This window comes from Neopsephotus bourkii, unplaced genomic scaffold (genome assembly GCF_033783945.1).
Source record: "Neopsephotus bourkii isolate Nb327-2 ecotype Australia unplaced genomic scaffold, CSIRO-AGI_Nbou_v1 NB_908, whole genome shotgun sequence".
Lineage (NCBI taxonomy): Eukaryota > Metazoa > Chordata > Aves > Psittaciformes > Psittacidae > Neopsephotus > Neopsephotus bourkii.
Genome location: NW_026901402.1, coordinates 1,902,923 through 2,191,280, shown reverse-complemented (window position 1 = coordinate 2,191,280; position 288,358 = coordinate 1,902,923). Strand labels below are relative to the sequence as shown.

Sequence of the window (288,358 nt, the reverse complement as noted above, 5' to 3'; positions counted from 1 at the left end):
CAAGTGAAGTAACTCCGCTTCTGACTGAGTTGGACTTTATATCCTTAAAAAGTAAGAGAGGGATTTGGTATATATGAATATTTGTGTTGAAACAGACAGGTAATTGTTAGTGCTGTGGGAAACAGCATGATAAAATGAATGAGATTCTTCCCAGTTTGAAATTACATTTGCTGAAGTAAGCAGTGTTGGAGGTAATATTAATCTGTTCACCAAAACTACAGAAATTCTGAGACTTCTTCACGCTTACTTATACTGATATTTAGTTTAAAACCTATTCACTTCTTTTGGTCAATTCCTTCGGACTACATTGTGACACCTTTAATGATAGAATTAAACCTTTACTCAATTTACCAGATAAAACCCCAATATTGTTCTTTTTTTGCCCACAACATGAACAGCAGGAAGAGTGAGGGCACTCAAACAGTAGGTTCTTATCCTTTTAATGCATAATGTATTCTTATTTTACTGCCCCATTAGAGTTTCGGGAATTTAACTTACTGGATAGATTTTTCATGAAAATTAAAAAGTAAACTTGAAACTGTATTCTTCATTAAACAGAAGTTTCCCATGAGAACTTTACATAATCCTCATCTGTCAATCAAGTAAACAATGTTAGGTTACCAGTTGAAAGTATTATTAATACAGATTTTTCAAGTTTTTTTATGTATTTTATATTTGTCATATTTTTCAAAGGTATCTGCCCTGTGGGTCAACATGACAGTGATCTCCTCTTGGTTAGAGTATGTATAGATGGAAAGATGGGACTCTTTTTTTTTTTACTTCTAACAATTACATAACAATTACACATGGGCCAAAAAGCTGAGCAACTTGGATTTGAGGCAACAAAATGAGTTCGCTTTCCCTATATCATATATATGTTACTCCATATATATATATATGTTACCCTATGCAAGTTTTTCCATCAGAAACATTATCCAACCTTAGAAAAGAAAGCCATGAGCCTACTGATGAATTCCACCAATAAAAGTGGGATTGAAAGTTATATAGATTTGCAGTTTTGAATAGTTAACATTAATAGAGCTCTTCAGAATGTTAACAGCACTTTAGTTTTGAAGATTGAAATGTTCACAATAATGTGAAGTGCTCTCATAATTTTAAATCAATCTATACTGCAGATCCCCAAATTCTTATTACTGCTAAATATCAGCTGCTCATTTATTGTAATCAGTATGTTGGTTTTGAAGTGTTTCACTGCCTTTTTTACCAAGGCTCAAAACCTCAGTCTAAATATACAGTGAAATCGGTTGGGCCTTATGAATGATGTCCTTAAAAATGCAAAAAGACCAACAAACCAACCTTGATAAACACTTTATCAGCTCACATAAAAAATCAGATTGTTTTATGCAATTTTTTAATGTTTTTGTTTTTAATATGGAAATTAAACAAACCAGAACGCAGTTGACTGTTGGTAACATTCTCCTTTCACTTATTAATACAAATATCTTTGGGAGCAATCTACTGTCAAGCAGCTAATTAGCTACTTCTTTCTCAGTGGAAGCAATATGTGAAATGACATTGAGCTGTACACACAAGCATGTTAAGAATCACAGTTTGCCATGTAAAAAACTGCTAGAAGCATGCTCCTTTTCTCTGTACCTAATTACCAGATCAAAGAATCATTGAAGTTAGAAGGGACCTTTAGAGATTAACTAGTCGGATCTCCTTATTTAAGCAGGACCAGCTACAGCAGATTGCCCAGGACCATGCTCAGGACCGTACCCAGTCCGGTTTTGAGTATGTCCAAGAATGAAGACTCTACAACCTCTCTGGTAAACCTGTTTCAACGCTTGACCACATTCACAGTAAAAAATTTTTGTTTGTTTGGGTTTTTTAATCTTTTTTAGTTGGTACTTCTTGACTCTTTTCCTGTCAGTGGGCACTACTAAGAAGGGTCTGTCTGTATTTTAATTCCCTTTCAGCAGGCATTTATACATATTGGCAAGACCCTCCCCAAGCCTTCCGTTCTTCACACTGAACAGTCCCAGCTCTCCGAAGAACTGCTCATATGAAAGAAGTTCTAACCCCTTCATTGTTTTCATTGTTCTTCACTCAGCTCAAATTAGTAATTCTGTGCCTTTCTTGTCCTGGAATACTCAGAATTGAACACAGCACTCACCAGTCTGCTGTGCCTCACCAGTGCTGATCACCTCTCTTGACCTACTGGCCATGCTCTTCCTAATGCAGCCTAGGATGCTTTTGGCCTTGTTAGCTTCAAGAGAGCATTGATGGCTTTTGTCCAACTTGGTGTCCCCTGACAGAACCATTTCTGACAAGCTGTTTTCTGGGTACTCATTCCCCAACATTTGTGAGTGCTTGGGGTTGTTCCTCCCCAGGTGTAAGATTTTGCACCTCCCTTGAACTTTATGAAGTTCCTGTCTACTCAATTCTCCAGACTGTTGTTATCTTCCAAATGGAAGCACTTCTGTCTCGCACACCAGCCACTCCTCCCAGTTATGTATCATGTGTGAACTACTGAGGATTTACTTCGCTCCATCCTCCAGGTCATTAACAAAGAAGCTAAATAGAATTGTCCTCAGCATCACTGCTTGGATACATTACCAGTGACTTGCCTCCAACTGGACTTTGTGCCACTGTGTCAGTCCATTGTGGCCAACTGCTCAGCCAGTTTTCAGTCCACCTACTCTCTGCTCCTCTGACCCATACATCACTGTTTTGTCTATGAGGAACTTATAGGAGTCAAAAAAATTACCAAAGTCTAGGTAGAACTTATAGGAGTCAAAAAAATTACCAAAGTCTAGGTAGACTATATCCACTTCACTTCCCTCATCTAATAGGATCAGTGTGGTAACCTGTGGAACAAAGTCTAATAGGAGATCAGGAACTAGCAGTGTAACCGGGGGGTGGGGGTGAGGGGTGGGGGGTGGGGGGTCAATAGTGGGTCCATCTCTGTTTAACATCTTAACACTCCGGATGATGGGGCAGAGTTTGTAGATGACACAAAACTGAGAGAAATGGCTGATATGCCAGAATGGTCAAGCTGCCATCCAGAGGGACCTCAAAAGACTGAAGAAATTGTCTGACAGGCACTTCATAAAGTTCAACAAGGGGAAGTGTAAACTCCTGCATTTGGGGAGAAAAAAACCCAATCATCCATATATTCTAGTGGATGACTAGCTGGAAAGTAGCTTGTCAGAAAACGATCTGTAGGTCCTTATGGACACCAAGCTGAACATGAGCCACCTTGATGAAAAGACAGCTAATGGTACGTTAGGATTCATTAAACAAAATATTGCCAGCACGCTGGGAAATGTCATCCTTCCCCTCTACTCAGCACTGGTGAGGCATCATCTGGAGTCCTGTATGCAGTTCTAGGCTCCTTAGTGCAAGAGAGACATGGGGATACTGGAACGAATCTAGTGAAGGGCTATGAAGAGTGCATCTGTCCTATGAGGTAAGGCTGAAAGGGCTGGGACTGGTTAGCCTTGAGAAGAGAAGGTTTGGGGACAACCTTATAAACGTGCTTAAATGCCTGCAGGAATGTTGCATAGAGGATAGAGCCGGTGACCTGTGGCAGGACAAGACGTAATGGGAACAATATGATATACAAGAGGCGTCATATGAACATAAGGAAACATTTGTTACTGAGAGGTGACTGAGCATTGGGCTTTGTCCAAAGATGTTGTGGAGTCCCCATCCTTGGAGGTATTCTAAAGCTGCCTGGATATGGTCCTGGTCAACTGGCTTTAGATGGCCCTGCCTGAGGAGGGATTGGGCAAAATGACCTCCAGAGGTCCTTTCAGAACTCAACAGTTCCGTGATTCTTCCATTTGTATGTATCAGATTGCACAGGGCACCTTTCATAGGTACCTCCTTAATCACCTGCATCAGGAAGCTGTCAGTGTTTTCCAGAAATCTCCTAGATTACCTGTGCCTTGCTGTGTTGTCCTTCCAGGTTAAAGTGTGGCTAAAGTTCTCCATGAGGACCAGGGTCTGTGAATTTGAGGGTTCTTCCAGTTGTTTGAAATAGGCCTCATATACTTCTTGCTCCTGAGAAGGAAGTCCACAGCACACACTCTCTAATACAGCAGCCATATTGCTCTGCTCACTGATCTTGACCTGTGACTTCTCCACTGACTCCCGACCCATCCCAAAGCAGAGCCCCACATAATCCTTCTGCTCTCTCACAAAAAGTGTAACATGCTCCACCCTGTCTTTTTCCCAGCTGATCCTTCAACTGTGTGAGCTGTTCCACCATGTTTCTGTGATCCCAGTGAGGTCATAGGCTCATAACTGCACACAGACTTCTTATTCTTTCTCCTTTTCTCCTAGGAATGTATACCTGGGTAACAGTTCACATAATGATAACACTGAAACTTGGGCTTTGTCTTAATCCTTCAGTATGTATGCCCCAGACACCACTTTTTTAGAAGATTTCATCTTCAAACACTGCCTCTCACACATGGTATTTGGGTAGGGGCTTCTAGTGAGGAGGTAAAGAGGTAATGATGTAAAGAATAGCTGCAATATCATTCTTGAATTTAAGAAGAGGGTGATGTCTTTTAACAGTTTGTCATTATAAATTCTAACTAATAGTAGTGGCTGACACTTTGCAGTATCTTAAAGTGTTGTTAACCAGTTTAAAATGCCATTATGACACAGATACCGTAAAACAAATCTCAATATTACTGTAAAAAAATGCAAGGGAGACCAAGGTAATCACTTGCAAAATTTTTAGTTATTTGTCAATGGAAATTTCCTTCCATAGCTTTAAGCTGTAAGACGAAGCAATGTGTGTCACATACCAGAAACTATTATGACAGTCTTTAGACACCCCAAAACCCAAATCTTAGTGTAGCATGCAAGGATAGGCCCATGGAGATGACAAACTCTTCTACTGACTGAGGTCTGAAGAAAGGTATTAAACTTATATGCCAGACATTCAGCTGTGGCCTGGACAGCTGTACCTGCACCCATTCTCTTGAGTTATCAGAAAGTAAATGAAGCTCTGAAAAGCACATTTGACTTGGTCCGTGATAATGATCACTTACAGCACTGACTGTAAACATTGTGTGTTTCATCCTTTGAAATTTAAAATTGACCTTATATTTGGAGCTGCCAGTGCAATTCCACATTCATGCCAGTGCAGTCTCTTCATATAATCTGCCTTTGTTGTGATCAACAGCAGTGAATTAATCTCTTTAAACTAATCTGAAGGCAGGTTTTTGTCTCTGGATTTAGAGTGGTAAATAAAGGTAACCATGATTGAATGGGTAAAGGAATAAACAGTAAATAAGGATAAGAAACACCTACAAAGAAGGTGGTTTGTGTGTTTTTTTTTTCTATTTTCTGATATGTTAAAAGATGAAACTCTGAATGAGTAACACAATTCTTTTTTGGTTTTATTGCACAAAGAGAGACCCTGAGGATTTGAATTTGCATGTGCTGTAGCAAGAGAAAGCTGAGTCCTTCTGACAACATTCACTCTTGGGAAGGTACTTTTGATGGTGTGCCTGCCTAAAGGGATGATAAGTGCAGCTGTATTAATGCTGTCTCTCACTGTCCTTCACTCTCAGGCCTTTGGTGATCTCACATGGACTCATTTAAGGCTTCCTTTGAGGGATGAGGTGTCATATGAGCAGTATGATCGTATGGTACTGAACCACAACTGGAAAACTGACTGGATGTACATGATATTCGTGAAGATGTCTGTCTGTTTACAAGATTATTGTTTTTTTTTGTTGTTTTGTTTTTTTTTGTTTGTTTGTTTGTTTTTTTTTCTGGGGAATTATCCTCCTGTGTTTTCTTTGTGCAATCAATAACAAAGGTCAGCATAATCCCACATGTCATAACCAAGGTATTTGAAACAGGAAACAAGAAATGTGCCATCAGTGAGATTCAGCCAATTCAGGATTGCATGACACGCACGCTCAATATGTAAGATTTGAGCACTCTAAATTGTCTATGCTTCCCTTTAGGCACTTTGATAGAGTAGTTATCCATCCACTTGAGTTTGGATTGCAGGTTTTCATGGAGCTTTTGACAGATCTAGGCACTCCTTCCCAGAACAGGTATTGCTCACCATCAGTGGGTAGCTACACTCATACTCCCCACCTAAACCTTAAGATACAATACAGCTTTCACACATGTTCAAAAGCTGAAAACCAAGATGTATAATTTATGCCAGCTCTAAAAGGATTAACAGTTTTGGAATGTAGTAGGCAGAGCTTAATTAAAATTTAGATGCTGAGTTTAGATTCTAACTCGGACAAACTGAGACAGATTTGACCCTCTCTTTATATGCACTATAAGGACATACTTAGTAATTTATATATGGTAGGAATGGAAAATGAAAAGCTTACTTCTGTGTCTGTATTATTTATTCAGTACCTTCATTTATTTTACAGAATCTGACTGTATCTTTATGCCCAAGACTGTGTAGTTTTTTTACGTGTGTTAACTCTTCAATAAATCTCAATTTTATAATTTTTACAGCATTATAAACAGAACAGAGAAAGTTTTAATGGAGAATAGGTTCACAAGCATTACCAATGCATGTTCTTCCATCTTCTGCCAGCTTGTAAGGATCAGTACGGAGACACTTATAGCTGCCTTTAGTGTTAATGCATTTAGCAGAAGGAGAGCATGGTGGATTAATTTTATTTTCACATTCATTGATGTCTGCAAAATGAATACAGGGGTATCAATAGTCATTACAAATTACAGAGAGGGATTACCACCTTATCATACACACCTTGTACAGAAACGAAATGCATTGTAGGATTTCAATGCCACAGAGATACTGACAAAAAGAATCTCATTGTTACTGTGATAAGTGAGGGGTCGTTTAAGGGATGTAGGGCTTGTTTGGGGGTTTATTTGTGAGGGGTTTTCTTTTTTGTTTGTTTATTTGGTTGGCTGGTTGGGGTTTTTTGGTTTTATTTTTTTTTAGCTGAAAAATATTAAAAAGGAAGATGTTTTTGTAATCCACCAAAAGCTACAAAGATCAATTAGTGGAGTTTTCAAAAATGTAAATGGTAAACTTGAGAACACTTCTTTCATGTGTTTATATCCTAAGACTTCGAGTTCCTCTATAAGATTTCCCCATACTGTGTTCTACAGAGATATTGAAACTAATAACACTGGCACAGCTTTATATTCTTCTGGGCATGATTCTGAGGACCAAGGATTCAGATTAGCTTTGGTTGCAAAATTTATAACAGTAATCTGTGATATCACTGCAAAGACAGTTGTTTCTAGATGCTATATAAGAAGTCCTGTGAAATGACAATATCCTGACAGAATGTTGAGCAGATGAACAATTATCCATTGGAAAATATACATAAACATATTGTTCTTGAGGCCATTCAAAACCTTTCACTCTCACATCCTGGTTATGTGATGAAATGGGAGACAGTGTGGAGTGCAGGAGTGAAAGTACTCAGTGAAGGAAACAACTAAGTCTTTTCCATATTTCTGCATCTTTCTTCTCTCTGTGTAATACTTATTTGCAGGACTGGATTCAGTTGCCTAAAGATAAGCGCCCAGTGCTCTTTTAGATATTTTCCCATTGGCTATATACAATATTTTCCAGCTTGTTTAATGTCTCTGACCCATGTTCCTGGAAGCACTGCAAGCCCATTTGTGGGCAACAAGCTGAGCTTTCACTGTCCTCTGGTTTTGGTTATAGTCCTTTATTTTCCTTCCCTACTACAATGTCTGATCTACTACTTCAGGCAAAGTAGCTCTTTATGATCAGTACCAGAAACAGACCCTGTAGGAACGGTTTTCTGACTTAGTTTAGTGTTGTCACACAGACCAGTTAGGGAATTCTGTCACTGGAAATAGGATTAGTCTGATCCTCTCTTAAATTTTAATACAAAGCAGCATCTGTGTCCAAAGCTAGCCATCAGCTAGACAGTCAAAAGATTAAACATTTAAAGAATAATCTTAAACTTCATAATGCTTAAGAAAAACTAACTCTAATAACACATCTCTGAAGCAGGAAAAGAAGTTGTTGTTCTGAATGAAGATTCCTGAACAGGTATTACTCCCTTCAAGGCTACATTTTGGGTTAATTCTCACTGGCTTCATCATCATCTTGGAAGGACAACCTGCACAGGCTCTGCTTGCACTGTAATTCAGATATGCTATTTGAGCTTTTGTAGATCCATAGTTGTGCAGTTAACTGTTTTTTTTTCTATCATTAAATAGTGCATGACAGATCTTATCAGCCTACCCTACCACTCAAAGAGAGCAGTGCTTGGTTAAAGCAAAATAAACAGAGCTATCTATCAGGAGTAAGATAACAATATAAACAAGGTAGCATAGTCTAGCTCTGAATGAATTCTTGAATCAATAGAAATTATTTCTGTCAAAACCAAAGTTAGTAATCAGAAATTAACAGCTCCCAGATTCCTGTTTTTGCCAGCAGGCCACTCTGTCTTTTCCAGAACAGCATATAATTTTGACACCATCTGCAAAAATGCCAAGCTCTATTCTCCTTATATTGCTTGATTTATTCCTAATTTGTTGAACATTTAAAAGAATGGGAACACATTGCACAGACATGCATGGAACAAAGTGCTTTCTGCTGTAAAACTCAAGTAGCATCTGCATAAGTGGGTTTTGATGGCTTTCTTTTAATAAAGGCATTGTTTATTCAATATATGCAGCAGCTTGTTTTCCTATAGCAGATATACAGTCTTTTGTTTACATTACTGAACATACTAAAAGAAACTAGGACAAGGAATGATTCGTTCATATAACTTGTTTATTCAGTTTTCTGCCAGGGCATTAATCTATTGAAAAGGTTTCATTATAATTCATTTAACAGCTTTATTTCTTTATATGGTATTTATGTGGATGGAATTCAGTAGATAAATAGGATTTGGATAAAGGAAAGAGCTGCAAATTTCATTTGATTTTTTCCATACCAGGTATACAATTAGAATGAATAGTTTTCTATTCTGCTGTCACAGAAATACTGATAAGCAGACTATTGCGGATCAGGTGCAGCATTTGCATTCAAATTAATTTACCACCATCCATAATATATTCCTAAATATGGCCTTTTCAGGTTTCATGTTTGCTCATATTCTTATAAAGCTGAGTAGTCTGAGTGAGTGTATATATACACACACACACACACACACACACCCCGTTAAAAGCACACACATTTCAAAATGTGAGCAGAAAGAATTCATCCTTCACATCTGTGAAGAGTAAAGGCCTTGTAACAAAATATTTGCAATATTCTTTTTCTTCCTATGGTTTTCAATTCAACAGTAAAAATAAGGCAAAAGTAAAAGAGAAAAGAATAATTAAAATAACAGAAAAACATTCCCTCAAAAATGTGCATGAAAGTTGAAAGACAATATATTTTTACTGATTTTCACCTGCTCTGTCTGGGATGATCACTGTTTGTCTTGTTTTTATATTGCATGTAGGTGGAAGCAATATCTAATCCTGATTTACTACCTTTTTTTCCAACTGGTTGCTAATAGCTAAATTTTTCTTGATCAGGTAATTTTTAGTGACATTTTCTTATCATCATCTTGATTGCTGAATCAGGATGGGTAGAGACTGAGAATTCTGGAGCAAGGACAGCTTCAGATTATCATGTTATTGTACCTATAAAACCTGAAAGTTGGCTACAAGAAGGAGGGAGTTAACTACAAGGAGGGAATTCACTTCTGATGAGCTGTGCTGGACTTTAGCTTTTAGAAAATTCAAAACCACCACCACCAAAAAATATAAATAGATACCTATACAAACAGGAGCCTCAAAGTTCCATCCTTTACTTGTGCAGGTTAATTGCTCTTCTCCTTGTAATTGAAATCCATATTGACATGAATAAATCACTGTAGATATTCCAGTTTCTGAACAGTATACAAAGTCACCATTTTCTACAGTCTTTGGTGTTCCACATGTTTCCTCTACAAATAAAAAGACTGTATTACAAACTTCAAAATAATTATCACTTTACCCTGACAATGACGGTTGACATTATCCTTTATTACTGCTACAAATTTATTTCAAATTAAATTACTCATATGTTTTAAGGTGATCAAGAATTTAACTGCTCATTTCTGGACAATAATTTATATGATGATTACAATTTATAAGGAATACCTCAGGTTTGGCTTATAAGCTTTGTAAAATTATCTTCTAACAGCATGTTGTACACATTTTTTCTTTCATGTGAGAACTCAGTTATCATAATGTCTGAGTATCTCACAATCCATTCATGCTATCAGAATGAAGTTGAAAACCACTATATCTATTACAGAAGCAGCTGAGAAAGGAGGAAAGACCTAGATGTCATTTTTAAGTGGTAGAAATACTAAAGATCTGCACCAGACCAGTGATTCAAGACCTCCCAAAACCAAGGTCAGTTGTCTAATTACTCTCCTCTCCCATCAGAAAAGATAGGTAATTACTATTTTACCTTCCTGATAAAATTCTTTCCAAGCTTCTAAATTCATCCCAGGTATATTGGCACAGTTCTTAAAATCCTGTGGAAACTTTCCAAGTTGAAAGGCATCTCCTGGCACTTCAGAAATTCCTGTATTATCACAAATCACGCGGGACAATGAGTGTTTCTTGAGTTCATGTTTTTGAGCTTCTGTGAAAACATTATCATTTTCCCACCAAAATCTGGAAGAAACATTTTGAAAATATCAAATTCAAAGAGTTGATTATTCTTACTTTACAATACCCTAAGTAAAAAGCCAAAAAGAAGAATTACAGCAAATGTAGGTGGATGAAATAATAAAAGCAAACACCACCATCTGCAGACTTAAATACCCAGCTTGAATGACATGAAAAGGCTAGTATAAGTCTGACCTACTGGCTGGCCAATTCAGATGATGTGTTAAAGAAGTCAGCTGGTTAAAACTATTAATCAGTCACATTTGTAAAATTGTTTTTCATTGATGATACAGGGCTACAAAAGTTACGATCCTGAAGGAAAAATTTGGAAATGGGTGCTTTATCTTATGCACTCCAGCATTCACTGTGCAATGATAAGTTGTTTCAAGCAGAAATTACAGGAGAATTACAGGAGTAGCTATACTAGATTTCCCTATACCACAGTTTTTGAATTCTGCTTGCCATTACTGAATGGCTCCTATGAAAACAGGGATTGCTGAATACTCTTCAGTTTAATATGGAGTTCTTAATTGATAAAAAAGCTTTAGATATGCAGATTAATTATAGCAGAAAATTGTAAGACAGTAATTGTGCTTTTGATCATACAAAAAAGTAAGCTAAGAGGACTGGCTGGAACAGAAAGGAGCTACTTTTTCCATGTTGTCAGATTAGGAGTGCAGTGCCAGAGCAGAAGAATGAGTTGGTGCTACCAAGGTGTATCTCTTATATTACATATAATATTTGTGTGTGCACGCACAAATGCATATATGTTTAAAAATAAAAGGAAAAGGAAAGAAAACACTGGGAGGAAAAAAAAAAGAGAAGATAAACATTATCATGACATGAATGGCAAAATAGTATTTCTGGAGAATCTGATAGCATATATGCATTAGTACATTAAACTGTTAAGCACTGCTAAAATACTTAGATAGTTCTCTGTGATACTCAGGCCAATTAGGATTTTCCCAAATTCTAGGCAGGATTTGTAATAACATGTCCTAGGACTATTAGCAGTAGAGTATGGATGTGTTCACATTGTACAAATTGACTGAACGTTTAACACAGGACTCGGCAGTCCATAGTACTGGGGGAATATGGCTGGAGTTTCTAGAAAAGCCTGTGGATTTTGTATTTACTTTTTTCTGATCAGAAGCAAACAGCAGTTTTGACTGTGGACTCTTTGTAAACCTGGCATGTGTGAAGTGTGTTAGGTTTTTTATGAGCCATCTGATATGGTTCTATGCAAATGGCAAGTCTGATAGTTGTGCTTGTGTTCTGGGCAACATGAGGGCTTCTGGTGAGCCCCAGAGGAGCTTTTCAGGTCAAAATGGACCCTACTGCCAAGAGGAGTGTACCAGTTAAGTAAGGCAAGTGGATGGAGAATTTTGAAAAAATGTAGGCAAATGGTTATCTACAGCAGGACAATCTGGGGAGAAACCTGTCCTATTTTGCCTACACTGGAGGGAGAGGAAATCTAAAGAACCAGTGATGGAGTGAATGTTCCACACCTTGGAAGGACTTTGACAAGAAATGCAGGAGAGGTGGAAGGGCTGAAGAGAGGTAAAAAAGAAAGATGTCTTCCTGCTATCCCTCACTTGCACATTGTGTCCAGACTTCTCAGAGCATTCTGAAACCTCACTGACTGTTCCCAGACCCTTTCCCATAACCAAAGCCATTAAAAACTTGGCTCCACTCAGCTCTCCTATGCCTGTCGTTTCCATGTACATTAAAACCTATTCTACTTTCATCACAAAATTCAGTTTTATATACACTGCTGAGAAGCCTTGAGCAGAAAATTATTTTTAACCTACCCATCAGATAGGTTTTTACTCTAGCAAAGGTTGTTCTGATTGATCTGTATCAGGTGAATTTTACAGTGTGAAAGTAAAAAAATGAAAGAGGATCAAGCTTCCCTATTCTGGAGTGACAAAGTCTGTTCCATAATTTTTGCACAACTATTGCAAATCCTGAGGTCACAAAATGATTCAGAGCAGAAAGAGATAGAAAATCAAGACTGATGGAACAGAAACAATTTGTTCCAGGTGACTTGGTTGAGGTTAAGACAGTGCCTGAGCTTAGTACATTGGAAAAAGAAATCCCTTCATGTTCTGTCAGATTACTGACAAAAGATTTTAAATCTATCAGAATAGAGCTCAGTCAGTAAAAAATCCACTTAGTCCCGATTTCTAGACTTAAACAAGTACATTAGAAGGTATGTTTTGAAATCTATACTTACTGACATGTCAATGTATCTAGAAAGCATGTAGAGTTACTGGTGCAGATGTAGATGATACTGTATCAGACAAGGCACTGCAATGAATGCCAGCCTTTTCCATTCTTGAACCTACTGTGTGACAACTATAACATGTTGTTCCACACTTCTATCTTCTCTTGGTTCCTTTAGTATTAATAACAGAATACCACTTTACATTTAAGTTAGCTGACACAAAGTTTATGGCAGAAACTTGAGGAATTATTTTATTACTAGACTTCTCTTTTTCTCAATTTGGAGATAATGTATTAAATTATACTTGTTTAATTAATGCTAATTGTGTTATAAAACAATGAATAATAAGTAGTGTCCTAAGGCATAGAATAATGGAAGTAAGGCTTGGAAGGACCTTGAATAGTAAAGGCACAGAATTATGGAAGTAAGGCTTGGAAGGACCTTGGTGGATTATCCTTCCCCAAATAGGGTCGAATAAGCCAAGTATACAGTTCAGAGGACTTTCAACTGCATTTTTAACACAGCTGAGTGGAATGTTTGTTGTCTATCCAGTTTATGCTAATAAGATACTACCTTTATGATTAACATCGCTTTTTCCTGTGAGCTAATTAATTAACATTTTTTAAAGTTCAGATTTAAATTCTGCCTCGGATGCTTATTTACATAATGGTTTCTTTCCACAATAGTGACTTATGAGAGGAGCTGAAAGGTGAGCGTGAGGACCAGGTGTACTTAAAACACCACTGCTAGCATGGTGTGAGCAGTTTAAAATTAGTCTTCTCCTGAGATTCAAAATTAATGAACAAGTACATGTTGGAAATGAAAAAAAGCTGGTTTTATAATAGCTTCAGGAGCAGAAGCAAGATATAAACTGCATCTTGTATCCCTTTGTGACTGAAGCTGCATGTCTCCTTCCTTCCTGATGTGGGGTGTTGTACAGGCACAGGATCCTGGTGGTGGTAATGCAGGGTTAGGTGAAAGAACATCCTATGCTGTGTCCAGTGAGGCAATTCTGGGAGAACTCTGCAGTCCTAGTTCACATAAGAACAGGTACATGGTGTTTTTATTATTCCCTCTAGGATGCCTGAATTACAGCTCTTTGCCTATCCTGTCTGACTTTGTTTTGGTTGCCATGGAAAATGTCTAGGTTCTTCTAGCTCCTGAGTCCAGTGTAGGCCTCAGGGACTGGATAGTTAATGGCTGCACAGTAGTATATCCATCCACACAGAAGTTAGCTGCCCCTGCCACAATTAATTGCTGGTGGCAGCTTGCATTTCCACTTGGAATGCAAATTTGGACACCTTAGTACTACAGAAAAAATTTCCACGTCATCTGCTATTGAGACTATACACAAACTGAAGAAGAATAAGCAAAAGTTCACCCAACAAAACCAAAGGAGCTAAGATAAAAATGTGGAAGCAGCAGGAAATAATTTTTTTCAAACATGTATTGTCTTACGTTCTGGGAAATGTCCTCAAATATCTGTAAAATCTCCATTGCTTCTGCGTTTTTTACACAAATTCTTCAGCATCATGAATGAACTCACCGGTCACCATCCCTTAGTGCTTTCATTTGCTTTCCAATTATACATGCAAACAGGGGACCAGTTCTAGCACCTGGAAGAAAGTCTTCTACAAGACCACCAAGCCAAACATCAATATTACTCGGATTGTGGTACAATTCCATGATTTTTTCAGTGACTTTTCGATTGCTTATTACTGTATTCAGGTCAGTGTGAGTTTCCAGTTTTGGTAAGCCACAGAATTCTCGCCAGTCATTATACCCTGTAAGCATTTTGTGGAAGAGAAGGTAAGAGTTGACTGTTAAGCATGATATATGAAATTAATAAATTTAGAAGTACTGAATTCTGACAAACCTAACCATAGCCATAGGCATTTATATCTAGAAATAGGACTACTATTATTGATTAAATTGATCAGGGAAATGACGGCAGGATCTGAAACTAGAGGGTGAATTGCTGCACCATTTTCGTGAAGGTAAACAAAAGCTTAAAACAATTATCCTATACTTAAGTAATGAAACATGATAATAGATAACAGGAGCATGCACTATGTCTTGAGATTTCCAGAGTAGGAATATAGGAGTTAGATGAGAGTGGGCAGGAAATAACCTGAACGAAGTTAGTAACTAAAGCACTCTACTAAGCAGTATCACATTCCAGGGCACATGTCCATCTGTCTGGAAAATAGATTTCTTTTACTTGCTTTTACATCACTGCAATTAAACTCCCCGACATTCCAACAACACTTTAACTTCTGGTCTGGGACATCAAGCCTCCATTTCTACCCTTGGATAGCCAAGAACTTTAAACTCCAAGGCAGAGTCAGACTTCATTTCTACTGTCCAGGGCCAACAACTTAGGTATTCTTGGCTGTGGAGTCATACAGGAGAAATGAAGAGGGTTGTCACCCAGAAACATAATGTCATTTGACAATCAACCAGTCCTATCTTCATGACTAACATGTCGGGCTCAAAGAATAGAAGAGCAGGCCATGTTTGTTTCTTAATCATGCAGAACAGTGATCTGCTCAGGCAGCACGGCAGGGCACCTTTGAAAATAAAAAGGCCCTGATTACCATGATGAGGGTTGCTGCTTCTGTTCTCAGAAGTACACAGAGCTGGGAACCTACTGTATATTTTCAACAGCCATTGCAATCAAATTAAACTAAACTCCAGCAGTCTTCCTCTAAGCTAGTACACCCATGGCTTGACGAGCTAATGATACTTGACTGTTAACTCAGTCTTGTCCTGGGCTGACTGGGGTAAATAAATTAGTGAAAAAGCCAGCACAAACATGTAATATTACTTAAAATGAGGTGTACACCTAACTCAGCCATCTACACCACGTGTACACCACATGTACACCACATACACTACATGGAGACATCTCAACACCTCCTATGCTTGGTAGAGCCAATGAGGTTGTGTCTAAGTTGTCCTGTCCCACAGGCTGGGGGAAGCCTACTGATAGTAAGTAGCTTCTACAGGCAGAAACCCCACTCCTCTGGAGCTGTTTCCAGCAAAAATAATCCTCAGGTACCTACAGTGAGCACATCAGGGTCCACTCACTAGTACTGTCCTTCTAGATTCCAGATTTAACAGATTAATTTAATTTCAAATGCTGTGGAAAATTCTGTTTCCATAAAAGTTAAGAACATTATAAACTTATATTTAAAGAGACACTAAAGTTACTTTTCTTATTACCAAAGCTATGATTTAAAAGTTTAGGATTAAATCCCAAATATAAACAGTTACAATTCAGTTACCAGTTGGGAGAAAATTCAAGAAAAATCAATAGACCTGGGAGTCCATGATCACGGCCACGCTGTAAATTTAATGATGATAAATCGAGTGAACCATTATTGGACAACACAAACAGTTTTTCTGTTAACTCCTCATTCAGCAGTTGATCTTGCACCTGCAGTTTTGCTGAATGTGCTAGAAGACCCCTTAGTAAAGGATCCAAGCCTCCTTTAAACACAAAAGTAATATAACATTACATCATATATATAAACCATTATAACTGTCTTAACACACGTGAATGCATGTATGTTTCCATGGTTTTTAAACATTGGTCACAGAGCTTTTATATTCAAACACATGAAAAATCTCTTTCAGGTTGAAATGGTGGTATGAAAAGGCTCCATTTTCTCCTTCACGTGTAAGAAAATTTGCAATCCGATAATACAATAATAAAAAAATATATATAAAAAATTAAATACCTTCATCATCAATCACCAGTATATTGTCATTCTGCCAGACTGGTTTAATCTGGAGAGCAATTGTTGTCTGATTCAGAGAACTATTTAACTCAGAATAATCATTCCAGTTCATGTTAGTACTCTGGAACCTATTCAGCAATTTAAATAAATGATGCAATTAAATAAATGTCCTTATTCTTAATTCAAGATAAGTAACTTTAAAAAAAATTACAATATTCTGGAAAGAAAGCCACAGACATTTTAAATAAAACCATACCTTCCTTAATAAGCCTCCAAGGACTAAAGAAAACTTCATGCAAATGAAGATTTGGGAATTCTGGATCATCTAAATACTGTGAATTCAATCGCCTTACTATTGGTTGGATCATTGCATGACCAAAACGAAAGGCAGCTGTTGAAAATACATTGGAAACTGTAGGATTCAATGTGGGATCATAACCTGCATAAGGGCCAATATACAGATTAAAAGCATCTGGACCAATGATTTTGGGAATGTAATCTCTTAAAGTAATAATCTGAAAGAAAAGAAAAAAGAAACATTTATCATACAGTGGTTTCATAGATGAACAGTAATGATTAATGCATTTTTCTTCACTCATCTATGCACAAGCATTTGGCATGACTAAGAGCAGGGCAAACAATGTCAGTCCTATTTTTGTAGTAAGGAGACAAATGACAGAAGAGAATCAATGGCACAGCTCAGTATAGTACAGCAATCAGGCCTCTGTTAGCTCTTAGCATAAATGGTAGACGAAGTGTTGCTACTTAGAATACATGGGGGTAATCCAGCTCACAGGAAGTGTGCTGAGATTTAAAGCCTTGATTGAGATAATATAAATTGTAATGCCCTTTAAAATGGCAAAGAAAACATGAATTACTATAAAGTCTTTCAAAAATACTTGTAGATATGAAGAAACTAATTCTAATCAATAATGTCAATATTTCTAATGTCTCCTGGCAGTAATTGTTTCAGTGGTATAATTCCATAAAAATGATGATGAATGGATGCTGTCTTTCAAACAGAAGCCTACATGCTTAATGTTTAAATTACTTTAGTAGGATATATGACTAGATAGTAACAGAGTGATTAAGATTTAAATGATATTCAGTTAGTCATATCAGAGAAAATAAAATTCTTATTTCCTGGCAATTCATCCGATTACTTGCTAAGTACCCAGGCAGGGACAGAATCTGAGTGATTACTGTCACAAAAGGTTCTGTACAGATTTTCATAAAATAGTTAGGGTTGGAAAGTACCTTAAGATCATTAAGCTCCAATCCCCCTGCCATGGGCAGGGACACCTCGCTCTAAACCATATCACCCAAGGCCATATATAATGTCATATAAATCACATGTGCACTGTTTATAGGAAAGTAATTGAATCCTGACCTGCAAACTCAGTAATCATAGAATCAACTATTCTTAGTTAGGGTTGGAAAGGACCTTAAGATCATCTAGTTCCAGCCCCCCCTGACATGGGCAGGGACACCTCACACTAAACCATGTCACCCAAGGCTCTGTCCAACCTGTCCTTGAACACCGCCAAGAATGGAGCATTGACAACTTCCCTGGGCAACCAATTCCAGTGCCTCACCACCCTTACAGTAAAGAACTTCCTCCTTATATTCAATCTAAACTTCCCCTGTTTAAGTTTTAACCCATTACCCCTTGTCCTATCACTACAGTCCCTAGTGAAGAGCCCTTCCCCAGCATCCCTATAGGCCCCCTTCAGATACTGGAAGGCTGCTATGAGGTCTCCACGCAGCCTTCTCTTCTCCAGGCCTAACAGCCCCAACTTTATCAGCCTATCTTCATATGGGAGGTAATACTCCAAGTTAAACAGGCTGTTAGCCTGAAGTGCAACTTCCCTCTGATTCAGAAGGCAGAATTACAGGAGGGATTCCCAAGTGTCCTTATAAACTCAGCAAGCACCCTGGCTGGGTTCGTTTCCAGGCTGTACCTCCTCCAGCAGAAGTCAGCCATACATTAGATATTTGGAAATAGGTTGCATAATTTCAGATTATTTTTGAGAATTTCTTGTTCATGTGAAAAGTTATTTCAAATTTCGTGCAAAAAATACAGAAATTCATATCCCTTTTTATAAGGTTCAGCAGTCTTAGCTTGTCAAAACCCCTCTAGTGTTTTAAAAATTAAGTGTGAATGGGGCACAGTCAATGGAAAAAGGAAAACTAAAGGCTGGAAGAGACAATGTAAAAACATACAAAATATCATAAAAATAAGTGACCAAAAGTGAAACTCATTTTTGCCATTGACCAGAGGAAGGAATAGTATCTCAGTTACATGCAAAAGAATAATATCTCACTGAGGTAGTGAAGAACCAATTGAATGAAGCTCCTCCACTTGGGAAAGAGCACAGAAATAATAGAGAACAACAAAACATAACGATGATATTTAATCCGTTAAATACACACAGTTGGTTTGAAGTTCTCACTGTAACTATTTAAGTCCTAAACTTTTATGTAAAAGTTGATTATATGAGAGCTCAAGTTTTAATAAAAAATGAACACATTATAGTTCTATTAGTAGTCTGTACCACTCTACAATGTGCTACATCTACAATGTGATACTCTATAAACATGAGTTATCATATTGTGCAACATATACTCTTTTATACCATCTATATTTTATCTATTTATCCTTTATTATTTCATAGAGTTTGAACTCTGAGGAATTATCTGGTATTCTAATTTCACAAGTTTCATCTAAGTAAGCCATGCTGATCCCTATAATTGTAGTTAATATGTCAGCTTCAGAAGACACTTATTTTCAACCCACACCTAGGACAATGGCAGAGAAATTGAATGAAAGACACTCAGAGAACACAGGCAAATGTAGAAGGAAATGAAAAAAACACCTATCCACACACAAAAACTAAAGGCAGTTGTCAGCTGTAATTGGGATCAACAGGTAGCAACTCCATTAATTAAGAGATGGTTCTCTGACGCTGTGATGAATCAAAGAGAATTTGATTTAAATTGATCTGCAAAACTTCTGTTTCACTTCGATTAGTGCCATATCATTCAGCTTTCATAATCCAAATGACCCATCAGGGGAAACAGTCTCTGTAAGGAAGAGCATGTGTGCATGTAATTTCATTCTGCAAATCATCATGTACAAAGCACTAATGTTAAGACTGTAGCAACTGGGCTATTAAGCATTTTTTTTCCTGTTTCATATACACTTTCTTTTTCTTTCTTTTTCTTTTCTTTTTTTTTTTTTTAAGGAAAGCAAATTTAAGCTATTTTCTTTCAAATAGCTTAAAAGGAGGAATCCTAATTTTACTTAACCTGTCAAAACAGGAATAAGCAAATCAAGCAGATGGTGCCATTTCAATTAGTAAACAACAATGAAAAAATGTCTTTTTGCACAAAACACTAGGTAAATCAGGGTATGTTTTTACACTGTATACTGCACTGTTAATATTTTAGAGTTAAGCATGTATCATTCCCATAAAATACAAGGGGAGAGTTAACCACTGTTGTGGGTTATAAAAACTACTACTTATCAGTGAAACATGTCCACAATGCAATGAAAAAAATCTGTTTTCTGCAGGATATCATCAGGCATTTGTCATGTTTGGTAACTTTGTTAAGTTTCTATTATTAAATGCTTGGCACTAGAGATATTTGTGGTGCCAAAAATGCTTCCAGGAAGAACAGTATGTCTAGAGAGATTTTTTAAATTCTTATTCTGGAACGAAGGGAAGGCTTCTTGTTCAACTCTCTGTAATTACACAGCCACAAGCAAAAATTATGTTTGAAAGTATTCATTCCAAACAGAGAGAATTTCAAAAATATGCAGCAACTGAGACAAAATTTTATAGGGGAAATCTCAAGGTAACTTCAACTAGAGCTGTCATTAGTGTGCTGGTTAGCATACCATATTAACAGAGATACTGCAATTATCTCCTTTGAATGCTAATAAGCCAGCTAGACATAACTCAAACATGTATCTAATGAGCCATAGGCAAATCTCATTAGCCTGTGATACTGGCAGAAATAATGAGTAGCCCTGATTCATGTAGTGGATTGCCTTGCACAATATGTTTTCTTTCAAGCCATAAAGTTAGTGGACATAAATCAGAGGTGTATGAATGCTCAGAGACCCACTTTTGGATTTGTACTTTCTTCCAACAAGTATTAACAACCCTTCTGACTTGTCAGTGCTATTATTTTAATGTAAGCAGCAGTTTTACAGGAAAAGAGCAGACATGGTTAATGTAAACAAAATAAATGTATGTATGTATGTTTATATATATATATAAAAGTCAAACTTTTCAAAAAGACTGACTAAATACAGTTAAATAAAGTATGCTGCTTTTCTGAAGCTATCTGTCTGTAAGTGAAAATAACAACATGCCAGAGAACATAGGTGGTTTCTTAAAGGAAATATTCTGCATATTCTGCTGACCAAAAATTGTGGCAGAAGAAAGCAAAAGTGTTTTATCGGAGCAGCGAAATTTTCTTTCCTCCTTCCCCAATTTACCTTAAAAAACTCTCCTTTTGTAACAAAAAAAAAATAATTTTGAAGTATCAGAATGCATAGATAAGTCCCCTAGGCTTCAGTTTATTCTGAGCATTGCTCATCTGTTGTTATGGATTATAAGAGACAGACTGAATTGCTGTGTCTTAGGTTATCTAATTAAAGGCAAATCTCCATAAACTCAAAGGCCCTGGTGAGGCTTGGAGGAGCAGCATCAGGCAGAGCAACATGAGTAACCAAACCATCAAAAAGGGGCTCATGGGATTGTTCATTCCCCAAGGCCACCAGTGAGACCAGTCAAAACCCAGGTGTGAAACCCGCCAAGATTAACCAATGAAAGAAACTATCCTCTGAACCTCAAGAAAGCTGAAGAGGCTATTGCCTGCAGGGGTAGGAGTCCTTGTGGACCACAACGAATACCTTCTCAGATGTGAGATGAGCTGTGCCATTAATTTTATGTGAGAACCAGCAAAGGCTCTGCCTTTGCTGTGTGATGGTTGGTGTGGCCTGCTGTGTACACGTGTCCTCCCACACTGAATACAAGTACTGAGAAGAAAAAAAGAAGTTCCGTGATTCTAAGTTAAAGCCTGAACAGCTAATTCAGGAGGGAAAATTAAGTAAAATAATAAAATAACATAAAATGAAAATAAAGTAAATAAAATAAAATAAAAAATAAAATAAAATAGTAATATGCTGTGTAGAAATAGAATTTTCTAATTTTGGGTCTAATATAAATATTCCTATGGTCTCTTTTCTTCAGTATTTTCCCATATTTATAACTCTTGTCAAGAGTAGCCCTTGAAGTTTATTCATTAATGCTTTATTGAGAACTTCACAGGCATTTTTATGTAGGGAAGTTATTAATTTATATAATATGTATGAGAAAGTAAGCATTTTGAACTCGATGTAAATACAGAGACATTACTTTTAATTCTTTTCTTTACTAAAAAAACCCCAAACAACCTATAAAGAAATGCATCTGAAAAGACCTCTTCAAAAGGCAAATAGACATCTGAGAAGCTGGAAAAAAGATGCAGCAGAATAGAAACTGCCATGAAAATCAGAACACTGAGAGGTCTGGCAACACTAAGGACGAGGACATTGAATTCAGGAAAGTGAGGAACAGAGCAAACTTCAAAATTTGAAGTGGAGAAATAGGTGGCAAAGAAAAGGTTTCATGATCTCAGAAGTCCCCCCAGATACATGTTTGAAGTTTTCTCATCAATTCTGTTTTGATATCAGTTCTGGTATTTAATTCAATTTGTAGGTAAGCAAATAGATAAACAAATAAGCAGCTAACCTGATGCAGAGCACCAATAATTTTTCGTGCTTCTTGGTACACTGTCTCAGCACTCCAGTGGCCATTGATGTTCTTGAGGACTCGGGCCATTCGGTTGTGCTCCCTCAGCCATAGTGTATGCATAGCTGTCAGAGATGTAACCTCACTGGAGCGGCTGTCCCCAGCCATAAAGCATTCAATCCTCTCACCTTCACTTGCACTCAGATCTTGTGCACAAGGTGATGGGATCTGGTCTGTAAAAGGCAGGTATTCCCTATGGTTGTCGTAATATTTATCATTTACTTTAAGAAGGCCTTCTTTGCTTGTTAAATTCCTCAGTTTGTTTTCAGCAGCAGGGGTACTGCCATAAACAGTAGAAGCATCAAGGAAAGAAGTTAAGCCATTGATCTGTTGTCTTGGATTTAGTGCTGACAGATTTCCAAGGAGAATACTGTGATCACCAGTGCCACATGCAGCAGATGAGCGGTAGAAGGGCAGGCAATCCATCCCTGTGGATAATGTATCATTGGTGGTCACCTGCATTGAAAAAAACCACATTTTCTGACCTGAAAATAACAGCCATGAAATGTTAAATTAAAGCTTGTGTAAATGTTTTCATCCTTTGTTTTCAGTTGTTCAGATCTCAACTACTGGAATGACATATTCTAAACTTGTAGAGATTGTTTTCTTTCAGATTTAAGCAGAGATGATTCAACCTTTTAAAGCAAAGACAAATGAAAACCAAAACATTTACTCTGTCAATGAGCCATAACTGCCTGTCAGTTCCAAGAGTTTAAAAAAGATTAACTACAATTAAATAGGTGACAACAACCATGAGTATGAGTTTCAAGGGATATAAATCTAGGGTTTTCTTACCAATTCATCAGATAACACTTAATAAAGCTGCTGAAATATCCCAGAAAAAAAAAAAACCACTTCAAAAATTTAAGTAAGAGAAAATAAATATTTTGTACAGACATCTGAGATAACCTCTTTTTATTCTCTCTGCTTACTTTTAATTTTTTTAATCTCTTTGAGAACAGACAGCAAATACTGCATATGTTAGAAAAAAATTGTACAATTTCTTCTTCTTTCTACTAAATAACATAAAGATCAGTCTGTGAAGATAGAAGTCATTAAATTGGGGTTAAAAGTAACAAGGAATCTTTGGAATGGCATTCAAGAGCTTCATACAATAACATCTTTAACTCACTTACTATATCAAGTAAAATTTTCTTACTACTGAAAACTCATGTCAGTAGGGATTGATACCAATGAAGCGTTTAAGAAAGGGTTTAATTTGTTTTTTAAATTTTGTTTGGGGAAGAAATTCTTCTAATATTTATTCACTGCCTAGGTTTGGGCAAATCAAAATTGGTTATTTTTGAAGGAAATATGTAACTTTTCTTCTTCCTTTCACTGATTGCTGAAATCACTAATTTCTCTGCCTTGTGTTTTCTATTTAACATTTGTCTCTATTATTAAATCTCTTGTTATTAGTGTGGCTTCTTTTTCCCTTCAGATGGTAAAGTAAGCAGGAAGCTCATCTCATACAACAAATACCTGTACTAGACAGCCACTGCGCTGTACGTATTTGACTGTCTCCTACTCCTAGTTACCAGTGAAGTCTGGAAGAATTCAGGTATCATTGGGAAAAAAATGTATGAGACACCTTTAAGTTGTTAAACAGCAAGGCTCACAACAAAATGTATCAGCAGTGAATGAAGTTCATGCTGAATAATTTTTAGTTAATTGTCTCTGCAGTTTGAGTTCAAACCCCAGTGGAGAAAAACAGCAGTAATGAACATTAAGAGACTGGCAGACCTGCAGTTTTTTTCCTTTTCATGGGATAAGTAGTGTGTAGCCAGAAGCTGAATGGGCAGATGAGAGGTTCCTTAGATTATTATTATTCAAATGACATCAAAAATAATGTGAGAAAAGTAAATCCCTTTCTGCTGAAATGGGTACAGAACCAATCCCCTCCCCCCCCAATGAATAATATTCATAAAAAAAAAATCATATGAATCCTTTCTTTGACTTGCATAATCCTAGAGGAAAAAATGTCACAGTAAAACTCTCTCTGGACACAATAGTTTTCCTAGTATAGCTGCACACTGATTTAACTTGCTATTATATGTGCACAGTCAAACCTGCATATGGTGGAAGTCTTTTATGTGTAGAGCAATGATAGGTACTAATCATTTCAGTGTACCACAATGAACTGTTATTTCAGCTGAAGAAAAATCTTTCTTATTGTGAACTTGTTCTACAGGAAATGACCTTGTCAAACTACTTTTGCTGTAGAGTTTAAAGAAAACATAGATTATGGTCTATGAAAGTTTGCCAATAAGGAAAACACAAATTTTTATTTGTGGACATGAAGCTAGAAAGAGAGTCAATGACCCCATCTGACAGTGAACTGCTACTTCTGAAACATAAGAAAGAGGCAGGGGCACACCTTATTGGTTAGGTGGCACACACAGACTGTAGCTGAGACAGTAACCTGTCTTGTTACATGTCACCTTTCACGAATCACCTCACTTTTTTTGTAGCTCTTTTCCACCTTTTTTTACCTGAACTGTCTGCAAGATTTTCAGGATTGTATCTTACTAAGTGTATGCGCTGTGTCTAACTTACAGTCAGCAACGTAATTAGTAGTGAATGAAGTCAGTAGCTCTCCTATGAAAGTTTTTATAATGCTTTATTATGTCTCAGCTCTGACCCAATGTAATAATGTAATCATCTGGGGAATGACAGGTTACCTCCACAACCCTGTTTCATGTGTCAGGCTGCTGTAAAAGAAGTATAAACTAAAGCTAGTGGTTTGGGTTTTTTTAGTGTTTTGTTGTTGTTGTTGTTGTTTTGTTTGTTTGTTTGTTTGTTTTACATTATGGGACTCTGAGAAGATAAAGAATGCTAAGGCTCTACCAGAAACTATGGGTTTGATGTGAGAACCTCTGTGTGAAATTCTATAGCTTTTTTCTTGAAAATGTCCAGAGTAGAAAATAATAATTGTTCCCTCTAACCTATGAATCATTTACCTACACTTGTTATTAATATTAATGCACAACCACAATTTCCATTCCTTCATTGAATTGCACTGACTCAGAACATTTTCCACACAGCTTCCCTAACCTGCATACTCAGGAGCTTCCTCTCCCTGGTGAAAATGGCTGAGAGGGCATGCAGCTGTAAGCACAGCTGTCCTTCTCCATGGGTGGATTGTCCCTTGGGTGCCACTGCTCTAGGAATACAGCAAGAGTGCAAACTGGAGCCTCTGTGTTTACATTGTGGATAATATGCTATTGATTTCACTCTCTTTGGAAGCCAGCCACAATTTCTTCATGTACAAAATGAATGCATAAAGCTGTGGCAGTTTTCCAAACGTTTAATAGGTGGAGATTGGTTTTAATTAAGATTTTAGGAAGAAGATGAGTTCCAGGGGGTAACACCATTTTGTTTCACTGTTAAATAAATAGTTTCTCTGGTCATACTAGCAACTAACCTCTCTTTTTTTCTTTTTTCTTTCTTTCTTTATACAATGTCTATTCTTTGCCTTTGACAAAAAAAGAAAAAAAGTCAGAAAATACTAAACATATAATAAAAGCAAAAGAACAACCATGTTCACATCTGTCCCTCTAAGGTATGAATAACAAAATAATAACAAAATGGAGCTGAAAAATGCATGGGACTGTGATCATGTAATGAACCCACAAGTTGGGTAACTTGTCTAATAATCTCAAGGTTGTGTCTTTTATATATCTGCACACTATGGCCATTCTGAGTATCAAACTCTTAACTCCCAGCAGTAACCATGGGTATGCTTTGACCTCCTTTGTCTCCTAGGCTACATTTCAGTGCTAAATTTCATATATGTACACATAACTTGCCTTTAAAAACATCCTTGAAATGCACTCCGTGATGAATCTCTTCACAGCTCCCTTGCTTAGAGCACTGAAGGATGCACTTGTGGATCTAAGCCATGGTAATCTGTGCAGCTTCTTTCTCCCTGCACCGTAATGACTCCACCTTAATGCTAGCCTTGGAGTGCTTTATTAAAGAACCCTTAAATTGTCTCTTTTTAAGCAGGTAGGATTTCTAGGCTTGAACTGGTCAGAATTCAGTGATTAGACTTCTGTGGTCCCTGTGATTCACATTTGATTGAGGTTATGGTCAACAGTACAAGTCTTCAATTAAAAAATTCATTTAGCAATAAAAAATGTGGAGGCTTTGCATATAAATATCAATATTAAATATGTCATTTCAAAGAATACGTCATTAACATGTAAACATAAGCTTTTGAAGACTTTTGTAGTTTTATATCTACAGCAAACTGACTTTTTAAAAAAAGGAGTCAATACACAGCTATACTGTGCCATATGGATATGATATCTCCTTCTTCATATCTTAGGAAGCACTGCTGGTCAGGGTCTGAACTTCTGCCCTAACCTCTCTTGGTGCAACTTTGGGAATGGGAATGTTTCTAAAGCTACTACTTAATAGCATAAACAGAATAATTCTTTCCTTACCCCAGATGGAAATTTAAGACATAGTAAACTAGAGATTTTTGTCAAAACTATAGAAAACTCATCATAATTAGGGCTATTGTGGGAAATCAGGTTAGCTGGTCACTCAGAGTCCTGAGAATAATTCTTTAAGAAGCTTGTGCTCTTTCTGAATGCTCTGAAGTTCTGTTTGCAAACTTTCAAAAGTTCATATTTCCTTGGTGAGAGAGACTAGCTTTACCTGCCTGAGGTAAAATTGCAGTCAGTCATTAATTTCACTTACCCTTCCCTGTGGTTTAAATTCTTTTACCAAATAAATATGAGCCATCTTTCAACATAAGACCTGATTTGGTTCACACTACAGTTAGCCAAGTATTTTTCTTTACGTTTAATGGAAGTGGAATGAAGCACCTAAGAGAAAATGGGACTGTGGCATAGTTAACAATTATGGTTGTTGAGGTGAAAAAAGTTTTCTATTCTGATGGAATGTATCCTTTACATTGGCTTTAGTGCATAGAGAAACCAGTCAGTAATGAAGGTTGAACCCTAAGGAAAGTAATTCAGGTTGCTCTGAATAGAGATAGAAGCATCAGTCCAAGGGCTGTAATGGGCATGGGGTCTCCTGTAGCATGAGACAAAGAGGCTGCACTCTGGGGAAAAAAAATACAACTGATTGCTACTGATTTTTTTGAGTGAAATACTGTACGCTTTTAAGTCAATCAGACAAGAATACAGGAACCTATATTTATACCAATTTATGTTTCTTCTAACCCTCTTACAAGCTTTGAATTCATGTTTTCCACCCACTCAAAGCAAAGAGGTGATGTAGGTAAGTTTCAGCAACTCCCTGAAGATTATTTTATACATATGTTGAAAAGATAACTTTCTTCAAAAGTTTGCATCAGCTGCTGGAAATATCTTTCCTTTCACCAAGCAAAGTTAAGATCCTTTCACTTTATCTGGCTGGTAATTTAAAAACAGAATTATTTATGACTACTTCCCTATTATCCCCAATAGAATTCAGAACCTTAAAGCATGAGAACATTAATGTGTGGGGAACTAGTAAGGCTTCTCTGCAACATAAACTGAGAGGTAGAAAAATTTGGTATTTTACTAAGCACCTTAGCTATAGCTTGTTATCTTTATGAGCCAATTTAAATATCTACCTGTTTCATGTAATAGCTGTATTGGGTTCCCATTTTTCTGCTGCTGTGTGCTCTGGTATTTCTGGATGATCTATCAATTTCCTTTATAACTAATTCAGTGTATGTGTATCACTAATGTGTTTTACTTCACTCACCTGTTTAAAGCCTTAAATTTATCTTGAAGAAATTAATTTAGAATCTTACCTTTATTGGAAAACATGGGTTTTGTTTTTCACATGTCGTCTGGCATTCCATTCCATTTAGGAAGGTGGTTCTACTTGTGCTTTGGGGTGTGAATGCAATGTCATGGTCTATGTACTGTCCCCATACCATAATAATATCAGAATACACGTTGTCTTCAGTAACAGCCTCATTAGCCGCATGAATGATTGTTTTTGTCACTTCACGAACCTGGGAAGAGAACTAATTTACCTTGGGTGCCAAGCAGCATTTAGTTCTTACAAAATGCTAGAATACAAAAGAGAGGGTAAAGTGATAAAAGCTTTTTTTTTTTTTTTGCCTTAGAATATTTTATATTGTAGAGTACTTTTAATGCTTTGCCCAAAGACAAAACTGAAAAAAAACCCAACAATGAGAATAACCCCAACCTCTGACAGACTTTTATTTCTGCTCAGGAGCTGAGATACCAGTGCCACAAGGAGATTCAAAGATGTTTCAGCTGAGTTTTTCTATATATATTTCAAATGAGCAGTGTATCTTTGATCTGTTCCTTTCCACACGTTTCTTTTAGACTTCCCAAATTTTCTTTCTTTTTGTTCTGTTTTCTGCTCCTTTAACAAATGGATTCTCTTTGCTGGGCAACCTCAAATCACTGGGCTGCTCTGTACTTAAATGGAGCAGCTTATGCAGTACAGGAGACAAGCGGGTTGCAAATATGTGGTAGCTGAGAGCTCTGCTTCATTTTCCCTGGCAGACAGAAGCCAAAACATATTTCTGAGACAATTCTGTGAAAGCTGAATAGAGATACAGATGCTTTGAGGGGGAACATTTGAAGGTACCTATGCTACATGTCCAGCCTATACTAATAACCAAGCAAAACCATTAAAGCAAAATCAGAAGTCAGTTTGCAAAGCTTAGTGAAATATTATTCACAGATCCCTCCTTCATGATGCAAAATATTCCCTTGCATACAGCAGCTGCCTTAGAAGTCAAGCAACTGAGAGGAAAGCGCATAAAATAGAGCCAAAGAGTGTGCAATGAATACAAGGGCTATATAATGAATGTATAAGGCAGGTGCTGTTAAACAGAATTGCTAGGGACAAGAGGTAATATGGGACTTGTTAGGAACATCAGGCTTTATACTGAAATAGTCAAGAGCAGTGATATATACACCTCATCAGGAATAAAAGTCTTTATATCAGTATTTTAATATCTTTGGTGACCACAGACTTTTTTCTTGCAGTTAGTAAGATTTTCTTATCGCCATTAACTTGCACAGCTGCGCTGTGTTCTAATATTGCCTTATAGTAATCCTCACACTTATCTCTCACCTTCTTATCATTTTCATGTTGCTTTTTAAAGGATATAGATGGCTAGCTAAAAGTACAATAAAAGACAATTATATAAATGAGGAAAACCATCCATCGCACTAGTTTTATCCTATCTTACTTCAAAATAAAGCAGAGAACTTTGTTGATGGTCAGATATGATTAGATTTGGTATGGTCATGCAGTTTTCTTTTAGTGTGTTTTACTTCATAAGTATGTACCCTAACAAATCTAGAAAAAGATAGCTTGCATAATCTACTGGAAATTTATATGTGTAAATGTCAGGCTTTCATCTTCAAGTGCTAAATTTTGCAGCTTAGAGACACTGTTATTTAATTAATATCATGAGTTGCAGGTGACATTAACACAAAATTCTCTTGCTTATCCCTTATCAAATATTTGGTGGTTAAAATAACAAAACTCTGAGTCTATTAAAAGTCAGGTTTTAAAGCCATGACGACAAACTAGAAATAGAAAGTCCAGCCCAAATCACTGTATACTGCAGTGGGGAATTTTTCACCCAGTCCTCTACGTAAACATTTTTTGTTCAAAGTTTCCTTTGTTGCAGCTCTCTTACTTTTTAAGTATATGAGCTGCTAAAATCCATAAACATTGCAATTATTTCTTAGCCTGGTAATGTGGGTGAAAACAATGTAAAAAAATATGTTATGATTTGACAGTAATACTTGTTAAGTTAGGGTACACTAACTTAGGAGAAATGGTATACATGTGTACATACATATGCATGCTAGCATGCCTATCTGCTTTATTTATTTAACACCCAACCCTGTTTTGCCCATCCTCCTTCCTTGAATAAAAGCACCATTATTAAAACAAAGAATCATAAGATCACTGCAAAGTCTAGGCTGGAAGGAAACTCTGGTGACCTCATGGTGCAGCTTTCTATTGAAAGCAGAGATTATATTTTCAGAGCCCCAGCAAGTCAGGTCTTGGGTATTTTCCGTAAGGCCTATCCCAGCAGTTGTCTAGGCAGCCTATTCTAACATTTAATTACTCTCACAACAATTTTTTTTCTTGTATCAGACAAAATTTCTCCTGGAGCAACTTGCGAGTGCTGCCTCTTGCCATGTTGGTGTGCATCCCTCTGAAGACCTCCTTCTTCTCTGTAACACCCTTTTCAGCATGGGAGGGCTGTGATTAAGTCCCCCCTGCACCATCTTTTCTCTAGGCTGAACAATCACCTCCCCAGGTCTGCTGGCTGCCCCACATCTGGGGCAAAGCAGAAGGGTCATGGCCCATCTACTCTCCACCACATTCTTTTTTGGCAGAGCTGCCCTTCAAGGCAGTCTTTGCCCCCTTGCACTCCCCCACAGTGGCAGGTATGCTTAAAGTCCAGAGTGTTTCAAATAATCTCATGGTGTATTTTCTAACCAAGGGTAGCTGGACTCCGTTGTATCGGATGCTGGTATCCCATCCTCGAGGTTGGCTGACCCCATCTTCATAGGCTGGTGGAAGCCACCTAGCCAAGGCTGTGTTGGATGCTCCCCATCTAGGATGCTCCCTGAGAAAAGAAAATAAACCAAACCTGCATATAACTTATATAAATCTAATTAATATATAATAATCACCAGCCACAGAGTAATACTCCATTGCAACAAGATGTTCATGTAGTAATCTTTGAAAAGGTAACAAATACTGTCTTCATGTATGGCAACATTAGTTTGACTCTAAGGGGAAACAAATTAAATTACTAATGAAATATTACTATCTTATGTTTATAATATAAGTTGGTTACCTTCCGAAGTCTTTGAAATACTTGCCTCAGTGATTTCCTAATAGTGTTCTCATGCCCTATAAAGTCAGATATACTCAAATTTTTGCAAGGTATCCAGTTGACTAAAATTGTAAAGTTATCCACAAAACACCAGAAATATTCCCAGGCAGTCAGCAGAAATAGAGTGTTAAAACACATTTATGTCTATTGGGATGCTAAAGAGGGAACAATTATTTTATTAATACTTCACTGATCTCTGGCACACTGAAGTGGCTCAATTTGCCAAGCTATATGGTACAGTAATACTCTTAATTATCCACAATAATTCACACTTGAAGGTTGAAGTATGCTTTAATAAAGCATTCAAATTAGTTACAGTTGATTTGCCTTTATTGAAATTGCATAAAATACTGCACATAGTGTAGTGCTATTTCAGTCAATTAAAAATAATGAAATGTTAATTTAACTGCTTAACCAGTGATTTTTCTCCTGATTGCTTTTATATTTTAGCAGATCATTGGAATGCTACTTTAGTAAAACCCTTCTCACATGCTTTTTTATTATTGCATTAAACATGTTAATGTCTTGGAATCTTGCTTGAGTTAAAAAGGTTTTTATCTAGGGCAGCTGAAATAATGAGGTTTAGGTACCATACAGCTTTATAGAGTAGTCAAATTTGATTATTACGCATTCTGTATTTGGGAAATAAGACTTTTCATTCACTTTGTGGAATACTGGAATTACAAAGTTTGGGTTTTGTTTTGGCTTCCTTTAGAAGGAAGCTGGAGATTTAAGATGCAATTCACTATCCAGACTTACGTATTTTAAATGTTATTTTAATGTCCCGCCTAGTTTCAGGTAGAAAGATGAATGCCATATGGCAATTTATTAAAGGGATATTGTCATGTTTTACATTCTGTGAGCTTCCATGGACATAACTTCTGGCAAACATAGAAGATTTCTCAAAAATAAGCCAGCTACTAAACTGAACAGCTTGTATTGAAGCAGCTGTCCTAAAGGGAACATCTTAATTCCATGTTATAGTTAATGGATTTAGCTAGGACTGCTCGTTCCTTCCACTAGATGAGCCATATTCGTACCCCTAACTCTGATGGTACTAGAGCTTCAGACTAAGCATCAGGTCCTCACCTGATGATATGGTTAATGAAACAGCAGTGAAATAGAAATGCTGCAGATAAAATGCCACAGATAAAATGCATTGCAGCTTCACAAATATTAGGCATACAAAACGTAATCTAGTCATCTAAGCACCTGTCCACCAAGGCAGAGAGACAGACAACTCTTGGAAGCCATCCTGTAATCCCATTCTATTTCTCACTATTAGGAACAGCCAAAGCTGCAGCCTTGCAGTAGACATATAACTACCCCTCAGAAAGCTAAGATTAGGTGAGGTTAATTGCACTGTGAGATTCCATTCCTTTAGCACCTGTAGCTCCTTCACCTTTGAAACCCTTTCACTGCACTACACACTAAAAAAAACCCTACACAGATCAATGCTAGTTATCTGGGGTAAAAAATGATGAAAAATAGCTATCTGGCCACATCTATCTCCTTTATACTTATTTTAAAATAATGCTATGAATTTGTTTTGCTTATTATACACACCTATGTCTTCAGGCAGAAAGAAAAGTAAAATCTGTTGATATCTGTTACTAGTAAAAGTGGATAATGACACTGCTGCAAACCTCTGATGTCATGTTGACATCCTCTGTGAAGTCTGTGTTTATGTTCTGTAACACATTTGTTCTAGGAAGTTCACACTAAACCAAACTAATCTCAGAGCTGTGGAATAAATAATTTGTAATCTATCTGATCTCTCCCAAATATGTGAACTAACCAAGTAAAACATCTGTGAAGAATTTCTATGCTAACTTATCAGTAAGTTCAAATACACTTTTTTTTAATGGGTAAATGATTAACTCCACTGTGAATTTTGGTTTTAAACTTCACCTATGAAATGCACATTCCTACTGGGTGACAAAAATTACAAATACAGCATATGTTATGATGTTTTCTGTCTGAAAGTTGAAGCTGTAAAGCAAGGAAAAGTACAGACTGGTACTTCATTTAATGTTTGAAGTATTTGAAGCTGGCTTACATTGTAGAATATGTTGTTTACATCATAGCATAATGGACTTTTTAAGCTGACTTGTTTCAGTACAGCCTGAGGTGTTTCAAGGGGCTCATGGACTTTTACACTTACTGGGTTGGTTTTTTTTCTTTTTTCCTTTAAACACCCTTAAACAGGTGTTTAAAGAGTCTGAAATGCCACCACATATGACGGCTGGCTTTAAACACCAATTTGGTGCAAGCATAAAAGTATAAAAAGTAGAACACAGTGACTACAGACTAACCAGACTCAATGCATCATATTTGTCCTACCCAGCTGAAATCCCTATTCACATCCTAGTGTTGGCAGAGTCATTGAAAAGAGCTTTACCTTATCCACAGTAGAATGAATTTCTCTCCATCTCTGGAGAAACAGAGTACAGTTGCCCTGCTGACAAATTAAGAGCTTCAGACATGTGCCTATGTTCAGCTGCATGAATCTTGGCTGATGTATTTAAACCCTGATGGAGTTATCAATGAAAATATTATACTAGCTGTTAGCTCAGATTCTAAGCAACTCTGCAAGTGCCTGGGGGAAATTATGGATATCCACATAGTTAGATTTATAACATCGATGCATATCAGGTTGTGTCCTTTCAACAAAGAGCTGAGCCTATCATCAGGAATATTCTTTGCAAATGACTTGTGATGTAGCAAAACAGATTCATCTTATAAAGTCAGAATAGTGGAGTAATAAAACTACATAATTTTACTTACATAATTCATTCACTATATTGCAGAGTGCATTAAACTGCGCAACACTAACAACTTTCCATTTACAGCTCTCTAGTCCTTCACTTGTAAACACTACAGTCTGCCTTTCAGTTTGCGACCATATGTGTATATATCCAAAGGTTGATGAAAATAAATACTGTTTACTTATGTATTCCTTGCTCTCCTTCTCAGTTTTAGATCCCCATTGCATTAGAGGATTCTAAAAATAGTTACATCTGTTATGTTGGGTTTTGCAGGAAACAATTGCCACATATATTAGGTAACAAGTAGATAATAGTAGTAAATGATAGTAATTCAGATAATAAATACGCATATATTTATATAAATAGACATATAAACCCAAATATATTCTCCAGAATTTTTATGTGCATGTTTGCTAAATATTAAGGTTGTGGGAAAATATGAAAATGAGATTTTCTTTTTGTTCCTTGTGATGTAATTATATTTTCTTGCTCAATATAATTTTATCAAATGCAATAAAAAGTGAATGCTGGGTTAGTATTCAGCCTGTTTAATTTGTATAGAAAAAGACAGTATAGAATCAGTCCTCCCTAAATTTAAAGTTCCTTACATAGTATCAGAAGTCCTTATAGGGAAAGCCTGTCTGCAACTGTTAGTGTACCAAAGTTTAGATGAAGAGGTTCTTCCTCTGGGAGATTTCAGAAGTACCTCATTTACAGATGTATGGATACCAAATGTTGCTGATTGAGGTTATCCTCCCTGCCCAGTTTTTCCAGGAAAAAGTAAACATAGCTTCTTGAGTTTAAATAATAAGAAAGAAGTTTGTAGGGCACAATTCTTATATTACATACCTGTTATTGCAGGCACCAGTGATGAGTCGGTATTTATTAGCTACACAATTGTTTGGACATTTTGGTGGCAACATATAAGGCAGACATCCAGAAATATTAGCAATTGTAGTAAGCAGATCAGCTGATAAAATATCTGAAAGCAAGAAACCAAATAAGCAATTTGCTCTACTGCTATATAGCTGCTATAGGAGAAAAGGCATCATTGTCAGATACTACTACAGGATCCCCTCTCTTCTTCCTAGAAAAGAGGACTTTGCGAGAAGTGTTGCAGGAAGCAGTCCTGGGGACTTAGAGGAAACAGAAGGTGAAAGGAGAGAGCTGTTTTTATTATCTGATGCATACAGAATAAGAAGATGAACCTTGATGAACTCAGAGATTTTTTGCTATTCAAAAGGACTGTAAACATCACATGCTGAAAGAAAATGGTAGAGTGGGCATCTAAGTCTTGCCCTTGTCTTCCCACTGGCCACCAAGTCCTACCACAATTCTGAAATGAACTGCGTTATTTTGAAACTGCATCAGAAGGGAAATAATTGTATCTCTCTGTGTGAATGTCTGTGCATATATAAATACATGCACACACACATATAGGTATACTTTTAGTTCTGCAGATGTCCCATTAGTTTAGTAAGCTAGATGTTTCTGCAAGATAAAAATCTAATACACTAACTGGACATTTACATTTGTGTACAACACTCTAATATTCCATATCTTGAAAAATAATGTTATAACACTAAGAGAATACACATTATAATTCTACAGTTCATGCTGCTGTAAATTACAGAAATAAATTACAGAAAACCAGTTCAGTGTTTCTGAATTTTTGAGCCTTGCAGACACTAAACAGACATCTTGAAATTAATCTGTAGTTAACAGCAACAAGAACTTTACCTTACTTAGACAACTATACATCATTGAATTTTTTGGACTACCTCTCTTTCTCCATCTAACAGAAAACCCCAACATTTAAAATAGAAACAAAGTGGAAATAAATGTTTAACAGCAATGCATTATAAAATCAGTTTTAGAAATAAGAAAGTATTTTCTTGAAAGAGGGATATTAATAAGGCCATCAATGTCCAGAGGAAGTCTACTTGAAAATGTCATAGATGGATAGAAATCATATTATTTTATTTGTAGTCCCTAGGCCCCAGATGCACTAAACCCAAAATGCTGGGGAAGATAGATATTTCACTGAAAACAAGAAGCTTGCAACACTGCAGACATGAAAGCTGGTTTATAGGCGATACAAATATACAATTATAAGTTCACAGGATTCCAATAGCATAGTGCTGCTCTCCTCAACTGTAGGAACACAGCCCACTCTCCAGCAAAGAAAAATGTGAACTACTGATTATGTGAGGTGCCTTTAAGAACAAAGAGAGGGCATCCTTGCCCCAGAGTGCAGACAAGATATGTATTCCTGCCAATGGTAAAATAAAAGTGAATCTAACCAAACTTTAATCTAAAAGACAACATTCAGAAAATCAACAGTTTTTTTTGCCAATGTCAGTGTACTATATTTACCAGTTGGATGCAATGAGCGTTTGTGCTTCTGGCAAACCTTTTGTTTCAGCACTTTTATTGACATTTCCATTCTTTCAGCTGCTTGGGAAATATCTTGACTCTCTTGTTCAGGAAATTTTGAGAAAGCCAGCAGCAAGGCAGGAGCTGATATTCCCCTTCCTTGGATATTTCTATAATTGAGATAAAAAAAACAGAATTTTTTTTTTTAAATATATAACATTTTAGAACTTTTTTGTAGCTGTATTTTTCTATGTTGGATATTGTCGGACATTTAAACCACGACAGATATGTTCCGAGTTTAAGATATATTTTGATTGAAGAGTATGCTGGGAAAGCACAGAAGACTACTTTGTGACCTTGTTCTGCAAGGAAAATTCTGGAAAAGAAAGGGAATATATGGGTCATATACACAGGATTAAGATTGTGAGAAGCCTTAGGATGAGGCAGAAACTCTTGGGATGGACAGAGATGGCAGCACAAAGTAGCTGGGAAGACCTTATTCAGGATAATACAAGACTCCCACCATAGACACGTTGAAGTGAATATGTTTTGTTTTCATGCAACATTTAATACCAAATACAATCTCAGTAATTGCAGGTAGATTCACAAATGCTTCAGCACTTAAGAGTCAAGCAATTGCAGTTCATGATAGAGACATGTCTCCTGTCAGAGACTGTCCAGGCACCTGCCTTGCACTGACTAGTTATATATGGTATATATATTAGTTTCAGCAATTGGTTTAATAGGGCTTCATTAGACAGTTATGTGGCTATATATGTTAGTTTACAGCCTGGCCTTACCTCTAATGTTAAGGAGCCCAGTTTTGATGAGATAACTTCTGTAACGTAAACAAGAAATATATGAAAAATCCTTTTTACTGTGAGGGTAGTCAGATACTGCAACAGGCTGCCCAGAAGGGTTGTGAAGTCTCCATCTTTGGAGATCCTCAAAGCCCAAATGGACAGTGCGCTGAGCAATCTGCTCTAGCTGACCCTGTTCTGAGAATAGTACTGGCCTAGATGTTTCCAGCTCTCTCTCAACTGCTCTGTGACTCACTACAAGATTTATTTTTTACTCAGGATGGGTTGTCTTACCACTGCCTTTTCATTGGCAGAGGAGCCTTGAGAAAAGAGCATCGGGAGAACTTCCTTTTTAACTGGAAGTCCCAAGTCCTACACTGACTCTTGCAGCTTAGAAAAAAATACTCCAGTCTATTCCATTTCCAGACATGGCCACAGGTTGCAGACATCCCTGAGGCTGAATGGTTAAACTTTTTTAGATTCCTGGCTAGTCATCTTGCAGCATTTTCATTCCTATAAGGAGATCACTCTCGTAGCATAACTCAGTCAAAAGGGAGCTTTGCTTAAGTTGTTCACTACGCACAGTTCAAGATAAATGTTTTATTTCCTTTCCTTTATCCTTTCATTACATCTGGTTTAGATGGAAAGAGAAATGTGAAACTCATTTTTACAGTCCCATTTAAGGCAATAGGGGTTTGACACATGCCATAGGAACTGATCCCATTTTACACTGCACTAGAAAAAAGATTATTAATGTTCAAAACCACATAATGTTCATAAAATTATAATTTCATGAGCCACGTTAATGGAATGTGCTGTGCTGCTTAGATCAGAAAAACATTCCTGCTTATTTTCATATTTCTTATTTTTCTCACATTTTAAGAGAGCAATTTATGTCCAATTTTAATGGACATTATTATTAAGGGACATATTTATTAATTTATATTATATATAAATTATGTCCAATTTATGTTCAATTAATGGAGCAATTTGCTCCATCCTTGGCAGTGTTCAAGTTCAGGCTGTACAGAGCCTTGGGTGACATGGTTTAGTGTGAGATGTCCCTGCCCATGGCAGGGGGCTTGGAACTAAATGATCTTAACGTCCTTTCCAACCCTAAATATTCTATGATTCTATGTGGTGATAACACACAAGGTTATATTGATTCAGGTGATCATAAACATAATCTATATGTTTTCTTAAAGAATCAGACTGATCTCAAACTTCTCTGGTAGGAAAGGTTTTTGCTGAATAAATCCTTCACTATTTTTTTTCTTTACCTTTTCAGTGCATAATGTGCAGCATAATCCACTAGACTAGAGCCCTTTTGGATAGCCTCAGTAATGCAGTTATCTTCAGTTTCTTCTCAGTAAGGGAAAAAAATAAAAGAAAGAGGAATATGTTATTCATTAATTTACATTTAAAACATACACAGGTTTGTAACATTAAGATATATGTAATTTTTCCCTTTTAAAATGATCTCCATATTTTAGTGTTCATGAAACTAATGTTGTGGCTTCTGACCTTTCTGAAGATTAGGTACGGGTAGTAAAACAATTCCTCCCTAATTTATCTGGCTTGAAAAGTTAGACTTTCCTTCTATTTTTTCCAATATAAATCCAGCTGTGCACATGTTAAGTAGTACCAAACTTAACAAATCTAGCTGAAACACGTGTTTTGTATATGCAATTATGATTGTTAGGTTTCAGATGTATTTTTCATTAAACTGTCCTTGGATTGATAGCACAAATCCGAGCCTCCCTCACAGGTAATATGAGCTGGCCTGAGCCACATGAAGAATTCAAGGCAATCTTCAGGTATAAGCAACAAAATTTAAAACCTTCTGGGACCTCACAAATGCATGAAAGCCTTATTCTTATTTCTCCACATATGTTTGACTGAAATATATATGTGAACCTAATGATAGTTCAGCTGTGCTATTTTGCATGGTCCTATCATGGAACACAGTTCATTCCTCTAGCTTTATATTAAAAGAATCAGTCATATTTAAAGCCCAGCAGTTTATTTCTGTACTTTGTGGGATCACCCATTTTTTTCTTAGACAATGACTCATAAATAATAATAGATCACTAACAACCATTTATGTGCAATTGCTCATCATTTACATACAGTGAAATTTTAGGTGACATATTTTATTGTAGTTCATGTTGTGCTATTTCTGTGATTTATTTTTTGAATAGGTCTCTCAGCTCCAGGGACAATAATGTGTGATGAGGAGTAATCTTTTGTAGGCAAAATTCTAGTCCAGTCTACTAAAAATCTTTTCAGCATCTAAGTATAGCACTAGTTATTTCTCTTTTTTCTCTTTTTCACTTATGTGTGGTAACGATGATTTGTTTAATGTTATACTTCAGATTTCTGTTACATCTGAAAACTTTTTCTGGGACTACGTTAAAAACCAAGACTGATCCTTGTAGGCCATACAACAGCTAATTATTTAGAAATTAATATTGTATTATTTTTAATAATTTTAGGAGGTTTACATCCAAGAAATATGTTATGCTTACAGTATTGTTCATCATGTGATAGTGATTCAGACTCTGATCTAATAGAGAAGATCTACCTGCTGTATTTGAATTCCATTGCCTCTTTTCTACTGAGAAGTATGATTTTGGTACCAATGCAATGTCTCAAAAATGTGGTTCTTACAGTAATAAACATAAACATTATCTTACATTGTTCCCATCAGATCAAAAGACACTATGAAAAAACCCCACCTATGCAGTGCATCTCTTCTGTTTATTTAGTCCATTCTATTTAGTCCACATATATTCATTTTGTTTTAACTAACATACTATATAATTTCATTTTAGATCATGTCTTTCCAAACAATTAATGTGGAAGCTCTAACTAAAGAATCCACTATTGAATAATACGATTTCCTGTTTCACAGTGATGGCCCAAAAAAGATTTCCCATTGGAAGAAAGGCCTTGGGGACTGTTTTTTGTTGTTGTTGTTGTTTTTGTTTGCTTGTTTTTTTTTTACAATAAAATTTTATTTTATTTGAATTGTACTCCAACTGAAAACTTTCCTAAGGAACCATATCACCATCCCTTTTGAATCATATCCGGCTATATAATTTAAGATAATTTAAAGGCTGAAATCCTGATTCTATATCATCTCTCCCTTACTTTTATGTAAAATGGGTCTCTGAAAAATTCTCTTGAAATTCTATCTAATAACTCATGTATCTTTAGTTTATTAGATCTAACTATTTTACATAGAACAGATAGAAATAAAATAGCTTTCATGTTTAAAATGTTGAGTACATTGTTTGAACATAGGCATTACTGCAATCTGAGATACTCTAAAATCGACCTGATATCTGCAGGGTGCCAGCAAAAGACCCGTAGGAAACTTGTCCTCTTGTGGGCCAGCACAAGGGTGGGACATCCTATAGCAAAAGAGTTTAGCTCAGGATGACTGAACATAGTGATTGACAGTGTGGGAAAGAAATCTAGCAGTCATGCTTGTAAACATGTCACCTGACATGAATGTTGCTAAGAAAGTAAAATCACTCCCAAAGAATACATAATCAAGATACATTATACATACAAATTATTCCTTTGTGAATGAAGCGGCATTTTAAAGAAAACACCCATGGAATAATTCTCACAGAAGTCAGATAGTGAATTTTGCACATAAAAAGAGATAAAGCTAAACTGCCATTGCTAAACTGTCTGCAGTGCTTGTGTATTTTCAGCTTAACACTAGTACGACGACAACAACAAAAGAAAATAGCATGAATTTTTTTCTGTTACGTACCAAAGAGGATATCTTTGCCTAGCTGAAGGAAAGAAAAGAAAACAGCTGTGAAGGCTATAGCTGCTGAAAATCCCAAAATAATGAACACTTTCATCTACAAGAAAGAAGAGATAATTGTTGACAAAGTACATACCTTCATCTTCTAATTATAAGACATACTATAAATAATTTCCTGCATATAGTAAATTTTACTTTAAAATTTCTTTTGTAGCCCCATGTTCGACTATATTTTTGAAGTTCAAAATATTAATTTTTAGAAACAGCTGTAATTGTTTCTTTTTTTTCCTTCCTTATTACTTTTTCTCACTTTAAGAAACTTCTAGCACAAGGAAATACATCACTTTATTTTATAACACAATATGTTCTGACAATATTAACAACACTTTGCCTATATATTACAAAATCAGCAACATTTTACCATTCATTTTAAACTTGTCTGTGCACTAACGTGATTTGACTGTAAATTAGTCATTGCACATGAGATCGTGAAACTGGCAAAATTAAAAATATCTATCAGACTCCTCTACACTCCTATCGATGTGCAACTGTAGCATCATGAATCAAGCACAATGAATATGCTCACATGGCTAATGTGAGCTACATTCTCTATTTCAGTACATGGATTTTCTGGTAGTTATTACAGCAATGCAAATATATAAACTATCCAATAGGTAACATTTTTCACATGCAATATGTTGATTGGAGATTAAAAGACGTAAAATATCTTTGGCTCTATAATCTATCAGCATGAAATAATAATTATACAAATAAAGAATAATATCATTCATAAATAATAATAATAACTCAACTCTAAAATGCATATTGCCCATAGAAACTCAATAGGAAAACAGCCATTCTTTTTACATTTCATGAGTTTATATGATGAATTTCTTTTGGAAAATGACAAGCAAATGTTTTATAGTCTGACCTTTTGTCTGCTGAGGAGATTTTCTTCCACAGTTCTGTACCTTACTGGTGGCAGTAACTGTTCTGAAATATGAATGTGAAGTACTTTCCAAGGGCTCAGCTTATGCTATCAGCTTTATGCACTGGTACTCACTCAAGCCTTAACAGTGCAAATGATTTCAAAATCTTTTTGGTCACACTGTGTACCCACAAAGCAGAAACCAACATTAATGCTTGACTTCATTATTATTGTCCTGCTAGACACCAGGAGCTATCTGTGTAGTCAGTTCTGATATCACAGTTATCTTCATGGAAATGTGAAAGACAAATATTCAGACAAAAAAAAAAAAAAAAAAAAGAAATACTGCCATGTTATGGAGTAAAGTAAATTGAATCATAGAATGGCTCAGGCTGAAAGGAAGATTAAAGATCATTCAACACCTTCCACTAGACCGAACGGTTGTTCAAAGCGTCATCCAAACTGTGCCAGTGTCTCACAACCCTCACAGGAAAGAACTTCCTAATATCTAATCTAGATCTCTGTTCTTTCAGTTTAAAGTCATTCCTCCTTGTTCTGTCACTACATGCCCTTGCAAAGAGTCCCTCTCCAGATTTCCTGTAGGCCCTTCCTTTAGGTACTGGTAGGCTGCTCTAAGGTTTCCCCAGAGCTTTCTCTTCTTCAGATTGAACAACCCTAGCTCTCTCAGCCTGTCTTCATAGGAGAGGTGCTCCAGCCCTTTGAGCCTGTTCGTGGCCCTTTTCTGGACATACTCAAACAGGTCCATGTCTTTCTTGTGTTGGAAACACCAAATCTGAATGCAATACTCATACAATTTTTCTGTACCTTCCAACATACACTGGGGTGGTTGAAGTTCCCCATGAGGGCCAGGGTTTGTGAACAAGGCCATTTCTATCTGTCTATACAGGGCCTCATCCACTCAGTCTTTCAGGTCAGGTAGCCTGTACCTGACCCCCGCTATAATGTCACCTGTCTGTGCCCTTCCTTTAATACTGACCCATAAGCTCTCAGTCAGCAACTCATTCATCCCAAGAGAGAGATTCATGCACGCAGCTGCCCATTGACATAGAAGGTGACAACCCCGTACTTACCTTCCCCACCTGAACAGCCTGTAACCTTCTATTCTAACACTCCAGTTATAGGAACCCTCCCACCATGTCTCTGCAATGCCGGTAAGATCATAGCTCTGCAGGGTGCACATATCTCTAACTGCTCTTGTTTCTTCTAGGTGCTATGTGTGTTTGCATAGAGGCATTTAAGTTCGGACCGCTATGAAGCTGACTTACTGGCTGGAGTGGCTGGAATTCCTTTGTGCTGCTCTTCAGAGGCTCTCCCTCTGACCTGTGATACCCCTCCAGGCTCTGGGCATCCCTTGCTAGCACTGGCATCAAACTAGTAGGAGTGGGATGGATTGAGGTTCCCTTCCTGCAGTCACACAAAATTCTGGGTACACTTTTCATTAGTTCTCTTTGTCAATGTATTTGTTACTTTGTATTCTATTTCATGCATTCTAGCATTGACGCTTTACAAAAATGACATTTTAAACTCAGATTATAACCTTCTGATTGCCCACCAACTTTCTTGCAACACTTCTTGTTTTGTTCTCTTATATTATTTCACACTTCTGTGTTACCCACTTTTAGTTACACTTTCCAACCCTTCTTCTACCAACCTTCCTTCTAAAGTCAGTGTTTTGACCTAGTGAATCTATTTCACTGGGTGTTTTTTCATTTCCTATATGGGCAGACACATCAGAGTAAGTGCTGGAATCACTGCTGAGGATTCCCTAATTTAATCTTGCTGGTTTCGACAGGGAGATCACAAGGTGGAGCCAAAGATCAGTGTTTTGATCTCTGCCATAGGTAATGAGTAAAGTAGGGGTTGGGTAGCACGGTGCACACGGAAGCTTGTTTCTGTGGTAAAATGGTGGTGAAAGGAACCTACGGGCATGTGAAAGATACGGAGGAAAAAAATCAAGGTTGTTATTACAGCAAACTTAAGTTCAGGAATATCATCCATAACCTATTCATTGAAAAGGTGAGTGGACATGGATGAAAAGTAAGCACAGAGTAAAGGTAAACAGACCTCTACTGGAAAAGTAAGCTTATGCTCCTTGGTTGAGAGCTTAAAGCTTGCAGACAAGAAGTCAAACATGCAATGCCTCTTTAAGGCCATTCCAAATTATAAATCTTTTAAGATTGTTTCCTTACATAAGAAGGTTGATTTGTTCTGTGGCACAACAAAGCATGGGAAAAGCAGATCCATTCCAAACACCTAACAGAATAAGGAGCTTCACCTATATGCTTTCATCTATTTCACATGTATCACAGGTTTCATATCTGAGAGTTCAGGGGATTTCTTAAAGCAAAAAAACCACGTGTGATTTCCTTTGCAGTTTCACAATCAAAAGTCAAAGCTTCCCATTTAGTTCAAGAAGATGCTATCTACATCAAAGTTTGTTTAAATAAGGATCTCAAACTTTGCTCATTGGTTGCAGTTGAAGTATTTGTCAACAGTGGGCTTTAAGTGGTTGCATGCAAACAATTGATCTGTGATGAAAAATTTGAATGGCAACATCTCTTTTGTGTTTTCCCAATTTTAGAATATAGATGTTTAGTTCCCCACTGTGCCTCAAATACAGTTTTAGTTAGAACATGTGGGAAGTCTTAATTACACTGGACTGACACAGACATATGCAATTGTACTCCCATTCTTACTGAAGTTCATCCAGAATCCTGTTATTGAAATCTGCTGAAAGAGGGTTATGAGGGCAAAATTTAGTGACTCAAGAACAACCTTAATTTTCTGAATCCAAGATTCACATATTGCCTAAATGTCAGTGCAGATTATTTGGATGAATATCTTGCTGAATGTATCCTCATGAACAAATTTGCTGTTAGCTGTCTGTCTTAATCTATTCCTTCTGCACAAAGGGCGCCAGACCTTTGTGTCCAGCAGTGAAACTGAATGGATTAATGATTGTCTAAACATGGAGTACAAGACAAGTATGAAACAGTCGCTATGTTAAACAGCAATTAAGAAAAGCAGCACTGAATCTTAGCAGTTAACCATATTAATATAGTTTTTAAGTGACTCATTCAGTTTGTTATATTCCCAAGATTTGAATCTGAGCATGAAATGGAGTATTGTATCTGCATTCTTAAAAGTCAAAGACCTATAAAGTAAATCTTTGAGTTATTGATAAAAAGGTAATTTCTGTTCAAGGAAATACCCCAAAGCAAGAGAATATCTGGTAATTCACACATAGGAAATTCTGCAGACCTACTTTGGTATTCAGAAAAATTATCACATACTTAAAATATTATGCAATTGCAACTGGTATTTCGTACAGGGAACAGCCATATTTCTATAAACACAGGGCAACTCTTACATTTGTACTGTAATAGCCTGCAGCTCTACCAGGCTCTCTGAGTCATCATCAGTTCTTACAAACATTGGATTAGAGTGAGAGACCTCCAAGATAAATCTGTGCAGCTGCAGGAGCTATTTTTGATAGCAAATTACACTGTTTTGTAGTATTTAGTGCCAATTGTGGGCACTAGCATGGCATGAAGGACACTGTGTTAATATGGATGTCTAATCTATAATAGAAAAAATATTTTCTGATCTATTCTGGTTATTAAAATTCCAAGAACACTCTTTTGCAAGCAGAGAGGCAAAAAGTGCATATAACTGCACAATACTCCAACAGAAGTAATTATGCTGAAGTTCCAAGTTAACATAATACAAACAACAGCAATTAGTCTCATCCTAGTTACTTCATCAAAGTGTCACCAAGTAAAAAAAAAATGCAAGGAAAGGGTGAAGAAAAAGTATTTAAGTAAGAGAGAACAATTTAACTGGGTTTCATCAATACCATGACTTGTAGTCACGTTAAGTACTTAGGTTTTCTTTCTGGAATTATTTCCGTTTTATTGGAAACATTTTATTATTGTTATTATTCTTTTTAATTAGAAAAGACCTTGCAGAGGCCTCTGAAGCCAGAAATAGGATGAAGAGATCGATGATCATACTGTCTACTGTAACTGATGATGATGAACATGCTGATGATGATGAACATACAGCTGATGATCACACACTGTCTACTGTAGTACAGAACTAAGGGTCAAGTAGGTGGCAGGTTAAAAAGAAGCAAAAAATAAGCCATTATTTAGACAACACATAAACCATGGAGCAGCTCCTGTCAAGAAGTTGTGGTAAAAAAATTTCATAGATATTTCATAGAAAAATAAAAATTATTTATATAAAAATTTTATAGAAGTGTGCTGACAACTTCATGGAATAAAAAAAAACAACAACAAAACATATGAGACAGAAGATTTGCACCAGGAACCCTGCATCCCAAATTGGCAATGGCTGGAATTTTTTCTGTCCTTGTTTTACAGGCTTCCTTCAGTACTAACTGTTGCTGCTTGCCAAATGCAAAATACAAAGTTAACCAACTCTTAGGACTGATTTTTATGGTTTATGTGTAGAATTGAAGCTTGGCTGACCTGGTATATGTAGCTGTCTTAAATTAGTAAGTGAAAAAATACATCTACATACGGTGGCTAAATAGTTCTATAGTAATGGAATGTTCAGATATCATTCTAGTCTTTTTACAATAGATTGGGGGGGTTATCTGTCTGTCTATCTCCTTTTTTTTTACTCAGGTTCTGTGTTTGAAATGTTGTCACATAATTAACAACTGGTTAAAAAGATGAGGAAATAAACTGAAGAAGGTCAGCAAATAGCTAAATGGCAAAGAAGGAAGAGCTTTGAACCTTTACTCTTTCAAAAAGTAGGCTTGAAGAAGGAACAAGCAGACTGCTATCTGGAAGTGTGATGGTCTGTGGCTGAATAAATTATTTATCCATCTGAATAACTTGATGTCTAGTTTTCCACATACCATGCTTGTCCTCTAAAATAATGTCTCTGCCTTTGCAGATTAGCTATGGTCTCATCCTGAAGAGGAAAAGTTTTCCCAGGCTAATGGAATGTTTCTTATATACTTGTCTTTCCTTAGGCTAATAATTGGCCTTGAGTAAGATCATAGGATTTGGTCATTATATAGTAATTATAGTCTATGATGCTGAAATCATGTTCTCAGGTGAATTATTCTTCTCAGAAACAGGTGGAATATAATATGTAGATAACCATAACTACTGAAATTCAGTGAACATTAACTGAATAAAACTATAGACCATGGATTATCTTCTTAAAAGGTTGTTTTAAACCCAAATTGACATTATATCTCATGCAAGCAAACAATACCTAACACTCAAGTTACAGAATGTATTCCTAAGAATTTTTAATATTGTGGTGTGGTTTATTATATTCTGAAATAATGCAGAACAAGACTGTGTAAAGGTAAATTTAGCTGCAGAGGAGAGTCCACTCAATTTCTTGTGTCTGTATATTACTGTTTGAAAACTCTGCCTAAACTAAAGAGCAAATTATGATTTATGTGAAAGAATGTGGAAGAGATTAACAATTTTTAATGTCTATAGAAGGTTTGAATTTCAGTGGCTAAAATCACAAAAAAAAAATTCTTTTTACAACAAGACAGAAAACTAATCCTTCTTCTTGATGAAGCACTGATTTCAGACCAAACTCAATCTCTTTCAGAGAGATGACAAGCTTAATGGTGAGATTTCTGCCTTCTTACAACATGTGGCCTTCTTGAAGAGGCCACAGAAGTATCATATAATGAGGTTCATATCCTGGAATTAAGGTTAGTAGGCAGATACATGATATGTCATATAGCTGTAAAGCTGAACAAATACTAATGAGATAACAAGTATGATGTTTTGTAACTTAGCAGTAAACAGAAGTTGATTAGGAAAATAAAAACAATGACCACATAATAAAATTATGACAGACCAATTCTAGTATTCTGCCTGCTGTGAGTGAGACACTCAGCATGGTTAGTAACAAATCCACAAGAAGATTTAAGATTCCAGAGGAAAAACTGGGAGGTGCCAGTACCAAGCGTGATTTGGCAGATGTTCTTGTCCTCTTATAGTGCTTTGAAATGAATGAAATATTCTGTGAATATTTCCATGGTGAGAACCATGACATATGGATCTCTCACCTCAGAAGCTCCTTGGATAGCAGTAGGAACTGGATCAATGTCTTTCAACACCTGCCCCCCAGCACCAAGTTACTGTGAAAATCCAAGAAGTGGAAGCATGTTTTAATTTTATGCTCATGATTCAAAAGAAAATAAAAAGGGCGCTTAGTCAAAGGAAAATAAGATGAGTAGAGAGATAAGAGAAGCAGAGAATCATGACTGGAGAGGGACTACCTTGCAATGAGCAGTGCCAATGCTGTACCATCAAGTATGTTTTATGATAGTTGTGTGTTCTCAACTGTTTTTACTATCTGGTTCAGGTCTCTCAGTATGATAGCATCGGTACATCCCTGAGCTTTATTCTGAGCTTTATTCTGCTCTACACTGTCCAAAAAGCCTGGCTTTTTTTTCCTAGGCTGGATACATTTCCAGTTGGGCACTACAAGCTGTCAAGCTGAGAAGGAAGCCCCTCTGTGGGCACAAATGTTCTAGTAACTTTGAAAACAGCTCTTGAATTCATCCTCACACTTAAATGTTTTCGGCAAGTCTGATTTCGTGAATTACCTGATAGGCTGCACTTTTGCAAACATGGCATTGACTTCCAAATTTATTTTTATTATTTATTTTTAATTAGAATTTTAATTAATTCAGAGATAAAGGAAGTGGTAGCTATTAACACAGTAAGAAATTCAGAGGTGGAATTGTCAGCTTGGAGAAAGAGGCAATAAAAGGAAACAAACAGGCAGTGAAAAATTAGACTTCTATTCAGTAAATCAAGTAATAAAAGAATCTCTCAAGATGGCCACCAGCTCATTAGATGGATTGCTCACTAGACACATCCTACATTATAAACACATTTTGTTAATTGAAAAACACATTTTAAATCTAATGAGATACTCTTGAACTGTTTTCATCCAAGTTCATATTCACTCAGGCAAATGAGTATGCTTCTGAATTAATCTCCAAATTTCCATTAGTCTGTCACAAATCAGGAAAGTAAATGATCTGAAGAAGTTAAATGAAACATTCTTCATGAGTGCTGATATTAAGAGGTCACACAGTACTACTCTCTGGGACATTTACTTTTCAAGTGAGCCTTATGACTGAGTAATAAAAACATCCTGGATATTTGACGTCAGGTCAAGATTTCACAAATCTTGAGCTGTTATTTTTAATGCCTTAATGAGTTTGAGGCATTCTGTAGCTATAAAAAGTATGTTTTAGAAAGCTCTCAGACTAAGGAAACAAGAGATGTTATAGCTTTCTTACTTTTATGTTGAAACAACAAGGTGAAAAAAGCATGAGAATTATCACATGCAGCATTCAATAATAACTAATAACAAGAACATAAGCCATCATATTTAAATGAATGTAATAAGAATCAATACTTTGTAAACAATTAAGCAGAGGTTACCAAGTAGCTGAAGGAAGAGGGAAGACTGTGTGAGTATTTGCTTGTATGTATGTATGTATATACACACACACACAAAAGACCTCATTTTTCACTGACATCTTCATATCTGAATTGAATTAAAATTAGTAATAGATACTGTGTTAGACTGAAAGGTCTAAGAAAAATATTTTAATATGGCCAAATATAAGACAATGTCTTTGGAAATATATTGTTGCAGAAAATGCACACGATTAAAAGAATCTTGAAAATCTGTGACTCAGGAGAAGAAAAAGAAGATACAAAGGAATCATCACTGATTCTCAACAGACATTTCAGGTTAATGCTCTGGCAAAACAAAATAATGGCTGCCCCCGAGATGTAAATGAGAATTTGAAAAAAGCAACTACAAAAAACAACCAACCAACAACAACCCCCCCCCCAAAAAAAACAAACAAGAAAACCCCCAAACCAACCAACCAAACAAAAAAACAGCACAAAAACCCAAACATGGATCTGGTGTCAACGTATGCCATTGATAAGACTACTACAGATTCATCATGTCCTCTTCCGCAGTCTGGAGGTGGTGAGTAAGCTTTAAAAATACGAGGTTCAACGCAATGAAGGTGCTTGGTCTGGTGAGAAACTGCTGAAGATTAACATCTGATGTGGTTGAGCATTTACACTTGGAAAAAAACCTATAGGGAGCAAGTTTTCAGTTTTGCAGAAAAAGGTCTAGGAAGATGTGGTACCTCTGAGCTGTACTGGAGTTAAACAACCTTGACCATGAAATAAAAAATAACTTGCAAGTAGCAAAAATACCCACTTCAAAATTGAAAGTGGTTACAAGGATGTACAGTGAGGAAGAAAAAGAAGCAGGAAAGCTTTCTGCATAGGGCCCTGGGCCCTTGTGTATGCCCTGGTTCAGGGCTCTCGCATGCAATTCCCTTGGTACCAGTGACCAGTAATGTAGGACCAGCACTGTAGGACCAGCACTGTGTGAAGAGTACATATTCAACAGGTGACAGAAAGAATAACATATTTGTGCCTACCCTAATCTTTTCACCACTCCTTCTGCAGACTGGTAGCTTACACCTACCTCTGCCCAGCCCGTGCTCCTGCCTGGCTTCCCAGCCCTGCTCTGCTGTGGGCAGTGAGGAGCTTCTCCTGGGCAGCCCCCTGTTCATGACCACCTGTTGACTTTTTAACCACCAGCTTACTGCAGGATGTATGGTAGCACGTAGGCTGTTAATTATGGGTAGTCTGGGATGGGGTCTTGCCTGGCAGGTCAGCTTATGTGTATACTCTGTAAACTACCAGGACATTTTTGCATATTGCTATGGGTACCACAGTTAGTAAATATCTGATTTTGGTAACAAGGTACCCCTTACTTCTTCAGTTATGCAGTTGTTCCCTGATGCACAAGGTAGCCCTTTTTCTGGCTGACAAAAACAGACCTCTGAAGTAGTCAAAATCAATGATATTTGACAGCAGAATTGCTTGCCTTCTGAGAGGATCACAGTTCCTATCAATTACATTTGTGTTAATGAGAAATAAATGTTTACAAGAAATGTCCTTTGGTATGAAACAACATTTGCGGATGTATTTTGGTATCACACTGGCAAGGTGTACTCCCTAAAAGAGCTCTAACCTTATTTCATTGCACTGCTGAATGCACTCAAAATACATACCTATGTTACTGTAATATAAGTGCTATAGGTCCATACCATGTTGTGTACTGTGTAATATTGCAGCATTTTGACACTCAGCTCTTCTTTCTAGTTTTCAGCAATGGTGTCAAGGATCAAATAACTTCTCATTCAAAAGGCACACACAGAAGACATGGGTGTCCTTCTCTAGTACAAGGTACTGTTGCCTTATATATACAAGCACTGGAATCTCTGGAATGGAAAGTTGCTTCTGTAAATTAAATGCATATGAAACGCTAGAGCTTTCATCTGTCCTATTGTAAATCTCCTATTCAAATTGAGTGTAGCTAAACTGCATGTAACAGTGCCTGGCCCATGCAAATTCTTTAGCCATGTCTAGGGGCTATTCAGCAGACCATTGCCTGGCCTGGGGCAAAATCTTATCAGAGACAATTTTCACAATTTTACCTTAGGGATAATCATAACTTTGATCCTGAGCATTTCTTGATACACTTTAATTTACCAGTATTGACATAATTAAAGGCTCTTTGCTAGAGAAACAGCTGGGTTAAAAAGGGTGCTCTCTAATCAGTTTTTCAAGGTAGTTGAATGTGGCCAGCATAGAAGAGAGAAGCATCTCAGACGCTTCACTGTGTGATACCATAGACCCAGTAGCATGCTCAGGCTTTCCCAATGGCCACTCTGAAGGACAAAATGAACTTTCCAGAGCTCTGACATGAGGACACAATCAATTTGGTGTGAGTATTCACCCATAAATAAGGACTCACTATCTGACAGGACCAGTAGCAGCTCTGGGATGTGACAAATATAATGTAGTACTTTTGAAGGACCATGAATAAGAAATTACTTCCCTACCTGCAGAAATTATTAAACAGAGTCTGTAGTTGTGTGCATAAATCATATAAATGTGTTTATAATCTTCATATATCTTTTAGAACCAAATAATATCATGACACCAGGTAGCTTTTCTTAATATACATAAATCTTGGAATGATGCCCATATTCTCTCCCCTGAGGCACAGAGAAGTTTAGCTCCTCAACTTCTTTTTGGTTGCTACCTTACTGTGATAGCACTTAGATACCTGAATTTGCGATAATAAAAAGTCAGCAAATTGTGTGCCTGCGCAACAGCATAACTAACCGGCTGTGTAGCATAGGACCCTAACAGCCTGTGAACTGGGGGAGGCAATGCTCACTCTCACCAGTTGTTTCTTTTCAAGTTTGTGTGTAACTGATGAACACAGTGGACTACTGTCAACTGTTCAGGCAGAGAGGAAAGTCATCCACACACCAGGAAAAGCAGCAGGGAGAAAAGGAAGATGCTGATGAGTGCAGATCTTGTATTTCTCAGAAATTTGGCTAAGCGAAGGAGTATGACCTGACTGCTCTGAATTAACCCCTTAAGATCTCATCTGAGATAAAGAAAACTATCTTCATTTGCTGAGGCAGCGAATATATCCGCCATATCAAAAAGGTGACTTTTATGAATGGTTGCATAAAAGACGTTAAATACTCCATTGTCATATCAACATTAGCTCAGTATGAATAAAGATGGTAAATACGCCACTACCATGTCAATGTTAGCTTAATGGAAGCAAAGTTCTGGTGGCATAGGAAGCACATCTTTGCTAATGTGATAGACTCTCACTGTCAGGGAGAGAGATTAGCACAGGCTGAAGGCAGATCCAAGTATATTACAAGAAGGTAGAAGATGGCAGAAAGAGCAGGTATATCCTTTAAATGGGGAACATGCAAAAAGTAGCAACGATAATGGGGAGAAAAAGACATAACTTTCCTGGAATTCTGCCTGTGCCAGTCACAGTAATTATATGGCAGGATGAAGCTGCCAGCAGCAATATTTGTTTTCTGTGCAATAGTCAGGCTGTAGTATAGATAATTAGAAGGCAGATGGCTAGAGCCCCACCGGGACCGTAGTATGTGACGACTTTTGCACTCCACTGCTTGTGCCACAACATTCTTTTTAAAATAGTGCATGCACCAGGTCTGGGTAATGGTTTAACAGATGCTTCATCTTGGTTTCAGGACAGCAGATGCAGGAAAGTTTCTCCGAGAGCCACGAAGGAGATGTTCATGAAGCTGTGGATGTTCCAGTATGTGTAACCTTATATAGGTGCACAATATGCTCCTTTAACTCTCAGAATGCCAGGGGCATATAGTCAGTATGGGAGTTCAAGCAGGAGGAAGGTGCAAAAGACTGTGGGCTCATCTTTTTCCTTAAGAGCCCAGTACTTTATGGGTCACATTATACAGTGAGCTGGCTGGTTTGCTCAATTTTTAGACTGCTGAATTTGGATCTGAGATCTGGAGGCCAGATGCTGGTTTAGATGCTGGAAGGTTGAACAGGCATGGGCAAAATGTACCTCCATTAAAAGTATTATTAGTAACATTCTATGTCTAATATTACTTTTTCTGTATTTCAGAGTATATTGTATTGACCAGCTACAATAGCTCTTAAGAATAAAATGTGTGTTTGCAGAAAAAAAGTAGATAAGAATGAACTGGCAAAGGACAATTAGTCAAGAGGCCTTGGATATGCTTAGATACTTGTGCAAAAATACAGTTGTGGCTGCTTATTTAAATCCATTTCATGTGTCTAGTGTTAACCTGACCTGTGTATATAAGCCGTTATATTCAGGTAGCTCTGCACCATTTACAGACTGCTTTGACTCTCTGCTTTTCCTCACTAGTTTCTGTTGGAACTCCCAATTATTTTCTCCTCTTTCCAGCTGTATTTTAGCTTGATCTCATTTATAGCCTGAAGCTTTGCTTTTTTGCCAGGTTCCCCATATTGGCCAAAGCTTTGAGTTATAATGGCCTCGTCCTTTCCTTAAAGTGAGTACACCTAATCACTAGACTGAGTTGCATAAGGGCACAAATTACAAAATGACAGATCTGAAAGTACATAAGATTTAAATATTCTGGGCAAGACATTCAAATACAAAACTCTATCAACTCATCTGCATCACCAGGAAATGTCTTACCTTACAAGCCTCCTTTGACATAGCAATATTCAGTGTTTTTTCCATCCTGCTTCCTGACCATCACCTCATTCCCCCTACCCTCCCCCGCCATGCACATATCAGTATGCTCAGTGTTAATATTTGAAAGGGGACACTGCTCTTGTTTCTCTATCAAAGCAACGGGCATTTGCCACTTTTCCAGGCCAAGACACCCCTCCCTCCATCCCTTCCCTCACTTACCTTTACCTCTCTGTCTTCATATCAGTTCCTCTTGCTGATCCCACCTTTCTATTTCTGTTTTTCCATACCTGACCCTTCACATGCTCTGTCTTTCTTCATCCCTCCCTCTCTGTTTTGCCTCACATTTGTCCTTACCCTACCTCTGTCCTGGGTTTCTAATTATCACTGAACTATTCTCCTGATTTCTGTCACAGAAACAGGGAGGGTTTGCATGCTTTAAAAAACATGAACGGGTAATACTTCATGCTAGTTAGATAAACATCTTTAAAGAAAAATCCTTTGATTTTGTAGTACACCCTTCCAAACTGTCAGATTGGTGTGGGTCTGCAGGAAGGACCTGGGTCTGCTGCTGGGTTGAGAACTACCTACCGAGTACAAGAAAAGACTGTTCTGCAATTCTGAGCTTGCTGCTACTTCTAAAATGAACGGATGGGCTTTTACACTGGCTCTGTGCTAGGTAGGCAATAAGTATTTAATACAATGGGAGACTCACAGATGGTGGAGATACTGAACAAGCAGTCTTAAGCTCTTCTTCTGACACTATTAAGTAGAGTTTCCACTTCAGATGCACAAAAAGTTGCACCTGAATCATTACACAAGGTTTTGTGTGAACAACAAAGTCCAGCTCTCAGAAGAAAGAGAAGGAAGACAACCTCTTTTCTTTGTGTACTTAAAAATTAACCTACCCATTTCTCTGACAGGCTCAATAGTACAAGTCTTGAGTTCAGAAGCTGCAGTGAAGAGTGAGTATGACATAATTTAGCAGAGGTGAACTCTCAAGAACAGCTCCCTTTCTTTGAAAAAGTCAGGAAGTTTACAACTAACAGCAATCAGCATTAAAAATCCTAAGAACAAAAGAAATGTGGTTACTTTAAAATGAGCCACTTGTAAACATTTTTTTCCATGCAGTTGAAAGTAACCACAAATTTTTCCTAATCAGCAGGATTTTTTTTTCTGTTTTAAGCTACATACTGCTGAAAATAATTCAGCCCTGTTATTCCAAGCATGAAGTAGAACAAACCATCTGAAATAGTTAATATAACTCAGCGCAAAGCAATTACATCTATTACCATGAGAAGCACAATTTACTACCACAGGGAAGTGAAAAAGTCCAACATGTCAGAATAAAATGTAATTTAAGCTGCCCATGAATGAGACATTCCTCCCATTTCTGCAGTTTTCTCTTTGGAAGGGGACCAAAGATCAGGATTACACCTTCCCAGATGATTGCCCTGCCTGTCAGGTTACCAAAGCTTGCACTTTAACCTGTGCTTACTCTCCTTCTCCAGCAAATCTGCCTCTTCCCCTCAACAGTGGCACAACCTCCACAGGAGGCCAAAAAGTACTACCATTCACAGTAGCCTCTTGTGATGAAGAACACAGTTACAACATTGTGACCAGGGGCTCTGGCACAGGCTGACGCAGATAAGTTGCTTAAATAGCATGCAGCCCCCTGGCTATCTGCTCTGCTCCTCCTGTCCTTCCTTCACTGCTGCTTCTTAAAGGCTGCCTTACTGAAATAGACTTCTTCAGGGGCTGCTGGAGTTAAAATGCCAGACTGTGGCATACAATGCAGGCACATATTCTCCTCTGCTGCCTTTTCTCAGGGAGTAACCCTGAGCAGAGAAGGGGGAGAGGCAGGAAATGATACCATTTAAAAACCCAGCTGCTCTAGGAGCGTGCTTGTTAAAAGAACATTTTTTCCCTCTGGCCCCAGTGCTGTAATCAACAGGCAGTTAAATACGAGCTGCAGGTGGGAAGGGTCACTCTGCCCCTTCCTGCCTTTAGGAACATATTTTAATAGAAATGGCAGCTGCCACATCCTTTTGTAAAGAGACTGTTCTGACTGCACTCTAAAAAGGCACTATAGTATCAAGCCTTTCCCTGGACCAAGCAGCCTTCCTTCTAATTGTTTGTCAGCATACATGGAAATTTGGGATATTAAGGATGTTTAAAGAGTTACAGCCTTAAATTTGTTGACAGACAGAAGACTTTCAATGGTTACTTTTTCAAACTACTTTCAGTTTAGTTGTCTAAGTCTCACTTTGGATACACATTTGTGGTACTAGGGTACCTCTTGATTCAAAGGCTAAGTGATTACTTAGTCTTTGACTAAGGAGTGACAGAAACATGTTAATTGTTTACAGGTTAGCTTTGATTAAGCTGCATTGGCATTATCTAAGAAAGCAAGCTCAGCTCCATTGCCATCACATACTGTTCTTCTCTTAGGTTTAACGTAAGGATTTATTTTTCAAAATATATTCTCTTCTTGAAATACTTCGGAAACATTTCTTTTTACAGTTAATGGTACCTACAGGTGGATGAGTCCACTATTAACAACATGAGCATCACCTACATGGTGGTAAATGTGTTTTCATCTTAGAGACTAGATATACTAGAAGACTTAAAATTGTTTATAAACCTCTACTGAAGTCCCTTTTTCCATTCACCTACCAAGCAGATTTGACAGTAATCCTAGTATGTCACATATTTCTTTGTTAGCAAAACAAGAAACATGTATAAAAGAAATCTCAAATTAAAAACCTGAATTTTGTCCAGCTTTGAAGGCTGCAGACATTTTGCTCTTTAGCACCTTTCAGGTCAGGATTTCAGCACGGATCTCACTGAAACAAATTTATATCATGGTCATTATGTCTCCCAGTAAATCTATACTGACTGCATTTAAACCATGGGAAGTGGGAGTGCTTTTAATTCCTTATTCCATATTACTGGCAAAGGACAGACCTTGATTCTCTCTTCACTTGTCATGCATTCCTCTCTCCATACCTTGATTTCCATGGCCAAAATTGGTCTTCATGGCTGAAGGAAGCTGCTGTGACCAGGTCCCTTTTCTGATCTTAAGGACTGTGGGCTGCACCATGGATCGCATCTAGGCTTTGTCATAACAACTAGATCAAGTCAATGATGATTTATTAAGTAAAAGGTGAAATGTGGCTAAGTCCTTTACTGTTCCAATTACACAACTTTCATTTTAAAAATTAAGAAACCCACAAAAATCACTTATGATAAAATATAAAACTCAAATAGCTGCTAACAAATCCTTTATTTTATAAATGAGAAAAAAACCACTGATGAGCAATAAATTATTTATTCAAAAACATCTATACAAAATAACACTCTTTGAGATAAACACTTTTACATTTTTAAAGTGCATCTCTTCATTGCTACAATATTTGATTTACTAATTTACACTGTACATTCATAATTTATAAAAAAATAATTGGTGAATATTTTTCTGGTTGGATGTTAATAACAGTGACAGGGAGCACATATTCCATTATAGAAATAACTTCTGAAGTGTGTACATATACAAACTGTTCATATTCAGATGTAAAGACAACACTGTGACAATTAGCAAGGGTATCACTAGAAAGTGGAATTATAGTATACCATACAATAATAGGTTCTCTTGTTATAAAAGGTTATTTAAAAATGCAAAATATATACATTCTGCCTTTATATTACTTCCCAATTTAATCTTTCCTACTTATTAAATCTCCTTCTGACTTCCTGAACAGATAAAATTACAGTAATTTTACACTATGTAAATCTACAATCATGCACATGTTGCAAGGCTGCATTTCCAATAAAAGAAAAGAACAAAAGCAAAGCTACACACACAAAAACATACTGCATTTCAGATGCCTTTTTAATTTGCCAACTGAAATACATAAAATGTGTAACGAAATATGTAACGAATAACATTCTGATGTGAACCATTATGAATATGGAAAATATTCTTAACTTTCCTTTGTCTGTTAATTATGGGATTACCTCTAATTTGTTGCCTACATGAAGATGATCCCGTTTATAGCATTGTTTTCTTGCACAAAATTTTGGCCCTCAATATGGAAATCTGTGATATGCAGAATTTCAAATAATATCTACAAACATTTAACTCCCACAAGGCCAAGATGAACAACATTCAATCATTCTCTATGTGTCTGTATAGAAATCTGATATCAGTTTAGGTCTGGCTCTATTATGAACTAATGCATTTTTAGGACAGAGCTAGTGGATTGTCATAAGATTTTATTGGCTGCAACAGAATATACTAATTCAAGTGTTTTTCTTCTTAAAAATGAAGTTCTGAGTTCATGTTTTGTAAAGCCTTAAAATTGAAAATCTGGTGCTAATCACTTTCTGTAACTCATCTCGATCTTTTTTTTTTTTTGTCTTTTTCTGTGCCAGAGACTTCAGTATGCTTGATCTTTCAAAATTTATGTCAATTACTGAAGAAAAGATGATGGCAGTTAGGGGGGAAAACCCGAGCCTTAATGTCACCACTGATGATAAATTATCCCAGAAACCCTGAGATCTTAGGGAATACCATTGATGTCCACTGACTACAAAGGACATGTCTGGAAGTGGTTTAAAACATTTCCTATGAAGTGTCCACTGGATATTCACATTTTTTTTTCTTTTTTGGGTGAGGAAATGTATACATTTTTTCCAATAAAAAACAGTATGCAGCAGTCAGCACTATGCTGTATTGCTGGCTGCAGTTCTGAATGTGAACCAGCTCTAGACGTCATTGTTGGCTACGCTCATACACGGGATAAAGGACTAATTTCATTAAAGTTCTCCGCATTTTATGTCCATAAAGTATTTTTGCAGGTTTTCACCAAGAAGTGGCAATTGCATTTTACTTTGCAAACAAGATGGCATGATGGAGGGAAGTAGAAGCAATGGCTGCATATTTCAAAGTGATCATTTTGGAATGGAAATTACCACAGATGGCTCTGTTACTATTGGTGTTTGCAACTCACAGTGGACAAATTTACTGTGGTATTTGAGACAGAAATTTCTGGACATGTTGATATAAAAGTATGTGTGGGGACGATATTAATATAAATTTCAAGGACACACATTAGCTACTTTTCTCAAATAAGAAGCCAGTTAGATTCCCCTTCTTTTTACTTACCACATTCACAAAGAATGATGTCTTGGGGTTTTACAGCTAAGTGAAAACTGAGCACATTCTGAGAATTTTCAATCCCCTTAATTTGAAAACATAAATGATTTATGGAATGTTATCTTTACCAACCTAAGCTATTAGTCATGTTTCTGTCAAAGTAGAACTAGTATTAGACTAATACAGTATGAAATATGCCAAAATACTTAAACTAAAATCTAAAATCCTGACCTTGTTACATAATATTAATTTTCTTGGACTTTTCCAGGGGATATAAAGGAAATACAGAACTGAGCATCTAACAGCATAAATTTTTTTATATATATAAAATCATCGCTTATATTACAAATACTCAAACTTTAAAATGTAATGGGATAAAGATAATGCAATAAGCATAAATAATGAATAATTTACGTACACCATATAGTGTCACGTTAAAGTAAATTTTTGAAATAACTCATAGTTCGTGCTACCAATACAGTCAGCTATCAGCAAGTTCCAAAAGGGGCTAAACTCTTATCTCCCTTTGACTTTGAGACATTCAATAACTACAAAGTATGGTTTGGAAATAACAAATTTTAAATAAATTTATTAACAGAACACAACATTTGGTTTCTGGAGAGAGTGGATAGAGATATTAAACCAGATATGAAAAAATTCCAGCAACCAAAGGATCCTGATATAGGTGAAGAGATACTGTAAATGGCAGAAATATGACTAGTGAACAGGAATCTGCTAAGGGATGAGCGAACCCAAAGGAGTGAGATGAGAAAACTTTCAGTGACCAGCAGTGATCTGACCCCTTAGAGAACTGAATTCCATCTTCTGTGAGAATGTTAATAATGTATCCTCAAAGGGATGGATGACATTTTAATCTGGGGAACAGGGTACTGAAGTATATATTTGCATGCTTTAAGAAGAGATGCAGAAAGTACCTGCATTTGTAAAATCACTGTCTAGCTCAAAGAGGAAAAGAAACCCATAAGAAACAAGAATTCATTTTCTCTGATAGGACCACTGTTATTTAATAATTGAGCAGTATTTCTGCTCATGCTGTGTAAGGAATTGTTGCATAATTCTCTTTTCCTTCTCTTTACATGTCATGAATGCTGCCTACTCTAGTCTGGTTAAGAGCTTCTTAGGACACACACAGCATATTCCCAAGCACCTGGTTCCATGCTGTTCTAACTGAGCTCATTAATTTGCTGCCTTTTTATCTTTTCATTATTCTTTTCACATTCCAAGTGTTTTCATTTGAGTGTTTTTACAATTTTAAAATAATTGTAATGTTCTTTCCCATCGTTGAAATCTTATTTAAAATTACTTCAAGTATCAGTGGTCTGACTGTTTATGGAATAGATTATACAGTCCTTCTTATTACAAACACTGCACAAAGCTATGACATAAAGAAAAGCGATTCAACAACAGTAAGTTACCTATGCATAAGAGGAGAAGTACTTACATATGCCTGTGCAAAGCTTTGTGGTCTACAGACAAGAGCCTTGTGAATACAGTTATCTCATTTACAAGATGGTTTTACTTAAGTTTTGTCTTTCTGACTGTAACGACATGTTGTATCATGAATATTGTTTTCGCATACCCCCCCCAATATTAAATGCTTGAAACTAAATGGCAAGTCCTTTGAGTACACTTGTCTCACTATATACTTCAAATTAGCTCATTTTTGCCTGTACACAGTGAACAAAAGACAACTGCACAAATTTTAGGCAGTGAATTAACCAAGATGTTTTGCTCTGTAAGTCTTCTTACAGAGCAAAGTGTAAATATGCACCACTTTTGAAGTGGAGAAAACAGTGGTGGACCCTGTGATCATGGTAATGAACAAGCTGAGGAAGTACAGTTAAAACCATGGAATAATACGGAACCAATACAATTAGGGAACATTAAAAAGAAAGAGAAGAATCAGATACCCCTCATTTCAGTACTTCCCGACAGCGAATTAGTTCCTGCCCTACTCTGCAGTATGGGGAATTTTAATGAGAAGAGGGTCTTTCTCCATGCTTGGCTGGTCGCCTTGGCAACTCTGCTGTTATTAAAATGGAAGAAACTGGAAGCATCTTTATAATCTAAGGCCTGCTTTCTGAAATGAAGCATGGTAGCAGGAAAACTGACAGGCTGAGAATTCCCGAAGTGCTAGATCCCAGAGCTTCAAGTCTCTGCTGTCTGGATTTAGGCAGATTGCCTGCTGGATGGGAGGAATTGCCAGATGCACAACAGTTATGCTGGGATCCATGAAAATCTACTTGGTTGCTTCATCCCAGTAAGCACATTTCCAAATTTGATTTATAATTCATGTTAGGTTATCAGAAAATCTTTTGTTTGTGAATGCAGATCATCTCAACCAAGAAGAAAAAAAGCCAACAACAAAAGTTAAGTATAGACAACCAAAAAAAGGGCAAGAAAAAATCAAATTAATACTTGCTTCCCTGTCAAAATTCATCCTCTTTTTTTTCTCTCAACAGTTGAGAATCGTACCTTTGTTTCAGATGTAAATACGATTTCTGGTCTCCCTTTCTTTCTGATCTTGCACTGCCTCTCAGGCAATATTGTAACATGTTACTGACTAATTCAAAATTTTACTGAAAACCTTCAGAATTAGATACTATAGAAAAATATATCTGAGGAAGTGTCTCCTGCAGAAGGTCTTTGTTTTACTTTAACACTGCTTCTATTTTCAACAATATTTCTGCCCTTTGGCAATCTTGTTTGTGCTACACAAAGCCACTGAATAACTCACTGTGCCTTTTCCACTTTAAATGATCTGTTAATCAAATAATTTTCTATTCAGTTCAAGCTCAGCCTTTCCCTACTTACATTTGTTCAGGGACAATTGAATTTGCCCTTTAAAGCTATTACAGTGACATCAAGTTTCCTGTTCCTCACTAAATTTAACCAGAATGGTATTTACTGAAGTGCTTCATTTTATGACAGAGAATAAGGGAGTGTGCTGAACATCTTTTGCTGCTTGGTAGTGAAACAACTCTGTACCTATAGAGGACTGAGTGCTTGCTAGCACGTTGCTGATAAACTGCTTGTAATCCCATTTGAGTAACAAAGGCTTAAGGAGTATAGAAAAGACTTGGGAACGCTGTGCTAAAGGAAAGGCCTTTCTCCCCTTACAGACAGTTTTTTCAGAATATTTTCCCTATTTTCATTTTTAATTCAAGGAAGGAAAGCATTTTTCTTCTGTGTTGAAACATAAAATTTTTCCTCACATTCAAATAAAAATCTGAGACAAAATACATATAAGAAATGGTGAATCTTTGCCTTTTCTAAGGAGGCACAAGGAATGTGCAAGGTATATGGCCTCCAGGGGTAAGAGTAGTGATGGCTCTGTATAAGGCCACAAAGGAGTCAGGCATGTATTTGAAGAGAGAAACATAAAGCAATGATGCAAATGAACAGGCAGATGCCTTTAATGACCTCTCACATTTGAAAATGCTACAGTATTAAAAGTTAAAGTCTGACTTTTCTACCCTAAATATGTTGCCATGAGTACAAAATAAATGCCTATTCTGATATGATTAGAAATTATTAGAATTTAAAAAAAGGTGACTTTTAATAGACCTCTAAGTGGATCAAGTGTGCTTATTTTCTTACTCTTCTTCTACCTGTAACTACTTCTGCTCACTCTTGTCACACTAAGAATATTTTGCAGAAATGTTTCTATATTCTTAATTTTATTTCAGAAGCACACTTCTAGTGGGGCTAATCTATTTGACCTAAAAAGTCAAAGGACAGATTCACAGATAAACAAACATAGGTAACCAAGCTATTACGTCTTAATGACTTCCACTCATCAGCTGAGGTACAGCAATCTTCTGTACACATACTCCCAGCTGGCTGCAAATATTACATGAAACATGCTCAGTAAACAACTGCAAAGGTCTAGGAACTGAAAGGGAGTGCCTGTAGGGAGTAGATGGTTGCATATTTAGCAATTTTAATTATTAGATCCATTTGGGGAATCTAAATAATCTCTTCCATGCAATACTAGAACAGCTAGGTCTTTTTCCCATTGCAAGATCTCTTCGTAGCAAGGGTGTGTGTGGGTGTGGGGGGGTGTGCGTGTGTGTGTGTTATGGATGTCTGTTTCCCACGCTGTCTCTGAATGAACCCCTAAAGATGTTTTAACAGCCTGAAGTCTGGTCTCTGGTGTTGTCACTAATTATAGTTCACAAAGCAACTATAATTTTATCCATATGATACCCTGGTTCTTAGCTATACATACTTTTTGTGGGTGTTATAAATACATCAGCTGCCTGTTCTTTGTTAGCTATAGGTTGCTTTCTGTTGGGAAATTCTACAGGCAGCCTGCAAACACATTGCAGATAGCACACAGTGAATGGTGCTGGGTTATACTGATAGGTTCTAGTGTTCAGCTTTTAGAAATCTTGTATACAGTGCTTTAAAATGATGGAGACAAGTGGTCTATCTACACAAGAGCATTTGAATTGAATCAGTCTGAGAAACCCCTTCCTACGTATTTGATACTAGTCCCTGGGTTTTCTAGGTTATGCAAATCTTAGCCGGAAACAAAATGGTAGTTCTTAAATCCATATGGTTTGTATAACATCTCAGTATATCAAAACCACATGGCTGATAATGAGATACTCTCTTTTCCCTATGCTACAAAAATGTTCCTAGTTTTTGCAAAATATAACAAAATGCCAATTCCCTCTGTTTTAATTTTATTTGGGGTTCAAACTAATTAAAGTACATCTGCAAATTGTTTTGGCAATTTCCAAACTCTGATGTTGAACAATAGTAAACACTGACCAGCCTTACGTAAATACTTGTGGGGTTATTTCACACAAATTCAACTTCTAGCATTTGATTTTGGAGGGAATATTTTCATGCCACAGACAAAAATTGTCCAATTTATCTTCTAGAAAATGCTGAGTGTGCCCTGAATGTCAAATAAAATAAAATAAAATAAAAAATAAAGGAGGATGGAGCATACCACTAAAAATTCCAAATCTTAACCTTTTTTTTTTTTTTCCAGAGAACCAAAAATAATATTAATTACAGAAATTGTTAGAGAACAACTAGAGTTGTTTTTCTTAAGGCAGCTGAATTTTTTCAGACCTAGGGCTGAGAACGTAACTATAAAAGAACTAAGGTTGATTGATTTTTTTGAAAAAGCTATGACAAATGAACACAACATTCAATCTTTCAGAAAAATGACCCTGAAAAAAATGTGAAGTGGTATGAGAAATCAAATGGTAGTGCAAATTGGAGATAAAGATGCACCAACAAACTGAAGCAATTGATTAGCAAGCATTAGGTAAAAATGGGAACCACTACTAGACACAGTTTAACATACACACATTTTTAGCCAAAATATTTTTGCAAGCGCTGTTGGAAAGCACAGTACAAGTGTGGATGGCTGAGAAAATGCTGTGCTTTTTAAAAAGAATATTGGAATTATTATTTTTTTTTTAAATAACACCTATACCTTGCCTGCTTGCCTGTATTGTTATGAAAAAAATATCAGCCATGTCAAACTAGGAGAACATTTCCTTTGAAGGCAAGGGAACTAAGCAATTCTGACTTGGTGATGGTTGGCAAAGCTATTTTGATAGAGAAATCAAAAAGCCCCAGGAAACCTACGTGCCTCTTAGCTAGATTAAGTCAAATCATAAGAGAGCATGCCATATAAATGGATTTACTACTGATGAAAAGGAATCTATTGTTGAGGGATGTGTACTAATTAGCAAGAGAAAAGATGAACTGCACTGCTGTGCCTACTAGAACACACCAGACAAGAATGAAGTATGCTTCAAGTTTTTCCAAGAGAAAAATAAGTAAAAGATCTTAACAATTAAAGCAGAGAAACTTGTTTACATCCTTTTCATATGAGCATTCAAAACCTATGTTTTTGGGGGCAATTTCCTGATTGTAATTGCAGATCTTTCTCCACAGGATATGAAAACAGTGTGTTAGAAACTTACTAAGAGATTAAAAGAAAATGAAAAAAATATTGAGGGAATAAAAACTGTTAATGTGGCAACAAGCTATTAGAAGTACTTGGCTTTACAGAATTTGGATGATAAAGACAGTAACAAAACAAACACCTAAGAGTATTTTGAGATCTTAGTAAAACTTGAAACTTTAAGTGTAAAACAAAGCAACAAGCAAACTCAGGGAACTTAAAAGCAGAACTGGAAGAAGTTAACTTTGTGTAAGTTAAAATGACCATGAACTCAAACTTTGCCACTGTCATAACAGCCTTCCCAGCTATCATATGGAGTAAGTTAATTGAAACTCCTCAGTGCCTTGACCCAAAGGAAGGGTAAGGGCAAATTAAAATACAAGTTTGGTTATGAATCTCATTCATTTTCCTTTAATCCTGCTATGAATATCCTCATGATGGGGAGAATTAAATCTGTAATAATACTAAAAATGCTGAAAGAAACATAATTAACTGCCACAAAGAACTGAAGTCCAGAAATATCTTTGACATTCAACCTTGCAGCTGTTTTGATGTTAAGAAGCATCCTACTTCTCTCACTGCATAATTTCCCCATTTGAGTGCTATGAATGCACTAGTATATTTTGAACAGTAAGATACAATATGTGCTAGTGAACACTGGGGTTTTTGTGGAAGCCACTGTGATTTCTAGCAGGCAGATGGGGAAAACTGCTACCTTTACTTGAAAAACTCTTCATAGTATTGACTATAGCTAGAGTACGTGACAAATGCAAATCATGGCACTTCTTTGAGTGTTACTGTGAAATATTAAGGAACTTTTTTTTTTTTTCCAATTTTATCCAACAATAAAATAATCTGACCAAGCACAGTGGTTCAGTAAAGGGTTTCTACTTTGAAACACAGGGAAAATTTTATCCCTAAAAACAATTAAATATTCATATTAACTCAGCTGGGGAATATTTGTCCAGCTTCTGTGCAAAAAGAAAACAGTGAGCTGCATATGAACTCTGCTTATGGATTTTGAAGGGCAGTAATTTAGCTCTGTTTTGAACACTAACTGAACAAAGTGCTTAAAGACTTTAGAATGTCTCTAATATTTATTTTTTTTAATGAGCAGCTTGATGTTCCAAGAGTCAGTGTATCCCCTGGAACACAGAACACATCTATGAACTAATACAATTTCTACTGTCTCATTTTAGAAATACCTTCTACTAAGTGCTAAGTAGTAAGTGTTAGCTGGGAAAACAGTCTAAGGCTTTTTTGTCCCCCGCCCCTCTGCCTGTTTAAAGGGGATGACAAACTTCTGATTTACACTCTGTTCACTTCAAGATTGTTTTATGTTATTCTCATAATCTTCTGACATTGCTCATGATTGCTACTTTTTATTTTATTGGTATATAAATCTGACAGTAATGCTATCTATAGGAAATTGAGCTGTCAAAAAACTATACGAGAGTATAGGAAATACTGGGCTAGTAAATGAAGAAAGATGACTGCCTTTTCAGAATGCGATTTGATTCACTGGTTTTAGACATCTATTGCAGGAGGGAGTAAAGCACTCCTGGGAACTGCCAGTCTCTTTCCACCAATTACTGGAGTCAAAACCAGCTGATTAACATAGACTGGATACCTAATTTCTACATTAATTCATTAATCAGTATCAAGTATGATATTTCCATCTTAATTAAGAATTTAGACACACGTAAAAACCTGGCAGCTGCTTCACCTAGAAATGTAACAGAAATGTTGTAAGAATAATTTGTAACCAGAAGGGAAAAATAAAGTTCTTATATTCAGCTTCCTTTCCCTGCTTGGTTGTCTGGCAATGCTAGAGATCTATGCAGCTGAGACCCTTCTGCCACTCACAGCTCCTGATGTAGTGTAACCTTGTACAATAGATCATGGTTTTTGCACTGACAAAAGAGTCTGTGATAACATCTAGATGAGAGGTCTGAATACCTGCATAACTGCAACTCTTACAAGGCACAATGGCAGCCTTTCCAAATAAAAGATTGAAGGTTTCAGTCCAAACAGTTTTGAGTTTGATTGCTTACTGAAAAGTCAGTAACTTTTTCGGAGGGAATGAATCCTTTTATTGATAAGGTAGGAACCTGTCCACTAAGGGAATATTAGAAAATAAAAGTTTTTATACACTTGTGGATTATTTAAGATTGTGTATTTCTTTGGCATTTTTTAAGGTGAAGTCCCAATAAAGTCACTGGGATTTAAAACAGCAGTGAATTTTGACTCAAATCCATGGAATTTAATAACTTCAGATTTAACAAAAAAGGTTTTACTTGTCAAGTTTTTCTGATTGAACTAGATTAAATAGATCTTCAACTTCATCTTGCATGATACACAAATCCCTTTTGTACTTCCTCATAAATTTGCTACAAGGTCTTTTACTTCACATAAGATAATCTCTTTTCTACATGCTTCAACATAAAAGTACCTAAATATTTTTGAAGCATAGGTTAAGGAATAAAATATATGATTATATGGTGCATTTTACATTATTTTCTTTGAAATATTTTCCATTCAGCAGCCATAACCTCAATGAACAGTAAAGTAAGAAAACTACACTGAAAGAATTTCTCTATGAATTTCCAGGGGTGATAGGTACTTCCATCTTGCATGCCAAAGTAAAGGAGGTTTTTAAGATTGCACAGTCCATCTATCTGTCTGCCCCTTTCCTGTTTCCATTTTTGCAGTGTTTGGGTCAGTTTCCTACACACTGGAAAGAGGAACAGTAATCACCACTAACTTATCTTTGTCAGCAGTATGATTCAAGCTCAGTGCCCAAATCCATGCTCTACCACTCCTTATTTTATATATGTCATTGATGAGACATGCTCTGATTTAAATCAAGAGTACTACCCATATTCTCAAATATCAATAGGATTATTTTTAGCCTTTTAACCATGTTTTGAGTTTAAAATAAAGACATAAAGATAATCCAGACATACATAAATTATGCTGGTTTTACTCTGTTTCTAGTTGTAAGTGGCTATTTTAATTTTGTGATGGTGCACAATTTTCTAACTCTATGTTTGTCTGCTTTTTTCCCCAGTCTGCTATTTATGGCTCTGCTGTAGCAAATGCCTCTCTCCCCTTACCCCTTATTCAATTCTGGTACCCTAGAAAAAAATAAAGAAAAGCTACGCACAAATGAATAGTTAGTAAGACTAAAGCTTAATATATCACAAGTATGAACAAAGCATATTAAAATTTCTCATTTGTTTTGATAATTAAATATTTGACATTCAAGCTGCCCAGCCACATAAAGCAAGTGCCCTCTGCCTCAGTGTGTGATTCCAAAGGAGTGACTGCAAAATTTACCTAAGCAGCAGCAGATCTATTTACTGTTTTTGCACATCCTACTATTTTGAGGTTTTCAGTGAGCTGAAAAGTGGTGCAATACTCAAGAAAATTGACAGAGGAAAATATATGCATGCTCTATGATACACACTCTGAAGGTAATGATAAAATAATATGCTTGACTGACAATAAGAAAATGCAATGAATAGATGTAACCAAACAAATTGTAAGCACAACATTTTTATATATGAGGTATATGTTACTCCGTCAAGACAATTACAAAGAAATGCAAGTTACTATGGCAGTCTCAGGGAACTTATATAACAGCTGAGTAACTAGCAGTTTGTTAGCTTTTCCCAGGCTCCAGCAACTTCCTCAGAAGTCTGAGGAAGGCCTTTAGTCCCAGCCTTGAGATTGTTGTAGAATGTGAAAGGAAGCAAGAAGCAAGTGAGCTAACGAGGATCAGTAGGTCCCTCATTAAAAATATGTTTGGAGAATTATTTCTAAAATACAACCCTTAAATCCAGAGAGTGAATTTATAAGAAATTTTTTTCTAATATTCCTCGAGATTGATTTGGACATATCAGAACAAAACCACTGTCCTGCAATAGTGGTAGAGAACATAGCTCATTAAAAGACCAAAATAATTTAGAAATTCCATGAAACTAATAACAAATTTACTTAAAATCAGTGCAAGCCACCTCACATAAAAAGCTGAAGGTGGTCAAAGAAAACATGTAATATCCAGCTGCTCTTGCAAAAAACAAAAACAAAAACAAAACCCCCCAAAAAACAAAACCCCCCAAACCCCAAATTAATAATGCTCATTTTGAGTTGCAGATTTTTTTGGTAGAAATAAAAGAGTATTTAATAAAATGTTTTTAAAATTTGCAGTATTTGGGGAGATACAGTATGTTTTTAATCACATGATACTTAAAACATTAAGCCTGGAGACCTGACTGTAGTATCAACTCAGTATTAGCTGGTATAATTTCCTGCTGTTTGATGTTGGTGGTGAACCTCATTATGAGAAAATAGCAGAAAAGCAAAATTGAAGGAAATCCATAATTATTCATCCTACAGACACTCTGTCAGTTATAATCATTCATGCTACTGAGAATTGATTGCAAGAAAACTATTAAAATTTTAATGCTATAATTTGTGAATGTTAAAATCTCAGTAAATACAAAGGGCTGAAAAAATGGAAAGCTGACTATTAAATGAAACATTTTGAATAAAAGAATGTTTGAAAAAGAAAATTTTTGATTTATTTTTTTGAAAATATGTAATATAAAATTGAATCACCTTCCTTAAAAAATACCATTATGGTTATAAATATTTATTTACAAGTAATAAAAATATTTCTCACCTTTGCAAAACATTCTTTTAACAGGAGTTAGCATCCCTGCTATGCCTCCTTGCAAACAACATTAGAACCATAAACAATGCTGGAATTGCAAACAGAGTCCCTACTGCTCAAATGAATTCGTCTATGAATAACACTAGGCAGCAGCTAACCCTTATGGTAGGACCAAATCATCTACTTTAGGCACTTTATTTGTACCTAAGCTTTAGGTGGACAGATAAGCATCCATTTAAGTGCCTGAGGTCCCATTGCAGTCTGACAACACAGCTACCTGCCTTAACACCTGAGAAGGCAAACTTTTCTGACTAAATTTAAGCACTAAAGTTATGTAAAAACACTCCTCACCTGAGAGCTTTTAAAGGCACCTACCTCTTTTCCTTAGGATACAGTAACTTTAGGCTTTTACTTTAGCAGGACACTTTACTAGACTCCTAAAATTTAGGGAAAACATTTATGAATTTGCTTCATATCCATTGCATCTATTTAGGATACTCTCCTTGCTTGAGTTTTTGATTGTTTTATTTTATTGAAGAAAAAAAACTAATTGCCTGATGCTACCTCAAAACTATACTTGGGAACAACTAAGACTTCTATCATAGAAACCTGCAGTATTTGGTATTACTTACAAGGGAAGTACTCTAAGATTAAAACACCTTTTTATATAAATTTTCAATAGCAGGAAGTATTATTTGTGCATATAAGATTATTTCAGTAGGAAGGTTAGGAATATGTTAAGAGTACAACCATATTATTTCCCTAGCAACAACAAAACCCATTTCATTTGTGTATAAGTCAGAGTAAGAGCTGTAGGAAAAAAAAAAGGTAGACGGCCCAGAAAGATCTTTATGTTTTGTTATGTTCACCCTATACGGGAAGCATCCTTCTGCAAACAACAGTTATTAGAGAATCTGTTCTCTACCATACAGAGCATCACAGCAAAGGATAGCATCAAGGCAGCCTACGAATGAACAAATGAATGTCTCAATGGAAGCTCTATTAATAGATAAGAAGACCCTAAGGCAAATTATCTAAAACTGAGAGGAGGCTTTTTAGCAGAGTCTAAAGCTCTTCAGTTCATCTACCATGATATTTAAATTCATACTTAACATTAGCTTGTGCTTCACTAGGCATACTTAATATGCTTAGAGCCATGTGGGTGCTTAAGTCTTTTCCTCGATCTGAAATAGAGAACTTATTGTTTTATTAGAGCTAAACTCCCAGGCCTTGAAAGAACTAGACTGTGGAACAGTAATTTTTCAAACATATAGAAGCAAGATTAAAAACTCAATTCCTATGGTAGTTGTCTTCAATAATTAGTTCCTTTCTACAGTGAAGGCTAGTAGAAATTATCTGTGTGCTCAGCACTTTTGAAAACAGACTTAGAGGCCAAATTTTGGACACACACTTTTCAAATGGTATTCCACATTTCTACCTATAAGGGGGGCATGTATGACCATGGCTGCAGAAATCAAAATGACACCACAAAAAATATTGAATGAATATTCACTTGGAATTTTAGGTTAATGCTGAAGATGACAAACTGATTCAGTTTGACTTAATATTTGTTATCTCATAGATTCAAAATGTTTAACAGATTGTGGAAGCTCTTAATGTTACAGATAACACAACTACAGACTTCTTATAAAATCACACAGTTGCAACATTTTGAATGAAATAACTACTTTCTTTAAGAAAATAATTTATTTTCCATAGTCACAACACAGAATCTAATATCAGTTATTGTACATATATTTTCTTGCAATACTCTGACTGTCTATAAACACTGGATCCACAGATGCCACTTTTGCTGCTATAAAGGAGTGAATACAGTGTAAAACTGCTGTCAGGTCCTGAAATTCAAGCTCCTGAAAGAGGAAGTAAAAGGGAAAAAAAGGAAGGGAAAATGTGAATTCATATTCGGCTTTATAAACATTTCACATAAATACAAAACAGACTAATCAGCAAACAACAACTGGACTTTAAATAAAAATTTGAATCTTTATAGAGAACTCTAAGCTTTAAGAATAAAATGTGCATATCTGTACCTTGTTCACTGGCAGTGCCACATGTCAATTTAGTTTTCACTCTGTGCCTGCTATATTATTTATATTTTACTCAGCTTGGACAATGAAAGCATTCAACTTGCAAGAACATTCAAATATTGCAACATATTTTAAAGTATTTAATAAGTTAAGGATGTTTGGGGATGACGCAGTATCAAATCACAGCCAGGGACAGAAGAAGGACACAGGCTTTGGCAACCCCTGACAGAGAGTAAGATAAGCAGGGCAGAAGCTAAGGTGAAGTCACACCACAGCCTCCATATAAAAATATGTATGGGTATGAAATTCATATGCCTTAATTCACAAACAAAGGCAGAGTTTCTCGTAACCAGTTCTCAGATTCCCTTGATTTTTTATAACATATTTCATGTTCTGTGCACAAGATAAATTTCTTTTTCCCAATCTCTCCAGACAGAAATGGAGTAATATTCTGACACAACGACAACAAATATGATAAAAGAAACAAGCTCAATTTATATTATACTACTATTTGTAAAGTCTGCTGCTATCAAATCTATTGTGGGGGCACTTGGGACAATTTTTGGTTTTGGGAGAAGACATTTGCTTTCAACAACATTGAAATAGTAGTTTATCGAGACACACTCCGTATGCTTGCCTTTAAACAAAAAGCAAAGTACTGGACTTTTGCTTTTCATATCACAGTATTTTACAGTATCTTCTCAACAAAACTGCTTCAAAAAGAATATTTGGAATTCAAGCTTACTATATTCTGGAAAAACTCACCATTGCACTATTTTGCTGTCAAAGGCCATGTATTTACTAGGCAGGGGTGCGTTTACTACTAACAAATGTCTTAAATTGTTCAGTGACATTTGTGGGGCATGATTTTTTGAGGCTATATTGGACATAAGTGGGAATTTAATTTTTATTTGGGGGGGGGGGGAGCGGGGGGAATAGCTGCAGGAGCTTCTGTGAGGACACAGCTGGTTCCAGCAGGATCCAATCCACTCACCACAGGGCATGGATAAGCCAACCCTGCAGCCCAGGTATGACACCCCTGCGAAAACACATATAAGAAAGGGCAGTAAATTCGCCCAAGTTCACAACAAAGCCAGTGTGCTAGGAGATGATCCACGGCAGAGCAGGTAACACCCCTGAAGAGACTGCAATGGATGAAGGAGCCACACTGGAGCAGAAGAAACAAGAAGCAAGGAGCGGCAAAGGCAAAAAGAAACAAGAAGTGTCAGAAAGAAACTGTTACACCCTGACAATATTTGAGGGATCTAGTTCATGGTAATGACATTCTATTGATTTTTTTTTTTTTAATTGTACACAGTTTCTTTACAACCTCAGGCATGTATAATTTATTGTCTCACGGATCTTATTTCCCACTAAGCAAGTTTATCATTCCCAGGAAAATGTAATTTTCTGTTACCATCTATTCTCTCCAGCATAAGGTAACAATAAGCAATATTACTGGACAATAAGAGTAATAAAATGACATTCAACAAGTTCCCAAGATACGCTCTTTCCATGGTGTTACAGGCCTTAGAAATGTCTTTATTCTCTACAAAACATCCACAGAAACTACAGGGAAATACCTCAGATGTGATAGCCTTGGAACACAGAAAGTTTGGCAGCAAGCTCTCCTCCTTATACTATTTTCTTAGTTCACACAGAAGCCTAAGAGAACTATGCTTTAAGACCTTACATCCTGTAAATAATATGTAAGCAGAGATTTTTAGGTGCATATAATCATATGTCTTGTGTGGGTTACCAGACAAACAAATTTTAACTCCTTCCAGAACGTAGAAACTCAATTTCTCAATTAAACAACTTTGAGAACGTGTTAACATAACCCTCCCCTCCCTTCAAAAATTATTCTCTGAAATTAACTGGTTTTCCTATAACCTTCAAAAAAACAAACCCAAACAAAACCATCTGACTTCAGAAACAATGCATAGCTATTTTTGATGCCAGCAGTTGAAGCAATTAGTAATTTAAACCAGATTATTATAAATTGCTGAATTACAGACACATCTAAGATTATAAAAAAACAGCAAACACAAAACAACCCTAATTAAATTCTAATAAAAAAATAGAAGCATAAATTGATATACTCAATAAGCAAAATGTTCTATTTGTTATTATTTATACCTAGTTAAATAGGGAGAAAAAAAGGTAACACTGAGAGAAGAGGCAAAACTCTCTTAAACCTCTGCTTTTGAATACTTGCTAGTCAACAAATTAAGAATTAATCATACTAAAAGAAGAAAAATCTCTTGAGAACTTGTATCAACCTAAGCACTTTTAGGTAACTTAATAACTGGCGTTTGGTTGCTGAATTAATTATTTGAGCCTCATACTCAAAATTAGATCTCTTTGTAAAAGAAAAATGAAGCAGGAATGTCAGTTAAAATCCTTTGAGGAATTTAAGCCCATGTAATTTTTATTGTGATTCTTTTGGGGCATAAGAAAATCTGTTTTTTTCTATTTTGCTTGATAGTTATGGAGCAAGTATGGGAATAAGTTTTTTTAAAATGTATTTTATAGACAGTAGATTTCTACTGTAAATATTGATATAAGATTAATATGAAGATTTTAAGAAAAAAATATCATTATTTAACTCTTATTGTCCAAGTTTTATAAAACTAAAATGAAGTACACACTCATGATTATTAATGAACTATAACTCAATATGATAGAGCACGTCTCAGTATATCAGTTCTTGGCTCAAGTAAAAGGTTTACACCTCCTGAATTATCATCTTTAAAACCAGTAAATTCTAAAGCATGAACTCACTCATGTTCGTCTTAGATGTGCTCCAAAATAACAATATCATCCAACAATGTCATCTCAGTTCTGACATTCAACACAATGACCACATTTCCCAAAGCTTTTAATTTCTCTGCTCTGGATTAATGCACTTCTAATCTATATAGTTTATCATGATAAGCAATCAGAAGTAATTTAACACAGATTATAGGCAGAATTTCAGGCTACTCTAACAATGTTATGTGAAGACTTTTTTGATAAGAAAAGAGCAAATACAGGAATGTCTCATTACTGGCAATCAGTTCTTCCCAATGCCCCTACTGCAGAGTTCTCTCTGGTTTTGTCAGTTCACAGTACATAATAATAATATAAAAATATAAAATATAATAGAATCATAGAATCATAGAATAGTTAGGGTTGAAAAGGACATTGAGATCATCTAGTTCCAGCCACACTGCTGTGGTCAGGGACACCTCACACTAAGCCATGTCACCCAAGGCTCTGTCCAGCCTGGACTTGAACTCTGCCAATGATGGAGCATTCGCAGCTTCCTTGGGCAATCCATTCCAGTGCCTCTCCACCCTTACAGTAAAGAACTTGTTCTATAATACATACTATATAATGTATATTATATAATAAATATATAACATATAATAACTTTATAATATATAATATATAATAACTTTATAATATATAATATAAACAACAATAATAATATATTTTCTATAAAATATAATCTACAGACAATTCAAAGAGGAGCACTACCATATTACTGAACTTGTGTTTTATGTGAAGGCAGCACTTTATTTTCTCAATTTAATAGTGCAGGTCCCTCAGTCAGGGGGATTATTTTCAAGAATGGTGCTAGTTTTGGAAGCTGTTACAGAGCTTGTCAGCCAAACAGGTGGCATGCAAGCACTCTTCATTGAATCAGAAACGTAAGTTCAACTAGTTCCAACCCCCCCTGCCATGGGCAGGGACACCTCCCACTAAACCGTGTCACCCAAGGCTCTGTCAACGGCTGGTTTGTTTCTCTCATATTCTCTCACGTCTTCACTGTTTTATATTACATTATCCATGGGGGTAAGCTATCATCTGGGATTGTAAAAGGAGAAGATCTCTGGAGGTGTCCTCTCACAGGGCTCTGTTAGATGTGGTCAGATATGGTGGTTTCACAGAGGGAGTTCACCTGAGGTGTCATGTACTACCACAGTAGTAATTAACCCAGGAGAACACAAATGAAGGTAAGGCTACAGTGCTTTGTATCCGAAGGATGTCTGATGTCTATGCTGGCTGTGTTCACAATCCTGAAGGCAGGAAATCTGCTAGTCAGGTGCAGTTGCTGAAGAATAGTCATATATACCCAAATCAAAAGTCGGGGTACAAATCTTTGAATGCTCAGGACACAGGTTGCTCGGGGAATGGGTATCCTGGTGGTGGATATGGTTTGCATGCGTATTACAACACGGAAAGTGGAAGAGGACTGGGCTTAGTTTGGAAATACGATTTGGTAAAAGAAAGGGATAGCCTCCTGGCTTGGAAAAATGTGGATGTTGCATCATCAGAGGACATGAAAACAATATGTCTTTTAGCAAGGGAATGTGTCCTTAACGGTGGAAATTTGACTCTTCAGATTTAGAATGTAATGTGAATTCTTCCTAGAAAATAACACCAATGACACTTCTTTCAAACAAATGAACTGCTCTGAAAAGTTGTTTTTTCTTTTTTTTTTTTTTTTTAAAGTTACATTTCTCTCCATACCCAGCCGGGTAGGTGACTGACTAACTGATCATTTTATTTTCTTTGCATTATCTATGACCACCCTTATGCTTGCTTGCCTTATCTGTGATTGCTGTTCTTTACTTAAGATTATCAGTTTATTTTTGCTGTATTTAGAAGAATCTGTGCATGTCTAGTATTTCAATAACCAAAGCTATTTCAGCTTACGTTATGTATCCTAATAAGTGGATTGAGTACAACAAAGACACCAGAAGGAAGACAGCAAGAGAAGAACATAAAAGATTGAATTAAATCAGTGGGAGGACAAGACTGCAAAACTACCTGCTGGTACTGAGAATATAAAAAATGTGCACACTGCACTGACCTCGATCACTATATGAGCACAGGCGAGTAAGAAAAATATATGTCCTTGATTTGTCCACCCACCTGTGAGATCTGGATTTATTACTTATCATAAAGAGCTTGACATGCCTGTTGCATCATTACCATATACACACCTAATTTTATTGATTACTTCCAAGAGCTGTTGAATCACTATTTGAAGAAGACATGAGCCTGTATCACATCACAGGCAGATAATGAAGGCACTGAAGACACTGACAGTATTATTACACTCTATGGGTTTCGTGGCTTCTTTAAGGACTTTGGTAAGCCTCTGTTTATTAGTTGTTGACTCTGTTTATTAGTTGTTGACAAAAGCACAGCTATTACTACTGTATTATTCCACTTATTTCAAACAGATTCAAATGATAACCATGTCTTTTGTAAAGAAACAACAAAGATATCTAGGTTTTAGTTCCAGTCCACATGGAATTCAAACTGGAAAAGGAAATTCTTCGTTTTATATCTTGCAAGTATACCAGGGTTTTGCTGCCATATTGTGGTTCAGAAGAACAAACGTATTAGCATTGCACAGCTTGCTAAGACTGTTCTAAACGTGCAGAGATAAATTGTCAGCTATGGTATGAAAGCTTCTTAAGCTATAAACTTTTATTTGGCCTTCTCTTTCTGACTGTCACTTGCACAAAGAGAATAATAAGCTAAAATGGTGCTCTTACCCTGCAAGCATAAAAAACATATCTATGAAGCCAGTAGTCAGAGCCAGATAATTGCAACTCTACCTACCAATTGTACTTACGTCTTTTTAGCAGTGTTCTACAGGGACTTGGAAGAGTCAGATGGCTTTTCACTTTCAGCTTGAGTGATTCCAAATGCAACTACCTACTGCTAAATCTGAAACACTTTTAAATGATACGTTGACAGATGCAAACTTTGCTAATGCACAAGAAACTTGTCTGAAAATTTGTTCTGGAGATGATTGTCTAAAAGCAGCCAAATAAATTCACCCATTCCAGCAAATATTAAAATAGATTTCCAACAGCAGTTAGACTGTCCAATACTGTCATGCAGGCGAAATCTTAACTCTTATTTAACACCATCTTGTAAATGTTTTTCAAAATTTCAAGATTTTCAGTAGTAAATTGTCAGACTTTAGCAATCAAAACCCATGTTAATAAAAATACAGAAGGGCTTGAGTGCCAGATTATGGTTTATTGATGCTAGAGATTAATGCTGCTCTAAAGAGAGAGCTTTGCTTGCACTCTCCTCAATTTGCCATATCTATCACAAGTATTAATATGGAAAAAATATCCTCTCAGGTGAATACAGTAAAACTAAAAAATAAATAAGTTTTCCTGACCACTCTCCTGACCTGTCTTAAAGAGAACAGGATTAACTGCAAAATTGCTGTAGAGACTAACTGCAAAATAGATCACATTGTACCACTCTACCACCCTGAAATTACTGAAGATTTGAGGCTACAAGTCAGTTGAAGAAAGCATACTGAACGCACTCAGATAAATATGCAGGGCCCTTAAGTTGTATGTGTAATAGACAAGAAGTGTATGAGACCAGCAACATTTAGTTGAAATTTTAATATGGCTCAAAATATTCTAGCACCACCATGATTTCTTTCCTCTCTTTCTTCAAAGAAATATTTAGCCCAAGATGGCAAAAGAGCAAGCGCAGTGAAAAAAGATGTACAAACTATCTCTCTGCTCCCAAGGTGAAGAAACCATTAAAATATAATTCCATCTTTTCTTTCCTATGGAGTATAAAAGGAGCCAAAAATGAGAAGAAAAGGGAAATTCTGAATTAAAATATGCTTGGGAAAAAAAGTCTTATCTTTCAGGTGTCTACAGTTTAGCTAAGGGAGATAAAGCATCCATAACAATCATGGAAGTACTAATCTTTTTTTTTTTTTTTTTTAATTTTTTTAAGCAACCTTGAAAATTCATGTTATATGGCATGTAGGCTAAGAATATCTACTTGTATAAAGATAACTTGTAATTGCTCAGTAGTGGATCCTGTGTTCAGGTACATAAGCTATATACAGCTTCTCCAAATGCAAAATATTTCAGCTGTTATTTGTCATACCAGTTTTCCACAACAGATTACTTTTTCAAAGAAAATTTTAGCAAAAATGGTTTAGTCACTCCTGAGACTCTGCAATTTGGAAGGAAGATTAGATCTGCACCACGGGGTTACTTTTTACTGTGAAATCTGCCCACATTTGTTCACAGGAAAATTTACATGGAAAATTTATATTATATAATATCTTTTATACTAGAGCCAACAGACAACTCAGGTTAAGTTTACTGATGAAATACTGAATAATTTACCAATACAGATGTATAAAGAAAGACATATTGTATTTGTTGTAACTTTATGGTAAGCAAGGAAGGTTAGGGATTTTCTTCTTACAACTTTTTTCATCACAGGACAGAATCAGTGCAGAGTAAGGTATTACAGCCAAACCCCCAGATGATGATTCAAGCTACAGTCCTGAAGTAGAAACTGCTGAAATTCAGATGGGAATCTGAATTCTAAGTTTCACAATTTTATTTGATTGCTAGAGGAAAGGAATAAAAAGACACCAGTAATATGTCATCTATAGTAGTTACTGGATGCCTCCACAACTTAATTACAGATCCTTAAAAGGACTGAGTGCTCTTATTTCATGGTAGAAACAGTAGGTTACAGGAATTGTTTGGCCTCTTGCAAGGATATTCCCTTTTTTAAGTTACTAAAGTTTACATAATCTTTTATTTTATTGCTAAACCTTAAGCTCATCTTTGTTCAAAATGTATATGATACAGCAGCTTGAAAATGTATTTAGCCTTTAAATAATTTTATTTTTCCTTTATCATTTTAAAAGCAGATTTTAGGTACATCTATTATAGGTTGACTAAACAACTTCACAGAAATGATCTTTCTGAAACAATAAAACAGCATCCTAACACAACTCAGTAACAGGCTTGTACAAATGCTGTAATAAATCTATAAATACTACATTACTTCTGTTTACTATGAAATTCCTAGAAAATAGGAAAAAATATAAACTGTGATGTGAAGTTCATCATATGCATGAGCAGCAGTAAGTGGAATTTTTGATGCCCTGATAGTTACTCCATTTAAATTTTTACTAAACTGAGAAACAGACTGTTACTTACCTTTGTCTCAATTTGTTTGGTGTCTAGATTCTGAAACAGCAGCTTTACTTTTGTTTTCCCATCATCTGATGACCCTTTGAGCTGAGAGAATTTAAACCTCCACAGCACATTCTAGAGAGATATAAATTTGATTAAGGACTCTGTTACACACTTTTACCTAGAACTGTAAATTGATGATGGAAGATTATATATTGAGATAAAGCATTAAGGAAGTAAACATAGCACATGACAAAGGCTGGTTGCAGAGCAAATAAAATTAACAAATCTGTGTCATATATGAAAGCAAAAGACTATTTATAGTCATTAATTAAATAATCATTTAGAAATCATCTGAAATGTAAATATTTCAGTTGCCCATACAGTATCAAAATCCATGAAATTTAGAAAGATCCATGATGATATTTGTATCTGCTTCACTATGAACATAGTTCTATACCATATCTTGATCTTTCATATTTCACCTAGTTCATCTGCATAACATAATAATGTCTTATGCAGATATTGCAAAGCTGAATTTACTAATGTGTATGACGTGGTTTGAAATCCTAAGCTAAAATAAGCTACAGAAATGCAAAGATATTATTAGTGAATGTAGCCTTGCAAACCATAAAAATACTTTTTTTACATTACATGGAGAAATATATGAGAATTCTAGGCTTTTTGGTAACCTCCAGGTTTATGCATGACATCTTACTACTTCTGGCAAGTCCTAGATTGACAGGTATGTTTTAGTTGGTGATACTTCTTAAATAATGGGAAATTATTTTTGAAACCAATCTAATTTTCTGTATTTATTTGAATGTTTTCTCTTGATCACCTAAAAACATATCAATATAAAAAAATACAAGGTAACAATTTGCACCCAGACATCCCGCTGATGTTTCCTGTGTGACTGTAATCTCAATGAAAATTCTATGCATCTGTTGAAATGTGATTTAGTCCCTGGACGCTGATGAAGAAACACAATTTAAATGCTTTGAAGGGGATTTCAAAAGCACTCACAGAAAAAAACTGTTCTATGTTTCATTTTCTAATATACCAGATCGCAAAATATTTTTTTTATGTAGATCAGTGCTACCAGTGGTCTTGAGACACTGCTAATAGTTTTAAAGAAAATGCCCTATAAACAAAAAAGTGTTTGCAGAAGGCACAAAAGCCTCATTCCATCTCCCTGGTTCCTTGCATATGTAAACATCATTGGCTTCTTAAACAAATACAAGAGGTGAAGAAAAACCCAACTATGCTACAGCATGTTGGTGGTGCTTAAACTTTACATTTATGAACAGATTTTAACTGGGTTCAGTCCTAATTAGACCATGCACTAAGTATTCAAAGCTTAAATGAGTTTGTATCTAAATAGAATAGATGAATGTCCACTATATAACTGCTTGGGTGGAGATGAAAGAACTTAGGAACAATTTACCAATAATAGGCATTGCTGGAGTAATGATCTCTCTCAACAGTTGAAAATAAGTGGAAAATAAGTAGATGGCTCTGGAAGGCAGAAGAAAATGCATTCTTTGGGATCCTTTTATCTCGGATGAGCGGCTGGAGGCACAGGATGAACCAGCCAAGCCAAGAAGATAAAAAGAAGCCCTATGATCAGATATTATGCAGCTGCAGGCCACAAGAGTATCTTTGTGATGGGCCAAAATGGCAAAATCAGTTAAGCCTGCAACAGAGCATGCAGGAATGGATGATCCTGGAACAAAACATGTAGGAAATGAAGTAATTCTTTCAAATAAGTTTAAGAATCCCCTTGAACATCTTGTGGTGTGTTTGCATGGCAAGGTTTTGGTAGTGGGAGGGGCTACAAGGGTGGCTTCAGTGAGAAGCTTCTTGAAGCTTCCCCTAGATCCGATAAAGCCAATGCTAGATGGCTCCAAGACAGACCTGCTGTTGGCCAAGACTGAGCCCATCAGCAACAGTGGTAGTGCCTCTCAATAAAATATTTAACAAAGAGAAAAAAAAAAGCATTCAACCAAACAAAAAAGCCACAAAGGTAAACAACAAACCGAGGTGGAAAAGCAGCTGAAGAGAGGAGTCACAATACATGAGAGAAACAGCTCTGCAAACACCAAGGTCAGTGAGAAAGGAGGGGCAGGAAGTGCTCCAAGTGCCAGAGCAGATTCCCCTGCAGCTCATGGTGAAGCAGGCTGTCCCCCTGCAATCCATGGAGGTCAACAGTGGAGCAGATCTCCACCTGCAGCCCGTAGAAGACCTCATGCTAGAGGAGGAGGATGCCCAAAGGAGGCTGTGACCTGTGGGAAGCCTGCACTGGAGCAAGCTCCTGGCAGAACCTGTGGCCCCTGTGGGCAGAGGAGCCCATGCTAGAGCAGGTTTGCCGCAGGACTTGTGACCCCGAGGGGACCCACACTGAAGCAGACTGTTCCTGAACACTGTCTCCCATGGGATGGATCCTACTCTGGAGCTGGGAAGATTGAGGAATCCTCCCTCTGAGGAGGAAGGAGTGGCAGAGAAAATGAGTGATGAACTGACCACAGTTCAGGAACTACCATTCCACCATAGTTGTCCATCATATTTGAAAAATCATGGCAGTGAGGTGAAGTTCCCGATGACTGGAAAAAGGGAAATATAACCCCATTTTCAAGAAGGGGAAAATGGATGACACAGGGAATTACAGACCAGTCAGTCTCACCTCTGTGCCTGGAAAAATCTTGGAGTAGATTCTCCTGGAAGGCATGCTAAGGCACATGAAAATCAACAAGGTGCTTGGTGACAGCCAGCATGGCTTCACTAAGGGGAAATCCTGGCTGACCAATTTGGTGGCCTTCTATGATGGGGCTACTGAATGGACAGACAGGGGTAGAGCAGTTGATACTGGACTACCTGGACTTGTGCAAAGCGTTTGACACTGTCCTGCATGGCATCCTTTTCTCTAAATTGGAGAGACATAAATTTGATGAATGGACCACTCGGTGGATAAAGAACTGGCTGGATGGCCACACACAAAGAGTTGTGGTCAGTGGCTCAATGTCCGGCTGGAGACCAGTAACGAGTGGTGTCCCTCAGGGATTGGCGTTGGGACCGGTCTTGTTCAACATCTTTCTCGCTGACAGGGACAGTGGGATTGAGTGCACCCTCAGAAAATTTGCCAGTGACACCAAGCTGTGTGGTTCGGTCGATACGCTGGAGGGAAGGAATGCCATCCAGAGGGACCTTGACACGCTTGTGAGGTAGGCTGATGCCAACTTCATGAAGTTTAACCATGCCAAGTGCAAGGTCCTACACCTGAGTCGGAGCAATCCCAGGCACAGCTACAGATTGGGCAGAGAAGAGATTCAGAGCAGCCCTGTGGGGAAGAACTTGGGGGTGTTGGTTGATGATAAAATGAACATGAGCCTGCTTCAGTGTGCACTCGCAGTCCAGAAAGCCAACCAGATCCTGGGCTGCATCAAAAGGAGCATGACTAGCAGGTCAAAGGAGGTGATCCTGCCCCTCTACTCTGCTCTCGTGAGACCTCACTTGGAGTGTTGTGTGCAGTTCTGGTGTCCTCAACATAAAAAGGACATGGAACTGTTGGAACAAGTCCCGAGTTGGGCCATGAGAATGATCAGGGGCTGGAGCGGCTCTCATATGAAGATAGGCTGAGAAAGTTGGGGCTGTTCAGTGTGGAGAAGAGAAGGCTGCATGGAGATCTCATAGCAGCCTTCCAGTATGTGAAAGGGGCCTATAAGGATGCTGGGGAGGGACTCTTCATTAGGGACTGTAGTGACAGGACAAGGGGTAATGGGTTAAAACTTAAACAGGGGAAGTTTAGATTTGGTATAAGGAGGTAATTCTTTCCTGTTAGGGTGGTTAGGCACTGGAACAGGTTGCCCAGGGAGATTGTGAATGCTCCATCCCCAGCAATGTTCAAGGGCAGGTTGTATGAAGCCTTGGGTGGCATTGTTTAGTGTGAGGTGTCCCTGCTGTGATTTTATTAGTAATAAATTAATTTCTCCAAGTTGAGCCTGTTTTGCCCATGATCGTAATCAATGAATGATCTCTCCCTGTCCTTATTTCAATTCATGAGCCTTTCAACGTATTTTTCTCCCCATGTCCATTTGAGGAGGGGAGTCATAGAGCGGCTTTGGTGGGCACCGGGTGTCTAACCCATCATACTCCTAAGCAAAAATTCTTACCTTTTTTGTTTCATTATTTCTAATAAGAATGCCCTTTCATATTATTTCCCAGACTGTAAAAAAGAATATTTTTAATGAGCACGTTAGCTGGTTGCCCAAAATTTGACATCCAATCTTAGAGTCCTAGAGCAGACAAGGGTCTACCCTTATTTTAATAAGCCTGTATGAACACCTGCTGTGGTGTAAGAGCATTCTTTGCATCAGTAGGTGACTTTAATTTGAAATTCATTATCTCAAACAAAAAAATATTTTTTTTCGGCAAAATTTCTGTGTCCCTGATGAACTGTTAATTGCTTGACCACTTCACCAATCTATTCAGTGGTGCTAGGAAACACTCTGAAAAACCTGTAAGTGTGGGGCCACATAGTTATCTCCAGCTGACAATTATCAGAAGTAATATGAACTGCAGAAGCCACCCTCACTCAGAAGCCTCGCTCAGGCTTGATGATGCACCATCTCTCACACAGATTAAATATAAAGGTACTTGTACACACAGAAACTGGAACCTGTGTCAGCTTTAAAAAATTCAGTATGCTTCCTCTTATCTCAGAATGATTGACTGAATTTCTTTAATATATCTTTAAAAAAATCCTTTCTGTTTGGAGTTAAAGACCGTATTTCAGGTGACAGACTTTCTACTGTAGAGCTCTATAAATACAGTAACATTTTATGTATGTAAGTTTGCTTCTACTGGCAATAAAATGTATAAATCCATTTATAATAATTTAAATGAAAGTATCACTAGATTATATAGTAAATAGTAGAATTATAGACAGGGTTTAGAAGTTGCCATGCATCATAAACTACCCCAGTGGCACTTTATATATAGCCACTGTTCTGCATTATAGGTGAATTTAATCTTAAAAATTATTACTTTGAAGTGCATTTGCTCTTGTTCTGCTTATTTTAGACATGGCCTACATTTCTTATGATGGAAGAATAATTGAAACTACTTTATATTTGTAGCTTCAAAACAAATAATATCAGGTGATATTTCATTTCTTTCATGACTGGTAATCTTTTAAAACTCTTGAAGTTTCTTCATTATAAGAAACGAAGTTCTCTGCTAAATATCACCTTTCTTTGCTTTTATTACTTGAAAATTACTTTTTTTATATCTTTCTCCAAAATTTATCTCTACGTGCTAAGGCACAACTATAATTATGCCAAACTCACTACATTTCAGTAGTGCTGTATAAATAAAAAGTTCACTACTTTTGAGGAAGAAATACTCATCAACATAAAAAATGACCGCTATTGATCAACATAATTTACGGTTAATAAAAATTTCAACAATAGTAAAATAAAACAGAGTTGTGTTTTCTTTCCTTTTAATTCTTACCTTTGTTTTACTGTCAAAACAGGTAAATCCCAGAGCAAAGTCAACTGTGAAACACAGGCTATCCCCTTGCCAACTGCACATGTATGTTTTAGACTGGAAAAAAAAAAAAAGTTTTTGAAAGAAGAAGCATCATTACCATGTATCACACAATGTTTTATATAGTCTTTTTGTTTTTTTTTCTGTGCGAAACAGATGGCAACACTGGTACTGCTTTATCTTATTGCATTTTAAAATTTGTCAAAACCTTCTGTCTGTAAGTCAGTATCAGATCTGTCAGCTAGACATTAACTGGAAGTCTTCCTTACTTCAAGTCACTCTTCCACAAAATACATACCATATTCTTGGAAAGCATCCCTTATAAAATGCAGCAGAACAATCAAAGCCAAAGTGACTATTAAAAACTTTTGGAAAACTGCTTAGACCTGGACTATTAATGACTTCTGACAGAATTTCCAGCATATGTGCAGGTATCAGTGCCTAAAAGTTTAGTCATTGTGATTAAGAAAAAGCTATCCGCCTACTTGACCTGTCAGTTTTAAACTTTGTAGACAGTTTTTTTAGTTTGCAATGTTTTTTCATTTGTCAGCTTGGTGACATGCCAGTGCAGCAACATGTTAATTAATGCTAAAGTAATTCAATAATAAGGACTAGTCATTATCACTCATTAGTTAGCATTGATACTTGCTAGACACTGCTATATATATATATATATATATATGTATAGCAATTCTTTGATTGCTTTTTAGCTTAGAAAGAAAAAGTCTGGTTTATTAACAAAACCTAGAAGTTTTGTTTAAACTTCTGAATAGGCTTTATAGTAAAAGTCAATTAACATCCTTCTTTACGTATGTTTATAATGTTAGCTAATTTGGGTATGTGACGGTATGTGAAAGCATGTGAAAATTTTTCTGCTGATGATACAATATGAAACAGCTTGATTACATGCACCATTCAGAGTTAATGACAAAAAAGCTCACTGGTTTCAGAATGAGATCAGATCTTGCCTCCACCCTTTCCTCGTTGCCCCTTACCACCCATTTTTAAAATGATACCCTTGTGTGTTATGAAATCTATCATTTTTTTTTTTCTTCCAGGGCAGCATTACTTTGCTCTTATTGATAATTCAGAAACCGTGGAGTTGCCTCACATTTAGACATTTGTTTACATGAATTTTTTTGCATTTGAATAGTTTCCTTAAATTAAAAAAAAAAAAAAGAAAAGGTTTTAACACAAGAATGGCCTAGAAGAGATTGAAAACATTTATAAACTTGCTTAAGTTGAAAACTGGCATTTTAATTTTTTTTGGTATATATTTATAGTATAATCTAGAACTTCTTCATTTAGTAATTGTAAAGGTTTCCTTGTTTCACTATTAATGAAAACATTTAAGGTTATAATAAAATAAGCACTCCTGAGTTAGAGATATTTTCATAGGGTATTTCAAAGGGCATTGAAAGGGCTGGGAATTAAATTAATTTATTAATACAGATTTGTATTATAATCACCTTAGCAATGACAGAGATATATATTATTTTAGAATAAATGATTTTGCTCATTGGTGTTCAGAGATCATATTATTTGGCATTTCATAATATTTCGGTGATTGATATTCAAGACGAACAACGTTTACATATCCCTGCATTTTAGTTAGTTATTATAAAGTGACATTATCCACCAGTCATAACTTATTCTCCATTATTTTCCAATTAAAAAGGTTGTACTATCTGAGCTCTGACTCAGCAAAGCAATTTTAAAAATGTGTTAAAATAGATTCACTGAATGGGTAAGCATCTAATTGCCAGGCCACAAATGGTGACTACTAAAATGAACTATACACAAATAATTAGCCGGGCGTATTTTACAAATATCCAGTATTTGCAAACAACGGCACTGGCTGGGAAATTACTTGCTGACAAGTACTACAGCCAAACAATATGCTGCATTTTCACTGTGATAAACATTAAAAATAGATATATAAGGTTTATACTTACAAAATACACTAACCGCAATTTCTTCACAGCAGAATTAGTTTGGGCTTTGCTGTACAAATTTAAAAGCCTGCCTACATCATTTTGTCAATAACTTTGAACAGGTTCTCAGACAGCTTTGTGATAAATATTCCTATCTCCACACATTAACACTAATACAGAGCACTTCACCTTTCTACTCTTGTTTTTGGAATAAGCTTCTCATACACTTGGAATTGTGTGGTGGCCCTTGGTTGCCTAAAACAACTGTTTACATGGAAGCTTAACACAAGTCTAGGCCTGGATCTCTTTTAGTGTATTCTACAGGAAGCAAAATAGCATTGCATGTTAGCTGGATTGAGAACTCACAGTTTAAGCAACAGAAAGGAGAATAATAAGTTACATAAAAATCCTTCCTTACCTATTTGAAATTAGATTTTTCTGTGCTTAGGTCTAATACTAGGCTATCACAAAATACTTTGGGATTATAAGTAGAAGTAGATGAGAATCTACAAGGTTATCACCCTTAAAATATGTACTAAAATATTTCCCAGTCATACAGCTATATCCTAATAATCACATTAAATTTAGTAGGTCATACACATATGAAAATTTGAAACATTAGCAAATGTGGTACGGTGACCATCTTTGGCTTGCACTGCTTCAGACAAGATGTAAAAGTTTTTCCAGCTCTAACCTCGGTGATTTTGAACATTATGGGGATGTAAACTAGGATTTTAAGCCTGATGAGATTTAAGAATTAAGCTGGCAAAATGAAGGCATCATGCCTGAACTGCAGCAGCTAAGAAATCTGTATTATGTAGCCTGGTGGCCAGCATGACACTATCATGCTAGGACTGAATTGCAAATATACGGAGTACCATGCAATACTAATACCGTTATGCACTAATTTGCATTATGTCACATTCTGGCAAAACCAGCTTTGACCAGTCCCAAGTACATGTGCTCTCTGCCTATCTTATCCTGCCTCCATGCTGGATCCCCTTCACCAGAGCTCATGTGAGAGTGAGCAAGTCTCTTTGCTCCAAAAGCAGAAGGGGAAGGTTTAAAAGCAGTTTTCAGTGTTTCCCTCTTGCTAATGAAATTCCTGCCTCTCCTCAGCAAATCACTTACACAAAGCTGAACTCTTGTCTGCGCAGCAACTGCAGGGGACTGAGAATACTGGAGGGAAGTAGGAAGTGTGAGTAGGGCAGAGAGTTAGGAAAAGGAGAGTCCTAGAAGCTAAATTAGGGAAAAGAGTGCCTGCATCCGGGAGCAGGAGGTGCTGGTGCCAGTGTGCAAGTACTCTTCTACTGCAGCCTTCAGAACAAAAGTCCCTAAATTTACCCTAGGACAAGATTTCAGCCCTTTAGCAAGGTCCCATCAGTTGATCAGTAGCTTGTCTTTCACTCCCATCTACAAAACTCTTGACATTTCCATCCTAGCATGATCGTTCAGCTAGCTAACATTGTGAGGCTTGAGGAACTTAGTACTTTTTCATTGCTCTTGCTGTCCACATCAATGAATACCTTCCATGACTATGCACATGTCTTGGAACCTGCAGAAGGTAATTAGCACTGAAGGTTTGAGTTAATTACCTCTTAATGGAAAAAAAACAGGAAGGCTTCTTTCATGTCTATCTTCCATCAGTTTTTACAATAGGGAGAGAGCAAGGGATGGGTTGCTTCAGTACGCTAAACCAAAGATCAATGTAGGATTCTAACAATGAGAAGAGACTTTACAAAAACGCTCAATGACAGGTCAATTAATTTTAAAACCAATTTTTATGGGAGGCAATGTGTTTGTGAACAGATCTGCAACCTAACAAGAAGGGCTTTAAACTTGGTTTATGGGTATTAGGTAAACAAGAAGTGAGTAAATGCTAAAGTAGAGAATGAATGCATGGGAAAAGACTACAAGAGAGACTTTCTAATTTTGACTCAGAAGCAAGGGACAAATAGACCTCAAATATCTGTACAGGGAGAGACAGAGCCTGGGCAACAAATTGGGATCATTTCATGTGCAGTCACTGCCCTATAACATGGTGGGAAGCATGAAGACTTGGTGGGTAATGGGCACCATTGCAGCCCAGGGACAGGCTGCTTAGGAAAGAGAGGCAAGGAATTAAAGGAGGATCCCTCCTCTTCTTGAGCTGCATTATATGTATAGGGAACCTTGGCCACACAAACCCATAGCATGAAGCCAGAAGGAACTGAGCATGCTTGCCAGATCAGGTCTCTCAGGAAGGATGAAGCCGTATGTAAGTTTGGTTGCTTCAGGGACTGTGCAGCTCAAATGCTTCTAAATAAATCTAGGCATGCAATAGATTTTTGTGGTAATTGGAATATGAGCTCATTAAAATGTTTTAGCTGGAGGGACCAAATTCTCTTAAGTTCTGTCATAGGTGTCCAACGTAGTGTCTGGATGTTTTTTAACACATACAAACTTTTCATGTTACTCTAATATGGGATTGTCTTCTGTGCAAGAAATAGGGGCTCCTATTGCTTAAGTTTTTCAGTAAAATCCTTTAAAAACATGATTATTAATAATGCCTGTCAGTTCAGAAGTTATATTCTGAGATCATCAACAAATATTTATAGTAAAAAAATACCATTTTACGTAAGTTTTAAAGAATCAGGGTGGTCAGTTACTAACTTTTTCAGTCAGTATTCCTAAGTTTTCCTTTATTTCTTTGGCAAATGGTGTTTCCAAGGAACAAATGAGATTCAGCAATGCTGCTCTTGTAAGAGCAACACAGAAACATGATATAGTGTATATGCCTTTTAATGGAATTTACGACTCTAGTGCTGTTGTTCCTAATGCCTTATCAAGCTTACAGTTTTAAAGATTCAGTTAATGTGGGACTATATTGTGGTTAATTATTGCCTTGCATGAATAAAACCCTCACTTTTCCTCTAACTACAACATACACATGCAATTTATTCATTCATTTTGAACTCAGCTATGTTCCACTGAGAGGAAATCCTAGTGTTCTTAATCAGCCAAAATACAGAAATAAATACTGGTCTTCTAAATGAATAAAAATTTGGTATGTACATGATTTTGCTTGTTTATTTTCTAAAAAGCAATTGTAAATTAGACAATACCATTACACTTTACTGCTTAAACTACATATTTCCCCTGCTAATCTGTCACCTAGATATATATATACATTTCCTCTAAGACGAACTGTAAAGGTTTATTACATGTAAATGTAGTTACATGTATTACATGTAAATGGCACTACTTCTTCAAATTCAACACATACTTGCTAAAAATAAATGATAAAAATAACTAGACAGCAAAGCATTTGGGCAAGAAGCATAGCCATATCCACATGCATACTGTATATGGATCACACACTGCATTCATATTATTCACTTGTTCACTTTAAGTTAAAATATGTGCTATGCCTCCGTGAAGAACTAGTATGCCATCAATATAATAAATGCTAAAATCTAAATAAAACATTGACTTTTCTGAGAACAAAAGAGTATTTCTATTGAAATTAAATTATCATTACTTTATTGATCTAATTAAGATAGTTTTGGAAGACGGTTTTCCAGAAACAAGTCATTCCTTTTACATGTAAAATAGCACAACTCATGAGAACACAGTTTTATTTGTTCCGTAAAACCAGTACCTACTTCATATATTATAAAAAAGCCATCATCATCTGGTTCTAGTCATTGTTCTTTTTTATAGTTCACTACCAAGGAATATAATAACAACAATGCATGTGTTTAGTGTGTTTAATTTAGCGATGACCCTCAAATCTATTAAAGTTAATTAACAGCAAATGTCTTCTGAGTTATTCAAGATTTATCTTTTGTCATTCAATGCAAAAAAAAAAAAAAAAAAGCTTGACCACATGCAGATCAAAATTAAGTGACTAAAAATCTCAAACAGAGCAACTAAAAATATCCCAAACAGAGCACTATTCCCTATTAAAAAAAGTTGACTTTTCACCAAAGTCCATGAAGTCCATGAAGATTTAAGAAAGCAAACTGTATACAAATGAGCAGGATAGTGGGATTCTAATGGGCTAAATGTATATGAAGTGGTTTGTCATTCTCTATTAAACTGGAGATTAACATAATAACTGAATTTAATTCTAAGAGTTTTCCCTAGAAATCAATTACTGGTTAACATTTCAGTTATACCAACTGAAGACTCCAGGGTTGCTGGATAAAACTGATGAAGTTTTAATATCATCCAAATATTGCTGACCCTTGTTCCTCCTTGATTCTGAGACCAAATCCCACTTAATGTTTTTTGGTCTTTTTGTCAGTGTTGGCATGTGTAAAAAAATGGCAGGCAGTCTGCAGGATTTGTCAGAGGAAGTTAAATGACTGAAACAGAGGAGGACCTAAATGATGTGCTCTTTTAAAATACACTAGAAATCAAATACTTCAGAACAGTGTTTAAAATACAGTGACAGTTAAAAAAAAGATATGTCAACAGCAGACAGTCTGGAACATAGATTCTTGCATTAAGACTTTATACAGTAGCTTTTTACATGCTACTAAATAATACAGGAGTGACAGGAGTAAGGTTTCTTAATGCACCCACTGTATTTACCAAAGCACAGAATTTGGTAAAAGCCTTAATATGGGACCATACAGGTCAAGAATCAGCTATTTTGAAAATTCCACTTTCAGCATCCTCTGAGTTGCATGTGGAGATGATAAGAGCAACCAGACTTGTTACGGTTGTACTAAGAAACATATCTCAGCCCACATACAGAGGGTGCACAAGGAGGCATACAAAATTAAACCCCTTAATTCTGAAGACAGTCTGCAAAATTTTCTTCAGTAGTTTGTTGGTTTTTTTTTGCGTAGAATTACTTGTACTGAACAGGAGTACTTTTTAAACTCTTTGAAATTCCAAAGTAATAAAAAAATGCACATACTTTTCTCATATTTTAGAATTATCATATTTTAAAATTCTGATTGTTATTTTAGGATAAAATATTTTATATTATACATCACTTTTTTTTTTTTTTTTTTTAAAGCAAAACTTCTAGAAGACATTTGTGAAGTACATTGAAAGCATTCTTACTTGGAACCCACTTTACATATAACCAAATGAAATGACAGTGGAATCTGACATTCATCACAAGAGTTTTCAGAAAGTTCATCCCAGACAGACTTCTGCAACTCAGGTATATTTCTGTTACAGATAACTGTGCAAAAGGATCAATGAAATAATTTATGTGAGAGAAATCAAATGAATACCATCTTCACCTAAAAAATGTGGCGGATCCACTCATTTGATCATAACGTTATGGAATTAATCATGTCAAAATTAAAAGGTTATAGAACTGTGATAATTAGGGATAGATACAGTTAAAACCACCTTGCTGAAACAAACCAGATCTGATTAAAAATCTTGTACATTAAGTTGTGCAGTTTCTGCAGTTGAAGGCAATTCATCTTAATGACCTAAAATTACTCTTTTTCCTACATTCTTGACTGGATATTAGTATAGACAAGTACATTCTCTTGTAAAAGATGGAGTTTTCGAGAAGGTGTTATAGTATTTTATTTTTAAACATAGATGTACATCTGTGGTTCAGCATATATTTATTCAAGGGACACACTGGCACTAGAAGTATTTCAACGGCCTCAAACAGTAGCTCATTACACTTCCACCAAACTTCAAAGAAAACTTCTATTGATTTTGGTAGAAGCGGTGCTAGCTCAGTGCTTAGATCTTTAGAAAAATAACACTTATGCTTTATATGTTTATGTTTCAAATGCTGGCTTTCTCCGGATACTGCTATGCTTGAAACTTTTGTCTTTCAATCACCTATTACAATCTGAGCCACACTCATAAGTAGAATTCCTGCCACACGACAGCTGGTCTAACTGAACTAAATATCTAACTGGTCTAATCAAGATTGCAAGTGACATCGGCTAACAGCAAAAATTGTTGTCTTAGTAGAGCTCTCATATAACAGACTGCCTTTTCAGAAAACTTCACCATAACAGGGATTAAACATTAAACCACTGTCACAGAGAGATTAGGGCCACATGCACATGTGCCTGAAGCAAATGCTCCTTTGCAGGCAACTGTGTTCCTGTAGAAAGATTGACAGGTCGACTAATTTCTCCTGTCATAGGTTACTTGGCAAGATGAGCAGATAATTCAGTTACAGATGCCTACTGCTGGCTATGGCATTCTCTCTATAATACAAACCTATAGTTAATGTAAATCTGATCGAAGAAAGGCAATTTGCTACCTCCTGTGCTGAACAGGCAGACTATGGCTTAAAATGGTTGTAGGAAAAGGCAGTGAGGGAAAAGGAAGTCAGAGTTAAAAATGAAATGCCAGCAGCTTAGCAGTGGTTATTCTCTAGCAGTGAAAATTCAAAGTGCATTCTTTAGCCTTGGTTTACAACAGGCAAGGACTGTCCTTCCTCATCTCTGTGCCTGAGCAACAGCTTTGTGGGCTTGTAGCAACTCATTTTTCCACAAAGAAAAGCAAGATACAACAGTGACTTGAATGTTTAGCAGTTTCCTACCTGTAGATTGTCCCCAAGTGTAAATTCATATACCTAAGGCAGATCCATATGGTTCTCAGCATCTTTCTTTGTGTTGGAGAATGGTGGAGTTTTTTCATCAGTGTGAAAATGAATTAGAATCTAATAGCATTTCTAAAGACGACCAGTTAAATTGGAATTGTAATAAGCTTTCTGTACATAATGAAAACCATCTAAAACTTAATTGTGTGATTAAACTGAGTTATTCTGGTAACAAACTGATAAGTATCTTTTAATGACTGTATAAATCAAATCTGATGTAAATGCTGTTTAATACCTCACCTGAATTTAAGGAGGATATTCCCTTTGCTTATTTGTCTCAGAAATTGGTTCTGAAATCAGTATCTTGTCTTGTTTCCATTCTTAAAGCGATTCCTATACATAATTCTTTTGCATATATGCTTTGTCATCATCATGGAAGATAAAAATAAGATAGCATTGTTAACTGTATTTAGCATTTCAGTATTTCAAATATATTACTTGGAGTTCATAAGGCTTACACTGTGATCAACCAATCCTGTTATCCTCTCAGTTTAACATGAAGAACTAACAGATACATAAGCTAGAAATGACAATTACATCTTATTCAGACTGCCTAATTTCTGCTAGATTTTGTTTATTTAGGTGGGTTTTTTTTTTGCTGTGTCTCAGAGGGTAATTTAGATTATCATTTCTCAAGCACTGCTTAATTCCCAGAGATGCCTTGAAATGAGTGTGTGTGTTTTGACTGCAGAGTTATTGAGAAAGTCTTCTGAGCATCTCAGAAATCAGGTATTTGGAGGAGTTAGGTTAGCTGTGAACACGAAGATGACTGGAAAAATACCTACTCTCTGCCCAAGCCCCAGTGTGAACACAGTCTCTAAGATCTACTCTGATCATATCTAACTTGAGTTGTAGCAAGATCAATTCAAAATGCCACTGGAAAATGATGAGAAAACAGCTTTTCTGTAGAGTTATTGGAAGGAAACCCAGGAACTAAACTTTTCTTAGGCTGCCTCAATCTGAATATCACAAAACCGTTTCTTCAGTTTTCTAAAAATACAAAATCTTCCAATTCATGTGTACTTTTCATGCTAAAAAGTAGCTTCAGATGGGCCTAATTCCACACTTCTTTGCAGCTTGTCCACCCTCCAGTGGGAATGCAAGGAATACATGTCACTGACTAGTGCACATTGCTGTTTGTTTGACCAGGTGAGACAAGCTCAGTGGCTTGTTGAGCACTCAACTTCAAGCACATGTACAGGAATGTTGCTAAAATATGAATTTATGTTCAGTGGCAAAAAAATGGTTTAGAAGCCATTTGAACTTTTATATAAATGAATTTTTCCAGCGGGCTCCTAATTTTTAAATCATGAGTTTATTATTATCTCCACTGGACTGAGAATAAAGCAGCCAGATAAATAAATTAACTTTGTCTCTTTCTGGAGGTACTCAAAATGTGGGGGCTATTTATACATTTAATTTGGTGAAAATGTAGTTTTTTAAAATAAAAATGCAGTTTTACACAGTCCTTTCTGATCTCTCGTTGTGATTTTACATATCATAGGAATACGTTGGAGATTCGGAATATAAACATTAACTTTCATGTTATAAACCAATTATTGCTTATGACAGGTTAGGAAGTGGTACGTATGCATACAGTCACTACTATATTGGTATTTTTAATGCAATATAGTCAACTGAATGCTTTTAAAGGAAAATTATGAGAAATATTATGAAAAATACTGCTTTCCTGGAAAGGTTATTGAAATCAGCTGGAAGCAATCAATTAACTTCGGTATGCTTCAGTTAGTTCTGGTAAACCCTTCAGAGGATTTTTAGCAGAAATACACATGTAAAATGAAGTAACAGTCCAGAACAAATAGCAAGTGGTCATACGAATGAGGAGACTATTTCCTGCACTGTGAAGTAGGGATAAGAGGGCAGCATTGCATGGAAAAATAGAAATCTTTACTAGAAAAACAAGAGGTGAAAATCAAAACCTGACAACAGCATGGATATTGGAAGGCTTTGCACAATAAACAATATATGTTTCACAGAAAACAAACAGATGAGAATATTATTAATGGGTTAGAAATTAATTAAAACTGATGACCTAGTAAAACCTATGGCAAGATAGTACAAAGAAATTAAAAAGATGAATAAAAGAGAGAATATAAAAAAGTAACTAGGACCATAAAATCAGAGATAGTCCATCAAGCAAAAAAGGGAAAGTCATACAATGTTGAGCAAAGGACATAGTGTAAACCATGTCTTCAAAATAACTATGTAATTTTGCTTTGTTTTAATCATCAATAATATGGTTGCAGACTCAGGCACTTCCTATAGGTCATCCTGAAGAACATACAGCATATAGAGGGAAATGCTAATGTCTCAAGCAGGAATATGGTGAACTAAGGATACTGTAAAGTACTCTCATCTCAGTCATCTTTTGTAAGTGTGGAACACTGCTTAAGCTCACAGATGAAAACAGAGATTGGATGGACATACCATCATGAAAAAGGAATTCATTGTTGCTTACAAACAAAAAAAAAAAGTATTACTTGCATTTGTTTTAATAATTGTTTCTTTTTTTAGGAATTTTAATCATGGTGTTTTAGCAGCACAATATTTGTGGAAACAAAACTGAAAGCTTCATGTGGGAATCATATAGAAAATAATGCTCCAGGTCTGCATGCAAAATTATTCACAGTATTTATTTTTGCATTTATCCTGGAACAGACATAATCAGCAAGCAATTCTGAGCCACATTGAACGGTCTGATTTGTATGATCTGCATCAGGAGTCTGACTATACAGAGTGGCTCATTGTTAACTCTTAGGAAAATAACTAAATGGTAAAAATGCATACAAAAAAAGATGAAAGATCTACAGAAGCAGATACATGTTAACTGAAACATAAAGAGCGAAAACACAGGATAATTACATTGCACATTTATGTTCATTGTAAACTGGCTTTGTATTTCCAATAATGTTCACATGACATGGATTTAAGTGAAATATTATTACAACATTTGTGATTTTTATTTTCAATGTATATTCTTCACAGGAGGAATTTGTAGCATTCTAAGAACATGAATTTTACTGCTAACATTTCTCTTAGCACAATACATTCATATCCCTGTCCTCAACAAATATATTTTATATATTTATTTCCAGGGTTTATTTTTCTGTGAACATCAGTCATTGAGTTACAGAACAAAGTGGAAAGAAATTCCCTAGAAGTATTTATCTTTAGGCACAGCAAAACTTCTTGATTATTCTGTTATGACTGAGTGAAGTCCAACATCTGAACTTTTTTAATTTTTACAGTAAGTTAGATTAAACAATTATTTTTACAAGCAATGTAAATGGTTTCATGAAACTAGGCTATTCAGCTGTATGGGAATTGGAAAGAGCTTGCAGTACCTGCATCACAGCTGGAAGCACAAAGGGAAAACTTTCTTTCTGTGTTTAGAAATTGCTAGGTAAATGAGGAGAGTATGTAACCATGCCTCCTTACATCAAGTGTAGGCACTTTAGACACTGCAGTACATGACTGTCCCCCTGCATGCTTTTTTCAGTCTTCCGAGAGTTCTTTCATCTATTTAAGCAAGACTCGCCCTTGCTGTCTTCTGCCACACATGTAATGAGTACAAAGATTCAAAATGCCAAAACAGTCCAACTTTTTTACAGCTGACAGTAAAATGTATTACTGTTAATATTTCCTCCGCTCCCTACCAAATACTGTTCAAATATCCTCCTCTATCCTTCTGTTGAACAAGCTCGAAGACCCAAAAGATCCAAATCATCCTACTGAGATGCTTCTGCATTAATTTAATTATCATATCCAAGTCTCACATGAGTCAAGATAATTTCTTTTGGACATTATAGTTTGAGGAGAGGGAAGAATACTGATAAAGTAACTTTAAAAAGACAGCATTGAAAAACATGGAATAAAAGCCCATAGTACTAACAAGATTACCCAGAAGAGTCAAAGAATCAGTAAGAGATCTGGCAAATGTGCTTGCCTTTTATTTTTGAAGACTGTCTACACTGTAAAACAACTTTGAAAAAAAGAAGAAAAATTACTTAATGTAAGCATCATTAATTAATCTTGCACTGTTTAGGATGCTCCAAGTGAGACAGAGATGCTTGCTCGAATTTGTGGGAGATGATTGAAATTCTAGTTATGACTGGAAGGGCTTCACTGCCTATCCTCCTCCACTGCAATGCTGACTTTCATTACCAGCCTCATAGAAATAGTTTTTAATGCACTTCTTTTAGGTCACAACTGCCTTCCTACTTCTATTGTATTGTTATTTCTCCCATCTGTCCAAATCATGCTAATAGAGACTATCATATAAAAGGAATAAAATATATATATATATATAGCACGTAAGTTTGCTTGCTATCATTGTTTGTAAACAGATTCATTTCATCAGGATTACTGAATCTCACGGTTTCTTGGTACTCTCCTTTTGTGAGCATTTGCAGCTTGAAATACGGCTTTAAGACAGCTGAAGGGAGAATGATACTGCGAGGGGGATTTCCTCCTGCTTTATTGCATTCTTTCTGTCATTTAATGCTGCTGCCTTTTTCAGAAGAGATGTATTAAAAAAAAATTCACATAACACAGGAAGAAAAAATGCAAAAGCACCGTTGCATCTTAATGTTTCTTTTTATAAACTGTGTAAGGACAGGATCTTCACAGAAATACAACTCTTATAGAAACATCAAACACAAAGAATGTGTACAGGGCAAGGTTAACAATGATTCTGTCAAAGAAAAGATCCTAATGACCCTTAACAGTAAACAGAATCAAGCCACATTTAAATAAGAATGGTTGAAATGACACAGTGCAATCCAACACCTACCATGAATCTTGCCCAATCACTTATGAATAAAAGTTAAATTCCAACTGCAATTATGGTCCTTCTCCAAAAGAAAGAATTTCTTATAGACAATCTAACCTACTGGTGACAACCTTCAATTTACCGGATACCAAAACGCTGTTTCTTTTTCTAAAGCTTAAAATAATATATGTAATGTTAAATTGCATCTCATTCATGCTGTTCTTGATATCCTTCTGAAAAGAAGGTCATTCAAAGCAGCGTTTATATTTTGAAGAAAGAAAGAAAATAGCAGAGTCCAAAGATTTTTCACTGCTGGAGAGTGACCACAGCACTTTGCATCCTACTGACATAGTGAGTTACAACAAACTTGAATGTATGCAACTGAGTGAGAGAAAATTAAGATATGGGAACACACATATGGAGACTTAAACACTGTAATCAGGTTTTTAATTGAATACCTTTCCTGGAAGTATCAGACTGGTTAAACCACAGCTAGAAGAAATATTAATGTCTTCTGTGAGATTAATTATGTGAGATGAGGTCTAGAGGATTGCTGGATTCAAAGGACAAAAGATCATTGAGAAGCAAAGAATTGTTCCTTGATTTTAAGATCGTTAGGATGGAAAGGAACAAATCCTATGTTTTAACAATAAATGCTTCAGAAATCAAACCAGATCCAGATCCAGATAATCTCCACCCTTGTTATACTTAATTTTCATAGAATCATAGAATGATTTGAGTTGGAATGGACATTGAAGATTATCTAGTTCCAACCTCCCTGGGTTTTTTATATGGGTAATAGGTAGGACAACTGAGTGGCTGCTCAAACAATTGGATCAGAATTTTTGAAGAGTTCATGTGAGAAAACGCTTTATGCATACTCACTATGCATTATTAGCCCCTCCCTGATGCTCAGCAATTTTTATTTTTTTTCTGAAGAACTGCATCGCAAAAGAGCAGGAGCAACAGCATCACTATTACAAAATCTTTTTTGTTACTTTAGCAGTCTGAAGAGACAATTGGAAGAGTTCTAAAGAAGCACCTGCAAACCTTGTTAGAATCCCAGAGACTCTGAAATCTAGAAGAGCAGATTTAATACCTGTGTTAGGACTCCTGCACCTTGCAAGCTGTGCTAATGCAATGCTGTGATTTAGTCCTCTCACTGTTGCAAACACCTTTATGAGGTCCCTGCAAACCCAAACATATCAGATAAAGCTTGCATTTATGCTTGAACTGTGTAAATGCTTTTAATTGGAAAAGGCCTATACTCTTTATGCATGTATTCCCATATCACAGGTCCAGTCCACTTGGGAGTATGGATCTAGATGTTCAGCAAGTAACTTCTTTATATAACAGTATAGAAGTGCTTTAAGTTGCAACTTAAATAAAAATCAATTTATATTCTCTGTCTTCATACAATAAAATATCTCATTTAGAATAAAGTACCTAGTTTATGATAAGCACATTCTTCGGACTCCACTCACTGATTCTAATGGGCGCTTAGCTACCACCATGCTAATAGACACCTGCATTTAGAAAAGTATACCAGAAATCTTGATCTTAAATTTGAAACCACCTGATGGGAAATGCACCCTCAGATCTGAGAAAATAATTGACTTGAGAATTTTACTAGCCAGGAGAAAGTGATGATATGCTGTTTGAGAATTTAAGACTATCACAAACATTCGCTTTTATGCTTAGTCTTCAGAATTTTCCAGTGTTAACAAGGACAATCCCAACTGACAATTAACAATGTAAGAGCAAAATATTTCTTCAGTGAGAACAGAAACATTATGTAAAACATAACTTATTTACCTTATGTGAATGAAAAATAAGCCTTTTGGTAGAAAAACATTTAGGGTTGACAAAATAATCTCTGCAGAGTCTGCTTTCCCGTAGTAAAACGTATTAATTATCTGTTTGCTATAATCAAGATCAACTTATACTTTACTACTTCCAGTTTTCAAACTGTTCTACCATGCTCACAGACTGTTACTACGTGGTCATTGACATACAAATACTAATGTGATGACGTAACTTTCAGAAGCCTTGGGTGTATTAAAATGTACTGAGGTCCTTAATCATGGAGCACATCAATCTGATGCAAGTATTAAACATGCTATTGATCTAAAAATTTGTTACACTTTTTTAACTGGTGAAAAGGCTCCAGGATTTAAATCACTCATTACTTACCCCTGTTCTTTGAACTTCCAAGAAAATCGCTCTTTGAAATGATTTCTCCCACACTGCCAGTTCGCTGCCCAGCTCTACATTGAAATAATGACTCTTGCCATGTCCAACCATAACACTGAAACAATACGGCCTCTGGTCTTCAACATCAAAGTCCTGATGAATACCTAAATACAAGTTTGCTTGTAGCCAGCAATCATCAGCAAGCCAGAGCTGAAAGACATGTTTCAGTATATGATTCTTCATCTAGCAAAAACATTTAAAGCAACATTGTCTTCTGTAAGCAATGGGTACTCAGATACGTTATGTCATTATGCTAATAATTACCTTGTACAAATGTTCTGAAAATTAAGTAATAATTTCACAGACAACTTATCTCTTTGCTTCTTATTCACTTTACCCTGTGTCATGTAATCCAAGCTACTTCTGCAGTTCCAAAATACAAAGTTACTTAAGCAATATATGCATAATTTAAAAAGACTTCGTAAAACACTATATTGTTTACCGTGAAAAGAAAGAAAATCCCTGAATTGTCTGAATTCAGTTCAAGAGCTGTGTACCAGCTTTACAGAAGAATACAACTACTCCATTCTAACTGGGTTCCAATATGCCAAACACTAAGGAATGCATTAATTTATCAAGCTCTGAAGGGCTAATTCTGGAAATGATAATTTGAGCTTTCAAATGTCCCCTAAATGCTGCCAATGGTGCTCAGCAACTACAAGTGAAGTGAAGTGAGATCCTACCAACACCTTCAAGATGAAGAGAAGCTTCATACTAGTCTTTTATAATTATCCCTGTAACAGAATGCTTTGTAAATGAAAAAAAATTCTGACCAGAAACTTTCCAAGACTTCACTGATTATCATACATGTAGAGAAAAAGAAAATTAAATAAAAAAAGAATACTGCAAACATATCTGTGTACTTTCAGATGGGAACTGAAAATAATGCTTGTCCTGCTCAATTGCTGAATAACATAAACTAGCAAATATAACATTCTGCAATTTACCCAAGTCAACCAAGTTAACTGTAAACTAAGGACATTTTGTGGGGCACCTCAGAAGCAGCCACCAAAGTACACAATACTTTGTTGCTAAAAATGGCCCTGCAGCTATCTGAGAACAGTCTTCAAGGAATTCAAAATTTGCTTTACAATGTTCTTTTAGACTGTTGAAAGTGAAGTGGAACAAAATACCGATATATAATCTGATGCTCAGCAGCTATGGGGTGACAGGTTTTACATCTGTATTTGCTTCAGAACTCAATGCTGCTCATTCTGGCTTGCAGAGTATTATATTAGTATCTTTTACTTAGTGTGTGAAAATGAGATGTGTGAAAATTTCAGGTACTAAAACAAAATCAAATTATTTTAATACAGGTGGCTTTTAAAAATGTGTCTAGTATTCTAACCCCTGAAAAATACAGGTTTTCAGTAACAGGCTCAGTGAATATATCGTATGAGGCAAGGTACGGGAAGAAACATATGTGATAAAAGTGATTATGGTTTCAGTCATCTGTTTGTTACTAGTAAACATCCATGAATAAGCAACAGTGTGAGATATATACATGTTTGTGTATGCAAGTGTTTACCTATACGATGCATACACACACACAAATCTAAAACATAGCAAACATTTTGTTTTGAAATGTAATTTCCATATTGGATTCTTTTTTAACTATTGTGTCATAATAAATACAGATGACAAGGTGTGTAACAGATGCACCTCTCCTTAGAATACACCTTTTGTGGAAAGATCTAATAGCAGTATCCACCACAGTTTTGCACTAGTTCTAACTAGCTTCTGAAACTCCTTAGGAACACTCTTCCCAAATGGCAGTTTTTACGACATAAACTCCATCTTTCAGTCTCCAGTGTGCAAACCCTAACTGCTTAGGATTTGTTCCTATCTTTTTGGATTTGCTCAGTTTGCCTCACTGTCTTTTATGCCAAAGAATCAACATAAATGAGGTTAAAGAGCTGAATTTGAGCTTTTGCACTTTAATGTATTCATGAAGACTGGCAATTAGAGCATTCATTTGTTAAAATGTCAAGATCATTAAAGAGTTGAATCCTGGGTAGTTTATTTCCCACTGTTTTTTGTTAATGAAAAAGTAGCACAGTATTTGCTTTAACGATAGATTATCCTTGAAATTATGACAAGATGCAAGGAAGGACTGAGTTTTAAAGCAGTAGTAGCATTTAAAGAAGAAAAAATCCAAAACTCAAACCACAGCAAAATCTTTTCAAGAGACACAATGAGCTTATATTTCATTGGTGCTGGACTTATTTATCAGAAGAAAGTAAATTTAAAAAAAGATTAATGGACAGAACCTCTCCCCTCCACTCCAACCCATTCCCACTCAATGATTGCAGGTTTACAACAGAATAAGAACAGGCAGTGATGAGCTGCAAAACTGGCAGCTGACATCAACAGAAGCTCTTTTAGCAGCTTGTTAAAGGGACTGACACCTCTCTAAAATGAAGATGTAGGCTCATTTGAGAGATTTTTTTTTTTTTGTGTAGATTTCTATCAAATTCCCCGTGCTCCTTGATCTGTTCTCTGTTGGTTGTGTGCTCCTTTTTCTGTCGGCTGTAAATTCATCACTTTTTCAGTTTCTTTTTTCTATTTAGTTTTTTAATCAGTAAAAAAAAAATGGTGCAGGAAACATGCCAATGTTTCTGTAAGTCAGTTTGGGACAATTAGTTTGAGCAATCAGGGCACAGAAATCCCCTGCCACCCCATTCTTTGAAGAATTTGGATATTTAGGGCTGCAGAGAACTCCTCACTATGATGAACAGGGGAATAAAGGAGAATGGAGTGCTATTGTTAGGTGTATGAAATTTTTTTTGTTTGTTTCCTTTTATTTTTTTCTTTCTGTAAATTGTCCTGAATAACTGTGTTGAATCAGGAAGAAAACCCAACCCAAACCAAAAAACTTAAATGTTCTTCTTTGGTGCACTGTTGAGTCAGGTTCTGTACAGGTAACAGAGTAACAGCATTCCTTCTCCACATTAGTACAGGGTTGAAGGATGAACAGCAGAAAGGACAGCAGCTGGTGAGAAATAAAGCTGCTTTGTAATTTTTCAGTGAAAACAGCATTTTATGTATGTGGTAAACACATAAATGTATTGGCTTTCGCAAATCATAAGTGTAGTTATGTGGATATAACTGTACCAGTTTACAATGACAGAAACAAAGCTCGCTAAAGACACAAGATTAGACAACAAGTTAAAAAGGGACAGAACTCTTGAGCAAAATGGAGTCACATAGCAAAAGAATTTGTAAAGGTAAAAGAAAGAGGGGAGTTGCTTGACATAAGAAAAGGTAGTGCCTGAAAAATATAAAGTACTTTTTAGCTTAACTTAGGTTGCAGAAAGAGAACAATGTTTATGTTGTAGGTGGAATCTAGTGGCCGCGCTAAACATGAGTTAATTGTTTCACACTAGTCTTCTAAAGTATCTTTAGTTTTAAAGAACAATGTTTGTGTTGTAAGTCTGTGGCGAGATAACACGATTTAGTGGCCCCACTAAACATGAATGACTTATTTCACACCATCCTTCTACTTATCAGGTAGTTTAGAGACAGAGCCTCCCAAACATCTGCTAGTTTGGGATACTCCTTGTCTGCCCATCCTGCAATAAATTTTGCTTTAAATCATTGCTAGTTATCAGAATTACAGATATGGCTGGTTTCAGCTAGTTGTGTGATTACTGGGGCATTCAACTGTGCCAAAGGTGAAAAGTACACTGTGAGGAAGACTGCTTACTTCATCTTGAAGACCCCTACTCACAAGAGGAAGACTGCTCACTTCATCCTCAAGACCCCTGCCCACAACCACTGGAGAGCAGTGAGCAGATGCCAAGAGGAGGGGACTTATGACAATAAGTTCCGGGAGCTAGTTATAATATTCCCCACCTATATGCGGGAATTATGAATATGCATGTAACTAATGTAATAGTGAAAGCATATAAACCTGTAACAAATGCTAATCACTCACGCCTCCGGCTATGCTTTATTTACTTTGTCCCTCAATAAAACCTTGTTATCTTGTTTACAGGGGTTAGTCTGTATTTCACAATCTAAAAGACCAATATTTTTGTTTGTTTGTTTGTTTGTTTATTCCTGGTAATATGTTTGGTTTTACTCTCTTAGGCTCTCATCTTAGCCTTACCTCACCTGCAAAGTGGTGTTTGATTAGCAGGTAGAGAAATAAATTTATCTGTCTGATGCAACTTATTAGAAAATATCTTCTGTAAGTCAATTCTTTAAACAGACTACTGAGGTTTTGACCAAAATCCTTTCATGGAACAAGTTAAACAGAAAGCATGATGTTGTCTCTAGGTGGTGGAATAGAATGAAGAATTCTGTAGTACACAAATACACCATGTTGCCCTTTGCAAGGTCAAACCCACTATAATATTTGGAAGTTACATGTGATCTAAAAAGGACATAATACTTCTAGTTACTGAAATTACTAAAGTATCTTTATATAGATCAGGAATTACAGTAATAACAATCTTCATCACATTCACTTAAAAATCTGACCCACTAAGAAAAAGGTGATATCCAGCTTCATTATGCTTAGCTGATGCCTTTATACAACCAGCTCTAATATGGACAATTTTCTTCAAAATGGAAGCATTTTAATAACTTGCAGACTTGGAACTTAATCCATTTTCTCATACTTAGATAATTAATGCACTAGCAATTACAAATACTTTTTTTAAAAAAACATGCACTATTTGAATGTTACCTGCTCCTAGTTAAGATTAACTTCAGTTTACAATTAACAGAAAAAGGCAAGCTTTCTTTACTAAATAATATCATTGTAATTGTTAGGAAACCTACCTTGTGAATTTTAAATAGAACCTCACAGAGGTTATAGATTTTTTCAGCTCGTACCCAGTCTAGTGTGCTTACCTACAATATCAAAACAATAGGAACATATTTGTTATGCTAAAATCATGTACAGATAAAAAATATCAATATTTCACCCATCTTTGTTCTATGGATGCTCTAAGTATAATATAGGTAAATTACTACATTTCATCCACCATTAGAAAAGACTGTCAAATAGCATTCAATTTTTACAGAAACAGCATCTACAGGAATCTTACTATAATTACATAATTTTCTTTAGAAGATATTTACTTGATTTTTTCCCCATTATTACTACAGTATGATGGAAACATCTTTGTAATCTCTGTGACGAGTTATATATTTATTTTCCATTATGCTAGCACAGAAAAAACAGAGTATTAAACCCAGTCATACAATCTTGCATTCTTACAAAAATCTTACAATCAAAAGACCAAGATGTCTTCCTAATTTTGTATTTGAGTTTACATACACTAAGGCACCAATATTTTAATATTTATACTAGAAACTGAAAAGGGTGGTGATTGCAAAATTTGAATTTAAGTGTAAACTGTGTGCTTAAAAATGGGTATAAAAACAGTTTTGCTTTTCTTTTGATTTTGTTACTCTATCTTGTTGACATTATAGGCTGCTAAAATTTAATGGTTAGAATATCTGAAGTTTCCCCTAAATTCTGGTTCATGATATAACGTAATATCTGTTTTCTTTTGAAAACAGAACCTAGCCTATGTAGTTCCATAAGAAAAATACAAGGGGAATATACATTATTTTGCTTATATATTTTTGAGCAAAATCCTAGCCCTTGGTGAATGCACAGGAATGGTTGCATAAGTGAAGAATGTGACTAAATTGTAACTCTGAGGCTTTTAACACATGGATATAAGTGTTTTGGTGACTCTAAGAGCAACTGGAATACTACAGCACATGCAGCATTTTCCTGTTACTGCTGCCTCCCAAAATGAAGAAAACAGAAAAAAATAACTATGTAGCTAAAGCAAAATTAGGCTGTAAAACATCTGACTTCTGTGGATGAAACTTAACTAGGAAATACTATGACATTCAGTACCACATTCTTTTTCTCTGTATTCACAGTGGCACACAGCTCACCTCTAATAATCTTGTTCCTGATGTTTTGCATGAAGATCATCATGGGCTTTTTTTTTTAATTTATTTTTAAACTTGAATTTCCAGGTCCTTGTAAATTCTAAACCATTAATAAAAATTATAATACAATGCTGAAAATCTAAACCAGTACAGCACTTAGGAGCAGACTGATGTGACTTCTATAGCTAAAGGCTATTTCAGAGTGCTGTTGGAGGAGTAATGTGAGCTTTATTTCTAATCTTACATACTGTTATGTTCAACTACAACTGAAACTAATTAACATTATTATTGAGTAGATCTCATAGATATGTGTTTCAAAGCAGTGTTTCAGAATTTACCTGAATTCCTTCTTCTTCATGAGGAAACCATCCCACCTAAATTTAGACATCAACAGTGTCTAATCTTAATAACCTAACCTAATTCTTGATAAACTAATCTTAACGTCAACATATCGGGAAAGAATTAAAAAAAAGCCCAACAAACAAAAAAGGTAGCCTTTTCTCCCAGTTAGTCTCTAATTTTAGATGAGATCTTTGAGATGACTAAATTTATTTGAGATGAATCACCTATTCCAAATGGGACTGAAGACCTCTGGAAAAGCAAACTCTATCACAACATCTTTTCAGGATATAAACGGACTCATATTGTAGGGTTCGCCATTTGACAGTTCTTATATTTTAACACTCAAACAACACCTCTTGAATACAATGCATGTGATAGAGTATGTAAAACCATGTTATGTACTTTCTCTTTCCGTTTTATTATGAGCAATTTCTTATCATAAAAGATTGAAACATTACATATTGTTAACTTAAAAAGTCCCAAGTACCATTTTAAAGGAACTTCATCAAATTTAAATCTAATGTTAGCTGGTTTAGAAAATTAAAACAATTTTAGATATTGTACTTGTCCTCCCATCACTTCATAAAATATATTAGTTTTGAGTTGTAGATTTCTAATTTTTAGATTTCTGTTACATTTTTCCCTCTAGGAAGGTCCACTCAGTATTTTATCTGAGTTCTGTTTTTTAAGTTTTGCTACAAGTAAGAAATAAGACATGTTTAGAAATAACTAAAACTGAGGAATTATAAAGCTGATTCATAAAGAAATATTACACATTTAATCATGCTCATACAGCAAATACTGCAGTTTTTTTCTTAATCTTATTTACAGGGAAATATTTTTCGGTTTGATGAGTGTTTTAAAAAGAAAATTATTAAATAATACAGGCCTGAAGATTAATTTAAACTGTTGGGGTTCTTTGCTGCTACTAATGCTGCTACCATGAACAATGGTGACACTGTTGTGCCATTAAATTTACCCTGAATACTTCAGCCTTCTCCCCATTATCCTGTGCATCTCTTTAATCCTTAGGCTCTGTAACCTCTTATGACTTTTTTCAGCAAAGATAGCTATTGATACTGATAACTGCCAGCAGTTACCTACATAAAACAAGATATTCTTTTATTGAATATGCCAGGGAAAGGATGCTTTACTTATAACCAAGAGTGAAACAGTCTGAATATCATAGTGTGCAAGGTCATCAGGAGAACATGAATGAGATGTTGAGAGGGATTTTAAGGAGGGGAAACAAACATACTACAAAGGGATACTAGAATCCAAAGTGACAGCTGACATTATTTATAGTTTTCTCAGAACTATCATAGTATATCCAAGTTTAAAATGTCATTGTTATAGATTGCGTTTTAAAAAAAAATCACAAATGATCTTATACTTCTAGTCAACAAGAAAAAATTGAAAGAATCAGAAAAGTTCACAAAAGTGCAATATCCTTCATTTGCTTTAAAGGATGTTTCAGTTTATTTCAAGCTTCATGCATTTAATAACTGGGTAATGATAAGTAACTAAGGTAAATAAGATACTGAAATATATTTCTTAAGCAATAAGTTTTTCTCATTATTTCCACTTGGAATTTAGCTATTCCATGCATTGCATTTTCTTGGGATTATTTTAGCATAACAAGGTAATTATTTTTAGTAAAGCATTTGACAAAATATTTTGAAAAAAAAATTATACAAAATGTGTCACTTAATAAGACATACTTTCACTCATACCAGTTTAGTCCTGAAAGTGCATCAAAATTAATGTAAAAATTCATGGAAGTACCAATTAGCATTCACTGAGCTTTCACTTTAACTTTGTTTATCTAATATATGAATTTGTGACCAACACTAGCTGAATGTTATTATTATAAATTTGATGGATGGACTAGCCAGTGGATAAAGAATTAGCTGGATGGCCGTATGCATCAACACCTCAATGTTCAATTGGAGATCAGTAACAAGTGTTGTCCCTCACAGATCGGTGTTGGGAATGATCCTGTTCAACATTTTTGTCAGTGACATGGACAGTGGGATTGAGTGCGACCTCAGCAAATTTGCCAATGACACCAAGCTGTGTGGTTCGGTTGACACACTGGAGGGAAGGAATGCCATCCAGAGGGACCTTGACATGCTTGAGAGGTGTGCCAATGCCAACCTTATGAAGTTTAACCATGCCAAGTGCAAGGTCCTACACCTGGGTTGGGGCAATCCCAGGCACAGCTACAGGTTGGGCAGAGAAGAGATTCAGAGCAGCATTGGTGTATTGGTCAACAAGAAACTCAACATAAGCTGGCTTCAGTGTGCGCCTGCAGCCCAGAAAGCCAACCGTATCCTGGGCCGCATCAAAAAGAGCGCGACTAGCAGGTCGAAGGAGGTGATCCTGCCCCTCTGCTCTTGTGAGACCTCATCTGGAATATTTTGTGCAGTTCTGCTGTCCCCAGCTTAAGATAGAGCTGTTTAATCAAGTCCAGAGGAGGGCCACAAGTATGATCAGGGGCTCAAGCACCTCCCCATATAAAGACAGGCTAAGAAACTTGGGGCTGTTCAGCCTGGAGAAGAGAAGGGTGCATGGAGACCTCCTAGCAGCCTTCCAGTATCTGAAGGGGGCCTACGAAGATGCCGAAGAGGGACTTTTCATCAGGGACTGAAGTGATAGGACAGGGGAGCAATGGGTTCACACTTAAACAGAGGAAGTTCAGGTTAGATATAAGGAAGAAGTTCTTTACTGTGAGAGTGGTGAGACACTGGAACAGGTTGCCCAAAGAAGTGGTAAATGCTCCACCTGTGGCAGTGTTCAAGGCCAGGTTGGACAGAGTTTTGGGCTACATAGTCTAGTATGAGACCCACAGGAGTGGGTTTAGAACTAGGTGATCTTAAGGTATTTTCCAATCCTAATCATTCTATGATTCTATGATTTTATGTTTTTATTGGAAGACCAATTGCTTACCTAACACAATGTATTATGTGATATATTGAATACTTGGTTTTGTAGATATTTGGATATATTATGCCTCTCAGAAAAACTCCATAGTAACATATTTGTAAACTCACAGATAACAGTAAGCTGATCACAAAGATAATAAAAAGGAACAAATATAGAAAAACAGGAACTGAAAGTTACAACTTTAAGTCCATAGTGAGATACTGAAGTAAGTATGTAGAGTTACAAATGTGGCAAATATTTCAGTACTTTTAACTTCATCATGAGTTTCTGTAAGTTCTTAATATTTTGAAAACTGGCATTATGTTAGATTTCTGAGAATAAACAAACTTTTAACATCTAGTTTCACATAGTTAGTCCAAGTAATCTGAAATATACTTAGCTTTAAATGTCTGTTAATCATTGATTTTTCTTTATAAAGAAATCATTTAAAATAGAGAAAACAATAAAGTTAAATTCATTTTGGCACATACATGTAGTAAACAAAGAACTGAAAAAGTTACTTCCTAGAAGAGGATTCTGCAATTATAATATAGGTGTAAAAGACTTCCATGCCTATTCAGGTATCAGCCTTAAAGGATTGACTAGACATGAGACATAAATATGGGGTGCATGTAAAAGTGAATCATACTTCCAAACTCCTTAAAGTCAAAGGGAGCTAATATGTGGGAGTTTCTGTGAACACTGAATCTGTATGTAGAATTCTCCAGTGTCCCCCTATATATATATATATATATATATATATATATATGCACACACACACAAGTAAAATAGAGCATGCTTAAAGAGTAAAACTTAGGGGAAAAAAAAAAGATCAAAATGGCTGTAGTACTTATTACTGGCATACAGAGAATGCTGCATTATCTGACAATTAAGCTGAAACATCTGACCCACCTAGAAGTATTAAAAAGGTTTAGGCAAAAGATTAAATACTTTTAGTTCAGGAGCAATTAATTTCACCTGTTTCTCCACTCTTCAATGGAAAACAAATGAGCCAAGTATGATTAAAAAAATAAAACCCAACAAAAAACCAACAAACCACAAAAAACCCTAAAAGATATTGAAAAGGGAAAAAAAAAAAAATGTTCTTGAGATGAACTATATTATAGCAGTGTAAGAAGTCTAAAGTTTTCCAAACCAAATTAAGCTTGATGGTACAAAACACACACTAAAGAGCAGTCATATCCTAGTAAATATGTGAACAAATTTAAATGAAGAATTGTGTGTAGAGTTAGGAAGTTCACAAAAAGTAGTCATAGTCAAGTCTACGCTCTCCAAGTCATTGCTCCCTCTTTCCTAACACGTTACATTGACATTATAATGTATGAAATCACAAATACTTAGAACTTACATAGCAGTGCTCTCTAACATTCAAAGCACTGCTCATGTGCTAATTACATTATACTAGCTTTCTTCTCTGTAGTGTTTTTACAGGTGGAACAATGTTTGTTACTTTCACATAATTCTTGTATTTTTTCCTTTACTTAAAACTGTAAGCACCACATGAACTGATTGCCTAGCTGCCTTCACGTAAACCACTTCAGGGCTATTTATTTAATCATGCTGCAAAAGATAGTTTTGTAATTAAGGATAACAACACATACAAAGATATGGCTACTTTGAAGACTTGATTGTAAAAGCCACAGTGAACTACATGGAAGACATAAAAATGAACCAGTACAAACCTCCCCTATATATATAGACTGTATTCCATAAAAACAAACATTGCATTTTTATGGAAATTTTCAATGACATAAAAAAGTGGTTTCATTTTGGAGGACAGTTTTGAATACTGTCTCCCCAGTTTCTTCTAGAATGTGAATCCAGAACCCTTTCAAGATCTGAAAATTGACAGAAATGTATCAGAAGCTTTTAGGATGTAATAAAATACTACTTGTATATTAACATTGACACAATAACTTCTACTCATTCAGCTGTGTTTTTCACATCTGAAGTTTTCAAAAATGTGTCATAATTCTAATACACCAATCTGTAAAGGAAATCTGTGAATTTCTTAAATACAGTCAGATAAGCCACTTTAGGGATTCAGAAAGACCATTATCTGTTAAGCACATAATTCTTGATGTGTACTTTTATGGTGAAGCTTCTACATTTTTGGAAACACAATATGAGATGTTGTTGAAATGGAGTATAAATAGAGTATTATTTTCCATAATAATTTCTTTCGTATTATAATATCCACATTTTTTCCCACATTTTTTTAATTTTTGCCCACGGCTAACTATGTTTTTCATTCTTAATGAAAGTTAGCAGCTGTATTTACATTCATATAATCTTTTTCATGCAATGATGTAGAAAAAGAGCAGAAATTGTACCAGATCCTTTTACAAGCAGTTGCAAAGTTATACATAAGGTCACTACAACTAAAGATAACTAAGTTATCTACTCTGTGCCCACTATATTGATACACTGATACACTACACTGATTGCATATACAAGTAGCAGTAACTTCATAGAAACATCTCTGAAATAAAACAAGTTAAACTCTAATCTTCTAAAGATCAAGCCAAAACATCTGTCTTTCTGTGATAGAGCAATCAATTTTTTAAATACCTTGCCTGCCCTATGCAGAGCGTTGCCCAGCCAGTCTCCAAGCAATGGCTACTTTTGAAGACCAAATCCCTGTTTTTCTTGCACAGCATGATGGTTTATGAGACATAATATCCCTCCTGGTCTATTTGGGTCTGCTGTCCTGACTGTGTCCTCTCTCAACCCCTTGCCCACTCTCACCCTACTCGCTGGGTGAGCAGTGTGACAAACAGAGAGGAATGCTCTGTAGGTACTGCTCAGCATCAGCCAAAACACTGATTGCTGTACTAGCATTGTTTTATCACAAACCCAGTGCCATATGGGCTGCTGTGAAGAAGCCATGCCAGCCATGCCCAGTACATGCCCCACCAAGGATCAGGGCAGCTCTCTGTGGGCACCAGAAACCTCCCTATGGACAGGGATGGGCTGAGGCTGGGTCTGGATGTGGCCCCAGAATACTGGATCCTATGGCTGGCCATGACAGGACTGTGGGGAGCTGAAGACTGGTCCTGCTGCATTGCTGGGGCAGGGAGGGGATGAAGTGGGGTCCTGGATTGTGGGAAGGGTTGGGGAGCCCCATATAAAAGGGCCAGGGACAGTCAGGGTTGGAGGTCCCCCCATGGCACTGATAATCGGCTTTCTAGACCTAGGTTTGAGTTCTCCAGGTGGGTGGTTGTTGAAAACTGCAAATTTCCTGTTTTGTTTTTTTCCTATAAATAGAAAGAAAATTGTCAGCAGGTTTTATGTTTTATTGGCTCTGCCACACTTACTGGTGTATCTGAGTACTGGGATGACATAAAACATTGACAGAAGCAGTCCCCTCTGTTCATTTTTTTTTTTTTTTAAAGCCACTCTTTTCACAAAGATATTGAGCAGAAATACAATAGTGTAGAAGATACTGACAAGTAACATAGTATGAATACTACCATTCATCCTCACTTGTCTGTTCTTAGTAGAGTGCTGAATATGATGAATGAAGCTGTTTATCCCAAATTAGTACTGTGTAGATGGATAGTTTTAATTACACCAAACATGTTTCTTTATTGTGTATTTCCAAAAAAAGGTCTGAAAAAAATAATTAAAATTTATAAAGGAAAAGCATTCATATGGTTTGTTATTTATTTGTTTAATATTTTTGTATTGTTTTTGCATTTTAATTGGATTGAAATAATTAAATCAAAGCTTAGTTCCTTGACTTAACATATAAACAATTGTTAGAGGGGAAAAACTCAATCCTTTTCCCAAATCTATTGTCTCATTTTAAAAAGAATACTATTGGCTACTTACAAATGCTTGAAGTTAATAGGAATCATTGGATTTAGAATTCAAATTTAAAGAAAATGTTACTGATTGCTTTTCATTTTGGTTCACAAAAAAGGATTGAAGAGTATACACTTCCCAAAGGTATTGCCGATGGTGCACATGGAAAGAATCAAATTCTTTTGAACAGCTTAAGAAATGGAGACTGACCACCCTCTGAGCACAACTGGCAAGAAGCTGCATAATGGAAATTAGAACATTGTAATTCCATATTTTTTTTTTATTTGTTTATAGCAAAGGCTCCCTGGGGAAAAAAAAAAGAATGTAAGGATAAAACAATATCATGTGGTAAGTATGGGTCACTTTTTCAGAGTTTAGAATTCTACAGATTATTTCTGTTTTATTCTTTTAAATTAATTTTTGTTAGGGTTTAGGGTTTTTTCTTTTAGATAAGTGTTACTTAAGTCATTTGTTGTAAGACAGAATTCTCATTACTAGCTATGTATATTATCAAAGCAAGATGATGTCATCTGTTCAAATTCTGTTCAAACTGTACACTTACGACTGGATTATCTGAAACAGTTCAGTCCCTTGCCTGTGTGCAAAACCCACAAGTATCTACTATTAGTTTGGATTGTGTACTTCATGATGGATCTTCTCTTTAAGAGAGTAACTACCAAATCATCACATCTATGAAATACCTTAGAATAAAGAAGGCAAGAAATATTGGGCCTAACAAACCAGAGAAAAATCTGAACCTGACATCTATAAAAATTGAAACACATACTCCCTATTGGAAATTCTTTGAACTAACCAGGTACAGTAGGACATTCATAGGACCTTGGACAAGTTTAAATATCTAATGTTTATTGAAATAGTGACATCTATGGTTTTAAGTTCTTCTGAAATCTCAGCTGACAACTTCACTTTGTAAGGAAAAACAAACCCAGGCATAACAAACAGGTTTCCATTTATAATGAAACTGTCACAAAAATACAATTTTTTTACCGGTGGAGTGCTGAAAATATAGAAGGATGAACCCTTCAGTGCTAGAAATTTAAATTTGTAGAGTTGAGATGAATCAATTCCTTCAAGTCTCTCATTTACCCATCCCATATGTATGACCTGTAAAAGAAAATAACTGAAAATTAAAGCTCTATTTATGCTCTATGGAGCATAAGGTATATCTGAATAGGTCAATTCTTTCCACAAAGAAGAGTGGTCATATTACAAAAAGATGTATCATCCACTTCTTCACATTTGCCTTCCCACCACTTTTATAGTCTTTAAGAACATGGTAACACACCAATCTGTCAGAATTCCTTAATTAGAACTTACAAGTACAGATTATCTGAATCTGGTCTGAAATAATTATCATTGTAAAAGCTACCTGTGTATGTCTCAGCACACTCCCACTTGAGCCAGCAAAACAGGTGTACTGAAATATTTCAGTCAGCATATAAAAAGCATGTTCCTACATTATCTATAGCACAGCCAAAACTTGCATACATTGAAATTTCTTTTATATATACCTCTAAAGAAGTACATCTGAAGAAATAAACAGCTGTCTGTAGGCTCATGTTTGCCACTATGTGTTCCCATAGAATTAGAAGTCAAATTCAATTGTTACATAGTTTTTCTCTAATGGTATTACAATGCACACCTTTATATTTCAGGTAAATTAAAGAAAAATAAAATAAAGAAATAAAACTGCATTCTTCTCCTCTGAGGTAAATCCGAAAAATAAAATAATGATAATAATAAAAAAAAAGATGTTGTTACCCACCAAAAATAACAAACAAAAACATTTTAGGCTTCATTTTGCAAACATTAATACAAACATATTGCCCTTGAAACAGATACTTGAATCCATAATACTTGATACACCAATCTGAATATACAGATATTGCTGTATATTGTTAAGCTTACTTGTTTTCAATTAAGGCTACACTTATGGAAAATACTGACTTACACAGGAGAAGAAATGTCATAGCACTTATGAATATACTGAGCCCAGAGAGCTTTGGTGGAAGTCAGTGGAAACAGCCTGAAGAAGGTATTCATTAAAATGCATGAAAATGTCAGCATTTGTCCTATGGATAAAATTGGGGAAAATGTGAAGGTCTGAGGAATGTGTTTCTATTGAAAGCCCAGTGTGTATACCGGTTAATTTAGCAACAGACCACAGAGATGGCAAAGTATAGACAAGCGGCAGCTAACAGATGCATATAGATAAATAAGTATGACATACTCTTCTGTCATGAAAATCTCATACATTGTTTTCTAATTTTGTTATTTAATGTATCTGCTCTGTCTCCCACTAAGCAGTTTATCAAGAAATGAATAATTAATAAATAGCTAGACAGTCATCCTCTATAGTCTTCTACTGAGGTCTAGCATTAACATTTTAACTAGATCTAAGAAACAGCACAATAAACACAGCAGCCCTTCCGGTTCTCAAATTGATATTCTGTAAATTTAATAACCCTCATTAAAACATTGTTTCTACAGAAAAGGTTTAGAAATAGGATGTTTAGATATTTCATTACTTTAACAAATATACGATAGTATTGATAATCTACTACAAACTGTATTCCATATTATCAGTGTAGTAATGTAATACCAAACAATGCAGAAAAAAACAATAATGTCCAAATCACAGGGCACAAACAGTACAATATTCTCCTCTACATTCATAAAATCACAACTGCTGACTTGCAAATGAACACCATTTATTAACCTGTAACAGCATTAAAATCTTTGCTAAAATCCTAGTTTACCGGTTAAATTGATAAATGAATAAGCAAAGGGTATGGTTCTATTAGGTTCTTTATTAGTCAACATTATCATCACCATTTATTCTTACAGCAACACCCAACAAATAATTTTGGAATTATTCACCATGTCAAGTGGCAAAACTATGTCACAGATGAATACTGCAGCTTGCCTAGGTTGTTAATCAAATATCATATACTAAAGCAAACATGACACATTCTGGGAAATATAACCATATATATTGTTGCAAATCAGATGTTCATTTAATATACTGAAAGAAGGAAAACATAAAGTTCCCAGTTGATACTCAGCGCAGGATGGTAATAGAAAAATGGAATTCCAAAATACATGTGATTTCCTATGATTAACAGGAAAAACTTGATTTACCTAGTTGACAGAATCCATAGGTTGGAATTCATGTGAAGGCCCTATCGCTGTATTCTCTTATCTATGGCTGCAAGATGTGATAGGAGTGCCAAATTTATAACATCAATTTAATGTAGCACTTAATCTTCTGGGTAATTTTCTTGAGTATGTATTTAGCTACAAACACAAGACTGCATTTTCTAATTAGCTGCAGACTTTGTTTTTGGCATCTGTTCTAAGTGTTTTACTGAAATGGAGCTGTATTATTACTGGTTTTGTTGCAGCCATATCATACTGTGACCAGTCTACCCGTGTTAGACCAGAATCAAGACTTGGTCTGAAGTATGCCCTTCTCCACACAGTTTTTTATAGTCATTAACAGCCATAAACTCAGTGTTAAGCCATTCTGTATGCTGAAATCTCTTTCAACCTCAGACAAAAAAAACAAGGAATGACACAAAACCATATTCACTGAACTAGATTTTGAGGGAATGACTTTTCTACTCACTGAATTATTAGAACATTGTGGTATCACTTTTAATATATATGGATTGTACTAAGGTCACCTATTCATTCTACTTCATTGAAGACTACACAAAACCAAACAGCAATAATTTAGTAACATTTTGAATACATTGATCTGAATATTACTCTCCTTGACTGAAATGACTAACAAAAAATTCAATTCCAGGAAAAAAGACCTTCAATCAGAAAAAAAAAAAATAAAAAATTAAACTATCAAAGCAAAGAGAAAGCTTTAGAACCCTTAAAAATATAAAAGGACCCTTTGTTTTTTTAAACGCTGATTATAGCTCCCAAGATATATCAGAAAGTGAGTAAAAGTCTTCCAATTTCTATTTTCTTTAAAACTATTACTTAGCTTTGTATTGTCAATATAATTTGTGGAACATGGAAACAATTACATACCTAACAATAGAAATAAGAAAAATTGATCTGCTGATTTATATCTTACAAAAGAAAACAAAAACTTACATGGAAAGATTACCTAGTACATTATAGCTATGTCATTAAAATCAAACAAAACCCCCAATGAAACAAAACAAAACCCACCTCAAAATAGTAAAAAACCCTCCAAAAGTTCCAAGATTATGGTTTCTGTGTTAGCACCATGAAACACCTAAGAAATGAATGTGCTAGTAAACAAAATGTTGCAGCATTGTGTGTACTTCCTAAGGCACCTATAAAATGAATGTCTGCATCAACTTGTGCAATTTTTAATTTTTTTTATGAAGACGTGAAAAAATTCAGCAAGTACCACATTTGTAGAACACTTTGAGATTTGAAGAGTATCTCTGCAGAGTAATGATTGAACTCTCAGCAGTTACATACATTTGGAGAAATATAGTACAACTAGGAGACAGACAAGGTTTCTGTTTGTTCATTTGTTTTAGAATTTTTGTATATTGAGGAGAAAAGGAAGGGAAAGAATATGGAATATGATTATTCCATCAGATATAAAAGACTGAATCTGATAATTTCTTCAGAAAGAAGCAATAGTCAGGGCAGGTAGCTGAAGAGGGATAGCTACTGGAAGTGAGCTCATTGGATATAGAGCTGCATTACTGTAATTTGCAAGGCTTGGGGATAACAGGATGTCAAGCCAAAAGGTAAGTTACTAAGGAATATGAAAGAGGAGGAGGAACAGACATTACAAAACATTTACGAGGAGAAAGAAATCAATCCGGTAAGATAAAAAAAAAAACCCAGGAGAAACTACGAAACTAAAATGAAAATAAAAAAAGGACGAACAGTATACAAGTATATAAAGAGGGGAGAATCAATAAAAAAATATTTGGGAGGGGAAAAAAGACCCACAGAAAAGAGGATTCCCAATGTATACTTGCCTATAAGGATATAAAGTCCTTAAAAAAGTATAGAAGATATATGTAAGCACTTCCTTTATTAGAATCAGTGATTAACTTACGCAAATATTGAAAAAAGTAATAAAAATATGCATCTTTTTATAGAGATATTAGAAAAATCTAATATCTTTTTCAATTTCTTTCCACACATCTTTCTTATTGACTGGTTTACTTAATGACAATTTAGACCACAGCAATGGAGAAAGAATAATTATTCAGTTCAACAAAAGTCTATATACAACAAAAGCAACAGAGTGTTGGCACTTAACAACAAGCTGCTTGTGGTCCATAAGTAGGCTACTGAGATTTTAATTGTGCTTCAGTACATGGGTGTGAACATTAGTGCCGGGATAAAATCTATTCTGTTGTTTGGATTGAAACCTGCCATTTGAAATTTAAGGAGTGCTCAGAAACTGTAACACTACAGACTGTCCCATTCTTAGAACTGCCTTTACCACTTTATTCCTATAATGCATAATCAATTTGAGATTGTTATTTGAAACTCTGTGGAAAATTACACATACATCTGAAAAATTACCCATACGTTATAGGTATGCTATTTTCTAATATGTTTTAATACACTTTCCAAAAGTTCCTGTAGGAACAAAATGAGCTATGGAGCTCATTATGGAGAGATTAAACAAGTCACTAACAAAATGTAATCCAATCTTAGAAGACAAATGAAAGCTCTTATTTGTACTTACTGTTTTGCTACAGGAATGAAGCATCTAGATGCTACAGTGACTGTAAACTTAATGTGTTACACTTAATACAGCAATCAGTACATTTTGTATATAGAACTTTTAGTTAAATAGTTATGAAAAGTAAATGATGCAAAACACTCCAGAGGGAAATGAAGAAAGAAAATCAAGTAGATGTCTGATATATGACACAGAACAGATGGATACATTTAAGTAATTGAAGTGGGATAAGAATCTACAACAGATGCCAGATTGGCCTGCAAGCTAACAGCATCATACTACGAAGCACAATGGAACAATACAAAATTAAGAAAGCAAAGAGGAATATATCTTGACGTAGCTTTTTCATCATTCCCAACAGAAGTGTTAGATTGCATGTTTTGAAAAGTACAGATACTGGAAGAATAAAAGAGCAGTCCTTTCACATACAGAATGATTTACTAAAAAAACCCCAAACAATAAAATCAAACAAAACAAACCTCCCAAAATTTGCAGTACTAGAAGTTTTGATGCATTACATTAATGGTTTCCATTTTACACCAATTGCATTCAGCTATGTCCAAATTACTACTATCCAAGACACAATGGTTTAGAGGTGAAAATACAGAGGAACGTAGAAACTGTGACACTCAAGTGTTTTATGTTCTTTGGCTCAAGAATGAAATCTGTAAGTCCAAGCTGGGCACAGCTTGAACGCCACAAAGAGCACAACTAACCAGAGGGGAACTATAAAGAGAGGTATGTATTGAATTTGTGCATCATCACAGGAATTGCCTGCCTGTGCAAGATTTGGATTATGAGTCTTTTTGGTAGTGTATAATTGTTTCTCATCTTTCTTTGCTTGTTTTAACAAGAAGGCTGGAAAAAATATCACTCATTTTTTCTCATTATAGCCTTCTTGTTCAAGTTAGGATTCAAAACACAAAACTCACTCTGGAAGGCAGGTACCAGTAAGATGTCTTACTGGTTATGCAATCTTATATTGTACTAAATCAGCAGCACTCTTCATGCAGCAGGAACTAAACAAACTAAATAAAAGTGGAAAGCTCAGGTCCTTCACATTTTTTTTGTCTTACATTCCTTTTTTTTTTTTTTTTAAAGCAATATTACAACAACAATAAAATATACCTAACAACCCATTCTCTTCCTCACCAAATAAAGACTAGAATTGTTTCTTCTGCAGTTTGGGAAACTAAAAAAAAAAAAACAACCTTTCAAACTATAGCTGTTTGCTACAGCTGTCGCAAAAAAGTTCTCACAGAAGAAAACTCAGTCTGAAACTTCAATATCAGTTTCCATGTACATGTTAATTACTAAAGTGATAATTCTGCTTAAAAATGTGTTAACATAATTTTAGTTGGAGAGTAATCCTGAAGAAGGACTGATCTTGTAGTAATCCAGTGAAATCACAGTTTGGCAATAATGAACGAAAAGCAATGGGTTTTAAAAGATGTGAAAAGTATGTAACTGTGCAAAAAATTATATACTCTAAAATATTTGTCACAATCCACAAGGCAGAAATATACAAATAAAACGAGAATAAAGAATTGTTGGTTTTGGTTTTCTGGGGTTTTGTTTTGTTTTTTTAATATCCTAAGAGCTAAGGGAAGCTCAGGAAAAAAAAGCTTAACTAAAGACCATGATTTTTCACCAAAGATAGAATTGCCTCATGCCATTCACTGCCAGAGATACTACAGACCTGGCAAACCACCACTGGCAAACATATTAGGGTAAGAAACCCCTTTTAAATACACCATTTCAACATTTTTACTATAAATATGAGTAAGTTTCCTTTATCTGACACGTTTTGTGGAGTTTATAGAATCCAGCGTTTTGAAGTGTTTAAACTTCAAGTAGAAATCTGATAGGAATATTTCATTAAAACAGAAACAGTGAGAATACCATGAACAAACATACTGTCAGTGTATCTATCTTATAAGCATTGTGAGACTTCATGAGATATGTTCAGAAATGCAACCATAGCTTTCACAATTCTATTATTTATAGATCAATTTTGTTGAGTTTCACAAATCTCTTGACTCGGGTTTTTTTTTCAGTTTGTTTGTAATAGGTATTTACGTCACAGAGGCACCACATATTAGCTAGCTGAGTAAAGGTTAAAAAGTTAAGTGCTTTAAAGTGGTACTTCTGTTAAAGTAAGCTTTTTCAGTAGAAGTGGAAGACCAGATAAAAATCTATGAAGCAGACCAAGAGAATTTCATTAGGAATTGCACAACTGACCTCCTGTATAAATGAAGTTAAAACAATTAGCAAGGAAGGTCTCAATTCTATCTTTACACTGCATTTGGGCCACAACAATCCCATACAGTGCTACAGGCTTGGGGAAGAGTTACTGGAAAGATGCTTGGTGGAAAAAGACCTGGGGGTGCGGACAGACGGCTGAACACAAGCCAGCTTGCACCCAGGCAGCCAAGAAGGCCAACAGCATCCTGGGCTGTATTAGCAATAGTGAAGCCATCATCCCCCTGTACTGAGCATTGGTGAGGCTATACCTTGAACTGGCCTCATGCTGAGCCAGGGGAGATTTAGATTGGATATTAGGAAATATTTCTTCACAGAGCGGGTGACCAGGCATTGGAAGAAGCTGTCCAGCAAAATGGTGGAATCACTGCTCCTGGAAGAGTTCAAAAATTGTGTAGATGAGGCCCTCGGTGATACGGTTTAGTGATAGTCTCGGCAGTCCTGGGTTAATGGCTGGACTTGATGATGTTAAAGGTCTTTTCCAACCTAGCTGATTCTATGTGGTCTTCAAGTTGAATGGAATTTAGTCATGCTCTCTTTCTGCAGGTGTAAGTTGTAAAATTATAGTCTGCAATAATATAACTTTTCCAGACTAATAACTAGAATAAATTACCTTTATTGCTATATGATATATATTTTCAAAACATTTCAATATTTTTTTGAAAAAATAAAAACAAAACCTCCAAAAAAATGATCTTACAAGAGCATGTCCATGATTTCTTTAATTCTGCATGATGAAGGCAAGCAAGTATGTTCATGGCATAGTTGTGGCAGCACTTCTGCTATGAAGAACAATGGGGAAACCCTTCATATTAGAAAACCTCCTTAATTAGAATTAGGATCACATAATTAACAAAAACAAAGGGGAAAATTGGCTTCTGAGAAATTTAGTATATTACCCCCTCCAAAATGCAGTACCCATGATACCTATTTTATTTCTAAAAAATGCTTCCTTAATGTTCTAAGGATCTCTAGTAATGGGGACCTCATAATCTCTCCCAGCAATCTATTCTAGCACTTTAGTCCTCATGTCAAACATGAATTGCTCTTACTTTAGCCAAAAGTTAGGACTGTTTTTGCCCAACCCATTAAAGACTCAAAATGATTTTAGCTTTAGACCAGCAGAGCAAAAAAAGCTTATACAGTCCATAGCTGGAGCAAAAAACCATGAACAAAAATACATAGCTTGTGTGGCATCATTCCTTGCTTCTTTTCATATGTTTTACTCTGAGCACAAAGTTACCATTTCTGACACTGAACACTTCTGTCATATGTTCCCCTCTTTCAACCTGCCCACAGAGGTCACGGAAAACCTCTGGTCAGTATTTGGAAACATAGTGCACAAAATCAAATGCAGTACCCCTGCCAACGCCTTACAGCAAAAGGAACACTTCACATGTCTTGCAGTAACTCATGTATAGCCTGTGATGCTTGCCTCTTTCTCAATGGCCACAGAAGAGGCATAGTTGTTACAGCATGCAGGTAAATAGCCAGCTTTTGCCTGACATTTAACTGACAAGGTAACTATGTGAGAGACTGCTGGGCACTGCATACAAAGCTAAGGGAGAAGTTGGCTGGATATCTCAAGCCTGCAGCTATACCAATGAAACAGTAAGGGGATAAGTTAGCAGATGAAATATATGAAAAGGAATTGAAAATGGGTGAAAAACGTCAAAAGATAATGAAACAGGGGTGCTGACTTACAGAGACTGGTGGCAGCATCAGAGGTTAAAGCTGAAATAACCAAAGCAGCATGTAAAAATCAGAAAATATATGGGCCAATGGTGAAGTAGTAAAATGTGTGTGGGTTCCTTATTTGGGAGGGGGGAAAAGGAGAAGAAAGGAATATAAGGTAAACCATACGAACAGGGTTTTTTGGGGGTCTCTGTTGATCAGCCCTGTACCTGATTATCAAGACTGATGCAATAATATACCATACTAATAAATTGCAACAATGACTATTGTTTTTCAGTCTCTACCTGACTGGTTTCTGCAGACAGGGGCATCTGGGATGGCTTCCATAAGTGCTAGCAAGGCAATGGACGATGGGCCAAACCTTCCTGAAAGAATTTACATCCCCAGATACTTTTAAAGTATTTTCCAGTGACAACTTCCCCAGTCATTTCTCATAGACTCTCACATACTCTTGATTATTCTTGCACGTGTACTATACTCTAATTGGCTTCCACCCTGTTTTCTTCAACATGTAAAGATCATTCTTATCTGTAATGCTGTATTTTAAACCATTTTCAGATATTTAATACTTGCAAAGTAGTAGATTTACTTTGCTAATGCACCAGAAAGGAAGTATTCAAGGGAACTGAATCCAAGACAGATTTTTTCAGGAGTTCTAGTCAATATGTCAGTTTCGAAAATGAATCATTTATACCTATTATTGGTTTATCCAACAAAGTCTGCACAACTAAATCTCTATAATACTTGTTTAAAATATTGTAATGTCAAGAAATGTCATAAATCTTACTGGAATCAAGATACAATGCAGCAACTGGCTGACACACATCCACAAGATGTGTTGTACTATCACAGGAGGAAATTAGATTGGTTGTCACTATTTATTCTTCACAAATCTTTCAGGGCAGTCATTCATTTGTTATCTTGCAGCTGCATACAAACATTTAATGTATTTCAAATTTCCTCCTAGAGGTTGAAGTTAAATTGACTGTCTAATTCTCCAACTTCTCTTTCTTTTTTCATTAACAGCCATGATGCTTGCCCTTTCCTTATCTTTTGATGTGTCACCTGGCAGACACAAATTCCCTGAACTATCTTGATAATAGTTATGAGATTACTTTCACCAGTTTTTCAAATATCACCACATATTAAAAGCATACATACCACTAAAACTTCCCTTTGTAAGGCAATCTGAGATTTTGAGATTTTATTTGGTTTTGCTAGTATTATTTGCAAAAACTACATTTAGTGAATGCTGACCTCTGATATGCTGAGTAGAAGACAAAACTTTTTGTCTTTTTGTTGTTAATGCACTTGATTTTTTGTTCCCTATAGATCCCATGCTGGTTGCATTTTAATCTGTGCCCTGGTCTTCCTGGTACTATGACATGCTATGTTTTTACAACCCTTGTCTCTGGATTTCACTTTTTGTATGATTTCCTCTGGAGGTCAAAGAAGAGGTGATTGCAAATAATTAAAACAAACAAGTGAAGACACATTCTAGGAAGTAGTGAAAAACTGTTTTACAGCATCACAAGAAAAAATATACATAGTCTTAGCTAAAATCTATCTATATTTTCTATTTCTACTGAGAAGAAACTTTTTTTATAAGCGGAAGACAGAAAATTATCATATTAGTTACAAAAATCCACCCAGGAAACAAAATAAAAAACCCTTGCAAGTAGTTTTTCTGTACAGAGAATTGCCTATTTTACTGCTTTATAAAATATACTGAGCAATCCTGCAGTGTGTCTCTTTTTGAAAATTGAGTCCCCAATCTAGCTGCCTACTAGAAGCACAGAATCAAGTGCCTTCAAGTCTCTAGAGTACTATAATAAATTGTATCAAACAGAATTAGAAGCTATAATATTTGGAGAATGGTGGCTGTAAACATCTTCTACACTCAATAAAATAATGTACAAAGTGGCTGAATCCTCTCCTGCCCTTATGGAGCAAGAATATGTTCTAAAAGTATTCAATGTATAGATGCTGTGTGCTTTGTCATCTACGCAGGTTATATATGCACTTGAAGCCAGAGCTTCATCAGAGGTGCTTATTTAATACCTTCAAAATATGTGTAACCCCTGCACAGTCGTAGCCCTTGACATGGACTAACTAGCATGGCATGCTCTGGGATAGCTAGAACTCCCCAAACAATTCTCAAGGACAGTCTGGGATTTAAGCATTACTGGGAATCATTTCTCTTAAAGGACTCAAAGGTAATGGATAAAACTCACCGCAGGCAACACAATAATGAAATTCTAAGGACCTGTTTAATTCTTCACGAAAGCCCATACTCAAAAGCAATGATAAATGTGCATCTACTACCAATTTTATTTCAAGGCAGCACTTCAAGTGACCTTCAATCTCTTAAGTTTAGCCTTACTCTAAATTTTAAATCAATTACATCAACAAGAGCTATTCAGGTTTGTGTAAACATTAAGCAACTGACTTTAATAGGCTCCATTAATCTAGGGCAGATCACGGCCTCTTCTGTTTTCAGTTATCATTGTCAAGTTTTATCTTATTCCTTTGTGATAAATATATATGATTCACATTTTATTTGCTTTTAAAGTAAATTTTCACAGGATATTTTAAAGTCTAATTTTTTCACATTTGCTCCTTTAACGTTTTTATATTTGCTGGTTTTATTTACTTATCTGCCCAAATTAATCGTAAACTTTTTTTTTCACTTTTTGGCAGAGAACAATATTTTGTGTTGCCAGTTCCACCTTAAATTTTCACCTCCTGAAATTAAGGTCCTAATTGTATCTTCTTTTCTTATATTTGGAATGGAAAAAGTGGGGTAAATTTGTACTGCCTAACCTTAGGCAGTACATTAAGAGGCTTCTTAGGACCTCAGTATAGTCAAGACAGAAAAGGTTCCCATAAAGGATCTTTAAAGCGTTGGTATGATCTCTCTGGAATAGAATAATTGCCTCCACTGACTATATAGGCAGTTTATGGAGACTAGCCTGTTTATTTAGGAAATCAAATTAGGTAGTTAGTGACATATTGTATGACTGTCCCCAATATTTTTAAAAAATGAGGAAAAATATAGAATCATAGAATCATAGAATAGTTAGGGTTGGAAAGGACCTTAAGATCATCAAGTTCCAACCCCCCTGCCATGGGCAGGGACACCTCACTCTAAACCATATCAACCAAGGCCTCGTCCAATCTGGCCTTGAACACTGCCAGGGACGAAGCATTCACAACCTCCCTGGGCAACCTATTCCAGTGCCTCACCACCCTAACAGGAAAGAATTTCCTCCTTATAGCCAATCTAAATTTCCCCTAAGTTTTAATCCATTACCCCTTGTACTGTCACTACAGTCCCTAATGAAGAGTCCATCCCCAGTATCCCTATATGCCCCCTTCTGATACTGGAAGGCTGCTAGGAGGTCTCCATGCACCCTTCTCTTCTCCAGGCTAAACAGTCCCAACTTTCTCAGCCTATCTTCATATGGGAGGTGCTCCAGTCCCCTGACCATTCTCGTGGCCCTCCTCTGGACTTGTTCCAACAGATCCATGTCTTTTTTATGTTGAGGACACCAGAACTGCACACAATACTCCAAGTGAGGTCTCACGAGAGCAGAATAAAGGAGCAGGATCACCTCCTTCGACCTGCTGGTCACACTCCTTTTGATGCAGCCCAGGATATGGTTGGCTTTCTGAGCTGCAAGCGCACACTGAAGCTGGCTCATGTTCATTTTCTCATCGACCAGCACCCCAAGTCCTTCTCTGCAGGGCTGCTCTGAATCTCTTCTCTGCCCAGCCTGTAGCTGTGTCTGGGATTGCTCCGACCCAAGTGTAGGACCTTGCACTTGTCATGGTTTAACTTCATGAGGTTGGCATCAGCCCACCTCACAAGCGTGTCAAGGTCCCTCTGGATGGCATCCCTTCCCTCCAGCGTATCAACAGAACCACACAGCTTGGTGTCATCGGCAAACTTGCTGAGGGCGCACTCAATCCCACTGTCCCTGTCAGCGATGAAGATGTTAAACAAGACCGGTCCCAACACTGATTCCTGAGGGACACCACTCGTTACTGGTCTCCAGCTGGACATTGAGCCATTCATCCTTTTTTTAATTAAACCCATTATGTGTGGCCAAACTGATATGAATAAAATTTGAACAGTCACTGAAATACTTGTAGTAGAGAGTTGCAAAATATCCAAACTCAATACCTTTACTCTTGGCGTTCATAATCACGCATTTTACAAACCAGTTTACTTAATAATTAAAAGTCATGGCAAAAGAGTAATTAAATGCTCACTTCTTATACAGAGCAGGTATTTATTTTGATTTTATGGGTAACTTGATTATTCAGTATACACAAAACTAAAGTCTGTAGAGGATTTTGAGGCCTATTTTTTTAAAAAGAGGACTGACGCAAATGTAAGAAAACAGTTTCACGTGTTAAGAAAATGCCAATAGTTAAATATTTTTAATAACTTCTAGAAGTGTCGATAAATGTCCAAGTACATTTTACAAATAAGATGATGAAATAGTGACATATGAAAAAATATAGAAGCTGTGAAACTAATAAGTATTTGATCCCAATAAGAGAAATTTTTTTACTCAGTTTGACCTGTGTAATAAAATTCTCTAATAAATTTCTGCAGTAAAACACTGTAAAAGATACTTTGCTTGATTTTAACTTTATTAATCTACAAACCCAGTATTTTTGAAAACAGAAGGGATCAGGTTCTTTGTTTCTGAGTAAGGATTCAGTGCCAGATTGATGCAATGAAAGAATGTGTAAGTGAAACTTAGGTTTATAATACAAGCTTCAAAGTGCTTCCCAGAATTACAGAATTAGCCTGGAAAATGCTACTACGATATTTTACAAAAGTAAATTAAAAAATCACTTTGTAATGCTATAAGAAGTAAGAACACCCTCCAGCACAGCAAATTCATCTGGGTCTTCACAACATTTGGCTAGTTGGAGCAGAAGAAATACCTTGTTACTCTGCTGAGCTTCAGAAGTCCCAGTCATGACAAATGCAATCTGCACACTATGACACATGTACAAGACTGGATTTTTAATAGATTCCTTGGGTATGTGTGCACCATATGTGATATAAGTACAGAGTTAAATTGTTCGACTCACTGCTACAATACTTAATGCAAACATGCACTACGCTTTTCCAAGACCTGGTTGTGAGTTCCACTGTCCCCCTCTCATTTATTTCATGGCTCCACCTAATCCACTTTTTTAGGTCATTACTGTGGATTAGTAAGAATCTACTGAATTAAGTAGGTCATTTCAGAACCTCAAACCATAGAAAACTTGGGTTTAGAATTTTAAAACTGATTAAATGTATGTTTGTAAGCTCTACAAATTTTGCAACTTAATGCAATGACAAGAATGCAAAAAAAAAAAAAAAAGTAACATCATGAAAGTCTTACCTGGTCTGAGGGAGAGCAGCATTTATTTGCCATTTTCATCTATGAAAGAGAGATGAAAGAATACACAGAGATTTTAATATGCTGGAGAATTTCTATGATGCAATTAGCATTGACTTAGATACTGAATACTGTATTAATATTGCAAGTTATAAGAAATTAAATCATTCAGTGCTTATATACTGGATTTTTACTATTACTCTAAATTTACAGAACCAAGGACACAAAAGATGCTAAGACTTTTATCAGTTTTCATTAAATCCTTCACAAAGATTTGCATTTATAAATTCAATTTTGTCATCCTGAGTGAGGCAATTATACTGAACTGTAGACACCTCACTTACTTAGGTCTTAGTTAAACAATTACTTACAGATCTGTAAGTGAAGTGTATGATTAAATACTTTTGAAATGAAGGCTATAGAGTGTCAGACTTGCTTAAAATGAAGGGAACATTGTTTGAGCTTTCCTTCTAGTTTACTCTTCAAGATTAAAGCTATGTATCTTTCTTTTTCATGTCTGTTCAGATAATGCAGAGTTTTGTCAATTTTGTCTTTTTTTTTTTTTTTTTTTTTTTTCAGCCACAGTTTGTGTAAATAAGTGGTGGACAAACCCTGACAGATATTTCCTTCTTTACAGTGAAACAGTTCTTTAAAGTGCAAAATTAGTAAGTGTAGCAATGATAAGGAATCCAGATAAAGATCAGGCAAGAAAGACTGACTACCATATAATGCAAGGATATGAGCTGCAAACTGTCCTACCATTGATGAGTACTTCCAAAGGATCTTCTCTAAAAGCCTGTTTTATAACTAATAAAAGGCTTGTGATAGAAGACCAAAAGCCATAGCTAAGCACAAGGAAAAATACAATTGCCACAGGAAAAGAGCAGAAGAATTCCAGGGCTATTACTTGTCTCTTGGCCATACCAGAATCTGTATGATCAAATCTGTGGATAAATCTTTTGAAAGCAGAGGATGTCTGTAGCCATGTAACTCAGTAAATATGGTGATGCCATTGCCTGTTGTGGTGAGTTAACTCTGGACTGCAGCTGAGCACCTACAAAGCTGCTTACTGCCTTCCCCCTCCAGGCAGGAAGGGTAAGAGAATAAGAACAGCAAAAGCAAGAAAACCTGTAGGTCAAGATAAAGTTTTGGGGGTTGGAACTAGATGATCTTAAGGTCCTTTCCAAGCCTATCCAATCTACGATTCTATGCCTTAATAAATGAAGGTAAGAGGAAAAAAACAGCTGATATAAAGGAAATCACTCACTGCCTCCCACAAGCCAACTGATGCCTAAGCAGTCTCCAAGCAACAGCCACCTTGGAAGAAAAACCCCCACCTTCTTTGTCTGCTATATCATTTTTATTGTTGAGCAAACTTTATATATGGTACGGCATATCTCTTTGGCAAGCCTGCATCAGCTGCCCTAGCTGTGTCATTTTGCAGTTCCTTCCCCATCCTTGCTGAGGGGGTGGGATGTGTCAGAGTGAGAAAAAGTCAAAGCCTCGATGCTGTGCAAGCACTGTATAGCAACAGTCAACACATTGGTGTGTTATTAACACTGTTTCAGCCGCAAATATAAAACACAGCATCATATGGCTGCTATGAAGGTTATCTCCATAACAACCAGACCCAGTATGCCTCTAAGAGGCCAAAAGGCTCTGTGTTACGGTAATGACAAGGGCCTCAGGATGTGTCAGGGTTTGTCTGGACTGTCTAGAGCTGTATTACAGCTTGTTTAGCTGTAACATACACACTAATAACCATGGGACTATTGCCTACTTGGTATCAGCAAATTACAGTTGTATGATGCAATTATACATACAAAACATATATATAAATCTTGTAGGTGTATATATATATATGAAGTATATAAAGTATAGACAGGTACACACTTGTAGCTAATAGATGGCAATAACAAGTCATTATTTGACACAGAGTGAATTATCTATGTGGTGAGGCACTGGAATAGGTTGTCCAGGGAGGTTGTGAATGCTCCATCCCTGGCAGTGTTCAAGGCCAGGTTGCAAGAGGCCTTGGGTGATACAGTTTGTGGTATTGTGTGAGTGTGGTGTCCCTGCCCATGGCAGGGGGGTTGGAACTTGATGATCTTAAGGTCCTTTCCAACCCTAACTATTCTATGATTCTATAAATAAAATGACCACATGACAAAATGCGATGTGGAGGATTGCAGGACAAGAGTAGGAGCCTTGACTGTATGGACACAGGATGATACACAGCTTCATGGCTGTAGCACTCATTCCTGACCTATTATGGGCCATTAGAGCTCCTCCTCCCCTGTACTCCCTTTTGCAGCCTGCTGGAAATGAAGTGTGTGGTCAAATGGTGCAGGTGTGCTAGTGGGTCAGACAACTGGGCTCTGGGGTTTCGGCAGTGACTCAGGCTCTGGGGATGAGGTGGCCAGACCTGCTGGGAGCCTGGGCATCTGCCAGGCCTGGCTGTCACTTTGAGTATAGTGCTGGGAAAGTTTGCCAGCCCCTTGAAGGGGCCCTGCCAGGGGAATAACAGGGACTACTACAGCAGAACAAAAACCAGCAGACACTGACACCTGCACCATAATAGGAATGATGATGAGGATGGAGCTGACATGCAGCTGCCAAGAAGAGCAGAGGGCCCCCCAGCAAGGCTCATTGCAGCTCTTGCACACAGCTCTGTGTACAGCAGCCTCAACGCAGCCTGCACAGAAGCAGCTTGCCAGAGGTGGCCTGGAGCACTCTGGGAGGCTGAAGAGGTGGCACTGCTTCGGGCCCCAACAATAACAAACCAGTGGGAACTCAAGAACCCCACTCTGTAACCTGGATAAAACAAACTGGTGATCAGACCTCAGGCTTCATCTGAGCAGTTATGCATGACATGATGAAAAGACACCCTGAATAAGCTTAGTAGGAATGCTGTCACACCCTGCCCATATTCAGCTTCAACCTTTATCCATGGTTCAGACGCAAATACACCATAAACTATACAGAAGCCATGTTAAACATATAGAAAATGTTATTTCCTTGCAGAAGCCAAAGGCATGCTGAATAAAAAGATTACTATAGAATAAACCAGTGCAAATAAACAGGACTAGCTGGGATCCTGTCTCCTTTCACCCCTCTTTTTGGTTCAGTCAAAATACTTAAGCTCCCTGTATGACAGGAAGAACTTTTGTTATGCTACTTTTTATTTTATTGTGCTCAGATGTGCCTGGAAAAAATGTATGTGAGACTGGCCATGCAGGTTTTCTGCAGGATGAGGGTTCAGTATTGTGAAGAGCATCCTCATAGCCAGTACCACTTCCCAGTAGTAAGGGCAATAGGGAAAAATGCTTTGGATTCCACAACTATTCACTCAGCTCATCCCTTGTTCAAAGCAGGGACAGCTGCAGCCCTGACATAACTGTGGGGAGAGGAAAGATCTCCTCCTGCATCACATTACATCTCTATGTCATGTAAGACAGAGAGAGAGAAGCATACACTCTCCACTTCACCTGGCATTACATGCTCTCTACTTGCCTCTGCAGCTAGTGAAGAGAGGCAGGAATACAAATGGATACGCTACACCTTGCTGGCAGCGCATGAGCTTTCAGCATAGCAGTGCAGCAATGGGAGTTGGAGACAGCATGGGAACTACTAAAACCAAAACCCTGGATCTGAAAAAGGACTTCAGGAAACTTGGAAAAGGAACTATTAAGCAACTGTAATTCTTATACTCTGTTCTAAATGCATACATATGGGTCAAGAACAGGATGGGAATTAAATGATGCAGAACCATGTACCAAAATTAAGTAACTCCCAGGAGGGGGTTTATCTCACTTTGGCAAGACAAAAAATGAGAGAGTTATACATCTAATACACCTATACTCTTTCTAGACAGCAAAGAAAAAGAAGGATCTTGATAAGCACCTATGTTATTTTCCTGGCCATAAGAATATCATATGCAACTGCTTTTTTCTTGGCTGAATTTAAGTAATGTGATTCCTACCCTTATTGACTTCCCTTTGCAACCTCAGTGGTTTGAACTGTGGTACTTTCAAATGGAAATTTTTGTGTTTAAAAACAACAACAAAGAAAAAGCAGCAGCAAAGAAATACTATCATGTGTTTTCACCCTGGGAATATAATTGTTTTCATAATCGCAGAGGCAGTTAAATTTGTATACTGCTTCCTACACACAAGGATTTTGTTTCTATCTGCACGTACCCCAAATTCTGCTGTGTAAAAGTCCTTCTCAATCCTTTCTTTCTTTATATGCATGTTCAAAACTCATATTTCATAGGTTTCTCCCTATTCATACAGAAATGTCACTGCACTGCAATACAGATTATCACTTAAATATACATAAATATACATAAAGGCATAAACCAAAAGGTTTATAAATTGTGACGTATGCGATTAAAAAAGATCTGAAGCAAAATTTTAAGTTCCTAGCAGGCTCCAATGAAATTGCTGGAAAAACTCATAAAAATCATAAATAATGTTCAAAGTGGAAAAACTGCATCTTAACTTGATCTCCTACCTGCTTATGAGCTACTCATCTATGTATTTATTTATTTTAAATTTTATTTTAAATAGCACCATTAAAAGATACTGAGAAAAAAAAACAACCTTGAGAAATAGATATAAGTATAATGTAAATGAACTGGCAGCATTACTTTTAGGTGCTTCTACTGATTATGACTGCATTAATGTTCAGTGTTATGTTTCAAAGAAAACAATTTTGATCCATGAGAAAAGCTGCATATACTTAATAGTTGACTATCTGAATGGTATGAAACAGAGAGCGAAATATAAATTATTCTAAAGAACTTTCCCCTAAAAAAAAAACATCTCCAGCACAGCATTGCTACTTCAGTCTACAAAGAAGCCTCTAGCTGAACAAATTAAGAAGAGGACCATTGAGAAACACACGCAGATCAACTTGTTTCCTGTCTTTCTTTTTTCATCTTGGCAGCTTCACTGCCAGTTTCTCTTCCCTTTCTCCCCTCAGTTTCTTCAGCTCTACCTCCTTCTGTGAGAAAAGAGGTGTATGAAGAAATAAATGTGTGAGTGCTGATTCATCTCTATTTATTTCTGCCAAAGGTAAATGTGAAGAGCTTTGAGTGCATTGAGAACTTTGGGAACTGAATCACAAAGGAAGATGGTAGGGAAGTTTCACAGTGGTAGAAAAGCATGTGAAAAACAAGAATATGAATAGAGGAATGAATATTTTGGGGTAAGGGTCCTTAGGAAAAAGAGTAATCCATACTGATTTTAAAGCTGATTATTACTCAGAGATTTTCCATACTAAATGTACAGGGCATATATTAGTAAGCAGATACCCTTACATCTTCATGTTACAGTATCCCCCGTGCTCCTCTGTGTTCTAAGAACTAACTCTCTCAAGGTGAGTACCAGTATTTTTATTTCTCATCTACCAAGTAACACTTTCTAGATATGGTAACATCCTGGGGTAGCTTCCTTATGCAGTGATGCCTTCGCACATCTTCACTGTTGAAGGATGACTCCTCCTTTACACTTGGTCCCCAGAGAACTTGTCTTTACATAGAAGTCAGATGTTTCAGTACTTCAAAAGAGTAGTCTGACATTAGCAGAAGTGTCACATTGTGGCAGAGCTATTTTTGTACTGTCTACATTAGGACTGTCTTGGCATCAGCAGGTAGCCTGACAAAGAGCTCCAAGGTGCTATACAAGACTGTGGTATGGGAAAATAAAGTATATTAGGGTAAAGTGATATGGGAAGACAGGGTTCACTGTAAGAAAACAATCTGCATCAGGAGCTCTTTAAGAACAAAAATTCTAAAAGAAATTCAAAATAGTATGCAAACCATTCAAAAAAAAAGCATGTGTGTAAGAGTAGCATGAATAGGCACAGATGAAATATGAATAGACAAGATGCAGGAAGAATTGCTAAAGTCAAGAAACAAACATCAGCACAAAGAAAATCTAAAAATATCTGGATATTTAAAGTGAACAGTTGCAAGTATTGCTTACATAGAAATAGGTCAGGTAAAAATGCCAACATTTTTTCTTCCAAGTATCAGCAAGAAGTTCCATTGTGGCCACATATCTGGCAATTAGTTTATACATAGAGATGATGGAATAGGACAGAATAGGAAATTAATAGTTTAAATATTTGGAGAAGCAGCTGAACTTAGAGTCAGCAAGGACTCATGAAAATAACCTTGAAGTAGATAAGGGATTATCTGAAATAATCTCTAAACCAGTAGTGATTATCTTCAGTTGCTCCTGGAGAACGGGGGAGATACGCTACAGAAGTGCAAAAAGAGGAAAAAACTCTGAGAATTACAGATCCATTTCCTAACATCAATTTCAGAAGTATGATAAGAAAATAATAATTTTGTGAAATGTGTTGTTTTACTATTAAGGTAATAAAAATAATTCAAAATGGGTTTTCAAGAAATCTTAACCAGAGGCCTTGCTCAAAGCACTGTGGATTCAAACTGTATGTGTTTTCTAACTGCCAAGAGGAAGGAAGCACTCTCCAGGCACCTTTTGCTGTACATTTCAGTTGCACTCCAGCCTCAAACTCCTGGTCTTAAATAATGGTTTGCAATGAAATGGATTCCTACTGACTACTGCATCTGCTGTTCTGATGATCAGTAATTAAAATACACAGGCCGCACACCTGACAAAACCCATAAAGCTCTAAGTACAAGCAAAATGTTTACTTACTTCTATCAAAAGACTCTATCAGAACATATCATGTTCTATATAGTTTACTCTCTTCATCACCAATAACACAAAACATGTGAATTTATTATCCTAGCTGTTGTTTCTTAGACCCTTCCCCAGAACAGCCCCTCATATGAACATCAGGTGGACTACTTTATTTATAGAGTTCACTATTGCAACAGATAATGGAGAAGAACAATGCAAGTACTCAATACGTAATAAAATACTGCTGCAGACCGGTCACAACACAGTCACTATGTCAGACACTATGTCAGAACATATGCTACTGCATATAGTGAATTAAAAAAAACAAAACAGAGTAGAACTCTATGAGTAATAAAACCTGCTTGCGTTTATAGCCACTTTTCATTGACTTATTCACCTATATCCTTGGAATGGCTTTTATTGAGTAGATTTCTTTAAAAGGCAAAAGAATTTAGCTTAGAAACTATGAACTGGAATCACTCTAAAAATATTACCATACACTTCTTTTTGCTATTCACATGTAAGGAATTATGAAATTCCATTAATATATTACTTTCTTAGAAATGTAAATGAAGTAATGTAAAATCAAATAGGAATACCCTGTAAATTACAAAAATCACTAAATAGAGAATACTGAATATCTATAAAGAAGGCATCATAAGCAGAAATGATCAATTTTGTCAAAGACATTGTTTAATCAATTGAATACTTAAAAAGGATTAACCTAATAAATGAACTATTATGATTCTAGGAATTGTGATTCCAAATAACTTTTGAAGACCGGAAAAATAAATTCAATTTATAGTCTGTTTCTGCTAAAGATCTATGTAGAAATCCAGTACAAATTCTACAGAATATAATTTGAAGATCTAAGGAAAAATTTACCTGAGTACAAAGTATAAATTAAAAACATGTTACTAAATCATAATTTATAAAAATAGTTACAGCCTGAACACATTGAAAGAAAGAAAGATTAAGAACTTGTACAGGTAATTCTTCCAGGAACATCTGTGCTCTTATACTTTTGCCATCAATTTCTACCATTCAAATGCATGGAAATACATTTTCAATATTGTACATTCTCAAGAATCAATTTAACTTCATGTTTCATTCCAGAATCTTGAATAGTTTTCATTAGTTTTTTCTTGGAATGGTAATGTGCTGCCCAACTAATAATTTTATGTTTCTCCAGGGTTTGTTTAATACTTCTGCTTGCATTAGCAAACACTACTTATGAATTTACAGGAATAACTTAAAGCAGTGTAAGCACCTTTGTACTTCTAGGAAGAAAGATGGAATAAAACAGCCTTAAGTAAATCAACTCCTAGTCAACTTATAGAGGTAAAAGTACTGTCTCCCAGTAAACCTCTGTAAGTCTTGGTTCACTAGCTACAGGATTTCCATGTGCCTACTTCAAAATCAACAGAATTAATTTCAAGCACATTTTAATTAAAAATATGTAAAAATTAAGTATTTGGTCACATCTAAAGATCTGTGAAATGACCAGAATGGCTAAATATTTTGCATTAAAAACACCTTTAAAATAATAAATGCAATCTGATTTTCTACCACCTTCTTTTCTATAATAACACTGCAAGTCTTGAAAATGTCATGATACTTTTGATTGACCACACAACCTCTCCCTGCTCTTTCCTTCTTCTCCTCCACATACATGTGTTTTATATATTGCAACTTAAATGTGAATTATTCTCTACCCTTGGAAAACTAGAAATATCTTACAATAGCACAGACAAGAAAATATGTAGGAAATAACATACATTTTGAAGTGTCAAATCACTGATGTTAGTTGACATTGCTCTCAGCCAGTCACCACTCTCCTGGGCTGTATAAAACTGAAGTATCCCAGTACTAACTCCATCGAGTGCCAGCACTTCAAATGCATTAGATCTGCAGTAAGAAGAAATATATCTGTAAAGGAAGATGCATCAGTTTTCTGAAACTGCCCAATATTTCTCAGTGTTCAAGTGATTTTTACACCTTTTGAAAAGTTTTGAGTCTTAACTTTACAAATCAAAAGGAAGGCAACAAAAAGAAGAATAATAATGGGCAGTACCAGGAGCAACACATGCAATAAGCACTTGCTATATACCAGCATATATGTGCTGATCACTTGCTTCCCTGGAGTGGGACTGAACTTATGTTAGTGTATTCAGTAAGTATGCATTCGATCTTTTTGAACAAACATTTTTTTTTTACCAAAATTATTATTTTCTTCATTGCATTTTTCACTTACTAGTAATGTAATAAGTTGCAAAGACTGACTTCCCTAGCTTTCATTTCTTGAATTCCTAAACTTTTCTACATAATGTTTTAAGCAATGTTTCTTTTAAGCTCTTTTATGACACAGAAATTTGAAAAATGTACTTAGAATTTTCTTTAAATAACTTTTGAATGTAGGGCCTTTTCTCAAAACAGCACTGACGTGCTAACATGCAACTGCCATTTAATGTGGTTTTTATTCATCTTTTAAGTGTTTGTAGCAACTTTATTCTGCAAATGCCAATGCTTTCCTTACTATCTGCAGTAAGTTGGGCACAATGTATCTAACTCTGAAATCCCATATTTAGATGCTGATGGAATATGCATGATGATTTTTTTTTTCAACAGGAACAGAAAAGTTTAAATAGGTGTACGGAAGCCTAGATTTAAAACATGTGACATGCAATAGTTTCAGCAACTAAACTTTGGCAACCTACATAGGTTATTTAAATGCTCGTGAATGACATGAGAATTAGATTTTAGTCATACACTAATGTGAAAGGCAATTATAATTTTCTGAATGATTGTGCAAATGTTTGTTTTGTATATAAATATGGAGAATATCACTGCTACCTTCTACATTCAAAAATTAGGTATCTATACCTAAATGCTATATTGCTTTCTTTTTGGTACTAACTTAGAAGGAAGCAAAAATACTGAATGAAGATAACTGCTCTATGAAGCTGCTGGGTTTTCCTGGGGTTCTCTGATCTGGGTAAAGTGTTCTACTGCTTAATTTATGATACATGTCAATATAAATATTCAAAATAACGCACAGAGGTTAATAGGCAGTTGTTCATTCATGTATTACTGAAAAAGTTAGTAATATAACGTTTGTTGCTTGTAGGGAATTTGATGATGAACCTGAATACTGAACTCTATACACTTGCTAAAAATGTAATGTAAAATACTTATTACACACAATATTAACAAGACAAAGTATTCTAACAGATATGATTAAGTATTAAAAGAATCAGAAAGGGGTACACCTGCTCTTCCCAAATCAGCATTCTTGGCCTGAACTTTTTAAATGTATACCACAGATTTCCTTTGTTTTGTTTTCACAACTGAATTATCATGGTAACTACTAAAACTTGATGGTGATGGCACAATTCTGTGTCACTTTCATTTCAGTAAACCTGTTTCACTTCTTCAGAAAGAAAGAAAAAGTCAAAACAAATCCTTTTATTGTCTGCAAGTAAACCGAGTGAAATAATCACCTCTCAAGCACACTGTTCCTTTTACCTAAGGCTCTGACAAAGATCCCAACAGTGCTGTAATGGATTGACTTACAGTATGATCTTTTCAACATCTCATTGAGACAGTGAAGATCTGTCCTCCCCTATGCATTGACACACAGTGGAGAATGGAAACAGACTTAATTTGGTGCTGTGAAGAGAAGCCATTCACAATACCTAATTTGGACATCAAATTCAAGTATCAAAGCTAAAATGCCAGAGCCCTTACATGAACAGAGAAGACAATCCAGAGCACTTAACAGAGCCAAGAAATGCTCTCCCCTGAATCCACAGGGTGCCTAGATACTAACTCAGCTTCACTTCATAAAGGCACGCAGTGTGAATCCTTATCCAAGTGGCACAAAGTTACGCAAGAGGCTGATGAGAGATCACAGAAGGGAACTCCCCAGCTAGCAACTAATGCAACCAACACAAGCAATCAAGATTAAAAAGTAAGAAGTTTTATTATAAAAAATAACTAATCTTTTATCATTTGAAGCATGGTTCTGGCAATAGTGAATATTGCACTAAAACCCCTGTCCTTTACCTTAAAATATAATGATCAGTTGTAAAAAACAATTAACAAGTCTCAAACAAACACATCTAGGATCTGAACTCTTCGCTGACAGGATATTTGCATAGAATCTAATCAGGTGTGAGGGATCCTGCAAGTCCTCTGGACCAGCCTCCTCACTAACTGGTTTAAAATACACATCTCTTTTCCACTGGAGATGAAACTGGACACAGTATTTTAGATGCAGGTATTTCAGACATGGCCTCAGGAATGCAAAGTAGAGGAGAATAATCACTTCCCTTGCCCTGCTGACTACAGTGTAGCTAATGCATCCTCAAGTGTAGGCCTTCACCACTGAAAGTGCATGCAGCTGACTCACGCTCAACGTGGTGTCCTCCAAGATCTCCAAACTTTTCCTGCAGTATTTTAACTTTGGTTTATTTTGAATTAAACTTGAAGTAATGATGTAAGATAACTGAAGTAACAGACATTATGCTTCTACAGGTATTCTCTTAACTGATGTGTCAGTAGAAGTGGCTGTATTCCATTAGATTTGTAAGAACTTGTGCAGAAGAAAGTGATAGTGGGAGGCAGAACAGTTTTAGCATTCATGAAACCTCTTATTCTGTTCCCTTTGAAGTCACAAATATTTACACTGGCACACTGAGGAAAAAGAACAAGGTTAATATCACCAGCTGAAAAAGAAGAGAGTAGAATGCAGGTGTGAGGTATTTCACTTTGCTGCAGACAGAAAACATCTGAGGAATTCCAGTCTTAGCATGCTTTATTTGTATGGAAGAGGCAGAAGTTTTGCAGGGAAACAGGAACAACCTGAATGACTGAAAGCTATATGCAGTATCAGTGTATTATTGTTGTCTCGTGAGTGCAGAATGTGCCCTAGGACCAGTGATGAGCTGGACAATGAAGTGCATATATAATTATTAATTTCCTTTTTAAAATTCCAGCACAATTATGAGTTGACAATAATTCAAGTGAGATGGATTTCACTCCACTCGAGCATATAAAGTGTGTTGTCTAAGTATATGGATGACAGGCAGTAGAGACAAGCTGGAATATGGCAAATTTCAATTCAACATTAGATTTTTGTTCTTTTTTTTTTTTTTTTTTTTACCCAGGAGGTGACTAAATACTGGCATAGCTTGCCCAGCGCAGTTGTGGAATCTCCATCCTGGGAAGTGCTCAGAAATCGACAAGAGATGGCCCTGAGCAATCTGCTTTCATGAGACATGCTTTGAGCAAGGTGCTAGACCAGCCGACTTCCAGGATCCCTTCCAGCCTGAATTATTTGATTATTTTTTAGTGAGTCATACTAAACTCAGGAACTATTTCGTCTTACCATAAGCAAGAGCATAAGACAGCTGAACTGGATATTTCTCTTGAGATGCTTATTTCCTTCCATTTACTCCAAATTGAGTCCGGGGATTTAGCACATTGATAGATTAATGACTATTAGGGGTCTACAGTCAGAGGAGATGAATCTCATCCATTAAACTCCAATCCAACAAAAATTTTGTGAATGGGCCCACAGCATTTAGGTAGAATGTCATTTTGCCTTCAGTTATTGACATGCAGATGTCTTTTTAGATTCAGAGTATAAAAGTCACTTGTTAATTCTACTCAGGAGCTGTAAGAAAATACTAGTAAATATAAATTAGCAAATTAAATAAGATTCACTTCACCATCTTATTGAATGATTTGACATATAGTTATTATCAAGATTAAAAACTCTTCAGCTATATTTTTAAAAAGTCTTAAGCAAGTATTTACAATTTATTTTAATCACTAGGATACTAAACATGCATGTATTTTTCTATTTGCTCCTTAGGCACAATGGAAGTATGTGAGAGAGGTTACCATTTTAAAAAACAAATCTCTCAACTGTATTTTACAGTAACCCTTGTAAAAACTTGATTTATTTCGATAATGTGTTCAGAGATGATTTGATATGTCAGTGGCTTCAGTCTCCAATATAATACATAAGTGTCTCATTAGTTTTTTATATACTTGAAATGGCTAACAAGACCTGTATCTGGCTAATAACTATTTGACTGCCTGCCACTGTAATGCCAATTTAGATTCAGATTCGAGTTCAAGCTTTATAAGTCTTTTGGCATGAGGAATGTCTATAGCTCATGAGAATAGATCTCTGTCATTACTACAGAGAAATCATCAGTGTCATTATGTTCTGTGCAAAAGATTACTTCTTCAAGATGTTCAGTTCTCCACATGATCTAAATATTGAATTTATACTGCCTATGAAATTCCAATATGTTTGTTAGGGAAAATGAGATGGCCATGTGTTTATACTTAGCAATGTAGAGGGTTTCTTTGAAATCTATCTTTAATTTTTTACACACTTTCAGGCTTCAAGTACAAAGTATGCAAAAGTATGTCTGGTTTCTGGCCAAAACATTTTACATCACTTCTTACAATAAGGAACATGTACTAACGCAGTTCCAGTCTCTAAGAATCAATATTTGGTGCTAATCTTTTATTAGCTCCTCTTTATAAAGCTCCTCTTATAAAGCTCCTCTTTAACTTCTTTTTCCTGCTTACACCTTGATTTATCTCTGATTTAGTAGCTTATTCTAGCCAAGGGGAAATGGCTAGATTTGAGGAGAGATCTGCACAATGCCTGATCACACCTGGGGCAACTTTCTGCTTACGGTCTGTTGAGCAGATCATACTCTGTAGCCTGAATTCACCTGACCCCTTGCAACTGATTTCCAGAATGTCTTGCTGCTTGAGCAGAATTGTGACAAACACATTGGAAACACTTATTTTAATGATGCTTTTAAAGAAAAGCACACATAACAGTCTTCAGGCAGTCCTTAAAACCTGTACCTAGCAAAACTGCTTTAAAAAAACCTGCTGAATTCAGTGCTTATTCTTTTCACGTATCACTCGAACAATGTAGGAAAAATTAAATTATTCTGTGCCTTAGATTCCTGAAGACGTAATAAAATGCTTGCTGGAGTGCTCCAAAGGTCAGCAAATTCAGAACAAACACCACAGAATAGGCTCTCATGCAGGCAGATGGCAAGCCAGTTTTAGTACTTTGTAACTGTAGTCAAAAAATCAATAGGCATGGTAGAAATCACAAAATATACCAAATCAATATTATTATATGAAATATATCAATTTTATTACATGGCTATCAGGTCTAAAAGCGATTGAAAAAAATGTCATTCCAACTCTATGCAAAATGAAAAAAAAAAAGTTAGAATTCCTTAAGTGCCAAAGGAAACCCCAGTTGCTGAATCCTAAAATACTATAGCTAAAAATAAGAATGTCAAGGGACAGTACAAAACCTTTTGAGAGAAGAGACAATTTCCAATATAAAATTTTGTTTACATTTGAATAATCAGAATTGTACATAGATCCTATATGGGGCTTTGGTAGTGTTTGTATAATGGTTTTAATGCTTCTTACTTCTGGGAACACTTCTGCTGCATTCTGAAATATTTGTTTCTCCTTTATAAGTTTGCAAGACTGTTTTTTTTTCAGTTATTCTCTGCCTAACTCTGTACCCAGTCTTTGCCTTTCTCTGCTACCATCTACCAATGGGCTTCCCCAGGCTCCCCAAAAAAATTATTTCATAGGTTTGTTGTTTTTTTTTGTAGTAACAATCCTTAATGTCATGCCCCATGCTTTGTACTATTATGTTGCATCTCATTTCCAACAGTTCCACTCTTTCATGACATATTGCGCTTTTCTCCTGTACTGATGGTGCTGATTCTGTCACCAGTAACTCTAATTAGTGTACTGTTCCCTGCATCATCAGTCAAATAGCCCTTAAGGCACGATATTAATAATATCCCTCCAAATCTATACTTTCCATCTTACCTTTCATCAGGCATTAATCTTTGCCACTGTTGCCACCATAATAGTTTGATTGTGAGAGCTTTCAGGTACATACTTGTTCTTATGCTCATGTTTAACATAATTGTTAATAAAAACTGTGAGAAAATACTCATTCAGGTTTTGAAACTCAAGAGGGATTTTGTTCAATTCCTATACCTTTCTCAGGATGGTTTATTCCATTTCTTACTTTCTATTTATTTATCCAATTAAAGGCATTTTGTTAACTCATTGAAAAGTTAAAATGGAAAACAGAATCCTTCAGAAAGAGTCTCTTAATAAACCAGTGCAACAATTAACCCTTCCCCCCCAAAAAAAAAAAATTAACAAATCACACAATATTCTGTAGTAATTGCAATGGCCAGAATAGCATGAGAGAGACAATAACACCTACATCTAATTAAGTTGTTTTATAATTGGGATCATAGCCACATGGGCTTATAGCTACTGGGCCTGAATTACTTTCACTCCACCCATTTCTTCAATATAACTTCCATCTTCCAAATAAGCATTTTTTTCTTTTCAGTCTCTAAACTAAAAATGTTTAAGAGGTTATAGCTATTGTACCTTCACTTGAAGCTCCACTCAACACAGAAGAGTTATTATGTAGTACTGTCAAGGACAAAAACCACTTACCTACACATTTTTCCAAATAAGGATTTAGACATTCCATAGGAAAAATGAAAGATTATAAATGAGTGAAATATGTTCTCCACCTTCTGTAAGACTACCTATCTTTACTTTTCTGTCTTAAAAATACAAACACCCCAAACTGTATCATGAACTATAAATTCCTTTTGGTGAGAAAGACTGACTGATCTCATTATTTCTGTTAAACTTCTATCACATTTAATCATGAACTCTATCCTCAACAGTTAAAAAATGTTTCCATTACCACCTAGCAATTTAGAGTATCCACAGGAACAGTCCTCCCTGTGTATATCTTACTTCTTACAGAGAAAAATTAAGTTGATAATTTGGTGAGAAGCGTAGAATGATAGAAGTAATGATGCATTACTACAAAGGCAAATGAATAAAAAAATTGATGAATTAATAAATAATGAAAAAGACTAACCATTATATATATTCAGATAGACTCCAATGGTGTCAACAACATGAAAGACACTAATTAAAGTTGATTTCAGTAGTTAATACAATATTTCTCTTCCATGAAGGAAACAAATGACACATACTGCATTTTTTATCTTTCCTTTAAAATATTCTGGGGATTATTTTTGTTCTTTTTGTGATACAGACAAATATATTTCACAGTCCCACACTGCAGTATTTTCATTCATCCCTCTATGTATAAGGAAGGAAAAAAAAATCTATCTAATTCTCTCTTTTTTTCTGTCAATATGTGCTGACAGAATCTAAAATATATGAAAAATATAGTCTTCTGTCATTAAGTCACCAGTCATAAAACTTCCTGGGAAAAATAAAACAAAAAGTCAAGTGAAATGAAAAGTAAATGGTAACTCCCTTCTCTTATAATGAATCTTGCCATCTCATGACATAAGAAGTATGCCCCCTTTCTGACAGTTACTGGAAAACTGGAATTTAAGATGCAGAGTTTAACCACTGAGGAAATAACATAGCCTAATCTGATTAAATTAGGCTAGAACTGATGAGGTGAGTAGCTCGAGAGGACGCCTTCAATACCTGAGCGGGGGGGGGAACTCAAGAGTCCAGGAGCGTCAACTCAAGAGCTGCGAGAACAACCGAGGGAGCCTCAAACCCTCAACAGGACGTGCCCAGGAGGCGGCAGCTCAGCTGACGCGAGCAGGGACTCACAGGGGCCGGAGCCAGGAGGGGCAGCACCAGCCCTGACTCGGTGAAAACCTGCCCCAGGAAGCGAAGCAAGGTAGTTTGAACGGGCGAGTGGGATGGTGAGCCCTCGCGTTATGACTAGCGTCTGGTCTGGGAGCCCTGCTCTGGCTGCCCCGGCGCTGGCCAGCGAAGGCACCCAGACAGAGCCGATGAGAGGGGAGGCTGCAGTGCAGAGCTCAGGGTGTAGAGAGTGCCTGCACTGGTCTGATGAGGGGAGGGTGCACAATGGGCAGGGCTGCACTTGGTGTGCCCTGGTGCAGGTCCTCCTGCAGCAGGGGCTGAGTTGCGGGGCGCTGTCAATAGGCTGCAAGATGTCAGGAAGCTGAGAGGAAGCAGGCAGGCCCAAACTGTTGAGGGGCCTCAAGTGTCCCCTGTAGCTCATGGAGGAAAGAAGGAGGCCGTTAACCTGGGAGGCTGGGAAATAGTAACAACAACAACAACAAACAAAAAAACCCCACAAACAAACCAACAAAAAAAAGGAGGAAAGGACAATTAAAAGCAAGGGGCTTCCTCCTAAATCTGTTGCTCCCACCCAGAACCGCTCTGCTGTCCTGCAGGGGGTTAATGAATAAACATATTTGCACCAGGAACAACCAGCTGATGCACTGCTACAGAAGATCACTACTGGTGCTGACAGGAAAAAGCGGCAGGTCATAGTAGTAGGGGACTCTACTTGGAACAGAAGCACCCATCTGTCGGCCTGACAGAGTCTCAAGGGAGGTGTGTTGCCTACCAGGGGCTGGGATCAGGGATGTTGCAGAGAGGCTGCCTGCTCTAGTAAGTCCCATGGACTTACCCATTTCTAGTGATCCGTGTGGGTGCCAGTGATACTGACAGCAATAACCTGGGAATATTAAGAGGGACTGCAGAGCCCTGGGAGAGGTAGTTAGGGGCTCTGGAGCTCAGATAGCCTTTCCGTCAATTCTCCAGAATAAAGGGGAGGACCTTAAAAAGGCCAGGTGGACTGGCTAGATTAATAAACAGTTAGAAGGGTGGTGCCATAGTCAGGTGTTGGGTATTTAGAACATGGGACACAGTTTTGGAGGCCAGGTCTACTGGGGGCTGATTGAGCTGATGGAGCGGTTTTGGTAGAAGGCTTACCAGGCTGGTCAAGAAACCTTTAAAATAGAGGTGTTGGGGAGGGGGGTATAATTCAATCCCAGCACTCCCACTCAGTTGCCAGTACCTATACTAAATGCTTGGAGTAATGTAGAGATACTCCAGCCAATGAGCCGGCTTCATCTGAAGCTCAGCTCAGACCCCTCTGCAAACGCCTGTACCACGGGGAACAAACAAGAGGAATTAGAGATGTGTGCACATCTATAGGGATACGATATAATAGGCATTGCAGAAACATGGTGGCATGGCACCTATGACTGGAGTGTTGGAATGGAAGGTTACAGGCTCTTTAGAAAAGGCAGGCGCGGCAGACGGGAAGGGGGAGTTGGTATTTATGTTAGGGATAGGCTGGAGGGTATGGAACTCTGTCTGGTGACAGGTGATCACTCAACAGAGAGTTTGTGGGTCAGGGATAAAGGGAGAACAGCTATGGGAGACATTACCGTGGGGATCTGTTACAGACCACCTGATCAAGAGGACTCTGGATGAAGCACTCTATAGACAGATAGGAACAGCCTCATGCTCACAGGCCCTTGTTCTCATGAGGGACTTCAACCACGCTGATATCTGCTGGAGGGATGATACAGCCCTGCACAAGCAATCCAGGAGGTTCCTTGTTTGTGCGGAAGACAACTTCCTTCTGCAAGTAATAGAGGAGCCAACAAGGAGAGGTGCCATGCTTGACCTCGTGCTCACCAACAGGGGAGGGCTAGTTGGAAATGTGACGCTCCAGGGCAGCTTTGGTTGTAGCAATCATGAGACGGTCGAGTTCGAGATCCTCAGGACAGTGAGAAGAGTGTGCAGCAAGCTCACTGCCCTGGACTTCAAGAGAGAGCAGACTTTGGCCTCTTTGGGAACATGCTTAGTAAAGTTCCATGGGATACAGCCCTAGAGGGCAGGGGGGCTCAAGACTCTTGGTTTATATTCAAGGATCACCTACTGCAAGCTCAGGAGTGTTGCGTCTTAACGAGAAGGAAGTACAGCAGGAAGGCCAGGAGACCTCCTTGGGTGGATAAGGAGGTACTGAGGAAACTTCGAAGGAAAAAAGAGGCTTATAAAAGGTGGAAGCAAGGACAGGTGGCCTGGGAAGAGTACAGGGATGTTGTTCGGGAAGCTAGTGACCAGGTTACGAAAGCTAAGGCCCAGTTAGAATTAAACTTCGCTAGGGATGTGAAAGGTAACAGGAAGGGATTCTGTAGTTACGCTGCAAATAAAAGACAGACTAGGGACAACCTGGGCCCTCTCTGGAAGCTGTCAGGAGAAATGGCTGCCCTGAATTTGGAGAAGGCTGAGGTTCTTAATGACTTTGTTGCTTCAGTCTTCACTGGCAAATACTCTGACCACACCACCCAAGTCTTGGAATGCAGATGCAGGGACTGTGAGAATGAAGACCTTAGGCCCACTGTAAGAGAATACCTGGTTCAAGACCATCTTAAGAACCTGAATGTGTACAAGTCCATGGGACCTAACGAAATCTCTCTGCGGGTCCTGAAGTAGCTGGCAAATGACGTTGCCAAGTCACTGTCCATCATATTTGAAAAATGATGTCAGTCAGATGAAGTTCCCGATAACCCCCATTGTCAGGAAGGGGAAAATGGATGACCCAGGGAATTACAGACCAGTCAGTCTCACCTCGGTGCCTGGCAAAATCTTGGAGCAGATTCTCCTGGAAGGCACGCTAAGGCACACGAAAAACAAAGGGTGCTTGGTGACAGCCAGCATGACATCACTAAGGGGAAATCCTGCCTGACCAATTTGGTGGCCTTCTATGATGGGGCTATGGAACTGACGGACAGGGGTCGAGCAGTTGATACTGGATTACCTGGACTTGTGCATAGCGTTTGCCACTGTCCTTCATGTCATCCTTGTCTCTAAATTGGAGAGACATCAATCTGATCAATGGACCACTCAGTGCATAAAGAACTGTCTGGATGGCCGCACACAAAAGAGTTGTGGTCAATGGCTCAATGTCCAGCTGGAGACCAGTAACGAGTGGTGTCCCTCAGGGATCGGTGTTGGGGCCAGTCTTGTTCAACGTCTTTGTCGCTGACATAGACAGTGGAATTGAGTGCGTCCTCAGCAAGTTTGCCAATGACACCAAGCTGTGTGGTTCGGTTGATACCCTGGAGGGAAGGAATGCCATCCAGAGGGACCTTGACATGCTTCTGAGGTGGGCTGATGCTGACCTTATGAAGTTTAACCATGCCACATGCAAGATCCTGCACCTGGGTCAGAGCATTTCCAGGCACAGAACAGGTTGGGCAGAGAAGAGATTCAGAGCAGCCCTGTGGAGAAGGACTTGTGGGTGTTGGTCGATGAGAAAATGAACATGAACCAGCAGTATATGCTCGCAGCCCAGAAAGCCAACCGTATCCTGGGCTGCATCAAAAGGAGCATGACCAGCAGGCTGAAGGAGGTGATCCTGCCCCCTTAATTCTGCTCTCGTGAGATCTCACTTGGAGTATTCTTTACAGTTCTGGTGTCCTCAACATCAAAGGCCCTTTCACGAACACCCCCTTGTCATGGTGAAAGAGGTTGTGTGCCCTTCTGAGGTTGAGAGCTATGCTGGTTATGGCATATGCCTCCGGTAGGGTCTGCCATGTCAGACAGGTCTCAACTGAAGGGTCAGACAAAGTTTGTCAATGGGCAGGTTGGGCTCACTAGCCTTCGGACAACCATCCTAGGAGAAGGACAACTCTAACTTCAAACCTGGGCAGATGGAGCTTGTTTAGCTTTGTAAGGACATCCAAGAGAAGGATACTCTAACCAAACCTATGACCTGAGAACTTTGTTGTCACCATCCAAGCTCGCTAGGCCCTGGGAGATAAACCTCAAGTGTAAAGGGTGGGGCCAGTTCCGTGCACACTGTGACTCACCTAAAAAAAACCACTATGTAGGCCGGAAGGGTTTACTCACACTTGTAGTAAATGTGGGTAAAACCCTTCCCAAATCTTCGTTTGCAAAGTGAAGCCATCAATCTGTCAACATAAAAAGGATATGGAACTGTTGGAAGAAGTCCAGAGGACGGCCACAAGGGTGATCAGGGGACTGGAACACTTCCCATATGAAGACAGGCTGAGAAAGTTGGTGCTGTTCAGCCTGGAGAAGAGAAGGCTGCGTGGAGACCTCAGAGCAGCCTTCCAGTATCTGAATGGGGGCTATAGGGATGCTGGGGATGGACTCTTCTTTAGGGACTGTAGTGATAGGACAAGGGGTAATGGGTTAAAACTTAAACAGGGGAAGTTTAGATTGGATGTAAGGAGGATGTTCTTTATTGTAAGGGTGGTGAGGCACTGGAATGGGCTGCCTAGGGAAGTTGTGAATGCTCCATCCCTGGCAGTGTTCAAGGCCAGGTTGGAGAGAGCCTTGGGTGACATGGTTTAGTGTGAGGTGTCCCTGCCCATGGCAGGGGGGCTGGAACTAGATGATCTTAGGGTCCGTTCTTAGTATTCTATGATTCCATAAACTGAATTAGATTCGATGTAAACCATACTAAGTATACTGCAGTCTAACAGACAACTCTAGATCTATATGTTTCTAACTGAAAAATGGTCAAAAATATTCAGCAAATGATGATGATGCTAAAATGCCACATTGTAATACTCTCTATATTTTTAAAATAGAGCCAGAAAAATTATGTCCTTCAGTAACATATCAGACTGTTCAACCTTAAGGTACAGTCATGAAAGTTTGAGCTTATTTACACCACCAGAAAATTAATGCTGAAAATATGAAATAATCTTGAATATGATTTAGAAGAAAAGTAAATGGGGTCAGAGGGGCCATCCAGACTGGCTGACAGCAGTTTAGCACATCAGAACAGCAAGAGCAGTTGAACTCACAGATGCTCTACACAGAATATACAATATTATGAACTAAAAAAATATCGTTCTGTGATTGATTTTATTAATGAATGTATGCTAAGTCCGCTGTAGCCAACTACAAGAATCTGTGAAAAAGCTGTCTATCAGGGAAAAGAAGGATGGAAGTAAGCCAAGTGTGCATTACCTGTGAGTGGACAGACAGCAAAATAATCATACAGGCTTCACTTTCCTTTCACAAGCTCTAATGTTTTGAATAGATACACAAGCCAATGTCAAAAGCCAGAGGGGTATAGGTAATTTTTATAGAAAGAATGATACAGAACTCTCTGAATTTAATTCAGGTAGGGAATAGGGACAAGATCTTTCATACAGTTCATCTAGCTGAAGAAAAAAGGCATACAACTGTGTATGTGACACTGCAGAAGATAGTTCCAATACTTCAACAACATTAAAAAGTAATCTGGCTGTTCTAGTGCCAGTGCATCTTCTTGTGACCAACTGAGGTAACTCAGAGAGTAAGATATAATGAAGCATTGCAACAAAACAAAGTTATGACAAAGAACGTGAGGGAGATAAAAAGCTACAAGGATGACATATAGACTTATGGACTCATTTTATACTTAAAAAGCAGCCATGCTGTCTACCAATGTATGCAAATAGGCTTTAAGTGAATATTCAGAGAATAGCAACATTAGCATATTGGTCAGCAGGATCCATGATACATTCAGGGGAATTGTCATGGACTCATTAAATTTACTTTAGACTGATGGCTGAAATGTGAAAGGGAACAGATATGTGTAGATATGGTTTAAAGGAGGATTTATCTAGACTGATGTCATCATTTATACTTGTAATAGCTTGCAGGTTTTATTTAGTGGAAAGCAGACACTTGATTTTAGAGAGCAATTACTGAAGACAAATGTTGGAATTTATGTTTATATGAACGTTGGGAAATGTAAAAGAAAGGATACAAGTGGGATAATAGTAAAAATATGTACATGCATTTCAGAGTAGGAGAGAATAGGGTAAGAGCAGTCTGGTATCCCTTAGGCAAAATAAATAGCTTTAGTAAGAACATGGGAAACACCTCATCCACAGTTAGTCTCAAGGCGGTATTCCTTTAATGCTCATGTAGACGTGCTTGTTGGTTTACCATAATAAACAAGAAGTATTTAGTAGCACTAAAATATCATGGGATAGTGATAGGCTTTATGGAACAATTTCATCTTCATTTAGACTGTTTACGACAAAAAGGAAAAAAACCCCACACCAGTAATAAAGGAGTGCTGTGTATATTAAATATACATGGGGAAGCAAGACACATCACAAAACAGCACGTCTCTCCAAGACTGAAACTGAAAGCATTAAAATCCCCAGTCCTCACAAGAAAAGTATATCTGTGATGGGTTGGCCCTGGGCCAGCAGCTAACCATCCACACTGCCCCTCACATCCCTACACCTCTCCAGTGGGACAGCAGAGACAATAGGAAGAACATGTAAATTTGTGGGTTGAAATAAAAGTACTTCAGTAAGCAAAGGGAAGAGGAGAAAAGAGCCCAAACCAAACAAACCCACAACAAAACAAATGATGCAAAGGCAACCAGTCACCATCTCTCACAAGCAGACTGATGCCCAGTCAGTCTTCAAGCAATGGCTAGCTCACCCGTAGCTAGTGGCTCAGCTTCTGCCCCCTCCCAGCTTCTTGCTCAGCCCAGCCTACTCCTTGAGTGGAAGCAGAGCAGGAAAAGCAGAAAGTCTTGCTATTTCAAAAGCACTGCTCAGCAGCAACCAAAATACTGGTGTGATATTACCATTGTTCAGTCAGAACCCAAAATACAGCACCATATGCTATGAAGAAAACTAAATCCATCTCAGCCAGACACAGTGCGATACCAGCTGTTTTACTTCCAAGATTTCTCAAAAATCACATGCTAGTTTTGGAAATGGGAATTCCTTGGGATTGCTCCATCTAATGTGTACAGTGCATAGAATAGGAATGAAACTGCTTCGAACTATCAAGGTGATAACTGAACTCAGAGATTTAAATTTCTATCTTCCTCCTAGGATCCTTTATATTTAAGAGCTGTGATAAGTTGATGATGAGTTGATGTCTAAATATGCATGCAGAGATTTGTTATCTTAATTCCACAAGAAACTCTGAACCTTGGATGATTGGAGGCCTGTGGTAGACTGTGAAGGGTCAGAGCACATGAATTAGTCAGTTGAAGTAGGAAGGAAGAAAGTGGTGGAGAAAGTGATGAGAGACTAAATAAAATGGAATTTTAAGAGTTCAGACTGTAGAAGAGGCTAAAACTTTTCTGGACAATTTATTATTATTCACCTGTGATGCTTTAACACAAAGTTTAGGAGAGGAGCTGCCAAATTATTTGGGAGACTAATTACTCCAAGTTAGAGCAGTGTAACTGTCCTACTACAAATTTTTTTTTCAGGTCATTTTCAGGAAGTAGGTAACAAATCTGACATAGGTCAAGAAAGGTATACACATGAATTCCTGCTGCCTCCTGGTACCTATATAGGTGATGCCTAAATAGAGCTTCCAATTCTCTCATCAAAAAGAATTAGAAGCAAATAAACATAGAGCAACCCATAAAGAAAATGGACAATATTAACAGAATAAACTTGGATCCTCATATATATGGAGAATTGTGGACTACTTGGACCACAACTACTGGTAGATTTGAAGTAGTCCTACCATACAGAATATTTTGCAGAAAAAAGCTGATGCATGCTGTGATGTGTTAAACCTTTCTCAAGCACATTATTTATTGAAGCTTTATTAAACGTCACTTTTGCTTTCATGTTTTGTGAAGTTCAGGAAAATCACCTCTGCCATCCTATTCCAAGGCTACTTTATGAATCATTACATAGGTCTCTGAGAAGCAAAAAGATTCTACAGTTAAAAATACAACATTTTGTACCATGCAGTTTGCCGAAAACTTGTCAATATGGGTTTCTATATGACAGTGATATGCAGCATAGTCATGATGATTGTGTACAAATTATAATTTGTAAAGAAAAAGAAGAATTAATTGACAATATTAGAAATTGGGAATAGAAGTATTCTATTAAAAGCTATGGAATGAAATGTAGTACCTTAAAAATTAATTCAATTAACACGAAGCTTAATCTGTACTAGCTCCTGATGCTAGCTGAATTCCCAAAATACAACAGATTGTAGAAATATACTTGTAGAGCTAAATATATTGTCCTCTTTTACTGTATCTTTGGTAGCTGCCATGCATACCATTAATCTCAAGAGAAGATGGACTGTATGCTTTTTAATAAGATGACTTTCCTATCTCCACACAAAGAATTCTTGCACTCTCCAGCAAAATATTAGATACAGTTAGCTAACCCAGTGTTTCCCTTTTTGGATTACAAACCTTAATTTATCTGTTCCAGCTTTGTACCTCGAGATTCGAGCCATTGACAGAGGAACCGATAAGGTGTCTAGCCAGCGCTTCTCATATTTTGGTTCATTAGCTATGGGTGAAGAAGGTGATGATGGAGCCTGTGCAAAACAAATGAGAATCAGTAAGTACAATTTATCAGATGACATAGTGAAAAAACCACTAATATGCATCTCTGGCTCTGCTTGTCTCCGAAGTGAGTAATCATGGCAATAAAATTATTCAAGAATCTCAGGATTTAGTAGAGAATTAAAAGGAAGCAATCATGCAGAAAGGAATGCTACCTATATTGATATTATACTTGTGACTTAATTTCATTATTGCCTTAATATTAAATAGATACATTATTTTAATATTTATAACTGACAATAAAAAGGAAATAGTTTTTAGTCATAAGCATCCTTAATTTTGTCTAAATGTAATATAAAATACATTTTTGGTTTAAATTAATTTGGTCTTTGCAACTCTTCTACATCATCAGAGAAAAAGACACAAATAATATCCTAATGTAAAGACTGCATTACAGAATATTGGTTTCTTATTTGTGCATTGTGACTTTTACCCATAATGTTATTTAATAGTAGATTTCTGTGTTATCGCTATCCATATACAGACTGACAAATTTTGAAATATCATCTATCTTTGAAGTTTTCCTTCAAATGCTTCTATTAGAAAGGAAAGATTGTAGATACTGTCTAAGCAGTAAAGGCTGTCCAAATCTCAGAATAGTGAAAATATAAAATTTTACAATCATCTACTCATTTCATGTAACTATGGCATAGAAAAGAAAACTTTAAAGCAGATGTCTGCAAATGTAAATTAAGTTAGGGGAATTAGCCTGGATATGTAGCTATTGATGAATAGCCTAAACCAGAGCTTATCTACGAACTGTTCAGCCTGCTCATATATGTAACATTCTTTTGTATTGCAACTAAATAGTGCATAAAAGCACAAAGAATGAAACATTATAAAAGGAAATATTTATGAAATATTTAAAGTTGCCATAAAGTTGCACTAAAACATTCAGGAAACTGCAGAGAGATAGGTATCTTAATTGATATACACTTGCAGATCATGTAGTTTGTTCCTTGTGAAATAATATCCAGAGGTTTCCATCACTGTATCCATGACTGGAAATAAAGAACTATGCCAAATTTGTCAAAAAAGATTGTAACTATTTGTTTTCACAGGCAAAAATTAGAAAATGCTGGAAACCACTGCTCAGTGTACCACCTGAGATGAGCATGATTATGAGCTTAAAAAAAATGCTTATTAAACAACAGAATAAACTGGGAGTTTCTTATAGAAAGCACAAAAATAATAAATTGAAAAGTATTGGCATTTGCTGGCCTTCTATGACAAGGCCTTGGGTGATATCGTTTAGACTGAGGTGTCCCTGCCCATGGCAGGGGGGTTGGAACTTGATGATCTTAAGGTCCTTTCCAACCCTAACTATTCTATGATTTATATCTCCTCACTAACATGACAGTTGAGCATTTCACTTTTATAAAGCTAGTAATGCTATTTACAGAGAGGCTGCCGAGAAGGATTCACGAACATGGATATTTAGGTCCAAGTTTGGCATTTGTGCTGTCTCTGAATCAAAATTATTTGTCCCATATTGTACAGAGCACTTTCTGTTAGAGAAGGGAGTTGAAAGTTGTTTATTTTATAGAAGCTGTAAATATGCACTGAGTAGTACTTACAAAAGTAAATAAACCACAGAATGACCTCTGTTATGCCCAGGTGTTTAAAAAGCCATTTAACTTACTTAAAATAAAGAACATTCTGGAAATGGTTCTATTTCTTTTTCTTCTTCGTAAGGATTTAGGGTTCATTTCCCCCTCCCCCTCCACCTAAAGCTCCTTACAGTCTGCAAGGGCTGAGCTTTCTATTTACTTCTTTAAATAAATCACAATACTGAGTTTCAGATTCTAACAGGATGACTGAGAATTGGTGATTGAAGGACTTTCCAGCTAAATGAAAAATTTGTAATGAAATTGGCAGTGTTGGTAACACTACAGAATCTTTTCGACTGCAATCTATTTGGAGAAAGGAATTTAAATTAAAGTATTTGCAGTCCCTAGAACAATCCAGCTTTCATTTCACCGAGATCTTCTGGTGGTGTTGCGGTATGAATGTTTCATCATCAAGTCCATAGACTAATTCTATTACATACAGTTAGCCACAAAAGGCCAAGTTGACATAAAAACCTTATACTAAGCTCCAAAGCTTAGTATAAATTTAATAATAATATCATACTGAAAAATCCAATCCATATTTTAGAATGCTGTACAAATTAAAATAATTGACAGAACGACATGCAATCTGAAGTTTAAAATGATCACCATAATCTAATATGCCTGTCTAGAAACTGAAATGTCTAAGAATAAAGCAGAAGGTAGCTTATTACAGTCAAACATAAATGCTTGAATATGATCACTGAATTTAAAACCAAAGATTATACAAATTTCTGCAACACCTTTGTTTACCTGTTAATTTCTTTAACTCTTGTTCTATTCTTTCAATTCGTAAGGTATAGAAAACATTTAGAAAATTGAAACATTTAAAAATCTTTTTCTTTTGAACTATTAGCTGTACTTCTTTTAGCAAGCTGTTGAACAATATTCTGTAATAATCTAGGTGATTTAAGAGGACTTGACAGTAAAAAATTTATGAGTAAGTCACTCATGGCAATTTCATGTTTCCATTTGGTCCCTTACACTCCAATGAAATGCTTTAGTAAGGTACCAGTGCAAAACAAAATATATCTCAATGTAAGTTATGATGATAAGATCCCCTCTCAGTCATCTTTTCTCCAGGCTAAACAGGCTTAGATCTCAGCCTTTCCGCAGAAGAGAAATGCTCCAGTCCCCTAATCATCTTCATAACCCTCCACTGGACCCTATCCAGCAGTTCCTTGTCATTCTTGAACTGGGGAACCGAGAACTCGACACAGTATCCCAGATGCAGCCTCACCAGGGCAGAGTAGAGGGGGACAACCACTTCTCTCAAACTGCTGATCATACTCTTCCTAATGCACCCCAGGATAGCATCAGCATTCTTGGTCACCAGGGTGCATTGCTGGCTCATAGGCAATTTGTTGTCCACCAGGACCCCGAGGTCCCCCTCTGCTGAGCTGCTTTTCAGCATTTCAACCCCTAACCTGTACTGGTGAATGGGGTTATTCCTCCCTCAGTGAAGGACACTACACTCAGCTTTGTTGAACTTCATTAGGTTCCTCTCCATCCAGCTCTCTAAGACTATCCATGCCTCACTGAATGGCAGCACAGCCTTCTGGTTTATCTGCCACTCCTCCGAATTTTGTATCATCATCAGACTTGCTGAGGGTACACTCTGTCCCTTCAGGTCACTGAGAATTTAACAAGACAGGATTCTGTAGTGACCTCGGGGGAACAACTCTAGTCACAGGTGTCCTACTAGACTGTGCCACTGATCACAACCCTCTGACCTTGGCTGTTCAGCCAGTTCTAAATCCACCCCACTGTCCACTCATCTAACTGAAATTTCCTGCGCTTACCTATGAGAATATTATCAGAGACAGTGTCAAAAGCCATCTGGACAAGATAGTGAACACCAGACTGAGCAAGTTTATTAGACACAATAAGTAATAAAAAACAATAAAAAGTAAAATAAACTGAAAATATCTGCAGAAGCACCTCATGATACTGAATAACTGAGAGATAAAATGACTGCTAAAAATACAGCAGATAAATGTATAGTAATGCACACAAAGAAAGACAATATTAACTTCCCCCATACTGTAATAGGATATGAACAGATGATTAACACTCAAAAACAAGATCCTGCTGTTGTGGGAAAAGCAGATGTTGAAAGGAATGCAATAGTTTTCACACAAGTAATTAAGTAAATAAAGATTCATTAATCTGGAAAAGAAGCATCTGAAGGAATTGTGACAAAGGTATATAACAAATAACAAAGAAAGGGATTAGGGAACAGTGGTTCACGTGCCCTTGTCATATAAGCAGAAGGGGTATCGATTAGAAGTAAAAACAGTAGGATAAAAACAAAAATTGTTTTTCCTGTATATAACAAACTGGCTCAGGAAGGCCCTATGGCAGAAGTAATTGGAGGTGCAGGAAATAAACCGTATAAATAATTGTACATATTTCCTCTGGTTTTGTATTCTCTGGAGGGCATCAGCTGGGAACAAGGTATTTGGCTAGATGGCCCTTTGGTCTGACCCAGTGTACTGAGTTGGCTGACCTTCAAATCTTCTGTCTACTAAGCAGCTGCTGCTGCTGCTCATGTTGAAAACTCTCAACAGTGTTTCTGCAAAGCACTAAACAAATTGACTGTTTAGAGATCATCTCTGCAATCACAGCTTTTATCCTCTGGTTCATTTCACACCTTTGGCATTCTGCTGAGACCGCCAACAGTGTTGCTGATTAATGCCAATTTATTTGTAACACCTGTCCATTAAGAAATGGATTGAACACAAAAATCTCATTTTTGACACAACACTGAACAAGAATCAGGTTGTAATGACACGTAATCACTACCCACCTGGGACAGCTGTTTACTGTTGATCTAGAGCAGGGTCTGATTCTCTATCCCATTAGCAATTGTTGACATATGAAGGACAATGTAGGCAAGTGCTTTGTTGCTTCTTAAAACTACTCATTATGGGGCAACCAAGAAGCCTTCACAGAAGTAGAATGAGACCAGAAAGTCCTCCACTAAGTGAGACATAATGAGACACATCTCTATAAAGTTTTCCCTAAGAACATAAGAAGGAAGGTGAAAGAGCCCAGGTAGCTGGGATTGTCAATTTTTGCAAATTTTTGTACAATTTGGAGAGCTTGGGAACTTATTTCACCTTACTTTTTTTTGTTTGTTTTGTACCTGCCATTGATTCTAGATTTCAGCAAGAATAATATCATGTCCTCAGAAAGAAGGGTGTCTGAATCCTCCTAGTAATTTGCAATTTCTGCTAGGCCACACCTTGAAAGCTTCCAAAGGGATATTTTAGGCTGACACATTACTCTTTTCTTAAACATGGGGTTCAGGCAGGTTGAAACTGGGTTGATTCAGTTTTGGAGTCATAAATATGGAGAGTGATGTTGCTTAGTATGATTAAGCTTGCTTTTAAATATACTTTTCTGCTTTGCAGAAAGGCAAGTTTTGCATAATCTTCATAGTGGATGCAGATGAAGGACTATACCTGGAGCAGCAGTATATCATTTGCAAGCATTCTCATAACACAGTTAAAGTGAAGAGGCAACAATAATCGGCACAGTTTATTCTTAGGAGACTGAGCTGATTAGCATTAATGCTTTCTTCCCTGGAAACACACTACTTTTTCTTTACCATGATGCCTTGCTGCTGTCATCAGCATTGGAAAATAGAGGACAGGAAAAATTCTTATAAATATCTGAGCTTTCACCTATACATGTAGCCTGTGCAAATTATTTCACAAAAGACTTGTGTGCTATAAGGGTTTGATCTTCTATCGAAACTCCTTAATTTTTGCAGTTATTTTCTAAACTTGGAGGGTTTCAAAAAACAGGTCATATACACACTTCCAAACTTAATTTCCAATAAATATATTTTAATTTATGTGAAATAATAAATTTAATTAATTATTTTGGTGAATATTGAATGATGAAACAATCTAAAAGGATGTAAAAGGCTAGCAAACATTACAAACATAGAATCACAGAACAGTTTAGGTTGGAAGGGACCTTAAAGATCATCATTGGGGGTGGGAACTAGATGATCTTAAGGTCCTTTCCAACCCTACCTGTCTTGGGTGACATGGTTTAGTGTGTGGTGTCCCTGCCCATGGCAGGGGTGTTGGAACTAGATATCTTAAGGTCCCTTCCAACCCTAAGTGTTCTATGATTTTATTATCTAGGTCCAAGCCCCCTGCAATGGGCAGGGACACCTTTCACTAAACCAGGTTGCTCAAAGCCCTGTCCAACCTGGCCTTGAACACTTCCAGGGATGAGTCAGCCACAGCTTCCCTGGGCAACCTGTTCCATTGCCTCACCAGCCTCACTGTGAAGAATGTTTTCCTTATATCTAACCTAAATTTACCCTCAGGACCTGTGGATGAATCTCATCAGGTCCCATGCACTTGTACACCTTCAGGTTCCTTAGAACCTGAAGGAACCTGATGTTCTCCTACAGTGAGCAGTTCTTAATACTCCCAGTCCTTGCCTTTGCCTTCTGTCACTTGGGCCATGGGGCTGAAGCACTTGCTGGTGAAGACCAAGGCAAAAAAGTTGTTGAGTACCTTAGCCTTCTCTATATCCTCGGTGTCCAGGTTTCCCATTTCCTGCATTTTCCCTGGTCTTCTTTTTTTTTTCACCAGCGTGCCTAAAGAAGCTTTTCATGTTGCCCTTAATGTCCTTAGCCAGATTTAATTCTATCAGGCCTTTAGCTTTACTAAACTGATCCTTGGCTGCTCAGTTTCTCTGTGTTCCTCCCAGACTATCTTTCTTTGCTTCCACCCTAGAGCAGGCTTCCTTTTTGTATTGAAGTTTGACCAGGAGTTTCTTGTTAATTTGCACAAACCCCATGGCATTTTTGCTTCACCTCCTGTTTGTTTGGTTTAGTGGTGAATTTTATAGTGTTAGGTTAACACTGAGTTGGAATTGATGATCTTAAGGGTGTTTTCCAATGTATGATTCTGATTCTATGAAATAAGAATCCTGTGATACTGACAAGGAAAAAATATAACCTTTTACTGATCATTTATTATCCCTTCTTTGCTTTAGAGGATTTATTATTTCAGAGTGTATCATTAAAGTCTTAAGCCTGTTCTGTAAACTGTATCCCTACCAAGCATGTGTATATGTTGTAAGAGGTATGACTAATTCTAGATTACTGTCTTTATTGATACTGCTTCAAAAGGAGATGATTATGATAAAGCTGTTATCTATCTCTTGAGGTATTTTTGCTATATCCACTTGAGTTAGCTTTGCTGACAATTTCTAAGAATAAAATAAAACATTCCTCCACAAAATATGTATGCAAAAATGCTTGCAACACTAATACGTTTGATATTTATATACTTAAAAATTTTCCTAGTAAAAACAACTCTGAAGTTGGAAACATAGAATCATAGAATATTTTAAGTTTGAAAGAATACATAAGTATTGAGTCTAACTGTGCGCTCCTTGCAGTACTACCTAAAACTGAATCATATGACTAAGAGCATCATCCAGATGGTCCCTGAAATCTAAAATGCTAAAACATGGCTTGGCATAGCTTCATTTCCTTAATCTATAACTGAAAACATTTAATGGATTTTGGTGAAAACTTTTAGATTAGTAAATACCGTCTTTCTTGCATCTCTGTGGTATAAACTAGAGTGTATCTTGTCAGAAGTCCATTACTAAAAGTATTACAGCATCATCATTACAGCATACTCAACAGAAAACCCTCAATATAATCTTGCCCTGGGTTCTGCTGTAACAGTTATTTTTCTCCTTTTTAGTAGCTGGTGTGTTTTCTTCTTAGTAGCAGTGCTGTGTTTTCAACTTTAGTCTGAGACCAATGCTGATAACACATCAGTGTTTTTAGTTGTTGCTAAGCAATGTTTACTCTGATCAAGGACTTTTCAGTCTCATGCTCTGCCAGTGAGGAGTGGCATGGGAAGCCAGGAGGAAGAAGAGACAGGACACTTGACCCAAACCAGCCAAAGGGGTATTCCATACCACAGCACATCATGCTCAGTATATGTACAGGGGGGAGTTACCAGAAGGCCCAGATAGCCGCTTGGGTCAGGCTGAGTATCAGTTAGTGGGTGGTGACCAATTGTACTGTGCATAACTTGTGTTTATTCTTGTCCTTTTCCTCTTTTATATTCTCTCCCCTTGTTGTTCCCCTTATCATTATTATTACTGGTGGTAGCAGCAGTGATTTGTGTTATACCTTAGTTACTGGACTGTTCTCATCTCAACCCATGGAAGTTGCATTCTTTCGATTCTCCTCCCCATCACTCCAGGAACTGGGGGAGGAAGGGGGGAGTGAGCAAGCGGCTGAATGGTTCTGAGTTACTGGCTAGGTTTAAACCATGGCAAGTCTGATTTTCAAAGAAGGTAGATTTGTCTTGCACTTATTCTGGGGGAAGAGAATTAGAGTCTTATAATTTCCTGCAACAACACCAGCAGTCATCAACTCACTGTGAATTGGATGAGCTCTCTCTATAGTTTCCAGTCTGTGACTAAAATACATGTATATATTATATATACATATATATATTTATGTATAGAAGCAGGGTTACTTATACAAATATATAAGTGAACCGATCAGATCAATGTATAGCTGAGCATTTTCTAATACTTACTCCAGGGGCAGAGAGGAAACAGAGGCTGTAAACTAGTTGGAGAAGAGAACAAGACCACTCCATTTCACACTAAAAAACTCTTACATTAGCTTACTTTAATCCTTGAAAGACACTATTGGCAAGTGTTCAGCTGGTAGTAGAGACATGAGAGAAAATCTTGTGATGCCCAGCTAAAGAAACCCGTTATTGTGATACGTACTGTAAAGAGAAGTCAATTAGAGCACTCAGCTTGTCTCTGAATTCAGAGGGATTTAATGACGATTATCAAGATACCTGTGCATTCCTTTGATGCAGCATCAATTCAGGAGAGAGTCTGTGTTTACTTATTTTTAATGGAATTCTTCAATGCAGGTGCACAATTCTGTGACAGCTTTAAGAAGACAGTAATTACCTGGTAAAGTATGCATCACCAAATCATTTAATAGATAAAGGCTTCTATACAGGAAACAAGCTCTTCCAGATGAAGTAACAATTTGGACAAGGAATATGATGCCTTTAAAATTCAGTGAAAGCAGCAAATTATAATTATACAGCTCTATTCTACATTATTCTAATTGACAGACATTGCTTAATTAAATGGGAGGAATGTCAAATAACAGTGAAACAAGCATACTACTCCCTTTCTATCACAGAAAAAGAAACATTTAAAATTCTAATGCTGCATCAGATGCATGCTTCTGAAATTTAATGACTGCTCTTGAAGACATTTAATGCTTTTTTAATTAATGGATAGTTTTGCAGACACTGAGCGCCTATATTTGGTGTTTACATGGACACTCTCTATAGAAGTACGTTAGGAACTTAAACTGCCCTATTCACTGCAATAGCTATGCATTTAAATCAATGGGATTGCTATTCCACCAATGAGGAACAAATTAAAAACCTTTAAATTATGTAAGTTTCCCTAGAAGTGATTTATAATGGAAATATTAATGAATATTTCACTGCAGCTGTGCTGCTGTCCTACTATATATATTTTTTTTTTTTTTTATGAACCAATGAGGTACAAGCCTGACTAAGATATTTTTAGAGAATACAAATGGATTGTTTGACAGAATCTTGCACCTTTTCCTTTAATTTGTTTCCCTCAGGCTAGTCTGTAATTGGTTCCTGAGTAACCTCAACAACCTTGCCTGGAACATCGTTCCAGATATATTCCTCCTTTGGGGGAAAGGGGATAGGGGCTAAAGTAGTTTATATTAAATCTCAGCATAAAAAGCAGAAAGTAATTATGACTCTTGTCAAACTATAACAACAGTCAGAAATCAAACCCCAACATTAAAGGTATGTAAGGAAAACAGCATAAGAAAACAAAACATTGAGGTTGTTATGGTATTACACTATTAATGCAAGTGCACTCAAACTTCAAGTGTTACAGACAGCTTTTGGTAGCCTTTCATATCCCCAAATGGGCATGTTGTCCTTGCTTAGAAAAATTAGCTCAGGGTGGAAAATTCTTTGAACTCACAAAGTCTGCACACCCCTAAGGATAAATCTGAGGCTTAACTGCTGTTTGTATCCTTAACTAGAAACTCAGTAAGTGTCAATTTGTTGCAGGAATGACACTGGATGAAACTCTGTGGGAGAACTTGTTGCCTAAATTTTACTATCAGTTTTCACTGTAAGTCATTTCTAGCATGTACCTGAACTGCTGGAATTCATCTATGCTAAAATGAAATCCAGAAATACACCATCACTATATGCCTCTCTGTTTCCATGCTGATCATTACCAGAGCCTAGCATTGGTAACAGTAATTGAAAATACCTTGGCAACAGTAGATAGATCTTGCTGGTTTAAAAATAAAAAAAAAAGGGAAAATAAATAAAATGGAAAAAGCTTGTATTCGTTTCTTCTAACACTTCACCTTCCTCATTTAGTCATCAGTCTCATGAATGGTACCATATTTATTTCTCTCTAACCAAAGACTTCTAATAGTCCCTGATAAAATATGTGAAAGAAGTCAACTCTTTTTGTTCACCACGTTTGCAACAGGTGAGAAATGGTCATAGTTTTGCTTACTCATAGAATGGAGTTTCAAATTCTACCTTTATAATCTAGCTCTGACCTGAGGTTGTCCATTTTGCACCTTTATAGTCATAGGCAGGAAAACAGATAAAAGAACATAGACGAGTTTGTCTAAGAATCAAATGCAAATTAATTAACTAAATTTCTCCACAGCTCTTATTCTGCACATTTGAATATCATAGGCCAAACAGGAAAGCATCATTAATAACTAAATAATTTGTTTGCCTACCTCTGCAAATGAAAGATACTCAATGCACTTAGTGCAACTTATGCAAATGTGTAAGGATAAAGAAAATATTACCCGATTTCTACCAGGAGTCATTAAAAGAGTAATAAATTGGGGTTTATCTCCTAAGTAATTTTGGTTTTGCTGCTGCTGCAAATTACAGTGACCAAATTCGTAAGAACTATAAGAAACAATGCATTCTTATGAAATGGCAATGTATGGCAAAATTATGTATAAATAAAAAATAAAACCAAATACCTAACAAATGCGAGTTACTGTTTTCTACTGAGCATACTTCTATTCTGATCCTGCTGCACCTTTTTCTGAAGGATAAATAATAAAGTTCATTTTATCTGATCTTTCTTGGTCTTTCACTTCTTTTCTAGTGGAAACAGATTTGGATTGAAGCTGCCTTCTTTGAAGGTGTGTGACTATCAGATTAATTTTCAGCATTCTAAGTGAATACTTTTAAAACTAGTATTAGGTGTCATAAACCAGCAAATATTGTTCTGTGTTCATTTATTTAGCAGCTAGTAAGACTTTCTTTGTATTCTTAATGCCACATTAACTTTCACCAGCTTTTGTTAAGGCTTTAAGTTAAGGAAATAGTAAAGCCATATTAATTTCTGTGCAGAAGAAATGACCAACATGATCAATCATATGTTAAATACTAGAAGAAATAAGTCTGCTGAAAGGATTAGCAGTGACAGTGGGAATCAATACAACTAAAAGATAAGACTTTTAAAGATACCTTTTATTCACTTCATTAATCTCATAGTGAAAGTCCCAATCAACTCTAATCAGAATTAGAAAAACACAGCACTTTTGAATAGCTAAATCTAAATCAAACAATTTCAATACTCAATATCAAATGCATTTCCTTAGCAATTCTACAGTTGTGGAGTAAGAAGGTGTTATTTGATAGGCATTTTCCAGCTTCTACTGCTATGCTTTCTGAAAGGTGTAATCAGAAACAGAAAGTTTGGAATATTTTCCCCTATAGGTGGAAAGGGAACAGTCACTTCGTATTTTATTAATTGAGAAAAAGAAGCACAATTATTTCCAGTGTGTTTATCTCATTTCATAAATGTCTTCAGCACCGCAGCAGTCCAAAATATTTAAGTGTATCTAGCTGTGTTCATCTATTTTAAGTTTCTCTTCAGTGAATAAATGGAAGAGATGGTGATGATTACTTTCACGAGAGTAACCAGTGCTGTACCTCTAAGTGAGCTATTTATTGTATTATTACAGTAACTATATTTTATGCATGTACATTACCAAATGATACACTGTGAATTGGAAATCAATTTAAAGTTACATTGCTTTCATATTCAGTGAGAAAAACAGATTTTCAGATCAAGAGTTGGCAGAGTCTATCAGTATCACATGCTAAACCATTCTAATAGAAAAGGTATTGATCTGAAATCCTGAAACTTTTCTTCTTTAAAATGAGCTACAGGATAATAAAAATGAGGAATAAAATAAAGCTTAAGAATGATCAACGGTATGTTTACACTGAACTGGAAGACACTACAGGAATATTCAAAAAATAAAACTATTGAAACTCTTTCAGATGTAGGGCATCAGTTCAATCTCAATGCAATGATCTGGTCACACACTCCACTAAAGTATCCATCAGAATAGCATTTACTCTCTGCCAGAGAGAGTCCACCCCCTTTCTTGGGTCCTCTTCCCTTTTTGACTTTACATGCTTGGAGACTGAGTCACACCATTTTCTCACTCCGGAACCAGGAATATAATAGACATTAAGGATTTAGCATCCTACTGGTTCCACCAAGAGTTGAATATCTGTATTTTTTCTTCTTAAAAATATGAACTTGGTGATAAAGTAGGCAATGTCTTTTTTAAAGCAAAACTTTTTAATTTAACAGATGCAAGAAAGCCCCCAAGGAAAAATACTTTAAGCCTACTTAGAAAATTTTAAGTGCCTGTTTAGTTTCATTTAACCAACTAAACTAAATGTGTACTATCAAAATTAAATTAGAGTTCTTAAATTACATGAACACACATAAAATAATGATTTACAATGGTCTCACTTCATAATTAGAACATCCCTTTTAGACAACTCAGGAAAGTTGGATTTTCAAAGAAATGAAAACATACTTCATTCTTACTTTGCACTGTAACTATCACATAACTCGATGTCTTAAACATGAATTTGTTCTATTTCTCTTTTTTTTATATCCCCTAATTACTCCAGGGAGCTGGCATGGACATTTAGGTTATATGGACATCTAGGAGAATCTCTCTACAGTATTTTCTTTGTTGTTTTGTAGTTGGAATCCATTGGGTAAACAACCTGCAATCAGCGTAAAGACCACCCCCTTTGAATGTTTCAATGTTCCCTTCTGAAATTTCACTTTGTGTTTAAGAAACCACTTATAAAATACAGATGAATGTATCTGCCACTACTAATCTCTACAGCATTTGTCACAGTGTCCAAGCACAAAATAATTAGGTGTGAAGAGAGCACTTTAGCTCATTTCTCTGTGTTCCAGAGAATCCTGTTAAAAGTCCTATAATGCAGACTGCTCTGATATTATAGTGAGGATGTACATATATCCTGAAGATGTTACTGCATCACATATAACAGATGTTTCATGGCCAAGGTGGTAAAGGTACATCTAACAGAGGCAAGCTAGCACCAGAACCGAAAATGGTATAATCATACTCGGCAGAAGCAGCTTGCTGTTAAGATGACTGAACTACTGTCTATATGATACAAGCTACCTGAAGTGTCTCTATACTACCGTTTTTCAGAACAGACATGCTGAATGATAGCTTAGTAAAACTGGTGTATCAGTAATTCTTTGCATCTCATTCCTATTTGTTCCTTTACATTTGATGCTTTCCTGAGCAGTATTTCCAGTCAGTATTTCTGAATCTGACTCTGGCTAGGAAGATACATACAAATGCTACACAAACTTACAAGACACAATACTCAAGGTGAGTCAGATCTTTCCTAACAAGGTGACATTTAAATGGATATTTAAGGATTTAAATATCCTTATCCCTACTGGGCAATACAATTATAGGAAATGTCAGTTCTGCTCTTCCTTCACCATAAAAATTGAAAATACCTAATTAAAAAAAGTAGAACCACTCACTAGCTAGAAGTTGAAATACATTTATAATCACTATGAAAGCTCTGCCCAGAGCTCAGTTAGTTACACTCATAGTTTACTCTGATAAAATTTCACTATGCATCTCCAGCAGATCATCTCAAAAGCCAGTCATTCCTACTCAGAATACTTAGAACCTTGCTTTTGTATTTCACAATAAGAATCCATCAATTTTTCATCCTTTTTCCTACGAATAGAGATCATGACTTTTTTATTAGGCTAAATATAAGGTAGATTGTTCTGCTTCACAGTGTCTGGTGCATATGTAGCTCATGTGACTTTATGTCAAGCTTCAGAAAAAATAAGTGCTGTACAAAAGCAAGCTAGTACCTTAGTATTCTCCTTTTTTGCTTGCTGTTTTTCCACTTATATTTCAACCTTATGCACATTCTTTTGTGTGCTACCTTGGTAACTAACTCTAAATTACTCTGTTACCAGTCTACAAAACTCCAGGCACTTATTTATGTTTTTATAATGTGTAGAATTCAAAGTGCGCAATTCCCACAATACAGTCATAATGATTATTAAAAGTTCTTATGGCACAATCATTCTAGCACTTAATAGTCATTGGTTTACTAGAAGATGATGATGCAGTCACAGCCAATCATCTGACCATAGCCCTGTTCTTATAACACAAGGTATTTGCAGAAAGGACTTCGTCTGCAGAGTACCTAGTAGACAGGTCTTGCAGAATGCTGGATTCTGAGGACAGATTTGGGTTTTTTAGTAAGGCTGCAGTACAAGGTAATTAAAAGTAATAATTATCTGCATAACTAAAACCAAATAAACATGAAACCTTCTGTATCTATGCTGTTTGGACCCCTAGCACTAAGGTATAGGTATCAGCACAGAAAAGTTTATTTCTATTTATTCATTTATAGTATGTATAAATTTATATTATCTCATATATATGTATAATCAGATGAAAAGAAGCCTTAAGTTTAGAAATACAGTGCTCAAAAGAGTGCAAAGCTGGGGAGAAGTGGAGCAATAAGCAGACCCGATGTATCTTGCTGAGTAGGAAAGAAGGAAAATCAGGAGAGGAGAAACTTTCACTCCATTCACTGGGCATTCCCACTGTAAAATTTAATACCCAACTGAAAAACTACAGCTCCAGTTTGTTAGGAGCTGAAGAAGTTTTGAACATGAAGTTCCACGTCCTTGTACAGCTATTACCTACATCTTCAGTCTTCATTTTTAAAAGAAAATTTTGCTTACTAAGGCAACCTATCTTCTTTGGCTTTGGTGACTAGTATTTTTCCCAGAGTAATATCTCCCCTCCCTCACCCCCCCCCCCCCCGATACCGCAATTAATTTAATCACAGCTGGTTACTGCAGAAAAAAAGAACTGAATATCCTCTGTATTAAAAAATCAGGCCCTTTTTTTCCCCCTATGTCTGCTTTCCCATTTGATTTCTTTCTCATTTTCTCACCCTTTTACCCATCACAAAGTTTGCCTCAGTAATTCACCTTTACACTATTTTCTGAATTCCTTGTACATTTCAGAAACTCTAGCTGGACTAAATTCAATAGTACTATACCACAGTTCAACAAAATATGACAAAAGCTCACAGGAATTCATGTCTAAACAGTGATTAAATCTTACTATGCTCATTCCTACAAACTTCCCAGTTGCCTCAGATTAAGAAATTTACCAGACCAGGGCCTCATGTTGACTGTTTTGTAAGTACAGAATTTTACAGTATGTGCACTTCAAAATCAAGCAAACAAATAAGTAAACAACAAGCCCAATAATATTAGGGTATCCTTACAGCCCTACACTAGCATTCTGAAGCTCAGAATGGGAAGAACACTCACATAGCTTACACCATGTATTTATTAATCATCTGCTTACAGTGTTAGTTGAGTTTCCATTTAAATGTAAGCCACTGTCAAAGAGAGGTGATGAAGCTCCACTGCTGTGATCACTGGATGGTCCAGGGGAACCTAGAAATCAGGTAATAAAAAAAATTGCTTATACTAAAAATGTATGCATATGTAAGTTGGTATCTATTCCAGCTGTAAAACACATGAAAAAATTTAAATATAGATCATCAAACCAAGCCAGAAATACTACTTCCATTTTAAAATGACAATCAATAAGGTTTTCATATGCTATACTTTATGTCTAGAAAGAAAAAAGTTAGCTAGATGTCATTTTATAGAGTCTGTGCTCACGGGAACTACTTTTATGCTTAGCTGTTTGCAGGATTTAGCCTTTTTTCACTGAGAATGAGATATTCAAAACCGAGTAAATTCAGTTACACAAATTCTTTTAATTTAATTAAAAATAAATCCTACTGAGTCTTGAAAGTCTCATCTTAGAGTATAATTGTGGACTGTATTTATAAATAAAGCTAATAAGACTTTCCCGGGCAAGTACTAACTGTACACATAAATAAACTTTATTAATGGATATATCTTTTTCTTAAAATGCTAATTATTTTCATGAATGATGCACGTTCTCAAACTGAAATTAAATGCAGTCATCTTGAAATGTTGATTCTATGTTAAAATCTTCAGATTACGCATATATATCGATATATATCTTCCTTTAGTAGTTATGCATCATGATCCTGCTTTAGTACTTTAGGTGACTCCAAGAAAGCTTAATACTTTTGTAACATACAATAATGGAAACAGCACAAAGTCACATCATTGTGTAATTTCTGCTTAAATGTAAAATGTTAACATACAGCACCAATAATACACAATTACTGTCAGACAGCACTTGGTCTTATCAATAAAGCACATAAAATCAATTTCACAGCATTATATTCATCATCACTGAAAACTCATTTTTCCATCTGAAGAAATCACCTGAAATTGCCTGTAAATCATTTTACATTAATAGGCCTGTCAAGTCTAACATAATGAAAGTCAAAGTCACATATTTTTGTATCTATTCCACATATCTAGAAGATTTAGCAAAATTCAACAAAAGCTCATTTTCTCCATAACAAATCTCTGCCAATTCAGTGCTGAGATCTCAGAAATACATCCTGAATTCTGAAATTTCTTCATGCTTTCATTTGGAGTCCTTTCAGTACAACGCTTGATGATGGCAGCAGAAGGAAGAATTATGCTTTGCTTGTGTGGTTCTTACCCAAGCACTGACTTCAGTAGCTAGCTACAACATTTTGTAGCTACCGTATAAGTACAGTAGACCACAAAAATCTATGTTTATACCCATAGATGACCACAGTGACTTGCTAGAACAGAAAATAACATGTATTTTTTTGTAATAAAAGTACTAAAATAAAAACGTTGGCATTAAATTCTCCACTGAAGAGTCTGCTTTTTGAGGAATCCCACTATCTCTGTCAGTGGGTAACTATAGGAGATCCAAGAATCAATCAAATTCCTAAAGCGGAGCTATCTCACTTCTTCAACAATTTGAGCATATCAAAAGACATTAATTTAGATATTTTCAAATCTCTAAATCTAGGTTTTACTATAATAAAAAATGCTACATTAGAATTTTTTTTTTTTTTTCAGTAGGGAAAATTGACATCTGTTACATGGAAAACTGAGAATAAGAATAGAAAAAGAAAGAAAGCTAAGAATAAAAGGTTAAGCAACAAATTTCCCTCCTCCCACACCATCACTGCAGATTTCCTTTTAGTTCAGCAGCTTTCTTTGGTTTTCTGAGTCATGAGAAACCACAAGCCTTTCTCAAACTTTGTCACCTCCACCACCTGATTGCAAATAATTTCACAGATCTTTTAGTCTGCTCGCTGCCTATTCTGCCTCACTCACTCATGGACTACTCCTCTGTGGTCTTGTTCAGCATTATAGAAGATCCCAAGGAAGGTGCAACGCTCTCATTTCTTCTAGGAGCTTGGTCTGACCCCCTGCATGGCAGCCCTAGAGCAATCAGGTAGTCTTTCCTCCCTGTTCTTACAACAAAACATACATGATGCAAAATATACTAACACAAAGTAAATCTTGTACTGTCCGCTACTGTAGCTCTTCCCAAGCAGCTGAGACTCCAAATCATGTGTTGGGTACCGGTCCAAACTCTGGAACAATACTTGAGAATAGATTGCTACACTCCATGACCACAGTACAGTATCCTGATGGGTATTGATGACAGGTGTTTGGTATATTGTGAGATTTCCAGCAACTGTTATTGCCTAGCTGCCCTCTTATCCCCCACAAACCACAGTCAGACAGCCAGCCTATGAGAAACGCAAACCTACACTCTGACAGGCTTCATCTCTTTAATTTGCATATTCTCTTTTTTTTTTTTTTTTTTTTGATTGTGAGAAGGCTGTGTCAGGAAGGATCCTGTGGGAAAGGAGGTGATCTTTGCCTGATCGTTACCTGCTCATAATAAAAATGACACCACCTTACCCTGTAAGGTGAGAAGGCCTCACAGAGAGAGAGAGATAGCAAGGATATAGGTGACTGCAGTTTGCAAAAGAGACTGATACAGTCCTGGGGACAGCAGGAAGAAGACAGAGAGAACTCTGAGGTGAGGGAAAGAAAATCTGTAAGGATCACAGGGGATTTTGCAGAGCAAATCACCAAGCTAGCTGACACCACACCTAAAGCAAGAACTCATTTGCAGTGGTACAGGTAGGAGCTGTTTTAAAATCTTTTTATATTAACAAAATGACTGAAATTTTACAATTTTAAAAGTTAGGCATTTTATTACTTATTTTAATAAAGCCTGGATTTTATTTTTAACTTTAAAAGCCTTAAGGCCTACAAAGGTGTCTGGTCAACTAAGAGTCCCATCAACATGTGGTTGTTTATTTCAGTCAATGAATTACACTGAATCTCTAAATAACAAATAAAACTCCCAAAATGCAGGTCAGCAGGTCAATGTCCAGCAAGTAGCCAGCAAGACTTTATCCTTTACATCAATTTGTCTTATGATCAACATTGTTGAATGATATTGGAGACCTCCTGTATGTAAATAAAAACTCATTTATCTAACTTAATAATTATGTCATAAACACCTCCAATAGACACAAAGCTCATTCCAGAACAGCCACAAAATTAAAAACCAAAGGAAACACTCCTGGTGATTTTTAATTATACTGCAGGCTTTACAACTTCAGAATATTCTTATAATTTGGTATAACTATCAAAAAAAGAAAAACTCTGAAGAGTCTGTTTTACCACAAATGTCCTGAAGAGTCTTCCTAGGAGTAGTGAGTCTTATCTAAAAGGGTCCTACAAGCCATTCTCAGCTCTAGGATGGGTAATAGACTTAGCTCCAGAGAATTCTTAATGACAATAACCAAGAGCTGATGCTGTATCTATTCTGTAACATAGACTAATACAATAACCCTTATAGCTACTAACTGCCCGACCCAGCTCCACAAAAACCCAGGATTTCTTCCTTTGGTTTCCAGAATCACAAATCTATCCTCTCTCTAGCTGACAGTGACCTTAGAGTAAACCACAGGCCATGGGATAAGGAATTATCCTAGCCATGGAGCCAGACAACCCAATGAATCAGACAGTTAATGGCCCCATGCTGCGTTCCCATCTAGGCCTGAGAGTTCTTTGAGGAAGTATTTGCTCTATGCAAAATTATGCCAAGAATTCTGCAATATTTTATAAAATTGCTGATCAAATTCCTGTGGAAAAGGATATTTCCTGGCATAATTTAATTTACTGTTATGGACAGTCTCATAATAGTCTAGTAAGGGCCAAGATTTCCAGGCAGCTGTGAAAGAGACAACAATCAATGCTGGCATACCACCCTGAGTTAAGGCCTCTTCCAAATAGAAACAAGTAGTCTTTGTCTCATTCCTAAGATCCAGTTCATCAGTATTCATGCCAAATCATGTTTTGTTGCTCACAATAATGAAAGCAAAATAACCAGAAAAATTGGTGAGACCTGTAGACAGGTATTTTCCTGTTGTGACATCCTCTTCTTTTGCTAGCCATGGCATGGGATAGTGTAAGGAAGGGAGAGGTATGACGAGGAAGCAGGGGAGACAAATGCTACCCCTGTCAATGTACTTACAGAAACAGTAATAATATGGGTTAATAGGAAGAGACGGTTTGTTTGTATTTGAAGTAAACACACCACAGTACTAAAACTGCCAGTATAGCCGCTGGTATGACTGAATGCTTGAAGGTAGAGGACTATATGCCTGAGTCTTCTGGGCTGCCATTAAAAGCCAATAGACTTCAGAATTATGCATGTATGCACATAAATCTTACCTGCAGCGTGACTTGGGAAGTACTTTATTGCAGAGTAGAATTGCTGCTTAGCTTGTTATATGTGTCACTGATGCTTCATGACCAGAATTCCTGTTTGTGCATGAGCTTGTGAAAAGCTCTTCCTGAAATAGGGTGGTTTGTCCCACAACTATTCTCAGTGTACAGCCCAAAACCAGACCTATTTTCCATTCTACACCTTATTTGTTCATTTCCTCAACACCAAATGAGTTTTTATGTCAAGTCACCATAGGTATCTGACTCATTGAGCTTGGTTTTAGCCTGCATTGGATGGCTGCACAGAACATCCTAGAGAGGAGCCTCTGAGTTCTGTGCCGAATTCCAGGTTCAGTTCACAAGGGTCATTTAAATTCTTCACTTGTCTGATCATAGTTAGCAAGTCATTTTCTTGAGCATGCAGTATAGGACTGAAGGTGTGGGATCATGCATGGGACTGGGCAGGGTAGTATAATGCTTGCCAAAGATTTCCTCATGCTCTGCATAAAGGAGGCAAGCCTAATAACCCACCAAAAAATAGCAATTTGCATCCAAGACGTATCTTTAAGAAGCATTGCTTCTCTGCTGTGTTTTTTGATACTCTGTGATAGCTTGTCTAAAATGTCACTGTCTTCCCTATTCCATTATCCCTATTTGAACAACGGTAATCAGGGGCAGACTCCAAATGGTGCTAGTTGGCCACAGGCCATGAACGAGGCCCTTTGAATGAGAGTTATGGGTCTTCTAAGGTGAAAGTTCCTGGTTCAAGTGTTCATGGAAGTTATTAATCTACAGAAGTTTTGCACACACCTCTGGTCACATGGAGAGGGGATCTAGTCTCCCTGCTAATCACTGCTTTCTCTTACCAGAAGTAGCACTTTATGGAAGCAATGCCATAATCTCAGCCACCCAGACAAGAATGGCTGCAATGCCTCCTGGTGGGAAAGGCAATGCAGCCATGATGTACAAAGAGGGCATCAATATTTCTGGACCTGTGTGAACTATTTCTGACAGTAATTAATAAGTGGTCTCCCTGTTTCTGTCTTGACTCGAGCTTTTTCACTGTATCTTCTCCCCATTTTCTGTTTGAGGGGAGGGAGTGAGAGAGTGGCTGCGTGGGAGCTTGGCCTTAGCTAAGATTAGCCAACCACAAGTGATGGAATCCAAGTGTGTATGTGATGTCAATCAACAAGATGAGATAAAATTACTTGTGGGACTGTCATAACCACAAATGAATGTGGCCAGACAAAATTTACTGGTTAAGACCCTACTACCTTGCCAGAGTCATATTTAAGCTTGGACACAGTTATTCAAGACATTATAGATATTAAACTATAGTCATCCGATTACCTAGCAGGCAAGTCAGGAAGACAAAACTTGAAGTTTCATTAAAAAGAACACTGACCAGAAAATATTTCCAAACTTAGAACATAAGATTTCTTTGAATTTAGATTACATATTCAGATGGAAATTATACGTAGTAAGATCTGAAATAAAAGTTTTAGCATGAAATGTATAGTTCAGCTTAGTAGAGGCCTGTCAGGTTTGTTTTTCATAGGTCTAAGAATCTAGATTAAATGACAGACCTCATCTAATGACAAGAGCTAGACCTATGAGAACTATGATTCTGTTGGAATCAAGAAAAAACCCATGCACATAGCTGAGCACAACTTACATAAATCCCCAGAACTAGACATAGTTTAAATTTGTTTTGCTTAATTTGGGAAGAGAATCGTATGTAAGATAAACTAGTACAAATTATTCAGTCTGACTAAGTTAGCTGAGATATTACGTGCACTTTTCTACTTGCAACACTGATTAAAAGTGAGTGTCTTGGATATTTTTATTTGCTAACCAGAACAACCAACAACTTCCCTCATCTGCATTTTTCATAAACAATTTACTATTGCTACCTTTAAATTACTCAGTTGTCACATTATAATTCTACTCTCTGACAAAGATGATCAAAATGTATGAAATACGCATAATTAACATTGTTCATTTGTTTGGAAAATGTCCTGAAAATACTCTTCAGTGTGAATGTATGATTCAAATGCTTGCAAACACTATTTTATTATATTCGGGCAAAGCTTCTGTAGAAAAGCTTTCAGATATCACCCATGATTGTACTGCATTTTAATGAGTTGTTCAGCTTTATTTTGAATAAACTATACAGAAGCAGTCATGCAGTATGTATTAGATCCTTACATGTTAAACAACAAAGTACATGCAGTTTTCTGTTTCTTCCTGTAAACCACTCAAGGATTTAATTCCTATTTCTGTCACTGTCATCTTATTATAAGAATACCACAAAGAGGAAAACAAATTACTTTTATTCATTAATTTCCTCTTACCTAATGGGAGCTTTAAAAATGATGGAGCTTCCCTGAGGTACTGAACAGTGATGGTAACTTCATCGCCAGCATTTCGCAATAGATGTACCTGTCAGTGTGACAAATAACAGCTACTTTAAACCAAAGAATCACCAGTCATGAAAAGCACATTACTTATGATCAAATCAACATCTCTGTTGATCTAGAATAAATTCAGTATGAACATTTCCAACTGGGAATGAAAATATATTTTAAGGGTTAAGTCACACCAACAACAGATAAGAGTAGGCAAGACCAATGGAACAGTCCGAAAAAACAATTTGGTGGGCAATTTTATTTTATGTACCAGCTGAACACAACTTTTAAAAAACAAATTGATGTAATAAAACTGGCATAAAGTAGTAGGGAAACGTGTTTATGAAGATATAATACATTAATTGTATGTGTATACACATAAAAAGACACAAAAAGATATAAGATTTGATTTGATTAATTTAGGTAATACATGAAGCACATTTGTCTGTTTCAAATACAGTCTTGACTTTTGTGACTGTCTTCATTATCTGGACACATTTGCTAACCAGAAGGGAACACCCATACACACACAAACACAAACACATATGTGTATAGACACATGTATTAGCACATCAGAATTAACTTAAAGGCATAGCTTGATACTGTGTAAGGAGCTTTTTTAAACACAGAACTTAAAATAAAACCTTCAACGGAACTTCATTTCTATTTAAGGGCAGAGGTATTCCCTAGTTTCATATTCATGATGCTCAGGAAACAGGTACTAAATTTGCTTTGTATGTGGCCTGTATGCAGGGTCTACATCCCTGATCCTGTTTGCTTGAACAGGATGCTAAGGCTTGTGGCCACTAATCTGAACACAATCAAAGCATGCATGTATCAAGCAGAAAATTAATTGCATCAAACTAACCACAAGCTACTTGTTTACTGGCCTAATGTTGTACTTGGAAGATGCTGGTGGTTGTGTTGTTTCCACAATTTTAGCAAGACAGTACACTGGCCAACATAATGAGATGTAGAATTACCTCCAACTTTGTAACTCTTCCTCTTGTGCACCTGAAGTAATGCTTGTACCAGTTTACTGTAAGGGTAATGAGACACTGGAAGAGGTTGCCCAGAAAAGAGGATGCCCCATTCCTGGCAGCGTTCAGGGACAGTTTGGATGTGGCTTTGAGCAACCTGATCTAGTAGAAGGTGTCCCTGCCCAAGGCAAGGGGGCTGGCACTAGATGATCTTTAAAGTTCCTTTCAATGCTAACCATCCTATGATTCTATGACCTACATAAAAACATCAATCTTATGCCTGATGGATATGAAAACCCAGGACAAGTGAATAAATCAAGTAAGCAGTCACACAAGCTAAGAATTTTAGGATATAAAAATATTCTGGAAAAGTGTGAGCAAGAGAAGTGACTATAAAATGCCCAACACTAACACTGAAGAAAGCGTTATCTGGACATGTTCTGGTTTGACTGATTGAGTGACATATGAATCACCCATATAAAGTACTGTTGCTAAAACCTTACTGTTTACTGTACCTGCAAAATCCGTATCTTTTAACAGAGACTTACAGTGCCTGCCTCCATCCTCCCCACCCATCTTTCAGTCCATCAAACAGTGACCTCCACTGGTAACAACTTGCAGTAGCACTAATAACCACAGATCAATCCCTGAGAGGGAACAATAACATTTCACACTCATTAAGTTAGGAAATCCAGCTGTGCAGTGGAGAAGAAAGAGCTCAATAAGGTCAGAAAAAGCACCTAACAGGAGTCCAATCATATTAGTGAGCTTGAGGGATGAGGGTCCAGAGGCAAATGGGTAGAGGATGCATAAGAGAAATATTAAAAAGAAGAAAGAGAATAAAAGGTAAGTGCCATCAGCTTCAGAAAGTTTTCCCCAAAGAACCTGCATTTCCTTTCAAGTTCCTCCTTCCTGATAGATCAATCTCTCTCCCCAAAAGCCCCATTTCTTGACTTTTCTTGTTCTGTTCAAGCATTTTTACACCCCTCCCCCTCACTTAATCCACATTTAAATGATTTACTATCCAAAACCACAAGAAGTGCTACTGTGCTACCTACTCACTCCCAGTATTCTGATATGAGGTGTTCCAACGATTTTGTTAACAACTGACTATAAGAGTACCTGATGTCTCATTATGGAAAAAACATCCCATTAAAATCAATATTTCTCACTAAACCACCTCAGGATGATCACAATAGGAATAACCAGGAACTGAAACACAGCAAAATTAGAATTCCTCTTTAAGTTAATACAAAAACGTGTCAGGACTGTCAAGCTAACAAATGTGTTTTGAGTTCTAATGTATAAGAACACTATGTCTCCTGAAATCCTCTGCCCCTTATTTCCTGCAATAGCATAGACTATTACTTACTAAGGGGAAAATTATTGGTACCTCTGCTACTTCTCCCTAACAAAGATAGTTCCTCCCTTTATCTGCAGAATATTATACATATAATTATATGACATACATCAAAATCTTTGATATATATAGAAAGGTTATTTTTATATATATTATAATGGACCTATATATATATATACACATATGCAAAACTTTTAATCAAATTTCAGCTACCACATCATTCTAAAATTCCTCTGAAATTGTGTTGTAACTGGATGCTTTGTTTTAAATTTGCCTGATTTGAAGATTCTTGATTCCTACATTATCTCTAATCATAAATTCTAGATTATTTTTAAGCAAAGGTGAGCTCAATACTATAATTAAATTAAACTAAAATAGATTTAGAATATTATGACAGACTCTTGTTTTGTGGACTTATATCAGCTATTTTGCACAAAATGCTCAGAAACTCATGAAAGTTATGTCAACTTACATATATGTTTCCTTGAAAGTAATACTTTAATTATTAGGGTATTCATACAGTTCTATAACCACTTAATATTTTCAGCAGCAAGATTCAAAATTAGTATCACTGAATATAGTTCTGTCTTGCAATACATTACTGATGAGCTGAATGTGAACTAAACACCCTTATGCCTTATAAAGCTTCACTATCATTATGGCGTATATAGCTAAGCTACGTATGTATATATGTATATGTACCCACATATATAAAGGTTACGCTTGCTATGTTAAAAAGCTGAAATAGACCTTTGCAATAGTCACATTGGATCATATGTGAAAATACAGTTCAGACACTTGCAAAAATTTGTATGCTTTTCATATGTATATATAAACTGATCTAAAGATGAAAAATGTGAATGATAAAAATTGAAGAAACTGTAAGTATATCCTTCTATACATTTAAATTAGACTGCAGTAACTTTTCAGTCTCCAGTTGATTAATTTGTCTTCCCAAACTTCATTAATATCAGCATTAGGCCTTGGAATGAACTGATGTTCTTCTAGCCCTGCCACACCAGCTAATGACTTTGCACTATTTATGCTAAACTAAATAGCAATGGAGCCTTCACAAATACATCACTCTTTTAAATGTTATTAAAATGGTTATAAAAGACAGTAAATCAATCTTTTTTGCCACACTGTACTGATAGAACTACTGAACTTTGGAGTCATTGACCAACAAAGCTAATTGGAAGAGTTTTCTATGAGTATATGTATAAAGTTAGTGAATAATAAATTATTTTCTTAACGCTCCTCACATAATTGATGTAAAATCCAAGCTCAGGCCAAGTACGTATGGCTGAAATAAATTCAACAAGTAGGACAGAGGGGGTTACTAATGACTATGGAACAGTCATTAGAAAATGAACATGAGCTGGCTTCAGCGTGCACTTGCAGCCCAGAAAGCCAACCGTATCCTGGGATGCATCAAAAGGAGCATCACCAGCAGGTCGAAGGAGGTGATCCTGCCCTTCTACTCTGCTCTTGTGATACCTCACCTGCAGTATTGTGTGCAGTTCTGGTGTTCTCAACATATAGGGGACATAGAACTGTTGGAACAAGTCCAGAGGAGGGCCACGAGGATGATCAGGGGACTGGAGCATGTCCTGTATGAAGACAGGCTGAGAAAGTTGGGGCTGTTCAGCCTGGAGAAGAGAAGGCTGCATGGAGACCTCATAGCAGCTTTCCAGCATCTGAAGGGGTCTAAGGATGCTGGGGATAGAATTTCCTTAGGGACTGTAGTGATAGGACAAGGGGTAATGGATTAAAACTTAAACAGGGGAAGTTTAGATTGGATATAAGGAAGAAGTTCTTTACTGTGAGGGTGGTGAGGCACTGGAATGGGTTGCCCAGGGAAGCTGTGAATGCTCCATCCCTGGTGGTGTTCAAGGCCAGGTTGGACAGAGCCTTGGGTGGTACGGTTTAGTGTGAGGTGTCCGTGCCCACGGCAGGGGGGTTGGAACTAGATGATCTTAAGGTCCTTTCCAACCCTAACTATTCTATGATTCTATAATAACAATAAAGAATTTTAACTTCCTAACAGGTATAAACATTATATACTAATGCACTGCTTTGTGGTGCTGAAGCTTTTGCACAAGTCCAGTAAGTCCAAAACTAAAAAAACTAGCTTTTGAGTAACATTTACTGTTGCACTGTTTCCCTACTGTAGTATTAACACAAAAGGAGAATTGTAAAAGTGTTAAAAACAAACAAATACAATCAAACAATCAAACCACAGTTGACTTCTGGACATCTTGCTGCAAAAAAAAAATTAAGGTGCTGGAGCAGGTGGAGAAAATCAGGCAACAAAGCTGGTGAAAGGTCTGGAGAATAAGTTTTATGAAGGACAGCTGAGGGAATTTGGGTTGTTTAGTCTGGAGAAGAGAAGGCTCAGGGGGAACCTTATTGCTCTCTATAACTACCTGAAAGGAGGTTGTAGTGAGGTGGAGGTCAGTCTCTTGTCCCAGGTAGGGGTCAGGGGAAGTTTAGGTTGGATATTAGGAAAAATTTCTTCACAGAGAGGGCAATCAGGCATTGAAACAGGCTTCCCAGGGAAATGGTGGAATCACTGTCCCTGGAAATGTTAAAAAAACTGTGCAGATGAGGCCCTCAGTGATATGCTTTAGTGGTGGTCTTGGTAAAGCTGGGGTAATTGTTGGACTTGATGATCTTAAAGGAGTTTTCCAACTCAGATGATTCTATGATTCTATGAAATACATATACTGCAGCTGCGTGTGCCTGCACTTGTGTATTCATATGTGTGAAGGAGAAAAGGGCATTAAGGAATATCTCCTTGCTTTTCATGCTAGCTGTCATGTACAGATTTTGCATATCTCTTAAATGCATTCATCGAGACAGTGTTTATTATTTTTCTGTTTTTCATATGCATTTCTCAAGAACAGAACAATGTTAAAAATATAAATGGGAGTTTCTAGGTCTCGCTTAGGTAACTACAGTCTAGAGTCTGCAGGAAAAAATAATGACTCTCATTTTAGGAAAACCAAATAGCCTTTGCTGCCTCACTTTTACAGCCAGCACACATTTTAGGGACAAACTATATAGCCATAGGCAAGCAAGTCAGTGTCACCATTCATACCTGATGTGCATTCTTTTTAAAATTCTGGTGCCTTGTGTTTACTGTGGCTTGCTCTAACCCTTCACACATACCTGATCACTAATATTCACACTGCTTAGGGGTTTAGACAGGGGTTTGGCCATTTCAATCAGGTTCTGCCTTATTATAGATTAGAACTGTAACAGAAATTGAAACCGAAAAGGAGCATGCCTTTATTTAATTAATTCACCCATATGGCCCTGTTTTGAGAGCAGAAATAACATAATTTAACTTTGACCATTTAAAAGACTCAATTTTAAAGTAGTTGTTAATATTTTTTCTAGAAATCAGTAAAAATCTTTGGATAAACAGGAATCATAACCCACAGGTCTCTAACTATGGAGAATCTGGAATTTCACATGTTTAAGATGTGAAACAAATCCTATTTCACATCTACAGATGAAAATTTAAAATCAAATACCTATGTCAGATTAAAAGTCTGAAGCAAAAGTTCTGAAGCAGAAGAAAGTGAATCTCCAGATAAATGCCTGATCTTGAGGTATATGCATTTCACAAATAAAACACTTGAAATTCAACAAAGTGCAAGTCTTGACTTTGACAAGTACCTAGGTGCAAGATTATGTACAGGCTTGTAATGCAACAGGCAAACAACTGAAAAGTTGTAGTAAAATATATGAATTAGAGTATACCATATAATAGTTAAAAAATAATGAAATCTAGAGAAATAACAGTTTTTTAAAAATTCCAAAACCTTGAGAATGAAAATGGAACAATAGTACTTAACACTTAAAATGCCTCCTAGAATAAAACATGTTTGAATGTATTTTTGGAGACTTGGCAGTTTCAGCTCAACCCATAAGTAGAATTGAAAAAAAACCCCATTGTTCTTTTATGTGTATGAGTAGACAAGGAAAATGCATGTAAAATGGAAATCTCTTAGTACAAGTAGTCTTCCAAATGTCAGTGAAAGCAAAATGGCTTTAAAAAAAGTTTAGAAAATTAAAATTGGATTGCAGTTTTGGAAAGGTTTGAAGCAGAATGAAGTTAATTCAAGAAATAATGATTTTAAGACACTTTGTTTTCCAATGGCCAGTTATGAAGTGGTTTATAATAAATGCTTCTGATTATTTTCCCTAACTTTGCAGCACTCAATGAGCAATACTCTCTTCCTTAATGCTTAATTGGCTACTCCAAAGCAAACATTTGTGTGACCAATTTATACAAATACATTAGGAAAATAACAGTCACCACAGCTTATTGAAATTTTCACAGATCTAAACTAAATTGCCATTGCTCCTAGTTCACTCAGTTAGAACTTTTATTTCTGCCTACAAATACAGTAAAAGATGTTTTTAACCACAAAGCTTTAATATTAATTTAAACCAATAACCCTGCTCATGTGTGACATAATTACCAGGAATAACAGGGAAAAAAAAATGAAATGTATTTCATTATTTTGTACATTATTTTTTCTACTTAATTACACACTTCAGTCCATGTTTCACTTCAAAACAATGGTTACACAAATATCCGTACATGAAAGATGCTGATACATACTATGCGTGGAAAATACATTTTGAGCCAAATCATCTGTCTCCTAAAACAATGGAAGTTTAAAAAAAAGTCACTTTTGGCCAAATATTACCTGAAGCATTGAAGTCAGTCTCAACTGTTATCAGTGTACTATAATTGGAAAGAGTTGAAAGCCACAGAACTCACGATTTTAGATTAAGCAGTATGTTTTCTTACTCATCTAGTGTTACACTTACAAAAAGAAAGAATTGCCTCAGGTATCAAAAAATCACAACAGACAGAAATGGCCAAATTAACAGAAAGCAAACATAACATTTTTAGTTTAAACTTTATTAAATCATTACTGACTTATCTTGTATGTCTCATATGTCAGCAACACACACTATAGTATCAAACTGCCACTTCCAGTTCAAATGCACAACACGTATCTGACTGAGTATGATTGGAAACACATATGTTTAAGTGAAATCAGAATCTGTAGAAACGCAAACACCTCTATCTCAAACACAGGCCTTTTGAAGCAAACAAATTGGAGCAATCTAACCCTGTAGGTTCATATTCTTTGAATATACTTGAAAATCTTTCTAGATGATAGTTAAGTGGTTGTGTTTATATAGGCTCTAATTGACACAGATTGAGCTAAAAAGATTAAATACAGGTTTTCATGTAGCTGTTACCACTCCAATTTTCTTTGTCGTTTTTTCTTGTATTCACAACATACCTGCAGCATTCTCAGAAAAGGATTTTATCTGACTAAAAGTGTCTCTGAGGAGAGACATATCAGTCAGAAAATTTCTACCATCTTTTAGTGGCAAAGGCATAAAATGAAGGTAATTTCACTTGAATGATTAACAGCATTTATTGAAGGCTGTCTTGTGCTACAGAGTGCAAAAGTTAAACCAGAAGCTTTTGAAGTTATTGCACCCAGCAGAACATATGCTGCATTTGCAATTTAGAAATTGTTGACAATTTGGGCACTGTTTCTTTTTCTTACAACAGACTTTTCTGTAATGAACCTTTTGTACTAAGTCTTCTTAATCTAACAGAAATTTCACAGACATCCAGAGTTAGTACAGGGCTAAATGTAAGAAGCACCAAGAACTACTTTTATTGTCTACACATTCACTGCTTAAGTACAAGACAGAAGTCCTAGACCTATGGGCTGATCAGTTCAACAGACCACACTTCACTCTGGCTCAAGCACAGAATTTATTTGTAATCATCCATATGCTCACTGTTTCAGGCTTAAAGAACTGGGGCACCTAGAAAATAAAAAACGTTCCCCTTTTACATTTACAGCATGCAGAACATAATAGGATAATAAGAATACCTAGAGACAAAATTCAGCTCTGTTTCATAGTAATAGTAACCTTGTACGTCAGTATGCAATGCTTTTGTTTCCAACAGCTCCCCAGGCATGAAACTACTACTATCACCATAAAACAGCAGATCACCTGCAATATTAAGCGCACATCAGGAAAAAAATCGTGATTGGTGAAGTCCCATACCTGACCCTTCTGCACACTACCTCAGGACCACAGACCTTCATTCCTTGCAATTGGATTACTGTACAGGCCAATATTTACTCAGCACAGGTCACAATAAAGTATGTTCCTTTATCCAGAACTGAATATTTTGTATACTGGAAAAAAATCATTCTAATTGATGCAGGGAACATTACACAAATCTAACTGACATGTTAGTCTTCTGAAGAATTAATTTCTCTTCCCTCACACTGACATGGCTCGATATGGCTAAAGCTGTATTTGTTTAAATACAGGGCTACACTTTTCTCTATCAGACTTGCTGCTAATTTTGTCTATTAGACAAAAAACAACAGCAAAAACCTTTTGAATCCTGATCCAGTTAATAGTTTTGATGCAATGTGCTAGCTTTTTTGCCACCTGAAGTGTATCAATACACTCCCTGCTCTGTGAGTGTTTTGTCTGCTATCTACAATAAGGAAAAAGAGCAGGTGTAATTATCTAGCCTCAGTTCAGCAGCTAAACAAATGTACCTGCAATATTAGTGACAGCTGCTAAGAGTCTGACTGTTAAGATTAGTGAGTGCTAAGACATTCACTCTTTAGATAGCACTCCCGTTAAGTCAATGGTGGTTTGAAGAGAAACAATACTTACATCCAGCTCATACAGTGATCTCAAAGGAGTTAAGCTCCATTGTGATCAGAAATACAATTTTGGTAATGAGTTAATTTTATTGGGTATAAGTCCTCTATAAAACTTACATTTCCCTTTTCAATTCAGGAAATTTGCAAAAATGCAAAAAACCTGTTTCCCTTCTGTAAACAGCATAATTCTAATCTTTTACAAACACAATCTATTCAATATCACAAGGGTGTACACTAACTGTTTTAGCTTGCAGCTTGGTCCTCTTATTAACACAGAGCTAGAGTATACAGCCATATATATCTCTTTATACCCTAATGAAATACTGAGACTCACCCAATATAAGGCAGTGAATTAGTAAAAAGCACAAAACATTGTTTAGATAGAAAAAGGAAGGTTGGGAGGGAGAAATGAGAAGGAAAGGAACCAAGAGTTGACAGGTCTTCCTAGTGACCCTCAGGAATAAACGGGACATCCTACAGCACGTTTCCTAAACCCATCAAGTTCTGTTTCAAAATCAGATAATTTCTCTTCCTAACAGCCCTTTCAAAGACCCTCCAGACTTATCCACAGGTAGTTTACATACTTTTATTCATACTGGAACATTCTCCTTTAGCTTAATTATTTGGTCTCCCTCCACAGTGCTCAGTCTTATAAAGGTGGGAGAAGATAGAGGAGAGAACCTTTTTATTTATGACTAAAAAAGCTGGTATAATTTTTTAGAAATCCTTTGTAGTTCTTTCAACATTTATAAATGAAATAAATATTAAGTAAAAAGGGTTAAGAGGCAGAATTTTTTTTTTTTTTTAAATCTTCCCTAGGAGGTGCTGATTAAAAGTGCAGCTGCCCAGCTGCACTCTCTGTTGTACTTTACCTAAAAAATGCTGAATTTTGTGTCCATAGCTTAACAAAGACTTCTGTTCTTCCCACAGCTCCTTTGTGCAAGGTAGCTGAATTCTTCCATCAGTTTTAATTATAGTAATTCTGCTTTTGTGCTCAAAGATTATGCGCATCATAAATGCTCATAATGCGAGACTACTTGCTGCTTCTCTGACCCAGGTAACTAAGTGATTGTGAAATAGATGGGGGTAAAATAGTAGTACTGAAATCTGAACTACTTAATTGTAAATGCTTTCTTAACATGATTAAAGCTTGAAAGAAGTAGATTTTCACAAGTACGTTATGGAAATAGTGTAAAATTTTAGGTATACATTTAACATGGGTACCATAATATGTTACTGCATGTTTTTAAAGCTTTCTCTGAAATTTTGCTACCCTTTATGGAAGCAAAATAAAGGTGCAACAGGGTGCAAATTTAAATGGCAAAAATGTATTTCAAAGCATGCAAGCTTTATCATTTACATGTAAAAGACACCGGAGACAAGAAATATGCTATAACTTGCTTCTTAATGAGGAATGCTGCCAAACACATTCCTTGATGAAACAATCACATTTCTTACAGCACCTGGAAACAGTGAAGTTGAACTGTACATCCCACAAAATTTTAAAGTTATAGTATAATTTGCTGATTTTACATAGCTTTATTTTTATGCAGTGCTGGGGTACAGAATACTTATGTCAAGTAAGGACCCAGAGAAATGAAATTGAACCCTGATCTTTTTCATGTAAGCAAGATGAAAAACACTTCTTAATTATCTGTCTCACTGTCTAACAGGGCTGCTGTTTTACTATGACCAAAGGTCCAAGAAAATAGCTCAGAAAAATTCTACAGAGGAGCAGAAAGAACAAGCTAACTATGAACAACAGAACTTTCCTCTGCATGCTCATAATCACAAATTAGCATTGTTGCTATTAATGTCTGGGGTTTTTTCCCACTCTTTCTGCTACTGCCCACTTACATAGCAGTAGCAAATTTTCTAAAACATATGGTAAGTCTTAACTAGTGAAAGTAACTACATTAAACCATTAATAAATGATCCCAAATAAAACAGTTCATTCACTTCTTTCAGTTCTTGCTTCGGCTCTTTGATGCATGCAGCTGTTTTGCAGCTATGTACTCGCTGTGACAGGTATTTGCTATCCATATAATAGATGACTAATGCATTCTTATAGGACTGAAGCAACTACAAAGGAACTCCATGAGAACTACAAGATGAAGTTAACAAAGTAAAATCTTCAAAAGCTTGATATCTTTAAGTTTTGGTATCTCTAGTCCCAAAAAATACATTAAAATACTTTAACTAAACAGAATCTTAGTGAATGTTTCATGATTAAAGTTTCTTCATGAAAAGTTATTTATAGAAATGTCACAGATTCTTCTACAGCTGTCTCAAAACTGCATTGTGTTTGAGTAACTTGCAAATGCTTTCAAACCTACATGCCTGCTTTGGCTGATCCCAAAAGTAAATATGCCAATAATGGGGAAAGCAAGGGGTCAGAGATAATTTCAGCAAGCTCCCTGTCAGTAATATTTAGGGTTGATGGATTCTAGCCATGTTTTTGTTAATATGCCTATGTATAACTGGGGATAGCCTTTTAGCCTGGAGTACGTTAAAACCTTATGCCAGTCAAAGCACACCTTACTCCATGCCCCAAACTGCCCGCTTAAAGAAATAAAAGTTTACAGCAACATATTGGGAAGACAACAAACTTAATAAAACAGATTTCATACACAGAAACTAGATAAAGAAATGTTGAAATGTAAAAATCTCCACATTTCCAATATCCAATGACAGTCAGTGTTCAAAATCAGGTAGGGTAAAAAAAGTACAATATGCCAAAAGTTTTGGCTTTGTTTTTGTCACTTTTTTCTTTTTTTTTTTTCCTTAGGAAACAATTGTAAAACTATCAAAGAAGAATATTCAGAAAATGTTCAAACTATCTTCCAAAGATTAAAAGCATTTAATGTAAAAATACTTTGGAAAAAATAAAGGGAGACACAGTGGGTACCCATAAGGATGGATTCCCTAAGATATTTTACAGCATATCCCCTCCACATTGTTCTAGTGAAATCTCCATCATATTCCTCTTCCTCTCTCCTGAGCTATCATGAACAGAGAGAAGTGGTAATGTTAAGGCTGTGAAAGTAGGTATCTTGTTTTCCTTTTTTCTACAAGTTTTGATTAATGAAGCTCTCTGAAATCATATTATATGAGAAGAAAAAAACATTTTATCTCTAGGTTCGTCACTACATATTTTGAGTTTTTACTAAAAAAAAAAAGAAAAGGTACTTGAGTGAGATGAGGGAAAGCACCAGCAAAAGCCCTTTCAAAAACCCACTTGAACAGATTTCCTGTGCTTTCCTAGTGCTACTCCTTTTGTTTCCTCTCTGACATTTTCCTGAGACTTGTTTGTCATCTCTCTGCAACCACAAAGCTTGTTTGGTTTGATTACTCTATTTAATTTCTTCAGGGATATGATGACAAAACACATACCCCCACAAAAATGAACACACTTTTCTCTATGTGTTCAATATAATTTTTACAGAGATTGATTTCTTATTTCCACTCTACTGCATCTGCATTACTTGAACACATTGCAGTTCCTGGAAATAGTGTGATGTTGAAGTGATTCAAGACACTGGTAAACTTCTGTGCAATTCCACACACTTTCTTTTTAACTTACATTCATACAGTAAGATGCAATTCCAGCTAAACTTTGCAGTAATGGATATAGACTATTTCAGAAAGTGCATACAATTTTGTTGCCTCTTTTTTTTTTTCCTTCTGGTAACTGTTCATGTTTAAAATGCTCTGTAAGTAGCATCCACCTGTTCCTACTACAGTATGTCTAAAGAACTAGAAGAAGTGATTGCCTTTGTTAGGATGTGTGGGTTTAGGGAACACAACTCTCAACAGAAATAATTTATTAAAATTGAGAAATCTAAAAACTAATTTTGTAAAGCACCAATAAAATGGGAAAGCACACAACTCTGCCCACAAACAGGTTAATAACATTCAAAGGAATCAGACAATTGTCATGTGATATGAGAAAATCACAGTTACTGGTTCTTCTGTATCTAGTAGAATTAGCATTCCAATATTAGCAGGATATTTCTTCTATGTTAACAGAATGACAGAACTGCAGTACAAATGACTAACTGTTCAGGTGAATACGCAGAGCACTGCCTAAAGTACTGTGAATATTAATCTTAGCGATGTTAATCTAGATCTCCAAGAAATGAAACATGCACAGTCTTTGTAGAAAAATACCTGCCTTTTCCCTCATTTAACTAGTCAAACTCTCATTTTATACTTATCGTATTTCAACTACACTGTTCTTTTTTACTTCAAAGCATTTTCTCTGTAGGGAGAAAGAGCATTTATAAACTGAAAAGATTCCTGCAGGGAAAACTGTAAAAGGTCAAGGGATAACCTGAAGTTAAGTGTCAGTCTTGGGTCAGAAACTTGTTTATGCCTGTAAGGATATCTCTACATGACTAAGGCCTCCTTAGAATTAAATCTGGCGAGAGGGGTCAAGGACAGCAGAAAGAGCTTTTTCAAATACATATCAGATAAAACTAACACCAGAGGCAATGTAGGTCCACTGATGAATGGGATGGGTGCCCTGGTGACAGAAGATACAGAGATGGCAGAGTTACTGAATGCCTTCTTTGTCTCTGTCTACTCTGCCGGAGGCAGTCCTGAAGAGCCCTGTACCCTTGAGACCTCAGATGAAGTCAGGTCAACGGAGCAGTTTGCCTTAGTTGATGAGGACCTCAAGGTTCCACTATAGGTTGGGGTATGACCTGTTAGAGGGCAGTGTAGGGGAGAGGGACCTGGGGATCCTAGTGGACAACAGGATGACCATGAGCCAACACTGTGCCCTTGTGGCCAAGAAGGCCAATTGCATCCTGGGGTGTGTTAGAATGGGGTTGGTTGGTAGGTTGAGAGAGGTCCTCCTTCCCCTCTACTCTGCCCTGGTGAGACCTCATCTGGAATATTGTGTCCAGTTCTGGGCCCCTCAGTTCAAGAAGGACAGGGACCTGCTGGAGAGAGTCCAGTGCAGGGCAACTAAGATGATTAAGGGAGTGGAGCATCTCCCTTATGAGGAAAGACTGAGGGAGCTGGGTCTCTATAGTTTGGAGGAGATTGAGGGGTGACCTTATTAGTGTATATAAATATATAAAGGGGGAGTGTCACGAGGATGGAGCCAGGCTCTTCTCAGTGGCAAACAATGATAGGACAAGGGGCAATGGGTACAAACTGGAACAGAAGAGGTTCCACTTAAACTTGAGAAGAAACTTCTTCTCAGTGAGGGTGACAGAACACTGGAACAGGCTGCCCAGGGAGGTTGTGGAGTCTCCTTCTCTGGAGACATTCAAAACCCGCCTGGACACATTCCTGTGTAACCTTATCTAGGTGTTCCTGCTCCGGCAGGGGGATTGGATTAGATGATCTTCTGAGGTCCCTTCCAATCTCTAGCATACTGTGATACTGTGATATTAATGTGGCAACTGCCTGGGCAATCTAGCAAAACAATGAGCATTTCTCTTGAACTATGATCTGTACTGCTGATTATTTTTGGCAGGAATCAAAAGGTATTAATCCCTCTATAGATAATAAATGAAAATGGTATTTTTACTTTCTCCAAGTGTCACAAGGTTGTTGCCTCAAGTATTGAAGACCTTGGGCACACTGTAGGAGAGGACCTGGTCTGAGACCGTCTTAAAAACCTGAATGCGTACAAGTTCATGGGACCTAACGAAATCTGCCTGTGGGTCCTGAAGGAGCTGGCAAATGACGTTGCGAAGCCACCATCCATCATATTTGAAAAATCATGGCAGTCAGGTGAAGTTCCCGATGACTGGAAAAAGGGAAATATAACCCCCATTTTCAAGAAGGGGAAAATGGATGACGCGGGAAACTACAGACCAGTCAGTCTCACCTCTGTGCCTGGCAAAATCTTGCAGCAGATTTTCCTGGAAGGCATGCTAAGGCACATGAAAATCAACAAGGTGCTTGGTGACAGCCAGCATGGCTTCAGTAAGGGGAAATCCTGCCTGACCAACCTGATGGCTTTCTATGATGGGGCTACGGAACTGATGGATAGGGGTAGATCAGTTGACATCATCTACCTGGACTTGTGCAAAGCTTTCGACACTGTCCCGCATTACATTCTTGTCTCTAAATTGGAGAGACATCAATTTGATAAGTGGACCACTTGGTGGATAAAGAACTGGCTGGATGGCTGCACGCAAGGAGTTGTGGTTAATGGCTCAATATCCATCTGGAGACCAGTAAGGAGCAGTTTCCCTCAGGGATCGGTGTTGGGTCCGTTCTTGTTCAACACCTTTTGGGCTGATGCCAAACTCATGAAGCTCAACCATGCCAAGTGCAAGGTCCTACACCTGGGTTGGAGGCACAGCTACAGGCTGGGCAGAGAAGAGATTCAGAGCAGCCCTATGGAGAAGGACTTGGGGGTGCTAGTCGATGAGAAAATGAACATGAGCCAGCTTCAGTGTGCACTTGCAGCCAGGAGAGCCAACCATATCCTGAGCTGCATCAAAAGGAGCGTGACCAGCAGGTCGAAGGAGGTGATCCTGCCCCTCTACTCTGCTCTCAGGAGACCTCACCTGGAGTATTGTGTACAGTTCTGGTGTCCTCAACATAAAAAGACATGGAACTGTTGGAACAAGTCCAGAGGAGGGCTACGAGGATGATCAGGGGACTGGAGATCGGCTGAGAAAGTTGGGGCTGTTCAGCCTGGAGAAGAGAAGGCTGCGTGGAGACCTCCTAGCAGCCTTCCAGTATCTGAAGGGGGCCTATAGGGATGCTGGGGAGGGACTCTTCATTAGGGTCTGTAGTGACAGGATAAGGGGTAATGGGTTCAAACTTAAACAAGGGAAGTTTAGATTGGATATAAGGAAGAAGTTCTTTACTGTGAGGGTAGTGAGGCACTGGAATGGGTTGCCCAGGGAAGCTGTGAATGCTCCATCCCTGGCGTTGTTCAAGGCCAGGTTGGACAGAACCTTGGGTGACATGGTTTAGTGTGAGGTGTCCCTGCCCATGGCAGGGGGTTTGGAACTTGATCTTAAGGTCCTTTCCAACCCTAACTTTTTATGATTCTATGATTACTGAATAACATACTCAAGTATTAACATGTAGTTAAACCTAGAGAACATAACACTGCAGTTTTCATATGGTAAATATGTATCTTAATTTGATATAAGTTTAATGATTTTAGACACAGCATAAATTAACAAAATCTATTCATTAATATCTTTGAAATATTACTACTCAGTAAAATTAGTAACTCAGAAGCCTACATTTCTGCTACTTTAGAATAATCTATTGAGTTGAAAAGTTATAACTCTTTTTATGATTTTATTGATTTTACTAATTTACAACTATAATTCTATGAGATTTATTACCCTATGAAATTTTATATATTTGTTGAGCAGTTAAGCATTATGTACCTTTTTAGGCATGCATTTTCAAAGTTTTTTTCTATTTAATCTTTTCAGGTTGTTTAGCCTAGAGAAGAGAATGCTCTGGGGAGACCTTAAAGCAGCCTTCCAGTACCTAAAGGGGGCCTGCACAAAAGCTGTAGAGGGACTTTTTACAGGGGCATGCAGGGATAAGACAAGGTGGAATGTCTTTAAACTGACAGAGGATAGATTTAGATTAGACGTTAGAGAGAAATTCTTTGCTGTTAGGGTGGTGAGATACTGGAACAGGGTGCCCAGAGAAGCTGTGCATGCCACATCTCTGGAAATGTTCAAGGCCAGGCTGGACGGGGCTTTGAGCAACCTGGTCTAGTGCCCAGTGACCGGGGTTTTGGAACTATATGATATTTACGCTCCCTTTCCAGACTATTCTATGATTCCATGATGCTTACCAACCTGGAAAATTATGTTGAATCAGCAAATAATCACCTTGTGTTTCATTTCCTTTCACAGTTTATTTTGAATATCTTGAAAACCAAAGTCCCAACCAAGTGGATATCAGGTGGTATCCCTTCACTGTGAAGCTCAACTGAATTAATCTTCCCCTTGCTTCCCCCTCTCTCCCCTCAGGAGATCTGATTGTTCCTTTTGTGTCATAGGGTGTGATAACCTGATTAGCCACCAGGAAAACAAAATTATTTTTCCCCTCAGATGAGCAATACAATCCCAGTATTAATTTCTGAATTAACATTTTTTTGCATTCACAAACCCTCAACACCAATACACTATTTCTAAAAATACTCCTATTTTTGAAGGAGAATAAATTATTTTCAATTTTCCACAGTTTATTTTATTACCTACTGTAAAAGCAGGATTTTCCTCAGTCCTTATTTAGAGCTATTTATGCTTCTACTCATACTGTTAGTCAGAACTAAGGTCTGATAGCAGCTTGCAGGAAAGCAAATTCTAGCAATTGTAGAAAAATAGGAAAGCAATTCTGTTGTGAAATCGCTGCTGACAGACCAGTTGGTTGTGTGGCTTGCAGAGCTAATTACCTTTTAACCTTGCTGGTAGTTTAAGGGTCAAGAAAGAAAACTGCATATTGGGTAGAACTGGGGATCACCTATACACATAAGCATCTCCAGAGTGCCAGTTGTGAAGATGGTAGGTAGCAGTCTGAACAAATTCTTCCTACAATTCCCACATCTTGTAGCCTTATTTTTTAAGCTGGCAAATGATTACATGTAATCTTTAATTTTGTAAAAAGTCTTAACACCAAGGAATCCAGATATACCATTGTGAAATAAAACAAAATAAAAGACTCAATGAAAATTTGTGAAAACATTTGTTAGAACAACAATACAAAAAAAAAAAAAAAAAAAAAATTAAAGCACCAAAATACAAAACAGGAAAAAAACAACAGTCCAACACCAAAAAGCCTAAGAATCACATGCCTGCTTCTGCCCCTTAATAGCTTATTGCTGTGGCTGGGACTAGTGCAATAATTCAGTATCTTTACCTTTTCCACCAGCATCCCTTTTAGTAGTCTGTGGTGGGTTGACCCCAGGCAGCGGCTAAGCATCCACACAGCAGCTTGCTCCCTCCCCCCAGGCAGAATTAGGGGAAAGAATAGGAAGAACAAAAGCAGCAAACCCTTCAAGATAAAGATGGTTTAGTAAGTGAAGCTAAGACAAAGGTAAAAACAAAAAAAGCGATGCAAAGACCATCACTCACCATGTCCTACAAGTAGACTGATCCCCAGTCAGTCTACATGCATTGATTACCTCCCCCAGAAAAACCTCCTCACACTTTTTACAGCTCAGCATAATGTTATGTGGTACGGAATACCCCTTTGGTCACTTGGGGTCAGCTATCCTGGCTGTGCCCCCTTCCAGCTTCTTGCCCACTCTCAGCCTATTCATTGAAAGGGGGAAGAATGGGAAAAAGGGAAAGCCTTGACGACGTGCAAGCACTGCTCAGCAGCAATGAAAACACTGGTGTGCTATTAACAAACCCAAATACACCACCATCCTGGCTGCTATGAAGAAAATTAACTCCATCCCAGACAGACCCAGTAAGCAGTCCCTTGGATCGCATTGTACAATACATAATCTTGAGTTAGGTATTTACAAGAGTCTTCACTACCCAGAATACTAGCTGCAAGGTTCAAACTATATGGGAGGATGACATTTCAAAAGTCACATCTTGAAGCAGATAACTGAAGAGATCATGGTGCCAGATGAAAATAAAGTAACTTAAAAGAATTATTCAATAACTTTTATGGGCTTCCATTAATTAAATACTTAGTATGATGATAACAATACTAAGTGTAAAATGTAACCCAGTGTGAACTTAGGCAACGCAGGCTTCATTGTTGAGTTTTTTGAACAGAATTGTTTGAATGCCTCTCACCTAACCTGACTGACACATGCAGAAAATAGGGCACTCTTCCACTGGTAGTATGAATTCCCTAAGTTAGATGAGTCCTCCATCCTTAAAGTCCTGCTTTCTGGACAAATACCTTTAATCACTAAGGTACTATATTAATAGTTTAATACACTGAAACACTTCAGTGTTTTTTCTAGGTGCCCAAACCCAAATCTATCAGCTGATAGGTAGCAGACAAGCACACCACTACTGACATGATCTAGCTACAAATAGCAAATAGTGATTCCTATAACCTGAAAGCCTACAGACATTAAATGAACCCTTCTTTCTGAAGCATTTCTTTTCAATTACATAACCACCATGTTCAAATAAGGAGGTTTTTATTTTGGATGACAAATTACAACTAATATTTCATAAAAATGCAATGACATAATTTTGCTGAAAATAAGAAATCAGAAAACTTCCGTTCTCTCAGGAACTTTGGCAGTAGCCCACCTCATTTCAAATCCCACAGAATCAGCCCCTCCTCTAACCATTTATCTAACTGCACTCTGATTATGATAGTGGGCTGCAGTAGTAGAAATGTCTCTTTGCAGACCTATCTCCTGGACCGTAGAGATCTCTCTTCCTTCTGGAGCTTCTTTCAGCCATACAGCCTACAGTTGTTCCAGGCAGTTTTGTTTAATGCTTCTACCAGATTCCCATGTACAGAGCAAAACGTATTGTTATGTATTTCTCTGTCATTCCTCACCGCTGCAGCATAGACGTGTTAGATTGACAGCTCAGGAGCACTTCTTGGTACTTAAAAACAATCTTTAAGAGATATAACTTTGCATTTTGTGGGGAGTAACTTTCAGGAAGTTTAGAGTTTTGTATGTGCAATAACAATACAAGCAGCAGGAGGGCAGTTCACCAATACAGAATAGACTTGACTCTGTGCTTTACTGAGCCTGTCTGTAATTATTCTAGAGATTCAGCCTGATGTTATTAATCAACACAAAAAAACGGACCAAAAGATCATGCAGCTGTACTTTATCTTGACCTAGAGAGATCACCTCCACGTAATAAAAGCAAATTTAGCTCCTCTGCCCATGTAATTTCTGCCTTGCTGATAAGACTGTCAAAGCCCATGTCATTTATGGTTGCTACAGATACTATTCGGAGACACAGCTGTTAATGAATAGACTGATAACTCCCAATATATAAGCAACAGGGGGTAACAATTTTTATCTATCCTGTCTTGCACTGCAGACAGAAAAAAACATTGCACATAGAGTGAGTGTGAACTGGCTTTATCCCCATACAGTTAATCTGATAAATGAAATAAACCAGTTAAAAATTTACCACTATTGTGGGGTTTTTTGGTTTGGTTTTATTTTTTTCTTTCCAGGTTAGACCAAACATCGGGGTAAACTCTGTTTTACAACTGTAAGAAATAACTGGAAGAGTCAATGAGAGGAAAAAAGTGAGAATGGGAAGCACCCACTAAATATTCAAGTGAAATCCAATAAAATTTTCATAAGTCTAGGCATGAATCCTTAGAAAAAGCCTTGAAGCTCGTAAACCTTATTTAAGCCATCCATTACCAAGACAGCATTCACCACTACAGCAGAGGTGGCCTATCAGGGCTATGTGGTACAGAATTGTTGGAATTTATGTACAGGAGAAGGATGGAAATTCAGCCAGCAACTTCTGGCTTACCTCTTGTCTGCTCTGACAGTTAATATAGAGTAACTATTGATATGTGGGGTTTGGTTTTCTTTTTTTTTTTTCATTTCAGGTTTGACTGCAAGCTTCTAAGCACTGAAAATGCTACAGAAGCAGTATTTAGAGGAAAGTAAATCCCTATTTTATTTTTTTTCCAAAAGAAGTCCTGCCATCTTAATTCTATAAAGCAACGTAAAAAGCATTTTAGTAATTTCCCTTTTAAGCAAATAAAACTCACTGGAAGACCTCAGTGCATTTCTTGAACATTACCATGAAAATGAAAGCACTAGCAGTAGTCATCATATTGTGCTAGAACTGGTGACCATAATTCCATTCTTCACTCTTAAGATTCCTCTAAACTGAGTATCACCAGATTCAAAAGCTATGAAGAAACTGTGACTGCATTCCACAGCATACTGTGGCAAGGCTTTTTTTCAGTGTGTCACTGCAATCCACACACACTGTTTTTCCCATGAAAACCAACACAGAGATGTGTGCCTTAATCTCCTCCCAGCTTGAAGTTGAGGTCTTTGTTTTCTGTTAATTCGCTTGCAAGTGGGCACGGTCTTATTAGCTATGACATTTCTTTACTACAGCTGTTTATTATCTATAGCCTTATAAACTCTGGGGATAAACTAACTAGGGATTTGGATGTATCCAACACATGCACTCTGTCTTGAAGACAGGAAGTGCATCTTAGTCCTATGGATACCATGAAAAAGAGCCAGTGTTCGAATGCATTTCTTGCTTCCTAGTAAACTTAGATAAAAGTCCGATAAATAGCATCTTATAATCACTTACAGAATGAGATGAGATTTAATGTAATACCTCTGCTTTCTTGATTCCTCCCATTCTTGTCAAAGCATTTAGAAAGTTTAGCATTGTACGCTACTGTTATTGCTGTGTGTACTTCTGTAACTTGAGAATTCTTAACCTGAAACAGAAACCTTGTGCAGTGCACTACAGGCCACAATAATAATGCATATTGTACATAAATATAAATAGGGAAAAAGCTAAATAGTTACACCATTTCATAAAATAAAAATAAAATTGAAAAAAATAAATAAAATAAAATAACTGTGTTCCTTTATACATTACCCATAAGGGTCCAGGGAGGTTGTGAATGCTTCATCCCTGGCAGTGTTCAAGGCCAGGTTGGACGAGGCCTTGGGTAATATGGTTTAGAGCAAGGTGTCCCTGCCCATGGCAGGGGGGTTGGAACTTGATGATCTTAAGGTCCTTTCCAACCCTAACTATTCTATGATTTTATGATTCTAAGTGCACATTTAGAAATAGGTAACAAAACACTGATTAGATTTTCTATTTCTCAGTACATGAAAGGATAAGACAAAAGTTGAGTCCCTTTCAATTGTACTGAAGGCAATGGGAATCAAAGCTTTTAAATACTGAGCAGGATCATGACACCCATCTCACATACTCTAATTTTTAAGTGCTGTCTTTTCTAAACTAATTGAATCCCTGCTCCTGCGGTGTTAAGAAGGTGGGAATTTTATTGCCATTTAAATGTACTACCACAGCAAGTACCTCCCTTAGGAGCACCTGCAATCACAGTAGATCAGATGCTGTACCTAAGGCATAATCCATAAAGACTGTATCTGTGCACACATATCTATATACACATATGTATAATATATAAATATATATTAAAAGATTATTCAATTTATTTTCAACCCCTGAAAGACTGATTGTGATCACCCGAAGGACAGTAGCATCATAAAAAAGGTAGTGCACATTCTTCATATTTTCACCATTCATTCTTAAATCAGAAAGGCCTTTTAATTTTTAATTTGCATTCTATTGAATTTTTGTGGCAAGCAGCCCAGTATACAGGAAAACAAAAGATCATATGATAAAACTGATAAAGCTTCTATTTGGGAAAAGCAGTTGCACTCCACTGAACACAAATAACCAACCAGCATTTTTCATTGTTGCTTTATTTTGTGCTTTGAAATACTTATTTTATCTAAGGAATGTAAAAACTATAATGATGAATACTCAATTTCGGAATAGTACATCTGTGTCAAGTGCATATCTTGCAGTTACAGTAAAAGTGAAGAAACTATAACAAATGCTAACAGCCAAAATCAAGCTTCCAATAATCACACATATGAGAAACCTGACTATAGCACTTTGTCTTTATAGTAAAAAGAGGAAACTCATATGAAACGAGGCTAGAAACAGAAAAATATGGACACAGGACACTGTACACTATTAAAAAAAAAAACAAAGTGGAATGACTTACCACTTCTTCATGAGTAGCACTTTCTACATTTATACCATTAACCTAAAAACAGATACGATAGGGAGAAAATTATTTGTAATGTGTAATTTAATGAAATAAACATAAAAGCAAGTATGAAACAAATGTCTGTGGAAAAAGTGAATATTTACTGACCTGTATTATTGCATCTCCTATAAATAACATTCCTGTTTGGTCAGCTGTGGGATTACAGAAGGAATACATTTTAATTAAAAGTAGTACTGAAAAATAATGCTATATTGTCTTCCAGCAATTGGTTTAGCATGCTGTTTGCAACCTTCATTTGCAAATGATTTGGTTGTGAAGATACCAACTGAACAACAATCAGTATTCATCCTACAAAGGTAATAGATTCTTAGCAATTTTAAACAAATTTACAGAGTCACTTTCCAAGCACAAATAGCTTATTTAAAATGGAATAAAAATGTGATTTCTCACTAATGAAGGATTTCATTAAATTATGTGGAATGTGTGATTCACACTTTTCATTATTCTTTCACAAAAAAAGGAAATAACAATTCCTGAAACTACTTAACAGTTCCTTTCCCACTGAACAAATTTACAGGGACTGGTATAATTAAAGAGGTTGTGCCTAGAATTTAATACAACTCTTTGACATTGGGGTTAGCTTTTCTCCTGAGAATAACAAAATACATTATTCCAGTCTGTAACTGGTATGCTTCCTGCCTTACAGACTGGTTGGAAATAAAGTTACGAAACTGCAAACGATTCTGTGCAGGTACAAGCAATGACATTTTTGAGGTGATTTTTATAACTTGTCAATTGTTTACTTTCTAAGGGAATTTGAGGATGTTTATTCCTTAGAATGCACTTCTTAATTGAAAGTAAGGCTCTGACCCTGCTAAGACTGATATAATTAAATAAGGCATACTCATATATGATCTTACACAGTCACAGCTCGAGGCTTTGAAGGATGAAATAAATGTTAACAGCATTGAGAGATGGAAATTGAGTTTAAAAATAAAGAAAAAACTTCATACACTATTTTTACCATTTCTGCAATATAGCTGTATCCACTACAAAGGTACCTTTGGCACAAAATACCTTTTTCACATAAAATTTAGCTTTCTAATAGATTTAGCAGAACTCTTTTGGCAGGTAAAAGATAAGAGCTCATTAGCCATACTTCTATCAGTACTTAGGAAATATTTCACTATTTATTTTAAATACCACACTCGAAGTTGCATTGAAGGTCTTTACCCACTTCTTATGCTGCTTCATACTCAAAAATATGTGCACAATTTATAATGGCTGATAAAGAAAAGAGATCTATGTACAGAAATGCAACTGAATTAAAGCAGTTGAAAAGCATCACTAAGCAATGGGAAGTAGCCTATATTGGGTACATGCATAGCTAGAGGTGCTGAACATTAGCTTGGGCATCTCAATTATAAACTTCTGTTTAAGATGTTAGCAGTACATACGCCATTAGTGAAAAATATAGTAATTTTTCATTTAGTGCTTATATTGGGGCCATTGGGCTGTTTTAGGAAAGTGGGAGCATAGTTTAATTTGGGATAGAACAAAGAGGGTGAGTTTGAAATTCCAGTTGTGGGAAAACACAAAAGGATAAAGTCAAAGGGTGCATGCCTTGCTTACTGTGAGTGATTGAGTCAGAACTGAGTGAAGAAGTTTTGAGTATGTCTGCTTACAAGTATATGCAACAAAACCCTGCAACTTCAATCAGTGCAGAGCCTGGAGATCAACTGAATGAGGTCTAACACAGGGAGAGTGGGTTCTCAAACTGCTTCAGGAGGACACCCCTAATATGCCAGTCCCAGGCTATTATTCTGTCTGTATGTGGGCTGCAGTAGGATTCACACTCCAACTTATCTTACTCCAACAATCTGTAGGAAGGGAGATGTGTTTATTTATACTTCAAGTATTTACAGATCAAGTACCAGAGAGCTGATCCACAGATGTGATGAGGATGGCACACACGAACTGCAGGTAGCACTGTTTTCCTGCGGCCCTGTCTTAATGGCTCTTCTGGGAGGCCAAAGCAGCTGTTGCCATTGAAAAGATCAGATGGAAAGAGCAATATTGCAAAAAGAAGCACCATAAAAGAAAAAGGGGTGGGGATGCAAGAGATGTTTGGAAAGAATTTCTATAAGAGGTGAAAACAGAAAAATGTAGGATTGGTGATAAAGTGTACTGAGCCAGAAAGTGTTTGAGTGAAAGATAAAATCCTGATGGAAGAGAGCATCATGAAGATTTGTAGGCAGGTAGGTAGGTATCACCATGCTCCTGGATATTCAACTATCCATGACCCACTGCATAATGACACAATTGCACAGCTGGACAACCTTGTTTAAATCTGTTGAGAAAACTGCTTGGTTTAACAAAAGTTATAATAAAATACATAGAATGGTATCAATGCAAAACAGGAAAGGAACAATTTCAGACACAGGTAAAATTCTTGAAATGGGTCTAGTTAGCAGCTCAAGACTTGAAGAGGGAAAGCACTGACATGATAAGGTGTAAAATTCAAGGAAGAAGACCATGGAGCTGGAGGATGGTAACTCAGCAGCACTGAAGACAAATCTCTTTCAGGGAGCAATAGAGGTTGAACCTTTCCCACCTGTTGACTGCCAGGTTAGTAAGGACTCATTGGCAATTCCAGAGGGATGATTAGTACTGCAATATCCCCAGATACCTACTGTGTGTGTTAGCCAATAAATTTTATAGCTTAAGAGCACAAAGCAATTATATCCTGCTTGCAAAGTCTCTACACACAATCACAGCTGTCCAGATAAGTAAATGAGAGAAGAAACATTGTGTGGCTGGTGCCAAATGTTCTGTGAACTGAAACAAAGCACAGAAAATGAGGACAAACATGGCATTTGCTCCAAAAGTACATTATACTGCAAACTAACCAAACAATGTAGACATCCTAATAGCTGCTGTCATCACAGCCAGTGATGGTACTCTGGAAAACTATGTTTGCATGTCTGCTATGTAACACTTTGGGTTTAGCCAATTGGATAATTTAAAATTGACGATTTTAAAGAAAAATATTTTGTACAAAACAAATTTATAGATGACATGTCACTATGATGCAGAAGTTATATTATAGTTTACTATATTGCATATAAAAAATAAATTGATTGGAAAAACTCCTTCAAAAGAGACAAAGAGGTACTCGTGTTTCTCTAAGGCATATTTTAAATCTGAAGACATCTACTAATGTTTTCATTACATCATATATTCTTTACATGACAAAAATATTAAGTAAAAGGTTCCAGGCTATGTGGGACTTTTTTTCTCCCAGTTGTAACATCCTCATATACAAAGGTGTTTATGAAAGGCTTCTCCACAACTATCCGTCACTATGTGTAAAATGAATCAGTACTAAAAACAAAACACTCAAGAAAGAGCCTTGGAATACTAAGAAGCATATAACCTTATTCAGAGAAACAGCATATATAACTTCTTTAGAAGCCAGTATGCATCTTGAAGTCTTACTTGAAGTCGTATTTTAGTAGCAGTGAATTGAACATGACAAAAAAAAAAAAAAGAAAAAAAAAAAGCTTGAAAGGAAAATAAGCACAAAGTAGTAATAAGCAGAAATGTACCAGGCTGTGAAAGAAAATGAAGTGCATGCTACACCACCTAGTGCTACAGCACTTTGTATCTTAATTATCTTTAAAAAAGGTTTAATGCTGCACATTCACAAATGATACTGAAGTAGGATGAAAGCAGCAGGGAAACCCAAAGGTACTTATGTTGAAGAAATGAGTCTGTAAGTAATATGGCATCCTTATATTTTTCAAGATTAACCACAATACGTATTTTCACTCAATTTTTGTTGAATTCCTGAAGCACACAAAAACATGCCAGGTACTATGTCCTGTGACACTATTAATGATGCACAAAAAATGGCTTAAATCACACAATGAGCTGCACTGACTTCAGGGACCTCTCCATTCATAAACTTAACTTTAAATACATGCATTTCGGTGCATTAAAAAAGCCTAAAAGGCTGGTTAAGAAATTAGATTGAATCAATAGAGAATGCAAGAGACTTCTCAAAGTCATCCAGATATATTTTTCCTTCTTCGCGCATTAACTGGACATAACTGTAGTCATGACGGTAAAGATAGACTGGCTGCAACTTGCTCTATTTATCTAAAACAGTCAGTTTGGCATTTTTAATCTATATTTTAAGCACAACTATATTAACCCAAACATTGAAAACCGCCTCCCACAGGGGAGGACTCCTCACACTCTTCCCCTGTTCCAGCATGGGGTTCCTTCCCACATCAGACAGGTCTCCATGGACTTCTCCAACATGAGTCCTGCCCACGGGCTGCAGTTATTCATAAACTGCTCCAGTGTGGGTCCCTTCCACAGGGTGGAGTTCTTCAGGAACAGACTGCTCCATCATGGGTCCCCCGCAGGGTCACAGGTCCTGCAGCAAACCTGCTTCAGTGTGGACTACTCTCTCCATGAGGCCACAGCTCCTGCCAGGAGCCTGCTCCAGTGTAGGCTTCTCACAGGTTCACAGACTCCTTCAGGCATCCCCTTGCTCCAGCGTGGACCTACACGGGCTGCAGGGGCACAGGCTGCCTCTCCATGGTCTCCACCATGGGCTGCAGGGGAATCTCTGCTCCAGTGCCTGAAGCACCTCCTCCTCTCAGCCTTCACTGACCTGGGTGTCTGCAGGGCTGTTTCTTTCACATACTCTCTGGCTGCAATTGCTGTTGCACAATAACTTTCTCCTCTTCTTAAATTATCGCAGGCACACTACTACTGTCACTGATGGGCTTGACCTTGACCAGCAGTAGGTCTGTCTTGAAGCTGTCTGGCACTGGCTCTGTCAGATATGAGGGAAGCTTCTAGCAGCTTCTCACAGAAGCCAAACCTAGCTTCCTTGCTACCAAAAGCTTGCCACACAAACATTATACAGGCAGAGAGCACAGGTTTGGAGAGATAAAAATTGGCATTATGTGAATTAATAAGAAGGACATCCAGCAGTGCTGCAGAAATTGCCAGAGATCCTCCTGGTTATGAATGCCTTAATGGCAGAATGAATCTCCTGCTGAATCACAGAAGATCAGTGAATAAAAATGCTACTCTGAGAATAGGTTATGGGACTGTTGAGGCCATCCTGCAGAAAAGTATTTCAGCTGGCACTTTGCATAGCTGCGTAATATACAGCATTGTATCTGCAAAGTTAAAACAAGATAAATATGGGTTGGCCTGGGAAGTCAGAACTGTTTTCAGCTTGGACTATACAAAGAATAACATGAACTATAATAGTGCACAGGCACCAGAAACATCACCAGGAAAGACTGTATGTTTTACCTAAGCATCTGAGTGAGAACTGGACATAGCAGTCTTTACAGTTTGCCATATCACAACACATGCCTGGAATTGATACCAAGAATTGTCTAGGACAATGTACAAGCTAGCAATGTGTTCCATCTAGTGCACCAGATAGGATCCTGTACACAAAACAATGCTGTGTTTTTCTTGTAACACTAGAATAATTGGTAAATTCATCGTCAGGGATCCTATCCGGAAAATCTGATGTGTGCAAGAGATGGTGATAAAGACCAAACAGGTGTGTTGGTCAAAAGGCAACTCCTTTTTCCACTTAGAAGTGATAATAGGAGAGAATTTGGGAAACCATGATTTATAGCAATATGTTGGCACTCCTGTGTTCAAAAGTGAAAATTATTATTTTGTTCCATAGAAAAAACATGCTGTTTTGGATGGGAAAACTGGGAGAAGGGAGAACACAAAAAAAATCAAAATCCTTGACAGAAATAAACACAATTAATTAAAGGTGATATCTTGCTGCTCTGTGACACAGGAACTGTATTCACAGAAAAGACTAAGCATCATGAGAGGGAAAGAACCATAGATTGGGAGGAGCCAAATTTTCCTTGAAGTTTTGAGTAAAAATTGACAGGGAAATTAAGAAGAATCATTCTCCAAAATTACGTATGGATAGCAGAATCCCAGCTGGAAAAAGGTAATCAAGTCAGATTCCACTGTGGAAAAACCCTGAAGTGATGGACATTTCTAACCATATATATACTTCCCATTTTTAGTGTCACATCTACTATTGTGCTGCAATGAAACATGATTTTTGCTGTTCCATTACTGTTTTTTTCTTCTCTTACACTTTATCTATCTGTATCTGTTTATGTTTGTGATTTCCTATCTCTCTCTCTCTCAATTAATTTTCATTCAGTGTTTGTGGCCCTTAAGGGCAGTTGTCTCCTCATTCTGAACTCTATTCTCAAATGATCATCAAGTGTATAATTATATCTGGAATTATGACCGTTTTATAGAGATTTTACAGTTAGTAGTAAACCACACCGAAAACATGAGACATGAATTGCTATAACTTCAACAATTTTTCCAGGAGCGTGGCAAACAGTCAAGGTAGTTTGCGCGGGTCAAGGCAGTTTGCGCGGCAGTTTGCGCAGGCAGGCGAGCGGGATGGTGAGCACTCGCCGCATGACCAGGGCTCAGTCTGGGAGCTCTGCTCTGGCTGGCCCGGCGGTGGCCAGCGTAGGCACCCAGACAGAGCCGATGAGAGGGGAGGCTGCAGTGCAGAGCTCGGAGTGTAGAGAGTGCTTGCACTGGTCTGGTGAGGGGAGGGTGCACAATGGGCAGGGCTGCACTGGGTGCTCCCTGGTGCAGGCTCTCCTGCAGCAGATGGCTGAGCTGCAGGAAGCTGTTAATAGGCTACAAGATGTCAGGGTAGCTGAGAGGAAGCAGGGATGCTTGCTCCCGGCCCAGACTGTGCAGAGTCCTCAAGCTTCCCCTGTAGCTCATGGAGGAATGAAGGAGATTGTTAACCCTCGAAGCTGGGAATTGGTGACAAAAAAACAAAAACAAATAAACAAAAAAAAAAAAAAAAAAAAAAAAAAAGGAGGAAAAGGACAATTAAAAGCAAGGGACTTCCTCCTAAACCTGTTGCCCCCACGCAGAACCGCTTTGCTGTCCTGCAGGGGGCTCATGAGGAAACGCACTTCTGCCAGAAACAGCCAGCTGATGCACTAATAAAGAAGATTTCTATTGGTGCTGCCAGGAAGAAGCAGCGGCTCATAGTAGTAGGGGATTCTACTTTGAAAGGGACAGAAGCACCCATCTGTCGGCCTGACCCGGTCTCAAGGGAGGTGTGTTGCCTACCAGGGGCATGGATCAGGGACGTGGCAGAGAGGCTGCCTGCTCTGGTAAGGCCCATGGACTATTACCCACTTCTGGGGATACATGTGGGTGATAGGGAGATAGATAGTAGTAGCCTGGGGAACATAAAGAAGGACTACAGAGCCCTGGGAGAGGTGGTTAAGGGGTCTGGAGCTTAGATAGTCTTTTCATCTATTCTCCAGGATACAGGGGAGGACCTAAAAAAAGCTAGGAGGATTAGCCAGGTTAATAAATGGTTAAAAGGGTGGTGTCATAGTGAGGGGTTTGGGTGTCTTGAACTTGGGCCCCAAGTTTGTAGGCCAGGTCTAGCAGGGGCTGGTGGAGCTGGTCCGATAAGAGCAGTTTTGGTAGGAGGCTTGCCAGACTGGTCAAGGAGGCTTTAAACTAGATGTGTTGTGGGAGGGGGGCATCATTCCATCCCAACACTCCCAGTCAGTTGCCAGCACCTATAATAAGTGCTCGGAGCAATGCAGAGATATTCCGGCTGCTCCAGCCAATGAGCCGGCTTCAATTGGAGCTCGGCTCAGATGTCTCTATACAAATGCCCATAGCATGGGGAACAAACAAGAGGAATTAGAGATGTGTGCTCATCTACGGGGGTATGATATAGTAGGTATCACAGAAACATGGTGGGATGGCTCCTATGACTGGAGTGTTGGAGTGGAAGGTTACAGACTCTTTAGAAAAGAAAGGCCTGGCAGGCATGGAGGGGGAGTTGCCCTTTATATTAGAGATAGGCTGGAGAGTATGGAACTCTGTCTGGGGACTGGTGAGCAGTTAACAGAGAGTCTATGGGTCAGGGTTAAAGGGAAAACAGCGATGGGAGACATTACTGTGGGGATCTGTTATAGACCGCCTGATCAAGGAGAACCTGCGGATGAAGCACTCTATAGGCAGACAGGAAAAGCCTCATGCTCTCATTGGTGACTTCAACCACCCCGACATCTGTTGGAATGATGGTATGGCCTGGCACAAGCAATCCAGGAGTTTCCTCGATTGTGTGGAAGACAACTTCCTTCTGCAAGTAATAGAGGAACTGACAAGGAGAGGTGCCATGCTTGACCTCGTGCTCACCAACAGAGAAGGGCTGGTTGGAAATGTGGCACTGCAGGGCAGCCTTGGATGCAGTGACCACGAGATGGTTGAATTTGAGATCCTCAGGACAGTGAGAAGAGCGTGCAGCAAGCTCACTGGCCTAGACTTCAAGAGAGCAGACTTTGGCTTCTTCAGGAACCTGCTTAGTAAGGTTCCATGGGATATAGCTCTAGAGGGTAGGGGGGATCAAGACTCTTGGCTGGTCTTCAAGGATCACCTGCTACAAGCTCAGGAGTGTTGCATCCTAACTAGAAGGAAGTGCAGCAGGAGGGCCAGGAGACCTCCTTGGATGGATAAGGAGCTGCTGAGAAAAATTCAAATGAAAAAAGAGTTTTATAGGAAGTGGAAGCAAGGACAGGCGGCCTGGGAAGAGTACAGGGATGTTGTCCAGGAAGCGAGGGACCAGGTTAGGAAAGCTAAGGCCCAGTTAGAATTAAACTTGGCTAGGGATATTAAGGATAACAGGAAGGGATTCTACAGGTACATAGCAAATAAAAAACAGACTAGGGAGAACGTACCCCCCTCAGGAAGCTCTCGGGTGAACTAGCTACACAGGATTTGGAGAAGGCTGAGGTTCTGAATGACTTCTTTGCCTCGGTCTTCTCTAGCAACGGCTCTGACCTCACCACCCAAGTCTTGGAAGGCAGACACAGGGACTGTGAGAATGAAGACCTTGGGCCTACTGTAGGAGAGGAATTGGTTCGAGACCATCTTAAAAATCTGAACGTGCACAAGTCCATGGGTCCTGATGAAATCCATCCGCGGGTCCTGAAGGAGCTGGCAAATGAAGTTGCTAAGCCACTGGCCATCATATTTGAAAAATCATGGCAGTCAGGTGAAGTTCCCGACGACTGGAAAAAGGGAAATATAACCCCATTTTCAAGAAGGGGAAAATGGATGACCCGAGGAATTACAGACCAGTCAGTCTCACCTCTGTGCCTGGCAAAATCTTGGAGCAGATTCTCCTGGAAGGCATGCTAAGGGACATGAAAAACAACAAGGTGGTTGGTGACAGCCAGCATGTCTTCACTAAGGGGAAATCCTGCCTGACCAATTTGGTGGCCTTTTATGGTGGGGCTACAGAGCTCATGGACAGCAGTAGAGCTGTTGACATCATTTACCTGGATTTGTGTAAAGCGCTCAACACTGTCCCACACAACATCCTTGTTTCTAAATTGGAGAGACATCAATTTGATCAATGGACCACTTGGTGGATAAAGAACTGGCTGGGTGGCCGCACACAAAGAGTTGTGGTCTATGGCTCAATGTCCGGCTGGAGACCAGTAACAAGTGGTGTCCCTCAGGGATTGGCGTTGGGAGGGAAGGAATGCCATCCAGAGGGCCCTTGACATGCTTGTGAGGTGGGCTGATGCCAACCTCATGAAGGTAAACCATGCCAAGTGCAAGGTCCTACACCTGGGTCGGAGCAATCCCAGGCACAGCTACAGGTTGGTCAGAGAAGAGATTCAGAGCAGCCCTGTGGAGAAGGACTTGGGGGTGTTGATTGATGAGAAAATGAACATGAGCCGGCAGTGTGCGCTTGCAGCCCAGAAAGCCAACCACATCCTGGGCTGCATCAAAAGGAGCGTGACCAGCAGGTAGAATAAGGTGATCCTGCCCCTTTATTCTGCTCTCATGAGACCTCACTTGGAGTATTGTGTGCAGTTCTGGTGTCCTCAACATAAAAAGGACATGGATCAGTTGGAACAAGTCCAGAGGAGGGCCATGAGAATGATCAGGGGACTGGAGTACCTCCTGTATGAAGATAGGCTGAGAAAGTTGGGGCTGTTCAGCCTGGAGAAGAGAAGGCTGCGTGGAGACCTCATACCAGCCTTCCAATATCTGAATGGGGCCTATAGGGATGCTGGGGATGGACTCTTCATTAGGGACTGTAGTGATAGGACAAGGGGTAATGGGTTAAAACTTAAACAGGGGAAGTTTAGATTGGATATAAGGAGGAAATTCTTTCCTGTTAGGGTGGTGAGGCAGTGGAATAGGTTGCCCAAGGAGGTTGTGAATGCTTCGTCCCTGGCAGTGTTCAAGGCCAGGTTGGACGAGGCCTTGAGTGATATGGTTTAGTGTGAAGTGTCCCTGCCCATGGCAGGGGGGTTGGAACTTGATGATCTTAAGGTCCTTTCCAACCCTAACTATTCTATGATTCTATGAATTCTAAAAGAGTTGGAAAATATTGAACAGGAAAATTGTAGCTCAGATTAGATTGTAGATGGTGCAGCAGAGAAAGCCCACAGGAATGGTTATCAAGATAAATTTGTACTAGAGAAAAATACTTCCAGTTTTACATTCAGTTCTTCATCATTTGATTTTACCTTTATAGAAAAATACTCAAAGTAAGGAAGAAAAATTGGAACATTAACAGTGTTAAGTTTTGCCTTTTTCAAAAAAAATCTTGACAACTAAGATGTGACTATAAGAAAAGCAAAGCCTTTTTTTTTTTTTAATGCATTGTCTGAAAATTTGAAAGTGACACATTATTACCGTCATTTATTACTTGGGATACTTGCCTAACCACAGCCAGAAGTCCTTCGAGTTTGAAAATAAAAGTAAAAATACTCATGCATCTTACATGGACAGAATTCAGAAATCGGTAGCAATAACTGAGAAGCAAAAGCAATTGTTATGATTATGAGCAAGTTATATTTTATAAAAAAAAAAAAAAAAAGAAAAAAATTCTGCTGGCCATGCACAACTAACACTTCCTTAAGAGTCAGTGAAAAGCTATTTAAAATTGCAACAGTATGATTCTTCTGGGAATATGGTCAGTAGTGTTAGAAACTCTAGGTACTCTATGTGCAAAATCAATCTAAACTTGACAAAATGATAATGACCATGAGGTTTATAAAGGTGCTGGAGCACCTCCCATATGAAGACAGGCTCTGAAAGTTGGGGCTGCTCAGCCTGGAGAAGAGAAGGCTGCTTGAAGACCTCACTGCAGCCTGCCAGTATCGGTAGGTGGGCTACAAAGATGCTGGAGAGGGATTTTTCATGAGGGACTATGGGGACAGGCGGCAGTGGGTTCAGATGTAAATGATGGAAGTTCAGGTTAGATATAAGGAAGAAGTTCTTTACTGTGAGGCACTGGAACAGCTTGCCCAAAGAAGTGGTAACTGCTCCATCCCTGGTAGTGTTCAAGGCCAGGCTGAACAGAGCCTTGGGCAACATGGTCTAGTGTTAGGTGTCCCTGCCCATGGCAGAGAGTTTGGAACTAGATGATCTTAAGGTCCTTTCCAACCCTAGCCATTCTATAATTATATATTTTCAGAATTATTACAATATATTTTCAGGTAAAGATAGTCATGTGCATTTCAAAATTAATCCATGACTAGGTGAATAAATTGACAAAGGAATGCAGCACAATGTAGAGGAAGATGAATCTGATCACACAATTGCAATATTATAAGGCATAAGGTTAGCTCTAAGACATGATTAATATCATATGTAAAAGGCTTTCTGAGCTGAATAATATCATATTAAGTTAGACAATTTATGAATAAATAACATTATCTGAGGAAATAAACTATAATCTGGCATCTTCCATCTTTCTTTTTTTTTTTTCTAAATTATGAAACTAAGTTTCCATTAAATTATATTCTAGTATTCCAAAAAGTCTTAAATGTCGTAGAGATGGCAGCTGAAAAACAAACTTGGAGACTAAGGTTGTATGCCAAATGTAGCAGAAACACATGCTTTAAACAATTACAAGAAAACAGAGATGCAGTTCCTAAAATAGCCCTAAAAGTCTCTGGTTCAGATACCAGTAAGGGAAAGATAAGAACAGTGGAAAGATCAAAAATAGAACTTTTCTGAAATTGCCAAAGGATGTTATTAAACTTCTCATATTATTCCATGTGACATTATCTCCAAGCAGAAGGGCTGTTACATTTCTCTTTCCATCAAATACTCTGTACTGCTCTTGACTGCTTCAACCTTAAATTCAGCTGGATAAGTTTTACTCTTTTAATTATTATCATTCAATACAATGAGAAACTCTGTCACAGTTAAAAGATGTTTTCTGTCTAGCTGCTTGCTTCTCCAGTTTCTGTACCAGTTTCTGTGGCAAAAGCAAGCTCCAAATCCAAAGTGCAAAACACCATCAATCCTCGATGGGACTTCAGGCAGTTCTCTCCTGAACATATTATCTGAATCAAAAAATATTATACAGTTCTATAATTTCTCTTCATGGAATAATTACCATTAAAGGTTTTTTTTCAACCTGGACTGTAGTGCTAGCAAATTAAAATAGCCAATTTCAGTAATATTTCATTAGATTTCTGCAGTTCATAAGGGAACTACATTGTCAATCAGAGGGAGGTGAACAGAAGAAAGGACAGAAACTCTACGCATCAATGGCATCCTATGGCCACAGCTGATTCACTCAACTGCTAACTCAATAGATGACAACTCTGGAACAGATGACAAATGGAAAAAAAGAATGCATTTTTCATATCTTTTTCTATTTAGTCTGGAGTATGAGAATGATAACCATAATATTAGAGGTCCACTGAAATTATAAATAATGTTTTTCAGATTTTATATCTACCTTTTTGTATAATAAACTCCAAAATGCACCCTCTGAAGAAAGTATTCATCATAAAGCCCTTTAGAACTGACATTTTATATTTTGACCTAGCTGTTGTGCAAAATTAATTATCGAAAGTTGATCATCTTCACATGCATGGAGGAGAATTTGACCATTAATACACTCCCTGAATGCAATATTTTTTTCAGTATCAGGAACTCAATGCACAGATTTCTAGACAGAAACATGTATCTATGTATACATATATAAAGCCTCATTTTGGGAAAGTACCTAAGCAACTGCTTAATTCTAGAGCTGTTTCTGATTTGTAGCGAAACCAAAGGAATGAAATAAAATATCAAACTGACCTAAAATGGGAATGCTTTGATTTTCTCTGTAAAGGTGAGTTCTGGATTCATCAGGCTCTTAAATCTTATTAAAAAAATTAATATAAATTCTACAACAAAACAAAACTGCTAAGCAAAACTTAAAAATATTTCATCCCAAACTGTCTTCTGCCCAGGAATTATTTATGAATAATCTGTTTCATTGTAACAATGAAAATATTACCATCTAATAAAACATTTACTACCTCATTTTAAGTATATGCCTGTTCAGTTAAATAATCACCTAAAAATTAACCCTTTCCATGCTTCTACCCAAAGAATTAATTTGACTTAGGTCAATAATTTAAATGTCTCACTTTAGCATTTAACCCTCAAAACAAATTCCAGTAGTATAAATCATCCTAGAACCTCACCTCAATAATTCATCTACCTATATGCTTCTCCCTAAATATACAATGAATGCTAACAGACCTCAAGTATGTTCTCAACTATCAGGTTGAATGAAAACTCTTTCCTGAATCAGGGATCAAAATACTGTCTTTTTACTTGCAGACTGATCTTTATCAATTCATTGAGATGTCATTTCTATTCAGAAGTACTGACTTTTATGGCCTGCCTATTCTTGAGGAGGCAACAATAATAAAAGAAATACAATATGCTAAGAATATTCTTCTATGACTTCTGAAAATAAATTCAATACTGGAGGCACTGGTCCAAGGGAGAGAACAGCGAGTAGATTCTTTCTTCTTTAGCTTTCCAGTAATGATGTTGGCAAATACAATTTTAAAAAATATACAAAATATGAATAATACTAAAAATCTCTTAAGAAATTTGTAAGTGATATTAGGAAACAAGTGTACAGATATTAAATACCATCCAGCTTTAAATGTGTTGAAATAAGACCTTTCTTATGTTCAAAGATGGCCTTGTGTTCAGTCTTTACCTTCATTAGCATAATGCTTAATGCAAATTTATGATCTATTCTGACTCCCTTTTAAATGCAAAAGCCTCCATTTGGGTTTAAATCATCATTAATCTCCACCTAGCTGGCTCAGTGGAATGAATCTCCCAGACTGATGAAGCCACGGCAGCTGTAGGGATGAAGAATATCAGCTATGAACTAGACCATGCTGTGCAGATTGACTGTAATCTCACATCATGTCCACCAATTTATGACTAGGCTTGGTTACCCCAGTTCTACCACTCTTGAGGATAACTGTAGTCAACACATAAAAAAATACCTGTAGGGGAAGTATCACATATGCTTCCATACGAAACAATCTTTGCTTGGCATCTAAGTGTAAATGAAACTGTTAAAAGCCCTCATCAAACTGACACCATATCCTCCAAACAGATGGTCCTGAATTCAGGCAGCCAGGATGTGATATTTGGGCACAGTCTATGTTTGCAGAGCACATGGTTTTAAGCCAAAAATGTTTCAGTGGCTGAATGTCCCCAAGTTCATTCCAGTCCTGCCAGGGTATATAGCATCCACCATCAGAAAGGACTAAACGTAAAACAGAGGATTGTTTGATACAGCAGAATGTGGGATATAAGTCAAATTTTATCACAAAGGGTGGAAAAATGCTTTCAAGTTAAGGTCTTAATGAATTTCAGCTCTTAAGACCTTTTTTGAAACTGGCAAAATGCAAACTATACCAATTCCACCAGATTTTATTTAATTTTACTTAAGTATTTTCAGCATGCTTAAGTGAGCTGAGCCCACTGTACTGTTTCATTGGTGCTGCTTGTATGGCTCCACATGTTAGATGAGACGAGCAGAGCTCACAGCAGTAACCAGATTACTGCAGCATATCTCATGAAAATGGAAAGTTGCATCAGGGTGACAACGTGAGTGCTAACTTGGTAATTCTGAAACACAGATCAGAAATATGATCGCTTGATGGTTATATAATTAAAATTTCCAATACTATATGCAGAAAGTCATTTGAATGTATGTCAAGGTTAGATTTCAATGTTCTCTTTTTTTTTACAGTCCTCACTCTTTAAGTTCCACAAGTTCATAAAGATGCTTTACAAATGGGAGTAACAGATCTGAGAAAGATGTAAACAAATGAAAGCTCATTTACCCATATATTGTGTCTAAGGATTCTTTCTATTTAGTGGATCTGACAAAGTTTCTTACACATTCATTGTACAAGTAAACCTGATCTGGTGCCTTTCAAAGTTCCGAATATTCAGTTACACATCTCTGAGAAGAAGACTCTACATTTATTTGACTGTAAACCTTCTGCAGTTTTTACCACAAATAAATTGTTAATACTAATTCTAACACATACATAAAAATAACACACACCCAGAAGCTCTTGGCAAATCACCAACTCTTGTACAATGTTTGTACAACTATTGTACAATGATAGAGCACAATGTACTCTAGCTTAAGTCAGTTTCAAAGGAAAATACAGGAAAAACAGTACTGTATTAAATAATATTAAAAAAAAACCTAAAGAAAGCATAAATCAGTTTTAGAAAGTCTTACTGAAATGCTCCAACATCAATACTATCTTTTCATCATCTGGGAGATTATAAATCATGTTTCTAATATGCTGCATTGACTGGATGATTTTATATATGAGTAGGAGAAAAAAATCCTTGTTTTGAAGTGAAGTAATAACCAATAGGATTAAAATTATTCTGTAGCTAATTTTTGACATTGTAAATGTCAATGATTTTGTAAATGTCTTTGTATTTACTTGTTCTCATTCTGCCTGGCACAGTCCCTCAGAAACTAACTTTACCAAAAGATTTGGTGGTATGAAAAAATGTAACCTTTGTTAGAATGGAAGACAGAATCCACAGAAAAATGTAAAAGGCTTAAACTCAGTGATGAGACATTGGCACTAGCAAAACTTGCCCTTAATACTGCTCAGGAAAATCTCAAGACATTCTTCCTGTGATTTGTAATACATTGCACATTAGTCTCCAACAATGAATGATCACTTAATCTTGTCTTTCAGAAATGCAAAGTTATGCTCTTGAATTGAGTTTCTATGTATGTTTCAGTGAACTCATTCAAGGAAAGTCTTATTGAATAGAGTGAACTAGGATAACTTAAACTGGAAGTTATAAACACAGTGATCACAGCCAAGAGATCTCTAAGCCAGTCAAAACCTGTAAGAATAATATTTATTACTGTTGCGCTACAGAAGTGCTTATGTTGAATAATGAAATAAAATCCAATTGAAATATTCATCCTGCCTCAACAACTGAAGTCCAAATGCCTTCAGCTGCTGCTTAAGGTCAATACCAACAAAATCACTTCTCCTATATCTGAAAAATTTAAAGAATACAAAGTTAGCTGACTACATTCTTTAGGATAGCACAAAGGTTATACAGCTATAAAAACCAAGCAACTCCTTTTTATACTTCTAGCCTTAGAACCATAAAACAGTACCATACCCCAACAAAGTAAGGGTGAAAACATGACCTTGCAGAGTTTTCATATAACAGGCACTGCATTTCACAAAACTATCAGGAGTTATCAGACTTTTAGAAAATCAGTACTTTGGTCAGTAAGGAGAATTTTAAAATCCATCGTAGTAAAATTCCTGATAAGAAATCACTTCTTATCAGGTAACTGATGTATTTTCAAATGTTACATGATACATGAAACAAAAGTTGCCATGATATGACTTTTTTTTTAATTTATTTTTAAATTCAGTATATTTGCTTGAAGCAGCAACTAATTTCATTGCTTGACTCAAAGCCACCTTTGAAGCTAGCCAATCAGTTTCACTGTTATAAGTACCCTGTATAGTGAAAGTCGAATGAAATAATCAGTGAAAATTGGTGATTTATTCACTCTAGGAAAATACAGAAGTCCGAAATTTGGTTTGAGATAACTCTGTATGAGTCTCATCCTTCCCTCATGCTTGACATCTCCTCTCATTTTATACAACATAAATATTTTCCCAGATGTATAAAACATATATAAGTAGGGAGAAAGAATGCATATATTTTTTAAATCCTTATTTTCCCTTAAATAATACTACCAGATTATTTCCTCTAACATTAAAGCACTAGAATCTTAAAACAGAAATAGTCGCTCAAGTTCATATGTGAGATAAATTTGAACATACTCTCTTCACCACTATTATTTACTAATTAATATGATAATATTGAAGTAATTACTTTTCAAGCAAAATAAGGACCCCCTGAAGAAAACGCAGAGGAGAAAACCAAGCACAGTCTGTGAGCTAGTGAAGCAAGAGGCTTGTCAAGCAAATGTGCTTAATCTCCACTGCAGCAAAGCAGGAAGAGAGGCTGATGAATTCAAAATATAGCGTCAGTGGCTCTGAGTTGTTTAAGGTGCAGGACATGCCCTGAGGGTCACAGTGCACTGCTCTGTCTTTTCTTGCAGGAAAGGTTAGATGAAATGCACAGATTTACTCTAGAGAAGAGAGGAAACACATAGAATCTTATAACACAAACACACTGAATCTTCAAATATGTAAAAGAATGCCTCAGCAAAGAAAATAACAAACTAGCCCCCACATCCATGTCTAACAGAGAAGAAAACATGACTTTGTTTTTCATCAGCTAAGACCCTTAGTTCACATTTCAAGGCACTGCCCACTCACGTGAAACTTACTGAAGAGCCCCTTTGTTTTCCAGTGCAGCTCTTCATCTTACCAAAATCAGTCAAAGGTTCCTCTTGCTAGATAAATGTCAGTGTAATACTTAACTGGGATAGACTACACTGATTTAAAACTTGTGATATCATAACCATAATAAACATTACGAATCACTCTCTGCTTGCAACTAGGCACAGTTAGTCATGCCACATAGCAGTGAATTATTGTGTGGGGAAAAAAATATTTCTGGTTTGTATTTTTTTATCCGCAGTGTTATTAAAATTAAGTGCATCAGTAGATTTCCTATGTCACAGTTTTGTTTCCAAAGGTAACATTCAATATTTTGTTTACAACACAACTGTCTTACTGCAGTAAAAAAAAATATGTTTTCAGAAACCATTACTTACCAGTAAAATTGCAAGTATAGATCCTAAAGACTTGAAAAGATAATAGATTTTGAATTCAGCACAAAGGCACATGGACCTTTTGGACATTACAGAATATCTTAAAGATAGTGTAAGGCTGAAAGAGTGAGCCACACGTGTTTTAATTCTCAGTTTAAAGAGAATTTAATTTTTCAAAGCAATCCATATATACTACAGCACTGTGTAAGTAAATAACATAAATATAAGTTACCTGCTTGGTCTTTAAATATTTTTGATATGACGACAGGCACTTTGTGCTCAGCACCACCCTGTAAAAGACACGTATTAACCATGGGATCTCAGTTAACACTGATGGGAATTAGCTGTACTAAAAAAATTAAAAGAAGAAATGAGAAGGGATCCATACCTTTATGCTTAAGCCCAAGCCACCAACTGGTTGTCTACGAAGTGTAACAGTTCTGTGCTTTAAAAAATTGTAGAAAAAATAAATTCAGGTGAAAACACAATATCTGAGTAAGCATAGAAGATGGTTTTAAAATTTTTTATTTTTTCTTCTAAAAAATTCTTTCTCAAAGACAGCCTAGAATCTAAGTGATCCAGTTCTGAAGTACCATTCAACACCGATTTATAGGCACTTATTTAATTCCTTACCATAGAGAGCAGAATTTGTGTGTAAATTCTGCATGCAGACTTTCAGTATGGGGTTTTTTTGTATCTCTTAAGTGATATTCTTCCTAAACAGAAACCTTTTACATGCTTTTGCTTTGGGATATGTATTTTCATAGTTATCACGTATGCATGATATTTAGTCTCATTTTTCAGTCACAAATACCAACATTTTCTAATCCATGTCTTCAGACCTTTACCAATTTTTCTAGCATATGCCAAAAGACTTTTAGTGAAAATCTGCTTCAAATGTTTATTTTATTGTGTTTCATATTTAAGTGCATAAAGAAGAAAGCATTTATCAATATTTTTCTACAGCAACCTATCATATGTTTAACAGTATGCTGAATTTGACATTTCATTAGTATGTTAACTCTTGGTGCCTGACAACATAATAATAGCACTTCGTCGGCTGACAGTAATTATAGAGTTGTGGGGAATTTTTTTTGCAACATGCTGAACAACACTGCAGAGAATGACATCTTTACAGAACTTCCTGAACATATAGGAGGTTATATATGGGTCAGATATTAGGAAAAGGTTAATTCCTGTGAATCAACCTTTGTGAGGCACTGGCACAGGTTGCCCAGAGAAGCTGTGGCTGCTCCATCCCTGGCAGTGTTCAAGGCCAGGTTGGAAAAGGCTTTGAGCAACCCGGTCTAGTGGAAGGTGTCTCTGCCTGGGAAAGGGATTTTGGAAATAGATGATCTTTAGGGTTCCCTTCCTACCCAAACCATACTGTGATTCTATGATTACTTATTTTTTCCATTTCAGTGGATAAGAAAATATATATGAGATTACTCCTATATGTATATATTTCCTGTTGGGTATTTTACAATTTTGCTAATTCTGCTAAATATAAATTATTATTTCAGTAGTCAAGCCCATAAATTTCAGATGATATAAATCAGCTCTATTGAAATCTATGGTAATTCAGATTGTTTCATAGGTTTTCTTAATTTTGAATTGCATAAAATTTTTTTTTTCTTAATTTTGAATTGCATCAAAAATTTTTATCTAAATTATCATATGCACTAACAAAGCTCTGATTCAATCTGAATTAGAATATGGGGTTGTTCAGCCTGGAGAAGAGAAGGCTGCGTGGAGACCTCATAGCAGCCTGCTGGTATCTGAAGGGGGCTTATAAGGATGCTGGGGAAGGATTCTTCATTAGGGTCTGTAGTGATAGGACAAAGGGTAACGGGTTAAAACTTAAACAGGGGAAGTTTAGATTGGATATAAAGAAGTTCTTTACTGTATGGGTGGTGAGGAACTGGAATGGGTTGCCCAGGGAAGTTGTGAATGCTCCATCCCTGGCAATGCCCAAGGCCAAGTTGGACAGAGCCTTGTGTGACATGGTTTAGAGTGAGGTGTCCCTACCTATGGCAGGGGGGGTTGGAACTAGATGATCTTAAGGTCCTTTCCAACCCTAACTATTCTATGATTCTATGACTCTACCTTTAAATTCAGTGACTTGTTTCCAAGAAAAAAAATCCTATGACATAAATCCTGTCTGCTTGTTTAATTCATGTTTCTTTTCACCTATGCTTATACCTTGTAAACAAATTATCCCAATATGTCCCATCACATAGGGATGATGGAATAAATATTTTGATAGCTCAGATTGCTTTAGCATTATCAAACAACAAATGCAAAACCATTACATGGATACTTTTAGCCATTTTATGAAAGACAAGCAAAGTATTATTTATTGGCGTCTTACATACTCAACTGACACTAACTTATTTTCATATGGTTGATAGGCACATTTCAAATTATAATACTGATGATATAATTGAGATTGTAGCCCTATGAAGCAATTTCTTTATATAACATTGTAATAATCATTTTTATGATTTCATAGTTCATAGCATTGCTTATTTCAGAGCTTTAATATTTCTATGAAAGACACTTTGAAATAAGGTATTTATCATGGACCTCATAATTTCCTTTGTAACAGATTTTTTTAATTAGAGCTACATTTGAAAAATGCAAAAAACTTCTTTTCTTTAAGGATATGTAAAAGTAAAATGCCAAAAGCTGAGGATCATCAAGGGTCATAACCAAAATCATCTACATAAGCTGACACAGATAGATTTTTATTTTTTTTATTGATTTTGAATTTCAACAAGTTGAACAGTGTACAATTCCAGGATATTAGACTAAAATTAATACTGAGTCAATATTGGAAATATATAAATAGAGCCATAGATTTTCATTATATTACAATACTTTAAGGTCAGATGATCATAAATCTGGCAATGAACTATCCATTCCATTATGGATTAATGGTAAAACCAATTCGCAAGGATTTATAGAGAAATAATTTTAAAGAGGAAAAGTTTTGTGGAAAAAGCCTTCTCAAATTACATGAATACTTGCTATGAAATTTAAAAGCTTGATGACAGAGTACCAGCCTTGTAATGACCTAGCAAGGCATTGATCTGACACCCTTAAAAAACTTGATAAAAAATGTAAAACAATTTAAAATAATATTGTGTAGTTTAAGCACCTGTAAATTAGCTAACTAAAAAAGAAAACAAATCAAAATGTAATGGAGATAAAGGAAATATTTAGTGGCTATGCTTCTTGTGGGATAATGACAGTACATAGATTACCTTTAAAAAAATTAAAACCAGCAATCTGAAAAAAAATCTACATTAATTGCAATAAAGTTTTAGGAACTACACTTGTAATAAGGGTAATGATGGACAGGCTCCAAGCATACAGAACTTTAAGGTCATTTAAGGTCATCCTTGTAATTAAGAAAACAGCTGAAACAAATAGAGAAAAGGACTCTATCTGCAGAATTTGGTTTTCCAAAAAAAAACTAAACATAAGTCATGAAGACTATGAGAAAAACCTACATTCCCGCAAAAAGTCATGGCCAAAATCACTGGTGTAATGCTGCATCACTGGGAGAATGTTAAGAAGGAGCAGAAAGACTATAAATTATTTCTGCATCTGGCAGTGATCCCCACTTTAAATAATACAGGTAGTTCTGATACGCTTATTTTGAAAATGATGCAAAAAAATTGGAGAGGTAGCAGGCAAAAGCCACAGGAACACCAAATACCTTGAGAGATTTGTGTAGTAGTGAAACAGATGCCAGGAGTTAAATATATTTACCTTTTTCAAAGCACTTTTCAGAGATGGTTAAGCACAGTTTTAAAGCGTCTTCCTCGGCAGAAGACAAGTAACTCTTACAGACAGATACAGTGAAAATTTCAGTGATTTGAAGTGGAAAACAGACACATCCAGACAAGTTTTTAAACTCTGGTAGTATGACACACCACAACTAGACTTTTTAAGAAACACTATTCTAGTAGTAACATAGCTTTGAGACCTTACAGTGTACAGCTATTTCTTTCATCCTCCTTATTTAAAGCATAATCTGTCATCTTATTTCATGAACACAACTTTAATTTAGTTCTAAACATAGTATCACTAAAATACTTAGGGTTTGTTTTGTCCTAGTAAGCAGTCCAGTATTTAGGTACATCTACATATTTAAATTAGTTTCCCAGCCTGCATATATATCCTCATTCTACAGGGCAAGAATGCAGGCACACAAAGACCCAGGGAAAGCTATTCTAGTGATGTGAAATGCCTTAATATTTTTTCTAAGTATTTGTATGAACTTTATCTGTTCAAAGTATCTAGTTGACCAGCTTCAGCCTTAGCTTTGAATGTTCAGCATTTTAACCCATTATAATTTCAGATTAGAAGAGATACACCTAATGCCTGATAAACAGTGTTAATTTGGCATAATTCTAACTTTCTAATATTTGACTTTGCAACTTCATTTTAAAGGAGGAAATTAATTATTTATTTTTTTTTGGTAAAACCTACAAATTCACATGGGTCACTATAGGCTAGTTTCCATTTAGTTGTTCATTTGGACCATTAAATTGATAAAATAGATGCTCACTACTCAAAAAAAAAAAAAGAAACGGTAATTTAGAGAAAAAATCTGTGAGTAATTTAGAGGAGATTCAACTTTAGATACCTGCTGAATTAAACTTCAGGTTTTGTAGGAAAGCATGCTAAACAGTAATTACCCTACACTCTGTCCCCTTTAAATTATCCTGTTATCCTATTCTTTTTTCAGGACCTTTATTTAATTTTGTTCATCTTGCAACTCAAAATTCAGGAAGATACTTTTCACTTCTTGAAACCAAAGAACAGACTGTCTTACTATTCCTGTCTTACAAACCATGCCTATGCTAAAATAAAGCAGGCTGGAGGATTTTCCCCAGCAAAGCAACACAGTAAAACTCTCAACCAACACTACCAAATTTTCTTTCCTTGAAAACATTACGACTAATACTGCTTAACTGGAACACTACATGACACATGTCATCTCCTGATTTGGTCTGAGGCATTGTTTAAGAGAGCTGCAACTGACATTGGTCAAAACCGAGACAAAGAGTACACCAACACCCATTATAGACAATTTGGCACAAGTCAAAATGCAGCCAGAGACTGCTCTCACATAGACAACTGTGGGCCAATGTTGAACTAGTGCTACAGCATGTGTTTTATTTTCTAGAAGAGATAAAGTCACATAGACCTATGTATGATAGTATGCAGTCCATAAACAGAAAGGAAAAGGACACTGATATACATTAACTACAAAGACAGACGTAAATTAAAAATTTCTAATTATCCCTATAAGTTCTCGTGGCATTGGATGTCATGTACAGTAAAAGCATACATTTAAAATAATATACATCTTAGTAGTAGATTTTATTTAAATTCAGATAGAAAAGCATGTAACATTTTGACAGCTGTTCCATAGTGAGACAAAGTCCAAAGAACATTTCAAAAATAAATCTCTTAATATACTCTAAATGATGATGCTTCTATACCTGGCACTACAGATACAATTCTAATAGCATCACACTAATAAATCATTTTATAAACTATGTAATAAATATACTAATGCTGGTATGAACAAAGATTAGCCAAATTCAGGTTTCACAAAAACAAGTCCAACTGACAACACTAGCTGCCAAACCAGAATTTTCTGGTTGCACACTTGAGCAACTACTGGTAACATAATTCCTGAATGTGGACTATTTTACTAAAGGTAATGCTGTCTGCCTGCCTCTGTTTTTTTCCTTCAACCTATCAGCTGTGCAAAGTTGGAAGGGCAAGACTAACTGACAATATGTTATCAAGAATTGCTTGCATTAGAACTTAACCCGCTATACAGCTCTGGATTAAATACCCAGGTTTCAGCATGGTTAAGATGACCTCTGTGAGAACAGAACTGCGTGCACATACAGTATGTTTCAAGTGAAGTATAAAATAGAAACCTGTTTTCAATTTATAGAGGTGACAATAAAGTTTCCACCAACTATTTGATTCCAGGCCTGTACACTGAAATGAACTTGAAATTAAAGTGATCCATAGGGAACAGAAATCTGTAATAGTGCTAATGCCCAGCCACAGGCATAAAGCAGAGAGCCAAAAGCCATGACAGAAGCAGATGTCTGTGCTAGTGGAGAAGTAATTCCATTAGTAGTTTCTCATAACAGATTATGTCAGTGTACTTTCTTGAAAGGCGAATGCCCTCCTTAAAGTGGAGATCCCAGACAGTTGTAATGGTGGTAGATGACCATTAAGCAAATAGATAGATACATTTATGACTCAAGCGAGATGATTCCAAAATGGATACCTGAACATGTACAAGGTGTCACATCCAACAGGAACCCTTGTTTAGCCCAAGAAACACTAGGCAGGTTTGGTCTGCATTTGTACCAAAAATGTAGGGAAACACAGGAACTAAGTCCTAGATAGAAAAAATAGCTAAGAAGAAAGGAAGCAAGAGACCTGGACTTCTACAGTAAGGCTGTCCAAAACTCTTCCAATAGTCCCTGTAGGGTTGAGGAGATAGGGAAGATCTTAATGCATTCCTACAGAGAAGGCTTAAGGAAGATGGATTCAGGTTTATCAGAAGCTGAAGCCATTTTTTAAACGCACAGAACCTGTGCAGGAGGCACAGCCTCATCTGAACTGTAAAGGAACCAAAGCTGCTGGTACTTAAAATTCAGGAAAGCCACACCTAAAGTTTTAAACTGCAGTATTGGAAACTTTGATAGGTACAGAAGACAGTAAAATTACAGATGATGTTTCTGTTATGGATATAAACAGAGGTTTTCTGTGTCTTGAAGTGAAGTACAGGTTGGGAAGGGAAAAATATAAACAGGAAATATAAACCAGAGCTCCAGGAACAAAACCAAAATTGTACTAAATCTGAAGTAAATAAAGGTATAAGCACTCTGGAGTTGTACAAAAATTTCTAATTATGGGATGTATATAAGAAAGGCAAAATAGGCTACATAAGCAGCAGAGTAAATGCCTTATGCTACAAAGGACTTAAATGAAAACTAATACTGCAACTACCTCAACAAGTAAATCAACAGAATCCTGGCTAAAGACAAGCAAGAATGTTTACTAGCAACCACTCAACTAGGATGATAACAATGAGATATGCAAAAAAGCAACAGGAATGAGAAATGCAGTGGTGTTAAGACTTCTAGTAGATCAGACAGAGATACACAAAAGCACATAATGCAGTCAACAAACACCATGTCTCTCTATCAGTCACTGCTTCATGGAGCTCACAAGGTAAGACTAAGTACTTGCCCTGGTCCTGAGTATAGCATGTAGGATCTAGTTAATTTTTTTATGGATGAAAAGCTACTGTGTAATAGCAACTGCTATGTACTTTACATTCAACAATCACCTGCAAACCCAAGAAGGGAACTATGAAAAAGTGAGGAAGCTTGTTGAAAGGAAAAATGAATAGGGCAGCTAAGAAAATGAAAAAGTTATAGGCAGTGTGAAAAGTAGTTAAGGGTACCACACAGGAAGCACAGAGCCAATGAATGCCACTTATTAAAAGGACTTAATAGGGAAAGGAAAACTGCATGGCTAAAGAGGAGGTTAAGAGAGGTTATTACATGTAGAGTGATGGACATTTTATTCGTACAAAAACAAAACAAGGAAATACAAGCAAATAAAATCGAAAAACAAAATAAGGCAGCAACAGGAAAGAGTGTTTCAAAAACTGCCAAAAAGAATAAAAGTTTATAATACACCTTCAAATCTACCAAGAGCAGGAGGTCTGCCAAAAAAACTACAGGGTTGATTAATGATCAAGATATAAAAGGCATACTCAGCTAATAAGGCTACTGGAGGGAAGATAAATGAACACTTTTCATTAGCATGAAAAAAAACTGGAGATGTTCTTCCAACATGCTTTGTAGCACAAAGGATGTATGGGTCTGTATGAATCTGAAACAACTTTAAAAGTCAATTCAGTAAATAACAGTAGCAAATCGCCAGGGTCACATATCATTCACCCTAGTATTAAAGGAATGCATGGATGAAAGCAGACACACTGGAGTGATACTTCTCAATAAACCCTTGGTACATGAAGACTACAACACTGAAACTAAAATCCCATTTTTTTAATAAAAGTTTCCAATTAAGGCTTAGGAAACTTAAGGCCTGCACTAAATAAATTAGAACTGGGGGAGGAAAGGGGAGAGAATAAAATCTGCAGACAGTGAGAAAAACTATAACAAAGGGTTCCATTAGACCAAAAAATGCCCAGATGATTCTTTGTGCAATGTATAGCAGATTCTGGAGTCTGGTAAGAAATAAAAATGTTGGATGTTGAAAGTCTACATGTGTTCAAGGGGATACTGGAGAGCTGTAGCAAAAAAATATCTGTTAAGAGCCAATATAAAACTGCATTTTGCACAGGAAGGCACTGAAAAACTTGGGGCAGGGAACACGTTAAAAGAAGGATCACATATTCTTGCCCTGCTTGGCTCTTCTAGGGAAACGTTAGCAGCTGCTGTTGGAAGAAGTGGGCTCAGTAGATTTCAGACCTGACTCAGTTCTGAACTTATGCAATTACAAAATTTCAGGACTACAAAATTTGGATAGAACCCCACACTAGTTTTGCAAGCAACTACAGAAGAATATACTCCAACACTTCTTGCCAAAACTGTACTGCAATACTTGTGGAAAAATCCTTTTTTTTTTTGACATTAATGATAATATGCTCATTTGCAGCTGCAAACCCAGTGTTTGTGTCTCAGTCAAGCAAACAACTTCACTTTTTAGTTGCCTGCAGTCTAGATAAAATTTTTCTTTCCAAGTTAATTTATTTATGGTTTGAGGCTAAAGTGAGGAAGACATCTGTAACTGTCTTAAAAACCAAAAACAATTTAACAAACAATACAGAGCTAAAGTTGACTGTATGATGGCTATATTACAAGCAAGGAAAACTAGAATGTGTACTGATTATCAATCTGAACAGGAAGTTTGAAATACATTTTTTTTTCTTTTTAACTAATGTTTTGTTTTGCTAATGACATCTTTTAATAATATCTACAGTTTGTTAAAACTCTTCATTCTGAAGGCTATGTGTATACTGTAATCATTAATTCCAGTTGTGCTGCAAAGCGGAAGTAATTGTATCCCCCATAGCATACCACATAGTAGACCTGTTTTGTTTATTCTTTCTAGGAGATTAGAGAAAGAATAAATGCCCTGCATGAAACTTCAGGGTACATCTGAATGGAAGGAACGTAATTATTAAAACTGTAATTGGCCAGGATAGCAACATGAAATATTCTTAACTTTCTAAGACCTTTTATTGTTTCAAGTTTTCAAAGATTGTTTGTTTCTCAAAGCAATACTGGCTCTGTAACAGCTACTGCTTTAAAAACTGGAGTAACAATTTGGCTATAATATTACCTAGCATATAAATTCTAAGAAACAAATGCATTGACTAGTGTCAAACGTAGCAGCAATGGAAAGAGAAGCTATATTTACCTGCTGTTTGACAGGCAGTTTGATCTGCTTGCATGTCAAGCAGTTCTTTGAGCAAGCAGGCTGGCCATCACATCTGAACTTAATCTACAGTGGAAGAATATTTATTTTGGAAATGTATTTTCAGTCTGAACAAGAAACACAAAGCTCAAAGGACATTTTTTGTAATGCTCTAAGTATTAAAGGAAATTCATACTGTCCAATTGCACATCTGAGTAAAACTTCTGCCTTGTGCTGATGCATGAAAACACTAGAGCATATAGCTGCTGACTGAAAAAATTTCCATATGCTCAAAGACAAGCAAACTGCATTAAAAAAAAACAGCCTACTCTCTGTGAAAGGCTAAGATTTATAGACACTGAGCTGCTAGCCATGTACAAACTCAATTTTTAGGGATGAAATTCATATATTTGCACAGTGGAAGCATAAAATGTAAATTTGGGGTTAGAAGCAATATTTAGGCATGATCAATCTGCTTTCCTCACAGTCACTATCACCCCTGTGGAGAAACGTTTACTCTGTAGGAGGACCAGAGCATGACTAGTGAGTCTGCAATCTCATCAAAGCATACAGACTATTCCTTAAGTAACGTAAGTGGATAAACAGGAGATAAGAAACAGCACAAAGAAATCCTTTATTGCTGCAATGTTCAGAGCACTTTTATATATATATATATATATGTATATATATGTATATATATCCACACATTTTATTCTACACTACTGTAGTTGTATCTGTCATTTACTGGAAAGCAGCCTCAAAAGGCTTCCTTATTTGTTCAACATAAAACGTCAAATTTAGAACAGGTCCTACATGACAGGTTGACAACAGAAAATAAAAGCCAGTCTTAGGCAATGATGGCAATAAAAGCAGAACGTGCCACCCAGGGCCTTGGGAAACATGCAGAGGAAAGGAAAAAGCAAACCAAGAAAATATAATATGAAGAGTTAAAAGAGAAGCCTGCAACCTGTCCTGTATGGACACAAGGGAAGAAACAGTCTGACACCGGAAGGGGTAAGAAAATAAAGATAGGTACTTAACATACCAGCAGTATCTAATCTTCATTTTCTTCAGCAACTCTTGAAGCTACCACAAGGAAGTTACAAGATAAAAAATAATTGAAGAACCAGATCTTGTAAGAATGTGAGACCCAGTAAAATATATCATAAAATGCAGACATCCTGCTCTTTGTTACATATCCAAAAACAACAAAAGAAGATGTGGTGCAGAAACATACATGAAATCCTTCAGGGACTTTTCTCCTCAAGATGTGTTCTCATGATGAGGATTTGCTCAGCTCTCGCCCTCTATCTCTCCAGCCCTAGATCTTCCCCAGCAAATTGTTTTACATTTATTTAACATTCTGCCACATACAGAGGTTTCCACTTCTGCTCACATAACCCTCAATTCTCATTGATCAGCAGCAAACTTTCACCTCCCTGGTGGCTGCAGCCCACCTACTGTCTGACTCTCTTCATAGAAATATGGAATTTAAACTAAAGTAGGGTTGTTCTTGATCAAACTGTTCCCAGATGGAATTTAGAAGAAACATCATACTGAGAGAAGAGTGCATGCAGCACTCTAACAAGAGATGCCACTGGATTATGATTAATCACCAAGTCTAATGATACAGGCATCTACATAATAAAGCTTATTATAAATAAGCCTTACGCTGATACGCGAAGATATCATAGGATGTAATCACACAGCATGTCAGATGAACTGTAGTGCCGTCACCTAAGACAGTGACAGAGATACTCCTTCTTCAAGTATGTGGCAGACCAGGGTCAAAGAATACTTAATTAGAAGCCAGAAAGCACTGAGTTTTGATTGCTTCCTTACTCACTAGTGTTACTACTTATATGGCCCGAGCCTTTATTAAAATTAGTGAGTATACAAAAATCTTCAGAAATCAGTGGAGCATTAGAAAAATGCAAACTTCACAGTTTGCCACTTTGATCAAACTGCATGTGCCGTGTCTGTGCATCTCCACAAGTCCTTAATACTGCCCTCTCAGGAGCTGTAGCTTACTTGATGTTTCCAAAAAGAGAGAAAATGTTATTAGCTTCTTAAAAAATAATTTTAGACTAAAATACCATACCAATAATGGTAGAACAGGCACTGGGCAAACACTTGTATTAGTAGTTGTCTAGACAGAATTTTCGTTCAGTTATATAATAATTGAAGTTTAGACTTTAATGCAGATCCATTCCCTAGGGGTTTGCTAAAATAACATTCTTCTCTGTCCTTATTAGTATCTGAGTTATAAAAAAAAAAAAAAAAAAAGCCATAGCAATCTTATCAGGGATTTAAACAGCACTTTCAGGCACTGTTTCTGTTTTTTGAGTCAACACAACAGCTAATCTTGCTATTTTTCTTCCCTATTCACCCACCTTATTTCATTCTGATAAAGTCCAGCTAAGACACAGCTTGTGAAGCTGGACAATTGGGCACCCAGGATGCAAAGGTTTTTGCTATTGTAATTCTATTAGACTCGCATAAGCCTCTGAGGAGTCGTCTTCCAATCAAGATGCCAGGAGCTTGCATTAGAAAACTGTTTGCCTGACTGCTGACCAAGTCAGAGACAATTCAGCTCTGTGAGAAGGACTGATTTTGATAAAAAGCCAGTTGCATTTCTTTTATTTTTCTTACTTTGCAAGTGGAATTAGCGAGGGGGGGGGGGGGGGGAAGGAGGGAAGATGATGAAGGAATATAATACAAAGCTAAATTAAAAAAAATCTTATGAAAAGAAGTGAGGCATAAAACTGTGGTCTGACAACAGAAGGATGATAGAAATATACATGGAAGAAAACCAAGGAATATTAAGGTGAGGCGCTGTGTGTAAGAAATTAATTTTAGTATGCAGAATTGCAAAAAGCTAAAGGAAAACCATAGCATAATGAAGTATAAAGTATAAAAATTAATTCCTCCCTGTTTTTCCTTTAACTGAAAATGGATCTCTCCCTGTCTGTCATACAATTAATTCCTTTTTGAGAATAATGATAAATATGGGGGAAAAAATACCTTTTTTTTTTTTTTAAAGTCTATTTTCTGTACACCATTTCTGTCAATACCTTTGGTCCTGGCTTTTGTGAGTATGCACTAATTCTGAGGCATCCATTAATTCTCCTTTTTCTTATGAATCAGAACACCCAAAACACAATACTATGTCATGAAGACTTGCTTAGAATGCTTAGATTTGCCAAGACTAAAGCTCTGAAATACAATATGATGGAAAGATCACATTTTTAATCACATAAATATAAAATACACAAATATTCTCTATAGTGATATAAAAATTACTTTTATAAATGTAACAGTATATAATAAAACACTGGAAAATATTATTTCCCACTTCCATAAATATTTTTACAGATATTTGAAAGCCATCTTGTCTACTGTGAAATATTTGAATGCTAAGGAAAAGTTCTATTTACATTACTTTTTTATACATATCTTAAATTTCACAAAGCATGCTCTTTTCCTCTCATTTCTCTACATCCATGCCCAAGACAGCAAAAAAACAGTGAAACAGGATGAATTTCCATTAAATTACAGAAATCTGCCTCTATAATTTCTAATAAAAGGTGAAGCTTTCCCAGTTCTTAAAAGTAGCAACTAAATGAATGGCAGATAGCAAAATATGAAACAAAATAGATCTAGATGATGGTACTGAAAGGTATTTTATAGAGAGAGCCTTATATGCTTGAGAATAATCTCTACTGCTCAATGTCCAACCCACAACAATAGCACTAGTGATCACTGATGACTTTGCCAGTCCTCACTGCAGTATTCAGAACTGGATGGGGCAGGAAGGGCTAATTACACATGGCTTCAAGTCCTATTCTCAGCATTCCTCAGGATCAATGAACCTGTCAGTGAAAGGAAGGCTGGAAACAAATGCATCCCACAAAACTGGTGGGACAACAAAATATTACAAGTAGATACAGAACTTTCTTTTTCAATATTTCCATTTACATATCCCACCTAAGAAGAAAAGTTGCTCTAAAACAAAAACATTTTTTCCCCTCTTATGTGTTTGAGGTGACTACGGAAAGAAGGCAAATGAGTTATTTCTATTTTTGTTGCAAATGAACTAGCGTGACGAATGGTCATGTGTATCAAAGATTCGCTACAAATACCTGAGAAAGAAAAAGTATAGAAAGAAAGAATAAATCAGTAAGACAATGTGACCGTTTAGGACTGCTATAGAATTGACTTTCAGGTTATAATTTTCTATTAATATTTTGAATCATATAACAGAGGGATGAAAATTATTTTCTTGAACCAATTGAAAAGTAAAGCATTTATCTTTTTGGAATTTATCTTGTGTAGCTGTAAATGTAAAGCTTTAGAATTGTGTCGTGGTTTAACCCCAACCAGGACAGCTTGTGCACTTACTCCCAGTGAGTGGTACCAGGCTGGAAGCAATCGAGGCCCACGTTAGTCCGCCCCCCCCCCCCTTTCCCCAGGGGCTGCCGCCCCCTTTCCCCGCTCCCAGAGGGGTGGGGAGGAGAACTGAAGGAATGCAACTCCCACGGGCTGAGATAAGAACAGTCTAGCAACTAGTGTACAATGCGAATCACCATCACTACCACCAGCGACAACAATGATAAGAGAAAATAGCAAAGGAAAGGAGTACAATACCACGCGCCGAACCACCAGTCCGACCCGGCCGACCCCCTGTCCTTCCGGGTACCTCCCAGTTCCCCCCTGGGCATGACGTGCTGTGGTATGGAATACCTCTTTGGTCAGTTTGGGTCAGGTGTCCTGTCTCTGCTTCCTCCCGGCTTCCCCTCCTCCCTGGCAGAGCATGAGACTCACAAAGTCCTTGGCCAAACCAAAACATCATTTTTATCAGCTTTGTTCCCAGCCCGAAAGTCAAAACACAGCACTGCACCAGCTACCAAGAAAGAGAAAAAATGACTGCTGCTGCTAAACCCAGGACAAATTGTCAAAAAGAGTGCTAGAGAATTACCACCTATTTCAGCCTGATTTCAAATTCTGGTTTTGAGCTCTATATACTAGGAATTTACATAATGTAAAAAAGGCAGTATTCAAGTTACACTTAATTGGCCTTTATATAAAATGTCATCATTCAAAAGTTTTTATTTGGTTGTAAATATAATAGGAACAATAAAATATTGACATGAAGCCATAGTTTATCTGATTTTTGTCATTAGAGTTGGTGAACAGAAGCCCACAGGGACTGAAGATAACACTTTCAGAAAGGAACATCTGGGAGGAATCTTGAAAAGGACACAGAAAAATAGATCAGTGCCTTAAAAATTCAGTTTTCAGAGTCTTTGGTGAGAAAACTTAAGGAAAATAAGGAGATAATGTTAACAATGTTTTCCAGGAAAGGCCAAATCTTTCAAATGTAGCTCCTCAACTATTATCAGAGCTTGTCTTCCTGTCCTGTCTCCATCAGGAAATTCTATTTAGGGTACCCTAAAATGTAGGAGCAAAATGTAACAAAATCAAAATTAACCCAAAACGTGATATTAAGAGTGGTGGGTTGCTGCTTGGGGTGGTGTTTGGTTTTTTTTGTGTGCAATGCTTTCATTTTATGGGTATTTGGGGTTTTGGGTGTGTGTTTGTTTGGTTTGTTGTTTCTCTCCCCACAAAACCACACATTTTTTTACTAAGTGATCAAAGAGTGATGATTGATAGTTACACAGATTTGATACAACATTTTCTAAAATGCAGTCAGCCCATAGTGATTCAATCCAGAAGTAATCTGGGACTAGGCAGAATTTTGATTCTTTTTCTATGAAAGCTTATACATGAAGCATTTAATTTAAATACCATTGAGTCGCAAGCAAATATAGATGCACAAACACCATATATTGCAGCCACATGATACTTTACCGTGACTCTTGCAACCACAATTTGCATACAACCTATTAGAACTATGTCGTGGTTTAACCCAAACAAACAGCTTGTTCACTTACTCCCAGTGAGTGGTGCCAGGCGTTAGTCCGCCCCCCCCCCTTCCCCAGGGGCTGCCGCCCCCTTTCCCCGCTCCCAGAGGGGTGGGGAGGAGAATCGAAGGAATGCAACTCCCACGGGCTGAGATAAGAACAGTCTAGCAACTAGTGTACAATACGAATCACCACTGCTACCACCAACGACAACAATGATAAGAGAAAACAGCAAAGGAAAGGAGTACAATACCACGCGCCGAACCACCAGTCCGACCCGGCCGACCCCCTCTCCTTCCGGGTCCCTCCCAGTTCCCCCCTCGGCATGACATGCTGTGGTATGGAATACCTGTTTGGTCAGTTTGGGTCAGGTGTCCTGTCTCTGCTTCCTCCCGGCCTCCCCTCCTCCCTGGCAGAGCATGAGACTCACAAAGTCCTTGGCCAAACCAAAACATCACCTCTATCAGCTTTGTTCCCAGCCCGAAAGTCAAAACACAGCACTGCACCAGCTACCAAGAAGGAGAAAAAATGACTGCTGCTGCTAAACCCAGGACATTATCCACCCCTTATTCCATACCATTCACGTCATGCTCAGATCCTACATTTTCAATATACCATCACTCCGATCTCAGTGCACTTCTATCTTAGTGCAAAGACTAGTCCCTATAAAGCTGCTGAGTCCATCTGGTCCATGATGTCAGGCGCCATCTCTTGTAACAGTCTTTCAGAACAGGAGAGGCCGCGTGCAGTATTGGGTCGTTGCCTGCTGATGCTGATCATTCCCTTACTGTAGAACTTGTCCGGTTCTGTCAAAGTTCGCTCTCTCTTGGGATGATGGTTGGAGGGAAGTCAGGGCTAGTCGCTGGTGGCCTGAAGACATCTGGTTGATGGGCTATTAAAGTATTACACAGCAGGCAACAACATACAATTAAGTTCATTGGCTGTTTTCCCCTAAAATTAAATCCCCTTGAGGTACACATCGGACTTCCCCATCATCCTGCATTACCCACCAAGTGTATCCAGGTCCCTGAGCAAAAGCAATCCCACGAGTGGGTTTGCCTTTACTTGAAGCAGGAATAACCCAGACTGTCTTCCCCAGCAAATTCTTCATATGCACCACAGGAACTTTGTCCCCCTCTACAATATGTAAAAGTTCCGATTGGGCTGGGCCAGCTCTGTTGGCAGATCCTCTAGTGTTGACCAACCAGGTGGCCTTTGGTAAGTGTGTATCCCAATGCTTGAAAGTTCCCCCACCCATTGCTCTCAGTGTAGTTTTTAACAGCCCATTGTACCTTTCGATTTTCCCAGAGGCTGGTGCATGGTAGGGGATGTGATATACCCACTCAATGCCATGCTCTTTGGCCCAAGTGTCTATAAGGTTATTCCGGAAATGAGTCCCGTTGTCTGACTCAATTCTCTCTGGGGTGCCGTGTCGCCACAAAATGTGTTTCTCAAGGCCCAGGATAGTGTTCCGGGCAGTGGCATGGGGCACAGCGTACGTTTCCAGCCATCCGGTGGTTGCTTCCACCATGGTAAGCACATGGCGCTTACCTTGGCGGGTTGGTGGCAGTGTGATATAATCAATCTGCCAGGCCTCCCCATATTTATACTTCAGCCATCGTCCTCCATACCAAAGAGGTTTTAACCGTTTGGCTTGTTTAATGGCAGCACATGTTTCACACTCATGAATAACCTGGGCAATAGTGTCCATTGTTAAGGCCACCCCTCGATCACGGGCCCATCTATATGTTGCATCTCTGCCCTGATGGCCTGAAGTGTCATGGGCCCACCGGGCCAAAAATAATTCACTTTTATGTTGCCAATCTAAGTCCATCTGAGCCACTTCAATCTTAGCAGCTTTATCCACTTGTTGGTTGTTCTGGTGTTCCTCAGTGGCCCGACTCTTGGGTACATGGGCATCTACATGACGTACCTTCACCACCAGGTTTTGCACCCGGGCAGCAATATCTTTCCACAGTGCAGCAGCCCAGATAGGTTTACCTCTACGTTGCCAGTTGCTCTGCTTCCATTGCTGCAACCACCCCCACAGGGCATTTGCCACCATCCATGAGTCAGTATAGAGATAAAGTACTGGCCACTTTTCTCGTTCAGCAATGTCCAGGGCCAGCTGGATGGCTTTCACCTCAGCAAACTGACTCGATTCACCCTCTCCTTCAGCAGTTTCTGCAACTTGTCGTCGAGGATTCCATACAGCTGCTTTCCATCTCCGATGTTTTCCCAAAATACGGCAGGACCCATCAGTAAACAAGGCATACTGCTTTTCACTTTCTGACAGCTGATTATATGGTGGGGCCTCTTCAGCACGCATCACCTCCTCCTCTGGTGACATCCCAAAATCTTTGCCCTCTGGCCAGTCCATGATGACTTCTAGAATGCCTGGACGACTGGGATTTCCTATTCGAGCTCGTTGTGTAATTAGTGCAGCCCATTTACTCCATGTAGCATCAGTTGCATGATGCGTAGAGGAGACCCTGCCTTTGAACATCCAGCCTAACACGGGCAACCGGGGTGCCAGGAGGAGCTGTGCTTCGGTGCCAATCACTTCCGAAGCAGCTCGAACCCCTTCATAGGCTGCCAGTATCTCTTTCTCAGTTGGGGTATAGCTTGCCTCAGATCCTCTGTATCCCCGACTCCAAAAACCAAGGGGTCAACCTCGAGTCTCTCCTGGAGCTTTCTGCCAGAGGCTCCAGGTAGGGCCATTCTCCCCAGCTGCGGTGTACAATACATTTTTTACATCTGGCCCAGTCCGAACTGGTCCAAGGGCCACTGCATGAACTATCTCGCGTTTAATTTGCTCAAAGGCTTGTTGTTGCTCAGGTCCCCATTTAAAATCATTCTTCTTACGGATCACGTAATAGAGAGGGCTTACAATCAAACTGTAATTTGGGATGTGCAGTCTCCAGAACCCCACTGCACCCAAGAAAGCTTGTGTTTCTTTCTTATTAGTTGGTGGAGACATTGCTGTTATCTTGTTGATTACATCTGTGGGGATCTGTCTACGTCCATCTTGCCATTTTATTCCCAGAAATTGAATCTCCTGTGCAGGTCCCTTGACATTACTTCGTTTTATGGCAAAACCGGCTTTCAGCAGGATTTGGATTATTTTCCTCCCTTTCTCAAAGACTTCTTCTGCTGTATCGCCCCACACTATAATGTCATCAATGTATTGCAGGTGTTCTGGCGCTTGCCCCTGTTCCAGTGCAGTCTGAATCAGTCCATGGCAAATGGTAGGGCTATGTTTCCAGCCCTGGGGCAGTCGGTTCCATGTGAACTGGACACCCCTCCAAGTAAAAGCAAACTGTGGCCTGCACTCTGTTGCCAAAGGAATTGAGAAAAACGCATTGGCAATATCAATCGTGGCATACCACTTGGCTGCCTTTGACTCCAGTTCATACTGAAGTTCTAGCATGTCTGGTACGGCAGCACTCAAGGGTGGTGTGACTTCATTCAGGCCACGATAGTCTATTGTTAGTCTCCACTCTCCATTAGACTTTCGCACTGGCCATATGGGGCTATTAAAGGGCGAGCGGGTCCTGCTGATCACTCCCTGACTCTCCAGTCTACGGATCAGCTGATGGATAGGAATCAGGGAGTCTCGGTTGGTGCGATATTGCCGCCGGTGCACTGTTGTGGTTGCAATTGGCACTTGTTGTTCTTCAACTTTCAGCAGCCCCACAACAGAAGGATCCTCTGAGAGACCAGGCAAGGTGGACAGCTGCTCAACTTCTTCAGTCTCCAAAGCAGCAATACCAAAAGCCCATCGGTACCCTTTTGGGTCTTTGAAGTACCCTCTCTTGAGGTAGTCTATGCCAAGGATGCATGGAGCCTCTGGGCCAGTCACAATACGGTGCTTTTGCCATTCTCTCCCAGTCAGGCTGATTTCAGCCTCCAGTACAGTCAACTCTTGGGATCCTCCTGTCACTCCAGAAATATAGATGGGTTCCAGGACAAACCCAGGACAAACTACCAACAATGCCTGCAGTTAAAATCTGCTGTTTATCATGCTTCCCACTGAAGTAGGAAGTATATGCAAGTTGGTGGTTTTTGACTGAGGCTTATATTTATTTCAGTAAACCAACCAGAAATGAACACATGTGAATGGCCTCCCACTATTTGCTAAGCGATGCAAGTTTTTTTACCATTTCAAGAGCAAATCTCTTTCCAGATTTCCATGGACAAGTTTTGCAACCAGTACATAATGTTTCTAACCACTAAAAGCTATTTCAAATTAGGTTTTGTGTGATATTAAACAATTTACATAAATATTTACTATGGCAGGAATAAAATATGGGTTTGTGCTACATAAGCAGACCTCTCTCTCTCTGATATACCCACATATATATATATATATATACGTGTGATACCTCTATATGGGTACCATTACATTTTTTTTTTTTTTTGCTCCTGATTCTTAGCAGAGATTCACAAACTCACTTGGTGTCCTCTAGTGCCAGATTCTATGTTTACATGGCATGTGCAATACAGCAAGCAGACAGAAAGGCTCCCCTGCCTTTGCCCTCTCTGAGGAGGCTGCCATGAGCTGTCACTCTAGCAAATACCCACACAGTTCATGAAATATATTTTACTCTGTAAAATTTGGGATAACTACACTTAGTTTTAAGAGGAATACTGTTTATATGAGGAACTAAAATACACTACTTAGGGATGTCCATAATCTAGACATCACTGCTCTACTGCTTATTCAAAATGCCACCAGTTTCTCTAGTGACATTAATAAATGTTGATACAGAAGATTCCTCTATAGCTTAGGGGTAGCACATGTTTCAGAAAAGCAGCATAACTGATTTTTTTTGGGAAAAAGCATGACATACATGCTGGCACTGATTAAGCCCCATCTGTGCCTGAAAAAGAATTAAATAAGTGCCTCTCGAGTGTTCTCAGTCAGCTCTATGCCCTTGAACAGACACCCTGCCAATACTTGATATAATAATGAAGAAAACTCTGGTGCATAAAAATGTTTTCAATTGAAAACACTTTCTTTCCCCTTCATTTAATGGCCTAACAGTATTTGGTGGAAGAATGCTGTAATGTCAGTATTTACAGATATGCCTCTCCTGTTAAGGTTATGTGTGTCAAAATAAAGGACATATAGCAATGGCCAAAAAAAGTTTTGCATGCAAGTATGCACAAATACTCGAACAACTGATCATTATGTATATTTCTATTACTCAACAGAATCTCCTGCACTACACCACCATAAAATCATCTCTGCAGAAGACATTAAAGTGTGCAGTCAAATGCACAGACATATAGAAGCACTTACATTTGTACTGTGATCACTTCCACTAACACAGACGACATCTTGTTTTTGAATTGTTAATACCTCTTTCATAAGCTTCAGTCGGATGTCATAAGCATTTTCGGATACTTCATCATACAACAATGCAATACCAGTTTTAGTCTGTGAAAGCAAGGCACAGAAACAAAAATTTAAGAACATGAACACTTCATAATGATAAATAACAACCTCTATCCCATGCAATACATAAAATGCATTTAAACGAGCACTGCTTACACAAAGTGGAAAACTGGCCTGCTTTTCAGTCTTCAGATGGATTAGATATAAGAAGCCTCTTTTGTACAGTAAAATATGGTTAAATGGTCTTTGAAGTAGACATTAACATATATTTAAAAAATAATTATTTGTTGCACTGTTCCACAAAGTAATGTTGCAATTCAATGATGTCCTGTTTGATGTTAATCGTATAACTTATTATGACACTGTATTGGTAGCAGACAGGTATGTATAAATGTGAACACAGTTTCCAGTTTCAGCAAGAAGTGGGGAAGTGCAGTGTTGTTCCAGACTTAGAGACATTCCCTCCACTGTGTCAGAAAAAGACCTCTACCCTTCCTAAACAGTGGCTTTAAGATACAGAGTCCTATTACAGTAGAAAGCTGGTTTGACATTGTAAAAAATAGAAATAAGTACAGGTGTTACAGAATTTCCATTTATGTCAAGATGGACATATATTTCTGAAGTTACATCATACAAATAACTAGTAAACTCTATAGGACAGTCAAGTATTAGGTATAAACAATGTTTTCTCCATGAGTAGTAAAAAAGAAAGTTTAGTTTAATCTTTGGTTTATTTACTTACATGCAGATTTCCTTAAACAAAAAATGCGGATTTAGGACTGCTTAGAGGTATTTGTTAAAATAAGCAGACTAACACAATTCCAGAGCTTTACAACCATTACACAGAAGAGAAAAACACTAGTTCTGAAATGGATTATTATATGTAAAAGTAATATCTGCTTATTAATTTAGAATGTACTTAACAGCATCATCACAAAATTTCCTCTATGCAACTGAAAAATAACCAGGTATAATTCAAGGTTTAGCTGTAGCATGTTACTTGATCGTGATTTAAAATCAAGTTGTTCATCTATGTTTTATTAAACAGTAGACTGTGTAAAGAACAGTAATAGAATTCAAGAAGAAACGTGTCTTGTGCACTAAATGAATGCTTGAAGGGATTTTAAAATTAAATTAAACATGGAACATTACCTTCATAACAGTATTTTCGTTTCTACAAATTTAGGGAGAAAGATCTGTGGTGATTGTCAATAAAACCTTTTGGTCTTTAAAGGCAGGATCTCTTTAAGTTAAAGACACCTAAATTTGGATGTGGTGTGGCTCTATGCAACAACCAAGTGTCGAATCCTCCCTTACAGTAGAAATGGAAAGTGGAGCCTAGAGAGCAATTCAATTTACCCTGACGTATATACACAGCAGTTGCTTGGCTGAATTGTTCATGTGGTGGCTCTATCCCTGGCTTCAAAGCATCTGTTCCCATGCAGGCCACTGCTGCCACTTAAGACACTCTAGGATATCTAAGAACTCCACACATGTAAGGCTGACACAAGCTTTTTAGGATATCCAGGCCCTTCTCTACCTGGACAGAAGACCAGATTTCCATGATTATAATGGGATACAAACATCAGCCATGCCAGCAGACATCCACATGTGGGTATCTTCAGCTTGAAATAGATCTTGCAAAAGGTTTACAGTGTAGAAATCCACACCTAGACACTGTAAAGCCAGTAATTAGCAATAGATGCCTCTGAAGTGTGATTTACTTAACCTCTTATACATCCATGTAAAAGAGAACAAACTGTATCACAGCTCTCTACTTTGACTTGAAAATTAAATATAAATATCAACTCAGACACAAGTGCCTAACTCTGGGCAGATAAATCTTGTCCTTAGTGTTTGCTGGGAATGCCTAAAGGAAACAGATCAGTGAGGCTGTAAAGCTTTAATCATTCTCACTTATTTGGAAACCAACATTTCTCCCTTTTCCCAAGGTTTTGAAACTTTTTAGATTTCCAGAATGCATGGAAACACAATTTTGTGAATGATGACACATTAAAACTGTGCTAAAATCATCTGTTTAAAAGCCATTCTGCATAACACCCAGTATTTTCAAACAGAATAACTGCCTTGAAAACCACCATTTCTGCATTTTGCTGCTGTTCAGGAATTGTGTACTGCTATACCACCCAGATTGGCAATTGCTGTTACTTTAGATGATGTACCAGACCATGCTTTACAGAAACATTGAGAGAACAGAGCTCTAGAGAGCTGTTCAGACAGCCTAAACCTGGAACTTTTCTCTGGCTAGTAATCATTACATATGTTTAGAAGTAACACAATATAAAAATACCTGAATTTTCCTTTTTAACAGATGATCAAGTAAGGAATGAAATATGTAGAGCAACTGATTAAATAGCTTAGCATTTTCCATCACTCTACTTAAACTGAAAGTCTCACTGAATCTCATCTAGTCCTATTAAAATCCAATACCTACTTCATGCTCCATCTAACTCCTGACGTGATCCAATTTGCTTTCAGAATCAATAAGATTCATTAGATTTCTCTCAGCCTTTCAAGTCAGCTCTTTTTTAGACCATTATAAATGGCTTTGAATCAGAGCTAGCACAGTCCCTTGTTTTCTCTTTGTGTTAAAGAGATGACATATGTAACTCCAGAGGGTAAATCCCAGTTCGCATAAAATGCTTCTTCAAACAAGGAACTTTTAATAAGAACGTAAGTCTCTGCATGTACATGCATATCCAGCATTTTAACTATGCTATGTTGGTCTCAATTTGTCATTTAAAACCTGTCTATATGGTAGCTGTTCTAATAACTGGTATCAGAATTTGAGGATTAAAAAGTGGAAATAACTCAGCAGAATGGTGTAGTAATGTTGGAGATCATATACCAAATTTACAGGTGTTTGGTAATAAAAAGAAAAAAAAAAACGAAAACAAAACATGCAGAAAGTGCATAAGAAATTACATCTCACAAGGATTTAAGAGGAATATAAATTTAAACTTACGTGGGTGGATGAGGAAATTAAAAGTGGATTTTCATATCTCTGACAGTTTTATAGATACTTGCCTCAGAAAGAGGTGTGTGTGGTGTGCATATGCACGTCCACATATGTGGTGGGAGGAAGAAAGAAGGAGATCAATATCACAAACATCACAGGAGCTGTGGCTTTTAAGAAAGCTTAGTCACTGCTGCTTTTGAAAGAAAAAGAAAAAAACACTGAAACCTACTTTCTCAAGCAAACTCAAAAACTGTCAATACCACAAAGAAGAAAAAATCACTCTCAAGAGGGATCCAGAACTGCAGATGAATCCTCTAATCAGTTTTATTGTTGCCTAGTTAAGGCAGGTCCCTAGCCAGTGTACTTGCTTTAAAATGGTCTCTGTTCAGCATAAAGTTTTGGGACCCTACTCAAAGTACGATAACTCTTTCAGTGCACTGTGTCTGCAACTTAAAGCTCACAGCTGCAAATTCTGTTTCAAAGTAGGCATCCCTAAGCCAAACCTCCATCTTACTGGTATAAAACACTTGCCATCACTGCTGTTTTATTTTGAAAAAGCATGCAAAAAGATGAAGCAGACTTTAAAAGTACTGTAGTGTGTGCTAGGTTTCCTCTAGAAACTACTTGTTTATGTCCAAATGTATCAGAGCAATATTTGCTAGGCTACTCATGCTAGGAAATGTTTGAAGAGAGGCAGAAAATATGCAAGACACTTAGATAGATGATCAGGAAATTCAGATGAGATTCATAATGAAATCACATAATATAATTCTATGCATTTAGAACAGATATCAGAGTCTGCACTGCAGCAGTACTATTTTGATTGAAACTGAAATGCTCTCAGGAACTCCAATCCTCTCTTATTCCCTCTGCCTAAGTGTATTTTAGCAGTGATCACAACTACTGTTGGCAACAAAATAGAGTATTAGTGTCTTTGACCCTCATAATGGATCAGCTAGTATTTCCCATATCTTATCTAAAAAAAATCCTCTGCATTGAGTTATATTGCTCCTCTGGCAGTAATCACCATTTGTTTATTTTCATACATAATAAATATATACATAGCTTCAGTGGCATGGCAGTTCACTTTTTAACTGTTAAAATGCATTTATAAAAGACATTTCTTATTTTGTAAATAAAATTCTTTCAGCACTATATTTGAACTTTTTTTCCCAACACAAATTTTGCATTATACATCCAGAAAAGTATTTCAGCAGCAGCTATTACACTTCATAGGTCTCTGAGTGTTAAGATTCTCTAATTCAACGTTTTGTTTTTTTTTCCATTAAAACAACTTTGTTGACCTTCCATGTCTGTGGTATACTGACGGTTGGAACACTTGCTCAGGGCACATGAGAACTGGAGTCACTGATTTTCTAGCAACGGCTCTGACCGCACCACCCAAGTCTTGGAAGGCAGACACAGGGACTGTGAGAATGAAGACCTTGGGTCCACTGTAGGAGAGGAATTGGTTCGAGACCATCTTAAAAATCTGAACGTGCACAAGTCCATGGGTCCTGATGAAATCCATCCGCGGGTCCTGAAGGAGCTGGCAAATGAAGTTGCTAAGCCGCTAGAAATCATATTTGAAAAATCATGGCAGTCAGGTGAAGTTCCTGATGACTGGAAAAAGGGAAATATAACCCCATTTTCAAGAAGGGGAAAATGGATGACCCGGGGAATTACAGACCAGTCAGTCTCACCTCTGTGCCTGGCAAAATCTTGGAGCAGATTCTCCTGGAAGGCATGCTAAGGCACATGAAAAACAAGAAGGTGGTTGGTGACAGCCAGCATGGCTTCACTAAGGGGAAATCCTGCCTGACCAATTTGGTGGCCTTTTATGATGGGGCTACAGAAATGATGGACAGCAGTAGAGCAGTTGATGTCATCTACCTGGATTTGTGTAAAGCGTTCGACACTGTCCCGCACAACATCCTTGTCCCTAAATTGGAGAGACATCAATTTGATAAATGGACCACTCAGTGGATAAAGAACTGGCTGGGTGGCCGCACACAAAGAGCTCTGGTCAATGGCTCAATGTCTGGCTGGAGACCAGTTACAAGTGTTGTCCCTCAGGGATTGGCGTTGGGACCGGTCTTGTTTAATATCTTCGTCACTGACATGGACAGTGGGATTGAGTGCAAGTTTGCCGATGACACCAAGCTGTGTGGTTCAGTTGATACGCTGGAGGGAAGGAATGCCATCCAGAGGGACCTTGACACGCTTGTGAGGTGGGCTGATGCCAATCTCATGAAGTTTAACCATGCCAAGTGCAAGGTCCTACACCTGGGTCGGAGCAATCCCAGGCACAGCTACAGGTTGGGCAGAGAAGAGATTCAGAGCAGCTCTGAGGAGAAGGACATGGGGGTGCTAGTCGATGAGAAAATGAGCATAAGCCTGCAGTGTGCACTCGCAGTCCAGAAAGCCAACCAGATCCTGGGCTGCATCAAAAGGAGTGTGACCAGCAGGTCGAAGGAGGTGATCCTGCCCCTTTATTCTGCTCTTGTGAGACCTCACTTGGAGTATTGTGTGCAGTTCTGGTGTCCTCAACATAAAAAGGACATGGATCTGTTGGAACAAGTCCAGAGGAGGGCCACGAGGATGATCAGGGGACTGGAGCACCTCCCATATGAAGATCGGCTGAGAAAGTTGGGGCTGTTCAGCCCGAGAAGGCTGCGTGGAGACCTCCTAGCAGCCTTCCAGTATCTGAAGGGGGCCTATAGGGGTGCTGGGGATGGACTCTTCATTAGGGACTGTAGTGATAGGACAAGGGGTAATGGGTTAAAACTTAAACAGGGTAAGTTTAGATTGGATATAAGGAGGAAATTCTTTCCTGTTAGGGTGGTGAGGCACTGGAATGGGTTGCCCAAGGAGGTTGTGAATGCTCCATCCCTGGCAGTGTTCAAGGCCAGGTTGGATGAGGCCTTGGATGATATGGTTTAGAGCGAGGTATCCCTGCCCATGGCAGGGGGGTTGGAACTTGATGATCTTAAGGTCCTTTCCAACCCTAACTATTCTATGATTCTATGATTTTCATCCTACATGACTTCATACTTAGCAGACAGAGAACTTAGGCAGTCTCTGTCTCACACAGCCAGTACTCTGATCTCTTCAGTTACAGCAGGCTCAAATTTACTCTCTCTCATACCTGGTTTGATATGTTTTCTACACCACATTTCCTATCGCGATCATCAAAAGATCACAGAAGGACAGAATTCAACTTTAAAATAGCCTTCACTAACATATAAAAAAAAAAAAAAGAAAAAAGAAATATCTAAAAAACAGGATGCAGTGTAACGAAAAAAAATATGCAAGGAAGAACAATCACTTTCATGGAGGAAGAAAAATTTTTCACCACCATTTGTTAAGGAAAGGAAACAGGTAGGTAGCAGTGAGGATTGACAGCAAAATATTGGCATCAGTATCTTATAGTTGCAATAAAGGCAAGCATATGTTTTGACTGCTCTCCTTTGGATTCTTCTCTACTGATTTGGTTTTTATCACTCTCACAAGACAGTGCCCAAAAATAAACACAGTTCTTCAGCTGGTTAGTACAGGAGGTTCCTTAAATACTGATGAATATGAGGGAGGAATAATTTCATGCCCATGAAATAATCCATCACCAGCACAGCATTTAATACATCCCAGTATGTTGTTTCCTTTTGCACAGTATTATGTCAGCTTGATTCATGGCCACATTACACAGAAGAGTTAATGAACTGAAACGGCTCATGAGAAATGCAAAAAAAAATTAGAAGTGATCAGAGATCTGCAAAATAGGACCTATAACTAATTCTGCATGAATTTGGGTTGCTTAGTTAAAAGGTAGAATTACAAGAGGACAAAATGAGAGTTTTAAGTACTTCAAAACCTATTGCAAAGACAAATGGAACAGTCAGATGAGAAAATAATTCAGAAATCTTCTTTTAACATATTCCAAATACAAGGAAACTGAAGTCCTTGAACAGATTGCTGGTACAGATTACAGACATCCGTAGCTAAGGGATTAGAGAGAAAAATGAACAAAACATCTGTCCAAATGGTAGAGGTACTAATACTCTCACAGGGAAAAATCCCAGAAAAGTGAATTTCTATCAGACCTACTTGTCTCTGATGCCAATAATTCAGAATTCTGTCACATATTGCATATGAGTGAACCTATGCATCCAGGAGAAAGCCTGACTGCCTTTAGGAGGACACCTGCACTAAACAACTTACAACTGCTATAGGAGAAATGAAAAATTACTATTAAGACCTGAAGGAGTTTATCATTTAGGAGTCTTAACACAGGATGAGTGACATTTACAATAAAATTCATTAACAATCATAATTCTTCTAGCACTTAATCTGAAACCCTAAGAAGAGCTGTAGATTAGTCTTTCACAAGAAGATAATACCAGGTTTAAGGGCTTTGAGTGAGAACACAAATACAGGCTCTTCAACGAGCCAATACAAATGGATAAGGACAGCAGATAGTGAGAGCAGTAACACAACTGTGAAACATAGAAAATTAATCATTTCATTAGCACTGTGAGCATACAAAAATCCATTCAGTAAAACAAAAAGCAGATACAAGACAGAGATTAACAGTAACTTTCTGAAATTAGTTATATGGAGCTCCCTTACAGAATATGTTTTTTCTTGTAAATATACATTGAGCTTTCTAAGCTTTTACACCTACTGACAGTTTCACAGTTGCTGAGACAAAAATCTTTAACTGTAATACTCTTTCCCTTAGGAAGTTCTGATGATAATAAAGTCCTTAAACAGATTGGTTGGACAACTTAGGGATTTCCAGTCCTAAAAGTGCGAGGTGTTCTACAAAGGAGTCAGAACTATCTGTAAAAATGCTATGATGGACAAAATGGTACGGATTTGTCTCATAGTAGTTGAAGACTGTAGATCAGGAGACATACAGGAGTACATAATTTTACCATCACAGGTAGGAAAGCACCTTGAGAGGTTTGATGGGGGGTTGGAACTAGATGATCTTAAGGTTCTTTCCAACCCTAACTATTCTATGATTCTATGATGCCCAACCTCAAAGCAAGGCAAATATGCAATCAGCCCAGGCTGAATCAACACCAATACCCCTTTTAATCTAGAAGAATATACAGCAAAATTGATTTAATAGCTGCCTAGCTTTTAAGATGTATTTGGAAAATATGCATCATTTGGAACATATGCATCTTCTTTCAGCTCCTATTTAAAACAAGCAAACCCTTAAGCCAAACTCACCAACAATTAAGAAAAATAAACCCATCTGCATTGTAGCCTCAGTAAGTAGTTACTATGAGTCCTTTTACAGAAGTCTTGTTTTTTACATACTCTTGAGCATTTAAAGACTGACATTACATTATGCATTTTTATTAGAGCTGCAACCCCATTTCATAGTGTTCACAATCACTGTTCTCAGTGAAGAAGACCAAAAATTCCTGATAACCCATATTAAGGAGGTGATTCACATTCACAACTAAGCCAGTGGAATGTATCTGGTGGACATCACTGATTCCAGCGTAGATCAATTTAGACTAAGGACAGTGACTTTCAATATATTATAGATTTTCAATGCAGTAAATGGCAAAAATCAGCATCAGAAATAAACATAGTCAATAACATATATTTAAGAAACATTTGAAGACATTTTTCCTAAAAGCACAGATTATATCTGAAATGTGCACCTTGGAAATTGTTGTTTTCATAAAGATTGTTGCTACTTTTTTACATCTGCATTTATTAATGACAATATTTTGGATTGATATTTCACTACATATAGTTCTAAAAGGTATATTGTCATTACAAGATTTCAGAACATTTTAACTGCAGTGCAACAGTATCACTTTCTACCAATTCAGGGCAGAGTTCTTCCTAAATTTTTAAGTGGCATATAGAAATCTACAATTAAGTCATGATAACAGAAGGTTGAAAAGATGTTCTCAAAATACAAAATTTGGAACTATTTTGTTGCTTACATCACAGTCTATCCATGAAAATATCTGATTGTAGATTTTTGGGATTTTCTGTTAATGACATTAGCCTTGCAACAAAAGTGATTAACAGCTGGCTCTCAATGTGTGTGATCTCAATCATTATAAAGTAAGTAGCAATGTCTTGTTAATTACTGAAAGCTCAGTGTGTCATGAGCTAATTAGATATAATTGATTATTGTCATCCTCATGCACCTCTCAAAACAGACACAAATATTTGAATCCTATAACACATGTCTGGACATGAACTTTCAGGATATCACATTGAATAAAAATTGCCTCCTTAAAAATGGTCATATAGGTTAGAATACAGATTCTATCACAGAAAACAGCCAAGGCACTAACAGAACAATTGCCTAGTTTTATTTTGATTTAGGTAATATCTTTAAGTAAACGGCCTAAGAAAATAAAGCTTAAGAATATAAAGATGCTCCTGTGCTTACAACAGGTTCAGAGCAGTTAAACAAGAAATCATAAATTCTACACTTCAAACTAAACCACAACAACAGACAAAAAAGACCATGAGAACATTCTCTCTGGAAGTCTAGGAGAAAAAAAAAAACACACCCCCCCCCCCCCCCCAAAAAAAAAAAAAAAAACAAACCCAAACAACCAAACAAAAACAAAGAAAAAACCCCAAACCAGTAAGACCACTAAAATCACTGCCCCCAGCTTCCCAACTTTTGCTTACATCTGTAGTTCTTGTTTTTACGGGCTGGTTGTTCAGATAAACCCAGAAGACTTGGTTATTCTCTGCCAATTCCACTACTTTTTCTAGAGGTCTAGAGGCATACAAGTTCAATCTGGTTTTATTTTTCATCTTACAGAATCAGAGATTGGTTTGGGTCAGAATGGAACGGAAAGATGAATGACCAAGTAAGACATAAACAGGCAGGATGATGGTAAATTTCTAAGAAGGTACACTTTAAATTTCAATCCCATATTCAAAAGCAAAAATCAAAGCACCAGCTAGAAGACAGGTAGAGAAGAGCCTTCTTTATAGGCTGATTGCATGTCATGCCATGCTATTCCATGGAAAAAGATAAAACAGCCTGTTTACACCTCAATTTCAAAACCAAATTGTCCTTTAACAAGAATGCATTTATGACAAAAACCTACTGTTACATTCTGTTCTTAAGGGAGAATCTCTAGGAATAATGTCAATAGATAAATCCAGAAGGTATACAGGCATATGCAATTTCTATGTAGTTGTTTAGTATGTTATAAAGAGTGGACTTTTTCAAACGGATATACAAGTTTTCAATCAATGCTTCTGAGCTTTCTGGGACTTCTCCACTGTACTTACTGAATTTATTAAATGATGGTATCAGTTAATGGTAAGCACACAAAGATGGGTGAAAGACAACTGAATCTTCTGCAACAAGGAAGAGTTTAAACAATCAACTATATATTAAACAACTGTTCAATGTCACTTCTATAATCTTTTGAAATCAAGCCTGAACTAAAAAGTAGCATTGAGTATTAACTATGAGTAGACAAATGTTCACAAAATGCAGAAGCTGAAAAAAAGGACTGCACATATCAGAAATGGAAAACAAAAATCAATTCCAATGAGTAATTAAAAAAAATCCACAACGTACTAAATCTTACTGTTGTGGACCAAAAAAAAAAAAAAAACACAAACAGATTCAAGATCTTAAACAGTTATCCTTCATAAAGAGGAAGATTATAAAGAACATATCAGAAAAGACACAGGAAGTTTGAGAAGAACTGAAGGTTATCTGGAATATCCAGTAACTGAAAAAAAAATGCAGGTAATGTAAGTATTGAACTTGAATGATTTCTCCAAATTAAGCTTCTTCAAAGATTCCTTAAGGTGAATGATATGTATTCTAAACCACTCTTCAAAGGCAATAAAAACATGTAATTAGAGGTGTCAAGTGGAGATGTATGTTCATATATAATATTGAAAACAATAAATGCTTTGGGAAGAATAAATGTCTGTAACTCAAAATTCTATTTTCAAAGCATGCACCATCTAGTCTCATGAACATCAAGATAAACAAGATTATTAGTGCTAAAAAAACCAAAAAAGTATTCTGGAACTGGTCCTAAGTTTGATTTTGGCAGTTATATTTGAAACTTAGTTCCTATCTTGCTCAGCCTCAAGATTTTGTTGATCGACAACCAGTGCAAGCAGCTGTCTGTGATACAGAATCACTGTAACCATTTGGCTTATGCCTAATAGAGGTGCATTTACGCATCTGGACCTATGTGGCAAAGATCACCAAATTAGCTTTGACTGGATACCTAAGTCAGCACAGCACATTAGGGACTGGGCAGTCATTCTGCTGGGCCTGCAAGTAAGATAGCACAAAGAAAGACAGCAAAGGGAGAAGTACATCAACTTTACTAAAAACATATTGAAACAGCAGTGAGTTAGGCAAAAAGAGAGGTCCTGCACAAAGCAAAGCAAGAATCAGTGCTTAGCAGGGAAGAGCATTAAACATAAGTCAGCTAGCCAAAAGGCTCAAGAACTTTAACTCCAGGATTTTAAAAAATATTAAGTTAACTCTGCTGTCAGAGAAAGCCATTCACCAGCACAGTATGAGCAGGACAAGGGAGCAAACTTGCATTACTGAGAAACAGCAGGGAGAAAAGGGGAGAAAAGGACTGAAGGGATTTACTTTAAGTTCAAAAAATAAAAGCAAAGAACTAAACCAGTCAGAAACTGACAAAAACCTACAGCTAGAGGGAGAGAAAGCAGATATTTTAACTGTTCCTTTCCTGACATCATGAAGTCATACCGCTACTGTAGTGAAACCATTAGCAGATTATCCTAGTTATATTTCACAATGTAAATGCCAAAAGAGGTAATGGCCATGTGTGCACAACTATTTCAGTGATGGGACAGAGTGAATACAAAATCCTGTGTTGTGTATACTTGAAGCATATATATGAAAAGCCTGTATTGGAAAAGGTATATGATCTTAAGCACACTATCAACAGTTTCATATTTTTATGCAAGTAATAAAAGTCAGATTTGCAGGTCAAGAGACAAGATAGTTTGTGAAGGAAAGCAGGAAAGTAAAAGTATGCATGTGGAAAGACAAGGGAATGGTTCTTATCATATCACAGTGTTAAAGTAGAAGAAAAGACAACTAAAGTTAGAACAGAAAAAAGAGGAATTTAACAGTAATAATGGGAAAAGGAAAAAAAAAGAAAAGGAATACTAAGGAGGAAATGAAAAAAGGCAGTGTTTAAAAATCCCATGTTTAAGAGTAGCTGCTGATGGACAAACACATCAATCTTTGGTAAGGAACAATCACCACAGGCTACTAATCCATAGACAAATTGGACGTATTAACTCTGATCAGAGTATTAAAATCTGTGTGAAAAAGGGAAACAAAATTTTAAAAAGCTGTACTTAGCAAAAGTGCTATCCAAACCAATTGAAAGCACAGCTAAATAACAAGCCCAGAAAACACAGCTCGTGGTAACAAGGATCCTGCCTAAGTTTACCACTACTTCTCTCACAGTTATCAGGCTCACTGGGATGACCATTAATGTAAACTGTGCCATCACTTCTGCAACATCCTTCTTGACACAAACAGATGGACCAACCACCATAAGAATCGCTGTTAAAGCTGATCATCAGCTATCTATCTAACCCCACTTACCCTTTGCAACTATATTATTTACATGCATGTTATATATCCTTTTTTATGTACTGTCGTACTTTTTATTACCCCTATTCTGCACAGTAGAAAAAAAATGTATTTTTTAATACTAATATTAACAGGCAAATGGTGCAAATATTACCATTTCAGTTTTTCTGTAAGCATCTATTTCTGTTTTGACTCACTGGTTTCAGACCTAACTATTCCTACAACTGAAAACTTACTGTGTTGTGGTTTTTTGGGTTTTTTTTTTTTTTCAATGCCTTTGCACATAAAGCATTACATGTAAAGATTTTCTGGTTTGCATATAAGGATTTTTTTATTAGAAGGGGCAGTACAGGGAATCTCCCCTGTTCCTGCTTAAGTTTCCTTCATTTCATAAATGTCAAAAGCTTACTTTAATCTTTGTTACCCTCCTTTGATTTCTGTGCTACAGGGATACACCTTTTTTGTATTCAGACGATTCACACTGATGTTAATGGCCATTAAAAGCCCTAGGAGTAATCTTAAATAATCTCTCTCCCTTGTACCTGAAACTGAGCTATTTCTTTCCTCTTATAAAGAGAAACAACATTCTATCACAAATACTCAAAAAACATTTTAGGGATTTAACTTTAGTCCCAAAGAAGTTGAAGCCTATTGAAAATTCTCAGTCAAGTCAGCCTTTCATTGTAAAAATAATTAGTTTAAATTTTGTCACAAATGTTGACAGCTTTTCAAGTTGTAACTTTCATACCATAGTTATTACCATAACTATAAAAATTCATGGAGAAGGGCATCTTCCAGGATTTTGCAAATTTTTTAGATGAAATCCATCTTAATGACCTTGTCAGCTCATAGCAAGACACAAAAAACTATGCTGGTTTTCATATCTCATTAACTACTCCTTCAAGTTCCTGAACAAGTAAAGGGTACAATATCAAATTATAAACATATGCATCTTCATTATTTAGAAATTAAAATTATATTTTGAAAAATCTTAAATTGCTACAATTTAAGTAAATAATTCAAAATCTGACTATTTTCAAGCTGCACTTCATGGCACTAATCACAACTCTGCGGCTTCAGCCAGTTTTCAATACACCTCTTCATTCATGTAGTCCATACTTCATCAGTTTGTCTGAGGATATGATGGGAGAAAGCATCAAAAGCCTTGCTATAGTCAAGATAAGCAACATCCACTCTCAACCCTTATCCAGAAACCCAATAAATTCATTATGGTAGTCTATGAAGTTAGCCAGGTGAAATTTCCTTTCTCATGCTTCCACCTCTTTTATGCTTTCTTTTTGTATTTGAGTTCAGTGGGAGCCTTGTTCGTCTATGCAGGCCTCCTGCTGACTTTGCTTGTTGGGATAGACTATTCCTGAACTTGGAGAAGATGATCGTTTAAATCAATGAGGGGTCTCTTCTGGACCCCTCTGCTCTCCAGGACTGTATGTCTACTCTATAATATACCAGTGGTATAGACATCATGCAAATATATAGGCAGTAGAGTGCATAATAAAGTATAATGCTCTAAAGTCTGATGCCTTACTTAATGTATACTCCCAGGTTGTCTGTGAAAATGCTGTTTTCCACTCCAGACAAAATTTAAGGTTATTACGTGTAAGGGTCTTCCTACACAGGAAAAAGTCATTCATATAAAGTCAAACTGTAAGAACACTACAATTGCAGGTACAAATACATGACTTAAGCGATTATCTTCTTATACCATTATGGAAGAGAAACTAGACATATTGAAGATCTGACTTCAAAAAGGAAGGGGGGGGAGGTGGGGAAGTATGTATAGGATTAATTCATTTCCCTGCTGAAGCCTCAAAGGAGTTCCTAATAAGTTTGGTTATACCATCATTTTTAGATATCAGTATCTACAAAGTCAAAATAAGCACCGAGCCTTTCCACCCTTCATCAGGAAATAAGCAATGAACATACTGATAGGAGCAGTCCTACTGTTTCAATAAAAGAGACTATAATATTTCTAATACATGCATATATACACACTGAGAGGTCTATATACCTTTTTCGCCAGACAAAAATACACATATATGGGATATATATAGGGTAAAGTATCTAAGCTTTATATGATCTTGTTATGATGGTGAAAAAAATTAGCTCTTTTAAGATGATGAGTTGCATCAGTTTACCTTATTAAACATGCCGTCCACTGAGGAAACCATATTGCTACAACTAAACTAGGTTAGGTACTTCAGCTTTTCATGTAGGGACCATTGCATGACTGTATGTGAGGACAGGAACTCCCATGTTTGAAATCAGTCCTACAGGCTCCTATGGACACTTTTAAGCATTGTTTCAGTTTCCATGTTCTTACACGAAGACAATGAATGCATCAGATAATTGTTTTAAGTAATTTTGAAATTACTCAAAATATGCAAAATATGGTATAACTGTTAAAATGGTTTAGATTTTATTTCTAAAAGCCACTTAGAGGTTCATAAATTGCCTGCCAGTCTGTGAGCAAAAGAAGGCAGGTTTTCCTCCATGTTATGCCACCGTATAATCGTGCAGAATTTTTGCTTTCTTCCAAGGGTCATAAAATTGGCTCACAGCATACAGAAGATAATGGATATGACAGGTAATTGGTGCTTGTGGAAATGGCTGTCTGTGGTCCTATGAGCTGAAGGATAAACCAGCTGGCAAAACAGGAGCCTGAAGAGTCTTCTTTACACTAAGTAATAGCTCAGACTGTCAGGTAAACTGCAAGATACAATAGTAAAGAATAAGCTATTTAAGAGTAGACTGGACCCAACAGTTAAATCCTAAAAGATCCTGCAAGAGTCCTTATTTGTGCTAAGCAGCGTAACTCCTATGACCAAATCTCTATTCATTGGCAGGAAGAGAAGACTCCAGGCTAGACACAAGATTTTCATAGAAAGTATGCAATTAAGCAAGTGAATAAAAGAGGACTTTCGAGAGTCAAATAATAGAAACCTCCTCAAGTTAACTTAGGGTAAAATCCTGAAATAAACCTGCAAAGGAGATTCAGGTTGCCTAGTCGCTCTGTCACACTGCCAAAAACTGGCAAGTCTATTCTCATCTTTTCAACGAGGTTTCTCTGTACAAAGCATAAACACAGAACATATGGAAACAAGCCCTGTGGCATAAAGGTATTCCATCACCCATTAAAAATCAGGCTTTGAAACTTGCTTGAGGGAGAATTTAGAATAGCTCTTTTACTGTTAGGCAGCAGCTTTAAAACAGCTGACAAAATTGCAGGTTCCCAGACTACAAAGAGGTATCAAAATGGTATTCAGAGTGTCAGTGGCATCTACTTGATGAACTATTTGCCCTTCTGACAGACAATTATGTACATTTTTGAAAAGGGGCTTTCGGCATAAGTTAGTATTCATTAAAGGTGAGAATGTGATAAGAGTGAGAAATTACTAAAAATATCTAGGAACAGATTTGTAAGTATGTAACTCATAAAACACAATTCTTAGGGAAGACATTATTGAATTGCAGTTAGAAAATTAATTTTTTATTTTACATTATATGTGTTTAACATATCTTAGGACTGGAACCGTTAATGGTTTGTGAGCAGCTTCAGTGCTTTTACTGTTAAAAGCTAAATATTTTTAAAGTTATGGAGGTAGAAAAGGAATTATTAATCATCCTGATAAGTGGATTTAATGATTGTACATTGTATGCTGCAACTGAAACCTTAATGATAGACTAAAAACCTTTGTTCCGTGTGTACAGAACTCATCACACCAAATAACAGTATCACAGTATCACAGCATGCTAGAGATTGGAAGGGACCTCAGAAGATCATCTAGTCCAATCCCCCTGCCGGAGCAGGAACACCTAGATAAGGTTACACAGGAACGTGTCCAGGCAGGTTTTGAATGTCTCCAGAGAAGGAGCCTCCACAACCCCCCTGGGCAGCCTGTTCCAGTGTTCCGTCACCCTCACTGAGAAGTTTCTTCTCAAGTTTAAGTGGAACCTCTTCTGTTCCAATTTGTACCCATTACCCCTTGTCCTATCATTGTTTGCCACCGAGAAGAGCCTGGCTCCATCCTCGTGACACTCCCCCTTTATATATTTATATACACTAATAAGGTCACCCCTCAGTCTCCTCCAAACTATAGAGACCCAGCTCCCTCAGTCTTTCCTCATAAGGGAGATGCTCCACTCCCTTAATCATCTTAGTTGCCCTGCGCTGGACTCTCTCCAGCAGGTCCCTGTCCTTTTTAAACTGAGGGGCCCAGAACTGGACACAATATTCCAGATGAGGTCTCACCAGGGCAGAGTAGAGGGGAAGGAGAACCTCTCTCGACCTACTAACCACCCCCCTTCTAATACACCCCAGGATGCCATTGGCCTTCTTGGCCACAAGGGCACAGTGTCGGCTCATGGTCACCCTGTCATCCACTAGGACCCCCAGGTCCCTCTCCCCTACACTGCTCTCTAACAGGTCGTTCCCCAACCTATACTGGAACCTGGGGTTGTTCCTGCCCAGATGCAGGACTCTACACTTTCCCTTGTTATATTTCATCAAGTTATTCCCTGCCCAACTCTCCAGCCTGTCCAGGTCTCGCTGGATGGCAGCACAGCCTTCTGGCGTGTCGGCCACTCCTCCCAGCTTAGTGTCATCAGCAAACTTGCTGATGGTACACTCAATTCCCTCATCCAAATCACTGATGAATATATTAAATATATTACATGAATATGTTAAATATATTAAATAATTATAGGTATTTTGGTGAGATGCCTAAGAGAAGAATGTATCTGTACTAACCCTCCCTGAGATTCCAGTGAGCAAAGATAGGGATCTCCAAAGGACTCAGAGATTAACTACCCCGTGAAGGTGCCTCTCAGTCAGGTAAAGACAGATTCTAAACCAGTAATTCAACAAAGAAATGCAATAATAAAGTTTGGACAAATATTTCCCAAACATTAAATATTTGAACTTCCGGGAAGCTTTTTTTTTTTTCTTTTTTTTTTTTTTTTTTAATGAACCCAGGCAAAAATAGAGCTTCAGAAAATATAATTTGAAAATATACAGTTATTAGGAAAATAGAAGTTGGCATTATGCTCTGGCAATAGGCAAAGGCCAGCCTCATTACCAAGCTAGAGAAAGCAGGTAAGACAGCAACAGGCACTGAAAAAAGAGAAAAATGGTCTGTGCTTCAAATGGTACAAAAAGGCAGAAATAGCAAAGAATAGAAAAGGGAAGAAGAAAGCAATGGCATCTCACAGCCTGTTCACAAATCACAGGCCTCCTTACCTCAACCACTGTGTGTCCTTTTCACATAGCATCCATCTTACATGGGTCTATTATGGCTGAACGTTCCTAACAGTGAAGGATCAGGTAGCGAAATCTTACCAGGGTAGCTGCAAACCCTGTCATAACTCGTTAAACTGATATAACTATGCTAGCTCCACTAGCAGGACATTTTCTCCACGCATATGTGTTCAGTAGTAATTCCCTCAGCATTCAGACAAAAATCCCCAAAAAGCTTTAGCCGGGGGCATTGAAATGCCAGTGAAAACTTGAAGGCTCAGTACTGTCCCAGATGTGACATCCATGCCATCACCAGTATCATAAACACACATCCTAACACATACAAAAAACCAACTTTAATACAATGAAAACTAGTAAGTAGACATAAATCTTCTGAAACTTAGATACACATATGAATAGCCACAGGCTACTGGAAATGTAGCTTATGTTTATAGCTGTAAAGGTACGTTACAGGTGCGGGTGTTCATAGAATTTCTCAGAAATTAGCTATGAGTTAAAACATTATATATTTCTGATTTTGGTACTAGATTTGATTATACAACTTCCCAACTTAATGAAATCTAAGATGCCAAAGGTATGGAGTCAGATGCCGTAAGGTGTCAAAAATAAAAATAAGCATTCTCTAGAAAGCAGCAAGTTTCCACCTTGATGAGCTTCAATAACATATTTTCTCCTGCTTTTCCTAATACCTCTCTACCAAAGCCTTTCTTTCATTTAACGGAAGGTGTCTGCATAGTTACCGACACCTGCCCCAGTGTTAAATTGCCTGTTTTGTTTTTATAAATTATCCGAAAATGTCACTTTGAGGTGATGTGACACCCACACAGGGTGGGTTTCCTTTTTTTGCCAGACTTGTTTCTACAGTTTGTAAAAGCAAGGTTATTTAAGAAAGGATACATTTATTTGACTTTTAGCATGTTGATATTTATGACGCGGGCTTCTCTATGCTAAATTAGAGACAATTCGTATTTCAGAGGCACAAAAAAAGCATGTGGTTTGTTGGGGTTTTTTAAATCAGAATGTTATTTTGGGTAATTGAGTCTTGTTTACACCTAAAAAGCATCCCAAATTATTATGTATGCAGAAATAAAAGTATGAGCATTCTTCTGAATATTTATATTTGTCATGCATGAATTCAGAAATACATCTTCTTATTATAGTTTGTTATTCATATAATTAGCACTGAATTCCAAAACAGGAGTGCCAAACCAGAATATAAGCAGACATACTCCTGCTTATTTGCTTTACCCCACTGTACCCAGACGGGGTCATCTGGCATCATTCTCTCTACAGTACTCATACTCCCTCAAGTTAGACATCTTACAGGTTTTGTTTGTTTTTTTTTCCAGGGAAAACAATATCTTTTTATGTGCTGCTTTGATGTCTTGCTATAGTCTTGTTTTCATATATCTTGAGATGGGAAGTACTTTGTCAAGAAGAAGATAAGCAAAAAAGAAACAGAGAAAAGAGAAACATCACTGCTGAAACAGTAACACAGGCTACAACCAGGGGAGAATCCTTCATAGACAAAGAACTGACAGAATTTGTTTTTGAAGATACTGATAACACAGCAACAGGGTCCCTACTTAGGAAAGGGTAACCCTCCTTAAGTTGGCAAATACACCCTTGCAACACAGCCGAAAGGAAGTACAAATCATACCTACTTGTAATCAGTAAGTTTAAGCTGATTCTGTTAAAGATGTGTGTGAGGTAAAAAAAAAGATACTAATAAACAACATAAACATAGACATGAATTGTGTTCTCTTTGGCTACACAATTTTGAATGTGAATTTCTTTAGCACAAAAACATGTCCTACATCTGAGACTGGAAAGAATAGATTTAGAATACTGAAAAATATCTTGTGCTCTGCAGTCTGTTCTCAAATAAAAGGTTGTGGAACAGCAGCAGTTGGATTTGGCCCTTTCCATCTGTGTTATTTTTCATGTTTTCTGTTCTGGGCTAACACTGCTTTCCAAAGTGAAACATACAAAACAGCATTAGATAAAATGGGTAGATAAATTTCCTAAGTTTAATGATTTCTCAGACTTAATTAGTATCCATGACACCACATTCCTACATGGCAGGATGGCCAACAGCAACTGAGAAACATGCAATACCTGAATCTGCAAGCACACAGCCAAAATTCCTGAAAATGAAGCTAACAAGCCTCTTCTGCTTTCATTAATTACCTGTTCCATTTCTTTTTGTCTAGAACCACTTTGCAAGTTAAACTGTGGCAGTGTCTACAGCAATAGACACAGCAATAAGGAATTGATTATGAATGTTACTATAGAAGAACTACCTATTGTTAGCATAATGAATTTAAGTATTTATTATTTAATTTTTAACCTATAAGAAAATTAATCATTATACATACAGTGAACACTTTTTTTCCTCTCCCTATTTGCTATAGTTGAAAGTCTATACACAGCAAAGCTTTTAGGAAGTCTATTTTGTCTAAAATGTCTCCTAATCACCAACAGAGAACCTACTTGAAGTACTTATAGCTATTCTAAGAATTAATTATTAAGAAATTATTTTATCACTAAAAGGCACTACACATTACTCAGTTCTTAAAACATCAGTATCTTATGTTAAAATACAGTGGGATGGCCAATTACTTACTGGGCAAAAAGAAACAAGTTGTGAGCCATTCTTGTACACGATATAAATGGGACACGAGTCTATTTAATTTCTCATTTCAAAATACCTACACTGCAATACTAAAAGAAAAAAAATTACCATCATCACATAAACATGATCAAGCTGCCTTGCATCAGTGACCACTGCCTACCTATGTAAAAGGGATGTATTACCTTCAATATTTCCTCTGTGCCTTCAGAATCACCAACTCCTGATAATAAAGATTTCATGAAGCATAAAACAATAGCTAGAGGATGGAGGGAAATTATCTAAGATGCTATAACTTCTATATAAAAAAGGGAATCAGTAGCACAGATAGAAATTTAGAAAATGCAATGAAATTTAAGGTTAGTTTCTAACATTTCAGTATACCTTTCATTTTGGTTTTCACTTTAAGCAACACACAGAGAATCTGAATCACACTCCAACGTGCAATTTCCACATTGAGCCCCAATGACTGCCAACACCACCATAGCTGCTTTTACACTAATAGCACCAAGCTAAAAAACTAATTATTTTTGTTCACACACTACAACATTTTTTGGCAAAGCAGGGTAGAGAGAATACACTCTGCACATAAATTAACAAACTGAAACATATAGTTTTAGAACAGTGAGAAGAAAGCCACCTCACATCACCTACATGCCCCATCCTCAGTCTCTTTTCCGTATACCTGCTTCTACATAGTGTAAATCACACCGGTGTGATTGATACCCCTGTACTATTCATTCTTGTACATTTCATTCCTGTGACAAAATTTCATAGCGTCTTCATCAGACACAGCCAAAGCTCAGATCGGATGTGCAAAATGAATAGGAAAACACAATGCACATGCTGCCTGAATATCTGAATTCTGAAAAGCAGTTGCATGGATTTGTTTCAGCAGTTAAATTGTAATGTAAAGGTAGCTTACTGGTGTGGGTCAGACTGGAGATCAGATTGAATATGTGTTAACAAACGTATTTTAAATCATTTAGGAGGATTAATTTAAAAACAAAGTGGGCATTATAAATTTTATATAACACTAACCTTAGTAAGGTCAAGTTTTACAGTCAAGTAGAAATCTTTCCATATTCACAGACAGGCAAATTTGTAAAATCATGGTAGTTAATTCAGTTCTTATGGGGATACATAATGGCTAAAACATAGAGCAGTCACTGACCTAAAAAGTACAACAATTTGAGCATATTTAGATTGAATGGGAAAACAAAGTGATCCAACAAACTAGGTGACCTGTCAGTGACTCAAAACTCATTCATTAACTCAGGAGTCCTTTTCAGTATGTAGTCAGGACTTAAAGGGATCATAGACTAGTCCTACTAGAAGCAGGTCTAGTCCTACTACCAAAATCAGCAGGTTACTGCAGGGCATCGCAGAGTGGGGACCTCTACCTCATGGTGCCAGCAGGACCTCAATGGGACTTCTGCACTGGGACAAGCCCCAGCAGGCTGTGCAGAGCAGCAGGCGCACACAAAGAGCTGGGGCACCTACACCTCCAGCCAGAGATTTGAATGTGTGGTATGTAAATAAGGGCTGTTCAGAAATTTAGGGGTCTCAATATTTTGGTAAATGTCCACCACTGTGGCTTATCTGCTGTATTGCCGCTACTGATCTTGAACAGGCAGTATACTAAGCATCAGTTAATTATGTATCAATCATTAATAAATAAATTGTTTCATTCTTGGCTTGATTTAAACAATGTAACTGAAAGTTTTTCCAGCAACATCTCTCCAAACTCAGTCTCTGACGGCTCTTTGTCAGGCAAAGGATAAGGACAGCCGAAAGTGAACAGCCTTTGTTGCATTGCTTGAACACTCAAGAGCAAACTATGCTTACGAAAAAAAACCCAAGTCTTACAAGAGAGAACATACTGTCTAAAAAATATAAGAGCAAACTAATTGACAATAAAGTACTTCAGGGTGTTCAGAGCTCCTGTTCTGTAATTTTGCACTCCACTTGATGGACTGTTCATAATGCAAAAGCATAAGACAGAGTAATAGCTGAATAGGAGAAATGAAGGATGCTGAAAGGAGCAATAATGAGAGAATACAAATAGCAGATCATCAGCCTAACAAGGGCAGATTTGAGAGGTCAAGAAACCAGATGAAGGAAAAAAGACCAACATAGGAAAGAAAGTAATATTAAAGTCTATCTTGTCAATCCATTAAAGATTTTTTTTATATAGTCTAACAAATAGGAAAAACATAATAGAAATTAGCAAAAACTAGACTGTATAAATCATCAAAAACCTGAGAAAGACGCATAAAACCATAATAAAGATACTCTTGTGAAATTATGACAGGAGCCATTTGATAGCAGTACAGTACAACTCACATCATCTCAAGCCAGACTGTTTACAGAATCATTTGAGAGTTTTGAAGTTTTTGAATGGCCTTTTAATACCATTGAGACTTGTTTGCTGATTGTGATGGGGATCACCATGTTGACATGCATACAGAGTGTATTTTCCCCACAACAATTTCATCTGATTTCAAGAGTTAAGCAGAGTCAGGTTTGGGTCTTGTCTGGGGTTAAATGATGATGTAGGAGGACCAAGAGATTTTCCCCGAGGCTGGACAGTCATGAGTGGCAGGGTGTGTGGGACAGTATGGGCAAGTATCTAGGTCAGTGGGCCCCTCCAGTACGTTGGAATTTCACCACTGAACAACTGCAAAATCCAGAAGAATTAGTAAAACACTTAAATGAGGTGTGTTGTCATTCTGGCCATACCAGACATGGACAAATCATGGCAACATGCTGGGGCTTGGCCTATGCTTACAGGGCCTTGTTCAACACTATCCAGCACCCTCAAAAGTCAAAAAAAAATGTCCCTGGATCTGAGAGCAAAGCAACAGATAGCGCAGCTACTCCAGCTCCAAGCACAGCAGCTACACCACCCCCAGCGACAAATACAGTTGCTACCCAAATTTTTGATGCAATGGACAGCGCAGCTAACCCAGCATGAAGTACAGCTACTCAAACTTCAACTGCAACAAACAGCACAGCTACCCCATCTCCAAGCACAGCAGCTACAGCACCCCCAGCGACAAGTACAGTCGCTACTCAAACCACAGTGATAATTACTGCAGCTAAACCAGAGGACCAATTCCTACCAATATCGGTTGCCCCTGTACGCAAGAGAAAAAGTGAAAAAGAGGCAAGAAGGGTGAAGCAAGATGAAGAAACAATGTACTCACCACCCGGGCCAGCATTTGATCAAGAGTCATCATCACGATGAAGAAGATGAAGAAGAGGTGACTTCTCGACCTTGGACTTCAACCGAGCTACGCAATATGCGAAAAGATTTTACCTGTCAACCAGGGGAGCACATCATCACCTGGTTGCTCCAATGCTGGGCCAATGGGGCCAATGGTCACGAACTAGAAGGTACAGAAGCCAAGCAGCTGGGATCACTTGCTAGAGAAGGGGGAATTGACAAAGCAATTGCAAGAGAGAAAAAGTCCCTCAGTCTTTGGAGGCGGCTCTTGGCAGCTGTGAAAGAAAGGTTTCCATACAAGGACAATGTTATGAGTTGTTCGGTCAAGTGGACTACTTTAGACAAAGGCATTCAGTGTCCGAGGAAATCAGCCATTGTAGAGATGATCTATCACATCAAGCCAAATAACGGGGATATACCCATAGACCCAGATGAAGTCGAATGTACATGACCCATGTGGCGACAACTTACACAGAATGCACTGCCATCATATGCCCATTCATTGGCAACAGTAACCTGGAATGACCCGCTCACCCTTTAATAGCCCCATATGGCCAGTGCAAAAGTCTAATGGAGAGTGAAGACTAACAGTAGACTATCATGGCCTGAACGAAGTCACACCACCATTGAGTGCTGCTGTGCCGGACATGCTAAAACTTCAGAATGAATTAGAGTCAAAGGCAGCCAAGTGATATGCCACGATTGATATCGCCAATGCATTTTTCTCAATTCCTTTGGCAGCAGAGTGCAGGCCACAGTTTGCTTTTACTTGGAGGGGTGTCCAGTTCACTTGGAACCTACTGCCCCAGGGGTGGAAACACAGCCCTATCATATCCATAGCCTGATCTGGACTGCACTGGAACAGGGGAAAGCTCCAGAACACCTGCAATACATCGATGACATTACTGTGTGGGGCAATACAGCAGAAGAAGTCTTTGAGAAAGGGAGGAAAATAATCCAAATCCTGCTGAAAGCCGGTTTTGCCATAAAATGGAGTAAGGTCAAGGGATCTGCACAGGAGATTCAATTTTGGGCAATAAAATGGCAAGACGGATGTCGCCAGATCCCCATAGATGTGATCAACCAGATAACAGCAATGTCTCCACCAATTAATAAGAAAGAAACACAAGCTTTCTTGGGTGCAGTGGGGTTCTGGAGACTGTACATCCCAAATTAGAGTTCAGTTGTAAGCCCTTTCTATCATGTGACCCAGAAGAAGAATGAATTATTAAGAAATCACTGTATAGAAGGAAAATTCCAAATGACTAGAGAAAGCACAGTGTTACCCTTAGATAAACAAGTAAATGCCCCAGGTAACTACAAACTGATTAGCAGATATTATAAACAGGTAAAATAATCACTGTCCTCTCATATTAACATGCTGGAAAACAGAAACTGTCAGTCTCAAATTCACAAGTTACCTTGATAAAAAGTGAATGCATAATGGAATTTAATTACCCTGTATATGCTGGTACACTTGAATATCAGCAGTGATCTGGTCAAACAAGTGGTTCCACAAGCAGCAAAACTTATGGTTTTATAGATTTCCATCCAGTGTCATAGAATTATAGAATCAACTAGGTTGGAAAAATCCTTTAGGATCAAGTCCAACCGTTAGCCCAGGACCACCATAGTCATAAACGGCCTATACCAGTTCACAATGGTCTGCCCTCTCACTATCCCCCAGCATTCCTTGTGTCTCACTCCTTACTTTGGGTTGGCCAAACTGCTGGACATGCACGAGGGTGTCCACAAGAGCAAGTGCTACCCAGCTACACCATCAAGCACAACAGCAACGTAAAGGCAGTTATCCTAGTAAAATAACTAGTTTAGCTTTCTCTAATAAGTTAATTTTGTTATGTATTCCTTATTTGTTTGTAATTAACTACCAAACAGCCATGAAGGGAAACCAAAAGAAAGGGCAAAGGTGGATTATGGGGCAGTTACATCAATGAACTGAAAACTGGCAAGTTCAGACACACCTAATATTTAGGTTAAAAATAAAGGCTACCTAGACAGCTTGGAAGACACAAAACATAATTTATTGATTATTAATAAATTAAAAACTTAATTGGGAAATTATAATTGAATGCTGTGATTCTTAGCAAGTTTTAAGGATATATGAGGTTATATATCCCAGAACATCTGTAGCACAATCAAGAAGATACTTCAGGAAGAAGAATGGTTGCACAACTCAACATTAACATCCACTGTAACACACTTAAAAGAAATTATTGATATATTGACTGACAGCAGATAACTACACAGTTATCTGTGTATATTTCTGCAGAGATAGGCTGTAAATCCTAAAACCACTCCATTAATTTATGATGTTATATCTTTTAAAAAAAAAAAAATTAGAAAAAAACAGGAAAAAGCTATAAAAATTGCACTCCTTAAAGAACTCAAGAATGAGAAAATCATGAGAAGCTTTTGGCTTTTAATCTTAATACTACTAATCAAAAGAAGTTTAGAGAGCCTGACTGTTTTGCCTAAGTATCTTCAAAGGTGAGAGGAACAGCAAGACCAATGGTTGACCTTTAAAAGTAAATTAAATAATGTTTGACAGTGCATAACCGAAATGTGCTCACAGATTTTAATTCCAGGGGTTGTCTTGTACCCAACCGCAAAACAAGCACTTAGTTTAACAGAGATAAACAAGTAAAGTTAAATACCATATGTGTGATATTAGAATTATTAATTGTCCTTTACACCTGAATGCTATGAAACGTCAAAAATAACTAGTATCTCCTATGTTAATTTTCTACTAGCACTTTTAATCCAGAAAACTACAGAAAATAAAATAATAAATCACTACACACTAGATTATAGTTATCAATTTCCTTGTAATATATACTGTAGAAAGGAGCAAGGAAGATACTACTTTAAGTAAATTTTAATATCAAAGTTACATTTATAATTGCAGTTCTAAAAAAGAGGACTGATACTTCTATGTGTAACAAAATGGTCAAATGAACTCGATTCAGTCCTTTAAATACTATTATTTATAAAATACTATTTTTAACATACTACTAAAGTTGCGATTCAGACAGATATGATGAAACAGTGCTTATACAGATTGTACATGGGTGTATGTGAACTACACCACTATAATGTACTGCTGTCCGGATTTATGGTCACTCTGTGTGAGCAGAATGCAAAGCAAACCATCTCATTTTTTTCACTTTGATACTTCAGTGTTTTTCTAATAACATCCTTAAGTCACTATCATGTCTTTTTTAAAAAAGCCGTACTCTCTCAAGTGTAACTTATTCTTTCATCTTTATTTCCTATGTATAAAGCATCTTACTGATTTCCTTATACAGCTACCACATCAGCAATGTTGGCACATTCCAGGACTCTTTAACCTCTGGCAACATGAAAACAGAAGTTCCTGGGCTGCCTTCATATTATGTCAATACACACTCCAATGCCATTCAAGACTCAATAATTTGTAACCACTAAAAATTTCAATTTAATAAACTCAAGAGATGATATTTCAGAAAGCTATTCAGATATATTTCCACTTTAATTTTTTTCTTTTTTTCTAAAGATACAAATGCACCTCACAAAATTCTTGGAAGATCACAGGTTTGGCAATTCAAGCTCCAAATCCCAGTAAACCTACTCCTGTCAAGAGGCTGAGATAAAAAGCTAGAGCTTGACTTCCAAAATGGAAGTCTCCTATTCTTTTAGTGTTCATGTGAAAATTCTGTAGGTTCTTTCTTCATTTGTGACACCTGAAAAATGTCAAACTTCTGATTTCATGACCAAAAATTTTCCAGAATCTGCTAATTCTTTTTCTCCATTTGCACATTCTACCTTGTAAAGCTCCGCAAATTTTTCTCTTCATCTAGCTATCAAAAAAAGATAGTTTCTCAAAGAAATAAACACTACACAAGTTCATAAATCTTTGAAAATGAATCTTTGAAATGATGAAAGTGATTTCAGCATGAATGCAAAGGAACAAAAAAAATAGAGTGACCACTGTGCAACTGAAAGCACCAGGCATGAAAAGGTGTAATAAACAGCAGCAAAAACATATTAAAAAAGAGGCTTGATTACAATTGATAATAAACCTATGCATGCTTATATTGCATCAGAGGACAAGATTTTTGCAATCTTGTACACTTGTACACAAGATTAAAAATACTAGCTAGAGAAAACAATTTTATATGAAGCCCTCAAAAACTGTTTTCATGTAGCTTCTGCTTAATAAAGCATTACATTATTCATATCAAAAAGCAACCTAAGCAGTATTAAAAAGTAAAAAAGATAAATGCATGCTTTGGGACTACTTTGCTTTACTTCTAGGTGTTTTGAAATCACAAATTATTTGATTGATTGGACATATCACCAAAATGTATATTTGGACAATTTCCTAACCTTATTTATTCCATTAGCATTATTTTTTTTTTATTACCTCAACCCATCTCTTTCCAAAATAAACTAATCAGAGGAAAGGCTAGAATACATAAGTTGTCCCTTAACTGTTCCATAGCACTTATTTGCCAGCACTATGTAAAGCTGTACAGCATTATCTAGTAAGGTTTAATTTAACTTGATTTTATTAGTTCAGTTGTCTCTATACAAATTGCTGATAAAGAGGGGTCATCATTTCCCCTCTTTGGAGCCCAGATTAGTTTTACTTCAAAATGTTTGTTAGCCCATTCATTGGGTTTACACTTTGGTTTTTGCATACACTAGCTCTGAACTTTCAGAAACACATTCTTTAATTGGATTAGAGATTAAAAATCTACATTCTTACATAATAAAGCATGTCTTATTTAATAAACACAGGGAAAATAAATTCCTTCTTTTAAGAGCTAAACACTGCTGAATAAGTAAAAGTATAAACCACCTAAAGTGAGCTGGTATGGCAGTATCCTCCTTTAGGAAATTTATCCTTTCCTCCTGTAACACAGGCAGTGGAATTATTTGGTTTTGGGGATTTTTTAATGAAGACTTTATGTCAGCATTTTTTTAGCTGACTGCAGAGATGCAATGATATAATCATGGGAAACCATATTGACTAACAATATATAAAAAGGATGCCAGAGTTTTTAAAAGCAAACAAATAAACAAACAAACAACAACCCCCACATTCAAAAGCTCAGTAATATCCATGAATAAGAAAACTGAAAACAATTTTTTCAATGTTTTGGCAATACTTCAATAAATATCCCTATGAAGTGATTTACCATTGCTATATTTTACATTTTCTGAATTCCTTAGAAAAGCAATTTTAATTTTTGTAATCTTTCCCTTATTTCATAATCTTTTTTTCTTTTTTGTTTCAATTAATCTTTATTGATCCTAAGAAAAATAGAAAGTTGGTGTTTGAAACCAAAAAAAAAGTAAATTAGATTTTATTTATCCCTAACTCAGAAATAAAGACTGTATTTTGTTAGCAAATTTTCAAACTGAGTACATCACCAATTTGGAGGATATTTCCAACCACCAGGTGTCAATTCTAATATAAGCCATACCTTGACAAGGTTGACAAGTGTCATTTTCAGTAACAGGTATTTGAAATGTGTATTACTTGAACAAGGTGTTGAAAATGTGACCTGCATTTTTGGAAACTAAATATGAAATAAAGATGGAATTTTTAAATTTTAAGTGATAGGTAAAGGGCAGTCCTGTAGTCAAAATACATATTCAGGGACTGAAGAATAGTAACAAGTGAATGGAACAGACACATTATTATTATATGATTATTATTAGCAAGACAACAAAAATAGCAAGGGAAACAAAATATGGCTGTTCATTAGTATTTAACAATGTTGAGATTTTGTGGAAAATTATTAATTTCAGTTAAATACAGATAAACTTTTACTGAAGATCTTGCTTTAGCAAGATACTTTGGCAAGTAAGAACAAAATTTTGCCAAAGTATCTAAGCCTTATTATGATTTATAGACATATTTTTTGCAAAGTCTGAAAAAGAGCTGGAAAAGTTTAGGTTGGATACAAGGAGGAGGTTTAGTTTAGATTGGATATAAGGAGAAATTTCTTAATGGTAAGGGTGGTGATGAACTGGAATGGGCTGCCCAGGGAAGTTGTGAATGCTCCATCCCTGGCAGTGTTCAAGGCCAGGTTGGACAGAGCCTTGGGTGACATGATTTAGTGTGAGGCGTCCCTGCTCACGGCAGTGGGGTTGGAACTAGATGATCTTAAGGTCCTTTCCAAGCCTAAATATTCTATGATTCTACAATTCTACGTATGTCTTCATGGATCTTAATTTGTTTACATAACAACTGAAATATGCCAAAAGTTTCTCAAAAAACATATTGAATAACCCGTCATGTGCATTTCATTTATGTTCATCCCAAAAGGTGCATTGTAGTAAATACGGATGGACTAAGGGACCCTGGAACTGAGCAGGACAGTAAAGTGAAGAAAAACAACCAAAAAACCCAAACAGTAGAATAAAATAAAATTAGGCACTTGGATGGGTTGTTCACTGCCTTCTCTTAGCAGGGCAGACAAAATATTTCAAAGTGAAAAGATGGCTAATGTTACTCTTTGCATTATTTTAATTAAATGAGGAGCATTATCCTATAACTGCAGAAAAAAGGGGAACTCCTTTAGCTAATAATTTTCTACTCTGCATATAAAACACTGACATTCACCCCTCAAGATCTCCAGGATATCCTTGTGCAGACAGCAAGATCCTATACCCAAAGCCAAAATCAACAATCTGCTATAAAATGGCAAAAATCAAGAAATGAGCCCCTTTCTTACACCCCACTTCCCCTGAAAACCTTTGTGCAGTTCTTACTTATCTGCAGTACTCTGGGAAGTTCTCACTTGAGATAATGGTCTCAAGCTGCACCAGGGAAGTTGTAGATTGGATATTAGGAAAAATTTCTTCACTGAGAGGAGGGTGATCAGGTATTGGAACAGGATGCCAGAGAAGTGGTAGAATCATCATCACTGGAAGTGTTCAAAACCCATGTAGATGATGAGGGCCTCAATGACATAGTTTAGTGGTGGTCTTGGCAATCCAGAGAAACAGTTGGACTTGATGATCTTAAAGGTCTTTTCCAACGTAGTTGATTTTACAGTTCCCTGTGCTGCAACTGGGTTTTGACTGATACTCCAATGACTAGCTTTAAAAAAAACACAGCTTTCTTTGGAGCTAAGAGATACTATAATTGCAGGAGGAGCAAAGGCAGGTAAGCATCATCACCCCATGTACAGCTATTAAGGTATTCACAAGGACAGAAGGCACAGCAACTGCTGGGTTAGCCAAGTAGGTTAGGACAAATACACTCAGAAGAGACTAGTTATATAAATCTAGCTGTTAGCGAAAGGAAGTGGTTTGTTGCACCGAAGGCATTTAGTCTGGAAGAATTTTCATTATGGCTTATCTTAACTTTTTCTTTCACATAATTAGTTTGTTATATTTATAATGAACCATTAAAAAAAGGAAGAGAGCAATCCAGTGTGTATTGAGACAGGTTTCAGTTCTGCTTTACCTTTAAACACAGAAGATATACTAAGAATGTTAACACAATATCCCCATAACGTGGTCAAGAAAGGACTGTTGGTAGGTAATGTTGGAACGTAACTGGATTTCATATTTCTGTCCCTTGATCAATTTGTAAAATATCACAATGAATCAAAAAGTCATCTACAAAATATAATGAAGACATTAAAGCAGGAAAAAAAGACATCAAATACTTCACTGACACTGTAGCAGCACTATAGTTATCAGCACTCCATTAATCTTCCTCTTTCCAAAATAAAATATTTGGATTCCCCTGTTTCATATCTATACATGGTGATAGCTCCATAAAACCCTTGTGCCTGGCTGTCTGCACTTGCACAACCATTAGCACTTTGTTTAAAAATATTAGAAATGTATAATGGATTTATTAAAAAAAAAAAGTTACTATAAGCTAGTTGTATCATTTGGGCAGGTGGCATCGTCACCCATAGTGGTTTAACCCCAGCAGGCAACTAACTGTCACACAGCTGCTTACTCACTCGCCCCCTCAACCCCTGGTAGGATGAGGAGGCACGCCAGAAAAAGGTAAACCCCACAGGTTGAGATAAGAACAGTTTAATAAAGGAAATAATGTATAACAATAATGATGATGAGATAACAAAAGGAGAGTGAGGGATAAAACCCAAGAATCATAAAATGGTTTGGATCGGAAGAAATCTGACAGATCAGCTATTTCTAGCCCATCCTGCCATGGGCAGGGACACCTTCCACTAGACCAGGCTGCTCAAAGGCCTGTCCAACCTGTCCTTACAAAGCCTCTCTATAATTGTCATGGTTTAGACCTAGACACGCAGCACCACGCAGTCCCTCAATCACTTCCCCATACTCCCCTCCCCAGGTTGTATGGGGAGGAGAATAAATGTAAAACCCATCGGTTGAGGTGAGAACAGTTTAATAACTAAAATATAGTGGTACTAGAACAAACACCAACAATAAGAATAATGATGATAACAGGAAACAGCAAGAGAAGAAATGAAAGCTCAGAAAATACAAGTGATACACAGTACAATTGCTTACCATGTGCTGACCAATATGCATAACATCGGGCTTCGCCTCTCTTGCCAAAGCTGACCTCCACTGTGCCGCTGTACAAAACATCCAGCATGCTCTTCTAAAACAGGGTGTCTGATAAAATTGTACTACCATGACAGCCCAATTACATGGTATTATCTACCTGATTGTATTAAAATTAAATTCTAGCACGAAAAGTTCAAGATTTTACTTTGTTACAGGTCATACAAATGCACACATAACAGTTTCTCTTCTGGAAAACATACTACTGCATCATCATTAAAGATGGAAGAAGAAAAATAACAAACAATAACTAATTAAATACCTATCAAGAACATCTCCTAAATATATTACCCCTCCCAAACTCATCACCATTTTAATTATTGCAATGAGGACATGGAAAGTCTTTAATTTATTCATCCATATTACCAAATTAAAGCCTACTGAATCAGAAAGCGTAATTTAAATATACTTGCAGTCCTACTAAAGCAATAGCAGGGTGAAAACAAAACCAGAGAGTCTAAGAAGCAACAGAGAAAGTTCAGCCACAGTCTTTAAAAGTCTTGTACTTCAGGAACAAAGGATTAAACATTACAACTCATTGCAAAGTCTTCCTCTGCTATGTCCGCATTAGGTATCCCCTTCAACTCTGCTGCTTTTTATCTCAGTAGAAAAAAGAAAATTACTTTAAAATTTTGCCCTCCCAGCCACAACCTAAGAGCTGCTATTCTCAGCATACAAAACCACAAAGAAGCCTAGGCAGGAGTCTCACAGTTTAGCAGCTCCTCCACAGAAGATTGCTCATTGTGGTATGCCACTATCCTTAAGTAAACAGAGATATATTATAAAGAGATAAGCCATCATACATTCATCACAGTGCAGAATGATGATGAGGCAGAGTTACTGTGGAATAAATCATCTACTTTAAATTCACATACTGTTTGCACCTTCAAGATAGATAAAAAAATTGAGAAGTATGTTCAATGGTGAACAGCTGGTTGTATAACAGTCGATACTGCAGTAGGAAACAACGCTGAAAATAGTATTTCTGAGTTCACTACTACATTGTTGAAACAACCAATGACACTGGTCTCAAATATTAAGCCCTCTATCATTCCAGCTGTAACTACCCTTTGCAAAAGTAGCAATGCCATAACAGGCACTATTTTATAATAACTGATGAACAAAACAGCTCTTTGTTTATATCTGACATCTCCATAAACCATAATTAACATATTTTTTGCCATAGGCGTGAAGGCAGGTGTATTCACCCTGTGAAGCCCCTCTCCTGCAACAGATGTTCATACAGCCTCCAAAAGTCAGCCTCCAAAGGCTCCATAAGACAGACAGAAATGCATTATTTAGTATTTGCTGTATTTGCCAGCAAGTTACCTAATTTAGACCTAATAATGTGATGCTCTATCATCCTAATTAGTATCAGTGAGAAGCTGATTGACAGAAGGGAACAAGAGCAGGCATAGAGCAGCCCGACAGACAGCGAAAATCATCACATTTCAAGGTCAGGAGAGAGGAGCATCTTTTACACACACTGAAGCTGTTAAGATGTTCTGAACCACTAATTTATATAAAGCACGTCTAACTGTAAAGCTGTAAGAATTACATTTGGTTACATAATACAACACAAAAAATGCAGAGGTTCTTCTGCATAACCATGATCTTTTCTCTACTCTCCCAATCCATACTCGAATGGACTAACAAGTAGCTTTAATCCTATTTCTGGTACCCAACTCTTGCAGAGCCTGATAAAGCAAAACACCATAATACACACATGAAGTTTCACTTCAAAGAACAGCCTTAAAATGCCTAATCAACATATTTTCATGATCCCTGACAGAAATAAAGTACAAAAATTTCATTGAGTGTACTCTGGGGGCTAAGGTCCCTGTATGTGGCAAGTAGTTTTGCTGTTTAAATTACAAAAATATTTGACTGTTTGAAATTTTAACTTTCACTTTTGCTGTTAAATATTGGTACCACTATTGTCAATGGCAGTAGTCTCATGAGTCACAATTGTGCTTTTAGTACTTATTTTGCTAGAGTTCAGATTTTGCCAGGGGAGAGTTGGAGGGCCTGTTTGGTTTTAGGTTTTATTTGCTATAAACAGATTAGTTTGGTTTGCTGGTTATCTTATTGGAAAATAAAATACCTAAGCTGGACCTATTAAATCTGTGTGTGTGTGTCCCACTCAGGCCTTGATTTTAAGTTTCAAACCCCTAACACATAACTATTTAATTTAATTTATGTATTTATGTGTGTATATTCGGGCACACCCCCAACAGAATATATTTCATTAAGAAAAACTGAACTAATGAAGAACTTTAGACCAGAATGTGATCCTTCTGCATGCTTACATGCAGCAGACCTCTTTCCCTTTTGAGATTCAGAACATGTTTAACTCAATGATACAGCAGAGAAGTTAAATGGAAACTCTGAGAGAAGGTATGTTTAAGCATGGTAAATCTTCTGGAAGTTGTGAGGAGGTGCTATGCCAAAACCATCAATTCAAGAAAACAACTGGTCTCCTTGGGGTCTGTTTTTCTTCCCAACTACCCTGATTCAAGGTGGGTCAGTTTGGTTCTCATTTTAAGCTTTCATTTGCTTATTCTGTATAATAGGGGCAAAACAAACTTGACAAGGTGCTGGGGTGAAGTGCATCCATGCCTGCTCATGGCTTCTCTTGGCTGCCTTGTCTCACATTCCTACTTTCCTTTATTTCTACTATTTCTCAGTTGCATACTCCTATATTACAGAATACTTTTTTTCTGAATTACATTGGTCAGATTTTCTACCTATTTTGCATCAGCCTATTATTTTTCCTATCCTTTGCCTTGCTGTCTCTGCTTTGCCTCCTCTCTACTCCCACCCCTTAACTTTTGCTGTTTCACAAGAGGGTACTTCTCATCAAAAGTATGAGCCATTAGCTTTATCTGCAAACTGCAATCAATAGAACCCTGACTTTTTATTTTTGCTAGGAAATGTGAAACAGAATTGGTATGGGTGACTTCCTGAAGAGATTTTAAGGGAACTCTGGTAGATCATGAAAAATAAGCTTGCTGAAGTCCACATCACAAACTTCCCCTACCCCCTATTTTTTAAATGTGACTAGTTTGTGCTGTACCACAATTTCTACACCAGCAATTAAACAAAAGGAAACTACACTGGTTGATACCTTGATATCTGTATCTTAGCACCCCTCCTATTACATCCATTACCTTTTTACCATTCATGATCATGCAGGAGGAAAAGCTTGCCAAGTAAAATAATTTCTCTCTGGTTGTCTTTGCCAAATGGAGAAAGTTTTTGGTGGGACTAGGAGAAAATTAACTAAAGTTCAAGGGAGAACCACTGGAACTGCAGTACAGAAGGATGCTTAAAGTGACTGTATTAAGTCATCTACACCTGGAGTGCTTTCAGAATTATGGTTCATGACAGGCTGCACTTGTATGTAGTGTAGCTGCTAGATGGCTTCCACCTAATAAATGTTTTTACCAATTTTGTAATTTTTCTGCCATCTTCATCTGATAAGAGGAAAAAAATCAATGAGAAAACACAAAAATTACAAACTGTTAGTATGGGTCTACCTAAAATGAAACCACTGCAACAATAATGAAGCAAATAAGAATTAAAAGGTAGAATTTACTTCACAAGAAGTCGCCACTCCTTTGAAACAGTGATGGCCTCTGCCTCTTCCAGTACATTATTGGATATGAACTGTCTGTATGATCTACTGTCAATAAATTCAACATTAGCTTTTCTGCAGAAAAGAATTTTAGGCCCAGATCCTTCTTCTTCTACTCAGGTGTTTAATTTTGGTGAGACTACTCAGATTGAGATGGTAAGGCACTTAATGAATTTATTTCTGTAATTAAAGGAGCTGCAAAATTTTCATTAAATGTTTGTCTGTAGGCTTCTCAAAGAGTATGAGATACAAAGGATTATATTTCTATATTCCAATGATTTCAGTGGTGCTTCTTATTTAAGGAGAGACTAAAAAGGTAATTAAGTAAGACATATGATTTGGAAAGTTTTCGGGTTTTTTGGGGGCCAGGGTGCTGTTTAGTTGGTTTTGGTTTATTTTGTTTTGCTTTTAGAGGTGTATGTTCCACCCTTGAAAGAATTCACTGATTTTATTATTTCCTGTAAATAATGTGACTCTTAAAAATATATACAGCCAGTGGCTTCTGGAAATGTAGTTAAAAAAAAAAAAAAAAAAAAAAATTGTCAAATTTTCCATTTAGAAAAGAGGAAAAAGCTATTTGACAGGTATATGCTGTAATGTCTGACTACACGGCAGTTTGTGGCATCATGGAGTGGTTCGAGTTGCGTGCAAGAAGTTTAAGGGGTTTTTAGTTGTTGTTTTTAAGCATATTCTCTTTTGGGTTTTTTGGTTTTGGTTTTCTTTATATATTCTGAAATATCATTTCATGAAGAAACAGTCTCTTTTTTTGCAGAAATTTACTTTTGACTTCATTGCTCTGGGAGAGATTCGGTTGGAACATGAATTCTGCAAAGGCTACTGCAACAGTTGGGGAGAGCCCTGTCAGGAGAGGTTGAGGGGGCTGGGTCTTACAAAGGAAGACCTTACAAATCTGGCCAGATCTCAGAGCTGACCCTGTTTCAAGCAGAAGCTTGGACTACACCCTCTGCCAACATTCCTTCAGCTTGAATTATGCTACCAACTGATAAAAATTGAGTCAGCACTCTTCCAGATGTTTCTGTGAAAATATGCTAAAAGAAAATCAAAACCCACAGAAACTTCTTTCATATTCATGTGACTTGAAAAAAAATATTGAACATTTTATAATATGCTGGTATCTAAAAGTTATCCTTAAACTAACCTACCAGTAAGTCAATATATATAGGTGTGTGTATATACATATAATTAGTAACTTTGGCATATATAATTTTGGTATTTCTCTCAGAAAATAAATTAGTCAAGCATAACCTCACTGCACTGAGCTCTTCACAATGTAACAACTAAAGGCATCTTAAATTTAAGTTACAGGTTTTCTGCAACTGAGCAGTGGAGATCAACTGCCCCATTAACTACAATCTCATACCAAATAGACCCAAACAGGATGACAGCACCAGTGCTTCACATAAATTGTGTGATGGTGGGAGTGATGAGCATACAGAAACCACCAGAAAAGCAAAACACTGCTTCATTATTCTCTTCCACGTTATGTGTAGGCAACCCTTCTCATCGTTGTAAGCACCACCAGTAAGTTCAGTCCACCCCCTCATTGCTGTTGCCTCTAAAGAGTGAGGTTCAAAGCATGTTTTCACTTTCTCCTGTATCTCAGGTGTCAATGGCCTCACTGGATCTGTGGCAGGTGATGAAAATACATAGTTGCTTAATAAATTAAGTCGATAAAAACTGTTTGCCTTCAGGGTACAACACTTCAGAGAAACAAGGTTGAACTTACCAGAGCAAAAGGTGGTCTATGTTATAATTTAGGGCCTTAAAAAAATCCTGAATCAGTACATCTTCCTTTGCAATTAGTCTTACCATTCTGAAAGAAGTTTTCCACTAAGCTCTACATTGTTTTCCTCAATTTCTGTAGGAAGCAAGCACAAACCACTATTCAGCAGCAAGTAGATACCCGAGATTCACTTCTTTGTCAAAACCCAGACATTCATCACAGGATGTGCTCATTCTAATAGTGGTAGGAACAGCTCCCCCCAGCTACTACAGCTGCATTTAGTGTCTGAACAGCCTCTCCAAAGAGCCACTTTTTATCCAAGCCCAGTAGCTAATGCATAGAGAACTACCCCCTCCTGCCTCAGAACTTTTGCTGAGCAGAAAAGCAGCATGAGACTTACTCATCTCGTGAGATGGCTGCTCTTTATCTTAAGTGTAGAAGCTCATTTTGTACCTAATCCAGAATTACTCTTTCCAAAACACACAACTGACACCGAACAGTATGTGCTTTATACAAACAACCCGCAACTGACAATAAAAAAAACTTTCTCCACCTCTGCGTTTTCAATTTCTGAGTTTCAAGCCCATAGCAATATACATACATAGAGATATTTTCCTCTCTTAAAATTCATTAATGACTTTGAACCTTTTTAACATTAAATTTCACCCAATTTCTTTATGTGACTCTTGGCCCTCAAGGACATGTATTTTATTCTTGTTCTCAAAGATATAGATTTATTACCATCTAACTTTGAACCATCAGTAATCTCATTGATTTCACTGGCAGATTTCAAAGTTCTCCTTAGTGCACTAATGAAAACACTCATTTAAAGATAAATACTGCAAATAATTCTCCCTTACAGAGTACTTAACCTTTCAGCCCGCTGATGCCTTTTGCACAGCTAGTGTCTTAGCTTTTTTATAATTCTTCTGAATTACAAATTCAATTACAAACTTTTTAGCTCAAAGTATTCCATCTAGTGTATTATCAAATGGACTCCTGTAGAGCTGATACACAAGTTCCGTAACTCAAGACATGCAAGTGCTTTGTCAGGTTAACCTTGGCACTATTAATCCATTTCATTTTTTTTTTAAACACCTCTTAACTAGTTTTCCTAGGTAGATAACAAAAAGTTCCCTATCAATTTGAAACTACCTGCTTTCCTGCTGTTAACCATGACAGTTTTGGTACCTTGACCTCACAATTTACACAGCCAAAGAAACAGGAGCCAAAGAAATTCTCTGGATAATCCCTGGAGTCCACTGAGTCAGAATCCATTTGTAACCTGATGATTTAATCCTTCTGATATGACTGCATTCACTGTCCTTAACAGTCAGATGACCAATCCAGTAAATCTTTTAGAATAAACCACAAAAATTATACATTCAGTTATGGACTGAAATGTGCCTAGCCATGTTAACCTATGAACACAAGTTACAGATAAGCAAGGTCAGAATAGTGCCCTCAGGGTTGACAGCCCTCATCTTGACTGGTGAATGAAACGTGTTTTGGGTTAATTCCTTTTAAAACTTAAGCTTCAGTCAGTCATCTAGTATTTGATTCTGCTTTACATCACAGACCTCTAATTTACTAATGGACTGGGGCATTAAATGATCTTTTATTAGAACAGATTTCCTTTGGGGCTTGTAACCTATCTAAGTCAATTTAGGGGGCCTCCATGACATTGACTACTAATAGCATGCTCTACTCTGAAATCGTATTTATGTGATATAAAGGACTGCTTGTGCAAATATACATGTACTTCTCAAGACATAAAACACTGACTGTATCTGGGATAAGAGTCGATCCAGCCTCACCTAAACACCTCTTTGAGGAGTGTATAAAGCAAGGGGGTCCTTTCTGAAACTTCTGATTCCATGGGTCTCCCTGACTGCTCTATCTAATCCTGTTCTCTATGCCATCAGTACTCAAGTGAACTTTGCCCCTGAATCATATTAAACCACTGTCACATTTACCACTGAATTTTATTATCTCAATAAAGTATATTGTTGCTTCTCTCTTATAAATGAAGTGTCTGGCTTCTCTGATGCAGTAAGATACAGTCAGTCTCATTTCACCATTATTTTGAACACTGAGAATTATAATACTACAAATTGTTTCATTTTTGAAGCTTAGACTGGGAAGATCTTCCTGGGTTTCATCTGTCATAAGACAGAGAAACTAAGCTCTCATAAACCAGAAACTGTGATGGTTTTGGTTTGGTTTTCCTTTTTCTTTTTTTTTTTTTTTCAATCTACTTCTAACCTGTTAATTGTAAGTCAAAAAGATATTCCAAGTAATCCATCATTTGACTCAGCTTGTCTTTATTCCTTCTGTTTTTACTCTTCATCCATTTTAAACAACTGTCATCGTCTAAATGTAGCAACTATACAGTTGTCAAAGAATTATTTTCACTGTTAATGTAATAGAATTATAGAATGGTTTAGACTGAAAGGGACCACCTAAGACATACTCCAGGTAAGTGGACGCACTCCAAGAGCTGTGTAGAGGGAGAGAATTACCTCCCTTGACCTGCTGGCCGTGCTGCTCAGATTTTGCAACTGGCTTTCTGGGCTACAAGAGCACATTGTCAGCTCCTGTCCCATCAGTCTATCCACCAGCATGAAATGGAACACATCCAAAAGCTGGATTCTGCAGCTGCAATGGAATAACACCAAGAAGTTATAAGCAAGTATAAACTAGGACAGGAGTGACTGAAGAGCAGCTCCCCAGAAAGGGATCTGGGGGTGCTGGTAAACCACAAGCTCAATAGGAGTCAGCAGTGTGCCCTGGCAGCCAATAAGGCAAACTGCATCCTGGGGTACATCAAACATAGTATAAACGGGCAGTCAAAAGAGTTGAACCCACTGTGTTCAGTACTGCTGCAGCCTCACTTGAGCAGTGTGTGCAGTTCTGGGCCCCATGATTTATGAAAGATTATGAAGATATGAATGAGTCCAGAGGAATTCAAACAAAGCTGGTGAAATGGCTGGAAAGATCTGTGCATTTTCACACTACCTTTCCATTTCGCTCATTTGATATCTTATTTTCTTTCCTGGCAAGAAATATTTTGGCCTTAGACCCTTCTCAGAACAACTTGAGGGCTCTCTAGTGAACATGAAGTGTTGATGTAAAACCTAGGTCAGGACTTCCAGAGCACAAGGTGTTCTAAACTCCCACAAATATAACACATTCAGAAGTGTGCCATTGTTACTGAAGGAAAGTTAAGGGAGAGAAAAACAGTCTCAGAAGTAGCAATTATTGGTTTCATGAATTTCATATTTTCCCTCAGTCAGCTTCATTTGAAACCTTTTATAATAATTCCTCAACAGGGAAGTGAAAATAATTCCAGGTTTTGTCATACGTGTACAGACAACAAAGTCTGTGTGGCTAAAAAGGGAAGAGGAAATTTCCTAATATCATAAACCTAACATGATTTTTATGAAACTTATGAAGATTCTATCTTATTCCAGATGATTTCCAAAGGGGATAATGTTATTCCCAAATATCAAAAACAGTAATTCCAGTACCATTATAAAAATTGCAATACAAAGATTAATGATTTTTTAAATAATGTGATGAACAGAACTTGTTTTGCAACTGTAACGATAATGCTATTACAGATGGCATCTGAAAAAAAGGAGAAAATGATCCAGAATCTGAAACTTTAAATGTGACACAAATTTTTAACTTAATCTAACACAAAAATCAGAAAATAGGTAATGAAATGCAATGGCAATGAGTTTTTTTAAGAGCCTACATATGGTAGTCTAGTGCTTATTTCACATTATATACAAAAAAGATAACGTTGTTGAATATAGAATAAAATTTGCCATTGAAAGACTTCCATATATGAATCTCAAATATCTATGAAAAAAAATTCTTCAGTGCTTTAAGTGAAATTATTATTTGTAAAAAGAAAAGCTATTCAATACATAGAACAAAATATTACTCTAGAAATAGGAATGTACTTTTATAAGTCTACAATTCATGACTTCTCTAATCAAAATAATTTTTACTTCCCCAGCCCACTTGAATCTCTTTAAAAAAATCAGTCTTTTACTTCAAATTTTGTTTCTATATATAGATGTACACACACACACACACACACACACACACACTTGAAGGCAGTAACCACTAGTACAAACAAATAGTTCAGAAACCTAAGATCATTTTTCCTACAGCAACTCAATATGAATACAAAATTAAAAAGCTCAAATTACAAAGGAGAGGTTCAACACAAAGGCACATTTGTGTTTGAGACAGTATTTCACCTATCGAAATGAAGCCATATCAAAGAAGCTGAAAATATTTCTGTATTAAGACTCTTACTCTAATGGTCTCAGCAGTGTCATACCAGACCCCTCTGTATCTATTTAATTATTTCATTTTCATATGAAATAATTAAACTGGGGCAGTAATTATATTTTAAGTCATAAAGTAAGACCAAAGTCGTCAATTGTCACGTACATCCTTAAGAGCACAAGTCTGGCTGTCTTAACTCCCAAGGGAGTTAAAAACTGCTCTAGTTTTATAGCAGCACTGCTCAATGGGGTACTTCCACTTCCATGTCAGTCTTAGTTTCCCATCATGGTAACAATCTGTTCAGTCCTATTTATGCATCACCAGTGTTAAAGGTTTTTTTGTCCTCTTTGGTCCTAGAACAAACATAGGGAGAACAAGTCTTGCCAGCCTGGCTGGAACAAGATCAGCAGTATTCGCCTATCAGCTATTTCTCCAGCCCCTTGGCATTTCCTGGACTGTAGCAGCCATATCCAATCTTCATAACTGCTTGTTTCAAGCACAGACTCCAGCAGTCTCCTTTAAATCCTCACATAGAATCAGGTAGGCAAATATCAAGTATATGATACTAAGACCAGTACACTGTTCTTTTCTTTGTTACTTCTTTGAAATGCAAAACAAAGTCAATATACTAATTACTTTCTCTGAATAACACAGACCATATTCAAAAAAATACATTCAGGTGCATGCAGTTCTGTTTGAAAATCAGCCTTTTATGGCCAACTTCTGAGCAATGTTTGAGGTATACTATATGAAGACAACTAAGTTAAATTAAAAAACACTAAAAGTTGTAAAAAAATCTGAATTGGTTAGTCATCATTAACCCCTTTCATAAAAGGTGGTATAAAGAAACTGCTTGAAACTTATTTTTCATTTAAATTTATTTACTTTCAGGATCTAACAGTGCTTCTGGTTAAGAAATCCAACACAGTAATGTTTTCTAGTCAGACATGGACAGCTGACTAAATTGATTGGAGGCAGTAATTTCCCTTTGTAAGACAACTGCAGTGGAACAGAAAAATCATCACAATTAGTGTGAAAGTAAATCACTAAAAATTAACTGCTATACTTGTCATTGAGAAACTATGTTGAAGATTCTGCTCTTTGACCATGAACTCAATGTGTCTGTTGTCCTTATAATCACTTCTCAGTTCAAGTCACAGCCTGGTCCTGAAGTGTGCACTGACTTCACAGGAATATTGCACTTCTATTCATAGAATCACAGAATGCTTAGGGTTGGGAAGGAGCTTAAAATCATCTAGTTACAAACCCCCTGCCATGGGCAGGGACTCCTCACACTAGACCATGTTGCTCAAGGCTCCATCTAACCTGGCCATGAACACTGCCAGGGTTGAAGCACTCTGCTTTGCGCAATCTGTTCCAGTACCTCACCACCCTAACAGTAAAGAATTTCTTCCTTATATCTAACCTGAACTTTCCCTGTTTAAGTTTAAAATCATTACTCATTGCACTGTCGCTACAGTCGCTGATGAAAAGTCCCTCTCTGCCATCCTCGTAGGCCCCCTTCAGATATTAGAAGGCTGCTGTAAGGTCTCCACTCAGCCTTCTCTTCTCCAGGCTGAACAGCCCCAATGTTCTCAGCCTGTCTTCATATGGGAGGTGCTCCAGCCCCTCATCATCCTCATGGCCCTCCTCTGGACTTGCTCCAACAGTTCCCATCCTTCTTATGCTGAGGACACCAGAACTGCACACAATTAATTTCTCCATGAGAAGTGGACTGGATACGTGGATATCCACAAACACCATTTACACAGGATGTAAATATACTAACAGGACATATAGATCTGCTCCCTTTCCAAGTCTTCAATCTTTTTCCTTTAAGCTTATATCTTGCAAATTGCCCCAGTCTTCCTATCCTTGAAAAAGATAATTACATTAACACTTTATCCCATCCACACCGCTTTGGAAAGAACAGGTCCTGCACAGTTAGGAATAAGTTGAAATATTATGCCTAGAGAGTATGTTGTCACCCACATTGAACTGAACTTCACCGCTTTTTTCCTTTTTAATTAATTACTTCTTAATACACATCATTTAAACAGTCTTATTAAATAGTTTGTTGCTGTTTATTGGTAAAACAGATTAAGGGGATTAATATTATTTATTAGTATTTGTAATTCTTTTAAACTCTGACCTCCAATTCCATGATACTGATGGCAGCCAGTGGAAAATAGAGATCAATTCAAGATACAGCTGAGGGTACTAAAAATGTAGTACACTTCAGAAGCCCAGCTCCATTTAATGCCTGTTTATAAAGTCTGACTCCAAAGCAGACAGTATAATAGGAACCATGGCAACTACTCAGATATGGCAAAAGAAGCAAGAGCGTAAACTGTAAATATTCAAACTGCATGAAGCTTATAATTTTATTTTTAAATATATGAGGAATAAAGAACTATTTAATTTCATACAATATGTGTGCTGTCATTTCCACTAATGCTAGAGCCTCAAAGTTTTCAAAAGCTTCTAAAGCAGATACAAGAGCCAGAGTACAATGAATGAAAGAGCGGTGAACTCACAAAAGCTTTAAGCATAAGACATACTAAATATGTTTTATAAATTAGGTTCTTATCCTATGTACACCACACATAGCACAGCTTAGGGCACCCCAATTAATAACTAGCTATAAAGCCAGAGTTTCTCACAGCAGCAAATGGAAGTAGTTCAGCCTAAAGATGCCCTTCTCTGCCCTGGGCACTTGCTATAGAAGCCGAAATCTTCCTCTAAGCATGAACTAGCTGTATTTACTGGCCGATTCTGGTTTCTTGATGTTCTGGGAATAAAGAACTTCTTTAAAACTAGTATTTTGTCTGCACTATTTTGAAACTGCATCTCAAAATACCTAACTCTGGCTCTACAATTTAAATCTAAAGCAGTTTAAGCTAGCTTAAAGCTAGCAAGATATATCATTAGTTCTTTTCCACTTTCATATTCCACCTCCTTCTTCACACTAACACTACTGCTTCGGCATCAGACTGATGAAAGAACATTCATATGTTTTCCTAGGTTTAATTTTTAACCAGATGAATTTGTACAAGAAGTTGTACAACTTGACTGCAAAAAGTGATCATAGAAAATAGGGAGTAACTTCATTGAATGAGATATGGTATTCTCAGAATCTAGATTCAAGTTATTAAATTGTGATTTTGTCTTTAAAACAACTTCAATTGCTTTAAGAAATAAAAATTAAGAAAAAATACATGAATTTATGAAGATTAGGAAAGCATCCCATATTCTAATACAACAGTAATACTGCTAATACAACAATACAAAATGAAACTCATGTTGCTACTATGGGATGAGATGGCAGATCAGATATATTTACACATGGCAGTTTATCTTCCAAAGATATAGAGGATTTTTAGATTAGCTTAGAAAAAGAACATTTAGATTCCTAAATTAGGATTGCAAACAAATTTATTTAGAGCAATATGAGGTACTATTTTTCCCCTTTTAATCTTACGCAATTTTCCCAAAAGACACAGAATAGAAAACTGGTACCTCCATTTCACGCTTGGGCTGAAGGTTTTTCAGTTCAAAAGGCAGCATCATGTTCAAATGAAAAGAAAAGAAACTTCTCAAAACACTAAGAACTATTCTAATGGTTTATTTTTTTTTGTTGTTAGTAATTGGCTATGTAAAGGAGCTGTGGCTTGAAATATTTGTTCCGTAAATCTTCTAACACTTAAAAATAAGTATTTCTTTTCCTGGCTTTGTTTCAAGGAAGTACTCACCAAAATGTAGCAATGGTCTTTCCCCGGTTTTAAAATGAAAATACTGAGTATCAGGAACATTTCTCATTTTTATTACTGATCTCCAAGTTATGCTGTCTCAGTAAATAAATTGATACAATTCCACAGAATACTTATGAAACTTATGCAAATAATTCTTCAACATAATGAAGGAATGGAAATAATTCTTCAACATAATGAAGGATTGCAAGCAATCCCCATTATTAGTTAGTGTCAGACATGCAACAGTTGTTCACTAGATATACACTTTGAGCAGGATTGGCTTACTATAAATAACTTATCTTGAAGATCAGTGTCCTACGAAATCTTCTTCTTATTTATATTTACACAGAGCCTATAATAGACAAACACCACAGTATATGCACCAACTTAACATCTAACTCCTGTCCAATAACTACACATATGCATTACTGTTTTATATAAACACTTGAGATAACTCAGTGAAAACACTGTCAAAATACATCCTTCTGAACATTCAAGTTTTATTTAAGAGTATTTTTACAGTCCCAAATTCAGTACAGAATCAGTCCTACACCCTTAAAATATATGCATTAGACCTGTACACCAATATGCACTGAGATAACACATGACTTAATTCTACACCTAAGAAGCCTCGGATACTTCAACACTCAATTCTGCGCAAAACATAAGTCCAATTACAAGTGACTATTAAAACTGAAGCAGATGACCACAGTCAATCTCTTCAATCTGCTTATGACCTTTACTTCAGTATACAGTACATTTAATGAAAGATATCCTGAGTCATATTCTAAGTACTCTTACCTATTTCTTATTTTCCCCTTAATATTCCTCCTCCATCTTACAGATTTTCACATGTGAATTATCAAACTCAGCTTTTACTCACATTATCATAACAATATTCGACACAGTTCTTGAACATTATTATTATAAGAATATCCACCTACTATAATATGACCAGTAACAATCCCCATAATACATCAGCCATATTACATTCCTAGACAGGAGCTGTATGGTAAATCAATACAAGATACACTTCTAAATTACTTATCTATAGCACAGGAACTTTAAAGGCTTGCAGTTAACTCATCAGAGTGTCAGGTATCTACTTGTGAAGGCAAATCAAACTTCTGTTAAAGGAAGCCAGCATTTCGTGTTAAGGGCTCATTACCAGCGTTTCTGAATCACCATAACTGACTGTTCTATTACTACAGAAAAAAAAAAGAAATAGCCTGCACTACAAGAACATTATCATACTTGAGGAAGCACTTATTCTTCCAGACTTAGTGTTCCCTCTAATTATACTCATGACAATTAGGATCTTCATACATGCATAAAAGGTTATCTTATTGCTGGTTTGCCAAGATGATGGCTAGACAGCAGCCAGCCCTGGTTGAGTGGGGCATTTGGCTACTTAAGTAAAGTGTTGTACACAAAATCTTTCAGCAAACTGGAAACTGTTTTTTGCTAACAAAATTATACTGTTTGCACAATGAAGATAGACTTTCTCTTGCTGGCACGGACTACAGCAACACACATTTATACCCATCCGCTAAATGTAACTTTATAAAACCATTGGCTTGTGCTTACAAAGCGGTTTGGAAAGCTTCATTTTAACTTGTGTCACCTTTCATTTAGATATTTTTCCTAACAGTGCACTCTAATGGAGCCCAGTATGCAAACTCTCTCCTGGCTTCATCTTTGAATTACACTGTTCTGAATGAGGAAGAACAGTCAGATATTGAACAGACAGTAAACAAAACTCACATCTTAGCCCAATACTGCAACCTGCTGAAGTTGCCAGACAAAGAGTTAATTAGAAAAGGCATTAAGCAAAAAATATTTTTTTTTCCAATATGTTTACTTTCACAGGACCTAGTCATCATCAAGGCAGACAAAGCCCACAAGATCAAAGCATAAAACACAGTTTAGATGCAAATCTGACCGTTTTTATCCAAATGATTCATTGTACTCACGTAGGTAAAAGCTTGTTTCATATAGAATTCATAAAATTCTCTGTCTACATATGCTTTATCTTCTGTTTACACACTTCAATGGGACTGAAAGCCTTAAGATGAGCTGGGCAGTGGATGGAACATTCAGGCAGTGCTTATGCACAATGTTTCTGTTTCTACTCTGTGTAACAGATCATTGCTTTCTAAGTCTTGCAACGGGTTAATGGGTCTTTACGCATCCCTTCAATTTACTAACAATATTCTGAAGACTGTTTTTTTCTGGAGCAATATGGGCTTACTTTTTCTCCTGGTAGTGTTAAGAACAGGTGAGGTAAAAATAAGTACATAAAAGCCAATTGCACTCAGATTACTTTATCCATATACCCATGCTTCTGTGGCGTATCTATCCATACATGTACACATGCACACAAATACATAGTACATGTACATATATGGCAGTGTTAATAAGCAGAAAGGCTGAGGTTTTTCTAGTTATATTTGCTCAGTCAGTGTATTGTAATGCAAACTTAATACCATGTCAAGAAATTTGAAATTAATACCCAACTCTTAACCACCTGTCCTGCATCTGCACTTTCACAAGCTCAGGTAACAGCTCTTTTGACAGGCAAGCTTGAATTGTCAATGGATGTTATGGGATAATTACAAGAAACACAGATTATGCTTCCCCTCGAATAATCTCTTATACTTCGCTTGTAAAGACAGACTTTAATTGTTACAGAATCATGTATTTCCTCTACAAAGATCTGGATAGACTACTTTGTATGTAAAGCTCCTACATTACCTTTGAGAGGAAGGTATTGGCAAGAATGATACCTTACTCTGACCTTACTGATCATGGAAGTAGACAGAACAATTTATAAAGGCAATAATTAAAGGACAGGGTAAACACAAAACTTGATAAAAAGCATCATCATTATAACAACAACTACCTTATACAAATTAACTTGCTATCTACCCAGTCATTATAGATGAGAAGTATTTGACAGATCTAACCTTTACTTGATGTCAGTAAAACCAGAAAACAGAAAGCAGGAAACAAGTAAGCAAGATAATGACGTGCTGCACTGAAGGGAAAAGGTACAAAACTAGAGGCACGGAACCTGGAGAACTCCCCAAAGGATACTTGTCTGTCCAAATGTACCTGTTACCATACTTATAATTTATTTTAAGGGCCTGATAAAAGAAAATTTATTATGGCACAAGACTAGGATACACTGTCAGTAAAAAAAAAAAAAAAAAAAAAAGGTTAAAAAAGGAAGTATAACTGTTGGTCTTCATACAGGAAATAGTTAAGATCTGGTAGTATGGTTAAGGCTATGAATGTCAAGACTAGAGACATTAAGATCTCTGTGGCTAGAAGAGAAGGAATGATGCACAGAACTGACTCATCAATATAGCACAACCACAGCATAAATGAATGTCACAAATTTCAACTAGAAAGAGAGTTCAACTAGAGCACAACAAAGATTCAAAATTATGTTCAATTCTAGTCACTTTTGTTCAAGGAGGACTGAATTAAAGATAAGAACATTACAAGGAAACAATTTGCTTTACATAGCAAGAAGAGGGAGAGGAAAATAATAGGATTGCTGTCAAACATGGCTTGGTTTGAGGGAACATGTGGGAGGTAAGACCTAGATAAGCTGAAGGCAGCATTTTCATCAGAACGAGAGATACAAAAAAGCAAAATTAAGCAGCCAACTCTATTTCTAAATAGACCTATCAAAACTGTTTAGCACTTAAGTAACAGCAATAGAAGAGGACCCCCTGCCTAGGAAGTTTCCTTCCAATAAATGTTCTTACCTATTCAAAAAGAAACATTTCTGTAATTCACAGAATCACAGAACAGTTCAGGTTGGAAGGGACATTCAAAGGGTATCTAGTCCATCCCCCTGCAATGAGCAGAGACATCTTCAACTAGACCAGGTGGCTCAGAACCAATATCCAGCATATCCTTGAATGTTTCCAGGGGTGGCAATTCTACCACGTCTCTGGGCAACCTGTGGCAGTATTTTGCTACCTTCATTGTAAAAAATATCTTCCTCATATCCAGCTTGAATCTCCCTTCTTTCAATTCTTAACTTCGTTGCAGTGCTTCTATTCCCTGGCAGGGAATTGATCTGCCTCTAGTATGCAGAAATATCTCTCACTAGCCATCGGTGAGGTGGACAGAGCTGTGTGTGCCACTGAGGACTTTGATGGATTTGTTTCAGCTTTTACTCTAACAAAACTTGTTTTCAGAGTTCTTCAGTTTCACCAGTATTTTCCTCAGATGAGCAGCAAGAACTGATTTCAAATGAACTAAAATGTGTATTACTTCTTTCACCATCTTCAAAGACTTAAATACAATCACAGTGCAACATTCTTAAGTTACTATTTAAATTGAAGATGCAACATCTGATAATAGAGAAGTTCTATTTTTTGACAGTGGTTGATAGTGACATTTTAATGAACTAGGATCTATGTGCATCTAATGGATGTATAGGCAACATCAAATACACCATTTTCTGAGAAGAACAAAGCATTATACAGAATAGTTACAGAAT

General features: G+C 37.0%; 2 protein-coding genes across 2 annotated transcripts; both read right to left on the bottom strand.

The window, feature by feature from the left end:
* Window positions 1–6,443: 6,443 nt before the first annotated feature.
* Window positions 6,444–41,198, bottom strand: TPO (thyroid peroxidase). Its single transcript, XM_061357632.1, has 13 exons — window positions 41,070–41,198; window positions 38,563–38,644; window positions 36,483–36,652; window positions 34,956–35,088; window positions 30,936–31,065; window positions 28,240–28,446; window positions 22,407–22,922; window positions 16,859–17,117; window positions 16,181–16,351; window positions 14,406–14,643; window positions 10,430–10,638; window positions 9,747–9,917; window positions 6,444–6,660 (listed from the first exon to the last, which is right to left on the bottom strand). The coding sequence occupies exons 1-13, from the start codon at window positions 41,161–41,163 to the stop codon at window positions 6,500–6,502; spliced, it is 2,541 nt and encodes an 846-aa protein (XP_061213616.1). The 5' UTR covers window positions 41,164–41,198; the 3' UTR covers window positions 6,444–6,499.
* A 28,691-nt stretch (window positions 41,199–69,889) lies between these two features.
* On the bottom strand, window positions 69,890–278,808 carry SNTG2 (syntrophin gamma 2). The gene is made up of 18 exons (XM_061357528.1): window positions 278,801–278,808; window positions 278,305–278,440; window positions 237,985–238,122; window positions 217,640–217,696; window positions 217,484–217,541; window positions 199,221–199,264; window positions 199,068–199,109; window positions 176,230–176,317; window positions 169,551–169,642; window positions 153,936–154,063; window positions 137,623–137,752; window positions 129,171–129,209; window positions 115,086–115,202; window positions 105,849–105,920; window positions 101,001–101,210; window positions 85,463–85,555; window positions 79,976–80,086; window positions 69,890–71,789 (listed from the first exon to the last, which is right to left on the bottom strand). Exons 1-18 carry the CDS (start codon window positions 278,806–278,808, stop codon window positions 71,658–71,660), a joined length of 1,695 nt encoding a protein of 564 aa, XP_061213512.1. The 3' UTR covers window positions 69,890–71,657.
* Window positions 278,809–288,358: the final 9,550 nt, after the last annotated feature.

Excerpts from the sequence above, each read along its gene's own strand:
- TPO (XM_061357632.1), bottom strand. The coding sequence starts at position 41,163 with ATGAAAGTGTTCATTATTTTGGGATTTTCAGCAGCTATAGCCTTCACA. Across the intron at positions 31,066-34,955 it reads ACTGGTGCCTGCAATAACAG|GGAGCATCCTAGATGGGGAG; the intron begins GTATGTAATATA and ends TTCTTTTCTCAG. Across the intron at positions 10,639-14,405 it reads GCACTAAGGGATGGTGACCG|ATTTTGGTGGGAAAATGATA; the intron begins GTGAGTTCATTC and ends TGTTTCTTCCAG.
- SNTG2 (XM_061357528.1), bottom strand. Across the intron at positions 85,556-101,000 it reads TGGAAGTTCAAAGAACAGGG|TCTAAAACATACATGTGCAG; the intron begins GTAAGTAATGAG and ends TTTTTTTTCCAG. Across the intron at positions 71,790-79,975 it reads CCAAACAAATTGAGACAAAG|GAGCTTGAATTTCAGGACCT; the intron begins GTAAGTAACAGT and ends TTCCTCTTTCAG.